The 288,358-nt window shown below is 38.8% G+C and overlaps 2 protein-coding genes across 16 annotated transcripts; one reads left to right on the forward strand and one right to left on the reverse strand.

Annotated features, from left to right (window-relative positions):
• Positions 1–22,374: 22,374 nt before the first annotated feature.
• LOC131491823 (U2 small nuclear ribonucleoprotein auxiliary factor 35 kDa subunit-related protein 2-like) lies at positions 22,375–24,405 on the reverse strand. Its single transcript, XM_058695201.1, has one exon. It carries the CDS (start codon positions 23,920–23,922, stop codon positions 22,480–22,482), a length of 1,443 nt encoding a protein of 480 aa, XP_058551184.1. The 5' UTR covers positions 23,923–24,405; the 3' UTR covers positions 22,375–22,479.
• A 35,223-nt stretch (positions 24,406–59,628) lies between these two features.
• ELAVL2 (ELAV like RNA binding protein 2) lies at positions 59,629–225,260 on the forward strand. Of its 15 annotated transcripts, none has more exons than XM_058695205.1 (8): positions 59,635–59,734; positions 156,094–156,184; positions 159,027–159,270; positions 185,326–185,429; positions 209,970–210,123; positions 213,702–213,927; positions 221,822–221,860; positions 222,475–225,260. In XM_058695205.1, the coding sequence occupies exons 2-8, from the start codon at positions 156,113–156,115 to the stop codon at positions 222,803–222,805; spliced, it is 1,170 nt and encodes a 389-aa protein (XP_058551188.1). In that variant the 5' UTR covers positions 59,635–59,734; positions 156,094–156,112; the 3' UTR covers positions 222,806–225,260. The 15 variants fall into 15 exon arrangements, with proteins under 15 accessions (XP_058551195.1, XP_058551188.1, XP_058551192.1 ...); XM_058695209.1 differs by lacking the exon at positions 59,635–59,734 and adding an exon at positions 84,874–85,372 and having other exon boundaries at positions 159,030–159,270; XM_058695211.1 differs by lacking the exon at positions 59,635–59,734 and adding an exon at positions 84,875–85,372 and having other exon boundaries at positions 159,030–159,270; positions 222,478–225,260.
• Positions 225,261–288,358: the final 63,098 nt, after the last annotated feature.

Here is a 288,358-nt window from a genome sequence, read left to right on the forward strand (position 1 = left end):
TAACATAGATCAAATCAAATTCCCAAGAAAGAAGAAAGAAAATAGAAGACAGGAACCATTTGAAGAGACAATAACAGAATTTTCTAAAACTAATAAAAGATAATGAACCCACAAATACAAGAAACACAATGTATTCCAAATAGGATCAGAAGAAATTCAGACCTTCAAAGTTGTAATGCATCTGTAACACACCAAAAACAAAGAAAAAAGAAAGTGATTGACAAGTGGATAAATCTAATTAAAATACTCTGTATTATATAACAAATATAATAATGATGATGATGCCTAATTTTCCAGGCTAAACAAAGACACAATACGGAAGTGTTCTAGCATGTTATTCAGGAGGTCAAAGGTACCAAAATGTACAGGAAGGGTGTTATATATGAACGTTAGATGTTTGCTTAAATATACATGGCAACAATATCAGGGATAAATATTAAAAGAATAGAAATAAAGACTATAACTTTGAAGCACTAGAAAAATAAATAAAAAAGAACTATAGCAAACTCCAGGAAAAGTAATGAAAAGAGAAAGACAATAAGCATATGCAAAGCTGAATGAATGGAAAGCAAACAGTAAAAAAAATAAGTAAAGATATAAAGGATTTGAATACCTATTTAAGTTTAATAAGTCAACATAGCAATATATCATTTTATCCCAAATGAACAGTGAATATTCATTATTTTCAGATAAAAACAGAACACTTACATATACCAATGTATCAGTCAGGGTACAATCAGGGGACACAACCCATACTAGCACACTAGTCCTCAAAAGAAATATCAACACAATTTAAAAATAAGACCTTCAACCTAATCATGATTTACTAACACTGTAAATTAAAAACAAAATGCTCCACCTACTACTTGTGTAGGAAGGAAAACCTAAGCATGGGTATATTCATTTTCTATTTCTGCTGTAACAAATTATCACAATTCAGTAGCTTAAAACAACACAAATTTATTATCTTACAGTTCTATAGGTCAGAAGTCCAACATGGATCTCGACAGGTTGAAGTCAAGGTGATGGTATGCAACCTTCTTTTCTGGAGGCTCTATGGAACTATGTTTTCTGTTTATTTGGGTTGTTTATAGAATTCACTACTTTGTGGTCCTGGACTAAGGTCTTGTTTTTCTTGCTGGCTACCGAAGGTCTTCCCCAGCTTCTAGAAGCTACCACATTCCCTAGCTCACAGTTTCGTACTTTTGCCTTTAAAGCCAGCAACAGTGGCTCAAGTCCTCATGTTGCATTTCTCTGACCGCCTCTTTTGCCTCACTCTTCCCTTCCCAAGATATTTTGTGATTATATTGGGCCCACCCACATAGGATAATAAGGATAATCTCCCCATCTCAAGGTCCATACCTTAATCACAAGCCAAGTAAAATTTGCCAGGTTGTCAGGTTGACACGGGCATCTTTGGTGGCCATTATTCTTCTTACTACAATCAGATTGGTGCCAAAAAAAAAAATTGACATCTACTGATGGTTAGGATGAAGTAAAATAGCATTATTGTACATGTATATTAATAAAGCCTTTTAAAGCCCAATTGGATGATATCTATCTAATTTAAAATATAAGTTTCGGCCCTGATTCCAATTTGGGATGCTCTCCTGAAGAAGTACTTGCACATGCACATAGAAGTATAGGATATTTTGTAGTACTCTTTGCAAAAGCAAAAATTCTGAAGAATCTACATCTCTACCTATATGGTAATGGTTAAATAAATTATGATACATCCATAAAACATAATACAATGCAACTTTCAGGAGAATGAGACAGAGCTTACCAAATGTACTGACTTGGGGAAAAAGTGGAAATATATTATGAATCAAAAAACATGTCGCTTAATATGTGAGATGAAAAGCAGCTAAAATAAAATCTGTGTCTTTGAAATTTAAAAGTACCCACCTAAATTACTTACATTAAAAAGGAAATCAAAAATGAAAATAGAGACTATTAAGAAATTACTGACAAAATCTATGTGATGAGCAAAGAAGCACTTCGCAAAAAAAAAATCATAGACTTAAATGCATCTATTAGCTGTCAAGAAAGAATTAAAAATAAATAAACTAAGCATTTAATACAAGGAGCCAAATTACAATAACAAAATCAACTTATAATAAGTAGTTGATATTTATAAAGATAATACAATAATTAATGAGTTAAAAATATAGGAAAAAACAGAAAGAATTTAAAAACTAGTTCTTTAGAAACCAAAACTTCAGAAAATCTTTTTTAAAGAAAGATTTAAAAATATCAATAAATAAAATTACAAACAAGAAAAGGAACATTAGGAGATATTTTTTAAAGTAAAATCAGTAACATGGAGATTGTCCCGATAGGTTGGGGTGGAGGGAATTAGATGAAATGGACAGTTACAGAAAATTTCTCAGAAGGGCTTAAGCTACAGAATTTGAGTTTTAAAAGAGATAAGAAACTTAAACGATAATGAAAAAAGATATTGAAAGCATAGTCAACACCTACCCTTCCCCCAAAGTGCACAAGACCCAGTTTTATTGGTCAATTATACCAAATTTAGAAAGAATAGATTCAGAACATAGGAATAAAGATGAAAAGCTTATCCAACTTTGTATCAAAATCATTATTATTTACAAAGACACTATAGCTACCTCTTACTCATGAATACAAATTGTTATGACAAACAAATATTGGCACATCAGGCCTCGGATTCTAAGACATTAGGGTTTATCACAAGAAGGAAAAGTTCTACATTAAAATATCTATTAATATAATTCAAATCATTAACAGATTGCCTTAAAAAATATGACAATCTTGATAAATGCTAAAACATTTTATATAATTTCCCCACCTGGTGGTTCCAGTCTGAGGCACCATCTGTACCCACAGAGTTCAGGATGAATTCCACAATGTCACGCAACATGGGTTAAGGAATACGCTTTTGGGGAGAAAGGGAAACAGGTATTTCAGTGGCTAGCAAGAGAAGAGATGACATACATGGACACCCCTAATCCTTCCAACATGTCACAGGGAGGCCAACCAAGCCAGGGCACTGCTGACTCAGAGGATATGCAGACGGTTCTAGCAGAGGCAACTTAACCCCTACACCTCTACCACATCCGTATCCTCATCTCTTCCTTAAAATTCAAGCATGAGAGTCAAACTTGTGGATGGATAGAACACTCAGCTGCTTAGCACCTGGCTCTCTGGATTTGGAGTCAAAGCAGTTTATAGAAATTACCTGGGAAGGTCAGCCATCTGTCTTACTGAAGATTTTGGGGTGGTAGGATGCTGCAGTCCCTCCGGTAAGGATGGGGTGGCTGCATTTCAGTGAGTTTTCTCCTGCTAAAGTAGAAGAAGCATCCTTCTAGACAACTAGCCTGATGTCTAAGCAAGCCAGCCTAAACAACATCAGCTGTGGACAACGTCAGTGCACAATTCTGCCTGTTGCCTCACAAAAATTTAATTCCTATGTATGTCTTTTCAAATGTTCATAAATGTGGAGTAGAAATAAATCTTGCTTTATTGAGAAGAATCTACCAAGAACCTGAAGCAAGCCTCACATTAAAATAATAAAAGATCAAAGGCTTTCCTTATTTAAAACAGGAATAAGACAAGGAGGGCCTTGCTTTTAACATTTCAGGAGACGTTCTTAATACAGTAGGAACAAAAGAAAGATACATTTTTAAAAGACATCGTTGTCAATATTTGAAGACAAAATTAACTACCTAGAAAACAGATGTTTCTGAAATAGTGATAATTATATTTTTTGCCCTATTGCCTTACAAAAGTCAGCAAGCTTTTTACTTACAATCTGTGCACTTTTTGCATATATCCTATTCTTCAATTTTCCTTCAAAGAGAAAATTAAAAATCAAGAAATAACCATGCATACATACGGATATTTAGGATACGATAAAATTAACATTTCAATTGGAAAATTGACTACTCATGAAATAATGTTAAAATAGTTGGCTATCTACTAAGGGAAGATTTAATTTAGATCACTTACAGTTAGATAAAAGAATAGATGGATGAATGATCTATAAAACTACTGGAAGGAACTATAGGGAAATATTTTTATAGTTTTTGACTGAAGAAGTTCTTCATTGACAAGACAGAAAAACTAAGAGCCATAAAGAAAAAATTAATAGATTTGCCTATCAGATGCCAGAAGCAAAGTAAAAAGGTAAGTGACAAGTTGGAAATATTTACAACATATACAAGAGGAAAAGGAACAACTTCAGAATTTTTTAAATAGCTCACAAAATCAAAAAGAAAAAGAACATTCAATTTTTAAAAAAAAATTGATATGAACTGGCAATGTACAGAAAAAACAACAAAAATGATCAATACGTATAAGTAAATATGTTCATATATTGAATGAAAAAAATTAGAAAGAGTAATGTAATATCTTGTTTCACATATCAGATTGACCCAAATGAAAAATTTGACAATATCCAGTGTTGGTTAAGATACAGGGAAACAAGTGCTATTGAGAAGCATACCAATTTGTACAGCTCTTTAGCAAACAATTTGGCAATATCTGTCAAATGTAAAAGATGCATACTACTCTGCAGAAATACTTGTACAAATGAACAAAAGAATAAAGTATTTATTGTATCGTTGCAATAATAAAATATTAGAAACATCCATCCCAATGGTATAGTTAAATAATATATGAGTTATTAAAAGAATAAGGGAGCCAATACGTACAAGCAGCGTTAAGATAAAGAGAAAAAGGAGGTCAACTATGATAATATTGTTTCATCTTCAGTGGGAAAAAAAAGTCTATATGTGTTGCCGGGGATTTTGAGGAAAGTCCATCAAACCACCCCTTCCCCATTTAGGAAACATTACAAATTGAGAGCTATAGCAGCAAACAGATACAGACAGAGAAAAATTTCCTTTTTATACAGCAACTATCATTGACAAGATATCAGATGGAGTTTCTACTCTAAAAGAGTAGTTAGTAGAATAGGAAACTGATAGTAAACAGATATAAAATAAACAAGGTATTTTCAGATGCTGCTGAGTGCTTTGATAAAAATAAAATATACTATTAGAGAAGTTAAGGGGTGAGACTGGGATGAGAGGAACTACTTTAGAATCTGGTGGTAGGAAAAGGTCTTTTTGCAGAGTTGAAAATGCAAGGTTTTAGCCTTGCAAGATCTAGGAGATCAATCAACAACAGAGCTGGATGGGTTGAAAGAACAAAAACTAAGACAGTACACCTAAAACAAAGTGAATAAAGGGGAGATAATCAAGAGTTGAAAATTTTTTAAAAGTAGGTAGGAAACGCTGCAAAAGGCTTTTAGGCTTAGGTAGGTGTTTGGATCTTATTCTAAGTCCAATGACAGGGTTTTAAACTCAGCCTTGAGATGATCCGATTTAACATTTCAAAAGGACCATTTCCTGCTGGGTGCAAAGTGTAAGGAGGCAAGAAAGAGAGCCAAGCCAAAGGACAAGGGACAGAAAAGCGCCTTTTAGTAGCTTCTATGGTGTGACTTCTACATTGTTGTAAAACTAAACAAGTGAGTAAAGTAAAGGCTACTCACTCAGAGCTTGCTATCACAAGGGAGTCAGCCATCATCACTTTCATTCTGGCAGAGACTCAAAGCCAGATGGAGGGTTGGGAAAGCTTTATTTGGGGGGGGGGGGGCACTCAGGTATGCTTTGATTGGAAGTTGTCAGCATGGGGAGGCTATAGGCAGGCTGACCAGAAGCAGGGTATATCTGTGCGTAATTGGTACATGTTTGGCATTTTCTACTTAGTCCTACATTGAAATCAGAAACAAAAATTAGGGAAGCTCTCAATTGTTAATGAAGTCCTGGCTATTTGGGCCTGATTGTTACAGGAAGTTATTGCTTATCTTCTTGGATTGTCTTTAGAGATAGTATCTGGCTTCCTGCAAGACTAAGTTGCAGTAGGCCGGCTTCCTGGGCTATTTATTGTAGATACGAGGGTTAGGTCCCTGGATAGTTTGCTTTAGGTTGTAGGTCAGAGTTCTGTTTTTACATGTGGTCTCACCATTGTCCGTTTGTATGTTCAGTCTTTCATGTGGTAATGGTTGAAGAGAGGACTGACTGGACTCACAGCGTTATCTGGCCATGGACCTGACAAACCTTGTTAACAGATTGGAAGTAGGAAGGTTAGGGAAAAAGAAGAATGTACAATGACTCCTAGTCTGGAGCCCTAACAATCAGATGTGATAGATAGTTTGTTCCTGGAATCAAACAGTTGAAATGTAGCTTGAGTTGTAAAGCTGAGCACTTGTATTGAGAGCAGGGGCCACCAAGTTTTTACATAAAAGGCCAAACTATCAATTTTCAGCTTTTCAGGCCATATTGTCTCTGTTATAATTCTTCAACTCTACTGTTGCAGCATGAAACAGCTATAGACAAAATATAAGCAAATGAGAATGGCTGTGTTCCAATAAAACTTTATATATAAGCAACAAAATTTGAATTTCATATAATGCTCTTTTGATCATTTTCAGCGATCTAAAATATAAAAACTATTCTCAGTTCATATGCCTTACAAAAATAGACAGTAGATAGGATTTGCCCTGAGGACCTCTGGTTGCCGACCTCTGATGTAGAGTCAAGGATTGTCAGGTGCACGTGCCAAACATTGTGTTAAGGCTTAATACAGATTATTTTATAATTTGCACAACTCTATCAGGTCACAGCTATTATTATACACATTTTAATTATCAGCAACTGAGTCTTAGAGAAGATAAATAACTTTTGCAAGATCACTTGCCTAATAAGTGCCAATATTATGTAACAGTATTTGACTTGGATTCAGCGTTAACACCTCTTTTACTAGACAGGTAAACTCAACTCACTTGGCCTCTCTCAAATCTAGTTGCCACAAGATTAAGAATATTAATAACACATCTCTATCTTGCTATGGTTGTTGTAGAACTCAAATAAATAATCATTGCTTAAATTTTACCCCACCAAGCACTTTTTTCTGACCATTATAAGAAGGAAAGTGGAAACAGCATTAAAGCAGCTATGAAAATAAGCATTATAAGCACAAGAACTCTCCTACTTCCAGGGGCGCCTGGGTGGCGCAGTCGGTTAAGCATCTGACTTCAGCCAGGTCACGAACTCACGGTCCGTGAGTTCGAGCCCCGCGTCAGGCTCTGGGCTAATGGCTCAGAGCCTGGAGCCTGTTTCCGATTCTGTGTCTCCCTCTCTCTCTGCCCCTCCCCCGTTCATGCTCTGTCTCTCTCTGTCCCAAAAATAAATAAAAAACGTTGAAAAATAAATTAAAAAAAAAAAAAAGAACTCTCCTACTTCCAAAAAAAGAACACCTCTATAATACATTTTATTTTTAAGAAGAAATTGGTTGACTTTACCATGAAGAGTTAAAAGAACTTTTGAGTTCCACAGAATTGTGTTAGATGAATTCATAGACATCTAGCAAAACACAGACATCAAGAAAAAAAAAGCCAAGAAATTTTATAGTATTGAACAAAAACTATTGGTTGAGTTGAAAGATATCTCTAGAGGTTAATTACCCCACACCTTGACATCTTGCCAGTTATTAATTTCAGCTACCTTTTTATTATGACTTTCTGAACCCCATCTCTTCAAGTCATGCTACTTTGATATAATTCTTAGACACATCCAGTTTTTCAGGGTTTTAAACATTTTTATTCAACTAGCACTAGCCCTCCAATGTCTCCTATGCAACTTCATATATTTGTATGTGTGAGTGATTTTCTAGATATTCCCAGAAGATCTTTTTCACTCTGTTATTTCCTATTTGCTGACCTGTATTTTATTAAAACTTGGTTTTATTAGTTTGTTATTCTTTCATTCCTTAGAATTCTAAATTACATTTAATTATTATACCAATTAATATTTTTAAAATTTTACATTTAATGATGAAGACATTCATATTTTCTTGAGATAAAGATTATTAAAAATCCTAAAGGTGCTTTATCTTAGTTTAGTTACTTTTTCCTTTCAATCATAACCCAGAGATTCATTACATAACAATTTCTACTTTAATGTACCTGAAAGAATTTGCTATTTCAATGTATAAAATATATAATGTACATATATGAATGTATACTTAGATTTCTGAGAACAGAACTCTATCTATAAATAAGTGCTGTCTAAAAGAGAAGCTAAATAACAGCAAATTTATCACTGTCTTGTTTGAAATTATTGAATGGGTAATGCTGTATTTTGAAACATTCCTTGAGAAACTGCATTTGGTGAAAATAACCAAGAATTACATTCTGTGAAAATATTAACCAAATTAGAACATTACTTAAAAACATAATGCTCAAGGTTAAAAATGCATGAAAGCTGTAACAGTGATAATAACTTTAAGAGAATCCCCTCTAATTATGGAAATAAAGAGCAACAGAAGTGTAAATATAGCTCAGATTAATAATTTTTATTTTCCTCATGTCTATTCCTTGAATATGTAAATCATTCCAAGCCATCTTGCGTGCCTCCATGGACACTTATGCTTATTTTAAAATGACAGCTACAAAATGAACAGATTCCAATAGCTTCACAATGAAAGAAATTTAGCAAATGTATTAATCTTAGCCTTATTACATTGGCTAGAGTTACATTGGAAGAATAATAATTTATTGACTTTAGCAAAGTCTTAAACCTGTTATCAAGATGGGACCAAAAAGGGGCACCTGGGTGGCTCAATCAGTTAGACGTCTGCCTTCGGCTCAGGTCATGATCTCAGAGTTCATGGGTTCAAGCCCTGTGTTGGGCTCTGTGCTAACAGCTCAGAGCCTGGAGCCCGCTTCAGATTCTGGGTCTCCCTCTCTCTCTGCTCTTCCCCCACTTATACTCTGTCTCTCTCTGTCTCTTAAAAATGAATAAATTATGTTTAAGAAACATTAAAAAAAAAAAGATGGGACCAAAAACAAAACAAAACGAAAACAAAAGATGGGACAATAATGGCAAACAATGGCTATTTGCCCCAAATTCAAGTTTTATTATTTTAAACATTTTATCACTTGTTGATAGGCACAAACATGAAAAAAGACATGCATTTCAACAGCATGCTACAGGACATAGGCAGACTAACATTTGTTTCCTGACCAATTTGTGACGCTTCCAAGGCAAAGTGAAAACTTGTAGCTTCATTATACCTGTCTCTAGGTTGACCTCATTCAGTGAGTTGGGACTACCATTGACCAATCTACCTTTAAAAAAATAAAGAGAAAATTAGAGAATTATGATTGTTTCAGCAACAGCTCACATGTGTCAATACTTCATTTTTGTCTTAGGAGCTCAGATTTTTAATTTTCAATTCTTGCATATGTAATTTTATGGCTACTTTTTCTGATCCAATTAAAATTATTGATTCATTCATATATTCATTCAGAAAACATTGGTACTTTTTGCTAGGTTCTAAAAATCTGTAGATGAATTTAACTGTTCCTACCCATAAGAATAGTATAGTGAGAGTTACAAAAGTGTGTGTGTGTGTGTGTGTGTGTGTGTGTGTATGTGTGTGTGTGAGTGTGTGTGTGTTACAATAGCAGTACAGTGTGGCAAATGCCATAGCAATGGTAGGGAACAGAAGATGTTTTTAGCTGCTTTGGCAGAATTGGGAAAGGTCCCTCACAGGGAAGGTCATATTTTATATTGCCCAACAAGTAATATTTTGGAAGTTGCAGGGGAGGAAAGAAGTCCAGACAGGAAAAAAAGCATGATCAGAGGCACAGAAATGTGTAGGCAACAAAAAGAAGTCCAATGGGTTCCATGGTTGGGGATGGCAGAAAATGTGACTGGTAAGAAGGAGACTAAATGACCATTCATGAAGAAAGTTTGAGGGGTGCCTGGGGGGCTCAGTCAGTCAAACTTCTGACTTCATCTCAGGTCATGATCTCACGGTTTGTGGCTTCAAGCCTGGCATGGGGTTCTGTGCTGACAGCTCAGAGCCTGGAGCCTCCTTTGAATTCTGGGTCTCCCTCTCTCTCTGCCCCTCCCCTGCTTGTGCTCTGTCTCTCTCTCTCTCTCTCCTTCAAAAATAAACATTAAAAATTAAAAAAAAAAGAAAGAAAGTTCAATAAGGGATTCAAAATAGGTAGGAAAGTTGAATTCTAAGATTGCTTCCCACTCTGTATTATCAGTCTATATTTATATTGTTCTTGCTTCTGTGGGCTATTTATAAAGTGAATAATCAATGTCTAATTTACTTGTTAGCAATTCATAAGTTCATATAAAGTCTGCAAACACTGTAAGTGTCGTTATACTCACAATAATTGAAAATGTCATACTAGCTGCTGACTAATGATTCCTGTAAACTGTTTCAAGCTATTTTCTTTATAAGATGTTCTTGGAAGGACCACATAACTCGGCTAACATTTGCCTTAACAAAATGTCTCATAGGTAACTGCGTTGCAAAGTTCTATAATGACTATACTGAAGAGATTAAAATGATCAATTTTATTTTTATAGTCAGACAAGTGACTCAAGATTAATATTAATAGCAAATTTCTCTAGAAAAAAAAAGTGTAATCATGGTTACAAGAAGCCCAGACATTTTATATGGACACTTTCAATTTTAAATTATTTTATACATGAAATTAAGTGTCCATGTGAAACCTAAATATTCACATACACATTGCATAATGGTATCACAGAATTCAAAATCTCTAACTTTAAGAATTAGTGTTGGTAACAGTCACCAACCATTTTGTGAAAATGATTTGTTTCTTCTGCTCAGTTCATACAAAAATTAAATTTACGACATTATGTATTTTGTTGGCAAATTGAATAGCTTAGTATTTGATCCCAATATCTTGGAGGAGAACCTCTTTGTAAGTAATAGTGGTCCTGCCAGAGTTTTCCCACTCTAACCATATCCCCAAGATCTGCCAAGTTCTAAGTGTAGTAGAATAAACACAGACACACTTTCATGGAGAGAACGTGCCAGTTTTTAATCATCCCTTTAAGCACCTCCAACATCTGCCAGCTTTTCTCTTTCTGAAAAGTGCTGCCACTTTTAGCATAACCCCCAAGAGGCAGGTGCAATATACAAAAAGCATGGTGTGGTGCTTTCCAATTGAGTCCCTCTTGGCTTTCAATTGAATGATGTCCCAGCCTGGTTTGGCGGAGATCAGATGGGGAACTCCCCTCCTCCAACAATCAGTTTGACAACACCACAGGACTACTAAGTCCTAAGGCTTTCTAGCAGTCCTTGAAATAATATATTTTTTTAATCTGAAGAGGAGGTTCAGAATTCAAAAGGATAAAAATGGCATGAACTAGGTGGACACTAATATATACATGAGCAAAAATAAACAAATTGCAGGAACTATGTAAGATTCATCAACAAATCAGATGTCTACATTTCAAACAGCAATTCTGATTGCAAATTAACTGGGTAAGATGAAGTATTGGAGACAGTTTACAAATCAGATAGATTCAAAGAGTGCTCCTACTGGGGCTTGGCTTAGAATAAATCCTGCCTGAGTACCCTGAAATTCTGAGTTTAAATAATCAATTGCTATTGATTTTTCACTTTTGTTCTGCCAACATTTGGTTATTCCCTGGGTCACATAGCCTTGCCATTTGAGCCAAAGTCAATAAAGAATTTATTCATTCATTAGAATCTGTAGAGGTAGAATGTAATGCTGAAAAATTACATTTCAGATTTTCTACAGTAAATATCCAACATTTTGTGTGGGATTTTAATGTCTATGACAAATCTGTGTTAAAGAATAGCAGCAACATAAACTTATGCCTTGTGAGGGACTAGTTTTGATGACTTAAATTGCTTTACTGCAGGAAAAAAGTAACTTTAAAAGAATCTAACAGTAATGTTTTGGACCTTGTAACAGGACTGAATATTAATTTGCTCAATATATTAATAATCATGAAGTACTGTACTATTTTCTTTATATTTCTTGGAAGTATGAGATGCAAATAGAGTATTATGGCCTGATCTCAATTGGCCAATTTTGTTTCAATAGTAAGTTGTTGGTAAGCACAGGGAAGTCAAGGTTTATGTAGCAATATCAAAGTATAATGGCTCCCAGTTTGTCTAATCTTTATAGCTAGCGCCTGTGAAAACATCTCGATTAACTACAAAAAGTTTATTTGGTTCCTACTTATTACACTAACTCTAAGTATTCTCTTTAATTTGTATGCAAAAAGACCAAGATGCCTTGCAGTGCTCTTCATTAGGTGGGAAGCTCTACCAATCACTCCCAACAATAATATCAAATGGTTGTGGTTTTTGTTTTCAGAGAGAAAGAACACAAGCAGGGGAGGGGCACAGAGAGGGAGAGAAAGAGAATTCCAAGCAGGCTCCACACTGTCAGGGATGTGCGATCATGATCTGAGAGATCATGACCTGAGTGAAAACCAAGAATCAGATATTTAACCGACCAAGCCACCCAGTATGGGTGCTTTTTTTAAGTATATAAAAATGGTAAACATTGCTCAGAATATTTTGATAAATTAATAATGTTCTATTTCATCATATCATTTAACAATTATTTTCTAAGATATTGTAACATTTCCTTTTAGAATCATTTGTCTATTTTTTACCTGTAAACCTCTTCCAGGGTAACAGTTGGTGTACAATCTTAACCACTTCCTTCCATGATTCAGTATGCAAAGCTCTCAAATCTATGACTATGGAAACTTTCTGGATCTTGTTTTTAAAGTTTATTTAATTATTTTTTAGTAATCTCTACACCTAACCTGGGACTTGAACTCATGACCCTGAGATCAAGAGTCACTTGTTCTTCTGACTGAGCCAGCCAGGCAACCCCCACTTCTTACATCTTCTATAGCTTTTCTGATATTGTACAGCCTTCATGTAGTGCTTTTACATTTACAGAAATTTTCTCATCAATTTTCCATTCTTTTTTTTTTATTAATATAATTTATTGTCAACAGTGTGCTCTTGGCATCAGCAGTAGATTCCCATGATTCATTGCTTTCATACAACACCTATCCTCACATGAAGCATTTCCTTATTTTACTACTAAGGAAACAGGTACCAAAAGATTAAGTGAGGGGCGCCTGGGTGGGTGAGTTGGTTAAGCTTCCAACTTTAGCTCAGGTCATGATCTCACAGTTATGAGTTCAAGCCCCGCATTGGGCTCTTGCTGTCAACACAGAACCTGCTTCAGATCCTCTGTCTCCCTCTCTCTCTGCCCCTCCCCTGCTCATACTCTCTCAAAATAAATAAATTAATCTTAAAAAAAAAAAGATTAAGTGAAACCAAGATGTAAAAACACTACTTACAGTATTCAGATTAGAACTCATCATTCACAGTTTCCATTTGTCCTGCTCAAATTAAACTTTAAGGATAATTGTTTCTACAAAGTCATTAGTTTCAAACAATGTTCCACAAATTCAGTGATGTTTTAGCTACACAATCTCAATCTGGGACAATGAAGATAAGTGCCACTATCTTTTAAAAGTTAACTTATAGGGGCACCTGGGTGGCTCAGTCGGTTGAGTGTCAGACTCTTGGTTTTGGCTCGGGTCATGATTTCATGGTCATGCCATCAGGCTCCACCCTGGGTATGGAGCCTGCTTGGGATTCTCTCACTCCCTCTTCCTCTCCCCCTCCCCTGATCCCTCTCTTTCTCTCTCTCTCAAAAAAAAAAAAAAATTGACTTATAAACATTAATTTATAAAATTAACAAAATACTAGATCATTTGAACAAGATCTTCTCTCAAATAAACTAATACATTAATGTAAAATTTACTAGTCCAAAAAGGACTATCTGTCTTACATTTCCATCATAAGTTCTTAAAATAATTTTAAGTATGGGAGGAAGGTTAAGTCTTGAAGAAAATACATAAAACAAATATTTGCCTTAGGTTTCTTCTTATTAGCAACCATTAGAAACCCACAGGGGGATCTTCCAAATCCCTATCCCATCATCCAAAGTACATATTTTAAACAACTCTTTAGATTCTTAAGAATTTTTGTTCTTTTTCATGTCAAATAATTCATTCCTATATTAAGACTGACATTTTGAATCATAAGATATTTTTACCAAACAAAAAATTAAATGATTGAATATCTCAACATTTTCATTTTACAAATATAAAATGTAGATTTCAAAGATAGATTCAACAGTGGTTTTTGTGACTCTAAATGATATTTTCTTTCTGCTTTTTCAAAACAGGAAAAAAAAATTAAGTGAGGGTTTGTATGGCATACAAGTGAACACAATTAAGGAAACCCTCATTGTTGTCTTCTGAATAGACTTGTCACATTACTATTCACAGCTTTGTCTAGTGACAGTGGAATATCAAAAAGATACTGAATAATATAGCAAAAATCTATTGTGCCACTGAGATCTAATCTTTGTCTGAATGTAATTGCCTTATTAAAAGATTTGCAAGCTTACTCTTTCTGTGATTCTAAAATAAGCCAAGAAAAACCATGCTGTAAAACTGCAACTGTAGTCTCTATGATATGACAACAGCGTGTAAGTCAAACTGAAAATTAAAACCCCGTTCCGTGGTTCCCCAGCAATCGCATGGATACTTCTAGTCCTGCAATTATCCCTGGTGGTATGAATGGCATTTGGAAGACTTTCTTCCCATGAACTTAGCTAAGAGTGCCTGAGGAACTGCTTATGTAAATACGAATATCTCATTTAGATTGTAATTTATGTTCCGGGCAGTGTCTGCTTCTTAGTACCTGTTCATTATAGCTAATAGATTCAGGATAAGCTCCTTTGTCTTTTTTCCCCACCCCCTTCGTCGAAACACTTTGCTCTAAGCCTTCCTTGGGGGAGAATAGTTTCACTGTTCAGTGGAAATAGATAAGTAATTGCACATACTGATGCCAATACCCTTACAAATTGTCGGCTTTAGTAAATAGTGTAAGTGGATGAATCTTCTTCATTTTTGTTTTGCCCTTCAGCCTATTCCTTTGTTATATATTGTAATGTTATACTTTTATGATTTTGTGAAAAGCATTGCTTCCCACCTCCCCCCACTCCCTTCACTCAGATACAATAATAAGACATAATACAAGCTCCACAGTAATAACAGCATTAATTCACTTCGATTATGGCCTCAAGTCCTTATTCTTAATAGAGAAATGAACAACAACCAATTTCATTCTTCTATAATATAACTATCTCATTTAGGAAACAGTAGCCACTTTAACACAACCCTTTCAGTAAGAGTAGATTGGGCAGGAAAAGGGGGCAAGAGCTGTTGATAGATGCATGTGCATTTGTGCAATGTGTAAGCCAGAAGAATTTTTTGCTTTTCATCCAGCCTTGATGGGTTTTTGCTATATATTCAATATGTATAAAATATGAACATATGTAAATTAGAGTTTTTCTTCAATATTCTCTTTGCGCTTCATTAGAATGAGAGTCACCTGTTCACATAATTGTGAACTTAAAACCACTTGTTTGCCAAAATGAAAGTATAAAGTTAAGTCTACTCAGAAACTACGATTCCTCGCTATGATCACCGTGAAACATCAATTTAACACTGAAAACTATATTTGAGATCATCTTTAAAACACAAATATTTGACATAACTATATAAAATGGAATTCATTCCATGACAGTATTAACAAAATTCCAAGAATAGAAGCTTATTTATAATAGTAAGCTTCTCCTTACAAAATCAAAATTTTGGTTAGCTGTAATGGAAATTAGGACAACATAACAATTATTAAAAGAACACTTTTTTTTTCAAATTACAGATGCAAGAATTAAGAACACCCAAATATATTTGCACATAATTTTCATGGGCTCACTGACCTATGCCTTCACCTCTCAATTGTAATAATTTAAACATAATTATTGTTTCCTAATAGAAGGCCATTTCTTGAATGTTTTTCATTTCCTTTTTCCTTAAATCCTCACCGGATCTTCTGTTTAGAATTTATATGGGAAGTTAGAAGACAGACACAGAAAATTAACATATATTAACCGTCTTATCATAAGTGAATGTCCAACTATTAGTGTTCTTGAAGAGGAATGAGGTAAATAAATGTTGCCTTACAGTAAGATTAATCCAAGTCTGTCGAGTATACAATATACAATTGTCCAGCTGAAGCAAAATTAATATGTCAAAACATTGGGCTTCTCACTTTATGCAATTCTGGCAAAACCATTTGTTCTTGCTCTTTCCAAAACCTCTTAGGTTTGCAAGAATATAAGCAAAGAGGAATGTCCACCCCACTGTATCCCATCAGCAAATTAATCAAATTAAACACCCATTATCCTAGGGTATCTAAACTTAGATAGACAATTCTGAGTGTAAAAGAGGGAGCTAGGAAATATTATACCCAGACGGCAAATGTAAATAAAAGTGTCTCATGAAAACCAGGAAGTATGGGTATTATATTCTACCCCCTATTCTCCCCATTTCTAGGGCAGAATGGGAGACAGACGGGGTGTTACTGATGTGTCTTTGCCAAAGACTTGACTGTTTGCGAGGACATCCTTTGGTAGCCAAAGGGGTTAACTGTACAGTTGTAACATTTTGGGATCTCAATTTTTCATCCATAGAATGAAGGTGTTGGAATGGATAATTTCTAAGATCACTTTACTGTTCTAATGTTCTAGGATTTCCCACATGAACCTCAAGTTCTGAACTGTTAGGAAGAAGAAAACATAGCAAATGTTTTTCCCCTTGTTTTAAATATGTTACTCATATATAAATATAGGAAAATAACACTTTTTTTTTCTAAAACATGAAGTCCGTGAGGGCCTGTTTTTAGAGATAAGTTTGGATGCTAACACCTTCAAGGGAAAACACTTCTTTTACATAACTCTAAGAATAAAACAAAAATCAAAAAAATAAATTGCAAGTGATGCAAATATTGTCATAAACCCATGACATTTTTTTTTTAATTTTTTTTTTCAACGTTTTTTATTTATTTTTGGGACAGAGAGAGACAGAGCATGAACGGGGGAGGGGCAGAGAGAGAGGGAGACACAGAATCGGAAACAGGCTCCAGGCTCCGGGCCATCAGCCCAGAGCCTGACGCGGGGCTCGAACTCACGGACCGCGAGATCGTGACCTGGCTGAAGTTGGACGCTTTACCGACTGCGCCACCCAGGCGCCCCGACCCATGACATTTTTTAACACTTTGTAAGGCTAATACTGATCAAATAAATATTACATATAATATTTTTAGTCTTTTCAAATTATGCCCATATCACTCTTCTTTTGTGTGTATCTCCTTACAGCCTCCTACAACTTCAGTGGAGATTATATTCTCTCTCTCCTTTCTGAAACAAATTACTTTAGTTTTGAGATATTGAATACTCATTTGCTTCTCACCAGACGTGAATTTTTGTTAAGTTTCATAGATTCCTTACAATCAAGATCAGTTACATTAAAATTTTATTTGAAGACAATGACTTGAAGTAGATGTGCATGCTTCTTAAAATTAGATCATTAAAATACATCCAGTACAATCTCATGAACATCCATTACGAATTTTGCATTTGTTGATATCAGTTGGTGATATGTTTCCTACATGTTTTGCTTTTAGTTTTACCTAACACAATAAAAGTTAGCCTAAATGTCCATAGAATTTGTGCAAAAGATACAAAATGCCTAACATCTCCATACAATATTTAGATTATTTTAGAAACCATTTATGAATCTAGCCATAATTTTTGGCTATAAAGAACTGGAAGATATGTTATATTTGTGGACATAACTTTAATGTAAGTATTTTTGGGAAATAATATTTCCATCACTATAATATGATATTATGATGTCCTAAATCTTTATTTTAAATTGGAAGATAATCCACTGAACATTTTCATTATTGTCACAGTCAATATGACAATAGTTACCCCACTGAAAAACTCTAATTCTCGTCCAATGTATTTAATGTATTTATGCCAAATGTAGATTTTTTTATTAGTATTTCTTTGAAATGTAAACTACTAACTTATAAGTCCAATAACGAGTGTATTCTTCTTTGAAATTCCTGAGACACAATTTTTATACTGCATTTATATTATACCATGGCTCACATTTACTTGTGTTTTATCAGAAACAAGTTTTTTGAATTATATGCTCATATGGTCTATAATGCAGTGACAATACAATCAAAGAAAAACTACTATTTAACTTTAAGCTTACCATCGGCATTAAATATTCTCTGACAAATCTTATAATGCATGTTGGTGCTGTCATAGAAATATCTAATAACTCATCTTGAGAAATCAATTTGGATTAAAAATGAATACCACGTACACATTTCTTAATTAACCTCTTGATACTTTCAACAATATTTTCACCTTTATGGTATTTTAAATGAAAGCTATGTATAGACTTCTACTAAAGTAATTTTTACTACAACTTTTTGTTTTATTTTGTCTTGTATTTCATTATAAAATTAACACATAACTATTAAAATCTGTAAAACAGAGCAAAACAAAATGAATAAAATACATCCATTATCCCAACATCTAAAGACAGTTCTTATTACCCTTTGGTAATTTTCCTTACTGTTTTTATTCCATAGAATTTTTTTGTTTCTAATTTGACTGCATAAAACAGTGTATCCTGAATTGTGCATTTAACATTATATAATATTTCTTACAGTCATATAAACTATTCATGAATTTCAATTTGAATGACATTGTGAGAATTACACGAGATAAGGCATAGATAAAATCTAGTAGAGCTCATGATACATAGTAACTATATGTCAGAGTATGTCAGCTACCATCTCAACACTATATTTATTATTGTATAATATCCAACCATAAGGCTTTACCGTAATATACACGACCACCTAATTATTAAAAGATATTTAAATTCCTTATATTTTTAGCCTTGTAAATAATTCTGGATTTGACATATTTTATACAAATAGCTGTTCCCACATTTTATATTATTTTCTTAGGGCAGATTTCCAGAATGGAATTACTGAATAAAATAGGACACCCATTGTCAATGGCTTTTAATCTACATCACCAAATGTTTTGCAGAGGGTTTTCCCAACTTCTGCTCCCTCTAGCATTGTGTAAGGTTGGCCCTCTCACGGCACCCTTGCTGATATTCAATATTCTCTTTATTTTTTTTCATGATACACATTCATCAAAGTTAATCATGGCCCTTACTATATCTGTCTCTAATACCATATCATATTTTTATAATTTTTGATGAATGACATAATTTAAGAGTAACAGAAAAGGCATAATAATAATACAAAGAATTCTCCAATACCCTTTACCAGATTCCCTAAATGTTAGCATTTAATCACTTTTGGTTCATTCTTTTTTCTTTCTCTCTGTCTATATGGATAGAATTATTTTCTGAAATGTGTAAGTTGTATAAATGACACTTACTTACCTTTAAATAATTATTTTTATGTGAGCACAGTACAATTATAAATATCAGTAAATTAACACTGACACAATAATAATGTCTAATCAACAGATTAGACTTTTACCTAAGCATTTGTGCTATCTTAAGATCGGTTTCTTTTTTGTGGTTTTTTCCTAGACTATAGGTCATCTTAACCTGTTTTTTGCATGGCTAGAAAATTTGTACACTAGACACTGTGGATAACACATTGTGGACACTGAATTTTGTTATCTTCATTTGAGAATATATTTGATTTTATTCTAGCGTAAAAGTTAACTTGGTGGGACTCAAATTCCAAACTGTCTTCCTTATGGTAAGCACCAGCCGAAATCTTTGCTCCCCTATTTAGCTTTTCTGACTTGAAATCCACCAGATGCCTAGAGTTTTCCTCATGAATGCCCAGTTCAGGGATTAACCAAAGATTGGAGGAGAGATTATATATAGATTTAGACATATATATAGATTTAGACTCTACACCGTGGAGTACTTTTTTTATGAGATTAACCCCTTTCAATTTTGAGCTACTTGGAGGACTCCAAACTCCACACTTTGACACCACAAGCCAATACTTCTGTATCTCTTTACTCAAGCTGCGGAACACTGATGGACTAGGAAGGGTCCTCCTGGAAAACTCTATGTAAATGTGGATCTCATTCAGTGCAGTTCTCTTCTTTCAAGGATCAAGTTTCTTTTAATACGTTTTCCTGCTTTTAGTTAAACCTTGTGCCGTTTTATTTTTTTTAACTTAATTCACAGTTTACAATTGTTACCTGCAGGATTATTACAATACCAGATCCTTGGCTATTACCAGAACCAGAATTTAATAATTTTTGTAATTTATATCAGAATACAACAGATTTAAAGCAATATTTCCCAAAGTGTGTTCTGTGGAACACAAGTAGTTCCCTGATGAACAATCAAGAGGTTGTTATGTGGTCAAATACCTAGGAACCCTGCCTAGTATTTCACCAACTATGCCTCTTAGATATTTATAACTGCGTAAGCATATTAAAGGATAGTCCAAGTCCTCAAGAGCGTAAAACTATTAAACTTTAACGCGGGTTTCATTGGCTTAATAAATATTTATTAAGTGACATTTTAATGTGTGGTTTTTTTTCAGGCATATTTCATTATGGAATTCTCTTTTCTTTTTTTTTTTTTTCAAAACTATCCCAAAACATATCCCAAAACTATGTAACACACTTTAAAAATGCTGCCTTAATTGCATGGTCTTCACCTAGAATTTTATTTTTCTCTCCTGGAACTTCATTTCAAAACTTTTCTATTCCAGAAAACTGGTGTGTTACTCCATAAACACATCTCATTTGTTTTTGTTTTTTTTTTCTACCTGCATGATTTTATTTAGGGCAATTATTTTATCAGGGTGTTTCCTCCCTAACTAGTAAATTTATATTTCTCAATTATTTTACCATGAAGGTCCATGCAGTTTTACTGCTTTTATTCAAACCAGAATGTCACTACAGACCTAGAACAGTCCATAAAATTTCTCTCAAAGATGTAGCATATATTGGCATGCAGAATAAAAATGACAACAGATTTACGACCTTTGTTGTTTGGTTATCTATTCCTATGAGCCAAACTACCCCCAAAACTTAGTGTGTAAATAGTAACCATTTTATTTATATCTCACAATTTAGTGGGTCAAAAATTCAGGCAGGATTGGGTTGTCAACTTTTTCTTTTCTACATGGGATCAGCAGAGTTACTCAGGGACATTCAGCGAGCTTCTAGTCTGGTTTAGTAAGTTTTAGATGGCCTCACTCACTTCCCTAGTACCTTGACCAGGATGGCTGAAAGGCTAGGCTCAACAGGAACCTTCTGTATCTCCTGTAACCCCAGGGCCTCTCCAGGTGATGTCTTCCACTGAGAAGTAGGATGTTTTCCACAGCGGTTCAGGGTTCTGAGAGGGGAGAGTGGAAACTATAATTCCTCTTAAAAAAAAAAAAAAAAAGCAAGGCCCAGAAATAGTCAAAGGGTCCCTTCTCTCATATCTTATACCCTTTGTTAATGTAGTCATTGACCATTCCAGATTCAAAGCAAAGAGAACTAGACCCCACACTTGAGGGATTTCTATGAATTGTTCATCTTTATTTAATCCACCATGCTATTCTCATGGTAAAAAGCAGTAGACATTTTGCAGAAAGTGATATGAAAGAAAGAGAATTCTGTTCTATTCAAGAATTATATAGAGACAATAAGCTAGTACAAATTGCTAGCGTTAAAATATATAATTGAGGAAATTATCAGAGACACTGCAAACATCAAAAATATACAAGTATATCAGGAACAACTTCATACCAAAACATTTGAATATTTAGACAAAAATGGAAAATTTCTAGAAACATGTAACTTATAAAACTGATTTAGGCAGAAATAGAATCATCTAGTCAACTACTATTGAAGAAATTTAATCCAAATAAAAAATCTTGCCACATTTGAAAACTCCAAGCCCAAATGATACCACTAATGAAGAATTGCAAACATTCAAGGAGTAAATGTTCCAGTCATATACAAGTTTTCCAAAGAATATATGCATAGAAGTTATATTCCCTAAATCATTTCATGAGCTAGCATAATCTCATATATGATATGTTTATTAGGACTATCAGCCTATAATTGCCTTTTCTTGTGCTGTCCTTCTCAGCATGTCAGCAACTCTAGTTTGTCATTATGTAAATGTGTAAAAAATGTAAAATATAGCTCACATTACACATTCAGTATTAACTTGCATTATCAAAAATTAATTAAACATTAACATGTGTTAATGGATGATGATCAGTCCCTCTCAAGAAAAGAGACATAAATGATTGGATTCCACAGTCTTCTTTTTCTTTTACATTTTCTGGATATAGCAAGGGGAAAAAAAGCTTTTAATGTTCGTTTTCTGTTTTCCTCTCTTTCTCCCTATCACTACTAAAGACAAATTGTCATTCATTGCCCCTTTTAGATTCTCTTCCTTCCTTCTTTCTGATGAGACCCCCTTCTTCTCTGGCTTTTGTAATGCAAAAATACAAGAATGAGAGTGGGAGAGGGAAGAAGGTGAGTCCTTAGCTACAAAGGCTACATTTATTTCTTTAACAAGGAAGTAAGATCCCTCAGAGAAATTACAAGACGTGTAAGGTGTATTTCTTTTTTTTTTTTTAAAGAACAAAATTGGATTTGGGACTCTGAGTACTTCTGTCTCTGCTGCCTGACCTCTTCCTGCCAGGACTCCTGGACCCGAAGGAACTCTGGCTGCGGCTGCCGCGGATCCGGCTGCGGTCCCTTTTTCTTCCTCTACTGCGTGAACTGTGCCTCTCGCGACTCTTTGACGTGTGTTTGTGAGACTTCTTCCCCCGGTGACTGCTTTTCCTTTTCCTCTCAGCTTCCCCGCTTCTCTCGTAGGAATGCGATGGACTAGGGCTTCTCCGCCTCCCGGGCCTCCAGTAGTATTCGTCCTGGTGGCCCGTCCTCTCTCTCCTGTCCGAGCCATTGCCAAAGGAGGAGCCAGTCCGATCTGGAGACAGGAAGATGTCTCTATTAGCTTCCCAAAACTCATTGTTGGGATTTCGGAACACATGAAGAAAGTTGCAGTGTTTTCCTCTTGGACATTGTTGTATTTCAAATAAGCCACAAATTGCCATTTTCCATCGGGTCACGGGGCAGAATTCGCACCGAAGCTGCCGTCCTGCGTACCATCGTCCGTTAAACAGAGAAAGGGCCACTTGGCATTCTTCTTCCGATTGATACTGAACGTACACGTTGCCCCTCAGGTGAGGTTCGAAGTTGCAGCTGACCTTGAACTGGATCACTTTCCCCACGCTCCTGAACTCGGGCAGCACGTCATCATAGAAGTCCAGGAATTGCTGGTAGGTTTCCTCTTCACTGTACTCGAGGCTCGCATCGGGGTCATAGTCATCCCGTCTGCACTGCTCCATTCCAAATGTCGTAAACATGCTTTTAATCAGAAGTGTGGGACTCGACGACGGGAAATTGTGTTTACGCAAACACCTGTCTCCAAATCTGCACGCTCCTGTTTTACCGTAGAATGGACAGTTAGCTCGATCTTTTTCCGTTATCCTTAAGGCCGTGGGTGGTTCTGGGTTCTGCCATGTGGCACCATTTCCCAACTCGCTTTCAGCCTGCTCCAGCGTCTTCTGCTTAGCTTCCTCCCTTTCTCTCTTCTCCTGGAGCTTCTGCTGCTCCTCCTCTCCTCTCTCCTTTCTCTGCTGCTCTTCCCACTCTTCCTTCAACTTTCTCTCCTGTTCTTCCTGCCGTTTTCTAGCTGCCTCTTCCTTTTCCTTCTTGATTCGGAATTCTTCTTGTGCCTTCTGCTCCCGAAGCAGCCACGCCTCGTGTAATTTTTGCCTCTCGGTCTCCGACAGCATCTCCTCTTCTGGGTGTTGTTCTTCAATAAAAGCAGCCTCCTCCTCCTTCTGGGAGAGTCCCGAGTCTCTCCGTCGAGCGAGTTCCTGCCGCCGTTTCTTTCGTTTCTCCTTCTTCAGGGCGGCCCTGTACTTTTTGTGGCTTGGTTTCTCCGGAAACGGTAACTTCTCAGGCGCCGCCATCTTGCCAGGGCCAGTAACGTGTATTTTAGAGAGCATGGTTTGGGAACACAACTTTGAGCCCCTTCTTTGTTCTACAGGTGCAAGTAAAGATTGAAATTACCTCTGAGTGGCCATCGTAGTAGTGACTAACGTGACCGTGTTAGTCTTGGCATGCGTATGACACCCTTCAGAGAATGAGCGATAGAGAGCACTATCAAAGGCATGTTCCATTTTCCGAAAAAAATATGAAAAGAAACAAATTACTCATTTAACCCAGATATCAGCTGGAGATTTCCCGTGCTTTTTACCTGAGCAAGCTTGTCTTGATCTGTTACAAAATATAAAACTCTTACAAAAATTCCAGCAAATTAGTGACGGGCTCAGGTCCTCAGACTCTTCGGCCACCGTGTTTCTTGCCACCGTGTATATTATCTCTATAATGCATAGTTTAATCTGGACGTGAAACTCTACACCCTCACCAGTGTTAAACACACACGCTACTAACAGCGTGGAGGATTAATGACTTTAGTAGATTTTACTGACTTGGAAGAGGAGGAAAGGAAAAGGCTTGTATCTCAGCAATTCAAACAATTTCCTGTGAAATATTAAATCTGAACTAGTTTTAAATGTCATTCTGCCATCTTACTATTGTAAGTCCCAGGTTTTTCCGGATCGTCTTGAACCCCTGTCCTCCATTCTCTTTCCCTGTCTCTCATGTGGAGGACCTTTCCGTCTTCTGACAATGAAAATAATAACAGCTACCATCTATTGAGTATTTCACATATTTCAGACACTGTGCTATGTGTTTTACAGGTATCACTCCATTTATTCCTCAGAAAAATCCTAGGAACTATTAATATTATCAGCCTTTTTACAGACGAGAAACCAAAAGGTCTAGTAATTTTTCCAAGTTCACAAAGCTAATAAGTAGTAGGGCTGGGATTTGAACCAATACAATCTGATTCTAGAACCTCTCCTTTAAACCGCTATAGTATATTACCTCCAACTATAATATATGACCTTGGCAACTGCCACACTCTTGCAACAAAATACAATTTATTGCATATGAGCTTTTTACCCAAAAAGTTCCTCACCATGAGAGGAATTCTGAGGCTAATTGCTAAAATGGAAAAATAATTTCTCTCTTTACACTTACACTTTTCACGCTTGACCCAAAAATTTGGCAGAGAGCAAGGATATTTTTGTTGCCAAACCAATCTGTAGAATCAAAGCATAATGATCTGCTTGGAAAATTAGGAAAAGACAAGAGGAAAAAGCAGAGGTACAGAGAGGATCCAAAATGATACCTGTACCCTAAAATGAGTTGGGTCCTAGGGGAACTGCTCTGGTTGCAAAGACAGAGCCATGGAGAGCTCCTGGGTGGCTCAGTCAATTAAGCATCTGACTCTTGGTTTTGGCTCAGGTCATGATCTCACAATCAGTTGGTTGTGAAATTGACACCGCATCAGGCTTTGTACTGGGAGTGGAGTCGGCTTGGGATTCTCTCACTCTCCCTCTGCTCCTCCCTCACTTGCTCCTGCTTGCACACTTTCTCTCCCTCTCTCAATCAATCAATCAATAAATAAGATAAAGCCATGTAAATAATGTTGTATCCTACATGTATAGCTTCGGTATTAGTCTGTTAAATGGAGTCAGAATCAGAAAATATAGGAAACAAACATTAATTAGGAATTAGATGAGCTGAATGGTAGAAAAGTATGAATTCATCGTTCAGTATAAAGCCTTATCCTAGAGACCAGCTGTGGGGAAGCAACCAGTAATATAAGATTGAAGACAGAAGTTAGTGCTATTGACTACACAAACACATAGTGGGGGCATTACTAAGGAGATCTGAGAACATTAGCCCCTGAACATGAGAGTCACATGGCATGTGGAGGTACTTGTACCTGTCTGGGTTCTTAAAGAAACAGAACCAAGACCATGATAGATTAGATAGATAGATACATAGATATTGATACAGATTATTTACTGATTTTTATATTGTACACACATATACATACATACAAAGAAATTTTAAGGGATTGCCTTACACATTTCTGGGAGCTGGCTAGTCTGAGATTGGAAATCTGTAGGGCAGACCAGCAGGCTGGAAGCTCAGGCAGGATTTCTATATCATAATCTTGAGACAGAATTCCTTCTTGCCTGGGAAATGTCAGGTTCTGGTCTTAAGCCAGCTGACTGGAGGAAGTCCACTCACATTATCAAGGGCAATCTCCCTTACTTAATGTCAACAACTATAGATGTTAAGTACATCTACAAAATACCTTCACTGCAACATTAGACTAATATTTAACCAAACAGCCAGGCACCATAGCCTAGCCAAATCAGCACATAAAATTTAGCCACCACAGTATTCTTTTGACATGTTTGGTTTCTACATCTGGTTACGAGGGGAAAAATTCATGGATCAACAAGGGGATTTGCCTCAGTTCAAGAAAGACCCAGGACTGAGAGGAGAGAGCAAGACTGGTGTAAGAATATTAGACTTTTCTTTGGAAAGCTAGTGAAATGGGAAAGGCAACACAGACTAACTCAGATGATCATGACTTTTAAATATTAGGCTAAATAAGAATTACCTGTTTGTTTGGAAATGTGTTTAAAATTCAGATCCCTATGTTTTTGATTGTGTAAATTTGTGCTAGAATCTAACAATCGTCCCAAGTGATTCTGATGCAAATTGCAGAAAGATAACACTTGAGGAAGAATTGGAGTTAATAACGATGTTCATCCACAGCTAAAAGAGAAAGTGAATTCCTAAACATAATACAATCTCAGTGAGAATAAGCTTCACCCACTGAAATGATAGAGTGACCAGCTAGACCTGAATCCTATCATCCCACAGAATGAAGATAGCTCCACAAAACAAAAGCAAATGATAGCCTAGATATGCCAAGCAAATTTAATTTCAAAATAGCCATTTTTGAATGTACAAATGGAATCAGAACAAGTCACAATTGAAAGCCAGTTCAGAATATGGCCTGTACCCTACTTCCCATCCCTATGCCTTTCATTTGTTTGTGGTAATAAAATTAGAGCATATCACAGAGAAAAAGAACAAAGTAACTGCAATGCTAAGTGAACAGTTTGTTCTCTACCCAGTTTTCCAAACTGCTGTTTATGAAAAAAACAACTGTATTCTTTTTGCCAAATGAGATGCTCACTAGTTTGAATGACTTACATAGGGTATATTAGAATTCAAGCATACCAAAGACAAAGCTTCTGACAGAAGATGAGCTTGAAATAAAATTTTAATTGAATTACTGTTGGTAATAGAGAACGAAAAGTGGAGTCAAACTTTCATCTTGTAAGACAAAGCTCTATTATTATCATGTGTTTGAAACTGTTCTTGTAGCCATGCAAGGAGAATAAAAACCTCTCCCCCTTTGAACTTGATCTAATTCATAACTGCCATCCAAGGACCTCTAACCAGTTTCATATCATTTAGAATTATGGATTTCTAGAATCTTTGATTTACAAGTGGACCTGATATTAGATCCAAATATCCAAATCCCCTACACTACATACTAGCCAACAAGCTTCCAGCATCTCTTTTCTAACAGTGGGAAAGTATTACCTCAGAAGTAATACCCCTGTATACTTAGTAATCTCAGTTTGAAAGTTTCTCCCTCCTGGGTGGCTCAGTTGGTTGAGCCTCCAACTTCCGCTCAGGTCATGATTTCACGGTTCTTGGGGTGGAGCCCCACACTGGGCTGTGTGCTGACAGCTTGGAGCCTGAAGCCTGCTTTAGATTCTGTCTCCTGATCGCTCTTTGCCCCTCCCCCGCGCGTGCTCTGTTTCTCTCTCTCTCTCTCTCTCTCTCTCTCTCTCTCTCTCTCTCTCTCGGAAATAAACATTAAAAAACATTTTTTTTAAGTTTCTCTTCTAAAAAAAAAAAGTTTCTCTCTTTGATGTGTTCTCTTTTCCTCTCCCTACTTTCCCTAAACATGTTTTTCTACTCTCTGTCCTACTCCTTACCTCCCTACAAACAGAAATAGTGACACACACACACACACACACACACACACACACACACACCGTGTCCCCCACACACTCTAATCCCCTGGGACCTTTAAAAACATTGGCCATAAGAAAGCACACAAGCAGGACTAGAAAATATACCTGATTTTCCCCAAAGTAATCCCTTACTTGGTTTAGAGCACTAATACTTTATTTAACACATGGGAAATAAGGGACCTTCAATTTACTAATAACCTCAATCTTTAATCAGAAGTAAGATTAGAGCTATGACTATACAAGGCAAATGTTTTCAGGCATTATGAATTGTTCCATCAAAAATTCTTTACTCTTTATACTCAAGGCTTCTAAGAAGGTAGGAAGGATGAAATATAATTTGATATTAAACTGACGAGGAGGTAGATAAATAATTAGGAATGTGATTTCCGAATAGCCACATTACACAGCTCCTCATTGCAGAGGCAAACATTTCGCAACATAACTTTTAATGATACTTTTCTAAAAAATGAATGCTCAGATTCCAAACATTGTTAGTTCCACGAAAAAATGGGCCTGGCAGTTAATCAAGGGTGCTTAGTGCCTTCTGTGCATCCAGTTAACACCCTAACACATCACAATGGATGGGTAAATTTTAGATAAGATTTAATTAATTATTTAAAAAATTTTGTACCCTGTATTTAAAAGTTATCAACTTGTAAAAATGAGTTCCTAAAATATGCTAATTTCACATATAATATCAAAATTTATTAAATTGTTTACGGCTCTGTTTATAGACATAAAAAGAACATTAATATTTAATTTTTTACAACCTGACACCCCATGAGGTTGGTAAAATAGCATTATTTACTGACATTTCTTTAAAAATTTACTGAAAACTAACATAACTACATCATAGTGCTCACAAGTCTATTTGTACAGACACAATAGCAGAATAAAGTGAGTTTACATTGTATAAAGGAAATCTTGACCTAGCTAATGAGAAGAAAAATGAGTTGGAATTTTGTCTCTACTACTTACCAGCTATGTGACAATGTAAAACTTCTTTAACTTCTCTGAATGTCAATCTCTTCATTTGTAAAACAGGCATAAATTATTATAATTGATATTAAGCTACCTTACAGCATTGTTGTAAAGATTACAAACATTTTACATGAACTAATAAACACAATACTTGGTACGCAGTAAGGGTCAGTAAATCATAGCTATTGTCTTGTTGATGTTGTTTTACTGTTTTAAGTGACCAAAAGTCAAAAGAAAACAAGATTCAAAACAAAAGCAGACAGCTTAAATAGTTTCTACTGTGTTTATGCCAGTCTTTTGATTTTAGAACTTAAAACTATTGAAATAGCATATTAATATACAAATTTTTATATTTAGTGTGAGTTTCTAGAAAAATCTTCATGATAAATATTACAATTATTTAAAAATTTTTTTTTAACATTTATTCATTTTTGAGAGACAGAGAGACAGAGCACAAGTGGGGGAGGGGCAGAGAGAGAGCCAGAGACACAGAAACCAAAGCAGGCTGCAGACTCTGAGCTGTCAGCACAGAGCCCAACATGGGGCTCCAACGCATGAACTGTGAGATCATTGCCTGAGCTGAAGTCTGACGCTCAACCGACTGAGCCACCCAGGCGCCCTGAATTATTTTTAAATAAATATGAGAAAAAGAGGTGGGAATTACTACAATATGATTTAGACAAGAAAATTGGGCCTCAGAGAAGTCATTGCTTGATCAGGATCACACAGCAAATGCATTAGAAAATCAGAATTTGAGGCAAGTTCTAAAACATGTTTTAATGTTTGGAGTGATAAAGTAATAAGGAAAATCCTAGCAAAAAAAATCAATCTATAAAATAGGAGTGGTTCAACCTGAGACATGGACCAAGATTATATCAGCAAAGGTATTCTAAATTATTTAATCATTATCATATATCCCAAGCAAAAAAGATCATTTCTTTCCATTGACATTATGTTCATAAAACAATGAAATCAGATGTAGGAAATGTTAGTTAAGATATCTCTTTGAATGTCTTAAGTACTAATTAATTAAAGCTATCTTAATTATATGTTAAATAATTTTAATCAGTATATATTATCTATTCTTTAAAAAAAATTTTTTTATTGTTTATTTTTGAGAGAAAGAGAGTGCAAGTGGGGGAGGGGCAGGGAGAGAGGGAGACACAGAATCTGAAGTAGGCTCCAGGCTGTCAACGCAGAGCCTGACGCAGGGCTTAACTCAGGAACCACAAGATTATGACCTGAGCCGAAGTCAGATGCTTAACCGACTGAGCCACCCAAGTGTCCCTATATATTATCTATTATTAAATACATTTATATAATATACACAATATCATATATTTTCTATAATATATATATAATCATTATGGTATATATAATATATTGATTACTATCAATAATTTATTTTAAACATTTGTCAGAAACCTGTAGAAGTAACATTTACACTTGGAAAAAGTCACTTGAGTCAGTATTCATTAAAGTATGCTCCACAGCCCATTTTGTTCGTGAGTTGAATTATTAGTTTATGATACCTAATATAAACAGTTCCATTGCTAGCAATTTATCAAAAGGAATTATTTTCTCCCCTTAAATTCCAATCAGTAATTGAGTTTATGAGTGAGAATACTGCCAGAGGTGCCTGGGTGGCTCTGTTGATTGAGCGTCTGACTCTGGCTCAGGTCATGGTCTCGCAGTTCATGAGTTCAAGCCCCACGTCGGGCTCTGTGCTGTCAGTGCAGACCCCACTTCAGGATCCTCCGTTCCCCTCTCCCTGTCCCTCCTCTGCTTGTGCTCTCTCTCTCAAAAATAAACATTTAAAAAGCAAAAAAAAAAAAAACCCCAAAAAACTGCCAAACAGATGAGTTAGATGATCTGGCAAAAAAGAGTTTAATAAATGCTTGTTGGTTATTTGATCTGTCCATCAGAACTAAAGAAAACTACTATCAGCTTTGGTATATTTCAACTTCAGTATTTTTCCATGCATTTTAATTAGACAAGACATCCAATGATAACAAGCAACAGTGATTATTATGTGAGAAAATGTCCATACTTTGTCGAGATGCATGCCAAAGTATGCTGAAACATACAAAGGTGAAATGACAATTTCTGGAATTTACTTTAAAATAATTCAGTACGTGGGGGCACCTGGGTGGCTCAGCCGGTTAAGGGTCTGACTTTGGCCCAGGTCATGATCTCACAGTGTGTGAGTTTGAGCCCTGCATCAGGCTCTGTGCTGATAACTCAGAGCCTAGAGGCTGCTTCAGAGTCTGTGTTTCTCTCTCTCTCTCTCTCTCTCTCTCTCTCTCTCTCTCTCTGTCTCTCCCCAACTCGCACTGTCTCTCTCTCTAAAAAATAAACATTAAAAATCTAAAAATAATTCAGCGCATGTATACATAAGGAGATGTTCACATATGTTCACCAAAAGGCATGTAAAAGAATGCTAATGGCAGCAATATTTTTAAAGCCAAAGACTGGAAACAATCCAAATGTTCAACAGTAAAATGGGTATATAATGGCCTATCCATACAACTGAGTACCATACAACAAGAGCAAACTCCAGCAGGCTGCTACAGCATGGACGAATCTCATAAACATAATATTGAGGACATGAAGACAGACACAAAAGAGTCCATACTACATGATTTTATTTACACAAAATTCCAAAAATAGGCAAAACTAATTAATGATGATAGAGGTCATAATATCAGTTTCCCTTGAAGTTGGGAGTAATGACTAGAAGGGAGCATAAGAAGACTTTTGGGGATCTGCTGTTGTTCTGCTTCTTGATACAGATGCTCATAGGGTTATGTTCTTATGGTTCGTGCACTTTTCCGTAGTTTGTTATTCTTCAAGAAAAGTTTATATAAAATACTCTTACAAAGTAAAAATTATGAAGCAATCATGGTAGTCTTGATAACTGTTGAATTTGGATGATTGGTACACAGAGATTCATTTTACTTTTCTTTCTACTTTTGTGTCTATTTGAAAATTTTCATATTTAAATGTAATCTAAAAAACACTGTATCATTAGGTGGGGACCTGAGAATTTAAAATTTGTGAACCCTTTAGCAATACAGATTCAAGAACTTAAGATATTGGTTTATAAATATACAGTACATTGAATCTTGTGAAAACTAATCAAGATTCTGCCCAAAATGCCCTTCCCCTACACACATAATAGCTTATTATTGAATTAAATTGTCACCTACCCCAGAGAAATTACCTAGCTAATACAAGAATAATCACATTGGACACCAACGTTTATTTTATTAAAGAGCCTGAAGAAATTAAACCAATTGCCAACACTAAGAAAGACGGACATCTTCCCTGGCACCCAAAGAAAATAGTTATGCTTAAGTGATTCTTATTAATGTGTATTATATATATTCTAAAGACTAGTTCTAAAAGATTTGGAGGAAAGATCTGAAAGGGAGGTAAGAAGAAAGGGTGAGTAACTTGAGAGCAGTAAACCTGCAATTTTCAGTAAAGCAACTTCAAATTTAGATGCAGTCAGAGTTGGACAAAATATTATTAGGCTATTGATTTAAGGAGGTAAAGAAAAATTTAGCCTACAAGGAATAGTACAATATTTCATTATGTCAACATGAAATCTCAAGAGTTTGCTGAATAGAATCTACTGGGTATGCATGGCCAACACTTTGTCTTTCAAATTAGGCCATTTTTATACCCACTATATGAAGAATGCTCTTTCTGAGTGTGTTAGTAGTTAAGCTTTGCAAGCCTAAAAAGGTATTCTCATGGTATATGAAGAAATAATTGATTTCTCCCTCTTCTTTGTTTTACTTCTATGACTATGCTTTTTACATTATATATAATCAGAAAACTTGATGCCTGAGGTGAGGCTGGAAATTAACAATATAAGTATTGATTGATTTGCTTTTCGTTTTGTAACCATTTGCTAGATTATTCCTACTTTTTTTTAACCTAACTTGAAAAAAATGTTTTATAGCAACCAGTTATAACAGAAGTCAGTTTCTTTTTAAGCAAACTAGCACTGCTTGTTGCTTTTTTATGTTAAAGCTCAAAAGAATTCACACCTAGTCACAGAGTATATGAATTGTAGTTAATAAACCATTACTCTCTGTGAACATTAGGATTCTGGATTCCTACTATTATATATTCCTTAAATTAAAATTTTAAAAAGTCTCCCTCCATTCAGTACAAGTAAAATAGGCTTAACAGTAAGTAATTGCTGATCATTTTTGCCAGATATTTTTATTAGAATTGCATGGTAACCATTGAAATGGGTTTGTATTTTCTTCAGGAACATTAATTTTCGGATTAAATAAAATACATGGTCTTATTTTAAAGCAGGCTCATTTTATACAATAGACCAATTTTTTTAAATGAGCTACCCTACACTTAATGTCATTAGTAAACAATGCCTTTAGTCACACAGGAATACCAGGCTCATACATTTAAAACACTTCAGCATCTTGTTATGCCAGCTGAACCCCTACACAGTGATATAACCTAACAATAGCTACTTATATAACCAAATGAATATAGAAGACCAGATTTTCTAGCACAGATGCTGCCTCTTATTCACCCTCTCTAGGACAATGTCAAAATAGTGATCATTATCTGTATATGTTGAATCTCTATTTGCTATTTTTCTGAGATGCATGAGAAATTGATTGTTATCCCATTCTTTCATAGAATTCCATGGAACATCTACCAACAGAGATTTTCTAGGAGATTTTCTAGGAGATCTAGAGCTCACTATTGTATGTCATAGCAGCTATCATAGGGTACATCTGCTATGCATGGGGGGGTAACATTCTATAATGTTAACATCATTCTATCATTAATATCATTAATAGCCAACAATTATTAAGCACTTACAAAGCAATGTGCTAAATCCTTCACGTGCTTAATCTCATTAAATACTCACAATAGCCCTCTGCTTAGATGCTATTTCCCTGTTTTTATTTCCCCATATTATCAGTAAAGAAACCAAGGCTCCAAAGAGATAAACAATGTGCTATTATACAGCTAGGAAATGACAAATTCAGGATTCAAACTAAGTCTCTGTGACTCTAAACAGAAAATCACGTCAGACCAATTTATAGCTTTTTAAAATAGTGACTTCTAATATTTTTCTTCCTTTATGCCCATCTTTCTCTAACGCTAAAGCCCCAGCATTTGCTGATAAACTGAGATATTGGCACTAACTACAACACAATTCAAGCATTTATACAAGATATTTGTGATAAATGACCTATTTTCTTTATTTTAAACAACCATCAGATTGTGATGTTTCTTTAAGAGGTGAAATAATAAGTAATTACTATTGAGTATACGCTCAAAAAATTGTAAAATTCAAGTTTTTAGTTGTTATTAACCACAGGATGACAGTTCATATTTTTTCAGTAATGATATAGAAATATCATAGGTTGGGGTGCCTGAGTGGCTCAGTCAGATGAGTGTCCAGCTCCTGATTTCAGCGCAGGTCATGATCTCATGATCTCATGGTTTGTGAGATTGAGCCCCGTGTTGGGGCCTGCTTGGGATTCTCTTCCGTTCCCTCTCTCTCTGCCCCTCCCCAACTCCTGCTGTCTCTCTCATTCTCTCTCTCTCTCTCTCTCTCTCTCTCTCTCTCTCTCAACAAATAAGCATTAAAAAAAAAACTATCATAGGTTTATAAATAAGGAGGGAATTGTATAATATTTGAATCACAGATATTCTACGGGGTAGAAATCTACAGGAATCATCTAGTCTCCTTCTGCCACATCACCCCCAGCTCCAACACATTGTCCATAACATACATACACACATACCCATCAAATGCTTCAGTACCCTTCAACAGCATTACTATAACTGGAGGGTCCACCTCTGCTTAACTGCCCATCAAAGATGAGAAACTCTATTTTATGAGGAAACTGATTGCAATTTTCAGGTGGTTCCAATTGCTGAAGTTCTTCCAAAAATAGTGCTTGCCCCCCAATCTCACTAAGTTAGGTAACTGAATTCAAATTTATCAGTCAGAATAGCAATTGAAACATTTATAAATGTTGCCTGTCATCTCATTCTATTCGTCCTTGTGAATTATATCTCTAACTCCTTGAATGTGGTTTGAATGTAATTTCGGGAGGGAATACAGACAAGTACATTTTTTCAATGGGTTCATTTAAGTGGAAGCTCTTCAAAGTTGTTCAGCTCTATCGCTGTCTCAAGAAAGGTTTCTTGTGATTTATCCACTCTCAGAAGTTTTAACCAGAACATGTATGTTAAGTATTTCACAACTTAGTTTCCTATAAAATACTCAAATTTACATAAAATATATTTGCATATAACCATAGAGTTACACACACAATTATAACACTTTACTACAGAGATTTTTGTTCTAAGAGAATGAGTCATGAGAAGGAAAAATAATTCCTCATAACTTTTAAATTAAATTATACATATATATTTAACATGAATTAGATTAGCTTATATAGATTCATATTATGGCTCAATAAGAACTTAGAAAAGTCACTTTACCTGTGTTATAATCTCAAAACAAATCAACCACCGGCAGTGACATCTGAAAAACTAACCTTCCTTCCTGGAAAGCTATTGTTTTCTCATTTAATAATGTAGTATTATAATAATGAGTGCTTTGTTATTTACTTCTGAGTTTGGTGCAGATGTGAGGATAGTGAGTAACTTTGTTTTTATTTGTTTCTGAAACACCATTTACAAGTATTAAGTTATAAGTGAATGTTAAAGCTCTTGCTTTGAGTCCATTTGATATTCAAAAGAGGGCTGATTTTCATCATTGTTCATTTGAGATACTGGAGCATCTTCACCCCAGGTTACACTTTGAAATAGTTTAATTATTTCAAAACATGGAACCAACAAAATAAGACTGGCAGTTTCCTATCCATTTACAACAGAAAATGGAAGATGAAAATTTCCACCAAATACTTGTCAGACAGCAGAAATCTCATTTTTAAAGCAAAAGTGAGTAATACTTAGTTGAATCAGGAGGTCAATAAATATGTTTGTTGTGGATTATGTAACCTTTATATTTAAATTTAGATTAACACTTCAAATTATTCCTGCTGTTATAAGATAGCAATGCCAAAATTCATCACAAAATTTGAGCAAATTCTTGAAGGAAATGCCAAATGGAACCCAAAGTATTTTATTTTATTTTTTTAAGTTTATTTTTGAGAAAGAGAGACAGAACGTGAGTGGGGGAGGGGCAGAGAGGGAGGCAGGCAGAATCTGAAGCAGGCTCTGAAAAAGCCAGCAAAGAGCCGGATGCAGGACTCAAACTCACCAACCCATGAGATCATGACCTGAGCTGAAGTCAGACGCTTAACTGACTGAGCCACCCAGGAAACCAAAGTATTCTAAATTCCTTATTTTTAGCTTAAGTTTCCATGAAAAGATAATGTGAAATATCCCCCTAAGGGAATGATTCAATTTACATGAATCATATAAACACCTAAATATATTTATGTACATAAAATACATTTATTTTTTAAATTACGTTAATTCTGTTACATCAGAAATATTTTTTTTAAATATGAGAATTTTGAAGAATTAAGAAGAACTAACCCATGTCTCTTAAATATAAAGTTATAGCAAGAAACACCACTCTAAATCTAAAATATTTCTGTGAACAGTATATTTTCAACAAATTAAAAAATTAAAATTCACAGTTCATTTGTATAGTACTTTAGCTTGTGATTACTGTATTTTCTTCTTTGTCATAATATTCTGCATTAGATGGTCAGGGAAGGAGGAGGCTAGGGCGGGCTCCTGGAGGGAAAAAAAATGGAACAAGGACATTGTGATTAAGAGCAGAAAGGCTAAGGAAAAAGAGAGGCCTTGAAAAGTCAAGAATAAAAGGAAAGTAAGAGGCAATAATTATGTTTAGTGATGGAAAAGGAGCTGGAAAACTCTCTATGGAGAAGGAAAAAAGGAGTAAACAGCATATTACAATTGTCCCTGTTTGGTGTGCAAGCAGAGGGGATTACAAATTCTGGAAGTAGTAGTATATTCCCACAATGAAATATCATAATACAATAATAAAAATGTACTAACTACATTTATAAGTAACAACATATATGCATTTTATAATGTTAAAAGAATGCAGGCGAAAGAATACTTACTGTATGATTTTAATCATATGATGGAAAAAACACAAATACAACTAAATTATAGTGCTAGAAGTCAGAGCAGGGGCAATAGTGATTGAGAAAAAGGGTAAAATCTGTACTTCTGAGTGTGGGCAATGTTCCATGTTTTGACCTGGACAATGCTCTCAGGGGTTTTACTTTGTCTGAAGTCATTGAGCTATCCATTTGTATTTTGTGCACTTCTCTGTGTAGGTGTTTCATTCAAAATGAAACAAAACAAAGAAGTATTGAGAAAAAAAAAAAGCAATGAGATGGTGACGAGACACAAAGCCAAACACTAAACTTTAGTAACACAATGTTTAAGACTCAAATGCTGATACTATTCCATCTACTTGGGCCTACTACCCAGAAAAAAAAAAATAATGAAAATAAACTAAACCAGTGAACTGAAACTTTTTTAAAGTTCAGGGTTTTTTTTTTAAATCTTTTTATTGAGTTAAACAAGACAGATTTGGGGGGTGCCTGCCTGGCTCAGTCAGTAGAGCAAGTGACTCTTGATTTGGGGATTGTAAATTCAAGCCCATGTTGGGTATAGGGATTACTTAAAATCTTTTAAAATAAATAGAGAAGACAGATTTAAATAAACTTTAAATATCAACTACACAGCCTTAGGCTTAGTGGGGAAACCAAAAAGCATTCCCATTAACTCAGAATGTAAAAATATTCTCTACAACATTCATTCATTCATTCAACATTTTAGAGCCAACTGATGCTTGCTTGACAAGATCCTAGGCAGCAGGGACACGTCTTTTTTCAGAAAAGCTAAATAGCCTGCCTTCATGGAGGTTACAGTATTCAGGAAAGCCAATAAATAAGCGAGCAAACAAATATTATATAGGGATAACTACCATGGGCAAAAAAACAAAGCAAGGTAAGAGAGACAGGGAGGTAAATTGTAATGATGGGTGAGGCATGGCTATTTTACACAGAGTGATCAGGGACATCTTCTCTCTTAAACTGACATTTTAGACAGAGAAAAGAAGTGAAAGCAAATCATGATGACCTCAGAGGGGAATCATGGTGTGGAGGCATTACTCAATCCAAATGCATACCAAAAAGTAAGAAGTATAAAAATTAAAATGGAGGAAGTGAATTATCATTATTACTAGGGTAGTAAAATCATGTACCTAAAAAACCCAAGGGAATGAGCTAAAAAGCTCTTCTAAATATCAGTAAGATGACCCAGTAAAATCCTAACATTTAATCAATAACCTTCATATATTCAAACAACAACTTATAACATATAAAAACAATTAAAAATTAAAAATTTTAATTAAAAATAAATTAAAAATAGCAACATTAAAAATAGCAACAAAAAGATAAAACACCAGGAATAAAATTAACAAGTAATGTATTAGCTTTATATGAGAAAAATGTTAAAATGCTACTAATGGATGCAAAAGAGGAGGTAAATATATTAGAAAGGTATATACCATGTTCTTAGTAAAACTTAAGTTCATAGGGGCGCCTGGGTGGCGCAGTCGGTTAAGCGTCCGACTTCAGCCAGGTCACGATCTCGCGGTCCGTGAGTTCGAGCCCCGCGTCAGGCTCTGGGCTGACGGCTCGGAGCCTGGAGCCTGTTTCCGATTCTATGTCTCCCTCTCTCTCTGCCCCTCCCCCGCTCATGCTCTGTCTCTCTCTGTCCCAAAAATAAATAAAAAACGTTGAAAAAAAAAACACAAAAAAACAAAAAACTTAAGTTCATAAATAATGATATTTAATTTTTAAGCTTTAATTTTATCCCAGTAAAAAAGATAATATTTTTGGAATTTGACAAGGTACTTCTAAAGTTCATATGAAAAATAATCAAGATAGAACAGCTAGAAAATTCTGAAAAATAAAGGTACTAAAGAGTCCTAGTCATTTCAAGTATTAAGGTATACTAGCTGAAGAGCCTTAGACATTAAGACAGGTATTGAGAAACTATATTAATTTGGGGCGCCTGCGTGGCGCAGTCGGTTAAGCGTCCGACTTCAGCCAGGTCACGATCTCGAGGTCCGTGAGTTGGAGCCCTGCGTCAGGCTCTGGGCTGATGGCTCGGAGCCTGGAGCCTGTTTCCGATTCTGTGTCTCCCTCTCTCTCTGCCCCTCCCCCGTTCATGCTCTGTCTCTCTCTGTCCCAAAAATAAATAAAAAACGTTGAAAAAAAATTTTTTTGAAGAGAAACTATATTAATTAAAAGATTATAGAATGAATGTGTATGTGGGGGTATGTATCATGAAACATTAATAGACCCAAGTACATGTGGAAATATAATAAATGATAAAGGAGGCATTACAAATTAGGAAAAAGATTGGGCTATACAGGAAATAGTGTGGAAATAAATACTTAGAAACCATAACATTGGATCTATACTGCATACCTCATATCGATGTAAATTCATTGGGGCACCTGGATGGCTCAGTTGGTTAAGTATGACTTCGGCTCAGGTCATGATCTCATGGTTCGTGAGTTTGAGCCTTGCAATGGGCTCACTGCTGTCAGTACAGAGCCCTCTTCGGATCCTCTGTCCCCCTCTCTGCCCCTTCCCCACTGGTTCTCTCTATCTCAAAATAAATAAATACGCTTTAAAAAAAAAGCTCTTAGGGTGAAAAAAGCCTTTTTTCAAGAATTAGTTTAAAAAAAGGATACATTAAAAATGTGAATTAACTATATAAACTCAATATTTCTGCATAATGAAAGATATCATAAACCAAGTCTAAGAAATGCAATTCAGGAAAAATATTTGCCACTTATATTACAATCATTTGATTTCTTTAATATATTAATTTAATGATAGGAATCTTTAATTCCTATCATTTAATTTAAAAAAAAAAAGTTTCCCCAAATGGTAAAAAGACAGAGACATTTCACAGAAAAGGAAAAAGAGGAGTTCCTAGGTGGCTCAGTCGGTTAAGCATCGAACTTTGGCTCAGGTCATGATCTCACAGGTTCGTGATTTCGAGCGCTGCACCTGGCTCTGTGCTGACAGCTCGGAGCCTGGAGCCTGCTTCAGATTTGGTGTCTCCCTCTCTCTCTGCCCCTCCCCCACTTGCACTCTGTCTCGCTCTCAAAAATAAATAAACATAAAAAAAAGAAAAGGAAAATCAAACAGACCTTAAATTATAAAATTATTTTACTTGTCCTTGTAGTAAAAGATATGCAAATTAAAATGACAGTAATACACTCCTATGTGCCAGAAAATAAGTATTTTCATAAATTGCTCGTAGGAGTATAAATTGATATGTTATCAAAATTTTTAATGTATAAATCATTTTATGCAGCAGTTCTACTTCTAGACATTTTTGCTACAGATGTGCTTGAATAAATGAAAGATGACACATGTAAAAAAAAAAAAAAAGCACAGAATTATTAGCAGTAGCAAAATGTTGGAAAAAAACTTAAGTGTTCATTGATAATGAACCAGCCAAATAAATATTACAGGAAGTGAATATTAAAGTTTCCCCTAAGACATATATAAAGTTCCAAAGACAGTGTGTTACATGTAGAATTTACAAAGCACATTAAAAAAAAATCACTGTATCAGACTATTAAAAAACACAATCAACATGGCAAAAAAGCTACTTACAGAACGAGAGAAAATATTTGCAATGATCAGAAAAGGGGTCAGCATCCAGAATATATGAAGAACTCCTAAAACTCAACAACAAAAAATCAAATAACCCAATTAAAAAATTGGCAAAAGACTTGAATAGTCATTTCCCTAAAGATGATGTACAAAAGGCCAACAGCCATATGAAAAGATGCTCAACATCAATAATCATCAGAGAAATGCAAATCACAACCACAATGAGATATCTCACACTCATTAGGAAAAACAGAAAATAACAAGTGTGGTGGAGATTTAGAGAAGTGGGAACTCTTATACTCTGTTGTTTGGATTCTAAAATGGTGCAACCAGCATGGAAAATTTTGGGAATTCCTCAAAAAATTAAAAATAGAACTACCATATGATCTAGCATTTTCACTTGTGGGTATATATCCAAAAGACTTGAAAGTAGGGTCTCAGAGAGATATCTGCACCCCCATGTTTACAGCAGCACTGCACACAGTAGCCAAGTGGTAGAAGCGACCCAAAGGTGCAACAGTGAATGAATGGATAAACAAAATGTGCTTTCTACATACAATGGAATACTATGCATCCTTAAAAAGGAAGGAATTTCTGTCCCATGCTACAACACGAACACACCCCAAGGATAAGTGAAATAAACCAATCCCAAAATAATAAATACTGTATGATTCCACTTATATGTGACATCTACAGTAGTCAAGGTTATCAAGGATCAGGGTCAGGAGGCAAAGGAGAGGTGTTGTTGAGTGGGTATAGAATTTCACTTCTGCCAGGTGAAAAAGTTCTGGAGATGTGTTTCACAACAACGTAAATATACACTGCTAAACTGTACACTTAAAAAAAGGTGAGATGATAAATTATATGTTTTTTTATCACAATAAAAATTTTTAAATAACCACTGACATTTAATTTTTGAGTGTTTGATATTACTATAAGTACTTTAGATGAATTGATTCATTGAAACCTTACAGGAAGTCCATGAGGAACATAATGCTATTATCTCCATTTTACAGATGAGGAAATTGAAGCTCAGAGAGTTTAAGTAATTTCCCTTGTAATTGGAGACTACAAGATGTGAACTGGCTTGTTTCGAGACTCTGTTTCTCAAAGTGCTAACCACACTACTACGTCTTCATTACTGACGTGGAGACGGGTTTCAAGACCAGTCGATGTCTCAGCTGGATCAAGCTATAAAAATAATGCAAAATATGGAGAGAGGAAGGATTTTGTGGAGTGATTTTCTTGGAGAGAAGTATTGCACTGATGGGAAAGGGAAAGAAGAAGGGATTTTTTCCCTTTTTTAGCGCAAAGATGGAACAGGGTCAAATACAAAATTTAAGGGAGCTATCTTTTAGATAGGATGAATGATGCTGCAGTGAACATTTTTTGGTGGTCATATGTTTTCATTTCTCTTGGGTATATCAGTCGAAACAGAAAGTAGATTACTGATTGCCTAAGGCTGGAGAGAAATGGGGGATGACTGCTAATGGGTTTTTTTCTGGGGGGCGATAATTAAAATGTTCTAAAATAGTCATAGTTGAAAACTGAGAATATACTAAAACTATTTAATTGTATACTTTAAATATACAAATTCTGTAATTTGTGAATTATATCTCAAGAAAGCTATTTTTAAATTTTTAAAAAAATGTTCATTTATTTTTGACACACACACACACACACACACACACACACACACACACACACACAGAGTGCCAGCGGGGTAGGGGCAGAGAGAGAGGGAGACACAGAATCCAAAGCAGGCTACAGGCTCTGAGCTGTCAGCATAGAGCCTGATGGGGGGCTCGAACCCACAAGCAGTGAGATCATGACCTGAGCCTAAGTTGGACACTTAACTGACTGAGCCACCCAGGAGCCCCTCAATAAAGCTGTTTTTAAAAAAAAGTTAAGGGGATGCCAGAAACATAGTAATCAAGATAAATAATCATTTAACATAGGATTTTGTTAATATAAATTAATGTAAAACAAATCCACATTAAACAAAAAATCAAACTTTTAGATTAAGATAGGCTGTTGTTGTTTGTCTTAAGACTTTGCATTACTATATAACAGAACAGTCATTTCCAAACAGCCCTGGTTCCAGGGCAGTATAGCCATTGTGGCCTTTCCACTGGGCATATTTCCCTGGGTTGACAAAAGATATGCAAGCATACTGAAAACAGTGAGGCTTTATATGTATAGTAGTCATTTGGGTGGGTGCAGGGGTGGGGGAGGGGAGAGCTTTTAACTTTCTTCCACTTGGTTCAAAATATGAGAGGATATTTTGATGAGTGTATATAAATTTCTTTTTTGTCTCAGATGCAATGGTAGCTCAGCAGAATACTAGAAAGGAGCTTTCATTGGGGCCAGTGAGAAAGCTTGAGATGTGTTCCCTGCAGGGCACCCCACAGGAGCTGAGCAGTTCAAAGGGTAAATAAAAGGCTAACTAACCACTTGATGGTGAAGCCAAGAAAGTTCTGCTGTGGTAAGAGTGACCCACAGTCCCAAGATTGTCAGGGGAAAAGATGTGATTCCCTATTGATAGACTAGGGACAGAAGAGAAAGAGCCAGGCTGGGGCCATCTTTAGTTTGGCCAAAGAGAGCTTCTGGAAACTGGCAGGGGTGAGGGAACTTGTCATTGAAGGACTATGAAAAATATGAACTACCAGAGAAATGTAAGTTGAGGCAGGATAGGAAGGAGCCTGCTGAAGGAAAAGGTACCTAGCCTATGTCAAAGGATCTCATAGTTGGTGGGACCCAGCAGAGAACCTCTGAAAAGCCCACCAGAGATGGTCAACTTTAAACATATGCCCAGCCTAGAAGGCATGGATAAATGCAGTTTAAAAGGGATTGATTCAAATTTCTTGCCCTTTCCCATCCTCCCAGATTTGAATAATCTCTGAGACAGTGCACTCTGATTTCTGAATTTAGTCTGTGTTTGTGACAAAGTGACTGTCTTTTCCTAAGAGAGAGCAAAAAGTCCTGGGAATCTGCCCATATTTCCACCTAGAGGCAGGGGGAAGGTTACACTCACTAAATAAATTTCAAAGGAGCAGGTGGGGAAACAAAAACTTGTTATCTCATGAGCCTAAGTTACATAATTATGTATGGGTATAAAATTAAATGTTATGCACAATTAAAAATAATGCAGCAGTTGTATATGTTTTTATATGGAACAACCTTTGAGATATAATGAGTTTTTTAAAAGCATAAAATTGTGTATGCTGTATACATTATTTTTATTAAAAAAACTAAAAACTAAAAAACTAAAACTAAACACAAATGCCATTTCTGGAGATTTACACTAGAAACTGATGACAGTAATTCCCTCTAGGGGAAGGATCCATACAGGTGGGAGACAGGAATAGGTAGGATCCTTACCTTTCACTGTAGGCACATTTGTATCTTTTGCATTTTGTGCTGTCTCGTGCCTATCCAAAAAAAAAAGTTAAATATGTTAATTAAAACAAAAAATGTCTTCAAGCTTACACATAAAGATGACCAAATAAAAGTACTTTACAAAATAAAAATAGTAAAAACCAGGCCCCTCAAAAATCACATGTGCAAGGGAAGGGGCATAACCCAAAGCCATTAACAAAAAGTGGGGCAATAATGAAGTAAGTATAGGATTCTGGAAGTCAGTATGCGTGAGGAGTCTGCCAACATCAACCTCTAACCTGCCCCACCCCCACGCAAGCTATACTGTTGAGGTCTCTGAGGGGGTCTGAGGTCTCACAGGGCCTCCCTGTGTTCTGAAGGGGAAAAGATGAGAGCACAAGGTATTAGAAGAAGGAAGACATATATACTATATTTACAATACAAAGAGTCTAAGTTGATGATGTGGCTTAGGGTAAGAGCAAACTGTGCCACCAGCTAAAGCCCAGAATTAGACAGATTTATCCACCAAGTCAGAGGCATCATTACCCATCAGAGAAGTCACTCCATCTCCTTGGCATTCCTTTGGTTAAGAAAAGACCAGAATACAGTGCAAATGGATCTTGTCCAAGAGGAAAAGTACCATAAGGAGTAGCAACTTCATCTTTTTCTTCTTTTGACTTGGAAGTAGTAATGATTGCCAAGAAGGAGTTGAAACAAGGAAAGTGAACGATGGTATAGGCTCTCTCTCTGGAAGAAGTGAGGTCTACACTCAGAATTAAGAGACCCACCCCGATTCCAAGTATACACTTCAGTGAGAATGAGATATACCACCACTCCACAAATGGAAACAATGAAACCTGGTAGAAGACCTTGAACAATATATGCCAAGTGGCAGCAGAGCCTAGATGTTCATATAATCTTGAGTTCTCCCTCTTTGCCTTCATGATCCGGGGCGGGGGGTGGTGGGGGTGGGGAATCTAGAACACTAAGTTCTCAGCCATCAGACTCTATATAAGAGGAGAAAACAAACTGGTTTTAGTTAAGGTGGCCTTGTTGTCAAAACATTCCTTTAATTATTAAAAAATAAATGCAGGTCTGGACAGATCCCCGTGAACAAGCGCCACGAAAAGTAATAGCCAGGCAACGATGCAAACAAATTAGGAAGGCAGGCAGAATGTATAAAAGACCAATATTGAACTAAGCCTAGAAAAAACATAATGCATGAAAGTTAATTTCTCTACAGGTGCTTTTCTATTTATAACTGAAGAAGAATAAAACAAAAATTCAAAAATGTGTTTAAAAACAGCAGAATTTTGAAGAAAAGAGGGATTGCAAGCCTAAGGAAATAGAAGACTGAAACAGAACCATTAAATAATAATAAAGTTTCAAAAGCAGGAAGACCTGAGATAATCATAGTAAATGCAGATGAAAAAAGAAGAAATTAAGGAATCCGAAAGAAGCTCATAGAAGTTGAAGACTGACAAATTCTGTGTAACAGAGCTGTGTCTCTTAGGTAGAAAACCCAGGGGAGCACAGCAATGTACCCAAAGATACAATTTTTTTTAAATGAAGAAGAAACTTTTCTGAAATGAAGCAAACGTTTAATCTGCAGCCTGAAAAGTAACATATATTACAAGATAATTTGATTGGGAATACTCATCTCTAAGTCTATAGTCATACTACCCATACTCAAGGATAAAGAATTCTTAGGCACCCCAAAAAGCAAAGTAAATAAATCACTATTAAAGGAAAATACCCATGCTGGTCTCATATTTTTTTAAGTTTAAATAATTATTTTGAGAGAGAGCAGGAGCAGGGGAAGGGCAGAAAGAGAGGGGGAGAGAGAGAATCCCAAGCAGGTGCTGCACTGTTAGTACAGAGCCCGATGCAGGGGTCTCCAACCCACGAACCATGAGATCATGACCTGAGCTGAAACCAATAGTTGGATGCTTAACCGACTGAGCCACCCAGATGCCCCATGCTGGTCTCATATTGTTTCACAGTAACATTTGGTAACAGAAACCATTGGAAAATATGTAAGAAATTGTGAAGGAAAGACCTATAATCAAACAGTAATATAAACATCCAAAATATACAAAGTACACATGTCCACAAGGTGTACAACAGCAATAGGTAGAACAGACAGATGTGTTCAAACCTGAAAGAGGTCTGGGGAATACAACACATGTGCACCCTTTGCCAAAACGAAAACAAAACCCCCAAAATAGACAAATATTACTTGATAGTAAATAAAATCCAAGTATTTTTTGGATTATAAGTAGGACTTACAAAAGGATTGGAAAATAAAGAGGAAAGGAGTAAAAGGTCCTGGGTGAATGTTAAAACTATTTATTTATTAAAAAAAATTTTTTTTTAATGTTTATTTATTTCTGAGACAGAGAGAGACAGAGCATGAGTGGGGGAGGGGCAGAGAGAGAGGGAGACACAGAATCCGAAGCAGGCTCCAGGCTCTGAGCCGTCAGCACAGAGCCTGACACGGGGCTTGAACTCACAAACCATGAGATCATGACCTGAGCCGAAATCGGTCACTCAACCGACCAAGCCACCCAGGCGCCCCAATGTTAAAACAATTTAAAGTATGTCTAAATAATTGCAGCACAGAACACAAATGTAAAAACCTTGACAATATATAAATAATATATCGGGGCGCTTGGGTGGCTCAGTTGGTTAAGTGTCGGCTCAGGTCACTCGCGGTTCGTGGGTCCGAGCCCCATGTCAGGCTCTGGGCTGACATCTCAGAGCCTGGAGCTTGCTTTGGATTCTGTGTCTCCCTCTCTCTCTCTGCCCCTCCCCTGCTCACACTCTGTGTCTCTCTCTCAAAAATAAATAAGACATTAAAAAAAATTTTTTTAAATATAAATAACAAGATCAAGAGGTGGGAGAAGGGAAAAGAAAGAAGCTAATATCTTCATCTTTCAGAGCAGGGAAACAATTGATGCCATCTACAGTTGAAATGTACAGGTTTTAAAACTATGATTTCAACATTTTAGTTTTTTTAATAATATCTTTCTAACTTTAGAGGGATCTCCTAAGAATTAACGTATGTTATACTGGATACAACATTTATTTGAAGTTTAGCAATCCATTCCAATTCATTTCAGCTTCATTTGGCTTCATTCTAATTCATTCTACTTACAAAAATAGCAAGTATTATATGTTAAAAAGGGATTTGGGGTGATTTTTTTAAAAACTTCTTTTTACTTTTCTGCATGACTTGAGCTCATTATAATGAACAAGTGTTATATTTATAAAATCAATAAAGTAATTTTTCTTTTAGAAATGAACAGGAAAGATAAAAACAGACATTTAATTTTTTTTTAACAAACTGATGTTGAGCTCAATAAAAACAGGGTTGTAATTTAATTATTTCTCGGACTTAAGATTTTCTGTGCACTTGGCTAGATCTCATCTCCAAATTCCAGATAAGCGTTTCCATTTGAAAACCCTTTGATTCTGTAAACAGAATTTAGCATGCAGAATAAGTCCTCCCGCTTAAATCACTGAATCGGCTACTGAATCAACAGCATAGATGGAACCCAGGGTTGGAGCCAAAGGAAATGATGAAGATTTGAGACTGCAATTATTATCTTATAATAAGGATACAAAAAATTCCTTCTACTTTTACAAGCCGTCTTTTATACCTGCTTATACCTTCTGCTTATACCTGTACCCATTTCAGTTGAATTGATTTCCATTACTTTGGTGGGACTGGGTTTTACAAATGTTTTCCTTTAAATTCTTTTTTTTTTTTTAAGTTTATTTATTTATTTTGAGAGAGAGAGACTGAGAGTGAGTGAGCAGAAAGGGGCAGAAAGAGAGTGAGAGAGAGAGAATCTGAAGCAGGCTCCACACTGTCAGCGCTGAACCCAATGCAGGGCTCACTCTCAGGAACCATGAAATCATGACCTGAGCTGAAATTAAGAGCCTGACACTTGGGGCAGCTGGGTGGCTCAGTCAGTTAAGCGGTCTGACTTCTGCTTGGGTCATGATCTCACACTCCATGAGTTCAAGCCCCGCTTGGGCTCTGTGCTGACAGCTCAGCCTACAGCCTGCTTCAGAGTCCATGTCTCCCTCTCTCTGCCTCTCCCCTGCTCGTGCTTTCTCTCGCGGTCTCAAAAATAAATAAACATTAAAATTTTTTTTTTAAAAAGTCAGATGCTTAACTGATTGAGCCACCCAGGCGCCCCTTATATACATAGGTGTGATGCTTTTAGGTCAAAAACAACTCAACTTACAAATCATATGAGGACTTTAAGGTACAAAGCAGATGAACATAAGGGAAGCAAAAATAATATGAAAACAGGGAGGGGGACAAAACATAAGAGACTCTTAAATATGGAGAACAAACAGAGGGTTACTGGAGGGGTTGTGGAAGGGGGGGATGGGCTAAACGGGTAAGGGTCATTAAGGAATCTACTCCTGAAATCACTGTTGCACTATATGCTAACTTGGATGTACATTAAAAAATAAAAATTAAAAAAACAAAAAACACAGACTATGAATTACAGAACTACATATGCCTTTAAAAAGACACATTTGTATAGGCTCCTGCATAACAATTTCTTTCTCAATCTCCTTAGAATTTTTAGTACATTACATGAATTCCCTAAAGTCAAAGAGCCTGGCATTTTTTTTTTTTTTTTGTATTTTGTCTTCATGAATCCTAGAGAATAGATGTCATTAGATACTTGTTTACTATGAGAAATTTATTTCTTCACTATGTAGATGTGGTAGGCAGAATAATGCTTTCCCACCCAAGACATCTGTGTCCCAACCCTCAGAATTTGTATATATATGGCAAAGGGGAATTAAGGTTTCAGATGGAATTAAGGTTGCTAATCAGATCACCTGGAGATGGGGAGAGCTTCCTGAACTATCCAGGTGGACCCAATGTAATCATTACAGCCTTTTTAAGTGAAAGGAGGAGACAGGAGAGTCAGTGTCAGAGTGATACAATGTGAGAAAGACTCCACCTACCATGGTGGGCTTTGAAGATGGAAAGGGGTCATCAGCCAAGGAAATAAGATTTTTCAGTAAAGCCTCCACAGGAATACAGTCTTCCCAAACCTTGATTTTAGCCCAGTAAGACCCAACTTCAGACTTGTGACCTGCCAAGTTTTGTGTTGTTTTGGGGCACCTGGGTGCCTCAGTTGGTTAAGTGTCCAACTTTGACTCAGTTCATGATCTCATGGTTGATGAGTTCAAGCCCTGCCCCACATCGCATCAGACTCGCTGTCCGTGAAGAGCCCGCTTCAGATCTTCTCTCTTCCCCTCTTTCTGCACCTCTTTGTCTCAAAAATAAACAAACATTAAAAAAAAAAAAAAAGAAAAAGAAAACTCACTGTCCTCTGGATCTACACTACACTGTCTTTCTAGGACCAGGTGAGTAACTCCTGTTTCTCCTTCCTCCTCCTACAATTCATTTTTAAAGACCTGGTTGGTAGGTGATGGGGCTGCCATGGCAGAATCTGTAGTGCATTAAAACAAAAGAAGACTGGGTGTCTGAATGCAGAAATAGGGAAGAGCTTCATTATCCTAGCACAGGCATTCCAAGGAAAGGTTTCCATCTTTTAGGGAGACTATTAGTGGGATAAAGGGGTGGAGCAGACAGGACACAGCAGGTAAATTCTGTAGCAAATAAATGAACAGATACCTAGGCAAGCAGGTGGTTGTTTCAGGGAAGTTGAAACACAGGTGTCCAGCACTAGGACAGGTGACAAATTAGTTGTCTGAGAGGGCATGCCAGCCAGTTAATTGTATAAGGGTCTAATAATACCCATGAACAAAGAAAATGGAGAACAAAGCAGGCCATTTCTTACTAGAAAACGATGGTCAAAGTAGTAAAACCTTTAGACTGAGTCAATGCTAAGCTAAAAACTTCACAAACCTTGAGCCATATATTGCCTTTACCCTGAGATAAGTGGGGTGGAAGTTACACGCTTCCATCAGGGAATGGTGTTATTTGTGAGGTGATATTTGCTATCTCTCAGCTAGGAAGCTATCTGAGCAGGACCCAAATTTGTCAATATATACTGTGTTTGAAACATAATACTTCTGGTCCCCATTCCCACTGAAACCTTTATTCATTAGATTTCATTGTGTGAGAGTAAATTTAACCAGATAAAATAACTGAGGCAGCATAACGCAGTATAGCAGACCTTCTCAACCTTTGTTACTGTGAACCCCCCACTACATGGGGACTGGAGAAGATAACAAATTCACCAATAACAGTAGTTTACTACAGCAAGTTTTCCCATTTGGGGAGAGCAAGAAAGGACTTGTCTGACCTTAAAGGAGTCTGCTGAAAAAGCCCCTGAGGGCAATTCTGTTAGTTACCACCTCCTCCCCACCCAGCATCACCAGGCAGAATCCTTCTCTCTGTTGAAAATCACTGGTGTAGTTCAAAGCTGACCACACTGTGAACCACGCCAGGATTTACGTCCTGGCTCCACGACTAATTTGACTCAGCCTTTCTCAAACAATGCACAGCCCACCTACAGCAGAATCACCTATTATGCTCATTTAAAACGGGTTCCTCTGCCGGTTAGAAACAACTCTGTGGTGGCCTAGGGTCTCCATTTTTGCAATCAGGGGTGAGTATTTGGCATCATAAAGATTGAGAGGTTTATACTATGAATCACTTTAGCCAAGTCATTGCACTTCTTGAGTTTCTTTACCTTGCAAAGTAAGAGGTTTGGGCTGGAAGGTATTTGTAATCCTTCCAGTTCCTACAGTGTGCCAGAGTGGAAAGATAGGGTCTTTGGTGCTAAAAAGACATGAGTCCCAAAGTCAACTTCACCACTTACTGTGTGGCATTGAGTGAATTATTCAATCTGTATTATTCTCAATTTCTTCATTTGTAAAATGGGATTAATAACAACACCCAATTGCCAGGGTTATTGTAGGAATTAGCAATGGTATATACAGCAATGGTATATAGAAATTACTTGGCAATCTTTAAAATGATCTTTATAAAGCAAATATCACCTCACAAATAACATGATGATGTCATTAAAATACTATCGGGGTTAAAGTTCGTAAGGAAGAACTGGGAAAGTATTCTACACAATGGGTAGGATGTATCATTTCACATAGCGCTACATAACAAAGCCCCTAAAAACTCAGTGGCTTAAAACAGTAAGCATTTCCTATTGCTTATGGGCCTACAGGTCGGCTGGTCAGTTCTTCTACTCTTGACCGCATTATACTCAGGCATCAGAGGCAAGTGCTGTAGAAGACTCTCCTGATCTTGGTCGGGCTCTCTCATGTTAATAAGTTGTTAATGACTGCAGGCTGGTGTGGATGGCCTCACCTAGGACACCTGGGCTCACCTCCATGTGATCTCTCATGTTTTATAGGCTACTTTGTACTTGTTTCTATGGCAGTGCCAGGATAACAAGAGAGAAAAGTGCAAGGATTCTTGAGGCCAAGGTACAAAATCAGAACATTGCCATGTTCTGTAGAGCAAAAACACTTCTCAAAGCTTGTTAAAACAAACTAAGTCCACTTGAGTTTCTGATTCAGTAAGTCTACAAAGGCCCAATAATTTGCATTTCTAACAACTTCCCAGATGATGAAGATGCTGTCTGCAGATCACTCTTTGAGAACCACTGGTATAAAGTGGAGTCTTCTCTATGTTAAAAAAAAAATACAACGTACCTAATTTTACTTTTAATTTTTTAAATATTTATTTATTTTTGAGAGACAGAGCGTGAGCAGGGGAGTGGCAGAGAGAGGAGACACAGAATTCGAGGCAGAATCCAGGCTCTGAGCTGTCAACATACAGCCTGATGGGGAACTCAAACCCACAAACCTTGAGATTATGACCTGAGCCAAAGTCGGACACTTAACCAACTGAACTACCCAGACACCCCTAATTTTATTTTTAAGTAAACTATTTCCTCCATAGCATAACTTGTATTATTCATATTTCTCTTCTCATAAAATATGAAAGTTTTAAAATCTACTTTTAGAGGACTTTGATTTTTTTCCCTTTTCCCTGAAAACCATAATTTCCTTTTTGAGATTGTACCTTAACACATAGTAAGCTATAGTCAAAAACTCTTGAAAGATTTTATTTCATCTCTCCCCTTGTATCTCTCTACCCTTTCTACATTCTATCCTCCTCCATGCCAAATGCAGTGAGGTCTGTGAGGGGAAAGTCTTGCTGAGTCAAGTAAGAAAACTGTATATTTTGTTAAAATTAACTATAAGCAAATAATTGAATAACTGAAAAGTACATTCATATTCCACCTTCTCATTGAATAGTTGAAGGATGGGCACCAAGGAGTTAACTAACTTGCAGCCAGACACCAGTTTTTGTTTAATCACCTTACTTGATATGTCATAAACACACATGATCTAAATCAATAGTCATCTGCCTTCTAGTGTCATCTTAGTTCTCTGAGTAATGAAATACCTCTGGAGATCTTGTAAACTCCAAGTTAATTGTGCCTTCCTGGTTCTTAGAAAATGCATCCAGTGTTCTATTCTTTATTAACAAGTGGGAAAGAATTACCACATTCTTATCTATTTGGAAGACATGCATTAGCTATATATATATTTTTTTAGAGAGAGAGCGAGAGTGAGCGGAGAGGGGCAAAGGGGGAGAGAGGGAGGGAGAAAGGGAGGGAGGGAGAGAGAGAAAAAGGGAGGGAGGGAGAGACAGGGAGGGAGAGAGAATCTTAAGCAGGCTCCATGCTTAGCACAGAGCCCAATGCAAGGCTCAAGGCCAGGACCCTGGGGTCACAACCTGAGCCAAAATCAAGAGTGGGACACTCAACCTGCTGAGTCATCCAGGCACCCCAGACATGAGCCATTTATACTGAGGAAAATGAGACTTAGGTAGTTTAAGAGATTTATCTAGAATCATACATGGGAACAAGGACTGGTTTGTTTCTACTGCACCACATTTTTCCACTGCATCAAACAAAATAAGTATTCAGATTACTCCATGTTAACTATCCACGATTAACTCATAATTAACTAATAAATTCATTTTTCATTTTATCTGTATTTCAAAGTGTCCAGGAAAACACTTTTATTCCATTAGTTGGCATTCCCATTCCTTACATTTTCCCCCTCTTAATAGATGTAGTTCTAAGTTGAGGAAGAAGAAAGGGAGATCAGAGAAGAGTAAACTTAATAAAATGTATATTTTCCAGAATGCCTTCCAAACTGTTAAAAGTAGAATTGCAGTTCTTGGTAGCATCTCCTGTAAACAGCCTAATATTCTTTACATCTTAAGTATTTCACAAACTCATTATTTGCCTAACATGGTATTATCCTAAGTGATGCTTGTTAATCACTTGCTATATTGCAAACATTACATGCAAAGCCCATATTTATTATCCTACTTAATATTCACAACACCTCAGATAGGTACTATTTTTATCTTCATTTTACAGATGAAAAAATAGGCCTCAATGATTAAATAATCACTCAAATCACACAACTAGTAAGTAGTCAGGTTGGAGCTCAAACGAAATTCTATTGGATTTGTAATCTTACTATGTTATTGGTGACACTCTTTTGTCTGCAACTTGTGCTTTAAAAAATCAACTAGAGTAAGGTGACAGTACTACAAAAAATGGCTTTGAAACCATTGAACACTGAGCCTGTTTCAGAATAAGGAATTTATGACAGAATGGAAGGGGAAAGGTGAAAAGGAAACATCTGGTTTGTTCCAAGAAATTACCACTGAGCATAGCTAGGAGATTGACAAGTTTAGCTAACACATGTGACCAAGCGTGTGGATCTCCAAAGCAGTCCCCTTGGGAAGACATATGTTTATTTAAACAATGCCATTATTGCTACAACACATTTTTAGGCCCATTTTAGGTCAGATTATCTTGTGTATGTACCTGTTTTTTAACAACAAAAATATGTATTCTCCAGTTTGTAAGTGAATGCTTACTTACTTTACTAGATTTGACTGTGAACAACTTTTGGATATTTTCCAAAATCAAATCCAATCGTTAGAGAAAAAAATATGTCAACATTACCGGTATTCCCTAAAACTGTGATTCAGATTCTGAACATAAATCCTGAAAGGGGCGTTTAAATTGTTTTGGCTATGGCAGCAAACTGGAGTCATCAATTACATGTTTATAGTATTCCAAGGTGAATATTCTAAATATTTAAATATTGATACGTTCCCAGGTGACTATGCCTAAGTGTTTGTTTGAAAACAACAGCACAGAAAAACAATATAAAAGAGGAAAGATATTTGGACTAAACTTTTTTTTTTAATGAAATTTATTGTCAAATTGGTTTCCATACAACACCCAGTGCTCATCCCAAAAGGTGCCCTCCTCAATACCCATCTCCCACCCCCCATCGACCCTCAGTTTGTTCTCAGTTTTTAAGAGTCTCTTATGCTTTGGCTCTCTCCCTCTCTAACCTTTTTTTTTTTTCTTCCCCTCCCCCATGGACTTTGGACTAAACTTTAAGTTCAACCTATTATAGGACAATTATGCAGTTTCTTCAAAAATTGTTGTTGTGACACCCTTCCTCAAATGATTCTTACAAACCCACTCCTCGTTCAATAATTTGAGCAGATTATCCCATCTAGTACCAGTGTCCTGATTATAGGTGGAGTCTCAGAAATCTTTTACCTAGAATTCAACCTGTCATCCAGGGTCATAATAATCAAGGCAGAATTTAGAACCAGGAAACCACAACAGTAGCCAATATATCAGTTAAGAAAGCTTCAAGATACAGACTATTCAGCTATCTATTGCTTAAATAAAGCTTTTTTTCCATATAAAACAGTAAGTCCAAAAATAAGTAGTCCAGCCCCAGCATGTCATCAGGAACCTGGGTTTTCCCCTGTTTCTTCGCCATCTTTCAGGGATTGGTCTTCAACTTACTGCTTCATAATTGCAAGATAGGTGCTCTACCTCCAGACAGTTCACAATATCCAGGTGAGAAACACAGGGTAGGGAGAGTGTGCCAAAGGTGGTGGCAGCTGTATCTATTCCTCTTTCATTAAGAAAGCACAAGTGTTTCCAGATGACTCTTCAGCAAATATGTATTTACATTAAAAATGCCAGAACTGTCTCAAACAGCCACTAATGGTTCCAAGGAAAATTGGGAAATCAAATATTTGAATTTCCAGTCTCTGTATCAAAGACAAGGAGGGAGGCAGTTGAGAATTTGTATTGAATGAGCCCATTTATATTATGTTTCAATAGGGCTTTTACCAGGCAGTGTGTTTTCACACTTTGTATCATTAAATCATCACAAAAGTAGGAGTTGGTCCTTGGCCTTTGAATTTTGCTAAAGAGAGAAGGGTGGCTTAAGGTGGTTAAGAGAATTGTCCAGGTCATCCAGCTTATAAGCATTGGAACCAATTTCTTTATGACTCCAGAAATCCTGCTAACATGGGCAAAGAAATCCTAAAAGCACAAGAATAATGCTTTCCGAGACACTGAACCTCCTCTTAGAAGGTTACATGCAGGATAATCTTTAGAATCCATACTGGATTCTTTCACGGTGATCTTGTTCTTACCTGTCACAAAACTTGTTGGGAAGTTCCTAAAAAGAGAAAGTCAAGGTCGCTTGGGATTAAGCACTATATTTTCTTAGTTACTGAAGCCTTAGCATGACTCTCAACATTCACCTACTGGTGGGAGATTTACAGATGGTGAATTGCTTATTTAATACCTAGCTTATATATTTTCCAGACTTGGTTTGCTTTTATTGATTATAATGTATTCCTTGATGTATGCCAAAGAAACTGTTTTGTCCTCTATTTTCTCCTGCCACAAAGAGCAAGGTTTGAAATAAATCAAGCCTATAATCGTGTTAATAAAAATAGAACATGGAACATACTACCTTCAGGTATTAAACACTCTTTTCAGAGTGTACTAATACTGTCATATAGGTTATTGTGGAATGTGCTAGAAAATTTTGGTAGGATAAGCATTTTGCAGATGGTAGATTTTTTTAAATTGCTTTTTAATTTTTTTAAATGTTTATTTTTGAGAGAGAGGAGAGAGAGAGAGAGAGAGAGAGAGAGAGAGAGAGAGAGTGCAAGGGGGAGAAGGGCAGAGAGAGAGGGAGACACAGAACCCAAAGCAGGCTCCAGGCTCTGAGCTGGTCAGCACAGAGCCCAACGCAGGCCTCGAACTCACAAAGGGTGAGATCATGCCCTGACCTGAAGCTGAAGTCAGACACTTAACTGACTGAGCCACCCAGTTGCCCCAGGATGATTAAAAAAACAAAAAACAAAAAATAGAAAACATATCTATAGTTTTTCTTTGGGCTAGATATATCCTTCCCTCCTAGAAAAATTTCAGTTTACATTTAGGTGTATGACTCTTGCCAGTTTGGTACAACTGTGTTCCACACCAGGCTCAAGTTCTCATTAATGCTGAGTTGATGTGTCTTAATAATCTCCAACTGTGCTAACTTCTCCCAGGTGCAATCTTACATTTCACAAGGTTAATACATTTAATGTATACACTTACTGGAACTGTTTTTATCACATCTTAAGATTTTCATTTAGTCAAAGACCTAATTTCCAAATTTATTTTTCATTTCTTTTGTCTACTTTTTAAAGTGTCAAGGAAAACACCTTTATTCCATTAGTTAGCATTGCCATTCTTTCCATTTTTCCTCTGGTAATGATGAAGTTCTTGGTTGGAGGAACAGAAAGGGAGATGAGAGAAAAGTGAATTTAATAAAGTGTCTATTTTCCAGAATGCTTTCAAAACTGTTGAAAAGTTCATGAGGGTAGAGGGGAACTTACCCAGCCAGCTAATGAGCTATTCTTTAAAAAAAAAAAAAAAAAAAAAAAGTCATAGTAGTTCTTAACCAGGATATTATGTTCATAGAAAAGCACTTAGTATCATGCCCATCAGGTCTTGAGGAATGGAGAGCTTTAATAACAACACGAACTTTTAATATTATACTTACAATTAATAACTTACTACAAAAGCCATTTGATGTCTCTACTCACAACTATTTTTAACTGTTTACATTACACAAATTAGTAAAACAATGTAAGTGCAACTGTTTAAGTTTTCATGCTCTTAAGAGGTATTTATGTAGAAATAATTATTTTGTTAATTATACAGAATTCTTATTATTCATTAAGGTATATCTCTAGGGATTTCTTCTAGGAATGCTTTATTAAGTCACTGTTACTGTCAGTCAATATATTAATAAGTCAATTTATTTAGATTTCTCACTAATTCTAACAGGTCTTCCTTCCTCCCCAACCTTCTCCCTTTATGTAATTATAGAAAATATGTGAACCTAAGTCTGGTACTACCTTCAAATCATAGAATTGTAAAAAGTTGTTGAAAGTCATTCATTGAAAAGAGAGGAAAGCCAACACCACACTCTTCTTTTCCTATGCTGAAAGTCTTCTGACAAGATCTTTCCTTCCCATCTACTAAGAGTGGTTTCTTATTAGAAACAATTAAGAATGACTGGTTCTCTTACCTTCCCCACATATCAGAAGCTTTTTGAGGACTGTCATAATCTTCTTCAGTGAACCCTCACATCCTAGAACAGGCTGCACAACCTATATACACAAATTTTAAGTGATTAATAAATAGCTAACATAAAAAAGGAGAGATGTTTTATTAGTCATAAATGTTCTATTTTCTCTCTTATTGCTTTCTTTTAGCTGCTATAACGCATCAAAAATGAAAATACAGAAGTGGATTACATAGTGTCAGAGACGTGGTGCTCCATGCACTCTAATAAACGCAAATAAATATCCACACGGTTCTGGAGAAATCACTCAGGCTGTTTGGAACAGGTGCTTTGTACAGCATCATGATAAGTTGGAAACAAAGTTAAGTGTAAAATAATGTATTTGTCCATGTAGGGAAATTAAAGCCCTGTAAGACTTTACTATACTTGCAATGTCAGTGCCCCATGAACTGGATTCTTATGACCATTAACAAAATTGAAAAGGAAAAAAAAAAAGGGGGTGTCTGTGGATATTTTCAACAGGCAAGGAGGAGGCAGAGAAGCAAAGACCCAAGTAAGACCCCACAAAGGGGGGCGAAAGGAGAGGCGTTTTTAGTGCTTTCTGCCTTCCAGGGACAGCGGGGGCGAGACAGAGAAAGGAATGAAGCGGGAAGGGTAATCAGGACCGTTGGCAGTCGAGAGGAAGAAGTAGGGGGTCGAGTCCTGGAGTTTATGACTTCGCTGCGCACCTGCTAGGGGGTGGGGTGCCGCTCCCCGGCACAGGAGGGGCCCCGAACGGGGGGAAGCGGAACGGGGGCTTTGGCCCTATGGATACCCACCTGCCGGGGGCAGAACCCCTCGCTCGACGGCCTCCGACCCCGGAACTCCGGCACCCTGGCAGCCCCTCCCCGGCCGCCTGGGGTTTCGGTATGGGTGCTGGGTTCCTCCCTGCCTGGCTGCGGTGGGGGGGGGGGGGGGAGGGTGTTAGAGTGCAGGGCCCCTCCAGCAGTCACCTCCCGAGCCCGGGCCCCTCCGATTGGTTTTATTCCCCTCTCTCCGCCCTGCAGTTCGCCCCCTAGACGGTCCCTGGCCCAGAGAGCAACGCGGTCGGCGGGGAAGCGCTGTCCCGCGCTGCGCGGAGCCGCGCGGAGTTGGTGGTGCGAAATTGACGCACAGTTGCAAACTATCCACCAGTTAATATCCTGCTCGCTTCCGCACCCACGCAGCCTGCTCTTCTCGCCCCTCTTCCGCCTGTATTTTTGATTTTAGGATCTTCTGGTTCTTTAAGTGTTTGGATAAAATTGGTCTCTATGATCTACTGAGATTTAACAAACAAAAAAATGACCCGATGGTCCGATGGTTTTCATACTTTTTTTGAACGCTAACTGCAGATATTGTCATAGGGAGGAGGGGAGAGAGAAAAGTGTGTGTGTGTGTGTGTGTGTGTGTGTGTGTGTGTGTGTGTGTGTGTGTGAGAGAGAGAGAGAGAGAGAGAGAGAGAGAGAGAGAACCGACCTAGGATAGGGGGAGGACAGGGGGCTTCCTTCTCTTGGAGGACAGACAGAATGATACATACTGTCATTAACAGTTTTGACCCACCCAGACCCCACCCTTCGGTTGCATCCATCACACAGTCATTACAAAGGGGCAGCGCTGTCACACTGCTTGCCCTGCTCCTGGGGCTCTCGGGCTGGCTTAATGAGGTGCACCCAGCCGGGACTATTGTGCAGCGCGAATCAGGAAGGAACGCGACGGCAAGGATCCTAGCAGCTGCTCGCAGCAGCCCCGCAGCAGCAGCCAAGCCCAGACCTCAAGTGGATGGATGCCTCTGGAAGTGTTTTCCTGAACGAACCCATCAGGCAGTGGAAGACTGTGACAGGGCTAGTGAACTTAGATGGGGCATTCCTGTCCTGCAGTTGAGCTGGCTGGAGGCAAGTGCAGTCACTCGGGTAATCGCTGGGGTGCTGGGAGCCGGGGGTGATGGTGGTGGTGGTTTTAAGCCAGTCCTCAGTCCAAAGACGGCTTGGATCAATTTGCCCTCCAACCACTCAACTCTCCCTTTTACCTTTTGTTTTGTTAGCTTGGCTTTTTCCACCCCCATCCTCTCCCTCGTGTGGTGTGAACCGCGCGTCTTGCTCTGAGATTTGTGCATTTAAATGTAATTCTGATTGGCGAATGTTCTTTCCTTTTTGTTGTGATTACTAGAGATACTTTAGTCCTGCCTTCCCAGTTCTGCGCCCTGCACAAGCAGTTTTGAAAAATTAAGTGCAAAAAGCATGACAAAGCAATATGAGGTTGCCGTGGTAAGTGAACTTTTAAACCAAAAATTACCATTTCTTCTTGTATGCTCGGTCTGTGGGTGGTTTGAAGGGGAATCCTCACACACAAAGGGCTGGGGGCTGGGAAGAGGGGGTGGTGAAACAAAAAACAGTAGTTCTAATTTTTTTTTTTTTTTCTAACTATGGTCAATAGACATGTTCTGCATTTATCTGGTTGATACTCTTGGGATGGTTTTGGGCTTGATGCATTTAAAGTGGGTGAGAGTTGGCAGTCTGCAGGGTTGAGGTGCTGGGGAGGAAGGAAAAGGGACCTGGGTTATTGTCTGGTTTTTAAAAGAACCCTGCAGCTCTGACTTCCTGAACTCAGCCTAGTAGAGTAGCGGGGTCATTCCTGATCCATATTCTTAAAAGGGAGAAAAGGAGCAATGGGGGGGTCACCCTGAGTCACTACAACTGTCTTCGTGCCCTCGCCTGCACTGTTAGACCTCCTGCTGTCATCCTCATACCTTCTCAGGTAGCAACTTGAGAAGCCATCATTCTTAGATAATTCTAAACACTAACGGATGATAAAATAATGCATTTGGTAACGTCTTAAAAAGAGGTTTGAGCTGGAGAAAGGAATTGCTTACCACTCCACCTCTCACTTTTCCTGTCTCTTCTCCTTGCCCTCTCTCCTTTTACACTAAAGAGTACAGATTTGTTGAAGGGTCCTTCCCCAATCTCCTCTCCTAAAACCTTTTTCCTGTTTTTAAAATAGGAGGTGTATTCTAGAGAAGGATTTCTGAGTTTTGCCCCCTTATCTCGTTCACTTTCTGAGACTAGCTATCCAACTTAATATTTGTGGTATACTTAACCAGTTTGAGTTTGGTAAAGGGCTCAACCTTTCTCCTGGAAAATTCTAAATTGTTTGACCAGCTCTGACTTAAACAAACAAACAAACAAACAAACACTAACAGTGCTCAGTAGTCTTAACTTTTTCTGTTTGTGAATCTGGTTGCCTTTTAATTTGTCAAGGGCTGTTGTCATGGAGATGACTAGGATGCCCTATTTTGGAATGGACCCACACATTCTCTGATGAGGCAGGCCTTCTTTAAGCTTTCTCATTTGAAGGATGGGATGGCAACAAAAATGCCCCGTGAGAGTAATTGTATTCATGTTTTGTTGAAATCATTCTTAATTATCATTTGTATGTTTGCAGATATAATTGCAAATGCTTACATTTTTCAAGATCTATTCTAAAATATTTTTAAGTTATTATAAACTTCCTCTGATCATAGAAAAACAGGAAATAACTTTTTAAACTGATTCCATATTGCAACAAAATTATTGAATTTTATTGGGCATATAGTTTAATAACTTTTTTTAACAACTGACTTATTTTTTGTCTCTTCTGCATGAAGTTGATGTAATTTGCCAGTAACTATCGAAGGAAAGTGACAACTTACGCAGCTGGATCACCACTGTTGCTTTTAGTCTTGCTATTTGCAATCTCCATGTTTAAAACGGTTTTCTGTTAGAGATTTTAAACACCAAATGGCTAACTAAACTACTAATCTGTTGATACAAGCAGAATCAATTTGGTGAAACTTTGAAAAAAAATCATAGAGGAGTTTAAATTAGAATCTAGTATTTTATATGTTTGTAGTAGCAAGAGTTTCAGTTGGGAAGTTTGCTTTTCTTTTGCACTGATATTCTTGGATTACAGATAATCAACAATATGTTTAACTCCATAATTTGTTTTGGACCATGCTACTCAATTATCATACCTATTTACTTTTGTGATTAATCTTGATCTATACTAGTACTGCTTGTTTTTTCTAATAAACATCTTAAACTGTATTTATGTGAAGAATATAAACAAAGTAAGCATTTACTACTACTGTACAAATATTTGCAAGTAAATTTATGGCCTGTATATATGCAAAATTTGGTTACTTTAACACTTTGGGAAAAAAACTTTTAGTCAGAATTATTTTACAACAGTCATAATCTCATATAAGCCCTCAACTTTACTATCACTTTCTATCTCCACACTGAAAATAATGTTTCACTTGAAGATATTCATAGAAATTATTATTTAAAATAAGCTGGGTAATTGAAAGTTGTCTAAATGATAATACTAGTGCCTATAGTTTAATATCTTATAAACACACTTAGATTATTTAATGCCATCTTTCCTGGCACTTTCCCTCATTAATACCACAATTCTGTGGCAATTTTAGATTTGCTAAATATTCTCAATATGAAGAATTCTCTATATCAGAATGTAATATCATTTCTTTCCTCAGCGTTCTAATTATATGGCATTTGCACATTAGAAATGCAGTGGCCGTGTTCTGATATTTTCCCTAAATCTCAGTCCATTAGAGTAAATTTTACAAAAAACAGAAGGCTTATAAAATTCATAAGAACCAAATTCTAAGTGTTTTCAACTAAGCAGTAGTCTCATAGAAATATTCATTGCTTCCCATAACATCGACTCACTTTATGTAAATAGGTATCATAAATAAAGGACCAACATAGATGACATAGACGTAGGGAGTGTAGGTGGGTGGTAGCCAGGGTCACCTAGCATTCTGTTGTGCATTTTGCGTACCATGTCTAGGACATGAAATGTGCTTGCAAAGCAAACAAGCAAAAGAAGAATAGCTGAAGTGATGTTATGATTTTAAAAATTCAAAAATAACCTTCATTTGTTACTTCTAATTAGTATTAAACTTCATGTGTATCTTTTATCAAGCACACAATCTAAAACAGTGAAGAAGTTCCCTTAAATAGTTAACATTTGTTGTCTACTTGCCATGATCCAGGCATGAATCCACTCATCTACGTGAGTGCTTTACATACATTATCTCAGTTAATCTTCAAAACACTGTAGGTGTTAGGTTTTATTATGCCTAGCAACTAAGGAGAGGAAGGTCAGACAGTTTAATGAGCATTTGAATCAAAATCTATCTAAACTTGGGTCCAAAATCAAACAAAATGAAAATCAAATCATAGAAAATGTGAGATCATTTTCTAAATTTAAAGAGACACTTTACAGAAAACCCACATAATCTCCACGAATTCAGAGGATAGGAATGATTACCTGTTAATCTTGGCACTTTCTTTGATAAAACAGTTTTGAAGAAATAAATCTTACTGAAACATTCCTAATTATTTTCTCAAGCTGGGTTTGGTTATATTAAGCTAATTTGGCTGGTTGTTTCTCTCTTGGAACAATAATTATGAAGAATTTATTGCATTCTCCATCCCACCCCAAAAACAAACAGAAGGAGAGGAAGATTAAATCAATTATAGTGACAAAAGTATTTTCAAATAAGTACCAACAAAGCCTACTTACTAAAAAGAAGACCTAACTGCAAACCCAGTTTTCCTTAAACGGGGACTTAAAATAAGCAGAGTGACTTTTTTTTTTTTTCATTTTACCAACTTAAGTGCTCTTTTTCATTTTAAAGACTTAAAAATTTTGATTATAATAGCATTTGCCTGAGTAATGAAATGTTATGTGATTTGATAGGTGGCAAATCATTTGAAGTCTTTTTTTTTTGACATAATATGTGTTTTTTAAGTTAGTTTCCCTTGATATACCTATAATCAATTAACTTCTGTAATTTTGTGAATTTTTAAACTGCCTTCATTTAATTAACTAAAGAGACATAAAGATAGAAAGTGAGATAGAAAAGAGAATTTTCAAATGAGATCCTATCATATGATTCCTTTTTAAATATGAAAGATGATAGACTCTCAAATATTAGAAAATAAACTGTTTCCCTTGAAAACACTTGAATTGTGCTTTTTTAATTTATAAATTTTTTGAACCTGAAAGATTGGGACATAGATATTGTATCTGCTCCAGTTTGCTTATTTATGACCTTGAATCTGTACAAATGGAGATGTTAAGATTTTATGGAGATAATCCATTCAAGTCCCCTTAAGTACCAGTGAAGAAATGTTTAAGGACATCATTTACATTCAGCAGAAAACTACTTTCTGCTGTAGAAAACTACTATTTTTCACTTTCACCTGAGAAGAAATGAAAGCACTCAGAATAACTCTGTCTGCATGTGATGCAGTAAATGGGCTCCTAAGTTGTTTGTGTAAACCTTTTTTTGTTTGTTTTTAATTAGCTTCTTTAAAATGCACAGACCTCACATGTTAAAAGAGCATTTGAATCTATACTCTTGTCAAGTGAAGAACTTTTAAAACTTGATTAATCTGTTTTGCGTCACTTTTTTTTTTTTTAATTTTTTTAATGTTTATTTATTTTTGAGACAGAGAGAGACAGAGCATGAGCAGGGGAGGGATAGAGAGAGAGAGGGAGACACAGAATCCAAAGCAGGCTCCAGGCTCTGAGCTGTCAGCACAGAGCCTGATGTGGGGCTTGACTCACAGACCATGAGATCATGACCTGAGCTGAAGTCAGACACTTAACTAAGCCATCCAGGCACCCCTTGGGTCACTTTTTATAAAATGAAATCATCTGGACCTATCATGTTTATTTTTTATTATTATTATTTTTTTAATGTTTATTTATTTTTGAGAGAGAGAGAGAGAGAGAGAGAGAGAGAGACAGAGACAGAGACAGAGCTTGAGAGGGGAAGGGCCAGAGAGAGAGGGAGACACAGAATCCAAAGCAGGCTCCAGGCTCTGAGCTGTCAGCACAGAGCCTGACGCGGGGCTCAAACTCATGAACCACAAGATCATGACCTGAGCCGAAGTCGGGTGCTTAACCGACTGAGCCACCCAGGCGCCCCTATTTTTATTTTTTTAAAGATTTTTATCTTTAAGTAATCTCCACACCCAACATGGCTCAAACTCACAACCCTAAGATGAAGAGTCACACACCCTACTGACTGAGCCAGCCAGGTGCTCCATAGTTCTAAACTATGTGTCTAAACCCACTTTCTATGAGAATTCCAGTAGCTTTTTTAAAAGTCTGATAATTTTCAACCTTTATGAACCATGTTAGAATCAGGAAAACTGTGGGGCTTGAGTATTTCAATCCCACGATATTCTAGTCGTTGGTCACATCTAACTCAGCTTGACTTCACTTTGACCTTGGAGAACAAACCTTGACAAACCCTTGGATTTTCACCCCCAAGAAACTAATTCTGGTTACTTGCCTCATTTTAAATAAAATTCATTCTCAGTTTTTATTATAGTTCATAAAATAGTTGTATAGCTCTCTATTTTAATCTTGATTTGAAAGTTTACATTACATTATTATATACTAAAATAATAGAACTATAAGAAGACAATTTTCTTTTTTCTCAAATTCATCAAAGTGCACGGGTCTATATATACAGATAATAAATAAGTGTAAATATACGTATACAAAAAGTTATGGTTTTGTTAGTATGAAGTGTAAGAGAAAACTTATTAAAGTAGCTTTTCAGTTTTAAACTTAAGGAGTAATTAACGCCCCAAAACTGAACTGTATCAAATGTTGAGAACATTAACTATATTTATTATTAACCAAAAATCTAAGAGTATTTTAGGTCTGTGGAGTCTCCACTGTTGCTTCCCTATAACTTCATAAATGGTATTTCCACTTGAAAAATTAGGAAGTATGGACTATGTTTAAATTAGGAAAAGAATTGGGGCGCCTGGGTGGCGCAGTCGGTTAAGCGTCCGACTTCAGCCAGGTCACGATCTCGCGGTCCGTGAGTTCGAGCCCCGCGTCAGGCTCTGGGCTGATGGCTCGGAGCCTGGAGCCTGTTTCCGATTCTGTGTCTCCCTCTCTCTCTGCCCCTCCCCCGTTCATGCTCTGTCTCTCTCTGTCCAAAAATAAATAAAAAACGTTGAAAAAAAAAAAATTAGGAAAAGAATCGAGGGACCTTAAGATAGTTCCTGCATAGGTTCTGGAATCCTTCAAGCTTTGCACCTCAATAATCCCTTTAGGTTCTTTTAAATCTGAAATTATTACATTTTGTGTTCAAATGAAAGTTGCACGTTAGAGATTTTCAAAGCCTTTCAGAGCATGAAGGGTTTACAGGATAGGGAAAAATAATACAAGCTAGATACCACCACACCTGACAGACATTGATAGAGGTTGAGAAGACAGTGTTAATGGTTTTTTTTTTTTTTTTTTGAAATAGAAATATAAAGTTAATGCAACCTGAGGTCATTACTGTTAAGAACTGAGAACTCAGCTTTTTGGGTGTTTCCAATCAAAATCATTAACCATGGGGGGCGCCTGGGTGGCGCAATCGGTTAAGCGTCCGACTTCAGCCAGGTCACGATCTCGCGGTCCGTGAGTTCGAGCCCCGCGTCAGGCTCTGGGCTGATGGCTCGGAGCCTGGAGCCTGTTTCCGATTCTGTGTCTCCCTCTCTCCCTGCCCCTCCCCCGTTCATGCTCTGTTTCTCTCTGTCCCAAAAATAAATAAAAAACATTGAAAAAAAAATTTAAAAAAAAAAAACAAAAAACAAAAAACAAAATCATTAACCATGGGACACATTTTAAATATTTAATAGATCTAAAAAATACTACCATCGTTTGTTAAGGATTATGAGAGTGAAGATCGCAATAGAAATCTAGACTTTTGAATTTCGAATTTCTCCGTGCTTAATTTATCAAATTAAATTTGATATTGTGGTAGAGGTGGTGTTTAATACGGTTAGTTATCATAGATAACATAACATTTTAGTGTGTCTTAGAAGACAAATTAGCGGTATATGTTACTTCACAAACACTACAGTATGCTTACTAGGTTTTAGGCACAGTGTTTTAGAGCCAGAGAACACCCCACTGGGAAAGATGGCTTTGCTATCAAGCATTGCAGTCAGTGTAGGAGACAGACATGTCAACAAATGGTTATAAATGGAGTGAGATCATTGCTATCCGAGGTATGTACAAAGTGCTTTTAGGAGCACAGAGGGAGCTATCACCAATTTGCCTGCCGTTGGCTTTCGTGAGGGTATTCAGGAAGTGCTTCTCAGTGGAGGTGAAGTTTTGCACACCGAGTTTTTTTTTTTTTTTTCACTAAAAAATGTAAGAGTGGATCTTCAAATAATATAAAGGTGCAGTATATATTATTCTAGTTTCTACATTTGGATGTGTACTTGAGGGAGAGCAAGTTTTCTGTGTAGGATGCTGAATTTTTTAAGATTCATTAGTGTAATTTCTCAGATACACTGCCTTTGACAAATGTGCATAGCCAGGCAAGCCTTTAATATATTGATTATGTTAGTGTTTTGTTGCTAGTAGCATAATGGATAAAGCACAGGCTCCATTTTTATTCTTCCATGTTCTACCAAATGAAAAAAAAAGAAAAGAAGTATATTGCAAACCGTGAAAGGCACATAAAAGCAAAAGTAATTAAATACCATAAATGGTGAGGGAGATTGCCTGTAATCTGCCTGTGATCTGGGCTAGAATTAGAAAGGGAGGTGTAAGAAAGAGGTTATTTGAGAGGCAATGATATGAAAATGTTTTATCATAGAAAAGAGTTCTGCTTTATAACAATAGGGTATCAACTTAAGCGATTTCACTTTTCTTTGTGTGGCTTTCACATTTACAACAGAGGAGGGAAGTACTATTAATCTGAAATTTTCTTTACTTATGATTAAGTTTCATCATTGATCAGACTAAAACCACCCTATTTTTCTTAAACTCCCAACTGCATGAAAAATCTGCACTTCAGATTAGGACTTCACGTGAACAGCGTTATGCATTTTGCTTTCTGATATCTTGACAATGCAGTTTATCCCATTCTCCCTGGGATTCTCTCCTGGCAACAATTTTTTATTTCCTTGTGTTCATTTTTAGGAAAATCCTCTCAATATTGTTATATGTATTATTTTATAGGAAGGAAGCATGTAAAATACTCTTGAACTCATTTTACTTGTGAGTTTGAATAGCATTCAGATTAGAATGATTTCCCCAGAATTTTATAGGCTTGCCCAATCCAGCTGTATATTTTATATGCTAATGTAAATTCTATTTTTGTTCCCCTTGGGGGTTTAAGTGATTATAATTGTTGCTCTTCAAAAGCCAAACAGATGATGATTGCTGCTTCAGGAGTATACCAAAAGAAACTGGCTTTCATTAAACCTGCTCATCCACTTCATAATTATCTCCATTTTATCTAGCTAAGAAGCAGGAAAAAATGGCAAATACAGTTCATTGAAGCCAGTTCAGTTATTTAAACATCACTTTATTGAACTAGCAGGAGGTGTAAAGTAGGGGGAATGTTTTCATTCTAACACTGATATGTAGCCAGTGGCCCAACTCAAGAGTTAGTTGAGCATCAAATGCCAGAGGCCACAGAGAATGAGAGGGGAGATATTTTGAGCCATTCTGAAAGGAGTCCTCTAGTGGATACAATAAATAGTACTGCAATGGCAGCTATGCTGAAATACTCTTTTTGCTTGTTCTTCCTGAAAGTTAAAAATGAACTTAGCTATTTAGCTTTCCACTAAGACTCAAATGCATCCTAAATGAAAGAGACATTTCCGACACAACGTGTAAAAAAAAAAAAAAGTGGGGGAAGGAATATCGATAGGTTCCAAATATCAAATCCTTCAAAGAATCCTTATGGTCATATAAATAAGCCTTGTGATCTGACCATGGGTCAGAAAGTAGATTCTTATAAAGGTTGATTTTCCTCAACAGAGAAATCTTTCCCATTCAGGTAACACAGGGGCTCTGAGTTATCTGTGCCTTGGTCCTTGGGGGTGTATGGAGAGGTGGCTTTGGAATTGGGTTGTAGTGGAACATGTTCCTGACCACATACATTGCTGGCTGTCATGATGGCAGTGAGGGTCCTTGAACTGTCACCTGGAAGAATAGGAAAGTACCCCGAATCAACAGCTGTTGAAGCTTCCAGCTGTGAGAAAGCAATTCTCTGCTGGTTAAATGAAAAATTCTGAAAGCGTTCTCTCCTCTAAAATTTCAAAGAGCCATGTTTTAGAGACCAACTGTCTAAGGCTAGACTTGGATAAAACATTATATTCATAAACAAAGAAAATGGGAGGATTTATTTATTTATTTATACAGATTTTCATTTTCATGTTCCATAATAGTTCAGCAAGTTTCAGGCAATTTCTAAACTCTAGTCCTTTCTAAACTCCAGGGTCAGAATAAAAATGTTCCCAGACAAGGAGTTTTTTTCCCTATCTATGCAATTTTCATTCTTAGATCCAGTGAGATTGTATATCAATGGCATGCTCTCTAAAAACTCTCTAAATAAAAAAAAAAATCTTTTAGGGTGACAGTATTAGAATTTTCTTGGATTCCTGTGTAGAGTTATACCAGCATATAAATAACTCTGATTTCCTACCAACAAGGCCTATAAAAGCCACAAGTCTGAGAATATACCAGCTGCACTTAGAGCTGCTCTAGGCAAAAAATGGTGAAAACCTGTGTGATTGTTTTTCTCATGTCTCCTTCACCTTCTCTTGATACCTCTAGGACATAGCCACCTTCTCTTCCCCTAGGGCTGTGCCAACCCTTTCCTCATGTTGTTACAGCCCAAGGTCTAGTAGGACAATACCTCTTTCCCTTCCAACGTGACAGGTTGTTAATCAAATGAATTAATCTTCACCAATGGGAAGATATTAAGGAGACTCCTTTTTTTTTCAGTTAGTATTTAAAAGTTACTCCCAAGGAAAATGTCTGCATTTTTGTCAAACAATTATGGTGAATAAACAATTATGGTGAATTATGCTTTTCTTAACCATGTTGGTGCTCCTTGATCTCTATCACTGAGGAGCCTGCTTATTTTGAAATAGGGCAGTTAGAAATGAAGTAACTCAATAGGAAAATGTAACTGAAAAAATTATCTTATCTCCCTATATTTATTAAATAGACATAAAAGCTACAAGCTATAGGAGCACCTGGGTGGCTCAATTGGTTGAGCATCAGACTTTTGATTTAGGCTCAGGTTATGATGCCAGGGTCATGGGATCCAGTTACACAGCAGGCTCCATGGCAAACATGGAGCCTGCTTAAGATTCTCTCTCTCTCTCTCTCTCTCTCTCTCTCTCTCTCTCTTTCTCTCTCTCTCCACCCCTCTCCCCTGCTTGCACTCACACTCTCTCTCGCTTTAAAATAAAAAATAAAAACTTATATAGTAAACACTAAAATATATCCATGCCAATGCAATTTCCCAGGGCCATCTTACATGTCTCTTCTTCAGTGTGACAGGAAATTGTGAAAAATCATGTTTACTCTGTGACCTCACAGTCATATGAATGTAAGTCAAATCTTTTACTTTTTAATTTTTTTAATGTTTATTTTTGAGAGAGGAGTGTGCAGGGGAGGGGCAGAACGATGGAGACACAATCCAAGGTAGGCTCCAGGCTCTGAGCTGTCAGAACAGAGCCCAAGGCGGGGCTCAAACTCATCTGCCCTGAGATCATGACCTGAGCTGAAGTAGAATGCTTAACCTACCTGAGCCACCCAGGTGCCCTGAATGTAAATCAAATGTTTTAAAAGTCTCCCGGTTACATCCCTTTCAGCATAACACAAAGTACAAATTTGGCAATTATTCTAATTAATCTGCTCAACAGAGCGCCATACCAAAATAGTTCAAGCCAGACTTTAACTCCAAGTTAACTGAGCAACTGAAGAAGTTGTATTATTTTTTATTTAAATCAGTGGTTTGTCATAAACATCCATGGAGGGTTGTATAAACACATATGCTTAGACTTCACTTCAAAATTACTGAGCAACATCTCCTGGGATGTAGACCAGTCATCTGTACTTTAAAAGAAAAAAACCGGGGCGCCTGGGTGGCTCAGTCGGTTGAGCGTCTGACTTCAGCTCAGGTCATGATCTCGCGGTCTGTGAGTTGGAGCCCGGCGTCGGGCTCTGTGCTGACCGCTCAGAGCCTGGAGCCTGTTTCAGATTCTGTGTCTCCCTCTCTCTCTGCCCCTCCCCCGCTCATGCGCGCGCGCTCTCTCTCTCGCGCTCTCTCTCTCTCTCTCTCTCTCTCTCTCTCTCTCTCTGTCAAAAATAAATAAGACATTAAAAAAAAAAAATTAAAAGAAAAAAACCTCCCAGGGAGGTCGAGGCATGGATCCATAGCTATGTGTGAGAACCACCAGGCTTTCCTCTTACCAATTCTAACATTCACTGAAGATTCACTCTGTGCCAGGCATTCTCCTAAGCCCTTGGCAAATAATTTTTCACTTAGGGCTCGCAATAACCATAAAGGGTGGCTATTATTCTTATAGTACTCATTTTACCAATGAGAAATCTGAGGCTTTGAGAGGTCAACGAACGTGCTTCACATTATATACCAAGGTTTTGGGAGGGGCGCCTGGATGGCTCTGTCAGTTAAGTGCCCAAATTCAGCTCAGGTCATGATCTCGTGGCTCATGGGTTCCATCCCCGCATCGGGCTCTGTGCTGACAGCTCACAGCCTGGAGCCTGCTTTGGATTCTGTGTCTCCCTCTCTCTCTCTCTGCCCCTCCCTAGCTCACATTCTGTCTCTCTCTCTCTCTCAAAAATAAATAAACATAAAAATAAATAAGTAAATAAATAAAAAGATAGGAGAGAGGCAGAACCAGAATCCAGGTCAGCTTGAATACTATGAACCACTACAGTCCTGAAAAGACCTTTTAAATATACAGATTAAAAATGTATGGCTGTATTTTACAGCTATAATTTCCTACCTAGAAGCTTCTATTTTGCTGCTTTGATTATCCTAAGATTATCCAGAGTGTACATGGATTATTACATTGTATGGCCTTAAAAGAGAGCTACTATATATGTGTGGAAGGAGATATGGTCAAAGGTAAATGATATTTTATAGGTAAAATGTCTTGCTGTCTTTGTAGAAAATTTCAGATGACTTTCTACCTTAAGCCTTAATTCAGAAACTCAGGAGATGCTGTAAACTACTTTTTAATTTCATGGCTAAACAATATTCAGAAATGACACAATGTTAGAAGAGCATGCTTTTCCTTCCCGGTTAATTTCTTATTAAAAATATTAAAAACTATATAAAATCATTGCTGAGAAATGCAGTTTCCAGTGTGGAATATGCAATTTTAGGATTTGTTCTTTCTGATTTGGGGCTGACACCATTATTTAGAATAGTGATGACTCATGTCTAGGACTGAAATCTGTTTTTCATGGGTTTATACATTTTCCCCTTGAACTGCACCAAAAATGGTTTTTTAATTGGCTTTAACTCATGCCCAATAAATTGGACGAAAATTGATTGCCGCAGTCATGTTTGGTTTAAAATTATTCAAGACTGCGCCATGAGTCAAATGAGTGCATGATCGAGGGCAGTGGCGCTTTATGCCCTCTGTTTATGACAAGTAATGTTTTCTCAAAATGGTCATAATTCATATCTAAAAGTTAATATATTGTTCACAACTTAGAGAGCTTGGAAGACAGTAGCAGAGACACTTTAAAGAATTCACATTAAAAAATAAATTTATCTTAATTTGGTATTATGTCTTAGTATCTTCTTTTCCAGTTCTACCAAGACTATGAGTTTGGTCATTATATTTCTTTAAAATTAAATAATACTGTTTGTTGATTCTTGGTCATAATATTAGAATGTTTTTCAACAGCAAAATTAAAGAAATGAGAATGTTCAGACTGTACCACCCTATAGAGTTGAGACTGTGAGCCAGTTTCCCATTCTCTGCAGAGTGATTTTAAAGACAAATCTTAAACAATATGAAAATTGAATTAACTCAGGTGACTGTTTAGGGCATTGAAACAGCAATTCACTAAATGGTACCTGTCAGGAAGCCAGTTTTTGTTCAATCTCATTATAATTATTTACTGTGTTATGGTTTTCATTTATTTATATGCCATAGAAATACAAGCAAATCACTTTAAGGGCTTTGCTAGTTGGGAATAAAGGTGTGTTTTATGAGATTCTCTAGCAACTGCAGGAAAGGGTATAATAGGGAAAAAGAAATGATTAATTAAATGGAAGGAACATCCCTTGGCCATAATATAAATAGGCATTAAGTAAAGGGAATAGTTGGTATTACTGAGTATAGTTAATATTAGGCAATTCTAAGTGGGCAGGATAGTTATTATCTTATATTGTATTCTTCTAAGAAACTGGTAGAACAATTTTTAAAATTTTTCTCATCTTGCTCTATTATATATGTATTTTTCATACATATTAAATCTCAAGATTTGTTTCTGTGTGTGAATATTATTTTGTTTATAAACTCCAGGGCTGTTAATCTGTTCTCTCTGTGAATCTGACTTGTCTTTTAAGAGGTTACTGGTCTTCATCACCAGTTTCCACCTGCTGACTACAGGGCCAAAGCTTGAGCTCTACCCATTTTCCTGCTTTATAAAAAAGAATGCATGCTCAGAATTTTTGCAAACCAAATAATTCAGAAAACATTAAGAAAACTAAAGGTTCAATTCTTACTACCTCAAAATAACCCCTGTCTAATGTTCTAGTGACTATTCTTTATGTGATATTGAATACTCTCAACAATATTTCATGAAAATCTTTACATATCACTAAATTACAAATATATACTATCCTTTTCAATGGCTTCTGTTTACTATGATTATGGAATAGACTTCTGAAAACTAAAATTTACAAAACTAAATAATTAAAATTATTTTAATTTTAATTTGCCCTAGGACTTCCTAGGACATCATATATTATGTTTCTTAAAATCCTATTATATTTTACCTGAATCATTTCAAAGAAGCAAATCATCCAAATATCACTTTTATCTCTCTTCCATTTGTCAGCAATAGATGGCATGTCAAGACTTGAGTATGAGTATTTCATTTTAGGAAAACAGAGTTTGTCTGTTGATGTTCATTGTAGTCTCCATTTTCCCTGTACTCTTGTTATTTTTGCAAGTGTTATATCATCTTTAATTTCTGCTATATTTCTTTAGGATTACTGGATTTTACATCTGGAAAGTACTGTAGAGGTCATCTAATACATAGTGGTTAAGGACTTAGGCCATAGAAATGAACTACTTGGGGTATCCCTGGTAGGCTCAGTCAGTTGATTTCTGCTTAGGTCATGACTGAAATCAAGCCTTTGTGTTGGGCTCTGTGCTGACAGCGGAGACTGCTCGGGATTCTTTCCCTCTCTCTCAGCCCTCCCTGCAAAAAATAAATAAATAAACTGAAAAGAAAGAGAAATGAACTAGTTGGGGTTACATCACACCTCTGTTGGTTTCTAGTTGTGCCATATTGGGCACTCAGTTTCCTCAGTTTCCTCCTCTTTAAAATGACAGGATTATTGTGAGGATTAAATGATTTAATGTATATAAAGCATTGGAATGCTGCCTGGCATGTAGTACATACTCAATACTTGTTACTCATTATCATTATAACAAGCCAGAGTGATTTGCTGAAAGGGAATCAGCTAGTTAGTGGGGGAAATAACACTCAGACCCATGCTCCTTTCTCCCAGCCTAGGATTCTTAGCTCAATGTATCCCTCCTAGCAGTGTTTTTAAAGCCTCCTCTGGGATACAGAAGTGTCTTAGAGGCGTTCACAGATCATCAGAGTGTAGGCTCTGGTTCCCGGTTTCTCATGCTCACTGGCAGTCTTGGGTTTTTGGGTTTTTTTTTTTTTTTTTCCTCAAAAGTATTATTTGTTTAGAACCCTGTCACCTTCCCAGGGCATGCTATAAATATTTTGGCCATCAAAACGTTTTCATTATCGTCAGTGAACCCCTCTTCTATACTTATCAGTCTTCCCCCATCTCTGTTTATCCCCTGACCTTGCTGTCTCATTCCAAGGGGTCTTAGAGTTTTAGACAAAAAACTTCTTAACCCTCCATGTGTCTTGATTCTGATTTCTGTACCTTTGCGTCTCTTTCCACTTATCATGTCCAAAATTTACACCTATCAATAGATATAACCTGTATCCAGTAGTTTTATGGCAGTCCTTTCCTCTGCTGGCTTTCAAAGCCCTCCGTGATGTGACCTAACCAACCCAGTGTCTTTGCTCTCCAGCCCACTTCCTTCACCACAGTTGGCCTGGTCTCCTTGACCAAAGCCTTATTTTTTTCCTCTGAACCTCATTGCATTTTTTTCTGAACACACACATGCACACAGCCCAATAAGGTTGATGTATATAAAGATTTTTTAAAATGAAGGACTAAAGCACCACAATATATGTTTGTATTTTCCTCTCTTATAAAACTTTGTAAAGAAGCTCGAATCTTCATTTGTCCTTTTGATGTGGCTAATATGGAAACATACCTTTCTTTTAGCATTCGTTTGATATCCAGGAAATATCTGTATTCTAGAAAATATCGGTGCTGTATGAGTTAAATGATGAGCACTGACATAAAAGAAAGGCCTTTCTCTTTATTGTCTGCACAAGAAATCTAGAAATGCCAGCAAAAGAAAAAAAGAAATTTCACAGTAAATCATGTCAAAATAATTCAAGGAAATGTCTATTTGTTACTCAAACAGCTTAAACAGTCTGTAACACCATTCATCTATGTTAGATCTTCCAACTCATGTTTATAAAAACTGACATTTCAAACAATCATATTCTCTAATTTCTCATACCAGAATGACAGTGACCAAAGGAATGGAACATTATTTTTATTATAACAGTATTCTCAGTATTCCCTTAAAATGCACATACATATGCTCAATCAGAGAAGCAGATTTCCCCTTTAGCCACATCAACATGAAGGATTAAAAGGGGTTGGTGAGGTGGCATTAAAGAGCAGCTCTGGCTGTTCTGTGTATGCACGTGTGTTTCTTCCTGGTGCTAACTGCATTTCCACCTATAAGTCTGGCAGTCACATGACTGGACTTGACTTTGTGTGGTTCAGCCTTACCAAATTTATGAGATCCATTTAGGATACAGATAGATGCTCATTGAAGTTTAAAATAAAAGTCATGTCTGCTTTTTTTTCATTATAATCTATGAAGTTAGACATCAAAAAGTTTAAGATTTATTCTTTTATCAGGCTGCAAAGTTTTGGTTCCTTCCATTGTACTTATTCAGTGAAAATCCACATCTGTAGCTGAATCTGTATCAATCCACAGAGACGTTAGCCCAGGAAGGAACTGCAAAACTATAAACCATAGCATATTTACAATGTTAAGTGGACATTATTTCTCCATTTTGTTTCATTCAAAACAAACAAAAACTATTACAGAAAGCATATTCTCTTGTGCCCTTTATATATTCTACCTCTGTATTCCTTTGGATATTTATTTTGATAGATTTATCAAACACAGACAAACTAAGAAATGGAAAACTGAGCAGAAAGTACTGTTAGTGTATGTAAATTGAATAAATATCATAGCCTATAAAAATGTGGAGAGAGGGAATGAGCCTGGGGGAAGGCCAGTGATAAGGAGATTGAAACTGATTTCTTCCAAGGCCATAAATGACTAGTAACTTTTAAATTCTTGCCTTAGCGTTAACACAGAATGGTAAATAAAGATGGGTAATATATGCATATATGTAATTCAATAATAAAAGTGTCTCTTGGCATAAAATCAAAATATTTTAATTTGATTAGACTGTGATGGCATGTATTTGATTCAACTTGATTTCAGCAAGTAATTAGCTGAATTATAACTTATACTTAATAGCAAACACTAACATTTTGAGCCTAAATAAACAATGGTCATAATAAATGCCAAAGTGAGTAACACATTGTAGAAAGACTGACATTCAGGAAAGCCGCTCTTTATTCCTATTAATCTTAGAAATGTAACTCATATTCCTAATGCCTCTGTTATGCCCATGAAAATGAAAAATAATTTATGTCCTTCCTTACCTTCTGGGTTACAATGATAAATATGTAAAAATGCATTGAGCTTTTTGTGATAAAAGGTACTATAAAAATCTAAGGTGTTTTTATTATTATATCAATCAAGTGGGATCTCAGACTAAGTTCCTTTTTGAAGACCCACAACTTTTTATGGGCGCATGAAATTGTATTGGGAAATATATTGAAGCCACATGAGAGGGCAGACAGAAGATTTTATGTTTTTTGAGGCCTTTTAAACTTGGTTACAATTAGAAAGGTGAGAAGATATTTATTATAGGGTATATCGGTTGGGATATTAATAACAGCAAAGGAAAATATTTAATAGACAGTATGTAAAAGGAGGGACTCTAATTTTTGCTTCATCAAATAAATGTGCTAAGTCACCAGTATTGTTACCATTATAGTTACCTTGTATCAACCGTTTCCTCTATTCCAGGAAGTTTGAATATTTTACACTCAACAATTACATTTGACCTTACAGTAATCCTACATTAAGCATTATTAGCACCATAGTACAGATCAGGAAATCAACTCTTAGAAGACAGTAAGCTAATTGTCTAAGGACTAACAGTGATGGAGTCAGGTTCAAATTGATATGTACCTGAAGTACAAACCCAAACTCTTAACAATTTGCAAAGCTGTAGCTCATGGTAGAGTAACATTACAATTTCTATTTAAAGGACTAATTTTTGACAGGCTCTACCATTAAAAACTTGTAAAGAGATATTGTACAAATATAGGCTTATAAAAGATGCTTGAATCAAACCAAAATGGTTCTTTTGTCAAAGATCAGGAATAAATACTTAGAAACAGGAACTGGTTATATTGACCTTCACCTGAAGATAAATATTATATGTGTAAGGATGCTATTAGTTGTCTGAGTTTTTTCTTTGGTAATAGATTTATAATCAGTTTTGGACGAAAATATTACAAATTTTACACATTTCTAAAGTTTCCAATATTTTTACCTTCATACATCATAAAAAGAATGTTTTCCTTGAAAATTTATTATCCCATTTCCCACGGAGAAGAATTAATGGGGAATCCCTTTAAAAATAAAATTGGCATTTAAAACATTTTAAAATTATTTTTCATCATTCATAATGCCATATATATTTATTTGTGACAAAAATTAGGAGAGATTTTTATAATTCATGCTAAAAGACTTTTCTGTTCAGTAATGTAATTTTCTTTTTAAAATTATCTTTTAGTTGTGAAACATTATAATGTACATTTATAAAATATCATTTTATCACATTTCAAACTTAGTGAGAGTACACCCTTTAACCCTTCTGTAAATTCTCATCTTTAAAAAGTCCTGGCTGTTTTGGCAAATAATAGCTTAAGCTGTCCATTATATGCATATTTTCAATTTAATTAAGATAAAAATTTTTAAACATAGCTTAAGAGACTCGTTAAGGCTGGCAGTTCAAACTTACTTGAGTATTTGTAACAAGCAGAAAAATACCTTGTTGTATGATTGTTTGAAGATAATAGTGCCTGAAAGGCTGGAATTTGAAAGAATATTTCTTAAAATGCTTATATAGCAGCCATTATTTAAACCAATGTCACATTATGGAAAATGGTGATACAGAAGGGAAAATTTAGCTTACATAAACATAAATTTCTCTCTCAGGAAATACATACAGCACTCATTCATCCATATACTTGAATTTAGCAACAACAACACCTGCTTTCTGGGTTAGAAGATATGATGGATTTTTTGCATAAAGAATTGAACAAAAATGTGTTTGAGATTCCTTTATTTATATTTATTTGCTCAACTCCCTATGAGTAATCAGATAAATGCAAAGTTTAAAACAATAGTCTAATACATCTAAATAGTTTAATAAGTACTGAAATGTATACTCACACCTTAATTTTTTCTAACTACTTTTCCTGACAAATTCATTTTTAATTCTTCCACATCCCACTGTGATTTAAGCAGCCTTAATAATATCAATTAAGTGCATCCTAACATTGATTAAAGTTTTGGGGTTAAACAAAGTAAAAAATGATTGATTTTCTAAAGCTGCATTAACTTGTGTTATCAGCAGAAGGTATCTTTTCAGAAATGTTGCTAAAACTTAAGATATAAACGCTGTTGTGGAAAATGAAATGCATCCTGTTATACACTCTCATAAATGCACACCAGTGAATTTATAATCTCCTCAGTGACAAAAAGAACAAGGTACAGTGCACAGTCATTAGTGAATCTAGGCAGCAAGGTCACTGGCTATATTCCGGTCATTATACATTTTAAACTTTTGTGAAACACTGATTCAAATAATGCATAGAATTTCACGCCTCCTATCCATAAAAGCAAACATAAGAGTGTAGGTGTAAAGTGTGCTGTAGGAACCACGTGGTGTCAAAATACACATGTGGAATTTTTTTAGTTTTCTGAATTTACCTCCTAGTAATAATCTGGGTAAAGGGGAAGTGGGTGAAATACAGCTCTTATTCCTGTATGTAGCTAAGATGATTCTCTTATGTGGTCGATAATTTCTTAGGCTGTTCTAAAAATCACCCTGGAATCTCTCTGGTGGCCCTATCACATCAATAAAAAGGTCAAGTTAACCTCAGTTTATGGTAACTCCTCTGTATCCGGTTGATCTGTTTTTCTTACAATAAAAGGAAAACTTTAGATTCCATTTAGAATTAGTTTCTAATACTGTCATCAGAGAGCTCCCATTGCCCCGTGTTCTGATAAAGACAGAATTCTATTTCCTATCAGACTGCTTTAAAATTGTTCCTTACTCTTTCACCAAACTTCCCACAACTTTATACTTTTCAAATTGTTTATGCATGGAATCTACGACTAAGAATCATGATCAAGATGCTGTGTCCCTTTGCTAAATCTCATTTTCCCCTCCCCAAATAATTTTAAAAACCGGTGGGCTTTTTCTCTCCTGGCTCGCCACCCCAGCACCCACCCACCCCCCAATTAAAAAATAAAACAATATCCCATTCCAGGCGCCCCCTCTCTGCCTGCCGCAAGCATTTTAATGACAGTTTACTTTAGCGGTCTATCAGCAGACTGCTGCCTTTGCCACCTGAATTTCAATTTCTTAATTTACAGCTCAGATAAAACAGAATGGAGCAGGATCCGGGCTGCTCTCTACATTGGGTTGGCCTTATCAAGCGTGAAGTTTGGCGCATTGCAAACCTATTCAAGTGATTATCTGTTGAGGACCTCTCGAGCCATCTCCATCTCTGCAGCGGGCTGATAAGACAGCTGTTTCTCTATCCGCCGTGTCTCCCCGGGCCTCAGTCTTCTTCTGATACAAACTCCGCCTTTGTCACCGTGCCCCGTTGCGGTCACTTGCTCTATGGGGCAAGGGTTTGATCTGAACACACGTGGGGGGAAAGTGCGAGTGTGTGAGTGAGCTGGGGACGGAGGAAAAGGGAGGGGGAGGGTAGGGTGGTGAGGGTAAAGAAAAGAAAAAGGGTTAGAAACCAGAGGGAGGTGGGGGCAGGGCAGCGTACGGAGAACAGTTGATAGCTCTGATTGACTGGTCTCTCAGCCCGGCTTTATTATTTCAAATTAAACGTGCATCGCACACAAGTGGAAACATAAATCTTCAATATAAGAAAGAGCCTCCGAGCCTCCGAAGCAGAGAAACCGTTTCTTCCCAGGTCCCAGTAAAGGGGCCGACCGAAAGACTGATTGCCACCAGCTGAGACAGATGGTTTCCTTTAACTTTGGAAACTGGTATTTTTAATTACTTGTATTAATTTTGCATGAGATGTATCGGCTCCAGGAGAAAGCTTAGAGAAAGCTGTTAGCATCCCTGAAAGAAACGGACACAAAGCTCTGATTTGCCTTTTCTCACCTCCAGTTTTTCTTACCTAACCCTCTCCTGGTCATCTAGACCTCCCTTTGCATGCTCAGCAAAGACCTGAGTTTATCCTGCTAAAAGTTGCTACTGAGCAAAAGAGGGGAAGAAAAGAAATCTGAGGACATTTGTGGGAAGCTTTACATAAATGATCGTCGATCCGAAGCTGCAAATATATTTTTCGAGACACTCTGGGGCACGTGCAACACATCTTAGTCTCTATCTGCAGTCAAATCACCTAAAGGACAATGAACTTCATACAAATTTTGCCCAGGAAAAAAAAAAAAAAAAGCGTGTGTGTAGCGGTGGGGAGAACAATCTAAGCTGGTCTCAAAAGATTTACCGCGACACTAGATTACATTTTAGAAAAAAATTTAAACATTTAACTAAACAGTTCACATATCTTTTAAGTGTGAGCAGTAACCTAAGGTTTTAAGGGAATTCTCGCCGAGTGTGCTGTCTTTACAGTTTTTCCCTCGAACAGTAGTTTAAAGACAAAATGTAAAGAGAAAGTGAAGGATGTTTGTGATCCTGCTCACTGCCGCCTCTGGCACTGTCCCTGATGGAAAGTGTTTGCAATATAAAGGGTCCTTTGCAAAATAGTCTCGGAGGTCACTTATCTTCCGATAAAAGGCTTTGCCCCTTTGCCAGTACGTGGAAGGAGCCAGTGAAGAACTGGGGGTGGGGGGGAGCGAGGGGGAGCGGGTAGGCGGTTTTGTTGCGATTCCCGCTGGGAATTCCGAGGATTAAAAACTCTGGAGTAGATTTAGCAGACTTTTCGATGACTACCTGGATTTGCATTTATTTTGCATGAACACTGATGAAATGCAGGCTCACTAGGGCAAGGGAGTGTATGAGAAGAGAAACACAGTGAAGGGTGCGACCCGAGTTCGGGGCTCTAACCTTACATGCGGTTTGTCACCAAGGCCGAGTCCTAGCAAAAGCCAGCCTAATTCAACATGAATGTGTTTCTATGAAGTAGGACAGCGTCTTCCTTAAAGTCTGTCCCAAGAATTGCAGTTTCCGTTTGTTACATGGGAGGGACAGAAAACACTAGGGGACTTTGCAAACCTTTATTCTGGATGGGCTCGTCTCTGTCCATGGTGCTAATTCCTGCCTCATTCTCTTGCCCGGTTGCCACGCTCTTAAACTCAAGTTGGTGTCAATTTTCTTGACAACTTTTTTCCTGTTTTCTAAACTGTAGAAGGAAAGTCGACATGCTTCTTTAAGAAGAGTAAATAAAAGAGTAATCAACAAGCTATATAATTTCTATATTTGTCACGCAGGCATTAAACTGTCACATTTCCGGTGGTATGAACCACAGACCCCACCCCCACCTGAAACTGCCCAACAAACTAACACAGAATATTTTTATTCATCTGAGAGGGCATAATATTTGGAACTACCCCCATAAGCCAAACATTGTAAACTCATCTAAATAGCTTTACTGTTTATTTACTTTTTTTAAAAAAATGTCACAATAGTAGTTTACATCGTCCTTCATCATGAAATGCTAAAATCACATCCCTCACATAGTATAAGAGAGTTATTTATTCTAAAAGACATTGCCCACAATAGCTGATTAGTATTCCTATGAATGAATGTTCCTATACACACTTAAGCAAAATAATCTATTGAATCCATTACTTTTTCAGCTTTGAGAACTATTCTTTTTGCAACTTTCTCCACATCCAACTTTTCCTCCAAACTTTCAGTGAGTGAACCCCTACATCCATCCATTTTCTACTGCAGTTTAAAATAATGCCAAGGACTTTGAAGATATATCAGAGCTAACATGACAATCATAACCCAGATATCTTTTAAATGCTTTTCTAATGCAAGTTCATAGGCTGTGGATAATACTTTACCTAACTATGGATGAAAAGGGGTTGACTACAATTGCTTAATGTGGAGTGTGATGTTTACACACACATAGTCTTTATTAGTTGCAAGATAGAATATGTTAGTATTTCAGGCTATGACAACATGAATTTCAAAGTGAAATCTACATCCAGATATCCCTTATTTTAAATAGGCTGTATTCAGTTTTTATTTTTAAAAGTTGGAAAAATACATATAACTTATGGTATATGTATCCATGTAAAAGTTTTTAAATTTAAAAACATCTGTTTTATTGAGGAAGTAAACTAGTATTTTAGGATATTTTCAATATCTTAAGTAATTTAACTCCATTTTACCTGCGTAGAAACACAACATGTTGAAGATGACCACATCTTGAAAATCATTTGCTCCTCTGCCCAAACTAAAGAAAGCCTATATACTGAATCCACAGAATTTAGCATTTGCATTTGAATGGATAAGTTTACTATTTTCCAATAGTGTTTTCTCTAACTACAGAACACACATGCTAGATTTTCATCACACCACACCATACCCAGGATTCCATATCAACCCTCCCCCCACTTTGGGAAAATATACCACTGTAATCTGCAAAAAACCTTCCTTGTGGAAATAAACACACATCAAAAAATGAAACAAAGTATTAGCTTCCACCCAGTTAGAAGATACTTATGTAGTTGTAAGTTATTGGTAAAGATTTTCTACAAAGTGCCAAGGATATTACATGAATACGTGCAACTAATTCAATATTAAGAGCACGTTAACCAGGAGCAAAGACAAGTCACTTCATAGATAAGTCTGATTAAACAGTGTTTTACTTAAATTGTATTTATTACTTTAAGAGTTATTTCTCTATACTGACCTGGGGGTAAGGGGAGGGCTTGAGGGAAGATGATAACAAACACAACTTTCCAACCGTTTATTCATACAGTGATTATTCTATTTTAGGTGAGGTGGAGTCTTTCTGTCTTTTTCTTTGATTTGTCTTCCCCTCAGCCCCTTTACTCCATTTCCTCAAATTGCTTTTCTTTCTTCTTTCCTTCTTTCTAGACCTGTTCCACCCAGGTCTAGAGAATAGTTTTAAGTTGAAATTAGGACCCCAGTCTTGGTGTTATATAAAAAGTGGGGCTGGGGATTAGGACATGATAATTATAACTTATAAGATAACAATGCCTATTATAAGATAACATATAGATTCAGGCCTCCTTTTCCACCCCCCTGTTATTGTCACACAAAGTAATAGAATTTGAACATATTATACAGACTATATGGGAGATAAACAGGTCTTCTGTTCTTTGCCATTAATCATTTATCAACACTCAAGGACACTCTCAAGGAACTCTGAATTACTTCACCCCTCACTTTGTAGTCATTTTGCTTTGTGATTATCTGTCCCTTACCCTCCAGCCCACCCTGCCCTCCTGCAATCTCTAACTCTTACCTGTGCCTTCTCTTTCCGAATTTTCAAAGATAGGCACTAGCAATAAACAGGTAAAGGAATTCCTTTTAGAAAGGCATGAGCATCTAGAGAAGATATGTTACATTGCGTAAGAAACATTAAGTACTATCTAGGAAGTTGCACTGTCAAGATTAAAAGAAGAAATTCAGGCTGGAAAAGAACCTAGGTCAAGTTAATATTGTCTCTACTTATATATCAAGTCGATCCTGAGGACCACACTTTCACTTGGAGGAAGAAATAAACACCACGAACAAAACCTCAGCCTCCTGAACGTCATTAAAATATGGTGTTTAACAAAGTAGTCTTCATCTATAAAGCAGAAGCACTGACAGCACTTGGTCTTCTGGCTAAACTTTCTAAATCCTCAGAGGAAAAAAACCCAGATAAAGGTTCGACTAATCTTTACTGTCAGCAATACATGTGTGGTCCAAGAACTGTACTGCCAGCAAATACAGAGGAGTGGCTTGTTCTAATTTTCATACAGATGCTGTTTTTGAATCACCATGTACCTTAAAGTGAAGGACCTTAGCTCTACTTAGTACCTCTTTTCCTGACAGGATGTTTATCCTACACTTTTCTAACATGAAATAAAAGCGAATTCAAACCGTCCACCTTTATTTGAAAGCATTTCTGAACTCATTCTTATCCTAAAAGGATGCTTAAAAAAAAAAAATCAACAAGAGAGCTGCAATATGCATATATTAAAATAGAGAAAGACATAAAATTGCCTAATATCTAATACAGAATACTAGAACACACATCGAGAAAGGCATGCGGGCAAGTAATGGATGTACATTCATTCCTTTCACTCAGATCAAAGAGAGGGAGCTCTCAATGACTCATACATACCGGACAGAGTTTAATGTTATAAAGAAACGTGCCATAGATGCGGCAGTGGTGGCAAGGAAAATGAGTCTTTCGGAAGCAGAAAGATTTAAGAGGAAAGAAGATCATGCCATATCGCAAACTCTGATACTACAGTTCCAACCCTCCCACGTTGCTCTTTCCATCTCTTTTTGCTTCTTGCATTTCCCTTCGCCGCCAGTGTTAAGTGTGTACCTCCCCGCACAACTTACCTTGAAACGGGACTCCATTGAGCTCTTGAGAGTGACACAAGCTTCTAGCCAATCATATCAAGCAAGCTCGCCCGGGCGGCCTCAATGGGAGCATCTAGGCCAATCAGAGTCCTGGGGAGATGAGCAAGTTACGTTGTGGCGCCACTCGGCGTATACTTCCGCGCGTGCTGCCCGGGATAGGAGCCTGGCAGAGCAGCTGCACACACGGCAGTGCGGAGGCAGAGAAGGGGTTGGTGATACGGTGCTATAAATCTGTGGTCCAGTCCACCTCCCTTTTAAGACGTCCTCCCCCCTTATTTCTGTTCTCAGTTAGAGATGCAGCAGCTTACTCCTGTAGCGACCTACTAAAAAGCAACAAGGAGAAAGACATCGTCTTTTTGAAAAAACGTTCTTTCGTCTCTTTTCTTTGTTCCTTCGTTTGTTTTTCTTGCCCCTTTTTGTTTAGTTGAACGGCAATAGGAGGATAGTCTCTCCGTCTTTTTAAACTCTCTTTTTTAAGTTTTCCCTCCCCTTTCATCTTTTTTTTCCGCCATTTCTTTTAGCGTTGGACTTTGGGGTCGAAAGCATTTCTTTTTATTTGCTTCTTTTAAGCCGAGCACAGTTTAGGTTTCGTGCTGTCTTAAGAGAACTATCCAGCAGCTTCTTGCTCATCCTTATTGGGAGAACTGCACCGTTACTTTAAAAACACACATACACAAAAACCTTAAGGGAGAAAGGTAAGTTTCGGTTTGGTTTCTTTAATCATTAGTTGCAGCGATGCGCTGGCAAACCCAGAAAACCTGTAAGTGAGCGGAATACAGAATATGAAGTTAATTGCACATGTTTGTCTCATTTCAAAGCTACTGTTCTGCTTTTTAATTCTAGAGAGCTAGACTAAAAGACGGTGGACGCATGCTTGACGTACTGAATTTTCGTAAATGTCAGCGGCAGTAACTTAAGTGGTAAATGTGGGTAGAGTAGAGCAGGGGTACAATAGGAGTCTAGATGTTGAGTGAGCTTCGGGATTGAGGTTGGAAGTTCATTTCGTGGGAAGAGAGGGATAACTTCGGTTTTGGGGGATGCATGCCTCTACTTTCGCACAGCAACCAAAGGACTGGAGAGGCGTTAATACTATTGAGGGGAATCAGAAGCCTGGACTTGCAGATTAGACCAGCGAAAACCCCACACTTAATTGCATTAACCAGATAACATGTGCTGGGGAGATGGGATTGCCAGATGGAATTTAGATGCTGCACCAGGCTGCTAGTTGTAGTTGACTGAAAAAAGTACATGCCGCCTGAGGGCTAGGGCTGGGCTGGGGCTGGGGTGGGTAGAAGCTGTCAAAACTCATCATTGCTAGGTGTGCGGGCTCTAATTCTTGGGCGCCAATTACCGTGATTATTTTTTAAAAGAAGGTAGCCAATTTAGGGCCGAATTCTTAAGCCTGTACCGGATACGAGATTCCCTTTGTTCAGAAAAGCGTAAATAAGATCCTTGGAGCTGTGTCTGTGGAGTGGCGGCTGCCTGGGAGTCTTGTTGTGCACGGCGCTGGGAAGTGGATTCCAAGCCCTGTCCTTGGTCCTACGCGGCTGACTTCGCCTTCGGGGCGAGGGGGGAACCCCTTCTCAGCCCCGAGAATTCACAGTTACCCCAGAAGCCAACTCAGCTACGTTGACCTCACCCCCTTCCTTACCGCCCCCCCCCCCCCCGCCCTTCTCGAATAGCTATTGTTAATCTGACGCCGGGAGAAAGATGGTTGGGGTGAGACGCTGGGCAGACACATGCTTCATTTTAACTTTTGTGATTTCTCAGGGTTTGGGAGAAACCAGCTGGCTTTCTACTGCGGAAAAAGAGAAATCAGGGTAGATGTGGGAAAGGGGGAGGGTGTTAGCTGGGCGGGGAGGACGAGGAGGGAGGTGGTGGCGGTGAACGAGGTGCTGCCTTTGCCTAAGAGAAGTTTAAATTATTGGCACGAGGGGGTGTGGGTGAGTGTGCGTGAGAACGCCCGTGTGGTGCTTGAGATGGAGAGAATGGGGGACAGGTACAAAAACGGCCAGGGTACTCTCCACCCCACCCACCCTCCCCGGTCTAAAAGCCAACTTGGGGCTAGCCTCCGGACTCTGCCATCTCCGGGGCGGTGGGATCTGGGGATAGCAAGGTGGCAGTGCCCAGCACGGGAGCTCCGCGGCGAATAGGACCTCGCGTGGCCATTGTTGCTTAATTTATGCCCAGCACGTTGCTACGTACCCACCTATTTCACGTCTGTAAAGAATTAATATGAGAGCTATACAACTGTGGCAAATTGGAGGTTGGATACGTTCCCCGTTTGCCATTTTCAAATACGGGTTAGCGAAACTGATGTCGAGTCTGGGTATTTTCTCTTGTAATTGCCAGCTGCAGATCTGGCTTTATTGTGGCCAGAGTGAGAGAAATAGTCAAGCATTTAGTATTTACTCTTAACACTGCTGGGCTGAGATGAATCTCTTACTTTCTTCCCGAAATGCACGGGTTCTTTCCCCCCCCCACTCATGTGCCACTCCTGTTGGTTAAGCTTCTAAACGTTTAGCCCTTTCCCACATCCCAATTTATATATATACCCATCCTCTGGATATTGGGAATAGGAGGGAGATGGAGGTGGTTTATTTCTTAGGCCTAAACTGCAACCTATAAAATGCAGGCGTAAAGTCGAGGGTGGGGGGAGAGTACAGAAAAGACAATAGTAACCGAATAAATTATTTTCCTAATTGGAAATAAGTTCCTAAAGGTCAAGAAAAAAGTGTGCATGTTTTAGAGATGGTAGAGTAGAAAATCTATTTGAGCCTGTAAGACTTCCTTTGCAAAATGGCTTCTTAAATGGGACATCTGAAAGGTTTGTCACGAATCTGAACAGATAAGTCTGCAAAAAAAAAAAAAAAATGTTGAGTGTTTAAAAGTCGCTTTTTGGAGGATTAAAAAAGTAACTATTGCTCAGTTATTATTGTCATTCCCTGAGTATGTCTTACACCAAGCACTCCTGGGTTCTCCTTCCATGTTTTGACCAAGTGCTTGGGCACCCCATTTTAACCTCTTCTGGAGTTCTCCACGAAAAACGCAACGTTTTGCAGGTCGAAATGGACTGGAAGACTTGGGGAACTCTGTAGAGAGATCTCCCATAACTTCAAGAAGTCAGCTTCAGGAAGTAGGGCGTAGGGCATTCTAAGAGTTTTAGGCTTGGATTGGCAAATTTGGTAGGCCCAGTTTTGCCTAACGTTTGGAAACAGGCATTTTTAGCAATCCCGCCTGCTAGGGATGGGAATATTGTAATTAACTGTTTAGAGGGAGGTCAAAGAGGCGCAGGCGCTTTGAGCGGTTTTCCCAGTAACCCCGTACAAAGTCAATTAAGGTCATTTAATTGCTAATCGGATTTAGGGTGACAACAGAAATGCTGATATAGAATCAATTAGCTATTTCTGGTGTCCCCAGTCTGGGTTCCCCAAACTGAGGGATGGATTGTCTCTATTTCCATGTGGTTAAACCCCTTACTTTACTATGCCTGATTTGACTTCGCCCAACAGGGCAATTTTGCCGCCTCCACCCCCGCCATAGGTTAGAGGAGTCCTTCCTCCATTCTCCATCCCCCCCCCCCCCCCCGCCCCGCCCGTCGCGTGGGGGCGGGGAGCGCTGGGCGCCCTTAGCGGACCTTGCTGCATCAAACCCGCATCATGCCCTTGAAGCTGTAACCTCGGTCACGTTCTTGCGGCGACTCAGTCGCCCACTGCTCAGTTCCTTTCTCTTACCTCTTGCGATTTCAGGTAGGTATGACAGGTGATATTTTAAATGTAGTTTTTATGGGGTAAGGGTTAAAACAGAAGCCTTTGCAATGAAAACCACAACACGACAGGTGCTCTCGTAATTAAGCGGCTGAGCAGGTGTAAAAACGTGCTCCCACCGCGTGGCTCGGGGTCGATTTTGACTCCCAGTCGCGGGGCTGCGTCTGAGGACAGGCACAGGTTTTTCTGGGGAAAGGCGATTGAGCAGGGCGTGGGGGCGGGCCAAGACTAGGTAGCTATGTGACGCCCCCTCGGTGAAGAGTTGGCCATTTCGGGGCTAACGTAGGGGGGGCGTTCGAAAGATGCGGCGAGCGACAGGCTCTTGTATAGTCGAGTGCAGGATTTCCTACTTTGCGTTTGAAGCAGAGTATAGCACCCCGCACAGGTACTCGGGCTTATCTGAACGTCAGATTCCATCTAGAGAGGCATAGAGGGGCAGCCAGGGCTAAGCCTTTAGTTTTCTGCCAAGGGACAGGACCCTTCGGTTATGAAGTAGAGGAAAAGCCTTTTAACTGTACTTGCTATATATGTGTATGTATGTATGTGTATGTATTTGATACACATACATATACATCAAAGTAACCCCTGCGCGAGTCGTTCTGGCTCCCCGTTAGCGCCTGGAACCTCGGGGTTTGCAAACTTGCACCTGGAATCTACCGCCTCTGGGCGCGCGACGCTTTCCGCGCTGCCAGGGGAACCTGGTCCCGGAGGTTGCTCGGAATCGGAAGACGGGAGGGACCCAGCCGAGCAGCCGCAGCCGGGCGTCTTCTCGCAGGCACAGACCGGCAGGCTGCCGGGCAGGGCACGCGCCGGCGGCGGCGGCCGCGGCGCCGCGAACTCGCCGCCGGCCCCGCCTCCTGGCGCTCTTCCAAGCAAGCCCCTCCTCCCCGCCCCGCTACAAACGGCGGGACCGCGGCGCCTGGGCGTCACTGAGGCAGCTGCCGGCCGGGTGAGGAGGCCGGTCGCCGGCGCGACGAGGGCAGGGCGGGGGTTTCGCCGGGTTCCAGTCCGCCTTCTTGCCTTCGCTAGGACTGGGGACGCCGCCGCCGCCGCCACCGCCTCACCGCGGAGCCCGCCCGGAGCGACTCCTCCGCGGCTGTGCTGACGGCTGGCGGCGCAAGCCGTAGTAGCTGCAGCTCCGAGTCGTAGCAGGCAAGTGCGGGGGGCGTGGGAGTGGGGGCGGGGAGGACGGGCACGCCGCGCCTGGCCCGGGGTCTGTTCTGGACGCCCAGGCTAAGGGTTGTGTGCGGGCGCCGCGACGCCGAGCGGAGTCCGGCCTGCGCTTAGTGGGAAGCCCTAGTCCGGCCTCGGGCGGGAACGCCGGTGGGGGCGGCGGAGGTTGTGCACGCGAAGTTCCTAGAGCTCGGCCCCTTGCGGCGGGAGTAGAGGGAATTGGGCGCCTCGGGAGGTGGCACCGCCCCTCCTGTGGGCACTAGCTGGTTGGGGGCGGCGGGAGCCGAGCGGGGCCAGTCGGTCCAGGCAGCGTGTTCAGGGCCTGGACGTGCCCCGGTACGGCCGCGTGTAGCGCGAGGGGAACTGCGCCGAGACGCAGGTGAGTGCTTTGGAGGGAAAGCGGGGGAGGGGGCTTTTCTAGAAAAAGGGCAAGATTCCTGTGGCGAACTGACAACCCCGCCTTTCGGGAGACTGTGTGCGGTGGGTTCCTCTGCCGGATGGTGTCTGGTGGCGTGCCCACTTGGTACGGCACCTCTTCGCGTGTGGCCCTTGGAGCTCCCGGGGCGTCTGGAGACTTGCAGCGGCCACGCAATGTGCGGAGGTGGCATGGGACTGGGGGTGGCCGGGGCAGAGCAAAGAGGATCCCGCGGGCCGCTCGTTCTTTTGCGCGGTATTAGGTGAGGCCGGGCGCAGCCGCGCGAGGTCGCAGCTCGCGGTGGCATCCTGGGTTTGCGCGCGAGCGGTGCTCTGGGCGGGAATCGCTGGGCGAGGTGGACCCGGGGCTTTGGTTCGCTCCGGTAGGTTGCGGCAGTCGCGCCTTCAGCTCTGCCAGGAGGGCTGGCCAGCTGCGGCCCCCGTGCACGGATGTGTGTGCGTGCACTGGTGCGATTGGTGGTCTCGCTCAGACCAACATCGGTTCACCAGCAGGTGCCTCTCCAGTGGTCTTGACAATGACCAGCAAGCAGTCTTTCCACAGCGTTGTCTTAAAAGCCTACTTGTTATCCTGGAGAGCTGGAGCGCAAAACCTCGTCTCTAGATGTGAGCTATGAGCATGGAGTTGTAGTTGTCCAGATGGTCATTTAAAATAGTGTGCATTTAAAATGATCATCTTTATGATAAAAATTTCATCTCTTATCCTCTTTCTACATTTTCCGAGAATGTGAGAAAGAATTTGTTACTCGGTATCTATTCTTTTATTCCCTCCCCAGGGAATGATGCTTAGCAATGCCAAATGAATAGATCTCCGTCAAGGACAAAGAGTTTTTTAAAACTTAATTTTTTGGTGGACCTACCCATAATAATCCTGTCTTCATAAAAATGTACCTCAGTCCCAAACTTGAGACAAATAAGTCCATTTAAAACCACTCGAATACCAGTTGTGTGATTTCCCCATCCCCTTAGAAAATCAGTTTTTATGAAATACTGGTTAGTTGCCCTTGAAGACAATCTTCTCGAGAATCGTTTCCCGAGAGTCCTTTGAATTTTTCATTTGTGCTAAGCTCACTCGCTCTTGCGGAAGCTGACCCAGAGTCTCCATTTTGGTAAGCGGGTAGAAAAGCTTTTCTGGATCTACTTTCTCATCTGGACCTTTTGGTCTAGAAACGATGACTGTTCTGCTGGATGGACAGGAACATTACTGCATTTGTTTTTGGGTTATTCTTTATAAGAGGTTTGTAGGAATGTTGATTTAATACTGCTGGAGAGGGTGTACGTACTTAGAGAAAGTTCCCTTGAAAATGGGGGAGAAAAGGGGAAGAGGGGGCAAGAAAAAAAACTGTCGAGAAGATAATGGCTAGGGTGGGGCAGGAAAAACTAAATTGTTACATTACATCCAATTTTATATGATTCCTCTGCCTTTTTTTTTTTTTTTTTTTTTCCTTTTTGAGAGAATTTTTGTGTTTGTGTGATCAAAACTGGCCCCTTAATTCCTTTTTGGGTAACTTTGTGCTGCCACCTTTCGGGGAATGAGGTTTTTTTATTTATCCCTCAAAGACAGCCTGAGGCATTTAAGCCCCCCTCCCCTTCCCCCCCCCCCCCCCCCCTTCTTTAGGTGTTTGCTTCATTGTGTAGTGTTTACTCTTAGGAATCAGGTCAGCTCTTTTAAGCTGTACACACTGTTCCTGTGGTTGAAGAGAATTTTTAGGGTATGCTCCTGGAATAGAACAGGTAAGCCAAACTGGTGAGTGTAGGCTGGGCTTGTCATTTTACTACTGAACCTTATTTTTAGACTAAAAATTTTTTTCTAGACTAAAAATGCATGAGTTGTTAAGAGTTCCTTTTTGTTTGTTTTTTGGGGGTGGGGTGGGGGGAGGGTTGGTTGGTTCTGGTTATTTCTTTTTTACCAGAGAAGCAAAGTCCTTCTCTGCCGGGGTTTTGCACTATTAGTTATGACCTATCTCCCAGTGAGATATGGAACAACAGTGCTGTAGGTGGCATTTCTACTGCCCCGTTCCTTAATCCAGCCTTTTCAATCTTTGTATGCAGACAGATGTTTCTTGCCGAATCCTTGTTACCACTTCCTGCTATTCTAGCCTTCCATGCTTTGCTTGTTAACATGATTATAATTTTTAAAAATACTGCCTCCCCCCTCCCCCCAACCTCTTTCTTTCATTCTAGAAGCAAGTCCCAAGTTTTCTTAAGGACACAACAAAGCTACGAAGGATACCCTGACTTCTAAACTGGGGTCAGCTTTTCTTTGATGGGAAAAAAAATAGATTTTTTTAAACCTGGGATCTTTTCCGGCATTAGCATGGCAGAGCACCACCCTTCATGTTCTTTTTTGCCCAGAGAACTGGATATTCCAAAATAGCATGTTATTAAGACTGACTTTACCGGTAACCTTTTTGGTAGATTGGTCTGCTTGGTAAGGTCAATTCTTTTGCTCTCCTTTGAACTCTTACTAAAGTTACCATATCACATTCTTTTTGCCACCTTTGTCACCAATGTTTATTTGGAATAAGGGAGCCTAGAGATCCATGATCTTTAGCCTGGTCAGGTTATTTTTTTGATGGTATTGGGGGGCTGTATATAGGTGAGGTGGTATGCGGCTGTGGGGTGTGGGTGGTATGTCACCCTATGGAAAACCAGCCCGTAGCCTTCTTACCTCATCTCTTTCTTATTCTTTGCATATTCCGCTGGACAGGCCATGAATCATGGTAAACTACCGCATTTGAGGTTTGGTTTTGTTTTTAAGCACGAGTACTTGTTTGGAAGTAGAACTGCTTTGTGGACATATAACCCATACAGTATTAACCGCTCTCCCTTGAAATTCTTAAATTTTTAACAAGGGGACCCTGTACCTTGATTTCGCATGGGGATCCACAGATTATGCAGCTTATTCTGGCCTAAGTCTGTCTTGTTTGTTAATATTTTTAGTTGCCAATATTGCTGCTTTATGCTAATATATTACAGAACTGTTTGAAATTTGATGGCTTTATACACTGGTGATGCCACACCCAACTCTTGAATTAACAATGTAGAGGACACTTAGACACACAGAATGTTCACTTGCTTTGGCCAGTTTCATTATACAGATGTGGAAGTCTTCACTGGTTCTGGTTACTTACAGAACCTACATGTTGTGTACTTTAATGCCAAACTCATTGTTCTATGTTTCTGATTTGGGCAGGACATTTAAGGTCTATTTATTTGATTCTAGGTACTAATTGGTTTGCAATGTTGATTTTTCTTTCTTGATTTTGAGCAATATAAATTTGTTAAGCAGAAACAGGTGCTTTAGTTTAAAAGGCAATACTATGTTTTAAGGCTTTTGTGTATTAAAAGATACATGCTTTGTGGTTTAAGTAGCATTGGTAACTTTCAGAATCTGAACTAAAAATAGGAATTTAGGATAGTAAAATCCTATGGATGTTTTATGGAATATTTAGGACATTTTTCACTAACAAACATTTAGATTTCAGCATGCATGATGTATATCATAATTTTAATTTTAGCAAGATCCCGGGAAAATATTTTTTAAGAGAATATGACTTTCTGTATCTCTAGCCTTGTATTTTGTATAAAACAAAAGATGACTCTTCTCTGAGTAACACTGTACTGGGTGCATTTCTATAGATATTTCCCCTTTTAATACTAGTGCTACCTGTCCAGGGATTGGGCTATATTAGATATCTATTTTTGGTAAAGGTATTATTTTCTCAGAGTTATAGGCTAGGTTTTGAATGCATCAATTTTACTGATACTCTTAATTGTATGTTTCCCTTTTGAGTGTTGCTGAATAGTTTTGGGTGATGGCATACAGGTTTTGCTTGTAATAAATCTTCGTATAGAAGAGGATGGGTGCTCTTGCAAGGAGTAGGATAGGTAAAATAACCAAGGTCATAGGAATAGGTGGCATGAGATTAAAACTAAACCAACTTGGAGTTTGCCTTATTAATTGCAAGTAACTTTTTTTCTTTCTTTAAACTTACATGTAGTATTTGTGTGTATTTCCGTATCTGACTTCTGTTGTGTCAATTTGAAAATGTATATATAGCAAATAAGTTTTGACAGGCAAGGCCCCCTTACCCACTTTTAGAAATTATTTGGGAAAAATAATTGACATTTTTTCTCAATAGATTTGTTTATTGTGAGACAGTAAAATGATAGGGTTTTTCTGATGATGTTTTTTTTTTTTTTGTTTTTAAACATGTTGAAGGTTTTGCTCTAGATCAGATAAGTTTTGAACTCTTAGGTTGAGGTATCTGTATTTTTTTCCTTTGCCTAATCTAATAGTGATAGATTCGTATCAGCCTTTTCCCCTTGACTTAAAGGAGTCTGTCTCATAAAAAGGAATTTGTATTCTACATGACTAGCTTTTCTTTTCCTGTAGAATTTTTGTTGTTGCAGGCTGTTAGTTACTGGAGATTATTTCAGCAACCGTAAAGACTGTGTTAACAGAATATCACAAAAATCCATATTTTCATAAATATCAAGCAGATCAACATTTCAGGATGAGTTTTTATTTCATTTTGCTTTTAGCCGTGGTCAAACTCAGTTCAAGCTTTATTAGACATTTTCTTGACTAGTTTTATTATCTTACAAGAAGAGGCATAGTAGTTGCTTTAGAATTCTCAGCTTTCCTGTATCTTTGTTACGGAGTCCCTATAAAATGGAAATTTCTAGCTAATAATCAAATTCTGATCTCTTTGAGCATCTGAAGGAAGCTGTGGGCTCTCTCTCCCTAGAGAAATGTACATACACTGAAATTTCTGTATAGTTTTTACTATCTTGCCCTCAGGATTAAAGAGCGATAAAATGAGGTTATATTTGGGAAATAGGACTTTGAAAATTGGAGTTGTTATATACTAGTGAGGGCAGGGCGAAGCCTTTCGGATCAGTTCTTCCCTGCAGTAGCCTTACCAATATGGCTTTTAGCTTTCATCGAAGGCATATTCTAAGCTTCCTTGTCTTCTCATAGTTTGTTTTAAAATCCATTCTGATTTTGTAAACAAATATTACACATGTAAGGTCTTCTGGTGAGCACAATGCTGCCAGTTTAGCTACTGCGTTGTCTTGCCTCAGTAGGTTTTGTCACTTAAGTTGAAATTCTTAATTTAGCCGAGCCAGGTACAATATGCTAAGCTGGAAGTCTGAAGTTTCCCTTGTCTGGTTTTGCTCAATTACTATGTCCTTGTTTTTTTTTTTTTTTAACTTCCTTGACTATAAAACCTCACCCTCCACATGTCAAGGACGAGGTAAAGACGAGCTTATGAAAATACGAGATTTTTGGGAGTGGATTGACCATGTTTACTGAGTTGGAAAGGTAGTGATAGGTGGTTCCCATTGATTAGTTTTATATATTTGGATTTAAGTGTGTTATTAAGAACAACAACTTTTAGTAATCTTCATAACATGCCATCATATAATGTATATTTCTGCCATGGAGAAAGAGAAAATTCCCAAATTGCAGGGAGTTTTTGGGAGAATGGTGTCTTTGAACATTTTAGTATGGAAATAGGTATAAATATATCTATGATGATGGGATTTGGAAGGGAAGTTTAAGATGCATTTTTTTCTTGAAAATATAAATAATGTTAAAAAATTACATGTGAAATTATGAGAATTAAGCCAGCTAACATTCCAGGAATATAAATGTCTTAATTTAAATATTACATCTTTTTTTCAATGAGAAATCAAATTTTTAAATTTAAGCATTTAAATTAAAATAGTCCCTATTTTCCTGATTTGAATTTTGTTTAATCTCTTATCAAGAATCTATTCCTATACATCAGAAAATGGAGTTCACATAGAAATACATTTTTTTCCTGCTTGTTTCACTACCCTCTTACCACCCTAAGTGAAGTCATTGATGGATGCCCTGTCAAGTAAGTTATTGGAAATTGCTCACTTGTTCAGTTTTTAAAGCATGTTTAACACATTTTTATTCTTTAGGCATCATTTGTGTGTATCAGAAGTACAAGAGGTATTTCTCGAAGCAAATAAATCACCGTGTATTTGAAAATAAATTCAGTGAATTGGGTAAGGTGGGTAAAATATTCCTGGAACTGATTGTACTTGATCTTGAGTTTACTCTGAGCTACTTTCCAAAGTCAGTTTTTTAAAATCTTACTGATCCTGCTTCCCTACTGGAGGCCCCTCTGGTGATGTGAGGATCACCCGCCTTTATTGCGGAACTAGCTAGACCGTTTTAAGTATACAGAGTTTATTATAGAGCGAGCAAGTTTTCATAACCTATTCCCAGTTAAGGCCTGTTGCTGTATGAGTTTACTCAACACCACTTTCTTTCCCGGAGGTGCTACTTACTGGTGGCTGGTTTATTTTGTTTAAACCTCTGGGGTCCTTTCTGGCCTATAGCTGTGAATGACTCATGGACTTTTCTCAAATACTAGGTCATCCGTGCTTTTGACTTTTATCCCTTTGCTCCCATTGTCTCTTCAAGGAACTTGATCTACCCACAGCCTTCCTCTCTTCTCTTTGACACCTCTGTGCTAGCCCTCTGTCTCTTAGTCACCTGTCTATGCTTCTGAGCCCTGGGGTAGTTCTGCCTCTTGCCTGACAATTCTGGGACAGGTACAGCCTACTCATTTGTCCCTGTATTTATTTTTTTTCATTTGGCTTGAACAGTTGTATTGACTCTTAAGCATTTTGTTACATTTTACTCCCTGAAGAATATCTTCTGTGATCAAGTGAATTGCTGACATTAGAGGACAAAAAGAAGAAATGAGTATCCATGGACAAATAGTTTCTGCCATAGGTTCCGGATCAGACCAGGGTTGTATTTGGTCTGTAGCTGTTTTATTTTGCCTAAACCATATTTTTGTTTTATTTATTTTTTTAAGTTTATTCATTTATTATTTTTGAGACAGAGTGAGCGAGCACACAAGTGGGGGAGGGCCAGAGAGCGAGAAGGAGACACAGAATCCGACGCAGGCTCCCGGCTCTGAGCTGTCAGCACAGAGTCCCACGTGGGGCTGGAACTCATGAACCGAGAGATCATGACCTGAGCCAAAGCCGAACGCCTAACTGGCTGAGGCACCTAGGTGCCCCTAAACCTGTTTTTTTCAAAAAAGTAGTGAACTGTTGTAGGTGCTAGGAAATACCATATAAAGATCTAGAGCCACATTTCATGTCTCTTGAAAAGTTGGAAGGGTGGAGCAACACGGAGCCAATATTTGTCAACTGCATCTTTTATGTGGAGCCTAATTTGTTTCACTTTGGGCATAAATTACTGCCTGGCCTTTGTGGATATTAGAGTCGTGATTTTGTGACGGTTCCTAAAGCCATGGGAATTAAAAAGTTCACTCAAATATAAAGACAAAAGTGGGAGTTCTTAAGTTTTCATATGCTTTTGATTGTCCTTGCAAATATTTGAATTATATTAGATCACTCTGTATAAATGTAGTTCTCTCCTTTACCTCATTTAAAGAAGTCTCCTTTAATCTCTGGTCTAAAGAGAGTTTCTCTTTTCTTTATAAGATGTCCTTCCAGCAGTTTTATCTTACCTTTTCTCCCTCTCCCTGGGATTTTAGACCTGCCCCTACTGGGAGTAGGAATTTCTTCCTGCTGGTCACCTGCTTGTATTTATCACATGCTTTGGGGTCAGCAGAAGTTGCTTGGTGCTGTGAAAACTAATAGGATGTTATGAGCTGTTTAAAAGAGGCCTGTGGCCCACCTGCTAACAGCTTTGCTGATGGTGTCAGCTTAGAAAAGACATTTTCCCTTCAGAATGCTGTAAAAAAGAGCTGATATGAGAGGTTACCAGGTGTGAGGTTTATGTGTGTTGTCTCTCCTCTTCTCTCCCTTATTTTTTTCAGACTTCAGCCTTTTCTGCTCTTCTCTAGAAACAGCAGGACAGCTTTAGCGAAGCTTTGTCCCACGTGTGCAGTATAGCAGGCTGATGGACCAGCAGAAGTAGAAAGAGGCTCCACATATGTTGGACCAATGCTGTAATTTTTTTTTTTTTTTTTTTTTTTTTGCAATAAGGATGGTGGATATCATTAATCTAGTCCTGAGCATAATAGCACAATTTGAATAGCAGAGAGCATCTTTGGTGTGTGTTAGTGTCTAGTGAGATGAATATAGATGAATGATAAATAGGTAGAAAATGTCAGTGTAGAGCCTTCCTTTTGGTGACTTTAAGCACTTACATTTCTAGTTAACTGTTTGTTCAGCCTGGCAAACAGATCCAAAGATCTATTTGATCAACCAGCATTAATGTAGCATCTAAGGATAGAACAATGCCTGTAAAGCCCTGTTCTCCTGGCAGCCACTTGAGGTAGACCAGTCATAACGAGGAATTAGAATTATGTCCCTGTATTGAACATCTTAGCGTAATTCTTCTGAATAAGAGGCATGTAATGCTGGCAGTTTTAAAAATTGGTGCAGTCTGCAGCTCCTCCAAGTTTCATTTTTTTAATACTTGGGGTGTGAGTAAAAGTATATGCTTCTTTAAAAAAAAACTAATTTTGAATTAACTGTATATAGTTTTATTGAAAAAAAATTATAGAAGTATTATTTAAAAAAATTTTTAAGATTGTGATTTTTTTTTTAATTAATTGATTTATTTTGAGAAAGAGACAGCATGAGTGGGGGAGGGGCAGAGAGAGACTCCCAAGCAGGCTCTGTGCTGTCAGTGCAGAGCCCGACGTGGGGCTCAAACCCACAAAGCTGTGAGATCATGACCTGAGCTGAAACCAAGAGCTGGACACTTAACCAATTGAGCCACCCAGGCGCCCCATTGAAAAAAAATTTTTTTTAAGTTTGTTCATTTGTCTTAGCACTCAAGCCCGGGAGAGGCAGAGAGAGAGAGAGAGAGAGAGAGAAAATCTCAAGCAGGCTCCACTTGTCAGCACAGAGCTTGATATGGGACTTGAACTCACACACCATGAGACCATGACCTGAGCTGAAATAGTCAGAGGCTTAACTGGCTGAGCCACCCAGGCACCCCTCATAAGTATATTATTTTTAAGAGGCGTTTGAAAAGAACTCCTGGTACCAAGAGTACCAATCCTGTTTCATGATTATATGATTTTTTAAGATGAATTTGTTGCTTATTTTGGTGTGTCCTGGGTCATCTGTTTGAGGAGCTTTTACAGTGTCTTGATTGTTGGTTTGGAGTGGGGAATTGAGAACTGGGAAAAAGAGTGTTTTATTTCCCTCAAGGTTGAAAACCATTGTTATGGAGATTACTTCTGTATGATAAAGGCTTTGGTATAGGTGGGCTGGCTGGTGGTTAACTTGGCATCTAGATCCTTAACAAATTCATCTAAAGTTTTCTTAGTTTTGTTAAAGGATTAAAAAAAAATTAATGTAATTTTATGTTTCTTCATTTTTAGAGAGAACAAGCAGGGGAGGGGGAGAGAAGAAGAGGCAAAGAGAGAATCCCAAGCAGGCTCCATGCTTTGAGCATAGAGCCTGATGTGGGGCTTGAACTCAAATCATGAGATCATAACCTGAGCTGAAATCAAAAATCAGACACTTAACTGATCCAGGCACCCCAGGATTTAAAACATTTTTCAAGTTTTTTGTATTGGGACCGTGCTTAGAAGCCAGGAATGTTATATAATACTTACTATTTCATGAGATGGTATTTGTAAATGGTAGATACTGAGAGTGCTTTAGAGAAGGTTTTTAAATTTTTTTTTTTTTTTTCAACGTTTTTTATTTATTTTTGGGACAGAGAGAGACAGAGCATGAACAGGGGAGGGGCAGAGAGAGAGGGAGACACAGAATTGGAAACAGGCTCCAGGCTCCGAGCCATCAGCCCAGAGCCCGATGCGGGGCTCGAACTCACGGACCGCGAGATCGTGACCTGGCTGAAGTCGGACGCTTAACCGACTACGCCACCCAGGCGCCCCGAGAAGGTTTTTAAAACATCCTGTCTTCCCATGTGGTTTGTCTGCTTAAGGAGATGAGACAGAAAATGATAATTTAGAAGATGTTGTGGTCCCCACCCTGCCCTGCCCCTCAGTTTGGTAGTGTTTGAGGGATTGAGAAAAGGGACAGAACTCTGTAGTCTGGATATTAAGGATATTGCCAGGTTGCTGCATATTGCTTTGGGGACCAGAGGGTGTAGCTTTTCTTGGTCAGTTTTGGGTATATATTTATTTACTTAGTTTTGTGTCCCTCCCTTCTCTTCACTTCCTCCCATGTCATTTTTATTCCTTTTGATTCTCTTTTGTGGTATGAATATTTCCTAGTTTGCCAGGAGCCCAGTCACTGGTGAAGCATATTTATGCAATGCAGAACCTGCCAAGTTTTAAGTTGTGGCTGGACAGAGATGCTGCTGTGACTGTCTTAATTCTGCTCTTGTCCCAGAACGATCCCAGGCACGGTGTGTGTATGTGTCTGTGTACTGCATGAAGCCCCAGCCTTTCTTTTCCCCCCATAGTCTCTCCACAGCATGATGTACCAGCATCAAAAATAACATTTTTCAAAACACCTGAGAAAAAGTAAAGATTATAATGTTTATTCAGCTCCTTCCTCTTAGTATAGTTCCAGTAGCAGAAAGCAGGTAACAGGTCAGAAGCTGGAATGCTTTTAACAGCAGTGATGTGTACCTTTTCCTTGAGTCTTCCTCATGCCTAAGACCATATCTGGCAGGGTTATGGGTTCTCCAGAATGCTGATTGTAGCTTTCTCTTGCCAGTTTTTGTGGCTCAGGTCTGCCTGTTGCTTTTCTGCATTAAGGGATTTTTTTTTTTACGTTACCTTTTTTTTTTTTTTTTCTTCAGAGAGGTGATCAAACAGACTATTATATGCTATTTCATTTCCTTGGTTTTCTGGAGAGCTTCAGGCCTTCAGTTGGAGCCAACTGTTAAAGACAAATTCTTGTTGTTCTTGGACTTTTAAAAAGTTTGGCTAATTTATGGGCATTATTTTGTGGACAGTAAGAGGCAAAGTTTGATTTGATGGTGAGCAACATAGTTGGTGATCTCATGAAGAAGAATGAAGAGATACATTTCGTCTCCCTTTTGTACAACTTCTAAAGTAACTTCTAAATTATTGTTTCTTAAGAATGCAATCAGAGTAAGAAATCTTGTATTGGGTAATTTGACAGTGTATTGGAGGGGACAGCAAGGAGCTGCCTGGTTTTAGTTGTTGGCCTATTAGGACAGGAGAAGCAGTAATTGAAGGTGGTGCACCACCTGGAACCATGGAACCAGGAGATGAGAGCATTTCTTCTAGTGGCAGTGATGGTGCCCAATGTATCTGTTCTTCCAGAAACTTACCACAGCTTCCTAGGGATAATCAGTTTATAGATGAGGAATGAAGCTCAGAGGTTAGGTGGTTTGCCTAAGGATTCAACCTCCTGAGTGGGGAAGTAGGACGTGGGTCTGTGACTCTTTGTTCAGTACCTTTTCCATGAACTCCAAAATGATGTTTTTTCTACCTTGCATAGTTCTGCTGGTTGTAGTTTAAGACTGCTAAGGCCAGAGTTTGAGATCCAAGAGGCAGCTGAGAGACTATCTCAAATCCAGGCTATAATGTTTGGCTCCTCAGTGGTAGAGCTGTTGTTACTGTTGTTTTAAAAGCCTCACTCTGGTCCCTGTAACATTCCCAGCAAAATGCCCACTTGTTTCCCCCGGCGCATGATTCTGACCTTGCACTATTTTAGGCCCATGGCTAGGTGACTTTTGGAAGGATTCCATCGCAGGCTGTCACAGGCTGGTGTCTTCCGGATGCCAGCTGGCAGTCTTGACTTGCAGGATTACTTTTTGGAAGCATATGAAGTATGGATTGGTTATTTTCTATAAGCAAGGGAATGAAGACACTGTCTCCAACTTATTTTTGGATGCTGCTAAAATCAGGAAAAAAGATGGAAATACTATATGTTCTATTCCCAGTGAAAGTGACATTCATGTAACCCTGGCTCATTGTAGTGTAGAATCTAAAAGTTATTCCTTATTAAGCTTGTTAAGTTTCTGAAACTAATATTTTCCAAGTCTGGTGGGCTTTTAGAAATACCACTATTTTCTGAGAAAAATAGTTGGAGGTCAGGTGTTCAGTAGGATGTATGATGTCCAAACTTGAATCAACCAAAATATACACCCAGTAAAGATTGTACTTGATTCACCTTGTTTCTCCAACTTAACTGTCAGAAAAATTGGTTGGAGAATGGATGGGGAAAAATATAGGTTCAGAGTAATCCTTTTGGTCTTCTCTGGAAAAGGGACTTTATCATCATTATTGTTATCGTTTTTCTCTTGGCATCTAGTGTGCTACTTATTTGTAGTAAAGACTTCTGGAACATTTGTTTGATTCACTTGAATTCAAAGTTGGGAATAGAGATAATTAAAAAAAAATTTTTTTAACATTTTATTTATTTTTGAGAGACAGAGACAGAGCATGAGCAGGGGAAGGGCAGAGAGAGAGGGGGACACAGAATCCTAAGCAGGCTCCAGGTTCCAAGCTGCCAGCACAGAGCCCGAGGCGGGGCTCGAACTCAGAAACTGAGAGTTCGTGACCGAGCTGAAGTCGGATGCTCAACCAACTGAGCCACCCAGGCGCCCCTAGAATAGAGATAATTTATAGGAAAAGTAAGATAATACAGTACTTGAAACTTACTGTCAGTTGAGAAAATTTTATCTGAATCTCTAGGTAAATCACAATGACAGGTGATCTTATTAAAATTGTAACTACTACGAGAAAATATTAGTAAAAATTACCGCTTTAACCAGTGCTGTATTTCATCATCTTACATGTAAAAATTTTTTACAGTGATTTTGAGTCTCCTAAATCTGTCTGCATAATGCAGTGATTTTTATTTCTCTCGAAGCTGAGAAGTTAGTAGTGGTGGATCTTTCAGTCTGTGAGGTCTTAAAGTTGAGAAGCTGAAGTAGCTGCATGTTAGCATGTTCTTTGGTTTCTTATCCCTGTGTATAGTTTACTCCTTGTTGGTCATAAACATCTGTGTTCTGTGAAGCTGGTGTAAGCCTAAAAAAATAAAACAATCAAATTGTCTCTACCTTACAAGCAGGTGTCTCTAGTGTAAAATTGGCCCAGTAGGCCAATACACACAGCAAAGAGTAGAAGCCTATAGGTGCAGTCTTGCCAAGGATGCTCCTTATTGTTTAGCCACGATTTAGGACATCACAAGGAGAAACAAATTTACGATATGTGTTCAGAATTCAGAGCTGAATAGCTTTTTATGTCATTTCAACTTATAGGACAGTACAATTTTAACCTATGACTTTAATGAATATGTACCACTTCTCTTTAATTTCTGTGTTTTTCCCTCTCTTTAAAGTTAGCCTAGATTACCAAAGCTTCGGAGTTAAATGTTTCTATAGTTCCTCAGTTCTTTAAGAAGTTCAGAAACCTAAAGAGATCCAGGGACCTGTTGTCAAGCTGTGGGTGTCCTATTTTATTTGTTTCCCTACAGAGTTGTATGGAGATTTAGCCATAGGAATTTTTTCATTATTCGTCCTTTCTCTTTTTCATTCCTCATGATTATTTCCTGTTTGTTATTGTCTAACAAAATGAAGCAGATTTGGTGATGGTTTATTAAATAGCTCATGAATATTTGAAAATGTTCACTGTATTTTTCTTTGGCAAAATCTAGTTTTTATTAGTGGCTTCTTTGAAACTTGAAGCTTTTCTCTAGACCTACACTTTCATAGATTTTACACTTTCATGATTTATGTTGCCTAACCTCCTGATCTTAATGGTATTTTGCTGTTTTTGATTGCTCGCTTGTTCACTTGTTTGATTATTCATCAACCTTTTCTGCTCTGCAGTAGTTTAAAAAACAATTATTTTTCTACCTCATGTGTGAAGTTTCTTGGTTTCCTATGCAAAAGTTCATTTAGTAAACATTTGTATTCATATTGTACATTATACACTGTCTTACATATGGAGATTTAGTAGTAAACGTGATACAATTCTTGCTGATGTGAAACTTAGAGTTTATTCAGGGAGACACCTGTTAAAGTTCTAAAAGTTATTGTTTGTAATTGTGATTTGTGCTCTGAAGGAAAAGTGTTTGGGGCTCCTAACTTAAAGTGGAGTTGTCAGGAAAGTTCCTTTGTTAATTTTATCTTTCTTCCTGTCTACCTTTTCCCTGTGGTTACTCACACGAAGGCAGGCTTTTTAGTTTTTAATTTTATAGGCATTAGCATATTAGAAAAGGGTTTTAAGTTGAACCCTGTTTTGCTTGTTAATTCATAGTGAACTTTGGAACCTGGATCTGCCTTGCTTGTATTCTGCTGTAGAGCTGGCTTTTTTTTTTTTTTTTTTTAAACAGCTGAGAAACAAATTTTAATGTTCTCTTTAGGACAACAATAATTAGCCAGCTTTCACACTAAAAACTATACAACGAATGCCAACTCCAGCAGTGAGATTTGTGTTGTCTATATCCTTTATTCTCTTGATTCATGGCTTTGAAAATGTTCTGATTTTTGAAGTTTAGTTTATCAGTATTTTTTTGATAGTGTTTTTCCAGGTTATTGATGGAGCTGGTAAAAACTAAAGAGGAATGTCTGTTAAGCTTTTTGCTTGCCTTAAAAGACTATACTAACTCACTCAAAATTGTAGTTGTCATTGATTTGTTTGGTTAGTTTATGAATAAACTTTTATAGACTCTTTTTCTACCAGATCTTGACAACCCTCCCTATTTCTTCACAATGCTGTTTTCCTCTCTATTCATTCATATTTAAACTAAAATTTGGAATTGTCTTTAAAGCATTTGTTGGGATGGGGGAGGCTTGGGTAGTTTTCTTTGTGGAAATCTTGAAGACATTTATTGAAAAAACCTGAATGGTTTTTGGGCAGTCCCTTCATCCTAAAGGGCTGTGTATGTTTGTAAGAGATTGGTAAAGACTGGGAGATTTCTCTAAGCAATCAGAAAAAGACAAGAAACCAAGAGTCAAAACGAAGAGGAAGCAAATTCTCCATGTGGCTCAGTTTCCTTATCCACACACAGAACAGTACAGTGAATTTATGGCATGCTATCTCAAAACAGTATCTTACCTGCGTATTATATTTATTAGAATATATTTTTAACTCATTAGTTTCCTCAGAGAGGTGGACTCTGATGGCTAAAACAGTTGTTTTCTCTTTTTAATATTGTGTGGTTTTTTTTTTTTTTTTTTTTTTGGAAGGCAATCAAAACTTTGAATCCTTTTTAGTTAGTATCGCCCAGAATTGTGTAATATGGATCTATAGCATTTTTTTTTTCTTGTTGGATCTTCTTTTGTCACTCCTTTTTAGATTTCAGTCCCTTTTTCCTTAGGTGCAGAATGAAGCCTTTGAAAATATATACAATATGGGTGGCTCAGTCGGTTAAGCATCTGACTTCCGCTCAGGTCATGATCTCGTGGTCTGTGAGTTTGAGCACCACACTGGGCTCTGTGCTGTCATGACAACTCAGAGCCTGGAGCTTGCTTTGGATTCTGTGTCTCCCTCTCTTTCTGCCCCTCCCTGCTCATGCTGTGTGTCTTTCTGAATAAATAAACATTAGAAAATTAGAAAAAATATACATGTATATGCAACAGCCTCAACTCTTGATTGAGGAAGCTTGGAGAGAAGTAAAACCAGTTTTAGTTCAAGGGAGGAGAATTCTAATGGTACTTCTTGTGTTCTATGGACAGCAGAGTTGAGAGTTAAGGGGCTGGTGAGGGAAGGGGGTTGGGTGGCCTTGGGTGTCTGTTCTGTTCTTAATTGCTCTTTAAATTAGTTTGCACTTTTGGGACACTTAAGTGTTGTTTTCAACTGAATTGGTTCTTTGATATCCGTGATCCTGTCTCACAACTGTATTCCTTGAATGTAGTAGGTCCTATTATATCAAAATCAAGATTACAGTTACATGTGCTGAAAGTAAACACTGTATACACAGTTGTGTGTGTGTGTGAGGGGGTATACTCTGTCTTGGTACCCTGGTTACTATGAAGATGCCGTGTTTAACGTACAAAGTTTACCAATTGGAGTTAATAAAAATTTTTAATGTTTAAACTGAACATCTTGATATTTTTAAATGGGTATTAATTACTATACAAGAGTAATGTCTAAGTGCTGGATAATAGATAATTTAATATTTTAGGATGATGTGCTGTGTCTCTTCATCCATCCCCATAATTAAGATTTCACTGTATCTATTTGTAGTCTCTGAGCTGGTGAGTTTAACAATTTACTTGGACCACACAGGGAAAGATCTGGTGTGATGCTTCTGTAACCACTCTGACTAGACGGAGACTGTGCCTTCTACATGTATTTATGACCCATTTTATACAGTTTCAAAGCATGCTATATTAAAAAGACCTCACCGCTTCAGGACTGGGCTGAAGAGGCTGTGTCTGCTGGGATTAAGGAGGCAGGCTCTAGAGATGACCGCTGGGCCAGTCATTTAATAGCAGTGTGAAACCTCTTCCTGATGTTGGAAGAATGGCTGCTTTCTGCTCAACACTGAGTCTTTTCGGAAGCAGAGAAGTTGGGGGGTAAGGCGGATGCTGTAATCATGGAAGGTTAACCTTAGGAAGGGTTACTAGACTGGATACTCCTGTGGGGTATCCTGCCACCCCCCTCCCGCCCCCCATGCACACACGCACACACAATCCAGGGTACAAGAGCAGCTCCATCTGGTATGCCCTGACATAGAACTGTTTGTTCTAGAGCAACTCATTTTAAAGCTGCAGTGTGTTAAATGGGCAGCCCTTCGTTGAAGGCCTCGGGTATGTTGGCAGTTTATCAGCAGCAGGGTTGTGATCCTGTCACTCCTTGCTAATGAAGCCTTTTATTTAGCTTAGCAAATCATATCTCCTGTTAACATACACTTTTTCAGATGGTAAACTTGAAAGGGATGTCTGTGACTTTTTATTAATTAGTCACCATCAGGTTGCTTTGGTCTTTGCTCGTGATAGCTGTTTAGCTATGTATTTTTTCTACTGAGATGCAGCCTGTCCTAAACTAGGAAACCCCCAAATGATTAAAATCATCCTTTTTTTGTTTATTTTTGAAATGGTTTTTTATCTTTCCTCTTAGGTAGCCATTTCCTCCAGTCTCAATCTCCCATTTTTAAATTCCTAGCAGGGGTTTTATCAGAGCATTTATTCTCCCAGTGCAGCAGTTTGACTTTCCCAGCACTTGTTTGTTTATTTCTGGGCAGCACAAGAGAATAAGTATTTTGTCTTCGTATTTAATGTGTGTTTCTTACATTCAGCAAATTCAAGGGCATCAAAGAAAGTTAGAGCTTGAGGGGCCCTTGCCCACAATATTGACCAATGCCCTGATCTTATACAAGCAGAACCAATGCTAAAGATGTGTTGCTTTTAATGTCTTATGAATAGTGAGTGGTTGGAGGCTCTAGACCCATTGCTGGTGCCTGGCTTCTCTTTCCTTCTCCCAGTCCCCTGTCCTTTACACCGTTGCATTATTTCGGTTTCATTTTAAAAATGCAGGCGATGCCTTGGAGGAATCACAAATTGCTGAGTTTTTAGAGGGCTTTTTGGCAGCAATTAGCATAATTAAAAATGCAAACAGACTGTGAACCAGCATTTTCTATCTTTAAATTTATATTTTTGCCCTCTTGTATAAGTTATTTGTTGCCAGCATTGTTTGAAGTAGCAAAACCCTGGTATGTTTCAGTAGGGAACTGGTTAAATTAAATTGGTTAATTAATTGGTTAAATAATGTATCTCTATTATAGTCCTCTGTAAAGAAAGAATTCTCCATGTGCTGATATTTAAGTGTAAAAAGCAAGGTGCAAAGAACATCACAGAAAGATCTATCTCTGTGTGTACTGAAGTATTTGCTTTCCTATGTGCTGGTATACATTTGTCTTCACTTTGACAGTGTTCAGATTGCTAATGAAACTGTTAACCTCTGGAGCATGGGTTGGAAGGAAGAATTAAAGACTTCTAGCTTTCATTTTATATGGTTTAGCAGTTATGATCTTTTTGCATCACCCATATATTTTTTAATTCACAAAAGTATTAATATGTAATTACGAATTCAAAAGATAATCCTCCTTATAGTTTTCAGAGCATTTTAATAAATTTTTAATATTGTCTACCATCTAAACTGTTCAGTGCCTGTGTTGTGCCAGGACTCTGGGAGTTTAGAAGATCTGCATATGGATGTTGTCCCCCAGTTGTTGAAGTCTGGCTGACAGCCCACAGGCAGGAAACGTGAGGAGTGGAGTATGGGAGTGTGGGTTTGGTGAGGGCTGCTGCCGTAGTTGGGAAGGTAGGTAGATGTGAGTGGCGCTTTGAAGGAGGTTTTATAGAGAAGAAGAAGAAGACTTTTTTTTCTAGGAGGAAAAGAGAGGGATTGCACATGATACACGGATAGCGTGTTGAGGAAATAAATTTGACTATTGGAGGATAATTGGGTTTCTAGAGGGCCTTGAAATCAGGCCAAAATGTTTTCATTTCTGTGACGGGCACGATAAAGCCTTCATATTAAAGGGGTAGTAGAAGCCTTGAGAGAAATCAGACTGGGGGCAATTTTGTAGGATTGGCCTGGGGGGAGGAAAGCTAAAGTAAAGGTCAGGGGCTAACAGGACTGAAGCAGCCCTGGGAAGGAAGGAGTGGGGCTTCAGGAGGAAGACAACATGATTTTCTGCCTATGATGGAATCCACCAAATGAAAAACCACTTCTTGGCATCCTCGGTACTCTTTTTAGGAGATAATAGTAACATTCACAAGCATTTTCTAAAGCAACTTAAGTAGGCAACACTTAACATAATGTATGTTTCTTTATAAAGTGTCTTTTCTGGGAATCAGAATATAAAGGTATATTCATGATTCCCATATTGTGGGTTTATAAAAATTCACTATCAAAGGGAGTTGATGTGATTAAAAAACTAGTGGGCATAAGAAGTAGTTTACATCCTTCCAAGGCTGGAGGAATATCCCTTTGAAGGTAGGGAAGAGCAATAGGAAGCTTTTCTGAGGTTCATCCATAGGGGCCAAAGGAATTCACCATAAATTCCTTTTAAAAAAAAAAAAAAAACACCAAAAAACGTTATTTATCAGTGAGTTAGACCAGTGTTTCTCAAACTTTTTGGTCTTAGGACCCCTTTATTAAATTTTTTTTAAAAGTTTGAGAGCAAGAGAGAGAGTGAGTGCGAGTGGGGAGGGACAGAGAGAGGGTCGCACACAGAATTGAAGTAGGCTCCAGGCTCTGAGCTGTCAGCACAAAGCCCGATGCGGGGCTCAAACTCACCCCCAAAGATCATGACCTGAAGTCAGATGCTTAACAGAGTGAGCCACCCAGGCGCCCCATGGACCCCTTTATATATACTAAAGTAGTTGAGAACTCAAAAGCTCTCTTGTTTATGTAGGTTATATTTGTCAATATTTATTAGAAATTAAGTTGCAAATGTTTAAAAATATAGTTTAGTTAAAAATTAATAAACCTATAAAATAACAAAAATAATGTTTTAAAAATGAAATATTCATATATTTTTCTAGAAGAAAAATAGTGATAAGAATGGCATGGTTTCACATTTCTCACCTCTTTAATGTGTTACTTAATAGGAGTCCATTGTATCCTCATATTGCACCAGACTGAACGCAGATGTAGATTTCACACATCATATAACCTTTGGAAAGCTTTATTGTACATTTATGAGAGAATGAGAAAAAGGTATTGTTTTCTCTTCTTGGATCTTTGAAAAGGTCTTAGGGACCCTTAGGGTTCCTAGGCCATAATTTGAGAACCACTGGGTGGGATTAATGGCCTGCCTGGGAGAAATAGGACAAAGCTTATTTGAGTCCTAAAAGACCATTTAAATTCTGTATTATAGAGAGGAGTAGACAGTCCTCTTTCCAGGGGAAGTGTACATTTAAGAATAAAGGCATGGAATTAGAATAATTGAAGGTGAGATTTTGCTGGGAATGAAGATCTCAGTGCTGTTAAGTTTTAAAAACCTGGTCCACATCTTGGTTCTTTTTCTTACCTAAAAATGGAGGCCATAGACTAGCTCTCAGAAGTCCCTTGTAGCACTAACATTTTATGATTTATTCATGTGTTGGGTTTTTTTTTTTTTTTTTTTTTTTATAGTGCTCTCAACACTTTCTATAAATACACACATGCCTACACATCTACATACACACATTTGGAGCACTTTGGAAGGTCACATGAGCTAAAAATGCACCTTGGAGTAGTTCACCCAAGGCATCTTCTTTTTCCTACATTGGAATCATTGTCCCAGTTTGTTTCTTAAATAGAAATTGACTAAATGGTACTGTGGGTGTATATAGAATCTTAACCTCTTTTGTCAGCTGTTGAACACACCTGGGCTACTTTTTTTTTTCTTTTTTAAACCATCCACTGCATTTGTTTACCACCCCCACTCCCCATTGAGTCCTAGGATTAGGTGGGTAAGGAGGAGGAAGGTGAGGTGTCCTCCAGACTACCACCACCAGGCAGGGCTCTCCTTGTCCGTTCCAGGTTGTTGGGAGAAGAAAATGCTGCAGTTGGGGTTGCTGGTGATGAGGAGGTGCCCATTCATTTTTTGTGTATGATTCCACATTTGCTTAATATTCTGATAGCACTAATGTCTTCTAAGTTTCAAATTTGCTTATTTAGACCTTTTCTGCGTTTTAATTTGGCTAACAGACTCCTTAACATCAGGTTGTCTGATATTGAGACCTTCATGTGCTGTTGTTACCTGATCACCAGATCTCCGTACTAGTGGCATCTAGCATTCTTAATCATGTTGATCTCTGTTTAAAACGTCGCTTGCCAAGATATTTCTGGTGGGTGCTGGTGGTGAGAATTATTGGTATTTTGGAGTTTCAGGTTGTAAGAAATTTTTCTGAACACTCTGAAGTCCTTGAGAACAGAGAAGACACTTTTATATTCTAGTAATTTCTTGTGCACAGAATTGATATTTATTGAATGAAAGTAAAACTTTTATTTCCTTTCAAAACAAAATTTAAGGGGTGCCTGGGTGGCTCGGTTGGTTAAGCGTCCGACTTCGGCTCAGGTCATGATCTCACAGTCTGTGAGTTCGAGCCCCGCGTCGGGCTCTGTGCTGACCGCTCAGAGCCTGGAGCCTGTTTCAGATTCTTCTGTGTCTCCCTCTCTCTCTGCCCCTCCCCTGTTCATGCTCTGTCTCTGTCTCAAAAATAAATAAATGTTAAAAAACAAAAAAACAAAATTCAAGATTAAGAACATTAATCACTTTTTATTTTGGAAATCACTTGTGACTATAAAAAATGAAATCTTCAACCTGAGAAAATTTCTACCTAGTTTAAAAGAAATAAAGGCAGCAGTTAAAAAAACATATATCTATGTATATTTAATTTGAGACTGTTTCCAGTAGTGTTGCTTTTATTCTTTCTTTTGGGCTTTTATATTTCATACTTTGAGGTGTCTCTGGGTAAGGGTATCTCTAAAGGGAAAGGGCTGTTTTGAGATATAAAGTCTGCAGGGTGACTGTGTCTGTGTTATGCAGCTCCAAATTGAGGTGCAAAGTACAAATGGAAGGAAAGGAATACAAATCACAATATTTAGGCTTGAAACTGGGTCAGGCTGTATGCAAGGTTTATTGGTACGTAATCTGTTTTTTTCCTAATCTTTTTTTTTTTTTTTTTTAATGTTTATTTATTTTGAGAGTGTGTGATCTGGTGAGGGGCAGAGAGCAGGAGACAGGATCTGAAGCAGGCTCTGTGCTGACAACAGAGAGCCCAGTGTGGGGCTTGAACTCTCAAATTGTGAAATCGTGACCTGAGTGGAAGTTGGATGCTTAACCAACTGAGCCGTCCAGGTGCCCCTGTAATGTATTTTTGATCTGGAAAGCCCAAATGAGGTGCTTTTGTTTTGGAAGAGCAGGAAGAGGATGTCATTGCCAATTTTCCTGTGGCTCCTGTTTAATAAATGAGGATGAGATCCTCTGAGGAGATTTTAAAAAGCATATACATTGCTCTTGAAGGCACCCAAATTGAGAGAAGATAGATCTCAATTAGTATTTGAATAAGAATTGTCATTGTATGCTTCCTCAAACTAATTTTAAAATTTAGTTTTAAACTTTTACTGTAACAAGTTGAGTTTCATAATTTTGTAGGCTCATTTACTAAGAGGGATTCTATACTGATCCTGCACTCAGAGAAAGCAGTATGCAGTCCAAAGTAGCTTTCGATTCCTACACTGCTTAGACTACTAGTTTGCCTTAGTCAAGATTACATCCTTTGAATGGCTCTTAAAATTTTTTTTCTCTTTTCTTTTCTTTTCTTTTTTCTTTTCTCTTCTCTTCTCTTCTCTTCTCTTCTCTTCTCTTCTCTTCTCTTCTCTTCTCTTTTCTTTTCTTTTCTTTTCTTTTCTTTTCTTTTCTTTTCTTTTCTTTTCTTTTCTTTTCTTTAGAAAGCCTATGTGGCTGTGGTCCACTTCACATCCCTTGGATGAGAGTTCTCCAGGGGAGAACTTACAAGAGAGGTTGCAGATTTACCTGTGTGGCTGAAGCATGCTGCCCTTTGCATATTCCAGTTTAGCAGAGTCACTCTCTTGGCTGTACCATCTTGGGTTGTGAAGTGGCCCCTAGGAGCTGACAACCTGGGGACACCTGCCAGTATTAGGTAAATTGAAAGGAAGGAATAAGAACTCTCTTCTGTTTAGAACTTGATTGTCACAGCCAAGGTTAGGAATACACCAAACAACAGGGGTCCTTATTCAAGTCACTTAGCGTCTCCACGTCTTAATGTTTCTGACCTACTGAATGAGAGTGGATACCTTTGACAAAAGGTTGACTGGGATGCCGTAGTAAACTCTCAAAAACAGTAGCTATTTTCTCTTTCTTGAATTAGAATTTTTTGTAAGACTGAAAATACTCATGTTAATGAGGTTATTTTGGGAGAAATTATTGGACTTTAAGTTTTGTTTCTGCAGTATTTAGAATCCTTTGCATCTTGCATACAGATCGGATCTATCCTCTGATCTATAGAGCCCTTGAACAACTAAATTTAAAGGCAAGGGCTTGGTTTAGATTTGTGGGGAAACCTCTCACAGCTTTTGGAAAAGGAAAAAGAATGAAACACCAAAGAGCTTAGATTTCTCTTTTCAGTGATAAATAGGGCCCTTTCAGGGTTTTCTAATTCTTAATAGATTTCTTGCCCAACTGTGTCTGTTGTTTGGTGTATTAGGTCTGTAAAGAAGCTTAGTGTAGCCAGAAGGGACTTGGGTGTGGTAAGGCAATTATAGGCTCTCAATAGATGATGCATTAATTAGTGATCTGCATCCCTTTCAAACTAGGGTGTTGGCTGCTGGGAGTAGCAGGGGTTACTATTAAGCATCAGTGACTAAGAATTAATCTTATTTAGCTGGAAGTGTGGATAGATATTGTAATTAGATAGGCCAGACACAGCTATTATACTTGAAAATGTAGGCCCTCAAAAATATTTGTTTTCCCCACCCCCACATGGTAGAGTGGAGGTAGAGTACAAAATCTTGTTTTGTATTGGGTGAGACCTGGGTCCTAGTGCCAATTTGACCCTGAGTGTGTAAGGAGAACATGTCACTTCTCAGGGTCTGTAGTTTTTTATGTCCAAATTGTGGGATGAGAAACAAGCATAGGGTTGCTTTCCTTCTTTAAAGATCTGATTTGCTGATGTTAGAACCAGGCAAAGGGTTGGACGCTGTTACTGATGACTATATTTTCTTGTCTAGAAGCAATAAGTTAGAGTTAGGGACAACTTTTGGTTTTGGGCTTTTTGTGAACAGTTGTTTGGAGATGGAGGTGAACAAATAAAAAAAAAAATGCTGTGAGATTGTGGTAGGGTCTCTACTTTCAGATTATGCCTGTCACCGTTGGATAAGAAGCACTTCAGAAGGCCTTTATGATAAGGGTTTTAATAGTTCTTCTGCCTTTCACTTTACATGGCCACCACCTGGGAGAAAGTTTAGTGCACCTTTCAAGGAAGAAAATGATCAAGTTTTGGATTTAAGAACCTAATTGTTAAGTCTTGATTAAATGATGCCTATTAGGTTGTAATTATATCTATCCATAAAAAAGGGATGATAGCAGATTTCATTGTGGGGTTTCCTAAAGCAGTCTTTTAAGGTAATGAATTTTAATTACATATGTGTGCCTGGGAACCATTTTAAGCCATTGAAAAGGGAAAAAATGGACAAGGCATGTTGAAAAAGAAAAGTGTTCATTTAGGTATGTAGCTTTTAGCTTGTGCGTTTGAAAGGATCAGAACAGAAAAAATCAGACTCCCCCTCTCATCTCCCTCCCCATACTCCCATATCTCTACAAAAGCTCCTGAATCAGCATTCCTTCATTTTACATGAAATGTTACAATAACATTAGATGTCAAAAGGATATGGCATAGAAGTGGTTGTATCAGCATCATCGAGAAGCTTTTTGTTTTGCTTTGTTGTTGTTTTTTTGTTTGTTTTGTTTTTTGTTTTGTTTTGTTTTGTTTTTTTTTGGTGCCACGTACTGTTCTAAGCAAGCTACTTTCTCTCAAGTTCTCAGAACTCTGAGGTGTAGTTAAGTCAAATTTCCCCCATTTTACAGATAAGAAACTGCAGCACCAGGGAGGTTTAAGTTACTGGCCCAAAGATACAGGAAATGGCAGAGCTCGAATTAGAAGGCATGCAGAGAGTGCCTAGTTTTAACTATACTGGAATTCTCTCTGCCCAGGTATTAGACCTCAATTGTGGATCAGTTGGAATATTGTTTTGCTTTTGTAACCTTTTTAGCATTGATTTTTATGACCATCTCCATGGATACAAATAGACCTGTAGGGTTTCGACACATTTGTGTTAGAACCTTGTATGGAAGAGACCACAGGTAAAGGACAGCTTTGGCTCTGTCACTCTTGCCTGAAACCTTCAGCTCCCTATGGCTTATAGAACAGATTTCAAACTCTTTTGGGTACTCAGAGTTCTCTGTTCTTTCCCAAATGTAATGTCCACTTTTGAACTAGTCAGATATATTCTTGAACATGGTCAGTGAATTCTTAGCCCATACTTTTTGTTCACTCACACATACCATTACTCAGGCGACCCTGAATCTTATACATGATATCCTTTTTTTATGTCCTCTCATCTTTCATTCTGTTATTAACTCCTCCTCCCTGGCAGCACCCTAATTTTCAGTTTTCAGTTCCCAGTGCCTGGCATTCAGGGCTCATTTAAGTGTGTATTACATGAGATTTACCTTATAGCATGAAGATGACCTAGGCATTTCTTAGTTTTTGTTTATATTTACACTGCTCCAGCAATTTAGTGGGGACTTCGGGATCATGTGTTTATTTTGGGCTGCTTATATTTTAAGATTGAATGTAATGATTTTTAGAAAATTGTTCTCTTTTGAAGTGCTTTTGTTGGCTACATATTTGGAAAATGCTTTTTTTTTTTTTTTTTTTTTTTTTTAAACAGTATGAAGGTTCACTGTTGGGTTTAAATAAAAGTGGGATTCATTCTGGATTTTGGTTCATTGTTTTTTGTTTTTTTTTTTTTCCTCAAATCTTAAACTGTTGAAGTCCCATTGTTAGCAGCCCAGGACTCAGCTGGACAGATAGTATTGTACAAATCAGGACATTGAAGCATAAAGGTTAGGTTAATTCAACCTTAGTCCATTTAGCTAAATTGGCTGCCATGTCCTTCTTGTGAGTTGGACTCCACGTCAACCAGCTTTGCTTTCCATCTTCCCATTCCTCATCTTCTATGGTTTGCTCTCTGTCCAATGCAACCTTATTATTGGCCATAAGGAGAATGGGGTTTGAGTGGATAAGCAAACCTAAATTAATTCCCCTTGTTGTATTCCATGATGATAATGAACCAGTAGGGCGAACTATGCAAAAGACATAGGAAAGTGCAGTTGTTCTCATAATACCTTTCTAGTATTTGGTATATTTTTCTTTATTTTAAAGATAGTGAAGTATAGAAGTATGATTATATATCTTCTTGTTCAGGGAGCCAAATCTGTACATAGATTTGATGATGATAGTGTCATGGCTCCCTATAAGGATGGTACACTCTGAATAACTTGCTTAGAGAAAAATCATTGCCTTACTGAGGTAAATAACAGATCTTTGGACCATAACAACTATATAGCAGAATTATAATTTGGCAACTTTGTCGTTTACTGTTAGAGTGTGAAACTGTTTTTGCCTTTTGGCAGTATTTTGCTTTCATCAAGATGATCCCAGCTTTCATTAAGTTTTCATCTAATTGAAAAGATTGATTTTTGAGTAGGTGAGAGTCCTTTCATGTAATGTCTCAAAGGACAGCGTATGGGTCAAATCACTCTTCAAATGGATGGTAATTGTGAGGAAGAGGCTTTTAAAATGTAGATAGCAAGTTACACAGAGCTTATTGGGACTGAGAGCTTTTATATGTAATAAGCTTCCACATTTATAAATCACTGGAACTGTAATAACCCAGTGAAATGCGGAGACCAAGGCTGGAACCAGAGTTGTGCTTTCACTTTGATCACCCTTCCAACACTAGAGTCTTGTTCTGGGCACGCCTTCTGTGGTGGGACCTAGATAGTTCATCTTTCTTTCTTATGTTGCTGAAGTATTTTACACTTTATAATTTTGTTTCTTGTAAAATTAAGACCGTGGAAAACCCAAGGACGAAGATGAGTATACTTCCTTTCTATGATATTCCACAATCTGGTGGGAAAAAATATTGAGATCCAGTAAGTCATGTAAACATCCATGTAAGCCTTTTCCTCAATCTGTAAAAAGGTGGTAGTGCCACAGAACAGGTTGTGAAGAGGAGTCAGTATTAAAAACTATGGCTTAGCTCTTGGAAATACTTTCCTGGAAATGCTAAATAACAATAAATCAGCCTTCGGAGAGGAGACACATTGCCATCAAACAACTCTTGCTTTTGTGTCAGCTTTGTAACAAAGGAATGTTCTTAAATACATGGAAACGTGATTTAAATTTGAGTGTAGTTGATCCACGGTGTTTCTTTAGTTATAGGTGGACAGCATAGTGATTCAGCATCCCTGTACCTTATGCTGTGCTCACCACAAGTGTGGCTACCATCTGTCACCTTACAGTGCCAGTACAGTATCATTGACTATATTCCCTATGCTGTGCCTCTTATTCCCATGACTTACTCATTCTATGATGGGGAGCCTGTATCTCCCACTCCCCTTCACCCCTTTTGCCCAACCCCTCCCTTTCCCCTTTGGCAACCATCGGTTTGTTCTCTGTAATAGGTCTGATTGTGCTTTTTGTTTTTTCATTTATCTTGTTTTTTAGATTCCACATGTGAGTGAAATCATATAGTATTTGTCTTTCACGGTCTGATTTATTTCACTTAGCATAATACCCTCTGGGTCCATCCATGTTTTCACAAATGGCAAGTTCTCATTTTTTTTTTTTTTTTTATGACTGTGTAATATGCCAACTTGAGATTTTAAAGTCTATTTTAATATAGGCAATTTAAAATTTCTGTGTAAGATGTTCTGTATTTTATGTGTTCCATTCTTTCTGGGGTCATTTTATATGCTATTAATGCCTTTGGGCATATTATTGTCCAGTACTTAAATTCTGTCTTCTCAGTGTCTTAAATAGTCACTGGTGGGATCTTGGACTCTTTGAGAATCTTTATATGAAATATAAACAAATTACCCTCTTTAATCATGAGACTCTTGAGACTCTTATCTGTGAAGGTAGGGGCTTCATTTATTTTTTAAGCTTCTTGGCTATGAAAATATTACTTAGAAATGTTTTAATGTCTAAAAAGCAATAATGTCATTTTATTCCTGTAGTTTATTTTGATAGTTGTTCATTTTTAGGGTGTGTTGTATACAGGTCTTGTCTTTTTCTTTTCTCTTTTTTCTTTTTTCTTCTTGTTTTTGAGAGAGAGCAACAGAGCATGAGCAGGGGAGGAACAGAGAGAGAGAGAGAGAGAGAGAGAGAGAGAGAGAAAGAAAGAGAGAGAGGGAGGGAGAGAAAGAAAGAGAGAGAGGGAGGGAGAGAGACACAGAGACACAGAATCCAAAGCAAGCTCCAGGCTCTGAGCTGTCAGCACAGAATCTGACATGGTGGCTCGAACTCATGAACCTTGAGATAATGACCTGAGTCAAAGTCTGACACCCAACTGACTGAGCCACCCAGGCGCCCCTAGAAGTAGGGATTGATTGTACAAATCTTGTGTAATTTTAGCAATTAGTCTGGTTTGACTACTGTAAGTATTTGATCTGAAAAGGGTTGGTATTTTGGAATTCTCAAATTCTAGGAATTTTTAAAACTGAAAAAGTATCTTACTAAGCATTGAATTTGAGAAAGGGGGCTATCTATCCAGTATGGGTTAGAATATATCTTTTCATCTCTTAAAAAAATTGTTGTCCTCAGAAGCTTTTAAGAACTCTGGTAGGACAGCTTGCCTTTTCTCCTGCAAGAGGCCTGCTGTACATGTGTTTAACTGTCAATCTGTTTTAGAAAGTGGGTGGTTCTTTTCCCCTTTTGATGGGAAGCTGATGGCCCAGCCCTCTTGGGCACTTGGTGTTCTGAGAAACAAGAAAACGTGAAACAGTCACTGAAGTACTTGAATGTTATACTACCAGTTTCCTTCTGTATGCTGGTCTTGATTATAGATCTGCTTGGTGTTATTTCCCTGTAAGTTGGAATGATAAAGATAAGCCCATCAAGTGGTTTGCATGCCCTTGGTGTGTCCGTCAGTGACACTGGAGTATCTCTGAGTACCACTGTACTTTCATTGGGGTTGGAGCAATAGCACTAAGGCTGTTTTTAAGTCTTTCCCCGAGTTAGGTCTTCACATAAAATCGACCACATACAGGTGAGGTCATTATTGGTGGGGTCTTAAAGGCATCTGGGTGATGTAGTGCATGCTAAGTTGCCAGGGAAGAACTCTTGGAGGACTGGTTTTAAAGAAAAAGGAGGGATTTGAAGGTGAGTGAAGTTTTGATAGGTGATGAGTGAGTGTGTGAATTGGAACTATGGGAGAGAAGATGCCAAGTAGATAAAATTGCAATTATGAAGCTATGGAGGTGGAAGTCTAGTGAGTGGGACAGAGACTGTTTGGGGAGCATATGAAATTAACATCCAAGCATTATATTTGTGGAAACCTTTGTATATTACTGTTTATTTATTTTTTTGTCACCCACACGATGAAAATCAGTAAGGGTGTAGTGTAGGTCGTAAAGTCAGTTATGTCCCCCCCAAAAAAGGGGGGGGTGTTGAAAAGGCTTGTGACATTCTTTGGAGGATTGCTAGGGGAGGGGATCACTGAAAATTTGGAAAATCTGAAAGTCTTCATTAGTTACAAGTCTTAATTGTTGGGATATAGGTCATGGCTTTAGAAATAAAGTAGGTTTGAGGGGAGAAGTGGTTGACCTCTGAGCAGTCAGGCCTTTTGGTACCTTATTGTCTCTCTAGACCTTATACAATGTTTAGGGTAAGATCTAGGGGGAGGTGAGGGTCTCTGAAAACTTTTTGCATTTCATTTATGTATGATCTCCCCCATTTCCTATTTATGCAGAGTTGAGATTTTCCTGTGTTGTGGAAGTTAAACATCATTGACCCTAAGAGTACATAGTCTGTTTCCATGTGCCTGTTTTCTAGAGCCAGTTGAAACCTCATGGATTTTCTCCTCCCTTCTCTCAAGCCAGAAATAGTCTGGACATGTTACGGAATTTGTGACTTTCTATTTCCTATTTCTGTTTTAGTAGATGGTACCATCTTTCAGCTGTCAGGTAAGAACCTAGCATGATGCCTTGGTGGGGCCAAAAGCTTATTTGAATAAAATAAATCATACAGCAGAGCAGCATTTGGAGGTTCAAGTTTTGCACGGCCCCTTGTGATTATATAGCGTTCTTCAGTAACTTCTCTCTTCGAGCCATCATTTAGAAAGAAGAAATAGAGCAGAGAGGACATTCTAAGTTGTTGCAACAGTGAGAATAAAAACAAGGAAATGGGAAAATGCAAGAGAGATTCATGGGATGGTTATAGTTCATTTTGATCTTGTGTTGTAGAGTTTTTGCCTGAGAAGTTGGAAGGACACATGGTAAGTTGTTAAAAAAATGGAAAAGGTCCTTGAATGTAGGTCTGCATTATGCATTTGGTGGTGTTTGAGCCAGTGATTGAACGAGATCCTCCTGGGAAGTTGAAGCTAGCCAGATTGGAACGAAGTAGAAGTGATAGAGCTGTGGGTCAGGGCCGGGAGACAGGAGGTAATGTATATGGTGCTAAACGCTTGTCATTGTGTCATGGGAATTGGAAGATGAAAAGGTGGGTGTTGGTGATAGTGAAGGAAAAATTAATGGTTGTAGGTTCAAAAGAAAGGATGTGTATATAGTTCAGTGGATGTATCACCCGAGGTTTGGATCCCAGAGGTTTCCGAAGGCTGGATGGCAGTGTCAAGAAGGAGATGATAATTGAGGGAATTGGTTTAGAGGCTGTATGAGTCTCCTTGGGTTATCATAGCAATACTGCAGACTAGGTTGCTTACACTAAAGAAGTGTGTTTTCTCACAGTTGGGGGGGGGGGGCGGGGTCGGCTACAAGTCCACAATCAAAGTGCTGGCAAGGTTGGCTTCTGGTAAGGCCTCTTTCCAGCTTGTAGCTGCCTTGTCACCATCTGAGGACATTTAGGTGTGTATGCTCCTGGTGAACCTTCCTCCTCATATTGGGTACCAGTCCTATTAGATTAGGGACCTACTTGTTTGACCCCATTAAACTTAATTACCTCCTTAAAGGACCTGTCACCAAATAAAGTCACATTGAGGGATAGGACTTGAACCTAACCTATGGATTTTCGGTGACCTATCCAGCCCACAGCAGGGGCAAAGGTATTTAATTCTTCCAGGGATAAAGAGAAATTAGTCTTTCCCTGCACTTCTGATATATATATTTTTGCTTTCTTCAGTGCAGAAGAGAAATGCTGTCTGGTTTTTACAACTGGTCAAAGGCTCCTTGTTCTACCCCAGTGATTGGGCATTTCCAATGTGATTTTTTTTTTCCCCCCTGTGACTCTGTACCACAGCTTCTGACCAACTCTTGCCTTTTCAGGTTGGGTTTTCACAATTGATATACAGTTGATTTCTTCTCTTCAATTTTATAGTTTGACCTTTTGTTACAAACTGCTTTTAAAGGTACTGTGCTTATGCTTTAAAAACCACTTATACAGAACATATATTTAGAAGACACGGTGCTTTTGCCAGGATGTCAAGAGGGTCTTGGCAGTGTTTTCCCTGAATGTCTGCTGTAGTGTCTGTGCAGCTCTGAGACCCTGTGGTCCCACTTTACTTGGAGAACAACAAGAGGTCAAGTGTTCATCATGGAACCTGTGTTGTGTTGGAAATGCTAAGAAATGTGAGGTTTGTGGTATTTTTTGTTTCTTTTGCTTTGTGTACTTACCCAGAGCACATGTCTACAGGTCACAACTGTTTATTTATTTTATTTTATTTAAAATAGAGCGTGTGTGCGCATGGGAGTGGGGGAAAGGGGCAGAGGGAGACAGAATCTTAAGCAGGCTCCATGTTCAGCACGGGGCCCGATGCAGGGCTCTTAATCTCCCAACCCCAAGATCATGACTTGAGCTCAAATCAAGAGTTAGACACTCAGGAGACCGAGCCACCCAGGTATCCCTGCAAGTCACAACTTCTTAATGAGTCTCTGATTCTCAAACTTAAAGACAAAATTAGGAGTGGAACCCTAATACAGAAAATGTAAAATCAAAGCTCTGGGATAAAGGGCTGTAGCCCTTAGCTACAGTGGCTAGCCAAGCCAGTTTATAGTTACTGGCCCCAATCTAGCTAAACTGTTGCTTTGCTGTCTCTTCTGGGTAATCATCAGATGTTCAGACCTTTTGATTTTCCTCTTTGAGGGAACACGGCGAGATTTTTAGCTTTCTTTAGGCTGAGATAGGTATTTGAGACAGAGTTGTGAGGATGGGATAGAGTCTGAAATGTATATAATCTTTCCTTCAGTCAGGTTTTTTAGAGTTGCCCTCATTTTGTTGGAGAGTGAACTCCCAGTATAGCCGATATGCCTCTAATTTATCCTAGGTAGAAAGTCCATTCCAAAGCCAAAATGGTATTTTTGCTTTACCTGTGCAAGTACAGAATGGGAAAGGGGAAGTGTGCATCTCTGAGAATGTGGATTCCAGTGGTTTGGTGAAAATATCCACTGTCCTTTCATCCAAGCAAGAGTAGTTCAGTATATTTTTGTGCCTTCTCCTGTCCTTTTTACACAGAAGTTTGTCAATTTCAGGAGTCCCTCTCTGATCTCTTCCTGGCATTCATTATAATGGTTAGATCTATTTTGTTTCCAGTACAAAGCAAGAGGACAGATGTAGGACCCTTCACTTCTTTTAGAGAGGTTCTCCAGCCAAAGAATGATTTAGGAGAAATTTCTCATTTGCTGAAAAGGCTTTTTTCCCTCCTCACCAGCAATTGCTGTTTTATGTGTGTCTTAATGGGCTATCCAAGCATTATAACAGTTTTTCCTTTGAAAGTTGGTTTTAGGAATTAGAAATTAATGTTATTGCCTTACTCTAGGAATATTCCTTCCCCACCACTCCCCCTTAGCTTTGAGGGCCCTACCTCTGTATAGTCAAGAGAGGGTTAAAAGAACACTGTGTTCTTTCAGAAACAACTTGGAGTATCTTTTTCTCTTTTGTAAGGTATACTTAATAAAAGGCTTGAAAGATGTGAGAAGTTGACTCTCTTTACAGCTGTGCTTTTTTCATATGTTGACTCCCTATTTCCCTTCTTTTTAAGAATGTTTATTTTCTTGGAGAAGGAGAGACTCAGGTTTCCATCATAATGACTGGAGTGATAGCTTATACAATGTAGCAAATTATTCAGGAAGCAGTTTCTTGCCATTCAGAGAGTGAGTTTAAAGATTACTTAGTTAAAGGATTACCTACTAAGCGTGTGGGAAATCATCTTCAGGCTGGGTTCCTAGGTGGTTCAGTCGGTTAAACATCTGCCTTTGGCTCAGGTCATGATCTCACATTCTTGGGTTCGAGACCCACATTGGGCTCTGTGCTCAGAGCCTGGAGCCTGCTTTGGATTCTGTGTTTTCCTCTCTCTGCCTCTTTCCTGCTCACACTCTTTCTCTCAAAAATAAACATGAAAAAAATTTATTTTTTATTTTTTAATTTTTTTGAGAGACAGAGCACGAGCAGGGGAGAGGCTGAGAGAGCGAGGGAGACAGAATCTGAAGCAGGCTTCAGGCTGTGTGCTGACAGGCTGATAGCAGCGAGCCTGATGTCGGCCTTGAACCCACGAACTGCAAGACCATGACCTGAGCTGAAGTCAGTTGCTTAACTGACTGAGCCACCCAGGCGCCCCCCCTCCCCGAATTTATCTTAAACAAAAAGAAAAATGGGGTTCCTGGGTGGCTCAGTCAGTTAAGTGTCTGATACTGGCTCAGGTCATGATCTCATGGCTTGTGTGTTCCAGCCCCGTGCTGGGCTCTGTGCTGACAGCTCAGAGCCTGGAGCCTGCTTCAGATTCTGTGTCTCCCTCTCTCTCTGCCCCTCCCCCACTCATCCTGTCTCTCTTTCTCTCTCTCTGTCTCTCTCTGTCTCTGTCTCTCTCTCTCTCTCTTTCTCTCTCAAAAATAAACATTAAAAAAAATTTAAAAGAAATCATCTTATGGCAAAATAAAGTATGGGAAAATGAAAGTTAAATAGGAACTCGTACAGACTGCAAAGCTTTATCACTTGGCAGATGTCAGATTTTAAGTTGTGTGGGTTATTTTGACTAATAATTGAAAGTTTAATCCTATTACTAGAGTTGTTTCCTACATAATATTTGGCCCCAAGAAATCAGTTGACAGTATCATTTAATATAATTTTGTATATGAATTTATATATAAAATATAAATTGAATATGTCCCCTAATATAAATTTTTACCAACCATTTGTGAAATGACAATCACTTCTGGGATGGGAGGGTACATTCCATCTTCCCATTTAGGAAGAATATCCGTTTTTTTCATGGCTGCATCTAGTCTCTGGGTACTAGACTGGACAGATTTGGAGAGTAATTGAAAATAGAAACTGAGTAGGCAGGTCAAGGTTCCACTCTACATTTGCGGTGTCTTTAAAACTGTCAAGACCATCTACAGCTGTAATGATGGAAAAATTGGGGCTCTATTTTCCTTATATTGCGTTCTATTAAAATATAGAAGCTCTGATTTTGTTTTATTTGGATTCTCTCTCATTCCTTCCAGTGAGTGAGCAAGATGATGTGATTATTTTCTCCATTAAAATTTTTTTTTTTATTTTAGATCATGCACAAGCTGGGGGAGAGAGGGGAAGTGGGAGAGAGAATCTTAAGCAGGCTCCATGCTCTGTGCAGAGTCCAACGCAGGGCTCAATCCCACAACCTTGGTTGGGATCATGACCTGAGCCAAAATCAAGAGTGCCACACTTAAACAACTGAGCCACGCAGACGCCCCTATTTTCCCCATTCTCTAAATGAGGAAATCAAGTCTTAGAAGGGGGGGGGTGCTGGCAAGGGGGGCACCGCAGGGTTTATGTTTGTAACCACTACACTACATCTGATGGCTCAGCAAGCCCTGCTCTTTATCTGTCCTTTTCTTTAATTTGAATCTCTGCCCATTGACTGTTATTTCTTCCTTATCTTCTTAAAATGCATATCCCTTTTGTCAGGTAACTTATAAAAATCATTTTCTGCCCCTCCCCCTTCTTATCTTTATAGTACAATCTTTATAGTACAAATTTCCTGGCCTATACTTTGTGCTCTCAGCAAAAAGATTCCACTCGACTTTTCTTTGCCTTTTTAGTCACTGCTCTGGTGAGATTTTTCCCTGGCTATCTTCTTGCCTGGCTCTGCCTCTGAATTTCATTGTCATTTCCCCCTAGAAGCTGGATGCCTTCTCCATCTTTGATGATTTGACTCCTGCTTGTTCTGCATGACCCAGCTGATATTCCACTTGTATTATGAAGGTCTTTGCCTTGCAAGGCTCTCAATCTTGGCTGCACATTAGCATCAAATGGGGTGCTTTAAAAGAATACCAGTGTCTGGGCCCTTATAAGAGATTCTTACTTAATGGGTCTGTGGTGAAGCCAGGCATTGGTTATTTTAACTGCTTTATTGATGTGGTGCAAAGAGCATGTGCTTTACAGTCTGATAGACCTGGATTTGCAAGTTTTGTAGTTCTGGGCAAGTTAATCTTTTTTAAGCTCATTTCTTCATCTGCAAAATAGGGCTAAAATGACCCATTTACTTGTTGGTAGGATCACATGAGGATACTGCCTCTTAAGCAGTTTAGCACACTGCCTGGCACACCCTAAATTAAACTAATAGCTATTATCTTTTTCATCCATCCAACAGTGCTTTTTTCCTTTTCCAAATGCCCATATTCTTTCTCATATTTGCCATTTATATATTGTCTTTTTCCTGTGTTTGAACTTTTCTTTCTCATTAAAATTTGTTTATAGGTTAATGATGTAACATTTTAAAATATATTAGACACGAAAAACTTCCAAGGAAAAATAGATAGCATCATTCCCACCCCCCCACCCCCCCATCCCCCCCCATCCCCCCCATCCCCCCCCATCCCCCTGCCCAGCTTCAATGGGAGGAATTTAAAAAGGCATGGATGGATATTGAGAGACAGGAATATTGGGGGACATCTTAAAATTCTTACTACCACACAGACTTTATAATTTAATTTTTATTATTGATGAGAAACTTCCTCATTTTGTAGTCTTTTAAAAAATCACATTTAATGCCTTAAAGCTTATCCCAAAGTTTGCAATTTGATACTGTCTGAATTAAGATCCAGTGTCTAATTTGTTAGTGTTGTTTATGTGTTCCTGGTATGCTTTTTTCTCCATCTTTTTTATTTTTTATTTATTTTTTAAAAATGTTTATGTTTGAGAGAGAGCCAGAGAGAACAAACAGGAGAGGGGCAGAGAGAAAGTGAGACACAGAATCCGAAGCAGGCTCCAGGCTCTGAGCTGTCAGCACAGTGGCCGACCAGGACTCAAACTCATGAACTGTGAGATCATGACCTGAGCCGAAGTCAGACGCTCAACCCACTGAGCCACCCAGGTGCCCCTTTCCTGTCTTTTAAAAAAATTTACAAACTTTTTGGGATATTTAGACATATATTTTATAAAGTACTTTTGTAACAGATTTTTAAAATAAATTTTTATAAATTCAACATAAATTTTTATAAATTTGACATATATTTATAAGTGTCTCTAGTATGTAGCATATTGCTGGGTTTTATTTGTAAGTTAAGCAGATTCTTTTCTCCTTATAGATGAGTTCACTCCATTTGAATTTCTTTACATAACAGATTTAGGTTTTAGTTTTGTCCTATATTTAATGTAATGCTTTTTTGATGTTGTTGCTACTTTTAAATCTTTTATTATTTTTTTCCCCTAACTTTCTTTGTGTGTGTGTGTGTGTGTGTGTGTGTGTGTGTGTGTGTGTGATGTGTGTTTTTGTGTTTCTTTACTATGAAAAGCTTATATTTCTGTTGTGATTATGATTAAGATGACTGTAATTTCTATCTTTATTCCTTGAAACTTTGGACCAAATCTGTTGATTTCCAACTGTGAGAGAAGATGAAATTTATTTTTTTTCCTCATGTCCCTCATTTTACATATTATTAAAGAATTTTTATTATTGAAGTATAGTTGACATACAATGTTACATTAGTTTCAGGTGTACAACATCGTGAGTGGAAAAATTTGAGTAGAAAAGTAAACTGGGTCTGTGGGTGTCATTTTAAAATTTCAGTGGCTTAGATTTCTTAATCTTTCTTTTCTTTCATCCTTTTTTTTTCTTGGCACTGAAGACTATATGCTGAGGCCACTGCAGGTTTCCTGCTAATAGCCTTTTTTTGAACACTTCTGTCTTGGTTTTTTGACTTAGTAGGCTGCTAGCCCTATCCTTACCTAAAGTTTAATCCCCCCTCCCCCAAGCGTCTTTCTAGCTTCAAGGTGACTTTTTGAGTGATATATTCTATCTCCAGTGATAAAGGGCAGATCAACATCAGTTGAAAGGGATAACTGTCTTTCTATTTTTAAAAGATGGGTTTATATTGAACTTTTCTGTCCGTCAAAACTCCTGTTGTTATTGTTCTGATATGTCAGTAATCACCTTGAGGTTGTTATCATTTTAGTAGCTCAGGTCCATGTATATTTCTAAATCATTCATGTCTTACAAATTTTGGTATGAAATAAGCATTCTTCTGAATTCCTTGTCTGAAATAGTTTGAACTATATAGTGTGTCTCAGTATAAATTAGATCTTTATTGCTTACATGATTTTGGTAAAATTAGGTATCAGGGTTTTAATTTTCTTAAAGTTCACCTTGACATTCCTGGTATATAATAGAATTGTGTTTTTAAACTACTTTTCCTTTTCTATGTTACTTTTTTTTTTTCTTTGTAATGCACATGATGTGGGCTTTCACGGCAATTTTTCTGGAAGGTGACTTTTTTCTTCAGTAACAGAGATAAATGCTCTGGTACAGACACAAATGTTTCTGATGTCCTTGGAAAGACTTAAAAATCTCCCAAGTTCAGCTAGCTTGAGACAGTGTCCAAAATAGAGTGTAGCATCAGTGAAGATGAGCCAGTCTGCTTTTTCCAGTAGATCAATCAGCATTCTGGGAGAATTCCCCTTCAGGGTGACTTCATCTGGTGACCTTCAGGACACAAAGGTCTGGAATTATTACTTAGGTCACTGTTTGTTCTTTGGAACTATAAATTAAGTGAAAAAATTGAGCTAAGTCCTCAAGTCAGAGCTAGTGTCTGGTCAACTCTACCCAGTTCCATAAACTGATTCTCTGTTTTTCCCACTGTGTGCCCTTTCAGGCTAAGTCTGATGGTAGGCTTTAGAAGTAAGTACCTGTTTACAGGTTGACCTTGAGCAGCTGCTAATTGGCAGAGTAAGTTTGGGTTTCTGTGCTGCAGACAATTAGTAAAGTAGTGTATGTAGTAGGAGTTTTGGGTTAACCAGATGCGAGACAGCGAGGGTTGAGTTATAGTGGCTCCAACCTAAAGGGCATTTTCCTTGTTACATTTCTTTCCACATTGTCTGTAAAAAATTATAATGTAGGATTTGGAAAATACGTGATTAAAAATTAATATTTTCTTTTTGACTACATTTAATATCTTGGGGCAGCTATAATAACTTACAACATTGTGAGTCCTTTTTTTGTCCAGCAGGACACAACATTGAATTCATCAAAATTCTCAGTGTATAATATAGTTTGGTCTTTGCATAGGCTCTATTTTGCTGTTGAATAATACTGATTTGTGTGAATCTGTGACTATTTGTCTTCATGTCTTCCTTGATAAGTACTGGAGTTATTTTTTTTTTTTTGCTCTGAGGAATCTTACTGCTGTGAACTCCTTCTTAAGTTCCCCTACCCCCATTCCCCTCCCTCTCTCTGTAACAGTTCCTTTAAAAAAAAATTTTTTTTTAAGTTTATTTTGAGAAAGACAGCATGAGTAGGGGAAGGGCAGAGAGGGAGAGAGAGAATCCAAGCAAGCTCTGGGCTGCCAGTGCAGAGCCTGATACGGGGCTCCAGCGCATGAAATCGCGAGATCATGACCTGAGCTGAAACCAAGAGTCGGATGCTTAGCCAACTGAGCAACCCAGGCACCCCAGCACTTATACCTTAATGTTTGTATTTCTCAGGCAAGTACAATAAAATATAAAAGTGTGTGTGGGGAGGGGGGAGGGGCGTGCGGGGAGAGTTGATAGGTTTGCCAACTCTGTTTTACCAAGGAAAGTCATTTAAGAAAATCTGACAGAATCTCCATTATCAAATATCATTTCCTGGATGCTCAGACACTCAGAAGTTAGATGCACATAATTTTAGAAGAGAAATTGAATATATTTCACTTTAGAAAAAACTCACTACATTTTTTTATACTGCCTGAACCAGAGAAGATTATTCTACAAAGTCTAGTGAACTGGTTGGCACTTAGGCCCGAGTTTGCTTAGTTTTCCTACAGATGTTTTGTTCCTTATACATTTATAATCTGTTGAGTTCCAGTTTTCCAAATGAATTTTCTGATTAAAAAGCTAATGGGCAGTGGGGAGTAATGAGAATTGATAGGTTGGCACCCCACTGCTGCCCCTACCTAGTTAATTGACCCTGAGCCAATCTCTGGCCTTTCATTTCCTTTATTTGAAAAAAGGCATGGTTGAGCTGGATGGGTTTCAGGATCTCTCTAGGTTCTTAAGGTTCCATAATGGTAAAATTCTACTGACTGGCCTTCCACATTCTCCATATGACTACTACCCTAGGATGAGACTCCTCGGGGGACTGGTTGTATCTTACTCACCATCCAAGCCCTGGCACGTTGCATGGCAACATCCCCTCCCTTGAAAGACGACGTATTACATATACTAAATGTGTTCCTTATCTTTAGGTCTCAATTTCAATGTCACTCTCTAGAGAGGACTTTTCTGATCATCTTGCCTATTTTATACACGTAGATTCTTATTTCTTTTCATGTCATGCATTGCACTTTTAAATAATAGTTTTGTTCTTTTGCTTATGTAATGTAATTCTCCCATTAAGTTCCCCTCCCTGAGTGCGTATTTTGTGGGCTACTCATGGCGGGCATTTATTTATTAAGTGTTTGAATCCATGCATGGCTTATCCCCTGTTTGAACATAGGATAATGGATGGCCTCTAGTGCATATGTCCTTTCTCTGTTCCCTGAACCTTTGTGATTTTTTTTTTTTTTCCCTGTCATCCGGATATAATCCCTCTTTCTAACACTTAGCAGATTGTGTCCTGTGCTGTGGTTCTGCATGCGTTCTGTTCTTTGCTAGACACTAAATGGGAACTCCTTATCTGAGTCATCTTGAGTATCCAGCACAGTGCCCTGAATGTTATAGGATTTGCATATTAGAATGAATGTGAATGTCTTTGTCCTTCAAATGTGTTGATATTTGAGACACATCTATTTTTTTCTCTGTCCTTTTAGTTGTTGTGACTTAAGCCTCTTTTGAAAGCTCCATCTCAAAGGATCCCTGATGCCTTTTTTTCAGTAATGAATCTCCTTGTTTTCAGGTTCATGCATGGCCCCTTTGTAGTGTCCAGAATTGTACAGCATGCCATGCTGTCTGAAGTTATGTGTGTTTCTGCTGTTTAACTTAATTGGTTTTGCTTGTAGTCACTCCATGTAAGTAGCTCTGCATTGTAAACTGAGACCTTACTGTCTTCCGTCCTTGGTGCTTTGAGCATTTATGTTCACTTTGGCTAATTTTTTTTGAACAGTAAAGGTTAACAGTTGAGGTATGGATAATTCTACCCAAATGGATCATCTAGGAGGAGGATGATTCCATGCTCCAGAGAGTACCTTTCACAAGCAGAGGAACAAAATTCCAGATACTCCCTGCCCTTTTGAGGTATGAGTTTGTTGGATGCATACAAAATGAAATGGGCTCTCTCTCTCGCTCGCGCGCTCTCTCTCTCTCTCTCTCTCTCTCTGGCCAAATATTTAGCATCTTGGCATATTTCAGGACCCAGCTGAGCTCTCAAATGGAAGAGGGGCTGAGGGGCTGAGATGAGAAGCTAGGAGGAAAATAAAAGGCTGATAAGATATGTACAAGACTATCAAAGACATTTGGCCTCCTTCCTGCCTTTCTTCCTTGTCCTTCTCCTAGTCCCCTGCATGCCACCTTCACCTTTGAAGTTTTGGGTTTCTATCTTCAGCTATGCCTTTCCCTTGTACCCAAGTCTTTTTGGTAGGCTTGTGACTAGTTTATCAGTAAATTCATGTAGGATTACTTCATGAGCAGACTATGCCAGGAGGTATTGGCTCTGTAAAGTGGTTTCTTAGTCTGGTACATACTAATCATCTTCAGGCTTAATTTTAGTTCATGCATCTAGCTCTTTCAAAGAGCTGGTCCATTTGTTGATCATGTTAGGACCTTGTTTAAATCCTGTGCCAGGCTGCAGGCAGATACCTACTGTGTACTTTGTGAATTCTCACAGGGTATCTATAGTGTTCTTAAATCGTGGTTTTAAGAATCACAGTTTATTATAGTGGTTCTTCAGTTGGCACCTGAACATCACTGTCAGCTATTTAGCAATAAAGTGGTTTGTTTTAAGTCTGAAAGTGTTTTGAATCAGTATCTGCTTAAACATTTTATGTTATAAAAACTACTCAAATAGTCTATACCATCTGCTGTGGTGGTTTAAATATTTGGTACTTGGAACTTAGTATATGAGAGCTTGTTATAGGTAAGTTTAAAGTAGAAAATGACTTTTTTTTTTTTTTTTTTTTTTTTTTGTGACTGAGGAAAGCACAGCCAGCCTGGTCCATATGCAGGAGTGTATGTTTATCTTTGTTAATTTGAATTTTCCAAGGTCCCATGATTGTGGGACTTGACCTTAGCATAAAGTAGAAATGTACTGTTAGGAGGGAGAAAGTGGGAGCCAAAAACTGTTCTCGAGACGGTTAGTGTCTTATTTTCATAAGCCATTCTTTTACCTAGTTAACTTATTTCATGTAATAGTCCTGCACAATAAGCAGAGTGGGAAAAATCTATACTTCATAGATAAAGGAAGTTACTGAGGTTAAAATATGTTGAAGATCAACAGAACTACTAAGAAATACAATTAGGACTGGCTGCCAGCTTCTTTACTTCATGTAGGCTTTTACTTTAAAAATAAAAAAATTAACGTTTATTCATTTTTGAGAGACAGCATGAGCGGGGAAGGAGCAGAGAGAGAGGGAGACACAGAATCCGAAGCAGGTTCCAGGCTCCAAGCTGTCAGCACAGAGCTCGATGTGGGGCTTGAACTCACGAACTGCAAGATCATGACCTGAACCGAAGTCGGATGTCCGCTCAACTGACTGAGCCACCCAGGCGCCCTTAGGCTTTTACTTTTATTTTCCTGTTTCCATATCCTCCTTAGTTGTCTTATTTGACTGGCACCTGGGACGGGGATGGTTTCCTCTGAGATCATTTCCCAGCCCTAACTTTGGTTGATGTGAAAGCATAAAATCCACATGTCCCCCACATGCGATGTAGTACTAAGATTTGTCTTTTCTTGACCTTGCTGTACCTGGCCGTCTCTTAACTCTTCTGAAGAATTGAACTGAAGCCTTCTTTTTAATACAAATGGATGCATTTCGTGCTCATATTTTGTATATGGGAGATAGTAGCTATACTTGAAAGCTACTGTATATTATACATGATGATTTTGATTTGAATGTAGACTGATCCACTGCACTTATTTTTGTAACCAGAGCCCTTAATTAAGAATATAGTAAGAATCTTGGTGTGGGCCACCATAATGAATGATATGAGCTAAGATGTATACCATACCTCTTATCTGATATTCATATATTTTAGAATTAACTCTTACAAGGTCGTTGTAAATTGACCAAAAAAATACCGTGAGAAAGTGATTCATACAAAGACCCATAATACTCAGTGGTTATAAATTGTTGTAAAATAGGTATTTAGTATGTGGAAAGCCATTTTCCTAAGTTTATTTAGGCTGAAAACCTAGCATGAGGGTTAGTAACAATCAGGTGTCAAAGGGAGAACTAAATACTTGTCAGTGTTTAAAATTAAAATGAGAATTTCAGATTCCCTTTAGTAAGGTCTCTATTGTTGGACCACTTTGTTTTGGAAACTCCTACACTAGATTAATAAACATGTAAAAGGATTATTTTAATGCAGTACTGCTGTTTAATGTCACATACTGGTCTGTTCCCAGTTCATGTTTGGTAATACAGCCCTGGAATAAGAAAGAATTGACCTAAATTATATGTGAGGTTTTGCAGAATAGGCAGTATGCTGTGCACATTTAGGAACTACTACCTCTTTCTCTCTTAATAGAGTTTAGATTGGAAGTTCATGAAGATCCCCCCCCCCCCCAAGGAAGATTACCATGGATTCTTGGGGGGGGGGGGGAGGCAGGGAATCAATAGCATTAAAGTAATACTCTGCAACCTTGAAGATTTGCAACTGATAGAGAATAATTTAATATGCCATATAAAACCCTCAATTTTGGAGTTCCTCTGGCTTTTTATTTTTAGCTGTGGTTTTCAGTTAACAAGAGGAGGTGAAAAGTATAGTTTTCTCCTGATCTTTGCCTCAATTACTGAAACTTACAATGCTGGAAGATTTCTTAGTTGAGATTCTTGGGTGACCATTATTCTGTCATTGGGGGATGGTGTCCCTTGCTCTTTGTTTAGACCTCTTTCTAGAGAGTTGGAAAGAATGGTGAGTTAATTACCCCAGGATTTTAACCAAATTGTAATTGTTCTGATATTGCCAAATGGACCTAGGGACAGTTTTGCAGTACTTTGAAAACTTAGATCAGAAACAAAATAGCTGCTTCAGGCCCACCCTCTAGTGGTTCTTTCCATCAACCACCTCCCAATTTGCATTTTCACCCTGTAGTAAATTGGCCAGTCTTCAGGAAGGGTTTTGCTTTCTTCGCTTGTTTTCGAAGACTTCCTGCAGGCCCAGGGATCTCCTTTGTCCCAGGACCTGCCCACTCTTTTGGTTTTGAGGCAGGTTTTCATAAGTCTATTTGGGTAAGCTGAGGGCAGCAGGAAGAGTTTTAAGTAAGACTCTTTTCTTTCTACTTTTGTCCCTGCTTACTCTGTTCTGCCTTGGAAATGTAATTTGTGGTATGTTATTGACAGTTTTTAGGCAGTTTGACCTTCACATTTGTTTATATTGATTCAAGGGCTTCTGGTATAATGAAAGTGATTTTTATCTTTTCGTGGGTTTGCCTCCCCCTACCCCCGAATATAAAACACTCAATGTGTGCCTTTTCCCTTCTTTCTGGTATTAAAATATTTATTTAGGTCTGAATTAACTTTCTCCTCACCTCCCAGAAGGAAAAGGATATACTTTCCTTCCTTCCTTCCTTCCTTCCTTCCTTCCTTCCTTCCTTCCTTCCTTCCTTCCTTTTCTTCTTCTTTTTCTTTTTTTTCTTTTCTTTCTCTTTTCTTTTTTTCTTTTGGACACGATGGCTTTCTAGTTAGTCCCAGTTTAGAGTAGTGTGACATGCCAAAATGGATCTCATCTTAGAGTGCTTTGAAAGTTATGTGGTGGTCATATTGGGATGTGTAGTAACACCGAAATGATGCTTTTTTGCTTTATTCTTTGATATGCTTATTCCTTTGACAATTTCATAGACAATTAGGTCTGAAATGGAAAATCCTGAGTTTAGATAAAATGACTTGCCAAAAGTAGTTAATAGTAATTCACCCCCTCTGTGCCATATCTTCAGTGAAGGTGGCAAGCATTTTGTATTAGGGATCTTGTTTCTATTTTCCCACTTACGTGCCAATACTCTGGTCTTCTCTACCACCATGGTAGAAAAGCTGTACACCCTTTGGCATGTTTGACTTTCAAGCTATGATGTTGTTTTACTTGAGATCCAGCCCTTTCAGAAACCAGGCAAAGGAGTAAAGCTGGTGTTGGGAGAACTGCAGAGAACATACTTCATTTAAAGGGCAGCTTGTTGGGGCGCCTGGGTGGCTCATTCGGTTAAGCATCTGACTTCGGCTCAGGGCATGATCTTGCGGTTTGTGGGTTCGAGCCCCACATTGGGCTCTGTGCTGACAGCTCAGAGCCTGGAGCCTGCTTCAGATTCTGTGTCTCCTCCTCTCTCTGCCCCTCATGCTCATGCTCTGTTTCTCTGTTTCTGAATAATAACTAAATGTTAAAAAAATTGTTTTTAAAGGGCAGCTTGTTGGCTAATAGGTCTGTGGGAATGGGACCTCTGTTGCCAATCTTTCTCCTTTTAAGAGAAGGTAGGAATTTTGTGTGTGTGTGTATGCATATATGTATATACACATAAATATATACATGTGTACACAGTATATATATGTACATGTATATACGTTTATTTACACACACATACACACACATTTGGCAAATTGGTGGTTTTAAATGTTGGGCATGCTAATTAAAAATACATTGGATAAACCAAATTACACTTGTTTGCAGACTAAATCTGCCCTCTGGCTTCCAGTTTTGACTCTGGCCTGGAGATCTTGAGCATTCACTGACTTTCAGCTTGTCCCCTCTATCTCTTGGCTTTCCTCCAAGAGGCAGTACATCATCTTTTGTGGTTGCACATGACTATTTTTTTTTTTTGTTACGTTTCCTTATTCTTCCTTTCAAGTGGGATTTTGTAACCCCTTTTCCACTGTAGCATGTATTATTTAAACAAAGTCCATTGTGGTCTTTGAGCTTTATTTTTGGTTTTATTAACTGTGGGCATCAGATTTAAATGCATAATAGTTGAATCAGGAAGACTTGTGACACCCTCTGTCCTTACACCCTACCACTCTTCCTTGGTCCAGCTTTACTTCCTGCTGGTCAGAGGCATTGTTGGGTTCTGTTCACCATGTCATTAGGTATATGATGAGCTTTATACATGAAGGATGTCAAAAATGGTAAGCTGGCTGCTGTTGTTTCTGTGGACAATGTTGAGTAGGTCTTGATTAATGTGTAGGCAGGCAGCCTTGAAGATAAAATAAGAGAATTCATTTGCTTGCATTTTGGTCAGTTCTTAATATAGGAAGCCAACTGTCTTTAGTACTAGCAAGTCAAGATATGGGTCATTTTCAGTTTAGGCCAATAAGTTACTTTGGCCACATACTACCGTATCTTGGCCAGTGATGCATAGCAGTTGTTCTTTCTTGATCTGATGGCAGTGAAATTTGTTCTCATGAGTGTTCTTATGCAGTGGAAGTTTTCTCCAGTTTTAATTTACTACTTCTGCTTCTACCTTGATTCTCTTACTGCTTCTTGCTTTCCATGTTCTTGAAATAGAAAATGAAAAACAGTATTCTGGTTCCTCAACTCTGTTCCAAGGCCTGTAGTCCCCAGGCGTTTGTTGTGAATCCTGGGCTTTAGCCCAACCTAAGATGGCTTTAAAAAGCATGCTTGGGTGGGGTATGGGTGTATAGTAAAATCATATTTCTAAACCATTGTACTTCAACCAGAGATTGGCAATCAAAATCAAGTTAATGAAGTCTTTTAAAATGTGTCTAAGAAAGAGTGTGCTTTTGTAGATCTCTGCCTTTTTTTTTCCTTCAGAAAAAGAGTAAAAAAATTAGGGTTCATGACCTCAAAAATAGCCTGAGGATTCCTTCACCGTCTCCCCCCCGACCAAGTTCATCTGAGATTAAAGTAGTAAATGACGGTAAAACGTTTCTTTCCTTTTAGGCTGATCTGAAAAGAGGTTGTAGAACTAACTGCACTGGACTAGCATATTGCCTGTTACATAGCGGGTACTTTCTGAAAGTCTTGTGAACAGTAAAGCACTGCATATTTACTGCCAAGCAATTTACATGTAAAGGCTCCTGGGCTGAGGAGGTTAAAGAAATTTGTTGTTTACATGGGAAAACGTTACGGCAAGAGATGAATGTGATGAAGCTCTTAGCAGTCCTAAGTCAGAAAAACTTTGTTAATTTCAAATTTTCATATTGAGGCAGAAGTCCAGTTTAATGTTTAAACCGGAAAACTGCGCAATCTCTTATTATTCTCTAGCATTTTAAACGCTGGTAAGCAAAATGGTTCATTTTTCTCAAATACGTGTCTCAGTTCAGATGTTTAGGTTACAGGTGCTAGTTTCCATGGCAATGACTTTGCTTTCTATCTTTTTCTTAGATAGCACAGTATTTAGTATAGGTCATCCAAAGAGATTATTATTGCTGGCTGTGGATCCTTAAAGACTGGCTTGCAAACCTTTGACTCCTCTGGGTGCAGGTGTGTTTTGGAGAAGCTCCATGAGGGGTGGAATATGAGGAGGCTTTGTGCACCTTGTTCTAGTGCATATGTACACTGTGCTTGTCATGTCCTGTAAATCCAGGGATGTTGCTTTTCTGGCCCTGGGTGGTCGCTTTTTGTCTGCTTCTCTTAATGTTATTCTATACACCAGACCTTGGCTACCCTGGGAGGAGGAGTATTAACTTCTGGTATGGTCTTGGTTTTTCACAATGGTGGTGAGGTTTGCTTATTTTGAACTGTGATGTGGTGACAATATCTGTCTTTCCCTCTCTCACTTCCTCCCTGAGGCTTAGATTGTTTTAACAAAAGCTTGTACCTAGGAATTAAAAAAAAAATGCAGATTCAACTCGAAGCTTTAGCTTATACGCAAGAGTTAGGTGTATCTGGAAAGGGATGTGTGTGTTGGTGGTGGGCCATGACAGCCTGCTCCAAGTCGACCTTCCCCTTTATTAACAGCCTGAGGTGACTTTGGCTTCTCAAGATATATAGAGTTATCTTGGAAGGTTTCCTGCTTGGCAGGCAATGTAAAGCCACGTGAATTAGTGGGATTTTTTTTTTTTTTTTTCCTCTCACCATCTTTAATGGCACTTGGTAGCACTGATGCTCTCTTTAGAGATCTCTGTTTACATTTATTGCTGAGCAGGTAAAGGTGAGTATATGGGCTGATAGGCACACACACAGGAGTATTTGACCCAACTCCGTGGTTTATAGAAGCTTCCTGGAGATGTTTTGCCTCCTTTTCGCGTGCTGAGGATGTTTCTATTACTAGGAGAGGAAAGGCAGTGAAGTGCGGCTGTGGGAAGCAGCCTGGGCATGGGAGAGACTGCTGGGAGTTTCCTAGAGCCTCACGTGTGTGACATGGAGTGGTGGGTGTGCTGGGCAGAGCTAGGTGGGAACCAGGTCAGGGTCAGGTTGGGCGTGCCACTGCAGAGCTGAGATGTTGCTTTGTAGGCAGCAGGGAGTCACTGAAGGCCTGGAAAAAATAAATGGTCATGGGATGCTGACCGTTTTAGGTAGACCACTGTAGCTGTGGAATGGAGGTTGGACTGGAGGAGGGGTAGGCCTGGAAGCAGAGACATCGGTTAGGAGTGTTCAGCTGGAGTCTCAGCACTGCTTTCAAATCCCAGTTTCTCTTCTCAGTAGCTGTATGTTCTCCTGAAGTTTTTAAATCCTCATTTGTATGTTAAAGATAATGTGTAGAGCTCATAGTGCACAAGAGGATTAAATGGGATTTTGTTTGTAATATAGTTAGCTTGAGGCCTTGTCTGGAATAAGGAATAAATGCTCTCTTTTCCTTGCCTACTTTTTCCTACCTTCTGTCGGTAGTAGGATTCACTAAACTACTATAGGAGGCAGTCAGATAATCTGAACCTCTTTCCTGTAGCAAAAGATATAACTAAATCCTGTGAAGAGTTTAGGAGGATGCCTTACTTAATTTTATTATTAGTTTTTAAACTAAACATTGTCTTAAAATTGAAGTTAGGGCCAACTTAGAAAAAGAATGTCCAAATTCAGGTCATTTCGAAAATCATGTTGGGAGAAAGAAGGTAGGAGACTAAACAGTTGTGTGTGTGGATGTGTATGGATCATTTCTTTGATCTGTGGGTTGTAGAAACTGGCACCATGTGACACATCTGAGTGTGTGCATTATCAATCTAGATTCTGGAGTACATTCATGGCTGAGGCTTCGGCATGCCCATTCTCTCTTGTGTTGTAAATAATAAATCTGAATAAAAGTGGAAGATGCTTGTGTCATCCTTAGAGTTCTTAGCCAAAGGAACAGTGAGGTAGCAGTTTCTAATTTTAAATATTAAAATTCCAAGAGACCGAGCAGCTGAGCATGAGAAGACTGAATTGGGGAGGATGAAAGGCTTTTGCACTCCTGTGTGTGTGTGTACTTTTTAAAGTAAGGTAAATTAAAATAGACCAAGCTCTAATTCTGATGTGCAACACTTAGGCTATTGGCGCTCGTATATGTAAATGTAGTCTTTAGAGGTCTGGGGTTAAAAATTGCAGCATGTCAAGTAAAAATTCTTCTCCTCCTTAGTCACCATTTGTGACTGTGCTAAATGTAGTTTAACACAGCATCTGCTTCCGAGGCCTTGCATAGGCGCGGACAGTCATGATTGGGCAAAGTCTGCATATTGCACTTTTCTGTCCACAGTGTTCTCTTTTCATGTGAAGAAGCTCCCAACAAAACTGTGTACCCTTTTGTTGCCTTTTTAGACATGGTTTAGCCTAACCTTTAACGGAAAAGACAGATAGGCAATTCTCTATTGTAACAATTTCATAGAGGTATTTTCCTTTGTCTAACAATAACGATAATTGGTATTCACTTGGCACCTTGGAGTTTGTGTGACTAAATAATATGTATATAATTAAAGCTTTTAAAGAAAACAGACCCATTTACCCCATCTCCTTACTAGAGTTTAAATAATTTAAAGGCTAGATGTCTTTGTGGTTTGAGTCTTAAGAATTTTTCTATGTTAAAATGTACCCCCTTTCAATACTTCAACCTATCGGAGATCTATACTGCTTCTCATTAACTCTTGGAAATATATATGTACATACATAAATAGGTTCTATATGCACGTATGTGCTCACACACTTGCCTCATTGTTCATTTATACAACCAGGGGACTTGCACCAGTGTACTTTTAGAAATCCTTAAGCATTTATTTAAAATGTGCTTTACTTGGAGCGCTTAGGTGGCTCAGTTGGTTAAGCATCTGACTTTGGTTCAGGTCATGATCTTGTGTCCGTGAGTTGGAGCCTCCTGTCAGGCTCTGTGCTGAGAGCTCAGAGCCTGGAGCCTGCTTTGGATTCTGTGTCTCACTCTCTTTTCTGCCCCTCATTCTCTTTTCTTTCCCCCCCTGCTCATGCTGTCTCTACGTCTCTTTCTCTCTTTAAAATAAACATTAAAAAAAAAAATTTTTTTTTAATGTGCATTACTTTAGTGACCTTAAAATAACTTGCAAAAGGGAAATCTGACCAAAGCTGAAGTGACAGCCACTGATAGGTAAGGCAAACACTTTGACTCCTTTCCCTGTTGGAGAGGTATCTGAGATCTGGGATTGGGCGTATGTGCCTGTTTTGGATATAATACACAGACTGGGTCTGAGGTTAAGAAAGGCCTTAACTGATCTGTAGTGTATAGTATTAATTTTGTGTTCTCTTCTCAAGTATTAGCTCTTACACACATTCTTGGGCAGGAGATTAACCAGAAATTTCTTTGTGATCCTTTCCCTCAGCACCCCCACCTCTTAGTTGGAATCACTAGGAGTAAAAATAACACTTTAACTGAATGTCAGTTCTTACCCTAGCAGCCTCCCACCCCGAAAATCTCCTCTTGAAATGTAATAAATAACTAGGAGTTTAATTACTGTAAGAAGCCACAGATGTACCTAAGTGCTGTTTTTTTTTTTGTTGTTGTTGTTTTTTGTTTTTTTCCTTTTCCAGCTGGGATGTAGCTTTTAAAGAGAGCTGTCTTTCAGGGAGGAGGGGGAAGAGGTGGACCAAAGGAAATAAAGTATCTTTCTTAGTGTGAATCTTGTTTTTTAAGATGCTTCAACTTTCCATACTAAATAATTCATAGTCATGTTTCTAAATCAAAAGTATATATCTCTTGGGAATGTCAGTACTTTAAACATCAGTTTAAAAGAAAAATATTTTATAGGCGAGTACCAGTGAGATGATCTCCATTTCAGAGAGGAAGGAAGCTGGCCCTTTGTATTGATCAAGGTTTATGCTCCCACCGTCCTTTGTCCTACAGGGGGCAGGTTGAGAACCCTTGTTCTACTCTGCACAGTGCAGTAATGAATTACAAGATTTCTATGTCCGAGGATAGCTGCTCTTTATTTTCAGTTTTTCTGAAGTCCAACAGAAACATTTGTAGCCTCCCAACATTATTAGGGAAATGTACCTTGTTTTGTTGACATTTTAGATGCCTTTATTTTGGTATAAGCCAGTAGGGATTAAATACTAACTAAAGTTTCTGGCTTTCTGTCATAAGTCTTGTTAAATGGCAGTGAAGACTAAAATGTTAACCTTAGTGGCCAGATGGAGTATTGTGGCCCTTTATAACACTTGTGAGTTAAAAATATTTGTGACCATAAACCTTCCTTGTCTTCGTTCCACTTAAGACTAGGCATAGTTTCTCTTTTGGAGTTTGAATATGACTGTGTTTTAGTGTCTGTATCCTACAGAAGAGCTGTGTTTTTTAACCTACCTAATGAAAACCCTCAACTACTGGGATTAATTTGAGGATTTCCAATCAGCCTTTCACAATTTGTTACTACCCTGAGGGGTTCCCTTTAGCCAGTGACTTTAGTGGAAGAATGTGAAGTTAATCCAATTTCTATGTTGATTACTATGTTAACTGTCTTAATTTAGCAATTCAAATTTATCTGCCTATACCAAACAAGAACCCTGCTACAAAACTGTGGGAGTAGTTGATTTTATTCTTATTATGCTCATATCTCTTTTTAGGTTCTATAGCCAAATAATGGCATGGAAATTAATTAGGCCCACTGAGGTTAGGATGAAAGAATGAGGTTGGAATGATTCATCACTGGAAGGTAGTGTTTTCCAGCCTGTAACCAGGATTGAGTTAACCCCTGGCTTAACTTGCACTGTTCTGGAGGTGAATAAATGGCTCTTTTGAAGAATATGTATTGTAAAGCCTATTTCCATTGCACAAAGTGTAACTTACTCTCATTACTGTCATCTGTTTTGTTTTTAAACTTTTGGGAGGAATGTTGAGATATTAGTTTGAATTCTGACAGCTTTAAGAGGGGATCTCAAGGGTTATGAATCAATTCCTGATGTACTGTGTTCAGTAGTTGTGTCTTTTAAGTTTCTCTGATTTAAAAAATTTTTACATTTGCTGTTTGCAAAAAAACCAAAACTGAGTAAACTTTAAAGACCTTATTGGCTTTATTCAGTGATTCCTGAATTGGGCAGTATCCCATCTAGGAGACAGAAAGGAGCTCTGAAGAACTGGATAAAATGGGAGACTTTTATAGGCAGAAGGGGACAGGAATAGGGAAAGAGTGGATTTCCTCATATTTCTCTGGGGGACAGAAGGGGTAGATTAGGTGGATTACCTCACTAGTGCTGACCAGGAAATTGCAGATTTACAAGTTTAAGGTTACATTCCTGGGAGAGGTTGAAGTTGTAATTAGGTTCGGTATTAAGTCTTGGTTTCCTGATACGGGACTTAGCACAAGTGACACTATTTTGGACCTGTTTTTTTCTCTCTTTTAACAATGCCCCCCTCCTCCCCCCCCCCCCCCGCCCCTTTTGATCACACTCTCATGTGATGAAAGGAAAAGTGTAATACAAATTCAAGGCGGGGTGACTGGATGCCTCAGTCAGTTGAGCATCCTAACTCAGATTTAGACTAAGGTCATGATCCTAGGGTTGTGGGATTGAGCCCTGAGTTGGGCTTGAAGCTGAGCATGAAGCCTCTTTGAGATTCCCTCTCTCTCTCCATCTCTGCTCCTTTCCCCTGCTGGTGCATACGCTCTCTCTCAAAAAAAAAAAAAAAAAAAGAAAATTAAATGATTACCACCACTCTCAGCTACTACTCTGAAGTTCTTGAACTTTTTGTTGAACATCTGTGTGGTATTCATGGCCATGATGATTTTTGCTTTTAATGGCTATAATGTTACAAACCATTACTTCAGGTTCACAACTTTTTTTTTTTTTTTTTTTTTTTTTTAAATTTTTTTTTTTCAACGCTTTTTTATTTATTTTTGGGACAGAGAGAGACAGAGCATGAACGGGGGAGGGGCAGAGAGAGAGGGAGACACAGAATCGGAAACAGGCTCCAGGCTCCGAGCCATCAGCCCAGAGCCTGACGCGGGGCTCGAACTCACGGACCGCGAGATCGTGACCTGGCTGAAGTCGGACGCTTAACCGACTGCGCCACCCAGGCGCCCAAGGTTCACAACTTTTAAGTTGGTCATTCTCTTGTTTACTTTTTTTAATGGTCCTTTCTTAGGGAGATCATTCTCTTGGTGCTTAGCAGCTGTGGACAGGCATTTATAGCTTTTCAGAGAATATAGCATGCTAGGGAGACTACTATGATTATTATAAGCAGAAAAATTCCCATGTTTGGAGTGTACTTTGAAGCAATGGTCTCTAAGACCCAAAGCAATCAAAATCAAGTAAGTCAAAGAAGGGATCGAAGGGTTCATTTTTCTAAGTCATGGGGCTCATATAATCTTATGTCACGGAGTTTCAACTTCCCAAGAAGTGTTAATCCAAGATTAGTAGGTGGTTTTAGCTATAGCACAGATATCTCCTTGCTGAGCTCAAAGATAATTAAGGGCTGTCTTAATTATCAAGAACAACTTTGGCCAGAAAGTCTAAGGATTTTTGCTGGGCACCTGTTGTTTTAGCAGCAGATTCTGCAATACTTTAAAGAGTTAAGGAGGAGGTACTGACCATAGCCTCATTTACATTTATGTCTAGCCAGTGGAGCATTGATCTGCCAAAGGAAGCTAATTCTGAATCATGAATGCCTCTTGGTAATTCCCATTTGAGTCTGTGGCCTAGGACAGGAAAAGTAACAACCATGGAGGCCTGTAGAGTCTGGACCACACAGGTGGTTTTATTCTGGTTAGCCTTGCCTTTATGGCCCTTTCTTCATGCAGAGCTGGACCCAAGGTTCTGGGAAATGGCCTTGGGGAGGGGGGGTCCTTAGAACAGATTGGAGTTTTTCTTGATAAATCCAGCAGTCTGAAAGTTTAACCCCCTTAGCAGTGGCCTGGTAGATAGAGATGATGGTGTTCTCTTTCCAGCCCAATGCCAGGGTAAAGAAAAGAGAAGACGAAAGGGTTTCATGTTTAGTTAAAGTATGAAGTCTTGATTCATTGTCTTGGGAGGAAGCAGTCTACATTGATGTCAGCTACTTTTCTTCCTTGGCAATTTGATTTGAAGGTCTCCAGTGTTTGTACAGGACCACAGATGTCAGGTAAAGCCACCTTTAGCTGTGAAATAGGCGCCTGAGGTTTCAGTCCCTGAAGTTTGGCTGCTATCTGGCTAGTAAGGAGGACCTGGTATACTTTCTTTCTAAGGGGATTTTAGGGATGGTCTTTGTTCTTAGTGATTCCAAATCAGAAAGAGTGGAGGGGCGACTTGAAACGTTGGTTTGGAGAGTCATAGCCAAATATTTGAGGAAACTAGAATTTAGGATCTAGTCCGTTCTACATGTTTATAGTCTCAAAGACAATGATGGGATTAGAATTTAATATCAACAGAGGTGTAAACAATTTTTCTCTCTATAGTTACCCCTATCCCCTCTGCCCCGGCAGAGATTATTACAGTAAAACTCATTATTTGTATTTAACTTGGCCTGACATAAGTGCAGCAAGGAGAGTGGTTGACCATATGAACTCTTTTTAAGACTCCTTTGCTGGAACTTTTAAGCAATCTTCTATTAGATTCTGAAAAACCTGAGACCAAGAAGCCATTCTAAGGACTCTTCATCTCATCACATTTTACCTGTAATACCATTCCACCCATTGCTTTGGTAATTTGGTTAGTGTTTCCATTTGTGTTCAGGTGCAAGGAGGAACAGATTCTTACTGAAATCATGTAAATCTCTATACTGCCATGAAAAGGATACTCCAGAGTTTCTGAATTTTGGAGAGATTAGGTAGGGAGAAAAAAATAAATGTTTTCTCTTTGTTTACAAAGGTATGCTTTACCAAATTGCTGTAAGTCATAGATTAAGAAAATAAAGTTTTCCTTAAATCTACAAAATCAAAATAATAAGGAACCAACAATATTTTGAGACAAAAATCATAAAAATTAGAGTCACCTTTCATTAATACTTGTTCTGCTTGAATCCAGTTTTCCCATTAGTTCTGGTGATTTTTACCCAGTTAAGTTTTATGATCTTAAAGTTAACAGAAACTTGTACTTGTCAAAGTGCTTTCCATGAATCTCCTTGAAGATGAAGCACTTTACAGGAATTCTTTTGCAGAAGCATCAGAGTAAAACAGTACCTCTGCAAATGACAAAAGTCTTAAAAATGATTTCATGTTTTATAGATCTGAGTATTCCATCATGATGGAATTGACAAGGAAATTTGGTTATTTTTGTGATATACAACATTTAAGATAATACCTGGAATTATTTAATTGTTTTATTTTAGAGAGCACGAGTGGGGGCGGGGGGAGAAAGAGAATATCTTAAGCAGGCTCCATGCTTAGCGCAGAGCCCGATGGAGTCTTGTTCCCACAACCCTAGGGTCACGACCTGAGCTTAAATCAAAAGTCAGATGCTCAACTGACTGAGCTACCCAGGTGCCCCAATAATAACTGGAATTATGACTGATAACATTATACTAAGATATATCAGATTTCTTGGAGTTTCGTATGATTTTGGGAGTCCTAACATCCTGTCTATACAAATACAACATAAAAAGGCTTTGTATTCTTGACAATGCTTCCCATATAATTTTATCATGTAAGTCTAATTAGTTTAACATCTCTCTTTTTATAAGGACAGAAGCCATATCTTTTGAGATGTTCAGGGATCCTCTGAAAAATCCCAAGTTAGTTTGAGGTCAAAAAGACTTCATTTAGAATTTGATTTTGTGAAGTTTATCAAAAATATCAAAAAGGTTTTAAAACATTTGGTCACGTAGGATCATAGGTCACTTTGAAACAATACTTAACCATTTAACCATAGTGGTGATTAAAGACTTTGAGTGCAAATACAGAAAGTTAAATGATTGTAAAAAAACCTTAGCTCTCGTTTAATAAGGAGGACTGACTTTTCAGAAATAATCAAGGACCTGATAAAAACGGCATTGAAACAGAAAATTACTGTGACAAGACATGAAATTTTTGTTTTTCAGGCAGTCTGCTTAAAAGGTAAAGAAAAACGTTATCAAAATTTCTTATCAGGAGCAGACCAGTAGTCCAAGAAAACTGTGTTTTTAGCAGTTGAAGGAAAATAAGTTTTAGTTTTGTATAAGTACACTACTTGTTTTAAAGGTTAATTTTATAACCTTTATAATAAATTCATTTAATTTTAATCAACTGATCCAAACAAGATAGGATTCACTTTTTCTCTTCCTGACTTTCTATTTAATTTGTCCTTTATTTTCCCTTATTCCATTTTTAAGTAACCAGTTTTACTTTGGGACAAATTTGTCTCATTTTCCCTTCACAGAAACCCATTTTCAAACCTCATGCCTTTTCTAACCCAAACAAACAAAACCCGTATCCTGTTTTCCTTGAATACATAGTTGTTTTCCTTATTATTTCTGGTAGATTTACTTACATGTTAGAATTCTTAATGTTTAAAAGCCTTAATTTCTAGTAAAAATAAAGAAGTACACAACTGTGAATTGTCTTTTAGCATTAGAATTCTGTGGGTTGGCAAACTTATAAATACTTTTTATAATTTTTGGAAACATGTTTCTCATAGTAAATTTCTCAGCATGGCACAAAACGTGTTTACTAATAGACCCAAAATATCTTGAGTTCCTCTGTAAAGGAAGCCAAAAGTGGATAAGCCTATTTTTAGTAATTAATGTTCTTGTGTTTTATCATATTTGCAAATGATTTAGATATTAACCACTCATCACTTAATTTAGTTTAGCAAAACTGTAAGATTTCAGGTTACCAAGAAGATTTGGGGAGACTATTAAAAAATTTACCTAAGAACGTTTATCTTGCTTACATCTATTTAATTTACTTGTTGTCAATAATTATGTTTAGGTTACTTATGAAAATTTCATCATACCAAGTTATTTCTCTTGCTGATAGGTTTTAAAACCGAGAAAACAATGAACTTATTTGACAAATAAATCCAGGTAGAATAAAAGTTGTATGTCTCTGTTATATTCAGTGTTGATAACTCTAAAGATGTGTTTATTTTAAAGAAACTTACAATTAGCTTTAATACTGAATATTTTCCTAGATCCATGAACCTGAAAAATAATTGAGTCAGTTTCTTGTTATATTTATGAGAATTTTAAGAATGCTTTAATTCATATAAGCACTTAGTTTTCTTTGTCAGTTAAATAGAGTTCTTTTACAAATTAATTTTTGGCACTATCATCTGGAGGTAGAAAATACCACGTGTATAATGTGTAGACACATATATAGACAGATGCAAACAGAGACCATATAGCTTTTTTTTTTTTTTTAATTTTTTTAATGTTTATTTATTTTTGAGAGAGAGAGCGCACGCACGCGAGTGTGAGCATGAGCAGGGGAGGGGCAAAGAGAGATGGAGACACAGAATCTGAAGCAGGCTCCAGGCTCTGAGCTGTCAGCACAGAGTCCCATGCGGGGCTTGAACTCACGAGCTGTGAGATCATGACCTAAGTGAAAGTTGGATGCTTAACTGACTGGGCCACCCATATAGCTTCTATTTTAAAATTACTGCTGTGAATCAGATGTAATAGTCCAAAATTCATTAGTTATGAAAGAAGTTGGATCTAAGTTGTTCTGGTAGGTAAGATAAATTGAGATTACTTGCTCAGATTGCTAAAACGTTTTACTAATATTTGCTGGGAAAACCTGTGAAAGAATTTCTCATTTTGTCCAAGTTTTAATTGACTTTTTCCTCTTTTGTGGTTGTTGTTTGATAAAAATAACCTTCCTGAAGTTTGTCCATTAACTTGGCAGAGTTTTGTTTGTTTTATTTTAGGGTCTTGTAACCTTTTTAGAGGTAGAAAGACAGTTGAGACAGGATTACTGGAATGAGTACTTGCATTAGGAAGGATAGAGGGGAGCAGTAGGAGTTGGCATTCATCTTGAGGTCTTGTGTTTTAGATAGATACCTATTGTGTCTTTAATTTGTCATTAGCATTTTACATTGAATCTTTCAATGAAGCTATTTTGGAATCTTGAAACCTTTGGAGGCTTCTGCATAGGAGTTAAAATAGGTATCTCATTCTGTTTGCTTAATCTGGGAGCCCTTACTTTTAAGTGCACCTCTTAAGTGATTTTACTAATTGGAACATTTTTCATAATGACCACTGGAGTTTCCCTGCTGGGACTGACAGCAGTTTGGTAGGACCCTTTGCCACAGTGGAGTGCAAACCACATTTCTGCCCAGCCATATCTGCCTCAGATGGAGTATGTGCAGCCCATATTTCTGCTCTGTGGTATTTAGGGGCCCCTAACTTGATGGTTATCGGGCTAAGTTCTCTGGATAACACACAATGAGGTTCCCTAATTCTAGGTTATTTTTAGTAAGATTTTCTCATTTTTGTAGGTCTTTACAGCTTCTGGGACAATAGTTCTTAGAACTTAAAATAGGTATGCTAGAATGTGTCTTGATTCACTTTTTAGAATGTAAAGATCTCTTTATGATTTAGTTTTTTAAATTTGATTTAAATTTTGTTTTTATCTAAGCCTTTAGATCTCTTAGAGCCAAACTAATAGCTGAAAGGGATGTGCTGCTGGGTTGGGAATTTTGTGATGTCTTACAGTGTACCTCATTACATGGAAATTTTCTTGAGGTTAGCAGGTGACCTACCGTTAATCCAAACATTTATGTAAACAGCTTAACATAAGATAGGAGTCTTCAAGTTAGGTGGTGAGGGCTCTTAATGGCTTTCAAGTGCTTCACCTGTATACACCAATTTTTGTGGTCTCCCCCCCCCCCCCCACAACCCCCGAGATTCCTATTAGCAGTAGCCTTTATCTATACAAACAGGACAAAGGTTCACCTTAACACACTGGCAGTAGCCAAGGGATGTTCTTGCCCATTGGCCAAGAGACAGCTGCAGTATACCAGCAGCAGTTCCCAACCTGGAACTGGGGAACGGACTAAACCAGCAGACGTTAAAAATGAGAATGTGTACTGGACTGGGTTCCCAAAAGGGGAAATTGTGGACTGAACCAGCGGAAGGGGCTTGGGTTCCTGGTGGAACCATCTGCTGGTACAAGCCGACCTGCCCCCAACTGAAAAGCCAGTTAGTTTGGGAGCTTGCTGCAGGGAGTGATGTTCAGAACTAAGAGGAACTTACCCATGGCCTTTAGGAATGGTGAGAAAGACCTAGAACTCAGGGGTTTGCCGGTGCTACTCCTGTGTTCCTCGTAGTCCCTGCGTGTCATCAGAAGTTCGCTTACACATCTTGTACTGCCACCAAATCAAAACAAACAAAAAATTCAGCTGAATAAACTTCAAAGATCTTACTGGCTTTATTCAGCTATTTCTGAATTGGGCAGCATCCCATCTAGCAGGCACAAAGGAGCTCCAAAGAGCTGAACAAAGTGGGAGTCTTTTGTAAGCAGAAAGTGACAGGGACAAGGAAAAGCGTGGGTTACCTCATCCTTCTTTGGGGGTTAAAAGGGGTCTGTTTGGTGGATTACCTCACTAGTGCCGAACGGACGATTCCACATTTACTGGTTTAAGGTTACATTTCTGGGAGAGGTTGAAACTGCATCAGATTAGGAACTAAGTTTTGGTTTGGTTTGGTTTGCTATGTGGGGCATAGCACAAGTGACTCCCATTTTTTAGTTCCTTAGTTTAACACACTAAATTAATCACTGAACTCTTCTGCAGTGAATCCATATATAGAATGAATAACTCTTGATTTAATATTCGTAAACTCAGTTTTTATGTGTTGGATGTCCTTAAGGAGACTCCCCCTCACCCCACCCCTGCCCTTTCTATAGAAAGCCCTTCTGTTGCTTAGTCATCTTGTATTCTTAGTGCCCACATCTTAATAAATGCATTGGTGGTTGGTGAGCCTGTGAGCATCTAGAATCAAACCAGTTCCTTGATCATGGATTTAAACAGTTTAATAATGTAATTAAAGTAACACATTAGTAACAGTTTCCTTCTGGGTATATCCTCATATACCATGTACCTACCATATATCCTCTAGTATCACCTTGGCTGGAGTCACTGCCATTCTGGGTGGGTTCTTTTTGTTTTTTTTTTTAATGTTTTATTTATTTTGAGAGAGGGCTGTGCTGCCATCACAGAGCCGGATGCAGAGCTGTAGTCCACAAACCATGATCTGAGCTAAAATCAAGAGTCGGATGCTTAACCGACTGATCCACCCAGGCACCCTGAGTCATTGTCATTCTATACCAGGGTTAACGGGAGTTGTTTCTCGATAGGTCTTCCTGCTTCCAAAGTGGCTGAGTCCTCCTAGACAATCATATGTGATTTGTTTTTATAAGAGCCACATGCTGTTGTTCTCAAAATCTTCTTATAGTGGTCTCTGATGGAGTTCAGGACACACTCCCTGAAAATAGGGAACCTTGGCATATTGAGTATCTGAAGTTGCAGGAGTTTGGGAACACAGAAGCAGAAAGGTCACCCTGCCCACCACTGCCCCTTCCTCCCTGAAAGAGGTCATAAAACTCTTCTGTGAAAGGTATCCTCATAGTACTGGGAAGGAAGAAATTCTTAGCACCAAGCACCAGAGACTGGGAATTGGGGGCTGAGAAATAGTACAGACAAACCTTGTTCAACTAACCCTTGTCTTCCTAGTTACTTCATCACTTAATACCCCTAGCCCCAAACCCTTTGCCTTGTCAGGTCTTCACAAAAGTACTCTTTGTCTAAAAGGTATAAAAGCTTCCTGCTCTAGTCACTTCTTTCAGTCTTTATTTTCTTGCAAAGGCTCCCACGTACATGTAAAAAGTTCAATAAAATTTGTATGTTTTTCTCCTGTTACTCTGTCTTTGCTAGTCTAATTTTCAAACCCAGTCAGGGGCCCTAAGAGGGTCAAAGAAACCTTTCTTTTTCCCTATACCTCCAAAGGCTTCTATGGTCTGGCCCTACTGCCTCATTGATTCCTATCCCTCTTACTACATTTAGCTTCAGCCTAGCTGGTCTCTGCCTGGAGTGCTTCTCTGGACATCCCCACGGGGATTTATTTGTTTACTATTACATTTCTAACAAATACTCATGAATTTGCTTCTTAAAACAATGCAAATTTGTTCTATTCTGGTTCTGAAGGTCAGAGTTCCCCCAAAGTGGGTCTCACTGGGCTATGAGTAAGGTGTTGGCAGTGCTACATTTCTTTTGGAGTCTCCAGGGGAGAATCTCTTTCCTTGCCTTTTCCAGCTTTTGGAGGCTGCCCGTACTCTTATGTTGGTGGCTCTCTCCCATCTTCAAAGCCATTTGAGTCTTTTTCATGCTGCATTACTCTGACACTGACCCTCCAGCCTTCCTCTTCCATTTATAACAACTCTTCTGCTTACACTGGCCCTACGTGGGTAATCTAGGATAATCTCCCCAACTCAGAGTCATTTGATTAGCAGTCTTAATTCTGTCTGCAATTTAAATCCCCCTTGTCATGTAAACATAACCTTCACTGATTTTAGGGATTAGGATGTGGACAGCCAAAGTGGGCCATTATTCTGCCCAGCACAGTGGCTAATTCATATCTCTTCCAGATCTTGGTCAGAGTTCACCTACTCAAGGATGCCTACTGTTTAATGCTGGAAACTACCCCTCTCTTCATTCTCAATCCCTACTTGGCTCTACCTTTTTTTTTTTTTTTATTCCATTCCTCACTTCCTTATAGCTGTTCTATTGTCTTTTATATGTTCATTTTCAGTCTGCTGCACACACCTCCTATTGCAAATGTACACTCCAGGATTCATCTTCATTACTGTATCTCAAGTACCTAGGACAGTCGTTAGGTCATGGGACTTGTGTACAAATGTTTGAATGAATGAATGAATGAATGAATGAACAAATGAACAGTGTGTGAATCTTAAGCAAATCTTTTTCACCAGAGCTTTACTTTTCTGTTGCCCAGCATGGATACCTGAAATGGACGTAGAATGAAGGGAAGGACTTGGGACTCCTACATTCATTAGCTTTCCTTTCTAACCTCAAAGGTTTTAGTCCTGCCAGCTCTAGAACCACAAAACCTCAGAAAGAGTGGCGTCGGAAACACTCTCTTGTCTGTAGGAGCCATAAAGGGCCAAGAGACAGAGAAATGTTGGTGTTCATTGCCAAAGAACATTCTCCCTGTGACTCCTGCAGCTGTTCAGTGTATTGTCTCTGGCAGCTCTTGGACCCTTGTTAGCCCAAAAGCCAAAAATCTGAGCCTGACAAGGCTGAGGAATCCGTAGAGCCTATGAGGCAGCTAACAGGTATGGGGGTGGGGTGGGGAATTGACAGATTTTAGGATTGAGGAAATCACATGAAGTTTGAAACCACAAACCTGTATTATTTTAGGAACCACAAAGGAAAGTAAAGAGGTTTAAAGAAAACAAACTAATGGCTCATTCCTGTAGTTGACACATCAGCCCCATGATCTTAATGCTTGGTTGAGTTCTTCCCTTGGCTTAAATATATCCTGAAATGCTGGAATATATCCTGAAAATGCCATTTTAGTGGTAAAGATGAAAATTATTATGTGGGCATATATCTGCTAGGTAGATGGCCCCATCAGTCGCTTACCCACGCTTATCTGTAAGTTCTCATTACTCCACTATTTTGAGTGCTTTAGCTCCCTGCCTGGAGTTCCCCAAAAGAAAATGCTTTGGGGCCAAGGTTTCTGTTTTTATTTTGGTAGTTTCTTTTCTTAAACTTTAGAGACCAGTGCCTTCTGCTTACCTTGTAACTTGGTCTTCAGAGAGGTTTGTGGTCAGAGGAAAGGCTTTGCACTACCCTGATTTCTCCCCTGGTGCTATGCTACTGGAGATACTGAGAACCTGCTAGTTTGCAAATAAGTGTCCAGACCAATGTCACTTTATCCAAGCTGGATCTTTCAAGGTGTGAGAGAAATGCTTGCCCTTGACCTTGGCCATGATTCTTTTTAGAGATGTTGCCTTTTATATTTGCTTAAACTTTTCTAGTCTGTATCAAATTAAAACCATTTGAGATCCATAACTTAGTTTTGATGCTTTTTAAAGCACCTTTGTGTTAGAAGGTCTGTTTATTTTTCCTCACATCTACCTCTGCTTCTGCCATTTTCCTCAAGTTAGACCCAGATTCCAGACGCCACATCTCTGTAATCCTGTTGGCCAGAGGCTTGGATCACATTTATTCCATGTTTTTGTCTTGGCTTCCAGCTTTTTTGTAGTTGGCAGTTTGGCACGATAGACTCTTGAAATAAAAGTACACAACTGATCAAGGTAGTTTCTCTTTTTATGCCGTTTAATAAGAATTTGGATTGTAGTGGGTAAGGGTGGCTGATGGAGTGCGCCAAAAATTGAAAATATGCTTTCATAATTATCTCTGGTTTGAAATACTTGAGGTGAGAGAGAGAAAAAAAGCTAAGTTTGCATGCCTTTAAGGGAGGTCATTGCCCTTTCATGCTCAGCTTTAAAAAAAAAAAAACTGTTCTTATCTTTAGGTATATTTTCAAATGCTTACAACCAGTGATATGGATGTGTGGTGGGTATGGCTGGGGGCCTTCTAGACAGATTGAGTTGCATGAGCAAAGCCAGAGAATGTATGGCTTTGCATGTACTGCGACTGTTTGAGGCACAAGGAGTGGTTCAGATACTTAGGTGCTTGAATACATTGGCTGGTAAAAGCAGTTGTAGAAGGTCCCAGATGCTTATACTGTTTATACCACAAGTAGTTTGTACTTACTTTGATAGACAGCAGGGAGCTATTGAGGGTTTAGGAAAATCCATTAGGAAGTAGTAGTGTTAGTGTGGATTAGCCTCATGAGGGACCTTTGGGAAGGTTGTAATTCAGTGGTTCAGATGAAACATGAGGGCCCAGAGGTGGACAGAAATCCATGACAGTGGAGGAGTCTAGGCAGTTGGACAGGCCTCACCAGGGGATGTGCAGTGGTCTTTCAGTGGTCCTGCTATGACTTTAACCTGAGGTCTGGTCCCCAAATCAGTTGGGATCTAGGTCTTAGAAACCCTTTTTTTCCTTTGCAGACATTGTACTTAATGAAGAATTCTCAAAATATATTTAGGATGTTTTTGATTAAGTCTGTCTTGTTTGGTGGCTGTCTGCAAGAGGTTGAAAATAGGAAAGAAACTGATGAACCTTAGTTTTCAGAACTTTGTATTAGGAAGTTTGGAAAATAGGGAGTTTTTCTTTTCTCTCACGTGACCAGAAAACTGTTGTTCCCAGATAGGAGAAATGGAGCGATAATATTGGTTTCCTAAAATCCATTAGTGTAAGAAACTTTAGAAATGAAAGTATACACAAGGCAATTTAAGTAAAAATGGGGAAAAATCAATTAAAAAAAAGTCTTTATGGAGTTTTGGAAATAACAGTGAATGCAAAGACAGAGGTTGTCCTTCTTTGCCCCCTCCCACCCCCCCACCCCACCCCCCAGTAAAATCATGCTTCCACCAAACTAACACCTCCTCTATCTCTTGGAGCCCAGGGAAAAGTTTAGAATATTCTAGATTGATCTTTGCTAAGGTGCCTTTTCATAAATTATTACATGGAGAATAACAGGAGAAAAAGCAGTCTTAACTGGCACAATTGATGTCTAAATTAAGATGTGAACATATATTGAAACAGTATTTTTTAAGCTTTAAAATGAATGGTTTTGTGATACTGGAATGTGGCCCCCCCCCCCCCCCCCCCTTTTCCAAAGGGTTTCAGAGCCAATAGAATCTATAAATAGTGCAGGCCGGTTGTCTGTGGTAGATTGAGTAGAGCAGAATCGCCTGTCCTTAAGTGAAGGGGAAGTAGCTTTACATTTTTAGTAACTGAATTGTTGGCCAGCATAAAGGTAAGGGCCATGTGAGCAACTTATTTATAACTTCCCATAAAGGTATGTGTCTGCCTCAAGCAGAGAAACTGTCTGGGGTGCTTGAAATGTAAAAGTGCAGTAGAATCATTTTCCATACACAGCCTTCCTAGCTAGTTGGTGCAATAAAGTGATTGTTCACATCCCTGGGGCTTTCAGAAAGAGGGGTGTCAATAGCTTAGCTTATTAGCGTCGCCTCCTATGGAATAGAAGGGACTGAGGCCATTAAATGTGAATCTATGGTTTTATGTAGTGAAGAGTGTTGAGATATTAATTCCCAAGGGTATTCAGGACATAAATTTAAGCCTGGTTGAACCTTTTGGGTGTGGTCCTACTTCTACCATGTGGGCTAACTACAATTAGGTTCTTGTCAAAATATTTCACGGGTATAAAAAGCACTTTATTTTTTCACAGATTAGTTCAACTATAAGTAGGTCTTTTTTCTTTTAAATAAAAAACATAGAATCCAACTGAATTCCCTGGTAACAGTGGGAGAAGGGAAGAAGTGTAAAACATTTTCATGGCATCCTGTAAAGTGCATGTTAAACTGTTTTCGTAGATGCCAGAAAATGGAATCCATTGTTACATGTTAATGAATGTCATCACTCGCATCAAGAGTAAATCACTTTACAGCCAGGTTTAACTCTATGGATGAAATTTTTATAATCATAGATACCCAAGTAAAATATGTTTTTGGCCCTCCTTTGTTACTCATTGTATATTTTCAGAGACTTAAGTTTTTCTGAATATTCTGTTGACCATTTAAAGGATCTGCATATATGGCTAAAATGTAAACTTTGGCTTTTGTGCCAATATTGTGGTTCTGTTTAGTATTTGGGCAAGTTGTAATAAGTGGTAAATGGCTCATTAACTATATTGGAGGCCTCATAGCAGCACTAATTTCAAATCGTGCTGCGTTTACAATTTACATATTAAAAAATATTCACTTGATTTCGTTCAGGGACAGAGCTGACATCCTGTATAAGCATTACTCCAAACAATCCTATTTATTGGTCCAATTATTTCAATTGAAAGATGCTGGTTTACTGCCTTTTAGTATATGTGAACAATTCTCAGTGAAACTGTTAGAGATCAGTTGGACTATAGTGGCAGAATAACCTCACAGGGTTTCAATTCACTTTTAATTTTGAGTCCCAGGATTAAGGATCATTTATAGTATAATGTAACAGTGTGGGCAAATATAGCTTCCTTTAATGCCTCTCTGATATTTTGGGGAAAAAGCACTTTTAGTCAAAGCATTCACTTACGAATTGCATGACAGCCTTTTCTCACTATAAATTTCATTCACATTTCCTTCCTTCTCCCACATCCTTAAAAGACAGGACAGCATGCAGTGTTTTGCTTCATTTTATCTAAAATTTTTTTTTGAGATGTGGTTTAAGGTAGTTCTTGAGGATAGATGTCAAGGTAACTAGTTAATGCTGTTTGAAAATCAGGCTCTTAATTAAAAATGCTTAATTTGTGCAAGAAAACTACATGTTAAAATGAATTTGGAAAGATTAGATTGGAATTGCCTCAAATTCAATTAAGCCACACTGCATGGACGTGCTGGGAATATCAATACAATCACTGTAAATTTTGTACAAACTGATTTGTTGCATTATCTTGCTCATCTAACATACGGTACTTTTTGTGTCCATATTGCAGACGGCAACTCCAAACTAACATGGCAGTCAGACTGTGTGATGTGGCTTCTCTGCTTAGAAGTGGTTCGTGGGCAGCAGAGCCTTGGACTGGGGTCTGTGGGATTTTTCTTAAATTCTGTAGGCTACTTTTTTTAGCATGTTGCAGGAGTGCTGAGGCCATACCAAACACTTGAACTTTTCATTTGGCATACTAATTATTCTTACATTTAACCTATTGCGGTATGGCCATCATTAGGATTTAAAGCACATTGCAATTTTAACCACAGTGGTATATGTAGCATCAGAACCATGCTTTTGTATGTAACTTTTTATAATCAAAATTAGGATTTAGTGCAGACTCAAAGAAAAGAGTGACAAGCTTTTTTTAAAAAAAACAAAACAAAAAAGTTTTGGTATGGTCTGAATACTAAGTTACCGTAATTCTTTACATTCTGTTTACTATGTATTTTTTTGGTTACTAAATTTTGAAGTTATTTACAATTCCTGATGCTCAAAAAAAATTGTTGAAATTGTAAATCTGGCTGAAAATTATTTGCCCAGTAACTGTTGAAAGAGTTTGCATTCTGTGAACAGTTGTGTTGAGCCTATCAATGGAATATGCATTATTTGTAAAATATAGCACATTAGTATCATTTTATTCTGAGCAGATGGTCCTATAGCTGAGAGATGCTGTAATTTTCAGCACACACAGCCTACTGCAGCTGTTCACTTGAATGTTGGCTTAGGAGCTCATTCTTGCCACCTGAACATGGAAATAAATGTGCAATTAAGTGAGGAGTGTTTGTTGTCCTTGCTAAATCCTGCTAATTTCAGTCAATGAACACTTTATATTTCAAATGCCATCCCAATGAGTTAAGTCCAAATCTCATATTTGGGGTTCACATAGTTTCTACACATACCCTAACTTTTGAATAATGATTTGTTTTAATTGGCTTTGGCCACTCTAATCTTGAGACTCTTTTGTCTTCATAAATGCTGGGCAAAGGTAAATTCCACAAGAGTTGTGCTGTGGAAAGTGACCCACAGCTAATATTCTGCAGACTGGAACAGTTATGCTTTGTTAAGAAATTTGGAAACTCCTTTCTCAGTTTCAGATAAATTTGTTAATTATAATAAAATGCATATCTTTTTTTTCAGATTTTTTTTTTCTTACAGATTTCCAAAGATTTATTTTCCCTTACTCCTTTAAGTATTCCCTGAGAACACTTAACCAAGAGAGGTAGCATGCAACTTGTAGAAAAACCCATTTCTTTGAAAAGGAAATGAAGTCATAGAGAGTTAGTTTGTTTGATATTTCATAGGTGGCCTGGATTTTGTCTCCGATTTTTTATCATGATAGCACTGATTCTTGTCCAGTCTGACCAGTCTTAATCTGGTCAGTTGACCAATCTCAATCTGTCCTATGCTGCCTTCTTTTATAAACATCTCTTGGCAGTAGAGATTTCTTCCTGTATGCTTATCCACTGTTGCGCCCTTTTATTTTTCTTAGACAATATGCTTTTTAAGAAAAAAAAAACAAAAAAAAACAAAAAAACTTTTTTCTCTTGTAACACTCTTTCCCTCTACTTTGCTTTTTAAAAAATTTTGCCTTAAATTCTTTGCCTTTTATATGTAAAGAAGTTCCCTAAAACTAGCATTCCATCAATTCAGAATTGTCAGTTTTGAGAAGTTGTTCTTTGTGGAGATGAGAGATGCATTGGATGAAATATAAAGGATAATTCTTTTAGTGATGCTTTGATTTTTGGATTTCCCCCAATCTTGGCTGTCCAAAGTAGATAGCTATTGGAAGATGGTTTTAGAAAATTTGGGGCCGTGGTTTGTGACTCTTTTGCTTAAAGAGCATAGCATTGATTTTTAGGAAACTAGATCCAGATTTTCTTACTAATGAGTAGATTTTTAGAGTAGCCTGAACAGTTTGAGGCCATTTCCCCCAAATCTGCTACTTATCCGGTATTTGGAGTTTATAGATACTTTCTTACCTGCATTTCAACAGGCTTATGTGCTCAAATGAAAATTCCTTGGGCTGGTCTGTTTGCAAAAGTTGAAATCTTTATATTGTTGTTTTGGTGGACTGGATAGGTTTTTGGTTTTTTTCCCTTTTAAAGTCACAGTCGAGGCAGAATGCCATACTGCATTGTTTGGGGATTTTATTTTGATGCTGTAGATCAGTTGCCTTGTTGGTGATCTTTAGCTGCCAAGGTTGACAAGAATGGCTTGTTAGATTCTACAAGGTACACTAAGTATGCCGAGCTTCTTTTCCAAGTTATCCTACAAATCCTTTTCATGCCCTAACACTTAACATCAGATATTTTTCTTAGTTCTTACCAACAGAAGAGGTATAAGATATTGTCAATCAAAAACATTTTCAATATGTAACCAAAACAGTACATGTTGACAAATTTATATTTTTTTAAAATACTCTTACTCCTTGATTTTAAGTTAATGGATGTCTGTCAGTTTTAGAATATTGAAACTCTTAGGCTAACTTGAAAATCTCTTCAAAGTTAGGAAGACCATTTTTTGGTTTGTTTTTCTGATAGCATGTTAAACACTTCTGTCTTGTAGTATGTATTATATAGTCAGGGTTTAATTCCATGCCCTTTGGTACTAAATTTTCTCGAGTATGTGGACATTGCAGGTGAGTAAGGGTATATGAGTAGACCCAGAATGTGGTTCTAGAGAATGTTTAACATTTAAATTGTGCTTTTATGTGCATGTATGGAATATGTATGTGAAAGTATAATTGTGAACTTAAATTGACTAGCTTAATATATGAAGTAGAAATTAGTGTAGGCGTTGCACTTTTTGTTGAAGCTTTGTTGTAATTTCAGCAGAACGACTTGCATTTAGTGACACATATTTACATTCTTGGTTGGAATCTCTAATAGTTTATGAAATATGAATTCTGACATTTCTTATTTTCTCTGTTTTTAGCAGGTAATTGCTGCCATGGAAACACAACTGTCTAATGGGCCAACTTGCAATAACACAGCCAATGGTCCAACCACCATAAACAACAACTGCTCCTCACCGGTTGACTCTGGGAACACAGAGGACAGCAAGACCAACTTAATAGTCAACTACCTTCCTCAGAACATGACACAGGAAGAACTAAAGAGTCTCTTTGGGAGCATTGGTGAGATAGAGTCCTGTAAACTTGTAAGAGACAAAATAACAGGTATGCAGTTTTGTATAGGTTACTCACCTTTAAAGGATTATGTTTCAAGGTGTGAGAAAATAATGGGTTTTCTTCTAGTAGGTCATTCAGTGATGCAGTTCTACACGTCTAGATACTCTGTTACTGACTACATCAGCAGCATGAAACTTTGGTTTTAGAGTTTTCCTTTTAAAGCATAAAATATTTTTTATGGGCAGTATATGTTATAACTAGACTTTCATATACCCTGAACTGTATAATAACATCTTTGAAAACTGTTTTAAGAATGTGTGTATGGGACAGAAAGTGTCATGTTGACCTTTAGTTTTAGTTCCTGAGCTTATATGATTAAGCATTTTAACAATGAGTTCTAAGAAGAATACTCTGTTTGGAAGAAGGAAGAAACCTCTTAAAATGTCTTTTCCCTTAAGTCTGTATAGTCCTGCTTATAATATATATGACAGAGTAAATGGTAGTGTTCACATTGTCAATGTATAAATATTTGTACTGATATAATTCGAGTGCAGTAGGATCTAATGTTTTGTTCCTTGATAAGTAAAGGAAAAGGTGGTGTAAGAGTGTTTCTCTTATCCTAAAGATAAAAACGAAAGGATGGGTAATTTGGCCTTTGATACTACATTTTGAATATTAGGTAGTGGAAAATATCCTTAGAATTTTGTAAGATTCAACTAATTTCTTAGAAGAAGCCAAAACCTAAATGAGGAACATGTTCTTGGGATACAAGAGTTAATGCTTCCGGCAGGAGTTGTTTTCAAACATGGAAAATGTGTGAAGTGTACAAAGGCTAACTTTCTCATGCTCATGTTAAAATTGGGTGATGGTGTATATGAAATTGCTTTACATGGCTTGTAACTCCTACTATAAAACTAAATATTTGAAATGGGTAAAGAATACCTATAGGCAGTGTGAAGAGTTGGACCGGGAGTCTGAACTTTAGTCAGTTACATGACTAAAGTCATGCTCTTGGCCTTTATTACTACCTTTTTTAGCAAAACAGTATCTTTATATGTGAGTTTTGCAACCTCTTTGACATAAATGACTATGTGTTAAATGGCATAAAGGCCATGACATCAAGGATGTGATTTCTGGTTTGATTGCTTAGTAGCCATCCCTACCGTTAAAAAACAAAACAACAACAAAAAACCCATGAACTAGGTATATAAAAGTTGCATTTTTTGTTATGATACTGAGAGTATATGAAAGTATGAAACAAATCCTACGTCGTTTGTATTAGGCATCTACTACAGAAAACATCTCAAAGATTTTTATCTCTCATCTCTGGTCAGTCTTGAATTGTGTTATTCTTTCTGAAGTCCTTTACGAGAACTGTTTTATGGTGCAGGTGGATAAATTGGAATTGTGTGTTTTTATACCCTTTGCCTTCCTGTCTTTAGTGTGATAAATAGTGGTGGTAGAGCCGTAGTGCGTGGTGATCTGAAGTACATGGGTAGATACTGGCAAAGTGCATTAGTATTTGCTGTCCATTTCCTTGACCCCTCACCAACACCCTCCTGTCTTTTCAGTAAGATGGGGCCAATTAAGTTTTCCACCATGGAAAATTTCTGTTTAAAACCTCTGGTAAGCAAATGGAGTACCCAGGAAAATCCATAGTGAGCATGAGGGTCAAAAGATGTTTTCTAAACTTCATTTCATGAGACACAGCCGTACTTGTTCTTTAAAACGAATGTTCCATTGACAGACAAGTTTGAGAAATGCTTCCCTTGATAGTTTCCTATTTAAGAGCCAAACTGCAGATCATCAGCATATTACAAACCACATATTAAGATCCTGCAGTAAAGAAACTAGTTTTCTGGCCTTATTTGACCACAGAACTTGTTTTAGGGGATGTCTCCTTAATACTAGATTTACATTGAGCATATAAAAGCTTTCATTTAATTATCAGACAGTCTGAAACTTCTCTGTAACCTGTTGGTAACAGTAAAATATGTGCAGGTTTCAAATATGAACATCTATGGTAATGAGCTGTATAATGGATTAAAAAGTTGAGTAGGCAAGTAAGAGCACAAAGGAACTCTTCTAGTGGCCGTGTTTTGACTTAGCCCACGGACATCTTCTTAGTATGGGTTAAAACAGTGTTTGGAAGGGTCTGACTCATTTAGCTGCAAGCATAGATTACCTCAGATACGTTGTTTTTAATTCTGAGTGTCTTAGTAAATATTTGTATAGAACAAAATAGTCCAGTAAATGGTAGGTTTCTAAAACTGGATTTTGAATGGTTGTACTTTACAAAGTGGGCCTATATTTCTAAGAAGCTACTATTAATACATCTAGAAAGATTGAAAGAATGTGTGAGGATTTGGACTCTGCCCTGTGGTGTTTAGCATTAGCCAATTTTTGTAGTTTCTCAGTACACATTTTTAGGGTTAAATTTGAGTTCCTGGGTCTAATTATCCAATTTATCCTACCTCCCCGGGAGCTGCCAGGCCAGCTCTTTGTATTCTGTTTTTGTAAGAGGCGGGCATTAATTGTTTGGGTTGTAAGAAAACTATGAGATAACTCTTTGGGAAAAACATCTAAGTTGCTCTTTGTCATTTTTCTTAAATCTTCCCTTATTTAAATAATGCCAAATTTAGGAAACTGTATCTCAGGTTAAAAAAAAAAAAAAAAGTCTAGTAGGAAAGTGTGTGCCTCTTTCCTAAGTCCTAAAAAAGAGTGTATAATTTTTAGATTGTTTTGGTGTTGGCAAATCAATGTCACTATTTTGATAGGATGAGGATTAGAGCAATACATTGAGAAACCTCTTCAGTAGTAAATATAGTAATCTTCTTTTTGGCCTACATTCTATTTATTATGTTGTTTTTCAGACCCTTTCTTTGGTTTTGTGCCCAGCTTTATGCTTCATCCCGTTTCCTGTCTCTAGGCATTCGTCATGAGAAGCCACTGCTGCTTGTACAGTTTAGCTGATGTCGGTCCATCTCTTTTGAGTTTATGCGCTTCAGAGTCCTTGACACCTGCTGATGCTGCATTCTAGAGGAGTGAAATAGATTTTAGGATGCAAGGAATCAGTAATAGAATGTTAGAATCAGAAAAGTCCTTGAGGTGACCTTAGGCAGCTCCCTCACATAACAGGTGAGCTGAAGCCCAGGTTTGTTTAAATGACTAATTAGTCCAAAACCACATGGCTATTAAGCAGTAGAGTAGGGACCAGAATTCTGGTTTTCTGTTTTTTCCTGGGATATTTCCTCCTCGCCTTTTGTTGGAGGCCAGAACTCATGAAAAATGAACTTCAGGACTAACTGATGAATTTATAGTGAGACCCCTAACTTGTATAAATTCACCAAGGGGCATCTTCTGGTGTATGTGTCATCTTCAGAAGGGGAAGGAGAGATTTTTGAGAGTAAAGGACTGAGGGATACATAAAATGAAGAACGTCCATGCTTCTCTAGAAACTTCGTAATCTGTAGTTTTGTATTTGGATATTATAGCCCAGTGATTCCTAAATCTGGCTGCACATCCTCCTGTGAGGGAGTGTTTAAAAATAGAGATTCTGGAGACCTTGGGAATCTGTTGTCAGAAATCTCCCCGGGTGATTTTGACGGGCAAGCAAGCACTTTTGGGAATCACCCTTTTAAAGTAGTCAGTAGAGTACCTGCATTGGAATCCGTTGGGATGACTACTAGAAACGCAGCTTCCTGGACCATGCCCAGACCTACTGAATCAGAATCTTTGAGGTGTGGGGCCTAGAATGTTCCATTTACCTGGGAGTTACCCACTTCTTTTCCTGAACATTTTTCAGGGAGATAGAACCAGAATTAACCAGGTTTATCTGAACTCTGGCTGGAGATGGGAGAGTTGTTACAACCACAGTGCCTAATTCTGTGGTAAACTAAGTTTCAGGCGCTGCCCCCTCCCCAGCATTGGTTTCTGATGCGTTAACTCCTAGTATTCAGTACTAGAGATGTCAAAGTCACTAGGCTGTGTCTTTACTGAACACCTGACCTGTCCCTGAAAGGGTGTGTGTACATGTGTAATTATTTTTCAGAATTCCAAGAGAGCTTGTTCTGTCATTGTTACTTTTCCTTTCTTCTAATAGAAGAGCAAGGGAAGTTAGTTGAAGACCTCAGGTCATGAGTGGTACTCCTTTTTGTCTTGGTGTGATGGCTTCACTCTTATTCTAGGAATTGTTTGAGGTGGGTCCTGTGGCAACCCCATCAGCTGTGAACTAGAATCTTTCATTCAAAAAGGAAAAACAAAGAGCTGAAGGGGGGCACCTGGGTGGCACAGTCAGTTAAGCATCCCACTTTGGCTCAGATCATGATCTCACGGTTCTTGGAGCCTGCTTCAGATTCTATGTCTCCTTCTCTCGCTGTCCCTCTCCCACTCCTCCCCCCCCCCCTCACATGCGTACGTGCTCTCTCTCTCCCTCAAATAAATAAAAAAATAGACATTAAAAAAAAAAGGCCCAAAGAAACATAAACAAACTATAGGTGACCCAAGAGGGACTTTGCCACTATTGATTACCTCTCAATAGGCAGTGCCATCTATGGAAACACAGACTCCTCCCACCTTGTTTAGCCTTAGGGCCTGTGTGGTAAAATCTTTTTTTTAACACGAAGGTTCTTAGCCAGATTTGAGTTATGTCTGTTGCTTCCTGAGAACGTTGAAGTTAGTTTTGATTGTGGTTTTTGTTATCAAAATAATGTGCTTTTCAAATTTCATTGTAATGCCATTGTATTCTTCCCTTCTCTTTTTATTTGTTTGTTGTTTATCAAATAACTGACAGTTTTTATTTTATTTATTTTATTTAAAAATTTTTTTCTTTTAATGTTTATTTATTTTTGAGACAGCGAGAGACAGAGCATGAATGGGGGAGGGGCAGAGAGAGAGGGAGACACAGAATCCGAAGCAGGCTCCAGGCTCTGAGCTGTCAGCACAGAGCCCGACACGGGGCTCGAACTCATGGACCATGAGATCATGACCTGAGCTGAAGTCGGACGCTTAACCGACTGAGCCACCTAGGTGCCCCTTATTTTATTTTTTTAATTTATTTATTTTGAGAGAGTACGAGCAGGGGAGAGGCAGAGAAATCCAGGGGAGAATCCCCTGGAAGCGGGGCTCAAACTCAAGAACTGTGAGATCGTGACATGAGCTGAAATCGAGTCCAATGCTTAACCGACTGAGCTACCTAGGAGCCCCTCCCCTCCTTTTTTTTTTTTTTTCCCCATAAACAAATACAATCTTAGCTTCTCAGAATTGAAACAGATAAATGGTATTTTATTTTTCTAATGCATGCCTTCAAATTTAATAGCACTTACTACTGTGATGAAGTCAATCAGAATGAGTGAGCCTCAGGCTGTTTTGCTGAACATTAATTTGAAAAGGTGGTTGTGTGTGTCAGTTACAATCCTAAGGTTAGTTGTTCAGTGTCAGTAGTATCAAGAGATTAAGAATTCTGATTCTTTCAGACAGATAGTTGAAGAGGGCAGAGTGGGTGGCTGGCTGGTGGTAGCTTAATAAACACCTCACTTTGCAGACTCTGGGTACTGTTTAATTAGAGATTTAGCAGAAAGGCTGTTGTGTGCTCAGGTCTTCACAAAACAAGAGAACTTGGCTCTACAAGGTAGATGCTTTGGTGGTCCCTAAAGTATTAACTATGGAATGCAATACGTTTGAATATAGCTATTCTTAGATTTTAGTGACTAAATTTGTATAAAGTGATTTTGTTGTTGTTTTTGGTGGTGCTGAAGAAACTTTATGTATATTTATCAATATATATTTAAACCTAATTTTTTAATTGCACCTTTGTCTTTTCCAATGGTCATGGCTAATCAGTCATTTAAAAATTTGATGTTATTACCATAGAAGCTTTTTTAAAGTTTTGGGAGAAAGACTTTAAAATTCTTCTATGTTCATTTTTTTCCACTCAAACCTTGAACTGGAGGTGTTTTATAGAACATATTTCTGTGTCAGCATTGATTAATGTAGATGATGAATTTCAGGATGATGAAATTAAAAATTTATCAAATTTAGGAAATTAAATATGGTTCTTTACCATTATCAGGGAAGAGAAACTTTTTCTTAGTTCTCTTAGTTACATTCACAGGCCCCCAGGAATTGAACCTAACAAAGGATAGATTATACAGTGTTTTATGTCAGTTATATCTCAATGAAACAGGGAGGGGAGAGATTTAACAGAAGAGGCACACAATTTTTATTAGCATTATACGTGCACTGGAATTCACAAAAAAAGAAAAATAAGTGGTTAGACTCAAGGCTTATATACCATTTTAACAAAGGAAAGGGGGTTTGGGTTCTGAGGCATGATAAATTGTGAGGAAGTGACCAGGAATTTACAAGGGGGAAACTAACAGAAGATATTGAGCTATTTTATATTTTAGCAAGGTTTGTTTGTTCATTTTGGTGCCAACTCTCCGTCTCTGGTGGTGAAAGTTTCTCTGCTCTTTCTGGCACAGAGGAGGGGGACCTCTGCCCAAGGGAAGTTTGTGATTTGCTTTTTAGGCAGAAAAGAATAGGGTAGAGAACTCTTTTCTGTGTCTGTTGGTTCTTAATTGTCTTCTGTTTGGAATACTCCTTAGGCAAAACTAGTGTATTTGGGGTGATATAGTCTAGGACCCTCTTATCATACAGTAAATTAACTCTTGGTTAACAAACCTAAACAGAAAAGGCTCTTGGGATGTCCCATGGTAGTGCAACCTGAAATGGCTAGTTGCTGGGAAGAAAAGATAACTGTTGTGAGGATATAGAAGAGTTTGAAACAAAATCATTGCTGATTAACTTCTCAGTCATTGAGATTTCAGTTTCTCTGATTTTCTTGATGTTGATATTTATGTCACTTTGTTTTATTCCATTAGAAGAAAATGAAGAAAAGTATTGCAACTCCCTAGAGCTGATTACACATTTTTCAAAAGCTTTTTAAGAATATTTACTGGGAGAATGAGGTTGAATCTGTTGTGCAAATGAGGCTTAGGAGTTTTGATTCCATGCCTTCTTGACCCATATCCTCATTGGGGCTTCTAGAATCATGATATTTGTCTAGTCAGTAGATTAAGAGCACGTGTTTAGTGCCTTTGACTTGATTCCTTTATTAATTTGATACAAAACACAAACATTGTTAATGCATTCAAATTAATAGAAAATGTGGTTGAAGTTCTTCTGTAAAGAGTTCTCCCCTTGGGGGCGCCTGGGTGGCTCAGTCGGTTAAGCCTCTTACTTCGGCTCAGGTCATGATCTCACAGTTCCTGAGTTTGAGCCCCGTGTTGGGCTCTGTGCTGACAACTCAGAGCCTGGAGCCTGCTTCGGATTCTGTGTCTCCCTCTCTCTCTTTCCCTCCCCTGCTCATGCTCTGTCTCTCTCTGTCTCAAAAATAAAGAAAACATTAAAAAAAAAATTTTTTTTTTAAATAAAAAGAGTTCTCCCCTTCAAATTCAGCGAAGTGTGCATGCTTGTGTGCTATTTGCTATTGCAAATCTTTTCACACTTTTTGTTTGTTTTTGTTTACTTCTGCATTGGGATTGGTAGCATAGAGTAGAAATCACTTTCAATTTATTATTTAGTGGCTGTCCTAATGATGGACAGATAATATAGATGAGAAAGAAAATGGTGAACCCAATGGGAGAAGAGCTGTTTTTAAATTCTGATACAGGATTTCTTTTTCCTTTTGTAATCCATACAATGTTAAAATCCTGTCTATCCTCCGGTGTGAAATTGACTCCCTTTATGATATACTACAAAATAAACCTGTTTTTCTTTTGATGGTTCTTACTTCACTATCATCTTATCTATTGCACTACCTTTGTAATAGCCTTTTTTTAACTTTCTAAATTATGAATAGAGCAAAGCATTTTTATTTTGCACCTGTTGGAACATTTCTTTTTAAATGTTTCCTGAACAGAATAGTTGGTCATTGAAACTAAAACTGTGCTTTACAATTCGCCAACTTCTTCTGAGCTTGTTCTAAGTTAATTGACTCAGTGGAGTGCATTGCTACTACTGAATTTTGAGAGCTGTGGAAACCCTCAGCGCTTGCCTTTTCAACTAAAAAGGTCAGCTTTAAAAAATATTTCCTGGCATTTTACTTGTGAGTGTCGTTTGATTTGATGCAGTGGCTTTAGTTAGCATGTTTTACTCCTTAAAACGTGGTTTCGCTTTTTAAAGTTTTACAGTGTCAATATTTTGACACCCTTGAATGTCCTTTTATTGGTGATGGTTTCTGTCATCAACTGTATTCTGAGGAGCTTTAAAGCTGTAAAGCAGCATTGGCAGCTCTTCCAAGTATTGTGAAGAAACAGATCTCAGTTAAAACGATCTTTTTGTGATCCAACTACTCAACCTTATGTTGTATATCATATTTAGTTCATTGAGGGGCAATCATTCTACATTGTTCCAAATAAGAGCAAAGATTCTTATGCTGTATACCTCCTTCACAAGGGGGGTGGGGCACGTGGGGATGCAAGATGGAAGTATTCAATTTGAACTGTGTTCATTGCCTTCCTTTGTATCTTTCCTTGTGAAATGGACTTGAATGCAGTGGTAATAGGATTTACCAAACCCCTATGTACACTAGGGTTGTTATATGCTTAGCTTGGGATCAAGTTCTCAGGATTAACATTGAAACAAAATGCCTGCTACTCCCCAGCTAGGGAGTTGGCCTAATGAGGCTATTTTAGAAGTGTTAGTTTAGAAAGACCACTTACTAGTCTAGCCACTTACTAGTCTAGCTACATAATGTAGCCTTATGTGAGCCATTTGCCTCAAGTTGAGTTTCTTATAGAGTGGGTAGCATACGGGCATACTCTTTCTCTTGTCTCCTTCTTACCAGTTAATACACATTCACTTATATGACAGTTGCAGACTCTTTTTCCTTAGGTAAAACAATTTTTGAAAAAAATCTTCAGAGAGATCTATTGCCTTAGAAGTCTTATGATTTCTCAGACATCACATGGGAAGAAGAATCCAAAGCTAATGTCTTGTTCTTCACTTTCTAGGTGATTTGAACAAGATAATTGATTTTCTAGGGGTGGGACAAAGTGGGAAAAGGAAGTTCAAGGCAAGACTTGGGAGCCCAGAAAGATGATTCATGATACTACATCAGTCTCCATGAACTAGAGTGATGGAGTGTGGAGTTATTGCTCTGTGTGGTATTGTGTGCATGTTATTCAGAATGAATGAGCTTAACTTAAAATATGAAGGTACTCTCGCTGAGCTTCCCCAGTGGTCTATTACTGGCGTGGAAGGTCAGCAAGTTGTTAAATTGAGTCATGAGGTACTGGTTAGATAAAAAGTAACTAAGCCTTATTTTCACTTTTATGGACATCTTCTTCCCTAAAATTAGTACCCCTTTACTATCAGTTGTAAACACTATTACCAAATACTCTGATTTCATAAAATAAGACGTTCAGGTAGGGAAATGCAGAGACCTGTATGTTTGAATGTTAAGAAGCCCAGTATTCCTATAGTGTTAGCAGATCAGAGGACTTTAAGACAAAAAATTGCTATCTCTTTGTTTTCTCTTTGTTGGAATATTCATTGAAAACATTTAAAGCCTTGCCTTTATTCAGTCGCCACAGACTTTACAGATTTCAGTTTGTGTAAGGGGGGTGGCGATTTCCACGAGGGCACAGTTAACTTAGCAGATGCAATTTTACATCGTGTTTTCCTTTTTTTGTTAAATCCGTATGCATATTGTGAATTAGAGTTTATTTTTAGCTCTTAATGAGTTCTTTTCTCATCATTGTACTTTTTGTTGGAACTCTGTTTTCTACATAATGCTTTGGTTTTGAAGGGGGAGTGTATATGGCTCACAAGTCCTGTAATCCACCCCCAACCTCCTGTCCAGCTCAACAGAAATTTGCATTTTTGCATTTGAGGTGATAGATCTCTTTATTTTATTATTATTATTTTTTTTACTTTGTAGACTAGTTGCGGTGGTGTCCTTGACTCTCCACAACCTGTTTGACCTTTGGGCTTTATCCTGAGAAAGTCAAATTCTCCTTTTAAAGTAAGGTTTGAAGGAGGCACAGCAGCATGTAAACCGGCAAACCTGAGTCATTTCATTGTATTCAAGGTCACTGGAGCCTGAGGGAACAATTTTATTTCCCCACATTTTGATGCTTTAAATCCAGTCTTAAGGAGCCACCAGGTCAATAACACAGTGGCCTCCAAGGCACTGTTTTCTGAATCCTTTTTCCTAACCCTGGTACTGGTCCCTGAGAGCTTTTTTCATACATCTGAAAGGAATTAATAGTTTGCTTTTCATCTACTTTAAAATGTATTGAGTAGGCTGGTTATAGTGTGTTAAATCAGTTCTCCCAGGGAGTCTGTGGGACATATCATCAGTATCAGTGGTTTGGGGGCAGTCTTCAGTGTTTGAAAAGATCAAATAACTGTTTTTATCTTTTTCTTTTTTATATTACTTTTATTTTTTCACTAGTCACTGATGCAGAATTGTTAACTGTAATTGTTTGAAAGAATATCCAGTGGTTTTATGTTCTCACCCTGCAACCTGTTAAGATATTTATGTAAGCTTAAAGGATTACAATGGGATATCTGTTCAAGTAGCTTTAAGTGGAAACATGGCATGGAGTTCGGGAGGGGGATGGCGTGGCCAGGGTATCACTAGGTTTTAGGAAATGATATGGAAAGCCTTTGAATTACACCTTCATTAGCCTGTAGGTTCTACATTCAGAGAAAACAGTTGCTTTGGGGACGGTAATAGTCTCATGTAGCTCCTGGTCACTTTGTGTTTCCTTTGGAATTTTGCTTTACCTGTTTTAACATAGATGAAAATGACAGAATGGAAGCAAAGGGACAGGTTAGCTCTGTGAGGAATAATGGAATCCAAGGTCTTGGGGCAAGAGGCAAGACTGGGAAGTCATTATGTCTGACTGTAATGTAACATTTTAAATTGGAGGGCAATCATTTGATAAGATTTGATAGCTAATGTAGTTATCACTGTGATTAACCTTTAGTTTTTGTTTCTGGATATTCAATCAAAAGCCTTGAGAATTGATGGAAAGGAAAAGAAATTCTGGGTTATTTTCCATGTTTTAAGAGTGCAAGGGCTAAAAATGAAGATGTGCAAGTAGCATGGAATAGCATAATTGAAATTTTTAATCGTATGTTTAATCTTTCATATTCTGGAGGCTTACGAAAAAGAATGTGTCCCTCTCTCTTTCTTCAGAAGAATGCTGTTTAGAGTCAAACTTTATCTGAATCTCAGCTGATCTCAGAGGTATCTGTAGTTTTTACACCTTTATAACTTACATCTGTGTGTAGAAGATAGAGTTTTTTAAACACTGTATAAGTTCTACTTCCTTTTAGTCTCAGATGTAATTCTTTTAGAGAAGAGCAGAGATCAAGAACCCAGATACAGTATAGAAGGTTTTCGGTTAAAGAGATTCGTATCAGTGTGTGTGTGTGTGTGTGTGTGTGTGTGTGTGTTTAATGTTTATTTAGTTTTGAAAGGGAGACAGAATGTGAGCGGGGGAGGGGCAGAGAGAGGGAGACACTGAATCTGAAACGTGCTTCAGGCTCTGAGCTGTCAGCACAGAGCCTGACCCAGGACTTGAACTTGTGAACTGCAAGATCATGACCTGAGCTGAAGTCAGACACTTAAGTGACTGAACCACACATGTGTCCCTGTGTTTTCTTGCTAGGAAATATTCTGGCTTGAGGATGGTAACATTGGTAATCTAGATATAAGTGGAGTACCTTAATAATGTCGGTGCTCATGAGGACAACTAGTATAAGCCCTTAATTTATGGATTTGTTTGGGAATAGGGTTTGACTACTGAGTAAGTGATCTGGCACAATGCATAAGATTTTTCAAGTTTTCCTGAAATAAAGGAGATTAGTTTATGATATATAACTATTTAATCGCCTCCTTTTTTTTATAAATAGCAAAGAAGAAATTGTCAGCAACCACCTAAGAAAACTCCTTAACACTAAAGGCTATTGAATATTGGAATGAGCTGAAAGACTAGTGTTTAGTGAAATCTTCATTTGAGTGGTGTACTTATAATTGAATACCTGGTGTTTTGTATAGCACTTTACAGTGTAGGAGGCTCTTTAACATGACTGACTGGAATGTTCTGGTATGAATATATTTGTGTAACTTAACTTGACAAGGGCAAGGTGGATGGTAGAATCACAGGGGGTGAACATTAGAGTCCCTTTAGCCCAGCTTTATTCACGGATGAGGTATCATTTAACACACCTACATCTTAGGGTTTAGTTAGCAGGGAGGCCTTACGCTCCTAGCCCCGTTTTTCTTTAGGGGACACTTTCTGGCAAAAAGATGAATTTTTCTGAATGAGAAAACTTTTGCCACTTGTCTTTGCCCTTCTCTTGAAATGTGTTTACAGAGTTGCTGTGTGATGTGACCCAAATAGCCTATAAGTTCTGTCTGTAGAAGTTGCTTCCCACATCAGATGGTGCTTAATATTTAATCTGGTGCCATAAAAACACAGCATTTTCCCCAAGAATGAGCCTCCGATATGTGAACAAACTTCAGATATGTATTCAAGTAACTTCTGTAATAGCAGATGAAAGAAAGCATCATTTTAAAAGTCCTTAAAATGAATTAGTTTAGGTGCTTTTTATTTCTTTAATTTTTTTTTAGTAATCTCTGCACTCAACGTGGGACTTGAACTCATGACCCTGAGATCAAGAGTCACGTGCCCTTCGACCGGGCCAGCCAAGTACCCTAAAATTCTTTTCCCCACCATCCTGCTTACAGGTTCATGGGTACTTGAGACAATAAAACGACAGTGAGCTAAGAAGATTATTTTCATGTTTAGATTTTTCCTGTTTCGTGGGGAAATTGTATCCAGAGTTAGCAGCAATGGTCAGATATATTAAATTGTGGAGTATATGACTTGGATATTTCATTTTCAATGCACTTTCTAGTCAGTGGTGAGAAAGAAGCCTCTGTGCTTCTCCAGGTCAGTATTGTGGTGCATTTATTGTGATGCTGATGTGGACAGTACCACATCACTTTTGTGTGCTAATGAGGCATTGTCTAAACAAAATCTTTTAAGCATTTGCCGTGTAAAGTGTTCATGTGACTTTTAAATTTGGAGGATTACAATAGTTCCTCTTTTCAACTTTTAAACTAGGTTATTTTGTCAGAGATGCTATGTGTGATATGAATGTGGCAATCATGGGAGCCAGACCATTTGTATTTCTTTTTAGAAGCCATCTGTTAATTGGCAGGCAAATTGCCCTACGGTCTCAGAGTGGTTTGCTGTTTCGTAGCTGTCCCTTAGCAAAAACAAAATGGATATTTTTGTCTGGTACCTCATTGACTTAATTTGTAGCCATTGTTCCCATCTGATCTGTAGCCTTTAAACTTTGACATTGTACTGCTGGCTTCCTCTACAGATTATGTTGTATTGGGATTCTTTTCTCCTTCCTGCTTCAGAGAGGGCTTTCTTGAGGTCCTTGAAGCTGTGTCTGCAGTATTTAAATAAGTTTTCTTTATAGTCAGCATTTATATCTGAACCTGACCAAACACAATTGGTCTGTTTGGGGGTTCCTAAGTATAAAAATTAGTGCTTTTATGTGACTATTTTAAATTGAGAGGGAGAGGGAAAAACAAAAACATGTTCCTCATATCCTCTCGAAAACCTGCCTTTATTAAATATAAACTAAACAAAATGTGCTGTACAAAGAGAAAGAAAATCACATGTTATTTATACCTAAATCTTTGGGTCAGTTGGGGACAATGGATGTCCTTTGGAATTTTACTTCCTTTGTCTTTGCTAAAAATATCTCTAATTTAATTATGGTCCTTGTTTTTGAAATAAAATGAAGTAAAGTGGAGAGTTGCCCCTGAGTGAAAGCCTTGTTACATATATTGTGGATACTTGATCAATGATATAGATAAGGTGAAATGATCCGTGTTTTTACTTTATTTGAAACTCCCCCCCCCCCCCCCCGCCCCATGCTGTGATGCTATCCAGGGTCCCCTTCTAAATGATCTAGCCTTATCCCCTTTCTCTTTTTTTCTGTTTTACCGTTTATACGTGTAGGACTTAGGTATGTGCGTGTATGCATTCAGAAGTCATGTATAACCTTGTGATAGCTGCACAAAATTTCAAAATAAGGTTTAACACTTTTGTGTTCATTTATGATAATTAGTAACACTTTCTGTCCACTCATAAGAGCAGCTAAACTGGGGGGAGTGGAATTCAGGTATATATATTTTACAGCTGTGTAAAAGAGGTCTTAGAAAATTATTAAGAGTTGCCTGGGTAGTCATGTTTGGTTTTGCTCTCTGGTGTGTGGGGTCTTCACTATCTATTAGGTGCATAGTGAACGAATATATTGGAGAGGCTGTTGGGTTGGTACTCTGTGTTAAGTGCTGAGTATTAAGGTTCAGGAGGTTCCTGGTCTCTTGTTACTCTTATGAAGGTGAGAAGTTATGCCATAGAAGTACTGAGCTGTTGGGTAGGAGGAGTTGCCTTTGATTCCATTTCTGGCCCTTATTATGGAATACCCACTGAAAGAAGAGAGTAATTTGTCCAAAAGTTCAATTTTCAGGATAGGAGACTTGGAATGGGTTAATCATGCTCCTCCTCCTCCTCTTCCTCCTTCATAATATTTATTTATTTTTGAGAGAGAGTGCACAAAAGCAGGGGAGACGCAGAGAGAAAGGGGGGCAGAGGATCTGAAATGAAGAAGACTCTGCGCTGATGGCAGCAGGGCCTGATGTGGGGCTCAAACTCATGAACTGTGAGATATGACCTGAGCTGAAGTTGGCCACTTAACCGACTGAGCCACCCAGGCACCTCAAGGGTTGATCATGCTTTACCCTCTACGGTAGGAGTAGAGGTGCAGAGGCTCAGAAAATGGTAGCATGAGCAAAAGGTTTGTGGAATAGGAAAATAAGGAATAGATGAGAGGTTAGCTGATTCAGACTGGGGCAGTTTTAGGGCCTTTTGAAAGAGGTTGTGGGTTTTTATCCTGTAACTTTTTTTTTTTTTTTTTTTAATTTTTTTTTAAAATTTTTTTATTTTTTGGGACAGAGAGAGACAGAGCATGAACGGGGGAGGGGCAGAGAGAGAGGGAGACACAGAATCGGAAACAGGCTCCAGGCTCCGAGCCATCAGCCCAGAGCCTGATGCGGGGCTCGAACTCACGGACCGCGAGATCGTGACCTGGCTGAAGTCGGACGCTTAACCGACTGCGCCACCCAGGCGCCCCATAACTTTTGTTTTTTTAGAGATCTCTGGGGATTTGACTGAAAGGGATTTGGGTCATGTCCCTTTTCTGGACTGTCAAAAACTTCTTCCTCGGTGGTCTTGATCCTAGATCTGTATGTCCTGATTGTTCCAGGCTCCCAGAGTTAACCTCCCTACATTTCTCAGTTTCTCTCTCCTCTTTCTTCATTGTCCCTCCTTGCTTGGTGGGTGCTGCAGTATGACCACTACTGACGTTCGTGTGGGGCAGGCCTGCTCTCAGTCGGCTTCCTTACCTCTACATACCCCACGTGCTGTTCAGTCATTGTGCCGTTGGATCAACCATCTCCTCTGTTCTCTACACATTAGCTCTTCTCCATATGCCTATTTCCTTAATTTCTCTGTCAAGAAACTCCTAGCTTCTTCTGTGTTTCAGTCAACTAAATATATCTTTTGCAAGTTTGTGCTTGTTGAGCCTGAAACTCCGTGATTAACCATTAGGTGTTCATGTTCACTAGGTGCCTGCATCTCCCTTATTTACTGTCTTGCTTTAAATTTTTGAGCAAAGATCTTAAGAGGGCAGAGAGCATGTGGCATTGATCCCACCTGCTTTTCTTTAGCTAGGAAACCACACTGTGCGTATAAAAGCATTTTAATGCAATCTGCTGACGAGAGAAGTGTCTTGTGTGGGAGACAATTTTGGCAGTAGCAAACATGTTTGGCTTTAGCCATAAGAATTGCTTTCTGAGTTTCTGGAAAAAGAGTATGCAAATCAAGTCCTGTTTTAAATGAATCTTTTTATAATGTGGATATCTCTAATCTGTTTTGTAATGATGGATTTGTTTTGAGGATTTAAATGGTTTGTGCACCTGCAGGATGCCATTCCTTTTTTTTTCTTTTTCTTTTTTTCTAAGGGTTTCTTTTTTCTTTTTAATCTTGATGGATTAAGAAAGAATGGTGAAATTCTAGTCAATCAATTACATGACAAAGAACAAGAAAAAAAAAATTGCAGGTGTATTTGGAGATTATGAATATCCTAGTTGAAAACTTGTGAACTTTGGATGCAAAGCACTCTGCCTCAGTATTATTCCCAAACTTGGCCAAAGGCAGTTAAGTGTATGCTGGAAAGACCGACTTTAGAAAGGTCAATACTGGCTTTGAACAACCAGCTAGCTGTGTGCCTTTGAGCAAGTTAATATGCATCTCTGGGCCTCCAAATTTATAATCATAAAATTGGTACGGATGTATCTGTACAGAGCTTTATTGTGAGAATTAAATATGAATATGTATAAGGCTAATAAGTTGATGGCAGTTTATAATTAGGCAGTGGTACTATTTGCTTCTAGAAAGCTTAGATAAAAGCAAGTATGGAGAAGTAGGAGCAGACTTTCCCATAGACTTAACTGAGCTTTTCGAATGGGAAGGGTTGGGTTGGTGAACCTTTAACTGTGGATGAGAGGTTTTATTTTATTTATTATTTATATTTATTTATTTATTTTACAAATTATTATGTGTTCAAGAAGAAAATATTTCTCTAATAAGATTTCTTTTTTAATCAGGAGGACGTGGTGGAATATGTAGACTGATGTTTCCCCTTGTTCCGGACAAAACAGGAGCTCACCATAGTGATTTGCAAGATTCTTTGACACAGTTCCAAAAAGGGCACTGAGTTAATTATAGTGCTTTAGGACCTTTAAATTTTTTCCTTGCAATATCAGAATAAAAAATAATGTCTTACACAGACAAACAGATTAAGAAGCTGTACTGCTTTTTGATGGACTGCTTACCAGTGTGTGTGTATGTGTGTATGCACGTGTGTAGATTGACACCAGCTGGTAGTGCAAGCAATAGCAGATGCCCTTTTTACTACTGCTGTTGTTAACTGGTTTCTCTCTTTGCCCCAGCAATATTTTGTGATGTATAGTTCTTTTGCCCTCATCTCAGATGATATTTGCTCGGATAATGCCATTGGCTTTTAAGAAAGCACAAGATAAAGCAAATAACACAGGCCTCTGTGTGTGTACAAAATTAATTACAAGAAATGTGTACAGAGTTAATTATAATTAACCAAGTAATGAGAATATACCAGCAGACCTAGATCTTAAACTGAAAATAGTTTTTGCCTTAGCTCAGAGGGTTGTTTTTTTTTTTTTTTTCCATTTTTGTTCTCATCATGGGGCCAGGGGCCGCTCCAGTATTTAAGGTAGGACTGCTGATTTTTCTTTGACAGCAACTAATTGCTGTCAGTAAGTGATGAGAACTGGCTTTTGTTTTAATTGTGGTGTTGAGATACTACAATATCTCACTCTGTCTCTGGTTGGGGAACATCCAGTGTAAAATCTTATCCTAAGTTGTATATGCTAGAGCAATTAGTTTCTTTTCCCCACTTTGGATAAAGATCACATTTCCTTAATTTTCCTGGTCTTGGACGAAAGACATCTTAGTACCCATGTGCAGTACTCAAGAATTTAATATGCTGTTGCTGTTCTCGATAGCCTAAGACTGAATCGTGTGGGAGTTCTTAACGTTGTCTGAAATTGTGATGTATTAAGAATCCACGGTTTCACCAACTTAAGCAAGGTCACGCTGCATTGCCAGCAGATTCATAATTACTGGGATTGGAACCATAGGAAAATAGAGCTCTACCAGTTGCATAATCAGAGGACAGATATGGCCATTAAAAGTAACTTGAAAGGAAGATGCCTTGGTGCTAGGGATGTTAACAGCTCCCTCTAGAATTAGGCTGCTCAGGTAATATTTACCAAATGATCACTATTTACAACTTGGATTTCAGCAGAAAAGTTACAATTTAAACTCTTCTGTATTATCTCAACATATCTGTGAAGTCCAGAAAACCATTTTAAAATATTGGGGCATTTTAGTCTTAGGCCAGCTTTATTAGCATTTGGGTGGAAGATAAGTCTCGGAATGAGCCATCTGTTTTCTGTATTATGTGAGCTTTCTAGGTTGAATTCTCCTTCCTTGTGCTAATCCCTGGTAATGTCCTTTGGGAAGCTGGTAAAAATGCTCTGAGCTTTCAGGGAGGCTGGCGTGTGTTCTGTAGTAACAGGATCTCACTAGTCCTCTGCCTCACAATTTGATCTTCCTCATTAGAGGGCAGTGAGGAGGACCTGTTTAATTTGACCTGAGTTAGTTGAGTGTTTAAATGAAAGGTCTTGCTGCATCTGGCATGCTGTATCTGAGGAGACTCAGGCCAAGTCAGGAATTAAAATTTGGAGCGAAAACGTGACTAGAAAGGGTTGCATCCCTCCGTTCTCCTAAGATCCTCTCAAACCTTTACCCTGATGTGTGTGGTGTCCACGTGGTTTTGTTACATATCAGATCTGAGATATTAAGAAAGCTCCTTTGTAAAGTCTGGTGCTGCTTGCTTTGGTGCCAGAGTCGCAGTGCACAGCCTGTCTGAACAGACACACATAACCAATGCCCAAGAACAGAAAGTCCATCTGAAGAAACACAACACATTGGCAACTTGATTGTGTGTTTGGGGGAGGGAGGGGTAGGTGGGTCTTTTAAAAAAAAAAAAAAAAAAAAAAATCCTTCCCCGCCCTCCCTGCCCCCGCACCTCCTCCCTCTCCCGGAATTAACTTGTTTTCCTAATTCAAATTATTTGCCTTTTTTTTTTTTTTTTTTTTAAATTAAAGGGTGAAGTTTTATATAGGGGCTGTGTTTGGAGAATGAATCTTTTCAATTTGCCTTTTTTTTTTTTTTTTTTTTAAACTATTGCATTATTTAACCTTAGATTGTAAATAGTCTTGCTTGTCAGAGAGGACCATAGTGACCTGTTTCTGCTAACTGTGAGGTTTAGAAAAGATTCATGCTGCTTTTGTCCTTTTTTATTTCATAAAACATTGCTACTGCTCTAAATGAAATAATAGATACACATCAATCAGTGTAGTCACCTTTTATTGTTGATTCAACTACCAGGTTTTTACAGAATTCACTCTGCATTTTATTTGACTTGTACATGAATAGTCTCGGCAGACTTAATTATATTAGTGAAAAAGCACTTTCAACAAAATTATATGCTGACATCCCATAATTCATACTTACAGATTTGTGAAACAGATTTATGTAAATCTATCAAATTACTGTAGGTGACATTATTTTTTAAAATTGAGATTTCATTTAAAAGGTATTTGTAGAAATTTTTCATGAGAAATCTTACTTGAACTATTTAAAAAAATATCTCGCATCGCTCCCTTGTAAGGACAGAACAGTGTAACATTTGAGCACCTTTGTTCTGTAATCCATCTGGAACAATGTAGGGACATGGGCAGCAGGGCATCTCTCCTCTAAACCTAAGTTCATGAAAGGCACACAGCTGTTTCTTTGTTCATTAGCTCGTTCATTTGTTCAGTGAACATGTAATTAATAATCTGTGCTAGGTTTTTCTGTGTCAGGAACTATGTGTGGCTTGCCCTTGCTCAAAAGTTCAGTGGGGGTTCGGGTGGGGAGGAATCCAAATTGACTCACTACCCATGTGTGCTAAGATAAGGGTATATAATATAAGGGCTGTGGAAGGACTGAGGAGGATTGAACAGTGTGTATTGGGAGTGGGGCAAGTTGTGTCAGGGAAAGGGTCTTAGAGAAAGTCTCAAAGGATATGTGGGAGTTGGCCAGTTAGAGATGTGCGCAAGGAACTGAATGTCCATTTTAGGGTATGTGTGAAGTAGGAGAAGTTCGCAAGAAGCCGATGATGACCTTGGAAACCAGAGCATAATTGGATTTGTCTTTGAGGAAGATCCATCTGGGGGCGCGTGGGTGGTTCAGTTGGTTAAGTGTCCAACTCCTGACTTTGGCTCAGGCCATGATCTCATGGTTCATGGGTTCGAGCCCTGCGTCAGGCTCTGCATTAACAGTGCAGAGCCTGCTTGGGATTCTCTCTCTCTCCCTTTCTCTGTCCCTCCTCTGCTTGCTTGCTCTCTCTCAAAATAAGTAAACTTAAAAAAAAAAAAAAAAAAAAAAAAAGATTATCTGGACAGCATCATGGTGGAGGACAACTGGTTTGGGAATTGACAGGAATGTAGGGAAAGGGTGGTTGCTTATAGTATTGTAGCAGTAATCTGGGTTAGAATAGTACACAAGGACCTGTGTTAATCAGAGGAGGGGGAAGGAGGGGCAGATTTAGCTGGTAGAACTGGCAGGATGCGATACCCCTATGGTAGAACTTACACTCAAACTGGTCTATTTACACAGCTTTCCTGTTAGACTATGAATTACTTCCTTTGGGTCTTGGATCAGATGTTACCTTCAGGGTGAGGCCCACTCTGAGACCATTCTATTTACATAGCGTCCCTGACCCTCTTCCCCACACTCTCCTCTCTCCTTTTTTTCTCCTTAGCCCTTATTTTCTTCTAATACACTGTAGAGATTGTTCTTTTGTCTCCTAGCAGGATGTAGGTTTTATAAAGAGGAACTTTTTGTCCCTGGGGACTAGCAAAAAGTAGACTTTCTATAATTGTTGAACAAATGAATTCTAAATGTTGGTGAGAAATGTGTAGGATGACTTATTTTAATGCAGAATTTTACTTTCCACAGTTCCATGTTGAGAAGGGTCTCACTTAATACTGGTTGGATAAAATTAATGTACCAGGTTTTATAATCAAGAATTATGGAGGTCTATTACCTTTACCTTTAAACCTGAGGGGGTAATTTGATATTCTGCACATTGGTAGTAATTTGAAATAGAAAAGACTAAGTAAAGTGACCTTTGAATTAAATGGGTCCAGAAGATTGTGTATTTTTAATTAAAATATGCAATTAAATTTTTAATTAAAGTATGTTATTAAAAGCAATGTAGGTGGCAAGGGAATGGCTGCTGCTTTGAATTACGCACAGTTTGGGATAAATTGGAGTTTACTGTGTTTCCCACCAGCATTTTGTTACTAAAAGGACTCTTCCTGTTTTCCTCTTCCTGTTCTGATCCCCGTGTGGCTCTTGATGGGCCTCGGTCCCATTCAGAGGCCTTTGGAGTGCTTCAGCTCTGTGCTATAGACCACTTGACTGTGGTTCTAAGGAGCCTGTTTATAACTGTTCTCCTTATGCCGGGAGCAGTTTACAAGTGATTTTTCTGTCTCTTGTGAAGAAGGGATCTTCTGTGGCATGTATGTTAGGTTAAAAAGGAGGATGCAAAACAAAAGGCATTTGCACACACAGTGTATAGAATGCATGGACTGAAGTGTGGTATTGACCCAGAGTTTTCAGTACATGCATGGAGGTCTTAGGCCATATAACTGTTCACATGACTTTCTCTGTAATGAAATTCTAGAATCCTTCTCTTCCCTGTTAGGACTAAGGCTTGGATTAATGGTTCCAAAATCCCTAATAGCCTTGGGACCACAGGTAGCTTGTATAGATAGCTGGGGACAAGTGCTTTGACGTTATTCTTTATATCCAGTTACCAGAAGTTTTTTAGCCTTGAAAGACAGGATTTATTTGTCTTGAAGGATTTTTTGGGAGAGCCTTAGCTTTGTCATTGTGTTCAGTTCTAATCACGCTGGGTTGCTTTTATACTTGGAATTTAAATGTAGAGCTTTATAATTTTTATTTTTAAAGAAAATGATTCTTGGTTTTGGGTTTATCAATATGCACATTCTAAATTCAGAATGATTTGAAAACCAGATTTGGATGATCTGGATAAATGATGCTTGGTTTCCATGCCTTCCCTGGTGGTTTATGACTGTTAGTTACTAGCTGATGAATACAAGAGTTGAAAAAGTGGATCCAGGCTAAATAATTTTTCTTGATTTTGACTCAGTGTTGCTTTTACTTTATAGAAATCTACACTCACTTAGGATAACCTGAAGTAAAGTAGTCACTATATAAATAAGAGGCAATTTACTTTGTCATAGGAATGAATAATAGCATTGAAATTCATATATACAGAAACAGATATTTGCACATAAAGTATAGGAATTTAAGACAGTGAGCAACTGTCTCAGAACAGTTTTTGTGGTAGAGCCCTGTTAGAAAATGCCTGGTAACATTACCCTTCATGCATATTGAAGGTGGTCTGGGTTCATATATTAACCAGCTGTGAATTGAGCTGAGAAGAGCATAGCATTTGAGAGTCCTGGAATCAAGTCCTGACCCTTACTTCCTACCTGCTTTTTTGATTTGAGGAAGCTGATTGACCTTGCCTAGCTTCAGATATCCTCCTGTCTCCTTCACAGGAGAGGAAAATGAGTATCTCATATGATAAATGTGAGGCTAAGATTAAATAGTAAAATACCACATAGCTGAAAGATGAGACTGGAGGGAGTCTTGCCTATGTTGGTATCATCTTTGAAAGCTTTAAATTATTATAAGCATTCAATAAATATTTGCTGACTTGACTAACATATTTTAAAATGAAAATCTCTGAAGTTCCTAACTCTCTTGTACTTCACTGCCAACATGCTAATTCAGCTACTATAGTGGATTTAGAAATGCAGCCTTTTTGCAGCAAATCTCTCCTTTCATATTATCTTCCTTAGAATAAAAGTAAAATTTTGCTTACTTCAAACATATTCTAATTGATGGTTGGTGCTCTTCCTGATAATGCCACTGAGCAAATTAGAAACTTTGTTTGTGGAGGAGAGGTCATTTAGGGATAAATATTTTCTGAGTGTGGTCAATTCACAGGTACTAGAAACTTGGCTGACTCATTACAGCTAGCCATGATTGCTGTGTGGGGTCAGGTCAAAGACCCATTTAGTGGATGGACCATCTGATGTGATGTTGATGATAATAGCTTTGGTTAAATACGTAACACCACTGTGTTTCTCACTCATTCATTTAGCAAACGTTGGGAGTGCCTACCTTGTGCTTAGGAGTAACCAGCCTGGGAGACAGCTAAGCAGGGACTGGCAGGGCAGGCTTACCTTCCCCGGTGACCCACCACCAGCAGGTACTGCTGTGCCTGAGAGTGACCCCATAGGCCAAGAAACAGTTTCTCTGAAGTGTTGGATAAAATGAAGGTTTTAGAGGGAAGACATCTGAAACACTTCTACCTGAAAACAGATCTGTAAAAACAGTCCTCCCGCAAAGTTTCTTCCATGCCCCGACCCCTCAGCACGTGGCTGCTCTCGGGGCTTCCCAGATGCCAGATTTGTAGCCCCCGATTATCTCTCACATTAAAACTGTGATTCTCAAACTTGGCTGCTTGTTAGAATCGCCAGGGTTTTTTAAGCCTGTTACCAATGCTTCATAATAGACTAATAAAGTAAAAATCTTTGGTAATAGGATTTAGGCATCTGTTTGCTTCCCCGCCCTGCTGCAAAGCTTTGTAGATGATTTCAGTGTGCAACCAGGGTTGAAAAAGCACTTTGATTAGAGGCTATTTAAATGCAGGTGTGAGGATAGTGTCAGGAGATAGGAGAAATAGACTCTTAACGTTGGTATAATTGATTATTTGACCTGTTTAGTTATAGAATAGCAATGTGACAAAACTGCACAATGTTTGGCTTGTCTTTCTTTTCCCCATTATATTTGTAGCATCTTCTTGATTTAATTTTGAAAGAATAGGTGGAAACTCCTTAACATGTAGTAGATACATGTTATTTTTCCTTACTTTATCTTTTGACTAAAATGATCTACTTCCCACAGTGGCGAACGTTTTCATCACTGCCCCTTGTTGGATAGAAATTACTCTCCTCATTTTAGAATTTAGGAAGTAATGGCTCAGAGAAGTTAAGTAGCCTTCTTCAAAGTCACATAGCTAATAAACAGCAGAGGCAAGCTTAGAACTCCTGTGTGTCTGTTTCCAAAGCCCATGTTCTTTCCATCTTAACTGCTTCCTTTTTTTTTTTTTTTTTTTAAATATTTTTTTAACGTTTATTTATTTTTGAGACAGAGAGAGACAGAGCATGAACGGGGGAGGGGCAGAGAGAGAGGGAGACACAGAATCGGAAGCAGGCTCCAGGCTCCGGGCCATCAGCCCAGAGCTCGACGCGGGGCTCGAACTCACGGACCGCGAGATCGTGACCTGAGCTGAAGTCGGACGCTTAACTGACTGCGCCACCCAGGCGCCCCTTAACTGCTTCCTTGAGCAGCTTTCATGTTCATCCCATTTGACAATAGAGCTGCAGCACATTTTCTAAGAGGGCACTATGCATGCTATAGGCACATGGTAAATGTCAAATTAGTAAAAGGCTGAGTGCTTAAAATACAGTGGCTTCACATGGAACTTGTTAAAAATAGACCTGTGAGTAAAACAAAACTTCTGTGATTATTGTGAGAAAAAAAATAATTAGTTTTAGCTCATCCCCCACCTTTTTCTTTTTTTTTAAGTTTTTTATTTATTATTTATTTTTGAGAATGACCAAGAGAGTGTGAGCAGGGGAGGGGCAGAGAGAGTGAGAATCTCAAGCAAGTTCTGCGCTGTGTAGAGCCCAATGCAGGGCTCACTTAAACTCAGGAAACTGAGATCATGACCTGAGCTGAAATCAAGAGTTGGACACTTAACTGACTGAGCCCCCCAGGAACCCCCTTCACCCTCTTTTTTTAAAAACAGGAAAAAAATGCAATTTGATTAGAGGGATACTTCAGCAATGATTACCCAGATTTTTTTTTTTATTGAGGTAAACGGACATATTAGTTGTGGGTATTGTACAACACCCAAAATCTGATAGTGGTCCCAAAATATAATTACAAGTTTTCATAGTTCTTAGGTACTGTATTTAGTGTTCTCTCTCTTTTTTATATAGTTCTAGGGAACCACATTTGGATAACCGGAGTGGCTGTCCTAAATACCTGTATTCATAACCACATGTGCCTAAAGTGCCCCATCAAGGATGAAGATCCCTTAGTTTGCTGTGAAATTCATACAGAAGCGATACTTAATAAAAAGTATTTGGAGCTTTACCAAACATCTTCCTGGAAACCCTCAATTCGTTTGGTTTAACTTTTAATCGACTAAACCTTTCTTATGTCCACTGTTGTTACCTACTCTACTGTAGCATTTTTTTTGGAAACTGTGAAACTTTCCCGTAGTTGAAAAATTGAGACCTTTCAGATTGGCTTTACTTACCTGTGCATTCCATTGATTCCAGCCTCTTGAATACCTTCCTTTTTTTTTTTTTTTCCCCCTGAGTTAGGACATTATTGAGCCAGGAGTTAGAGAGCTCAGATGATAGGGAAAAACAAGATTTTTAAGCAGCTCTTACTTGAGTAACTGTGTTTTATTATTTTTGTTTATACTTTCTTCCCTTCCTACATGTTTTCATTGTTCTTACTGGCTTGGATGTTCTCAGTGTAAATCTTCAGATTTCCCTGTATTCCTTATCTAGGTCATCAGATCTTTTTTAGAAAATTAGATTCAGTTTATTTGAAGAGGCCTTCCTATAAAATAAATGTCCATGTGCACACACGATTCTTCACCTTTTAAATGGAAATAATTGTATTTGGTAAAGGCTGTAAATTTGCCAGGTACAAAGTACAGAACACTGACAGATTCTTGGTTGATGCGTGACGCCTTCCCATTTTTTGGGTAAAGAAAACGAAACTGAATAAGTCATGCCCGTGAAGCCCACTCAGCAGCTCAGCAGAGACTTGCACCCACAGTTTCTGAAGCTGAACGTTGCATTTGCTGCTGGGTGCTCTGGCTCAGGCAGGACACGTTTGATGGAATGCTTTGGAGGTGTGTGTGCGTGCGCGTGTGCACTTTAAATGCACAGCTTGCTGAGTTCTAACTGATGTTTAAACTTGGAAATGTAGTAGACAGGGGATGAAAAAAAACACGTGTATATTTCTAGAAGAATTAACGTAGACTTCTTTTTACTATTGAGAAAATGTGCTGGTGTTAATGACAAGACCATATGCCAAAATGAGAGTGGATCGCTGGCATCAATGGTGTAGAACTAATGTATGCCTTTTTCTCCTTCCCTTTCATTAGGGCAGAGCTTGGGATATGGCTTTGTGAACTACATTGACCCTAAGGATGCAGAGAAAGCTATCAACACCCTGAATGGATTGAGACTTCAAACCAAAACAATAAAAGTATGTTTCAGTTTTCTTCATACCTACCTGCAGAACAGAGATTAAAAACAATTGAAATCTTCATGTAGTTCTTTCCTTTATTCATTTTGTGCCCACATAGACATTTCTCTGGGAGGCATAGCAGAATTTTTTGTTTGTTGCATGACGGGGGAACCTGTTCACGAGGACTTCATGTAATCACTCCTTATTAACAAGGCGGCAGCAGCAACTTTCTTAGCTAAGTACTTTGTGAAACCTGCTGAATTAAGTCTCCTTCCTTTATAGTGAATTACTTGCCATATAACTTGGGGAAACCTTAGACCAGCTCTTTGAGCTCAGGGGTTGGCAGAGTTGTTCTCTGAAGGGCCAGGTAGTAACTATGTTAGGCTTTGTGGGTCATATAGTCTTTGTCACAACTTCTCAACTCTGCCCTTGTGTGAGAGCAGCCATAGCCAATAACAATGTGAACGAACAGATGTGACTGTGATCTTATAAAATTTTATTTGTGGAAGCTGAAACTTGAATTTCATGTACTGTTGTTCATGTGTCACAAAATAGTCTTTTTCTTTTGTCCCAGTCATTGAAACATATAAAAATCATTCTTAGCTCATGGTCATAAAAAACAGCTGGCAGGCTGGGTGTAGTCCTTGGGCTGTAGTTTGACTCTGCTCTGACTTTGAGGAGACTGACTAGATGAGCTTACTTGCCACACAGGTTATTTTTCCTGTTACATTTTTCTTTTCAAGACAAATGGTAAATAATTTGTGGATATTTTCCCACTTTTGTGAATTTTCGAAATGCTAATGTAGATTGTATCTAGATAAGAATTTAATCCAGTTTGCAGTATAGATTTCTTTTCCTTTACAGAATAAAAGGGATGTTGCTTCTGGCAAACGCTTAGTGCACGTGCCATCAATTTCCCCTCTCCTGCCCAGTGCAGACATTGCCAATCAATCATGGCAGTCTTTCTCCACTCAGTCTAGATGTGGCTCCCAAATATTTTTCAAAATAGTGTTCCAGACAACCTCTGTCAATTGACTCAAGTTGGAACCTATTTCCCACCCTTGATTTAAGAAGTCAGCTCAGACGATAGCCTGAGTGGTGAGGGTAAGTTAGTCAAGGCTGACTGTGGCATCCATCTTGCTTACAGACTTGTCTAGATTCTGCTCATTTTTTCAGAAATCTGGAAATGCAGTGTCATCTTTGTGCTTAAAAGTTGCTTCTCTCAGAATTGTTAACTAAAGTAGTTCATTAGCTCTGGGTAGTTTTGACATCTCATTCTTTATTGGCCTGTAGGAAGAATGCCTCCCAGCTCTGTCTTATCTAAAGGGAACTGTATGGGGTAGCTCCCAAATATACTTGGATGTAAGATGTCCAAGAATTCTACATGTTTCTCTTTAAAAAAATTTTTTTTTATTATTTTATTTTTGAGAGACTGTGAGCATGGGGGAAAAGCAAGTGGGGTGTGGAGAATCCCAAGCAGACTCCTCCCTGTCAGTGCAGAGCCCAGCTTGAATCCATGAACCGTGAGTTTATGACCTAAGCTGAAATCAAGAGGTGGCTGTTTAACTGACTGAGCCACCCAGGTGCCCCACATTATTACTATTAGGTAATAATCAAATGCTGTTAAAAAAAAATCTGATATCCAGTTATTTTCAGATTGTTTTGTGTGTTCTCTGTTCTGTGGATTTTTGAAGGCCTCCCCATTTTAAATTGATTTCCAGAATTGCTGCTAATTTATCTTAGTGTTGAGGTCCTGAGTTGTGGTTACGAAGAAATTGGAAGGGATGGTTGGGGTGGCTCGTTCCTGAACATACCCTTTTCTCCATTCCAGAAATAACCATCCTTATTTTAGTGAGTCAGTTCTTTAGCTGTAAGTTCTTCTGCAGTAATGTCCACAGGAAGGCAGAGATGCAAGGGAAGAGTTGTCTGAGAATGAGTTTCCGTGGCTTGCAAGGAGACCATTGATGATGGCTGCTTCCTCACTGCCCATTGCCCAGCTTTCTCTTCAGGGCCCAGCTGCCCAGGCAGAATATGCAGAAGAAAGGACAGTAATGCCTTGTGGCTTTTAAACTGTGACATCTGCTACTTCTCTTCTGATTTTCTGAAATGGGGGTGGGAGCGGTGGGGAAGCAGCAGGCTCCTTTTTCCCCCACCCCCATTCGGTTCCTGTAAAAATATCAGATAACAGCTGGTATCCTCAGTTTGGCCCAGATTTCTCTGAGAGGCAAAGCAGACCATTTTCCAGAACTACAGGGCACCATTTTTGTCTGTTCTTTGTGTGTTTTTTGTCTTATTTTCAATTAGACATGTTTTGTGTTCTTACACAAGATCTTGAGCCAGTTTTTTTTTTTTTTCTTCTCACATGTTTGCTGTTTTAAGTACCTTTTAGAAGCTGCATGTATATACCTTTCCATTCCCTGAGATACCATTCCATAAATTGGCCTTTTTACCCTTCTTCCAGTCTATCCTGGTGGTGGTTATTGGACTAAACTTAAAAAAAAACAAAAACAAAACAAAACAAAAAAAACAGCACTTTCTTCATGTTACTTCTCAAACTTTTCTTGTATCTCCCTAATCTTTTACCTTATCATTTGATTTGACTTTGGAGTTGACCATTGTTGTTACTGCTTTCCACAGTAGTCAGACTGGCTCTTCTCCGGCACGTGATCATCGTCTCAGGCTCAGCACGTATGCTCCTGTAGGCCTTGCTTCCTGGCATACCCTTTCCCACTTACCTTAATTGAATAGCAGCCTCCCTGTCTATTGGAGCCCATCTGAAGTTCCTCGTTCCGCCTCTGCCTACCTGGGCATGCCTCCAATAAAAAGAGTTGAGACCTTTAGTGCTCATAGAGTTTAGCTAAGACAGGGCTTTTGAAGAGAAAACTCTTATATTTAATGTGGCAAAACTCCCTTCAGACGGCTGCAGTAGACTAATAAATACGTCATATGCAAGTGTACAAATGTTTGTGTGCTCCTCAAGTTAAGTCTTCCAAGATACCTAGTATTTAGTATGCATTTGGTAGAATTCCTAGTAATTGGAATATTGAAACTGAAATCAAGTGCCGTGGAAGGTGGTTCATTTAGTAGTTTCTCCTGGGGCTCCCTAATAGCATTAGCCGAGTAAGGTTTTGTACAATAGACGGATGGTGTGTTGAATACATGACAAATATTCAGTATTTTTGCAGTGAGTGAAGCACCTCAGGCACTGTGAAATCCTAAAGCAGTTGTTCCGGAACTTGTTTGCATCAGAATCACAAGGAAAAGTGGTTAGAAATACATATTCTGGGGCCCACCTCAAATTTCTGGATCAGTGTCCAGAGGTGAGATGCAGGGATCTGCTTTTTAATATGTTTTCCAGGTAATTTGTGACAGCAAGTCTAAGGCCTAACACTTAGGAGCCACCAAAATGTACCTTTTCTGAATAGGTGGGTTCTCTAAATATTGGTATTTTTGCATGCTAAGTTCAGTTTCTTTTCATCTTTTATCTTGAAAATCGTCTTGTGGATAATTCTCCTGAGCACGCTGAATGATAGCTGAACATTCAGAGTAAAAAGTGGTTCATACCATCTTCACTTCTTAAAAAGTGTGGCTTAGAAATTAGGAAAACTTAATATCTTCACCTTATGTTAGAAAGATTTTTATTGGGGCGCCTGGGTGGCTCGGTCGGTTGAGCGTCCGACTTCGGCTCAGGTGATGATCTCACGGTCCGTGGGTTTGAGCCCCACGTCGGGCTCTGTGCTGACAGCCCACAGCCTGGAGCCTGCTTCCGATTCTGTGTCTCCCTCTCTCTCTGCCCCTCCCCTGCTCATGCTCTGTCTCTCTGTCTCAAAAATAAATAAACGTTAATGAAAAATTAAAAAAAAAAAAAAAGATTTTTATTAAAAATAGCAGCATTCATAGGTTAAAGTTTCAAAGTGGTTATTCTCTTCTCCTAAGGGTCACTTTTTTCCTTGGTTGGTTCGAGGTTTTGGCAGCTTACCTTACTGGTGATGTCATACCATCTCTGAGCTGCACAGAGGCAGTTATAAAGCCTGTCCATGTTGTCCCTGATATTGGGATGGTTAATGAAGTGTGAAGATGACCAGATGTTTTTAACTTCTGATCTTAGGGAAAGTAATGAAAAGGTAGTGTACGCACAATTGAGCCCTGGGGGATGGGAATCTCCTCATGACAGTGTCAAAAATTGTATGCTGGGGGGAGGATCTCATCAAGAGCCCTCTGGTCCTGGTCCCCATGGGCACCTTTTGTTCTGTGGATCATTTGGGTTCTCAGTGGTTGTGACTAGTGTGTTCAGTCTTCATATTCTCTACTCATTTTGGTTTTAGGGAGTCTCTAGTATTGATAAGATCTAAGTTGGCATATGAAACATTTATGGGTTCAAGCCAGTCCTCATGCCCTCTCCCCCTACCCAGAGAAAATGTATTTTTTGCCCAGGTTAATGGTATCAGACTTAAATTCATATTAGCAGAGTAAAATCCATCATTTCCAAAAGATCTTGCATGCTTTCCACCCCCAGCAAGTACTGTGAATAGGTGATGGAGGTCCTGCCCCTCAGTGTCACTCCTAGCTTTTCCCCTCCTACAAGGGGTGTAGGAAGCTTTGTTAGTCCCTAGGTTTCTCTGAAAGTGGGAGCTGTTAACCTCAAGGAATAGAAGTCTTTTGTTATTATTGATAGATACTCCTACAAATCCATGCCTTCTCTGCCCCACTGGGGTGGGGGTGGGGGATCTCTGTTTGAAATACTACTAGCGTGAAAAAAACTGCCTAAATTTGTTTTTGATTCATCGTTCAGACATAGGCCAGCCTAAATTTCACCTTTGCTTAAAAGTTATTAATTGACCTCATTAATGTGAAATTTCTCATATTAAGATAACCAAACCACTATTTAAGTGCATATGGAAAAACTTATAAACCACACTTCTGAAAGTTTACTCTCTCAGGACATTGATAACATGATTTAACTGGCTGTGTGATCTTGGACAGTAATCATTCAGGTTTCCATTTTATCTGTAAAACTAATTCATCTTGAGAATGTTTATTATCTGCCCCCCCCCTTTTTTTTTTAACTTTCCATAGTCTACCAAATTGCATATTACAAAAAGGTGTAGCTACTTAATAGATTTTTAGTCAACTCATGGTTACCATGGAATGATTTAGTTAGTGGTGAAATGCAGCACCCCATCCTGAAGAGACAACATGTTAATACTTTCTCTTTGTGGTTGTTGAAAATTTTTGCAGCCACAGTAAAATTTGTGTGGGGAAACAATTCTCCACATCACCTAGCCCTCTTTTTGGTCCAGAATTATTGGGGAGGGGATTGATTCTTATCATTATAACCCATTCCTTCATGCAGTTAGGAAGGAATGCCCGTTCCTTCTGCCCGTTAGGAAATGTGTAAATCAGCTCCACGCTTTAGAGAAGGAAAGGGCATGGATGTGGAAACAGAAGTGACGTTAGGCTTGCCACCTGGTAGGTGCTCCGCTAAAAGATCTACAGCATCATTCTGGGGTATTTGAGACCAGTGGGTTTCAAATGGCAGTAATGCTGAGAGTTCATGCTTTTGTAGGGAAGTTTGAAAGCAGCTGTTAGGGGAACCACTTAGAATTAGGGAGAGCAGTGAGCAGGGGGAGGAATGCATAAAGGAGCAGAGAGCATTTGGGGATTATTAAAGGCAGGTGTGCCATGCCAGGGTTTTATAGTGTAGGTGAGGGAGAACCACCAAAGTGTTTTGAGCAGAGCAGCAATGGATTGGACTTAAGTATTTGTTATGAAGGGAAGGTCTCTCTAGTACAGACTCCACATCTCTGAGCATCTCAGGCTATGCTAGTATTCTTTCAGCTTACATAGTTGATTTTGTTTTCTGTGTAGGTACAAAGTGTAGATGTTTGTAGGAGAAGGGTGGGCTTTACAAACTTGTAAAAGCATCTACTATAAGGTATCCCTTCTTTCTTTTTTTTATGTTTATTTTTTTGAGAGGAGAGAGAGAGAGACAGACAGAGAGACAGAGAAAACAAGCAGGGGAGGGGCAAAGAGGGGGGGGAGGGAGACACAGAATCCGAAGCATGCTCCAGGCTCTGAGCTGTCAGCACAGGGCCTGATGGGGGGCTCGAACTCACAGGCTGCAAGATCATGATCCGAGCCGAAGTCGGACGTTTAACCAACCGAGCCACCACGCACCCCAAAGTATCCCTGATTTCAACGCTGCTGCATATAGATCATCATTTATCTTTTTACCTTGACTAGATTTGGAAAATTTGCTAGTAATAGTCTGAAGGACAGGCTTCAGATTAACTGACAACTTTGGAGATGTTAACTTAAATTATTATTTGGCTGGTCAGACTTTAGTTTGTGGAGGGACAAAAAAAGTGGAAAAAGTACATCGCAGGAGTGGAAGCAAAAATGGAAGCTGAGTAAATGATTTCTTTGCCTTTTTTAAAATAAAGACTGAATGTATTATAACTTCATTTTTAACCCATGGTCTGGAAATTTCTAGAGCCGTGTGCCAAGTTTTAATAGTATATTGCTACATCTGATCATCAGAAACTCTTCAATACATTTAAATAAAATTCTTATATTGAGCTGAGTATACACAGCCCTTATTTGAAATGACTAAGATTTTTTAATAAGGTATTATTTGTATAATGCCTGTCATGTGTTTGCAGAATATTCCATTGTGAGCTGTGAATTTATTTATTTACACACAAAAAAACCACTATAGGTTGTTACTTATCTTGGGTAGCCTCAAGAGTGTGGGTAGGTGGCCTAGGATAGTCCAAAACTTCATTGTCCCAACTCAGGCCTATTTGTGTCACTCCTGCTCCTTCAAGGCTCCTTCCAAAGTGGGAATGAGACAGTTGGAAATTCCCAGAGGGCAGTAACTTGGCATTATCTGAACTGCTCTTCCGTAGACATTTTTGGACAATTGCTGGCACAAAGGCTGAGCCTGCACAGAGTGATGGGTGAGGAGGAGGGTTCCTGGTAGCACTGTCTCAGCTTGCTTCCTGCCCTTACTTGCTTGTGAACCACAGATGGGATGGTGGGGAGCGTCTGGGCAGTTGACTGAACCCCACTTTCTTAGGAGGGAGTTTATAGATCCTTTTATTCAAGCTTCTACCTTTTCTGCCTGTTTCATAAATGTGCATCAGCAAAGGCATTTCTGCAAAGCACTGTTAACACTTGTCTGCTTATCTTTTCTACTGCTTTTAAAGGGTAGGGTAGGGCTTTTGTCGCTTTTTATTTGTGACTTGGGAGTAGTACTAGGTAGGTTGGTGGCTTCTGCCTGTTCTACCAAGCTAGCTTGAGAGGTTAAGACAGATACGGTAACTTCTTTTTTTTTATTTTGTTTTTTTTTAATGTTTATTTATTTTTGAGAGAGAGACAGAGTGTGAGTGGGGGAGGAGCAGAGAGAGAGGGAGACACAGAATCTGAAGCAGGCTCCAGGCTCTGAGCTGTCAGCACAGACTGATACGCTAACTTCTGAAAAAGGGTCCCTCAATTCCTTGCTCTATCTACTTTTTATAGCAGTTGCATAGGACTTTTATCCTGTTACTTGACTGGACTTAGGCAAAAGCAATATTCCTGTAGGCAAATACTCCCTCTGACCAATGAGATGCAGCTCAGGTTAAGGGACTTGTTCAAACACCTTGTAGGTAACAGTACCACAAGGGACACGTTGGCTGATGCGTGTGGCTTTTCTTGTTTTCTTTTCACCTCATATTTTTGACATTTAGGTGTTTCATTTAGAACCAGGTTATAGATACCACTACAAATGGAATATTGTCTTGGGAACCTTAATTTGGGTCCTTTACTGTCTTGAGACTTCCTGGCTCAGATCTCTGTTAGATGTGAGAAATTGGAGCTGTTCCTAGTGGCCAGAAAACTGCTGTCTGTCAGGATGAATGCTGGAGATAGCCAGACACCCACTTTGAGAATAAAACTAGTGTCTGGAGGTCCTGTCTAGAAGATGGGCAGGATCACATAGGTTTAAGTATTTTGATGGTAACTGGAGAGTAAAAGAATTACTATTACAGTAACGCTCTGGATCTCTGTTCTGTAGGAGATGACCCATACAGGAATCTTTTTCTGGTAAGTTCTTGTGAGTCTTAGATGCTAGTTTAAAAGCTACAGAAAGTACATTTGTCATTCTTTAAGTTTGTGTGGACTCTTTACAAAAGCATGTGTGGTCCATTTTCTTTTACTCCCATCTCTGACTGATTTTCCTGTCATTGCCTTTAGCATCAGTTCTAAGCCCTGAGTACGACATCAGACTTGTGGGGGTTTTACTTTGGAAGTTTCTTGACGTACTACTTGTGATTAAGCAAGAGAGAGAGGGCTCTATTTTGAAAACTGTAGAAGCAGTCTGCTAGTTGTGTGCCCCCCCCACCCCGAATGAGAACAACTCCTTGAATGCTGCATCAAGGTTTAAGAGCCACAAGTCCTGGATTTATGTCCTGCTCTATTAAAGTGGTATTTTAGAAATCTAGTTGGGGAGGAATGAAAAAGCTGCTTTTACTCCAAAGTAAGTAGTCCCACTGTTTTAGTTTGTTAGTTTGATTTTGTTGGATATTTAAAACTACTGTAGTTACCTTGTGTTATAGAGAAGCGGATGGTGGAAAAAAAAAATCAATAAATCATGCTAATGTGCTCTGTTTTCTGGTCATTAGTATAAGGTTACCTCCTCCCACAGGAATTGGGAAGTGTAATCCTTCCTGCGTAGGTTCTAAGGTTGCTAATGAGTCTTGAAGTGACCCTCACTGACCCTCAGGCAAGCAGCAGGAAAGGCAGCACCTGCATGGTCCTGGAAACTGATCATTCAGAAAAAGCTTTCATTTTTACAATTTTGTTAAATGACTGTTTAGAAATTTGACTGTTCCCACTTCCTTCACACAAACAACCCTGTTCATATTCTTAGAAAGATTCTGGAGTCCTTGAGAGTGGCTCTTACTTCATAGAATTAAATCTTTTCCACAGACCATTCAGGCTGATGAGCTCCCTAATCCAGCTGAGCCCCATCCAGCCAGGCTGATATTTGGAAATACCTTTGGATGAATTTTTATGGGCTTTGTTTTACCTTTACATTTTTGTATTTATTGGTTATTTCTATTCATATATACCTTATTTTCAAGCTACTCATTCTTACTCATTTGGAAACCAGCATTGGTGGGTGACCAGGAAGAGAGCTTGACATCTGTAATTTTTATGAGCTTTCTAGGAATCCAAGTATGTCCCCAGAGTTTGAGGATTACCTATTTAAAGTCTGTCTACATAAGGGACTGCCAAAGCATTAAAATGTTCATCAGAATCACTAAGGTGGGGTGGTTGATAAAATGCATAGTTCTGGACCGCAAAACTTACTGAATCTGATATCTGCAGGGAGAGACTAAAAAATGTATTTTAACCAGCTACCACAGGTGATTCTTAATAGATGGTGGTCTGACCTGAGAACCATTGTTTGGTGGACCTTAATGATTTGTACTTGGATAGGTCTGTGGTGCTTGTTTCAAAATGAACCTACATGTTAATGAAATTTTCATTTGTAGGTTCTGTCATAAAGTATCTGGAATGCTTGTGGTTAACAGATGTACTTTTAATGAATATAATGCTGGACTTAACCTGAATAATATTCATTCTCTCTCTCTCTCTCTCTCTCTCTCTCTCTCTCTCTCTCACACACACACACACACACACACACACACACACTCACACACACATTCACACGCACTCACAGTAGTCATTTTCAGGGCATTTCAGTGCCATTAAATACTTTTAGTATTACAAGTACATAAATGTCATTTAATATTTGATTCTGAGCATAGGGAATTTGCAGTATCGTTCTTCTGGGGCCCATTCATTTAAAATGGGTATTTCATATTAGTATAGAGATTGGGAGTTCAATTATATGGTTCAGGATGGTTGTGAATCCTTAGAATATGGAAGTTGCTTTTAGAATGCAATAAAAATTTGTCTCCTATTTATAGACTCCCAACCACACCCCTCTTCCACCCCTCCACAGTATCTGGATGTTTGAACTTTTCTAGTCCGGGTTTTAATAAATGGGAATTTGTGTTACTATCACAAGAACTTGCCCACATAGCATGTTATAAATATTTAAAGAAAAAAAAACTATTTACCGTATGCCACCTTAATTTGGAAGCCTTTTGACCTATAAACTGAATTTTGTTCCGAAGCTATGTGAAAGCGGTGCATACTGTCACCAAAAGGCTTAGAATGTCTCTGTTCTCAGATTTGCAAAAATGGGTTAATAAGTAATTGTCACCAACTTACAGCATTTTCCGTAGTGTTCTCCTTCATTAACCAGTGTCTTGGGGGAATTGTGAAATATGCGTTGTCTGCAGACCGCTCTGGTGCACAAAGTCAAATGAACTGTGAAGGTGAAGGCTAAGAACACCCCTCTCACCTTTGTACTTTGTTCTTTGAGTATTAAAGAACATTGATCTACCAAGTGGCAAAGGGGGTACTATTTGGCGGTTTAATTACAGCCAGTGAATGTTATTGATGCTATCAATCAGCAAGACCCAGGGAAAGGGCACTGTGCCAGACTATTCGGTGCTCCCGACAGTGTAATTAAATACCGCAGGACTGGATTCTCAAGGTAAAGTGAGGTGCTTCTGCACATCTGAAGCAGGAGAATGCTTTGTCCTGCAACAGAGGTAAAGGCGGGTATCCCCTCTTACTGCTCCTGTTTAAATTTCCGGAGGAGTCTATGAATGGCAGTGATATGGTCTGTTCATTGTGTACAGTTAAGGTTGTTGGTGTGTTCCTTAAAAACCCTCTTTCTTGTAAGGCCTTCACAACTAGCATACAAAAGTCTTTAGGAATATAGTAATTACTTTTTGTTAAAGCTGTTTGGAGGATATACAGCTCAGGTGTCTAATAGATATTTGGAGAATGAGGGATTGTCTTTGAATGAGACTGTTAGTCCTGCAAATCAGTTCATTTAAAAAGCTTTCCCTGTGATTATTCTCTAATGTCTAATCATGTTGAGAGAAAAATATCTTGGTAGGTTTGAAGTTATAAAACATTCAGTAATATTTCAAGGGTTATTCCTTTTGAATTATCTATTGAATAAATTTTTTATAGTTGTATAATTTATGTCAGGTCCACAAAAAATATATAGGTAAGACTTTCTTTGGCCTTGGGGAGGGTTTATAATAACATTCCTATTATCTCTTTTTCTTTTTCTTATATGTCATACATGTGTCTCTCACACAATTTCTTTCTAGTCTATTTGAGAGAGAAATGCCATAGGCAATCCAAAATGTTTGGTATTGCCTTTTTTTTTTTTAATGGTGTATAGTTTATACTCATTAAGGCTCAGCAAAGACAGGCTCTCCTTGAAGGAAAATGAGGTGGTTTCCTAACTTTTTGTGCATATGCGTGTGTACATATATACATGCACACGCACACACTAGATTCCTGACAATCGGATTAAATCAGGCCTGAAAACATTAAATATTGACTGTTGTGTTTTAGTTGTAAGAGATATGGGTACAGACTATTTTTACATTTACAACAGGTGTTTGAAGGAAGACTGTTAGAAATTTTCCCTTGGATGTTTGAGGAATAATTTTTTAAGTACATTAAAGGTTTAGTAAGAGTGATTATTTCATCTTCAATAGTCTTGTCCCATTAGGGCCTTTTACATTATATGAAATCCTAGCAAGTCCAGTGGTTAGTTTCCAAGTTTGTATGGAGGGGCATATGCTTTAAAGGTTATTGGGGTGTCTGGGTGGCTCAGTCAGTTAGGCATGGGCTTAGGTCATGCTGTCATGGTTTACAAGATTGAGCCCCGTGTTGGGCTCTGCACTGACAGCATGGAGCCTGCTTGGGATTTTCTCTCTCCCTCTCTGTCTGCCCCTCCCCTGCTTGTGCTCTTTCTCTCTCAAAATAAATAAACATGAAAAACAATTACTAAATATAAGTTATTAATTTCTATCATAACGTGTTTTTTCCTCTCCCCCCCAAGGTCAAAGCTGTGAAATTTAATATTAAAAAATGTTTAATTGCAAATTGTTTTTTAAGGACGATACAATCATGGTTATACAGTCTTGGATAGGGAATATCTGTAAGTACTTAATTCCGTAAGCATTTTGAATGTCTAGCACATATAGGTCCACTTTGCTGAATGTTGGAGCCGTGCTAAAACATGACAAGATATAGTCTTGTCCCTGATGCCATTGTATAGTAGAAAGAGACAGCACTGACTTTATATGACCATTTTTTTGATGTATGATAAGTGAATGCAGAGTACAGTGGAAATGGATATGTCACTGGCTGTCGAGAGGCCCCTGCAGTGGTTTCAGAAGTGATAGAGTTTTACAAGATAGGGTTTATCACGTAGAGAAAGAAGACACGTATTACACGTGAAGGAATGTCTCATCCAAAGGCACAGAGGCCTTTATGTGACATGTACTTTTTGGAAGAAACTTGTATCTGGAAACTATAAAGTGTATTTATTCAATCAAGTATTAACCTTCTATGAAAATGATTGGTAGGCAAATTTGATTAAACCTAGCCCCATAGTTTACATTTATTCTTTTTTAGGGAAGACCTAATTCATAAAAGGAACTATGGGGATGAATTTTGGGCATTTGTTCACATTCATATATCTGCCCTGTTCTGCAAAGATTCATGGTAACCTATGAGACTCATTTAAGATGTTTAAAAATGGTACCAAGATGAAATTTCTCTGTGGAGTATTTAGTGTACACACAGAAATAGGATCATTATATTTTCATTACTGTATATATAAGTAGGTCAAAGAAGACTTGGATATCTGAACCAACATTGTGGCGAAGCAGTTTTTCTTCTAGTTACAGAACAAAAGGAAACTTATTGTAGATGGTATTTAAAATAGCCTTTTAAATTGCCACGCTGACTTTGACTATTCTGTTCACCTAGCTTATGGGAAAATTATCTCCACATTGTATATGTATTTGACCTACACACATACATTTTTGTAGACTGTCACTCCCTTGGTTCTAAAAGCCTCACTGTGACATTTAAGGGCTCCAGAATCTGCCCCAGCTTCCTACTACAGCATTGTCTTTGTTCTACAGAGATTTTATTCTGGCTCAGCTGGGCTCCTCCTCCTTGAATATGCATGCCAAATTCTTATCTTCTGCCTTGGTTCATTCTCTGCCTGTACTGCCTTATACCACTGTCATTACTTACCAACTTTTATTTGGCCATAAAAGTGTTTATTTTTTGGGGCGCCTGGGTGGCTAAGTATGGTAAGTGTCCGACTTTGGCTCAGGTCATGATCTCACAGTTCATGAGTTCAAGCTCCATGTCGGGCTCTGTGCTGCCAGCTCAGAGCCTGGTGCCTGCTTCCAATTCTGTGTCTCCCTGTCTCTCCCCCTCCCACGCTTGTGCTCTGTCTCTCAAAACTAAACATTAAAAACATTTTTTTAAAGCATTTATTTTTCTCTGTACATTACCATTTCTTCTCTTTGGTGGTCTGCTCTCAGAGGGCAGGCATCTTTGTCTTTAGAGCACTTCACAAAATATATAAGCTTTTATTTAAAGTTTCTGAATGAGGGGGCTCCTGGATGGCTCAGTTGGTTAGGCATTCGACTTCGGCTCAGGTCATGTTCTCACAGTTTATGGTTCGAGCCCTGTGTCAGGCTCTGTGCTGACAGCTCAGAACCTAGAGCCTGCTTCAGATTCTGTCTCCCTCTCTCTGGCCCTCCCCTGCTCATGCTGTCTCACTCTCTCTCAAAAATAAATAAAGATTAAAAAAAATTTAAATTTCTGAATGAGGAAGTTTTTATGTAGTGCTTATAAGAGATAATGGGGATGTGCTCTGTATGCTCAGAGATAGGAAATAGTGGGATGTGTGTGTGTTTTTGTTTTCCATTTCAAACCTTAGATGAAGTATGCAAAAACTCTAGGGTATGTAACCCACCAAAATTGGCTTGTTGAGAACCTTCTTTTTCTACACATTACCAACCAGTGTTAATTAGCTTTTATTGTTAAACAGCTCCATTTTACTTCTACCAGGTACTGTGGTGACCTTCTTTAGGTTTAACTTTTTCTAACTCAGCATTTTAATCTGCTGCCAGTGCTTTAGATCTACTAGTTGGTCAAATACTACATGAATTACATTTTAAGTTTATATTTACACGTAAAATTGTTAACAGGGAACTTGATAGTGTAGCTTTGTTAGAGATTGCATCTGATCAAATTTCAGAAACTTGAAAGAACCCTTAAGAAGCTACTACTGAAGAATGGTTTTCTAAGAACTGAATGAGTACATCTATTTTTCTGTAAGCTAGTTTAACTTCTGTTTCCAGTGAAGCACAAAAAGCCAGATTGTTTGGACAAGCATCACACCTTCTAATCAGCTTGCCTGAAAAATACTTCAGAAATAGCCTCTGCAGGAGGCCATGGAGTATTTTCAGTCTGTAAGAATCGGAGCACCCACTTGTGGGTGGGGGTGTAAGATAGGAATACATATAAGAATTAGTTTCAACCCTCTAGGAAACGTATAGCCTAATAATATAAAAGCTTTGTAAGTGAATTGCAGTGCTGTTACCCTGGGAGGTGGCTTTGAGGTAGTCTGCTGCTCTGGCAGTGTTGAACAGGCCCTACACCCATCCGAATATTGAGTACTGAGTACTGATATTTTCCTTATTCTTTATGTCTAACATCCTCCTAGTATATTTCGTGAGTGTCCAAAGTGAAAAACTTTCACAGTACTCTGCTAGCATAGCCTTCTTGGTATTTTTTCCTGGTGTGAAATCACATTGAGTCATTAGGCACTGGTTGAATGGTGTTTTGTAACCCATCCCACATTCAGGTGCATACATGCGCCCCTCATCTGAAATAGGCACTATTCCCCAAAGCCCATTTATGATTTCTGCCACTGTCTCCCCAAAACGGAGATGATTCTGTTTCTCATTTTGCATCTCATTTTAGGCTCTAATAGATATTTATGAGAGAGAATAAGGAAGTGGGAGTATTTAATATGCAGTACTTTGGGGAAAGAATATTAAAATCAAGTTGGTCTTTTCTATCAGCTCATTTAAAGCTGCTGGATATTGACCTTCTATACAACAAACAGCCTTTTCCTTAGGCTTCAACGAGGGCTTGGGCTCTCCCATACACTTATCTGCTATTGTCTTACAAAATACATGGAAGATTGTATTGTAATATTGTAATAATTAGTGAGGATTAATTTTGATAATAACTGCGATGGATTTGGAAAAAGACTTACTTAATCTTTGAACTGTTTTTCTGTTAAAGTACATACATCTTGTATCAAATGCCTCCTCTGTGTCCTCTTATCTGATCTCAGAGATAATAGTGATAATTTGAGTTTTTTCTTACATAAATTAGGGATGCTAGTGATAACACCCAATTTATAACCCTGATATTATAACCCTGATCAATTGAATATTAAGGTATGTAACATACCAAGAACAGTGTCTGGCACATGGTAAGTGCTTAGTAAGTGTTTGGAGCGATCATTATCTATGTTATTATGATTTTCTATGTATGAAATCATTAAGGTATGATTGAAACATTATTATGGTTCTCCAGCTTTGTGCTAATAGTTTTATTTTTCCGTTTAATCCTTGTAAGGTCCCTGTGAGGTGAGGACTTTCATTTACATCAGATTGTAAACGAACAAATAGAGGCTTCAGAGAATGTAAGGAAATTATTCCCTAGTTATATAACTGGTAAGGCACCAGAGCCAAGACCTGAACTTGGCTCTGTGCACGTCCAAGCCCTGTGTTTTCACTGCTTCATAACTTTGGAGGGCTCCGGTACGAGTATCAGTTTCTGGCCACTAGTTCATAGTATGCCCTGTTGCGGCCAGAACTTCACCAGTGATAATACATTCTTTTTTTGCCTTTTAAGTTTTTTTTGACATAGTAATACACTGATTCCTGTTTGCCTTAATTCTAGCCTATTTATATTACTTAATTCTTCTTTTTGTTTTAAGCAAGCCCCATGCTCAGTGTGGGGCTTGAACCTCGTGACCCTGAGATCAAGGGTCCCATGCTCTACCAACTGAGCCAGCCAGGTACCCCTTACTTAATACTTCTAAAGATATGTGGCCAGATAAATACAGGCTCATTTCTCATTTTTTAATGTTGAAAATAAGGGAGTCCGCTTTTCCTAGCCACTCTTGAGAACTTCCCAGTGCAGAGAGGTTAGGAATGAACTCTGGTGGTTATAGCTGAAACTCCCATCTCTTTTATTTTCTTTTTTTTTCCAAGCCACTTTAGGGTAATCACTTACTAAAATTTTAACGGTCTAAGTGAAGGTATGGAATGGAATATGGAACGGTTTGATTGGCAGATTCTTGCTTAGACCTTGGGATGACTGATTGACCACCACTGCACTTGCAGATCCAGTTTAATCCTCAACCCCCTCTGGATGCCACATTTACCACTTACTCTGTTTGTTTTCTTTCTTTTTTTTTTTTTTTTTTGTTAGATTCTTTACATGCACAGATCCTTAGGAATTTGAAAGACGTTGTTGGCTTAAGTTGCATTTCAGGAATGCTTTACCATGGGTTCCCTATTTACCTTTACCAGCATGAGAGTCCTTGTTGAACCAGTGGGGTTCTGTAGCCAGGCAGAAGCGACAATAGATGGGCAGATGTGATCTGCTAAAAACTTTGATGGTTTAGTAAATACTTTGATACTTTAATAAAACTGTACTTCAATAAAATATAAAGATGTCTGTCAGGACAGTCTGTTTGGACCCTCATTTAATTGATAAATGTTGGATGAGACAGATGTGGGTAGTATTTAATAGACTATGCTCAGTGTAGTTTTCAGATGCTGAGTTTAAGATGTATGTAAAAGGAAATCTAATTTTTCAAGTGTCCAGTTTATGATTAGTTGCTTAGTAGGATACTTAGAACTAGTGTGCTTTTTTTCTATTGTTTTTAATAATGTCGCATGTGATCACTTAAACTCTTAGGACATTATTTATTCTTTGGTCCAATTTTAAGTTGGGTATAAGAGTCAACTGCTTTGAATTTTATTTAGTGTTGCATTAAAACTTGGAAATGATGTAAAGCTGGGTAGTCTCTCTACTATAATACACCCAGTTGCTATTTTCCCTTTCTGTTAAATGATACATAGTGTTTTTTAAATGCATGTTTAATACCTAAAATATTCTATTCTAGGTAAGTTTTAACTTACTTGGTATAAAGCAATAGTTTCAAGATTCTTAGTGGGTTTTTTTTCCCTCTTCAACTGTCCTCCCCTCTCCCCACCTCCCTCCCCTTAGCTTTTTGTCAGACATCTCCTAAATACTTCTCAGGCATTATACTAGTAGAAGAAATATATAGTAAGTGTCCTATGGACTAGACCCATTTTGATGTATTTCGGATTTTCTTACGTGTATAGAATAAACCATTTTGCTGAGCTAAAGTTCTTACCTTCTTGCATATATCTTTTTCCTTGTATTTGTCTCATCATCCTCCCAATAATTGTCATTTTGCTAGAAACCTGTATGATTTCAGATTGTGTCTCAGGCAGTGGTGTATTGGAAAATCTCTTGATGAAGGGTCAAGGCCTGTGAATCCTACACTCTTTTGCTCTGCATCTTTGGACAAATCACTTCATTTTTGTGTGCCTCAGTCTCCCTCCTTCCTAAATAAAAAGAAATTGGGCCAAATGATCTGTTTCCTTTTTGTTCCAATATTAAGACCTTTCCCCCAGCAACATATTATTCTGTCAAAGATTTTATTGCCTCTGGAGATTTGAATCCCCAGTTTGTGAAATGACACTTCATTCTTGACATGTTTAATGGCATCTACAGTCTAGTCTATGAACAGAGTGCCATCATGTATGATTTTTGCTTTATTTACGAAGTAGATTATGGCCCTTAACTTTTTACATAAGATTTCCAAAGTGAAGTTTCTCCACTTTGTGAGTATAAATCCTCTTCATTACGGTAATGTGTGGCAGGTACCAGGGTGTGCAAAATAGGATAAAGACAAGGTTTCTTATTTCAAAGACGTAAGGCAGTTGTAAGAGGATAAGAGATGAGTTTATCTTGGTTTCTTCAGTGTGGATGAGAAACCAGGCATGTGGGTACTGGTAAAGGTACTAACTCAGACAATTGAAGGTGGATGAGAGTGGATGTTAGGCACTCGTGATGCCATCGTAGAGTCTGAAGTGACTCACATTTAGTTGAGTGGGAGGTGCAGGTTATACTCACACTGGGAAGTAAGAGAGAGGAAGGTTTGGAAAACTACTGAAGGTTGTGTGTGTTTATATAGAAAGGGAGTCAGTGCCTTGAGCGTAAAGGACTAAGAAATTTGAAATTAATCTTAAAGCATTAAGGAGTCCCTGAGGGATTTGAAGCTGAGAGTAACACAATCAAATGTGTTTCCTGGTGTTGCTTGAATTAAAACAATCTTTATGAGACTTAAAGCAGAGGTTCATTTGTATTTTCCACCAATGGAGTTTTCTAAATTCCATGTTTTGGAATACCTATTAAAGGTAACTCCTCTAATCTATAATACCCCTTTTTAAAGCCTTCCTGCTAGGGGTGATTGTTGCTTTGAACTCTAACACCTTTTCTACAGCTAATCTTTAATTTCTTATGGACTTATTTCTGTAAGCTTTGTTCTCTCAGGTTTACTCATTTGCCACCCTTTGTGAAACATGCTGGCCCTTAAAAAACTTAGACTGTGATATGTATATGCCTTGATGTGTTTTTGAGACTTGTTCCTGGTGGGGTTTTGCATTTAGAAGCAGATAAAAGTATAGTTCCTCCTTTTGGATGCATTTTGAGGTCTCTGGCCTGAATTGTGATTGGAAATCACATTCTTCTGTGTACTTCTCAGCTCTTTGGAGGCTCTGGTGTAACCACCTGTCTGTAAAGCCTTAATGCTGTCACAGGACCTTTGCTACTGCCTACCAGAGCCAGAGCTTTTATTTAGTGATAGTGTCACTTTTCAGACAGCCCTATCAAGATTCAGCTTTTTGATATGAACAGCAATTAATTCTCATTTTAAATAGGCACAACCATGATCTTATCTATTCCTCCCAGCTGAAGAGAATGAATAGAGCTTTTCAAAAAAGTCTGAAGTGGCAAGCATCTAATTTTCAGGTTTAATGTTGATAGTCCTGGGTCAGTAATTGACAAATGATAGAAGTTGTTCAATGCTGATCTTGCCAGTGGGAGATTTTTCAAATGTCCTTAGTTTAATAAAGAAGGAATTGCTTTGTTCATTTATAGACCTTATCTCTTTAATCTGTTGGTATTAATGTCCACTGTCACTGATCTTTTGTTGATGAGTCCAAGAGAAATGAGAGCAGTTGTGTTTTTTGGGCAAAGGCATTTTGATGGACTTACTATTGAACGTGATGTAGTGGGATTTTAAACTCTACTATGTACATGTAATGAAGTGCTAATTCTTATCCATAGATATCTTCATTCCTTTTAATTCTGTGTGTTTTGATTAACTTGTGTTTTGATAGCCTATTCTTAGTATATGTGTTACTTGTCCTTGAATGTTTAATGTATAATTAGTTTTAGTTGCTGATGAATAAATGAGTTTTTAATTACAAGGAATATATTGTGTTTCAAACTATTCCATTTTCAAGACCTAATTACTTTGATAAATCTATTTTTATCTCTATTTTGTCCGGTGTGATCTCATTTACGAAGAACAATTTGAGAAGCCATTGGCTAGAGCATTTATTTGCCTGGTACTTCTAACTGCTTTCCCTCAAGTAATCTCAGTATTGCTTGTCTTTGTTTATTATATCACTTGTAGGGTTGTGAGAAATTCCAGAATAAACCTGAGTTTTAAATTGCTATCTTTGGAGTAGATTGGTGTTCAGTGTTGTACTCTCTGTATCATCTTTAAATATTTAAATTGCAGACTCTCTGGCTGCCTCTTAAATTAGATCCTTCACTTAGTAGTTTTGACATTTCATAACCTTGCTCCTCAGGCATTAAATATTCACCTGTTTAAATGGCAGTGAAAATTTAAAATCCAAAACCATTCTGTTAATCCAGTGAATGTAGATTGGAGAAGAGCTTGCAGTTGGTGACAGAAGAATCTATTTTGACTCCAGTGGATCATATGCTGCAGGGCTATTGTATTGAAGTATTTCTAATACATAATTTGCCATAAAACAAAGCCATTTCTTGGGTCTTCTCCAAGGGGTATTAACCTTGAAGGACCATAAAAATAGACTTAATACTTTGAGGCTTATGATAGACCAAGAGTTCCTGTAGGTGAGCATTATTCAAGGCACCAGTACAGCCTCCACATCCAGAAAAATCAGAATGGAGAAGGTTGCTGATAATTACCAGGTACAAAATTTATCCTACTGGGGGAGTCTTCTTCCTACTTTGATCTAAGTACATTCTGTTTATAATCCTTTGAGATAGAAGAAGAAATATTTTGCTTTTCTTGGAAGGGAGGATGTTACTGACAGTGACATCCTTGATAGAGCAGGAGAAGGACCTGCAAATCCTAAGAAACAGGTGTAGGGGCAAGACATGACACATTGGTCTGGGTGAAGGATGGTTGCCTTTCATTACATTTTTATTTCTTGGAAGTTCATGAGGGGTAGAGGGGGGGGGGATACATTGCTCATTTAATCACATTCTCAGCAAGTAAAAAACAAACGTAAAAATCCTAAGTATCATGTGAAGTTTCTCCAGTGAGTCTCAATCTGTGGCCACTCATTCTTTCTTGCTAGAAGTTACTTTTTAGAGAACATATTAATGGAAGATAAAATAACTTTGATATAACTTTAATATCTGGTGGCATCCTGTTTTCTGCTGCCTTAGCTCAGTTTCACTGTGTGTGTTAGTGTGAGAAACAACCCAGATTGATTTAATTCCTCCAAACTTTAAGAACAAAAGTTACTGTAGTAAATTGTAGAAAGAAAATTGGACGAGGATACAAGGATCCCGTGTTCAGAGTTTGGATCCAGTGGTATGTTACTTACCTTGTCTATACTATTTGCCCAGCTATAAAATACTAATGTGTGCCCTACCTACCACAGACAAAACACTCTATTTTGCACGTGGTAAAGTCTCCTAAGTCCCTAAGTGTAAGTTAAATGGAAATATTTGTTACTACCATGAGTTTATATGTGGTAGTTCATCTCTGTCCTGGGACTGGAACCAGTTTTTTGAGAAAGTTACTAAAAAAAAATACTCTTTTGAGGAGATTTACTGTTGCTTCTAGGAGCCCTTTTAATGTGGCTGTGTTCTAAAAATGTACCTTGGATTCGTTTTAATCAGGTATGGTAGGATATGCTGACATGGAAATTATTGTTAGAAGGAAGCAGTTTATAGTTACAGATCTTTAGAAACAGGGGCCTGGTTGGTTCAGTTAAGCATCTGACTGGCTCAGGTCATGATCTTGGGGTTTGTGAGATCAAGCCCTGCCTCAGGCACTGGTCTGACAGCACAGAGCCTGCTTGGGATTCTTTGTCTACCTCTCTCTCTTCCCCTCACCTGCTTGCGCTCGCTTGCGTGTTCTCCCTCCCTCCCCCCCCCCTTTCCTTTCAAACTTAAAACAAAAGGAAACAGCCCTGTTTTCCATGACATGTAGGGCCACATGGGGAAGCACCAAGGATGATCAGGAGGCAGAGAGATGAAGGCAGAGTATGGTCCAGAGCCTTTATTGAAATTCCCAGTGGGAAGGAAAGGGTGAGGCGGGATAGGTATGCTGAGTTTAGCATTGGATAGCTTGAATAATTTTGGAGGGCTCTAGATTGGGGGTGGGGAGTTTCTAGTTGTCAGACACCCAGCCCTGGGGTGATTTAGGGTGGGGAATATAGGCTTGGTGTGTGAGAATTTGATACATGAGAAAAGGTGTGGGATTGGTTTGTTTATATATCAAAGGCAGGCTCACAGGAGAGTCATTTACTGTCTCCAAGAAGTAGTTATCTCTGGGAGGGGCAGTCTTCAGGATCCAGGCCCCAGATGCTAGAGCATCAAGAATACAGAAAATAAAATCTAGTCAATACAGGCTAGAAATTAAAGCAGCAGTGTGAACTTGAGACTGGACATTGAAGAAAAACAAAAGCAGATAACATAACTGACCCAAGTATGTTTTCAAAGCTTTTACATAAGCACTAAATATAAACCCGTTTTCCTAAATATATTTTAGGATAACTTTTAAAACACTCCACCCACACTCCTCTGAAATGCACAGAGCAGTAAATGTCACTGCCTGAGTAAATTATTCTGGAACACAGTAATGGACTCAGGTTACTCTGTTTTAATGGTCTGTGTCTTTCTCAGATGCATGTAGAGGTAAATAATGTTTATAGTCACCTAGGTTTTTAGGTTCTGTGTGAAGAATTCTGTGTACATTAGAAATTATTAAGATTCCTAATCATACAATGGAGGTACGGTCACGTGGTAATAGACTTAAATTTGCACGAGTTCACAGAGCCTTAATGAATTGAATGTAGTTTCGAGCCCAGGCACACTGGTTGGAAAGCCATCACCTAAAACTACCATTATACTGCCTCATGCCTTGCTTGAGCTCCTGGAGTGGCTGTCTGCCTCCATGGCCTCCTTCATCAGTTCCTGGGAGAGAGAATGTACATGTGCTTATTACTCTGTTGCCCGTGGGAAGTGGCTCTTCCTAAAGAGAATGCTTTAGTCACATGATCCCAAGCAGACTACAGCTGCCTTGCTGAGAGTTCTCAGTCTCCGAAAGCAAGAGTTTAAGTGGTGGGATTTGTAGCTGTTAATTGAGAATTGGGCTTTAGAAAAGAAGTGGGATATTCATTGTTTTCATATTACTGAGGGTATCTGTAATTCATTTGCTTTTTTTTTTTTTTTTCTTTTTTTTTTCTCCTTTAGTTTATAGCAATCCCAAGACTAGGTTCCACTTGAATTATTTTGTTGATCACTTGGAATTTTCCTTCATATTTTTCACTTACATTTAAGTTCCTCAATCTTCATTCTTAAGTGGTGAGGCATAGAGAAAAAGTGCACGTGCATAATTATCTCTCGGCGCTCCACCACTCTTCCAAATTCCTTGTGTCTGTAGTATAGGACAGTGTTCATGCAACTTCAAATATAGCCTGTGGACCAAGAGGTGTGTTTTCACTTGTTAATGAGCAAACTTGTTGAATAAAAGATAAGAGTATTAAATGTTAACACTAGTGGGGCAGGGATGAAAGATAGCAAGACCTTTTTATAAAGTAATATAAATCTGGCTTACTTTTTTTGTGAAAAGCCGAAAAGGAAATGGTGATAACACTGTGGGCATAATTTAAACCATGGAGAATATATTTGAAAATACCAAGAGCTTGTTGAAATTGAAGACCTTTTTTTTTGTTGTTTAATTTTGTTTTTGAAATGAGCAGTGGACTAGTTTAAAGGTGGATACTTACAGATGAAAGTAGCAAGCAGAAGTTACCATGTTACAGTACCTGAGCAAATCAATATGAGTTAGACCCATTGGCCATTTTTATGAATGGTCTGGAAGATGGAGGCTATATTGTGACCTTGTAGTTAGGTAGTCCAGAAAAGCTTAGAATTAAACCAGAGGGAATGTGGTCAGGAATAGCATATGAGATCCAGAGCTGTCTGAAAATTGGCAGAGATAGGTGTAGGCAAAGAGCTGTCGATTATGTTTTGGGCAAGCTCTTGATGACTGCATGAACTGTCCGTTAAATCTTGTGGTCTAGGAAGCTTGCTCTGGGCCCACAGGATCACTGGTTATTAGATTGGTTTTACTCAGCAAATGTTCTAGCATCTATCATATGCCAAGATGCTGAGGATAACAGTGATAAGAGTGAGAGGTAGTTCCTTAGTGCATGGGGCTTACATGAAGAATGTTGATTATCAACAAATACAGGCAGACTTATTTTGTCTTCTATCCTTGTAGAATTTTGAACATTATATCTTAGAAGCTTTTTGAAAGGATACATAAAATGGTAGTTAAAGCCAATAAAAGGGACTTAAGACCTTTTAGAAAATAAATGTTACAGAGGCTTGTGGACAAGAAGACAATAGACAAGGAATGGCTAGAGATATAGCTTGTTCACATACTTAAATGTTCGGAAGTTTAGGGATGATAAAATGCTATTTTGAAATGAATCAAAAAGGCATACTTAGTGATAATATGGTAAATTTTTAGAAACTTTGTACCATTGCCTGCAGAGATGGGAGAGGCTCAAAAACAGGTCACAAAAATGTGTTGGATGAATTTAGAGTTCTTAAACTGAATTACTCGATTGAGCCTACATCTGTAGCTTAGGGGGTTGGCCCCAGTGAGGACATCCTGTTACCCTAAGTAGTACTGTGCTGTGTGCACCACTGGTTTGTTTTGAAACCCTGCAAACCTAGGGATAAATATGATCTCTTTTCTCCTCCTGGGGGAATGGCATTTTCTATTTCTTGATCATTTCTCCAGAAAGGAGTAAAATGGTTAACGCAGGACTTATTTTTAACATCCGTGTTTGTTATGTGCTCCATACGGAAAAGCTGCTGACTAACTTTAGGCAGTCGTTGAGTTTCTGAAGGGAGGTAACTGAGTGTGTGTAGATGCTTAATTTCATTTTCCTTTCCCAGGTTTCCTATGCTCGCCCAAGTTCAGCTTCTATCAGAGATGCGAATTTGTATGTCAGTGGACTTCCGAAAACAATGACCCAGAAGGAGTTGGAGCAGCTTTTTTCACAATATGGACGCATCATTACTTCTCGTATTCTTGTTGACCAGGTCACTGGTAAGTCGGCAGCTGCTCTACACAATCTTTGACACTTTCTGAGTGGCAGATTGTGAAATATTTTGCCTTTCCGTACAGCAGTCTTGCTTCTAGAACATATCAAAGGTATATGTGGACCAGAAAATGCAATTTTCTGCTGGAATTGTTCATAAATATGCATGCATAAAAATAGATTGTGGAGTGAAGTGAGCGAGCTTGAGTCATTTCCACCCTGAAGGGGCAGGTTCGAAGCCTGTTTCATGGCATGTAATAAATTTGTAGATGATAATAATCCTCATTTCTAAGCTGCTGCGTGAAAAAAGCCCCCATTCTCCATCAAGTACTCCTCCTAATAAGCTGTCTTGTTTTTTTGTAAAAAGCATAGTTTAATACAGCAGAATGCACCTAGTTCTCTAGGGGAGGATGACACCATGTCCGCACTAGCTGTTCAGGCCGGTTTCCAGGCCCATGCTGGATTGTATGGGCGTGCGTAAAAGGTTGACTTTTTGAATGTTAAAATATTTTATGCCTGGTGTATCTTTTGACCAACTGAAATGAGAAGACTGATAGGTGTATTAAAACTTTTGTTGGTAAGGGAGCTCTTTTGCCAAAGCCTTTAAGAAAAGCAATACTTGGGGCGCCTGGGTGGTGCAGTCGGTTAAGCGTCCGACTTCAGCCAGGTCACGATCTCACGGTCTGTGAGTTCGAGCCCCGCGTCAGGCTCTGGGCTGATGGCTCAGAGCCTGGAGCCTGTTTCCGATTCTGTTTCTCCCTCTCTCTCTGTCCCTCCCCCGTTCATGCTCTGTCTCTCTCTGTCCCAAAAAATAAAATAAACGTTGAAAAAAAAAAAATTTTTTAAAAAAAAAAAGAAAAGCAATACTGATTTGATTACAGATTTTAAAAATAAATGGTAATTTTCTATTATGAAAATAATGCTTATTTTCTAAAAACATATTGAAAATAGAGCAACATGATAAGGAGGGGGGAAAATTAACCTTAAGGCCATATACTCAAGCAGTCACATTAAGGCTTGGGGGAAAATGTAGACAGATTTTCCTCTTTAATATTCTTGATGTTTCTTTCTTTTCTTTCCTCTCTTTTACTTTTCTGGTTTTCCTTCTCCTTTTCTCTGTCATAATACCACCGGAAGACATTCATTATGTATTACAATGTCTGTTGTCTTTTTAAAGTAAGCAGTGGACATCCTCATAATGCTTTGTGTTTCTGTGGTGTCTGTTATTTCTCCTCTTTCATTTCTCATTTTGTTTATTGGAGCCTCTCTTTTGTTTTAATGAGTCTGGCTAGAGGTTAATCAGTTTTGTTGATATTTTCAAAGAACGAGCTCCTGGTTTCATTGATCTGTTCTGTTGTTGTTTTAGTTTCTATATCATTTCTGTTCTAATCCTTAAAAAAAAAAAAAAAGCACTAGATTAACTACAGAATAAAATCAGGCCAACTTTTTATTTCTTCAAGTGAAGCTCAGTTGAATTGATGTGAGTTTGAGTAGAAGCAGCCCGTGTTATGCTCTTCTGTACTGTTAATTGGGCTCATCCATAGGAGGCACCACACTTAGAGTTTTGGGTAGAGAGAGATCTACCTTCATACACATATGCTTGGGAGAATGGCCAATAGGTTGTGCTTTGTGAAGAAAATTTAGGGAAGGAAGGTAAAAATAAGGTCTTTTCATGATGACTGTGTTTTATAATCTTTCTTACATGTTCTTTCATTCTGTGCTGTATCACACAGACTGCTAACCAGGAAAAGAGAAATCGAGGTTTAGCAATCCAGATAAATTGGCTTAAAGCAATAGAAATGCCCTTTTATTTGTTCATATCATTTATGCTTTTTAAATTATTCTTAATGAGGACTTGGTGAATTGAGAGTAGATTTCACTTCTGCTACAGAATGCCCATCTCCTTAAGTGCAAATCCATCCTGAGTACATTGGCTCCCAAGGAGACTTACTTCATCCCTTCTGGGGTTAGTCATTGGTTCTTAAGTGTGGTCCCACCCCTGCAGCATCAGCATCCTCCTGGAACTACACTAGAAATGCAGATTTCTGGGTTCCATCCAGCACCTAATGAATAAAACTCTGAGGATGGGCATTGTATCAAGCCCTTTGGGTTATTCTGGTGCATGCTCAAGTTTGAGGACCTCAGCCTGAGATGACTCAGTCTGTGTAGAGGCTATTGCATTGCTCATCTTATGCTTTCCTCGTGGAATAGTTAAGTTCTTGGGGGTTATTAATTCTTCACGCTAGTGAAGAATATATTTGCTGTCATTTCACCATTGTATCTTCATACTTATGGCTTTCAAGGTGAAATTATTCACTTTATCTGAAATGAAAAATAAAACCCTGCAATTTTGTTATTCAGCCATCAGGTGGTAATGTGCAACTGATGTAACTTAAATCAGAAAGGAAAAGTAGTATGGGCTGACATAAGTGTATATGGAAGAAATGCCTGTCCACTTAGAATATAATTCTAAGCCATTGAATTTACACAGTATTAATTACAAAGCAAGCAGAACTTCATTCCTTTTTAAGGTTCCTGTAAATCGTGATGGTCTAGTACATTTTCTCAACCTTTCTCGATAACCTCTCATTCTAGACTCGTCTAGCTACCTTTCCCAAGCTGGTACGTCTAGTACCAATTTGCTTGCCCAAAAAGTATTTCCCTGCTACTGTTTTATCTCCGGATGGCCGGCTATGGGTTGACCTCAGCTAGCCCATTTAAGCTAATTAAATGGAATGGGTTGGGTTTTTGTCTGCCATTTTTCAGAAGCTGGACAGGTATTTGGCCATCGCTCTGCTTTCCTATTCTTGTCTGTCAGAGTGGGAAGAACATGAGACAGAGAATGGCATTTCCATTGGAGTAATACCGCGAAAGCCAGAAAGCTTTGAGACTTTATTTCTATTTTATTTATTTAAAAATGTAGGTCCTCTTTTATCCCTTTTTCAGCTTATAAAGTTAATTAAAAGCTGTGGGGGAAGTTTCCAGGAACGAGAAAACCCTCTTTGGACACTTTCTTAAAGGGCCAGTGTCCTATGTAATATTAGTAAGCAAAATTTTATTATTAAAAAGTTGGATGTAATATCTTTCTACCTCTGCAATATATTTTTAGCATAGCTTTGTAGCATTTTTAGCAAATGCCTGGTTCTGTTCTTCTTACAAGAAAGGAAGCTACTGTGCCCTTCATTTCTGAGCTGCTTATCCAACAGCACAAGAGAACTGGAACTCAAGCATGTTGTTGTTGACATTATTAAAGAACGTCAGCATATGGGGGGGGAGCGGAGAGAAGACAGCAGGTAGGGAGAACATGGGCATACTGGTGTGCTGTTTTTCTTGGCTTATTGGTAGGCAGGTGATAATGGGTATTCAGATTGTGTAGATGACTTCATTAAAAAAAATACAAAATTGTGATTCTAGACTGAATTGCTACAAAGGTAAGGTAAAACTCTCCTCCTCCTGTTATTTTGTGGCAGATGTTATATGTAGGTGAAAACTTGTTTTTAAGGAGAAATTAATTTATCCTTTCTTCTCTTCTTCCCTTCTCCTTCTGCTCCCTCTTTCCCAAATCCTTACCCAAATTTACCAATAGGCATATCAAGGGGTGTAGGTTTTATTCGATTTGACAAGCGAATTGAGGCAGAAGAAGCTATCAAAGGCCTAAATGGCCAGAAACCGCCTGGTGCCACAGAGCCAATCACTGTAAAGTTTGCTAATAATCCAAGCCAAAAAACCAATCAGGCCATCCTTTCCCAGCTGTACCAGTCTCCAAACAGAAGGTATCCAGGACCACTAGCTCAGCAGGCACAGCGTTTTAGGTAAGTCTGGTCTGGTTCTTATGCCCAGCTACTAAACTCAGAACTCTCAGGTTCACTGTGCAGTACTTTTATTGATAGGATCTCTTGCTTTGCTGTTCTCTTGTTGTTGTTTTCTTTCTTTTTCTTACGGGCACTGAGAAAACCTATTTGAGGTGCAGTGTCTTATGCTAATATTAAAGGTGGTAACAAAAAGGGACGATAAGCTGTACTAGTGATTCTCAACTGGGGAGTAATTTTGCCCCTCAGGGGACATTTGGCGGTGTCTGGCGACATTTGTGTGGACATGACTTGGGTGCAGTGTGGTACTGGCATCTAATGGGTAGAGGTCAGGGATGCTGCTGAATATCCATCCTTCAGTACACAGTATAGCCTCCAACAGCAACAAATCATATAGCCCCAGACATCCATAGTGCAAGACTATAAACTCCGACCGGCAGAATGCTGGGTTGTTTCTGTTTCCAGTACTTCTGATTTCTTCTTTTTAGTTTTTTTCTTGATAAGATTTTATTCCTGTATTTCAGCCTTTAGGTCAAGCTCTTTCAGTTACTTTGCTTTATAATATGTACACCACTAAGGATATATAACCTATGTGAAAACATTGTTTCTACAAATGGATTCCCCTCACCTTTTAAAATTTTATTTCTTGTATTGTAGGGCTTGGCAAGCCTCCTCTGTAAAGGACCACATAGTAAATACTCTAGTCTTTATGGGTCATGGTTTCTGTTGCATACATTTTTTTTTTTTTTTTTTAAACAACTCTTTAAAAATGTAAAAGCCATTTTTCACTCCTGGGCTATACAGAAACAGATGGCAGTCTGGATTTGGCCTGTGGGTGGTAGTTTTCAGACCCCTGTATAGTCCATAGAATGACTCTGCATCTTCAGCCCAAAGAAGGCATTCTATCTTGTAGACAAGCATAAATATTTCAGTTTTTCAAGTTTTATTTTAAACTTGGGATAACAATCAAATCAAGAGTCATTTTAAAAACATCTCTAATCTGCATGTGAGAACAGTGACTTTAAGACTTTAAACACAGCACAAAGAACTTCTGGTTTCATAAGCAAAGTCACCCAGTTTTTTTTTTCTTCCCCAGAACATTTTTTTAATATCCTTTTGGCCATATGGTATACTGCAGCCATAATTCCATCTAACCCCATGCTAATTTTTTTTCTTTTTAATCCCAAGTGCATATCAGTTTTCTTTCTTTCCTTGCAGGGGTAGAATAGTTAATTACTAAAAATAGGATCACAAATGTAGCTTAATGAAGAGTTAGGTTTTTGAACTTAAATCACATGCGTTTTTTTTCTTTGGGGTATTGAGAGTGCTGAAAAGAGTGGAGATAAAATCGGTCAGATATCTGCTTTTAAAAAAATACTTGTGTCACCTGAGGTGTGAGAAGGAAATTTGCCATAAACAGTATGGCCACTTCCTACTTAGGGTAGCTTTTGCCCTGGGAGTAGAGGTGGTACTATCAAAAGGCTCCATTTGGAACTGGATGCCTGGGTACCCAGTCGATTGAGCCTTTTTTCATTCTCTGTTTTAACTTGGCAAGGTTAAAAAAAAAAAAAAAAAGGCATTGTCAGAAAGCACACCTGGTACCTTTGACTTTGGTGGATGATAGTGGCCATGGCTTCAGGGAGAGGTGCGCAAAGCAGCTGGATGCTTGCCCTTGTGGAGAAAGAAATCTCATAAAACCATTTTTTTTTTTAGCTCTGCCTGTGGGTTTCCTCTGTGGCATCTTAAAGTGAATAATACTTTCTGGAAATTTTGCACAGACACATTTGAGGGATTTTCGAGGTGTTTCCTGGACAGCCCATCCAGTTGACTTCAGAGCTCTTTGGGGCCTAGAAAAGAGTTTGGAGCTTACAGAGAGGAAGGTTCTTTGAGACTTACAGGTTGATTTCAACCCTGTGAAAATAAAATAAAATGTTTGATGTTAATAGAAAGCTGTTTTCACTTTAAATTGTTGGTTATTTCTGGTGTTTTCCAATTTAAGCTCTCAACTTGTTTTATGGCAGTTATTAACTAAAACTCTGTTCTGAGAGTCAAGATTGAATTCTGAGGAAGATTGGGCAAGAGGCCTGAGATGACAGGATCTTCAGGAGAATGCCTGATTACTGAAATGGCCAGGCATGCAGGGGACTCCCAAGACTAGGCTGATGACTACTGTATCTGCTCACAGCCCCACCCAGCCCACTCCCTGCATGTTCTCTGCTTCTTACTTGTGGTTCTGTAAAGCTTTCCAGGATGTTATGATGGTCAAATTTATTATCTTGCTAAATATATTTCTGCCCATCCTTTGCTTTTATCTTTTTATTCCATATGTTACCAATTTGAAATTCTTCCTTTCCCTGACTCCTAGAAAAAGAAATTCTGAAAAAAGGGGAATGAGAATTGTCTGTTATAAGGAAAACTCGGTTTTAGAAATTGAGGGTGATTTTTATTGTCCAAGATTTTTATTGACTCTTGTCTCTACTGCCCTATCATCTTTTCCTCCTATAATCTCTGTCTAGATAATAAGTTATGAACTAGTCTTTGAGCTCAGTGAAAGCATTTGGTCTAGACTGAGTGTTAGAAGAAATCGGGAGTCCTATCCCTAGGGTTCAGGTTTAACCTGATGTGTGTTTGGTTGCTTTTCTTGAGTATTTTAAGAACTTGGTTGTCATTACCTTGACTCCCCCCCCTCCCCCATTGAATTAACGTTGAATCTTCTCTTCATAAAGACCGTGTAATTAAGGACTTGCTTGTTTTGCTAGTATTTTGTTCTTCTCTCGTTCAACTCTAGATCATTACAGAAATATTTTCTTCCTAACGTCTGTGTCCTAATGCTCTTAGCCTTCAGTTTATCACCTTCCAGCAGACACTTAGAAAATTTCTGTTTTTTATGTTGTCATAGTACCTTGGGAGTTGAGAGAGATTGGAGAATAAAAGTTATAAGTATAACAATAGTCAAGGATATTTTTAATATTCATGAAATGCACCATATCTTGTAAGGTCAGGAAAATTAAAACCCATGCAATAAAGGTTAAGTTTATTTTTATTAAAAAAATTTTTTTTAAACGTTTATTTTTGAGAGACAGAGAATGAGTGGGGAGGGGCAGAGAGAGAGGGAGGCACAGAATCCGAAGTGGGCTCCAGGCTCTGAGCTGTCAGCACAGAACCCGGTGTGGGACTCAAACCCACAAACCATGAGATCATGACCTGAGCTGAAGTTGAATGTTTAACGGACTGAGCCACCCAGGTGCCCCAGGGTTAAGTTTAAAAGTGGGCTTGTGAAGTTTATGACCCAGTTAACCCATATGAATAGAGAATTATTTTAACGTGAGCAAGTGCTTATTTAATTGACTACAGTCTTCAAAATAAAACCATCCTTATTTATTTGGATACATAGTATAATTCAAGCCCCTTAAGTATGTTTTTGGGACACCATGTCCGAAATAAGCTTTCAGCCAAATATTTCATCTCTCTTCTTGTGGAGCAGCTTTAATTTTATTGAATGTGATCTAGTCTAATGGCCTGTGTGCCTGCTTCTATAAGCCTTTATGCATTTGTAAAGTAGCCATTTAAATCAGCACTCGTGTTGCATTTAAGGCAAGTGCTGATGGCACTACCATGATTTCCTTTTGGAATAAACTGGCATCAGTCCTCCTGAGTAATTTTTTTTTCTTGTAGAGGATAGATGATGCCATCTAATTGGACAAGGGGATAAGTTGATGATCTTGTGGTTTAACTTCAGAGCAGATCTGGGCGAGTGCTTTGGAGAGGTTTTGAGAACCGGTTTGTAGACTTCATATTGTCACTTTCTTAACCACTAGTAATCTCTCTATATTTTTATTTCTGACTTTAATTAAAGTCACATTTCCCCTTTTACTTGTATAGGCCTTCCTGTAGTCTTGTTGGCCAGTTTTCTTGGAAGCTAAGCAGATGTCTTCTTTCTGTTCTCTACTTATAAACCTCTAGTTTTGAAATCAGAATGCTCTATCTAATATAGGGTTCTGTTCAAAATATGGCCTCGTATGAGTTGTATTTGTACTGATAGAAAAATGTTTGTACCTGTATCCCCAGTATATGTTTTTATAAATTATATGAACATGGGCTTCTGCTATTACATTCATTAACTCATAAACACTAGTCAAACACATGAAATAAAGATGAAACAATATATTAAATGTCTTATTATCATGCTGACTTACTATACATTTCATTTACCCAGTATTTTAATAATAAATAGGTCTTTAAAGCAAGATTCATAAAATTATCTTGGTAATTTTGAACTTCATGTCTGATTTCATGAAAGTGAGACATGTTAGATTATCTTGTGTGTAACCTCATAATGTACTTTGTACTAAGAGTAGGAGAAATCATCTGCTCTCCCTGTTTTTGTTTACTTGTGCTTCCCTTACTGGGGTCATCCTCACTCTGATGATGAGGATTTGTATAGAAATCTTTCTGAAGCTACATCTTCTTCAAGGGTTATTTTAATTAAAGCTAGGTTTCCCTATCTAATCCTCCAAATCCACTTAATGTGTTATTTGTAAAGTGGATTATGTCCAAGCTAAAGAACAAGGGAAGATTGTCACTCTCCCTTTTGAGGACTACTCAGTCTTCCCTCAGGAAAGTATGGGGACTGAGCAAGAGTACTGGGTGCAGTGCCTCAGTTAAATTTGAGTAAAGGATATTGTTTTTAAGTTTATTTATGTAAGTAATCTTTACAAGACCCTGAGATCAAGAGTCCCGTGTTCCTCCAACTGAGCCAGCCAGGTGCCCCAAGAATACTTTTAAAGTTAAAAGCATATTTTTAATGGGCATTTTAATATTTTCTTGTCACACTGTAGTTAATCGTTATTCGCACCCATCTGGGTCATTCTGGAGGCTACTAACTTGTTAGGTCTCCATTAAAAATAGGCTTCTGTTTTTAAATGAGCACCTATTAAAAGATGTCTGCCCTTGGGCTCTGGACATACCAGCAAAGATGTATAATTCTGGAGAGTAAAACAGTGGTCATGTGTCTGACCGGTAAACTAGGCAATTACAAGAGAAGATGCCTAGTTTATAGTCTCCCAACTGCTACAAACAAGATTTGGGGTGCACAGTGCCCACGTGAAGTGCCCACTGATTTCTCCCAACTCCCATGAGAAATAGTGGGTGTGTGGCACTAACTATTGCATGCAGACTGGAGTTTTCAGCACTGCCTAGGTCCTGTTTCTTAGATCCCGTGTTCCTCTTTGCTCTCCTTGTTAATGGAGGATGTGGGAGAGGATGGAGGAGGGAGATGGTGGGAGGGGGCTGGCGGGGGTTGACCAAGAACTTGGCTTAAGTTCCAAAGGACTGAATTTTTCCTGAAAGTGTAAGTAAAGAAATAAGTGGTCAGGATCACAGTGTGTCCTAGGATTTCACAGGTGAGGCAAATATGAGGCCCACTGAGAGAGCCCTCCGAGATCCTAGTGTAAAGGCCTAGAACTCCTGCGTGGGGAATCCTTGGATTCTCTAAAACCTGTAATTCACTTCTGGGGCAGTTTTGGTTTCTACCCTGTCTTGAAAATACTGAAAATTTGCCTAGAAGATTGCATTTCTGGACTTCAGGTTGTGGGTTGGTATACTGAACTGATAGTGGCAGAGCGTAACAGTCCCTACCTGGGCTGGCAGGGACGACATAACACTACTTTGAATCAATCAGGTGTCTCTGCATCTGGCCTCTTCAGCACTTTGGAAGGAGACTTCAATATGCTCTTCTTTTCTATAGATATCCTCTGCCAAGTGCATTCTTCATTGATCATTCTAGCAATTGCATGAAATTATTTGTATCATATTACTTGAGGGTTGGTGATACTAATTTGTATGCATCTTTATTTCTGGTGTTGGTGGCCTTTCCTTTTTGGAGTATAAAGGCATGACTATCACCTCTGCAGAAAGCAAAGCCTTCCCACCTATGTACTCTTTCCACACATGTGCTTTTTCCTTGCATATACAAATAGGCTCCCCAAGCAGCCCTCCTGATAGTTTTCATTCTGGATTAAGTAGTTAAGGATAGTATTGGTAACCTTATTGCTTTGTCACCAGATAGTTGTAAACCTGCAGCGATCCAGGCCTGTGTTTATGAACAGTGGCACAGTGGGGAATGAACATGTCCCTGCTCCTGAGAGGGTATTGGGACAGGATCTGCATACACAGATGAGGGTCTTTTGTCATTGTGATTTGTTCTCGTCCCTTACACTTTACACTACATCAGCTCAGTTATTTCTTTCTGTTTTCACAAAACACACAAAATGCCCTGGGGTGATTGGGAACAGGAATGTATAAAGGTTCTTTTTCCAATTCTAAAAGACCAGAAAGAGATGTTTTCTTGGCTTTTATAAAACAAAAGGGAATTGCTTTCTCATGTGTGCCCTAGACTCATTTGAGGCCACAGGTTAGACAATAATGTTGAGACATTTTTCAGACTTAACCTTTCATAGGTGTTATAAGAAGGAAAAAAAAAATTGTTCCCCCTGCCTCACGATCTTACTTTGGACACTATTGAACATTGCAGCAGTTGAAGGTGGTTCTGTCTACAACGAGTTAAGTTATGCCTACATCCTCTGAACACATAGAATTAATTGGTATGCATTCTGGAAATTGAAACATGAGAGTGGTCCGTTTGAAACTGACAAGAAAAATCAAGTATTATAAAATCAACTTAAGTTTTGAAATAGGAAAGGGATGGGGAGTTTTAAAGAGTACCTACCCACCCCCAACTATTGAGTTTTAAAAATATTAAGGGAAGCTCAAGTTGGTTGGTTTGTTTCTACCTGGCTTCTTACACCTTGAGTGGGGCTACAGTTCCTGTGGCAGAATCAAAATAAGCCTCAGTCTCAGGGTCTGAGCTCTTTGCTCTCTTGCCTGCTGGAGCAATGAGTCTGTTGCCTTTCTCTGGTCTTTAGTTGAGCACGTTGAGAAATGACAGACTTAGCTGATACTGTCTGTAAGGTTCTTTCTGCCTGTAATACACCACTTTGTAAGAAATGAGAGTCCTTCAGAATTGGGAGATTGAAGGGAACTCATAGAATATTGGTGCCACCATTTACTAGCCCTGTGGTCTTGGGCAAGTCACTTAATCTGTGTGCCTTGGTATATTCAGGGACCAACAGAGCTATGAAAATTAATGCTAAAGAAATTCAGCTGAGTAAATGTGAAGATGAAATTGGCTTTATTGAACAATTCATGAATCAAGTAGCATTTTACCTAGCAGACAGAAAAGAGCTCCAAGGAGATGTACAAAATGGAAGGCTTTTATATACAGAATGGGTGGCTTTTATAGGCAGAAGGGAACAGGAAAAGAGAGGTTTTTAACAAAGAGTGGATTGTTTCAGGCCAGGTACCTTCCTTTGGGGGAAGGGTCTTTCCAGAAGATTACCTCACTAGATTTGACCACGTAATTCCAGATTGACTGATGAAAGTTCATATTCTTGAACCTACTAGTAGATACCAAGTCTTAGTTTGCTGACATGGGGCTCAGCACAGGCGATTCCATTTGGGGCCTGTTTCTTTTTTTTAACAGCAGTGTAAAATACATGCAGGTGCATGTGAAGCACTTAGAATTTACCTGGCGGTAGGTGAGAGCCCAAAGATTAACTGTTCCAGAGCCTCCACATTTCCTTTCTGGTTTGCTCAGATGACCACCAACATTTCCTCTATGTGGCACTAAACACTGTAGCGATAAACTATCCATTGGGAAAAGTAGTGTCTTAATGCCAATGGGAACCCATTCTCTCCAGTTTTGAGACCCAAAATTTTGAGACTTCACATAGAATTAATATGCAGCTATCCCCTTGGAAGATGGCAATAACAAACCCAGCTCTTTTGAACGTCCAGGGGAAAATGAGAAACTGAAGTTTGCTAAATGTGTGTTTTGCAGGTTGGACAATCTGCTCAATATGGCTTATGGAGTAAAGAGGTAATGACAGAGGTTCATGATACTCATAATCCCTTCCCATAATTGATTAGTTTCTTTGATTTTGGGAGTGTCCCCCTTCATAAGTTTGTGTTCAGTTTTCTTTTGCATGTACAACCTAATGAAAAGCTGCTTTTTGAAGCACGGTTGACTGAAGGAATTATTTTTATACTGCTGGATAGATACTCCCGGTCTTTAAAAACCCCATTATTTGTTGTGTATTGCATCGCGACGTTATAGCATGTTTATGTATGTTGGTACCTTCCCCTCCTCAATCCTGCTCAATTCATGAAGCCACTTCTAAATATATTCTAAATATATTTCTTTGCTATTGTGGGTCATATTATCCAGTATAGCATATAATGGCCATTTCATAACTTAATGCTTTGTCAAAAGAGCATGTCACTGCAAGCCTTGATTGAAACATCAAGTGGTTGTATGTATCTTTTGATGGGGGGAGGTTTACTCAAACTCTTGGGATGGGAGAGGGAAAAGAAATAACGTCCATTGCTGTAACCAACCTCTGTTTCTATTTGTGTGTGTGTGTGTGTGTGTGTATGTGTGCGTGTGTGTGTGCGCGCGCGCGTGTGTGTATGTGTGTTTCCTGTTTTGTTTAGTAGGTTTTCTCCAATGACCATTGATGGAATGACCAGTTTGGCTGGAATTAATATACCTGGGCACCCAGGAACAGGGTGGTGTATTTTTGTGTACAACCTGGCTCCTGACGCAGATGAGAGTATCCTGTGGCAAATGTTTGGGCCTTTTGGAGCGGTCACCAACGTGAAGGTCATCCGTGACTTTAACACCAATAAATGCAAAGGTTTTGGATTTGTGACTATGACCAACTATGATGAGGCCGCCATGGCGATAGCTAGCCTCAATGGATACCGTCTGGGAGACAGAGTACTGCAGGTCTCCTTTAAGACAAACAAAACGCACAAAGCCTAATGAGCTCTTGTCCTCAGTCCATTTATATATGAAAACTATACAACAAAGGCAAGTTAAGAGAAACTTTATACATTAGTAAATGTCTTTGTAAGTCAGTGTTGAGATGGGGATAAAACGACTACTTAGCATCCTAAGAAATATGTGAGATTTTTTATTGCTAGTATTTGAATTAAAACTTCTTAAATATCTTTTATGTTTGAATATGGACAAGAGGTACAGGGTTTTTACCTGTCACATTGCATTCTATTGCCTTCTTTGAAGAAGGTGGACCTTTTAAAGTGTTTCAGCTAAGGGAAGACATTTCTTTTCTTTTTACATAACTGCCTTGAACCTGTGAGTAAATATTGAGGCTTTGTGTTGTAATTCTTCAGTTGGTTGTGTCTTTTTTTCCCCCTTTTATTTCTTTTCCTAATTAGCTTTGTGTTTGGTTTACATTTAAAGCATTACTGTTATGTCTAAGAAAAGTATTTTGAAGTTTACATTTTTATTTATGAAGTTAAAAACAGTATTTATTTTGTAATTATGATTTGGGTTGGGGAAGGGGGGGGCTACATTATAAACGCTTATTGTAAGAATACTGGAGAACTTTTCGTAAAGCAGTACCTTGCCAAAGAGATAAGAGCCTCTTTGATGTGGGTTTAAAAAAAGCATCTATTTTTATAAAAAAGAAAATTTGGAGAAACTTTTTACTGGTCCTGGAACAAATATTTTGACTTGAATACTTTGAGAAATCTCTTCATATGACACCTAGTGAGCTTTTAAAATTTACCAGGAAATTTGCAGTGGTTGGAAAATTTAGAAAGATTTATGATGTAGAAAAACTACTTTTGAGATCTTTGTATGAAAGGAGTAGAATCAATGGGGGAAACACTGCTGGTTTCGTTTTTGTAATCACCAGTGGAGCGTCTGATCATCCTGGTTATTATGTGATAGGTGGCTCACATTGATTTGTGATTTTGAAACAAATAAAAAAAATTTACAAAAGAATATATAAGAGCAGGCAAGAAATTTAAATTACCAAGAGATGGGGGAAAAAAAAATCTGTTCTTCCTAAAGAAATCCCTTCAGATAGAGCTCATGGTGTTTAGTGATGTACTTGCAGTATTGTTTGAAGAATTGTTTTGTCTTAAGGAAAAAAGATGTTGCACATGATTTGTACTGCAGCAAATCGGCAAAAGTGATCTGAGTTGGATATATTTGAAGGTATTTTGAAAGTTACGTTCAAGGCTAACACCTGAGCTTTGTGTAATGTAAATAAGACCTTGTGTTTATGAACCTTTCAGCTAATTTGATTTTTTTTTTCCCTTACATGCCAAGTGATGTTCAGGTTTTGAATGTTTTTGTATCAGTTTTTTCCTTTGTAAATGGCATTAACATTGTTACTTGAGGTCTTGCTTAATCACTTTCGTTGTCCTGAGGACTTGAATTTACAGTGCATCAGATTTGTTGCTAATTTTGTCTGTAGATAGTCTAGCTTCAGCTGTTTATGGTGATGCTACATTTTCGTTTATAAATATGTTTGTGGTAAAAAAAAATGAGTATAACCATAGGTTTTGAACAAATTTCCTTACATTTTTCATACAAAAATCATAAATATCTGTATGCTACTGAAATTTAACTTTGTATGATGCTTAAACCACTATTTGGGGAAATAATAAAATAAGTCTTTACCATGTATGAAAGAAATTTTAAAAAATACAAAATATTTTCTGATTAGCATCTAGCTTATAATAAATTTTCAAAAAAGCTGAAGGCAAAAATGCCTTCATCAGGATGCACTGAGAACTATATAGTTACGTCCTGCTTTTTGTATAAACTGAGATGCTCACATGCTTCCCCTTAGAACAGGCAATGTGCTATGCATAACATAGTTGTACATTATCTTTGCGGTTGCGTTGAATTTTATTTTTTATTATTTAAAAATTGTAGTTATAAAATTTTTCAGTATAGTACAGTACATATACTGTGAGGCGCGTGCTAAAGTGAATAAGCGAGTTTTCATGCTGACCCACTCAATGCTATTCAGAAATCAATTGGCTTAGCACTTTCTCATATCCTTAGGTGCATTTAGATTGTCAGAGTTAACCTTCTGCGTTTAAAAAAAAAAAAAACTAAAAAACAAAATACATGTATATACTTAAAAAAAAAAAAATAAGGTTTCCCTCACGGGAAAACAGCAGCTACGTGCTTCTTTCCTATACTACTGTAGCAAACCAAGGCATTGATGAGAGGGCATGCAAATTGTGCTTCACTTTACAGTGTTTATCAGAGCACTTAATAAAATGTAAGGCTGGTATTTATTTGAAGTTGTACAGTATGACTTAATTCACATCTGTTGGAATAGAAAATATATTCTGTTGAGTATTTAAGAGGCTGTACATGTTTTCTTTTGTGTTTGGATTCTTTGTACTTTTTCATGTTCAGTACATCAATAAACAAAGTTGAAGGGAAAGAACAGTGTGGTGAGTAGGTCTTTATACACATTTTGGGGGCTCCTGTGCTCAGGCTGATAAACTTACTCTCTAGAGTTAAGAGATTCTCTCAGAGCTTTAGTTGAAAGCAGTGTTATATCCAAAGTAAGAATTCTAAAAGCATGTTAGTTGAAGTAGAATGTGCAAAAAAATTTTTTTGAATGACACTTCTGATAGTCAGCTTTCAAATATTACTTAATGAGTAATTTTTATAGGAATACATGCTACTATCAGTGGTAACATTTGGGTAATTGGATTGGAAGCTGACATCATTTTGTTGCTCTGATTTAATAATCACCACCTTTTTTTTTTTTTTTTTTGTAACAAATGGGAATTGTCCTCACATATTTACGTGAGCTAAAGAAAAGCCAAAGAGAAGGAAGATAACTTATTCTGCTTCTACCAGCAAGGTTTAATTCACCCATGGGATTAATTTCTGGTGTGTCAGATTTATTCTTGTTGCCCTAGTGCCAGATTGTCAAGAGACTCTTCTCAGAAATCAGAAGCTCAGTTTTCATTAGGTTAAGGCTGATGTGTGTAGCATGTGTCCAAATCTTGAACTGTACCAACCCTGTGTTGTTCATACATGTTCAGTTCTTGTAACACATCCTTACCAGATCTGTGGAAGAAAACAAATTCTTCTTACTGATCTTTTATGTGAACAGTCTACTTCTATAGAGCTTAAGAAAATTTGATATAATGAAGTACTTCTCCCCCCCCCCCCCCCCCCCCCGCCTTACAAAGTATACTAAATAGTATCCTAAATGGCTCTTTTAGATTTGATTGTATCTGTCAGGGTTGGTTTTTTGTTGTTGTTTTTTTTTTTTTTTTTGTAAAAAGCCATTCTAAGAGTAATTGTCCTGAATTCACAATGTGGTAGTCAAGAGATTAGCTGAGTGACAAGACAATTCCTTTTCTTCCAACATGCAATTAATCTCAAATCTCCATACCCCCTTCTTTATTATATGAATTTAATACTCTAATTTTGTGATGTCAGAACATCCTCCTGTCACCCCTCTCTTCCTGTATGCTTATCTGTATTTTGACTGGTTTGCATGTCAGCAGTTCTTTTATATTTGAGCAGATAGTGGAAAAATTCTCAGGAAAGGAGGTTGATGAGACTACTGGTATACTGGAGGAGAAATGTTTTTTCCTTAGTATCCTTTCCACCTTATGCTTGCAAATTGTCTAGAGTATTACAATTCATTGTTAGGGTTGCCAACATAAATTTTTAATCTTAACATCATTTTACATTTTATTTTATTTTTTAATGTTTATTTTTGAGAGAGAGAGAGAGAGAGAGGGAGACACAGAAGCAGAAGCAGGCTCCAGGCCCTGAGTTGTCAGCACAGAGCCCAATGCGGGACTCAAACCCACGAGCCGTGAGATCATGACCTAAGTCAAGGACAGACGCTCAACAGACTGAACCACCCAACACCCCCATTTTTCATTAATTTAATCTGATTTTAGGAAAAGTGTTAGCAGTGTAACTTTTCTGGTTTGTTTGTTTGTTTGTTTTTTTAATAAACCTACTGTAAGAGTCCTACCCTTACTTTCTAAGAGGATTAAAAATGTAGGGGAAGCTTGTAACATCCTGCTCAGAAAGGTTACCTTGAAATAAGAAAATGCATTTATCTTAAATATGTTGAAATTTTAATATACTTCCAGAACAATATACATACACCTTTTATTGGGAGAAGATATATTTAGGAGGCATTGGTTTTGATCCTTTGTATCTGTTGCTATATTGAAACCTCAAACAGTAGAAGAAAACAGAATTGCTAAAATCATAATAATTATTGTTTGAAGAGCATTTGTAGCCTCAGTCATTGCTGCAAATGGTTCATTTTTCTCTACTATTCTTTGTATTCTTTCTCTGGAAATTCCCAGAAGTGGGCTCAGTTCCCTTGAGTTGGAAGGATTAAAAAACATCTACACCTTTAATGCAGGCAAGCCAGTTGATGTAGGGTTACTGAAATTCACCTCTCCAGAATTCTGGCTTATAGAAAAAAACAAGTTTTTTTGGTTGTTGAACACAGGTTTATTGGTTATCTGTGTACTGTGTGTTGTACCCCAGTCTATAAAAATGAGCAGGATGTGGCTGTTAACTTCTTGGAAACTGTCATCTGGAAGGGAGGACAGACAAGCCACAAGGCCATGACGGCAATGTCATAAGTGCTGTGAGAGCCCAGAACAGGTCTCAAGCTAGCTTGCTGTAGTTTTTATAAGCCCAGTTACAACTTGCAAAATTGAACCAGCTTTTCCCTTCTTCTAGATTCTGCTTTTCCTTCCTCAGATTTGATTATTAGCTCATTTGTGTGATTTTTAATCTGACTTTAGTATTATTGAGTGAATCTTGAAGTGCTCTCATATGCATTAAGTTGTCCATACCTTTCTGAAGCAAAATAAAAGTTATTTTATACAATAAGACACTGTTTATCTGAAGAGTTGGGTTGATGAAAGAATTTGGCTGGTTGTTCTTGACCTCTCTAAACATATAATATATGGGGTGACAACGTGCAAAGCATTAATATGGTAAAATACCCTGAGTATTAAAAGTATGCTGACTGGTGTTACTCTCCTTTGAATTAAGACATATCACAATCTTGGGGCCTCAGATTCAATATTAACATTACTTTTAGTTTACCTAAAGATGTAGGTTAAGATGTAGTAGTTTATACTAACCCCCAGAAATACTTACATGGGTGTTAACATTTTCAAATACCTTCTAGCAACCAAGCATGTACAGTGTCTCAGAGGGCCAGACATAAATGTTTGGATGACGTCTGCTTCTCTGTTCTCACACAGTCTGTCTTGTGCTCCAGAAGATTTGTCCACGTCTACAAGTAGCTATACAGTACAAAGAAGAGCAAGAGTGCTCTGTGTGTGTGTGTGTGTGTGTGTGTGTGTGTTGGGTGGGTAGTTGGGTGGGAATGGGAAGCCACACTGTAGTAGCAATTCAGCTGGGGGATTAAGTGGGATTTGAAAGAGATTGGGGGAGGAAAGTCAAGAAGAGAACGCTGACCAAAGACATGTGGGTAAGCTTCTATCTATGGGTAGTATTTTCTGGGTAATTAAATCATTCAGTATAGGCCTATGAGTTGATTAAATATTTTTTGTGTCCAGGACTAGTTAAATCTCAGATGAGTCAGAAATCTGAGTCTATAATGAAATACAAACTATCTCAACAAAACTTTGTTCATATTCCTTTGCCCATTTCTATTATAACACTGAAAATACTTGTTATGACAGACAATATGTGATTTTTGGAGTTCCTAGGAAGGATAGTGCCTTCTTTTTAAGGGAGACCTTCATTTATTCCGAGCATTTTGTTCAGTGTATGCAAAACAACCCCCACCCCTCCACAAAATTTCCCCAGTAATCTCCCCAGAATACTGGACCCAGTCTATTTCTCACAGTGTATAGCTTTCAAATCCCATGATTTTAGGTGGTAAAGTGATCCTTCTTTGGTTTTTATACTATTTCTAGGACTATAGTACCCATTTTACTCTTAATGTTGGATTGTAGTTTGTTTTCCTTAACCCGTATCACTCCAGAATCCCCTTCATAGAAGATAAGGGGAACATTATAAAATCCAAGTATTCCTCAGGTCTTTCCAAGATGAAGTTTTAGTTTGATAGCTTTTTACCTTTCTGTTTTTTTTGAAAGCTCAGTTAATAGCCACACCTTCCCTTTCAATGAAGAGCCACAGGAAGGAAACGCAGATCATTTAAATGTCCCTTGAATGGGGGAGGGTTTGTTTCTTTATTCTAAAGGACCCTCTGACCTACGGATCACGGACAGACATGCCATCTCTAACTTTGATTTTCATTGTGCACTCCTTCCGAGAATCCTTCCTGGACAATTTCAGAAGCAGCCAGCCCCACTGTGGACTTCCTTGCAGTTGTGAAGAAACTGGCAGCCACCTTCTGAGTGATCCAGCCTTTGGAATGAAGTGCAGTTGTCAAGGTGGCTTTCTTCTGTGGATTGCACTGCACTTGGGGCAAAGGGGAAGTGACAGAGGTGAGATGGGGGAAGGGAAGGTTATGACCCATAAATACAAGTGGTCAGACATCCAAAACACGGAGAGCTTTTGTTTGTTGGATGCTGAAGGAAAAGCAGCCCATTGGGCAGTCCTGTTGAGCACCTCATTGAAAGTAAACTGCCACGTGTTTACAGGCATGTTCCAGATCTTCTCTCTCAAAAAAATAGGTTTTAGGAAGTTGCAGGTTTTAATAATGGCAAGAAATAATGCTGACTTTCACACCCAAAAATTTCCGAGTTACTATCAGAAAGGATAAGCAGTTGTTGCCATAAATGTCAGGCCACACGTTGCAGTCGCTACTGTATTGCTTGTTCTTTAGCAGAATTTCATCTTCTGAGAATGGTTGCTGCTGTGTGTTCTCCATATGTACCCAGGTATATGTTGAAAGTGTTCTGGTTTTCAGAAGTTACTCTTAGAGAGGTACCTGTTTTACACCCATATGTTGTGTGAGTGAAGTCCCTTTCAAAGCTTCTTCAAGTAAACTGCTACTCATGTTTTCTAGGATGAAGTAGCCTGAGTATCAGGTGTTAGAGGCACATGTGCTGTCTTTCTTAATGAAGGGCTGTGAGAACTTTTTATACGTTGATCTGAAACTTAATCCTAATAAGGAGGACTTCTATTTGGTGTAACGGTAGTTTGCTTAAAAAGTTACACTTCACAAACATTTTTGTTTTATGGGTTGTAGTCCTGAGGAGATCCACATCTTGACACACCTGTAACCCCTTTGTGACATGGCAGCACACAGGTTGGGATGCTCCGTTTTAATTTTTTTTTTTTTTTAAACTTGTCTTCTGGTAATTCTTTCATTAAATATACATTGAGCACCTGCTCTGTACCAGTAGCTGTTCTGTGCTTCTGGGCGGAACGTTTAATTTATGTCTAGTTTTTCCCCAGATTTTGAGCCAGAAGACACTTCGGGGGTCTTGTTCAGCAGATGTGTGAGTCCGTCCCAGAGATGTTAAGGTTCTCAAAGGTTCTTTTGCTAACGGGAGACCTGGCACTTGAACCCAGTCCTCTTCTAACTCTTGGATGTTTGCCCTTCGCTATCACTGAGTTACTAAAACACACTAAATTAACTTTTATAAATTGTGTCCTTTTTCAGAATCAGTTTTTTAAGTCCTGCAGGATATATATGGCATCTAGAAGTTGAACATAGGTAAATATGTGTATTTTATTATGAGGCATTCAGTATTATTTTAATCCCTATGGAATATTTCAAGTCCACAGTAATATAGCCTTGTAGAAAATTTACAAAGTATAAAAAGCACAAATCAGAATTAACTGAGTCTTCTGAAAAAGATATTTGAGCACTTTTTTCTCTGACACTTTTATTTTAACGTTTGTTTATTTTTGAGAGAGAGAGAGAGAAAGAGCAGGAAAGGGGCAGAGAGTGAAGGAAAGAATCCCAAGCAGGTTCCTCTCTGTCAGTGCAGAACCCCACGCGGGGGTTGATCTCATGAACCATGAGATCATGACCTGAGCCAAAATCGAGAAGCAGATTTAACTGTCTGAGCCACCCAGGCGCCCCTCTTTGACACTTCTAAAGTCATGATTATATATCTAATGTTTCTTGTAAACATTTTAAACATTCAAATAGCATTTTTTTTTATAAGGATGTTTTTCCTTTTTTTGGTTTTGCTTCACGTGTATATGGAGAAAGTGTTTTTTTTAACAGACATAAACCAATGCATTCTGATTTTGGTTTAAGACAAGGCACATGAAGGCCATTGCCTGGTTTTTATTGTATCGATTGTTGCTGACATTTTTCCAGGGAGGTATATAAAATTCAGGGTTTCTACATGGTTTCTCATTACAACTCCATTCCTCCAGGCTAAAGACAAATTGAGGTCCAGACACTGGGGTGATGTCTCTAAGCCTCAGATTGTAGAGATGCCTCAATGCCTGCTTGCCACTGTGTAAGGTGGACATTTGGTTGTAAGCCTCAACTAAGCAGGGTCTGGATGGGGAGTGAGAACTATGTAGTTACCTCTCCTTATGGATGGAGGACGTGTAGCTGTCTCAGAGCAGTGATAAGTCAACTGCTTTTACCATTTCTTTCCTTAGCAAAAGGAAATGCTTCCTTCTGGAATCCGGATGAGGAGAGGATGATGAGGAACCTAATTGTGGGTGAGTAATTTTTTTCTTCCTTCTTCCATGCATCTCTGATTGCAGTGATCTGTCTTGCAAGGGTCTGAGTAAACACTAGCTTCTTACTGCATGTGCTCAGAGAAGTAGCTGATGGCAGAAGGGCACTTTTAAAAGGATTGAGGAGGCTGAAAGATGCTTGTTAGAGTGCACCTGGATCCTGCCATGACATCACAGGCAGACCATAAACGGCTCTCCAGAAAGCACAGCAGCCTTTTTTCACCCCTTTCTTAACAATGAGACGTAGATTGGGCTTGTTCTCTATTCAAGCATCCTTATGAGTAAATGTCTATTTTTATGGTAGAGCTGCACTTTAAAAATAGCTCCAATCAGTACGACTCTTTTCCCCCATATGTTAAAAAGTTATACATGAGTTAAAATATCTCAGATTGCTTAAATTCTTCCAGACACCAGGCACTTTCCTTTTTCCTTTTTTGGGGGGGGAGGGGGCAGGAGTGCGGGGGAGGATTAAATACAAAATAAGGACTTTCTGTCTGGGCCTCCTCAACCCTGTTTGTTCTGTGAGACTTTTTTTTTTTTTTTTTTTTTTTTAACTGGTAGCAGGGCTTTTAAACCAAGATTTGAGATTTCTGACTGTTAAAAAATTCATTAATATTTGGCGGGTACAGTCTTCTTCCTGGAGCGATTGTTTATTTTTGTTGCTGAGAGCAATTAGCTAGAACAGTCACAGTTGCAGCTGTTAGATACTATAAGCTCCAGCGGAGATCACAAAAGGCCTTATGCACATTTAGAGTCTGTATTTGGATTGTTTTTAATGGGTGATTCTTCTGGAGTCTACTGTGTTAGCAAATTCGATTGGGTGATCCTGAGCCAAATCGAATGTACAATGGGATCGTCAGCGTGCTGTGCTGATCAGAGTCACTTAAACACCTTGCTATGTGGAAGCCAGGAGGGCTGTGTCAGCTGTATGCAGAAACAAGCTATACCGCTCCTTTCTTTCTGAATCCTCTGCATGCAAACCTGAAGACGGTTTATTCTCCAGCATCATGCTGTTTTCTCCATAATTTGTCCTTTGCTTTTACTCCTTATTTGTTGCTCTTGACTTTTTGGGGCTTTTGTGGGATAATCTACATGGGCAGGTATGAGAGGGAGATTCACAGAGCAGTCTGGTGCCTCTGATTTATATCTTGAGGAAAGAGTGGCTTCTGAGAGAACCTTGGCTCCAGTTTGATACCTGACACTTTCCAACACAGCGGCTCAAATGAAGGGATTGGGGGTTTCACTGTTTGTAGAGTGTCTGCACTTTTGCCTTTGATTATAGTTTTGATAGAAGAGTGTATATGTGTGTACGTATTTAATAATCCTATTGCTTTAGAATTCACCATATGCTTTTACATATGTTTTCACATTTGAATCCTATAATAGCTTGTGAGGCTGGGGATTCTGTATTGTCCCCATTTTACAGAAGAGTAGGTAGTCTCAGAGTTAGTGGGTAGCTAGCCACCTGCTTACTTTACTGTAGCCATTTACCTTGGTGTAAATAAGAAAATATATATTTTCTGTATTTTACTGCTAGTGTACTGAGCTACAGCAGGTTGATGGGCTCTGCTTTATTTTAAAGGCTGTTAGAGATTGCTTTAGTGCCCAAGACTAGTTTACAGTGGCTTCTCAGAAAGGTAGAGGAGAAACCAGGATATGTTTTTTTTTTCATCTTTATTTGGAGAAATAATTTGGGAATACCGGATGGTTTTGGTAATTGTATTGTAAGTGGGAATCTAAAACATGCAGTGAAAGTTTGTTTCCTTCTGGCTAGCATAAATTAATTAGGAATCATTACATTTTGTTGAGATTTAGACACTTACATGAAGATATTTTTAGAGCAGCCTTTCAAGTGGCTATTGATTGACCAGATGGCAATCTGTTTGATCAGCCAGTTTCGATCTGTTACTAGGTCAAGTGGAGTATTTTTTCTTTAATCACACCCTCCCTCCAATAGAATTTGTCATATAATTGTAGAGGTATGAACACTGATGAATTAAAAATTAATCTAGTATTATTTTTGAATAAGCTCTATGCCCAACATGGGGCTTGAACTTATGGCCCTGATACCCAGAGTCGCATGCTCCACTGACTGAGTCAGCCAGGTGCCCCTAATCTATTAATTTTAATTTTTCCGTGAAATTTTTATCTCTTTGGGTGACTTTATTTTTCAGTTTTATTATAGTCTCCTACTAAACTATCATGATTTGAATTGAACACACGAAAATGTCAGCAAAATACAAGACATTGTCCTCTCTTCCCTTCTGAATAAGATTAATTGTAATATGAATTATTGATGGGGCAAACTTGTTTACACAAACTTCTTGAGACCATTTCTTATGTTGTTAAACCTTTTGGAAACCTAACCAGTGTATAACAGCACGACAACCATTAGAATGAAGTATATTTATTGGACAAAGATTTTATTAATACTCATATTTGATTATGAATACATTGGAAGGCAGTGTGGTAGCATTATCTTGAATAACTAAAGACTAAACAAAGATGCTGGTAAGTGAGAAAAAATGGATGTGGAAACATGGATCGACAGCTTGGCCAGAATGCCCAGACGGAGGAGTGAGGACAACGCTCTCCTTTCTGTCACAAATGAATGGAAGCCCTGGGTTGGGGGGGTGGGGGTGAGGTTGTGCTGGTGAATCAGTGAAAACCCCCATAGGAAGACTTCCTGATGGAATTTAGCACAGTGATCCTAAGATTTTGAAGACCAGACAGCTGGCATATTATTAGTCTCAAAGTAAAGCATCAGATCTTAACTGAAACATGTTTCAAACAAACTGTGACACTTACAAAATGTTTTGTCTTCCACAGTGGTTCTCAAGCTCCGGTGTGCCGGACACTCACTTTTGGGCTTACTAGTTTAGGGGCATTAATACCTGAGTCTCACCGCTAGATTCTGGTTCTTTGGCTCCAGGGCAAGACCCATATGGGCTTCATAGTGCAGGGAGGTTTTTCAGCCAAGATAGAAACATCTTGGTATAATGGTTAATGAGCCGTAGAAGATATAGGAATGCAAGTTATTCCTACTCTGGCTCTTTCCTCTTCCTTTTCTGCTGTATTCTTTTCAGGTTCCGAGAAGCCTGTGGTTGTCTGTTCCTACCTCATTTTTCACCTAGAAAACTTATATTTGATTGCGTATTTGGGCCAAGCACCAGGTAAACACTTTGTATGCAGTATCTCAATCTTAACATCACAAGAGAAGTTCTCTAATAATCCCTGTTTATCAGAGGAATAAAAGGAGATTTAAAGAAGAAACTCGGGGTTCCTGGGTGACTCAGTTGGTTAAGCGTCTGACTCTTGATTTCAGCTCAGGTCACCATCTCATGGTTTATGAGGTTACCCGCACCCCCCCCCCCCCCCCCATTCAGGCTCTGCACTGACAGTGTGGAACCTGTTTAGGCTTTTCTCTCTCTCTCTCTCTCTCTCTCTCCCTCCCTCCCTCCCTCCCTCCCTCCCTCTCCCCGCCTCCCCCACTTGTTCTCTCTCTCTCTCTCTCTCTCTCTCAAAATAAATAAACATTAAAAAATACAGAGAAGTTGGGGCGCCTAGGTGGCTCAGTCGGTTAAGTGTCCAGCTTCAGCTCAGGTCATGATCTCACAGTTCGTGAGTTCGAGCCCTATGTCAGGCTCTGTGCTGACAGCTCAGAGCCTGGAGCCTGCTTTGGATTCTGTCTCCCTCTCTTTACCCCTCCCCTGCTCACTCACTCTCTCAAAAAAATAAGTAAGCCTTAAAAAATTAAGGTGTGTGTGTGTGTGTGTGTGTGTGTGTGTGTGTGTGTAAAAACAAGTAAAGTCAGTTGTCCAAGGACTACAGTTAGTAAGTTGAGTGAGGGCTACAGCTCGCTGTAGTCTTAACACTGTTTATTGTGATGGTTAATAGTGGGCAGCCATGTTGGAAATCACTTGATTTTACCCTAACATGAGGTAGTTTGGGTTTGCTGCTGCAGATACATCTCCTCTTGGAAAACAGTCCACCTGGGGTAGGGGGTGTATATGTATGAAGGCCATAATATATAGATAGGTTTGTTCGTGTTTTCACTCACTTTCTAGACTGGGAAATTACTTAGGGTGGGATGTTTCTGTGATTTGGCTTAGTGTTTTTTTTCTTCTCTGTCCACCATAGCACCTTGTACGCTATGAGCAATTCAGCATACTTGGAGGATAGATAAAGGGGAAGAATGAAGTTTGAGGAGCTGTTCCCTACTCAGAATTAGAGTCGGTGTGAGACCTAGTTTATTCCTTAGTGTATTTTCTCTATCAGGAAATTAATGCTTATAATATCTGTGTTTTTTAAACATTTCAGGTTTGCTTGCTTGTTTTGAGGGCGAGTCAGGGTTGGAAACAATACCCACATTGTAAAATGATGACTCCAGGGAAAGCATGGGAAAGGAATTACAGTGCTCCGGCAGAAAGTGCAGGTCTGTACTCCCAGGGACTTGCTCTACACGTTTTGTTTCTCTTCTCCTTGGATAAAAAGGCCATCTAAATGTGAATGTTAGGGATATGAGAAGTTAATGTCATTTCTCCTGAACAGTGTATAAGATGGTCCTATGTCTGTATAGTGTGTGTATTAGTAAGAATAAGGCAGAAATGTGAAGAGAAGTTGAAATGTCTTTGGCTGTATTTCTCAGGGGTCCCAGGTGGCGTGGTATACATTCATAAACACAAGATTTCACAGCTCTTCCCCTTTTTATGGAAATATTATGGTGTTAATGGTAAGAAGAGTAACCTGGCCTCTTTGAATTTAAGTAATAGAATATTCCCTGCTTAGAGTTTATAGCTTGACTAATGTCATTTCTTGACTAAATCCAAGTCCTGAGAGAGTCATACAAGAATATGAGGACGTTAAGTATGGTGTCTTAGTTTAGGCTGCTCTAACACAATACCATAGACGAGGAGGCTTATAAACAACAAGTGTATTTCTCATCATTGTGGAGGCTGGAAATCTGAGAGCAGGGTGCCTGCATGGTTAGGTTCTGGTGAGGGTTTTCCTTCATATCACAGATTGCCAGCTTCTTCTTGTGATCTCACATAGTGAAGGGAGAGCAAGCCAGTTCTCTGGCCTCTTTGTATGAGGACAATAATCCTATTCCTGTCTGCTCTCATGATCTGATTATCTCCCGAAGACTCCACCTCCAATTATCATCATACTGGAGATTAGATTCCAACATGTGTATTGAGTTCTGGATTGTATGTGGACAGATCTCTTTCTGTCTCCTGTTGGACTCTCAGCATATAAAACTGTCTTGTCATAGTGGCTTTCTTCTCTTCAGTGTCAGCCATGACCCAGTCATGAGTCTGGGCATTTCATATGAGTTGTTGCTAATTTCCATGATAATTCTGAAAGGTTCATTATATTATACCCCCTTTATAGATAGGAAAATCCAAGGCTTGAGGAGACAAACCCTGGATAGAAGAAAAAAAAAAAGTTTTAGCTTCTTTCATTATTGCTAAATAAAATGGATGGGTAAATGATAAATACTGTATTTTTTAATTTTTAAGTGTATTTATTTTGAGAGAGAGAGAAGGGAGGGACAGAGAAAGGGAGAGAGAGAGTTCAGGGAGAGAGCGAGCAAGCAGGGTGAGACAGAGGGAGAGAGAGAATTCAGAGAGAGAGAGAGCGAGTGAGCGGGGGGGGGGGGGGGGGGTGGCGTGGAGAGAATTCCAAGCAGGCTCCATGCTGTTTGGGATTCAACCATGAGATCAGGACCTGAGCCAGAATCAAGAGTCAGATGCTTAGCTGACTGAGCCACTCAAGTGCCCCAAATTATGAATTTGGTAACTAAAGTATGGTCTGGGGAATCCGTTTTGGGACTGGAACTCCAGTTATTCCCTTTGTTGTGAGACATGCACCTCTAACAAATCCGGAAGCTCGCAAGCTTTAATGGAACCTAGTTTGGATTAAAGTCTTTATTTTTCTGCCTTCAGAGACCAGAGAACATTTGTTCTTTTTGTGGTTAACATACACTGTTGTCCTCCTGCTTTCTGTGTGTAGAAAGTTATGTCAGAGCAGTTGTGGGTATTTCTGTTTTTCATGTTTCTTAATTGGTCATGCATGCTTTGTACCTGTAAGGAGTGCATAAGCCTGTGGATTAGTTGGTATAAATGCCTTCCTTTGGCAGGTGAGGAACTTGGGTAAAAGAGAAGTGATTGGCTTGACTAATGATGAGCACTTGCTATGTGATTAGAATTGCAGACCTCCAGGTACCAGGCCATAATTTAGAAACTGAACAGTATCAGGTGAATTGACACTTGGAAATACATTTTGTGTTAGCACTCACTATCTAAATTGAAGTGCATAAAAATGGAAGGTATGGGTTCTTCTAGAATGCACAGTATCTCAGGCTGCGTCTGATTACTTACCATTACCACTCTTCCCCCTTCAACATCATGTAATTTTGGTTCCCAGATTAGACTGCTAATAAATTATTACAGTACACAGAGTAAGGTATTGGACTCTGTTCTCTAATGTCACACTATTCTAAATATGGTCCATGGATCAGTGGGGAACTTGACATCACTTGGGAACTTGTTAGAAATGCAGACATACTGTGTCTCTGCCCTCCAACCTACTGAACCATAATCTGCATTTTTTGCAGCATTACCAGGTTGCACATTAAAGTTAGAGAAGGAAGTACTCTGAGACAGTGTTTCTCAAATATGAACATTCCTAAGATGGACCTGGAGAGCTTGTTAAAACACAAGATTGCTGGACCCAGAGATTGGTTCAGTAGGTCTGGGATGTAAGCATTGGGAGTTGTCCTGTCTCTGCATACCTTGCAACAGTGGTTGGCTGGCTCCTGGTGCTGCCAAGCATTTGGATGGCTGAACTCCATGGAGTTAAGAACCTGTGTAGCCATTTCTCTGGGTACTTTTACCAAAGACTGAAGGTAGAGTCCACAACAGCTCTACACCGACTTAATGTAAGGTTACCCTGTGAAGGACTGAGGTTGATGGAAAAGTGTTCCGTGGTCACTGTGAGAAGGGAGTGTGTGTGTGTGTGTGTGTGTGTGTATATTCATATATAAAGATAAACAGAACAGGGAAATAATGTTTGTACAGTTTTAAGGGGAAGCCACTGAATGAGTTGGCCAGAAGCATTGTCCTCTTTATCTGTCTAGAAGGGAAAATTACATATCTCAGCTTTTCTAAGGTTCCACTTCCTTCTAAAAATTCTGATAATTTCTCATTGCTCCTCTTGCCGAGGACGACAAACACTGATCAGAACTCAGCAGCCTACATGGCCAGCCAGTCTTTCCTTTTTGAATCGATTTAAGGCTGATCTTGTGCATGGAGGGTTGGCTGCTTCCTACTTTGCCTCAAGGTGTTTTCCTGCATTTATCCATTGCGAGCCTTGGTACCTTTAAGGCTTATAAATGACTCAGTTGATCAGCGTGGTCAGGAAGTAGTGAGCCCCACCCTTGTAAGACTGCTGAATTTGCAGGGACATCGATGTTGGATGGGTTTTAATAGGTATGTTTATATTCATCTCAAAAGGAAAACTCCTGGAATTTATATTCTTGTTCGTATCATGAAATTTTTAAAAAGCATTGGCAATGGAAAATTCACACACACCCCCAAAGTAAATTTTTCTAAAGAATTCTTTTTTTTTTTTTTTTCAACATTTTTTATTTTTTATTTTTGGGACAGAGAGAGACAGAGCATGAACGGGGGAGGGGCAGAGAGAGAGGGAGACACAGAATTGGAAACAGGCTCCAGGCTCCGAGCCATCAGCCCAGAGCCTGACGCGGGGCTCGAACTCACGGAGCGTGAGATCGTGACCTGGCTGAAGTCGGACGCTTAACCGACTGCGCCACCCAGGCGCCCCAACTAAAGAATTCTTTTTATGCAACATTTAAACCATTGTTGATCTTCCTTGGTTGGCATTGAGTTGTTGGTATGTCCTAATGAAAGAAAAAAGTTGCTTCACTACTTGTGGGTGTGATACTCGCAAACTTTGCTTTTTTAAATTTGTAGGTGAAGTTTGGGTATGTGGGGGTTTTGCTCATTTGCCCTTAGCTTTCCACTTACTTCTGTAATAATACAAGATGACTCATTGTAGATCTATAAAGTAGCTGCTAAGAGTAGTATTTCCTATATGACAGGGATCAGGATTTTAAAATTCATGCTCGCTGTCATTTCTTTTGTTTCAATTCTTTGTGCTTTTGGAACAAAGAATTGAAAGTTGGAAGGTTATTTTCTGGGAAATAGGAAAAAAACGGGGTTTAGTGTTCATTTTGGGCATGGCATAAATATGCACTTACTATATTACAGGAAATTGTGGTATCACAAAGCCATCAGGTAATTTGAGAAATTTTAGCTGGAAGGGGCCATGGGATTAGAAGACAACCAGTGTTTCATCAAGTATCCACCATTAGCCGAGTGCTGTGTGAGGCCCCTCACAATTCCATAAAATGAGTTGTTGTGCATTCCAGTCTTATAGCTGAGAAGATACAACCTTGAATAAATTCCCAAGATTTATATGCAGAGCTGAGGTTTAAATTTGGATTTGAACATGGAGTCTGGAGCCTACCTCAACATGTGCCTTATTTTTTTAAAAGCTAAGGTAAAACATATATGAGTCCATGCAGCTATTAAAAATGAAAATGCTCTATGCCTACCTCAAGGTTTTAAAGGTATAAAAGTATTCATAATCTTGGGAAATAGATAAGGCAGGTGCTAATGTTGCTCATTTATAGGTGGGATTGGGGTGGATACGTAAGAATCTGAACCTCAGCCAGGCAGAAGGGCTTGTTGAACTTAACAAGATTGGTAAATGGCAGGCAGATCTGGTCAAATATTCGTGTGGACTCCAGACCTGATAGGCTTTCTTGGAAAAGTTGTCAGCACAGTGTAGTATGTTACAATCCTAAATGTGTTAATAGTTGGGGATCTACTCTAATAATATTTAATATCCATGGCTTCAGAACTTAGTTTTCTTAGGAAAAAGTTTTGAAATGCCCTGCCCCTTTAAAAGTTAACTATTCTTTCCAGTGGATTGATTATGCTTACTATAGAGGTTTGTTCATCTTTTAACTTATGTTGCTAGTTAATGTTCACCTCATTAATTTTTGTTTGCATAAAAAGGTCTTACCATAAGACCATTTTTAGCGTCTTTGCTTGAGAGACATTTGGAGTTTGAAGGCAGTGACCAGTGTGAGCACTTGTGGCTTTGGTAGTGAATATTGCACTGGTGGGTTTTTTCCTCCTGCAGGGTTACTTTGCTTTTGTTATGACCTATCAGATCTCCATGTCTGGCTTTATCTAGTCATGTGCTCTTCCTGTCTGGTCAACACAGGCTTGGGAAGTGACTTGTCGACCCTGCCCTGAGAGCCTGCTCGAGAGGATTGGCAGACTCTCCTGGTCCTGCTGTGAATCCCTCAGGCTTGTGAGGGACGACAGATGGTTGAGCTAAACTCGGAGCCACCCCTCTACATAATGATGAAAAATGACCAGCCTCCTGGTAAGTGGAAATCAGAACCCATGCACCTTTAATCCTGACAAACAGGACATTGAAACAAACACAAAGTGGAGAAGAGAGAGAAAAACCTTTCACAGGTTACCAGTCTGTTTTTGTTGATACTCTCTGCACTTACTAGTAGGAGATCTTCACATACGTACTTTTTCATCTATATATTCACTACACAGAGACTAATGAGACCAAGAAATAATCCTGTGTGCCTTTTTGGGTATAACTAAACTCCGTAAATGCCAAAGATGTGAGTCAGGATCCAAGTAGGGTTGCAGAGTTGCTCTCTGGGACCTGCTATGTTCCCAGCTCCTTCCACGGTTGTCTGCCTCTCTGGTAACTCGTGCAAAATCATGGCTGTGTGTGGCCCTTGTGGCCCAGGCTTTTGTACCTGGCCTCTGCTAATTGGACCATTGGTACCTGACTCAAGAACAGCTAATGTCTAGTCTTGCCAGTGAGTGACTTGGGCCTGTTGCAGAGTGGAAGCCAGTTGGTAGAGAGCAGAGAGGCGGACAGCAGCTGAGTCCCAGTAATTGCCGCTGCAAGAGTGAAGATTCTTGAACATGTCTAGTGACTTCAGCTCCACTTACTGTCTCCCTGAAGCATGTGGTTGAACTCTTGTAAGATGTCTGTCTTCGTCATTACCACTCATACCTTATGAGGATACTTGCTGATGTGAACTGACCTCTGTGACACCATGGCCATGGGCACTAGAGCACAGCACAGCACGCAGTCAGAAAGCTTGGCTTCCATGCCAGCTCTACCCATTTCTAGCTGATGAATTCGTGGGTGAGGTTATCACTGCCTGAAGCATCAGTTTTCTTCCCCTATAAATTGAGATAACAGTACCTGCCTCAGAGTGTTAGAAGAATTAATATATAACAGATGGAGCCCTTAGCAAAGTACCTAGTACCCTAGTACATGGTATGTGCTCAAGAGATGTTGGATGTCGTTGTTACTGTTGTTGTTGTTGTCGTCGTCATTATCACCCAAAGACTGATGAATATTCTTTGCTGAAAGACTATGAAGTGCCAGGGCTATTATTGTTCACTTCTTGTCCACTGGTATGGTTCCTTTCCTTTCTCTTTTCTTCCCTTCCCTAAGCCCCTTAGAACTCTATTGGCCTGATTTTTGTCCACAAACCTGAGGCTGTTTTTGACTGCTCCTGTGAGAGAGAAACATCTAGCATGCAAAGGAAATCCCAAATCCCATGAGTATCAGAGGGATGATTATACCTGGATAAAACCATATTTACATGATGCCTTCCATAAATACATGTACAGTTTACATGTCTCTCTGCCAACTCATTATAAAAAAGGGAAGGATTTTAATGACATTCTTACATATTTTCCCAAATAACTGTTGGTGTTCACTGAAATACGTAAACATGCTACAATATTTTGACCATATCTCTTATCCTTTGATGACCAAGGCTCTCTAGGTTCTCTCCTGCTGGCACCTGGACCAGGAGAAGAAGGTAAGCAAAGATGGTCTTTTATCTCTGGACTGTTCACCTTTGGCTCAGTGCCCCACTGCTTATGTGCCGGAAAGAGAGGTAAAAAGTAATTATTAAAGAGAGCGTCCCCACTGTCAGCACTGTGACCTCCTTCTCTGGCAGCCAGCTTTCTAAACAAGCATCTAAATATTTCAGCAGATGGTGCCAGGGTTTGTTAAAGCAGCCTACAGTATTCCCAGGTCATTCCCACATTTCTGGATTCTTTGTAATTAGCTCGCAACACGGGTGAAAGTGAGCTCAGATGTAACCTAAACCTGTGGAGCTTGGAAAAAGAGAAGCATGTGGTGAGAGTAGCCGGGTAATCTTGTTTGGCTTTCAGGGAGTTGCCCCAGAGGTGAGCTCTAGAAGAGTAACAGCAGCTAGAAGTCATTGTATCTTTGTTCAGTGGTCCATCCTGGCTGCCCATTTGCTTCCAGATACAATTCAGGTATTGATTTTCATTTATAAAGTCCTTTGTCATTTTTGTCCCCAGACTAGTTTTCTTGAAAATCGACTCTCGCTCCTTGGTTTATTATTAGTTCGTTGTCTCTGTTCCTACATTTTTGTACAAGCGTTTGGGATATCACATAAAAGGTGTTACAATTTTTTACACAGATAAATAGGTTCTTAAAATCTTGTAAGACTAAATTTATTTTTTTTTTTTTTTTTTTTTTTTTTTTTTTAACGTTTTTTATTTATTTTTTGGGACAGAGAGAGACAGAGCATGAACGGGGGAGGGGCAGAGAGAGAGGGAGACACAGAATCGGAAACAGGCTCCAGGCTCCGAGCCATCGGCCCAGAGCCTGATGCGGGGCTCGAACTCACGGACCGCGAGATCGTGACCTGGCTGAAGTCGGACGCTTAACCGACTGCGCCACCCAGGCGCCCCTTGTAAGACTAAATTTAAAGTAAGTGTTTTACCATATCAGGGTCAGTGATCTTATTTTCCTAATGTTACAGCTGTTTTCTTTGTAGAAGGAACTCTTTTCTTCACAACCCACTCTGCCTGAATAATGCTGGGCATGTAACTATTTTTTTTTTTTTTTTTTTTTTAAATTTTTTTTTCAACGTTTTTTATTTATTTTTGGGACAGAGAGAGACAGAGCATGAACGGGGGAAGGGCAGAGAGAGAGGGAGACACAGAATCGGAAACAGGCTCCAGGCTCCGAGCCATCAGCCCAGAGCCTGACGCGGGGCTCGAACTCACAGACCGGACCGCGAGATCGTGACCTGGCTGAAGTCGGACGCTTAACCGACTGCGCCACCCAGGCGCCCCAGCTATTTCTTTATTGATTTATATGGCATAGCAACATCTACGGAGACTTCCAGTCATTTGAGGTAGTATCTTCTATCCCCTTCATGTTGTGACTGGGTGAGGCAGTGTTGGATGGCCTATCAGGCTCACAAGCAACTCCACAGATGTTTTAGGCCCAAGAGCACTTTAAAAGTAGGAGCTGTTATTATATTCCTAATGATACGAATCACAGATATAGAATTTAATGACATCTCTTCTTCCAAGAATTTTCCTTTTATGACTTAGAAGAAAGTCAAGAAAGATACCTTTCCCTTCTGATTTTTTTCCCCCTAGTCCACCTTTGTTTCTGTTTCTGACAGCAACTATCCTCTTAGCAGAAACTTTGCTCAGTAAAGATTGTTAAGTACATATTAAAAACCTAAGTACATATTAAGGACTTACTGCTACCCAGGCACTATTAAATGACTTACATTCATTTTTATTCAGTTATGATAACTCCTCATGTAACTAGGATATTATTTGTTTCATAGGTGAGGACCCTGAGATTACCTAGGTAGTGAATGGTAGAAGTTCAAGTCCATCAGACTTTAAAAGCCTTTCAACAGAGACTGAATGGAAAGAACTCCACAGTTACTTTCCATCATGCCCCCTTGCCTAACTTTTCTTTTTTGACCATTCCTAATTTTGTTTCCTCCTTATTTATGGATGCAATAGACCCAATAAACGCTCTATGCTGTGAAGCAGAATTAGGAATGAAATGGGGAAAAACATCACATCTGAGTTAACTACCTTTTCAGATGTACGGTTTTTACCCAGGAAGAAATGCTCTTTAGGAAAACACAGTCAGAATATCAAAGATGAGTTAGAGTGGTTAATGAGAATGAGAAGCGCTATGGTATCTAGGGTCAGAAAATACATATGACTCCTTCTCCTTTCTGCATGTGGCAGCAATATCTGGGTGTTACTTTCCTTACCAGAGGGGTTATTTACTATCAGAGGAGTGAATGAATTCTTTGAAATGAGGCCCCTGAGTGGTTAGCTGTTCTTCATCCTTATGATCATCTTCTGTCCTTGTAAGTATTCGCGATTTCTCCTCACAAGGGCAGACTTGGAAAGCCTTACTGACATTTAGAGGGAAAATACCTGATATTCCAGCCTTGGTACTTAGGATTCCCCTCCTGAATGTTAAGCAAATTCAAATAGCAAAGGTGCTCCTAAGGAATCCTTTTTGGCCAGATGGATCAGGGATAAATTTCCAAAATTAGTGCTGCACAGAGAATTCTCTCTCATGGACGAATTATTCTCCCCTCTCTGAGGACCATCTGTCTCATGGGCAGAAGAAAAATAGGCATCTGTTCAGATCTGTAGGGTTGCCATTTGGACCCATTCCTATAGTGTTTCCAAGTGGAGGGTTGGGTTGTCTTTGGGCCAACCCAAAGCCTTAAGTGCTAGGGTCTTTTAAGTAAAGAATTATAGAATTAAGACAAAATAATTTTGATCCAGAACCTGGTTTTGTTGAGCAAGGATTGGTGAATAATCCATCTTCTAGACCAGGGATCTACAAACTTTTTATGTAAAGAGCAAGATAATATTTTAGGCTTTGCAGTCCCTATGATCTCTGCCATAGCTACTTAACTCTTTTATTGTAGCACAAAAGCAGTGGTAGATAACACATAAATGAGTGGTCATGGCTGTGTCTCAATAAAACTTTATTTACAAAAACTTTATTGGTCAGCAAGATTTGCCCAGCAGGCCATAGTTTTTGTCAACCCCTGTTCTAGACCCCAGGAATTCAATATATATAGGAGATTTTTCCATCACAGGATTTGGGTTCATGCAGTGTAGTTGTCAAGGCTGATGTTGTGAAGTTTATACCCTTAGATTTGTAGATTTGGTAATGGCAATTTTGCCCTCCACTTCTGTGTTATTCACTATTTATTGGAGGTCCTGATTATTTGGAAGTAATTTCATCATCAACACAAGATGACTTCAAGAAGATCTCTTGCTGATGTTGGCCTCCGAGAAGAGCACCAGATGCCTTTGAACATCAGTCTGAACACATCCATTTGAATATGCTGCTTCTAAAGTGAATGTGACTAGTTCAATCCTGGGACACCATTGGGTATGCTGAATAAGGTCAATCATACTGAATAGACTTCCTTTACTTCTAGACTTTGCCTCCATATGGGTTGGAGTTCTTCATCATAAAACTAATAACTTCCTTCCAAAGATGCTGTGGGTGGTTCGGCTTATCACAATCACAGTGATGGATGTGGGCCCAGTAACTCTCCCATTTTGGCTCTGAAAGGATACATTGAGGGGGAAAAGCTGCAGATGTGAGCCACCAAAATAAACACACATGTGTCAGAACTGATGCTTCCTGTTTCTTGGGCTTAAATTCTTTACATCTAGACTGATGGCTAACTGTGTAGGCAAGTGAATTGGAAATTGTTTACAAGCTAGAATGTGAATACCAGTCAAATATTTCTGCATTATTTTGTGTCATTTCCTCTCTGTTTTCCATGGGAAGGGGTTGTAATTGTGCCCATCTGAAAATTCTGCTTTTACTGCCCAATTTAAAGAGATACTGTCTTGTTAGACACAAGCAGCATTTGCCTTTTTAGTTTTCATCAGGAATGTGTAGTAAGGGACAGGTACTGACCTCTTTGCTACTGAAAGGCAGTATTCATATTTCTGTATTGGTCGTAAGACTTAATTTTTTTTGGATGAGTCAAACAGCTGGGCACCTACTTGGGTCCCACTTAAACATCTTCTTGTTGGAGGTAAATGGAAGCCTCAGATACCTATAGTGCAATTATGTACCCAAGGGCTCAGTTTTACTAGGTGAATTCACTGTCAACAGAGAAGAATGAATGAGAAATAAAGAATGTAAGGAATAGTAGTGAGAGGGAAAAGTACTGATATTTTTTTCCCATCTTATTCCTAATCCAGAGAACTGTAAGCTTCCAGATACCATTAATTGATGTTAATGGAGTTTATATTGTCTTGTGGAAAATGGTACATGGAGTCCTCGCTTGCTTGTTAGAGTCTCATTTGTGTATTATGTTAACTCACCTTCTCCTACTGACATTTTTGTGATGTTTTCAAAGGGACCAGTAGCTAGGGTTGCTTTCTATAAGCAGAGGAAGTAAGAGGAAGAGAGTGGAGAAAATTATATGGAAATAGTTTTTTTCCCCTTAGTATTTTCTTTAGAATTGGAGGAACCAGGGGCACCTGGGTGGCTCAGTCAGTTAAGCTTCTGACTTCAGCTCAGGTCATGATCTCACAGCCCGTGAGTTTGAGCCCCGAGTCAGGCTCTGTGCTGACAGCTCAGAGCCTGGAGTCTGCTTTGGATTCTCTGTCTCCCTCTCTCTCTGCCCCTCCCCTGCTCATGGTCTGTCTCTGTCTCTGTCTCTGTCTCAAAAAAAAAACAAAAAACAAACATTTAAAAAAAAAAGAATTGGAGGAACCAGTGTGAAAAATTAATCATATATAAATGAGTAAATTCAGTAGTATTGGCTTATTATGGAAAAGTTCACTTTTTCATGTGTGAGATTTTAGGAGTTTAATGAGATCTTCTACAACTTTTTACGATAATGAGCAAGAAAGACAAAAAGGCAATTGCAATACAGAATGGTGAGGGTGAGTGTATCAGGGTGCTGTAGAGTAGCAACAGATAAGCTCCTAACTTAGACTTGAAGAGACAGATCTATCTTTCTGGCAGAAGTAACATATAAGCTGAAACTCTGAAAGCAGTGAGAGACATGCCATGTACAGAGTCTGGACTGTCTAGAGATCAGGAAAAAACCCACATGAGTTACGAAACTTTCCAATAGTTTATTTTAATGACAGAATAGGGACAAGGGAGAGAGTAATGAGAGGCAAGCTCTTGATAGGTTTTCTATACTATGTTTAGAAGATTAGGTTTTTTTCTAGGGCCAGTGGGATACCTTAAAAAAAAGTTTTAAATGGGAGTGATAACGATTAAATTTGATCGTTACAAAAAATACGGACGAGGGGCTGGGAGGAGGATATGAAGAGAGGAGATCAGCTATACCATTGCTGTAAAGCTAATGAGAGATGATATCCAATTCTAAAACCTATCCAGTTAGGAATTAGTGGCCATAGAATCTTTTTAAAAATTAGATTCAAAATCAGAGCAAAGGAATGGTAGGGGTTTTGACTGATGATGAGATTTCTAACTTGGTTGTGTCTTACACTCGTTGTTAATTTGTTGAGATGGGGAATAGAGAGGGCAAAACAGGGTTAGGGGAGGAGGTGAGTTAATGGTGTATTATTAAAGCCATTTTGGGAGGAGACCTAACTTGAACTTAACAAGTGTTAAGTACGTGGAGAGGTGGAGTAGGAGACAGGCTTGAGACTGAGTCAGGAATGACCACGAATGCTCTGTGGGAGGTCAGGTCTGCAGGTGAGGAATAGTGGTAGAACCTGAGCTGTATTTCAAGGAGATCCCGAGTACTGGAAAACGAGTAGGAGACCAGGTGGCCTTTGCATGAGGCCAAGTGTAAGGGGGAGAAAAGGCCTGTGGATGGAAGGGTAAAAGTTGATGGAGTTTGGCAGTGATCTGGAAGAGGTCAGTACAATTCCAAAGCATATCTTGTTAGCACTCTTGGCCCAATCCCATCTGTATGGTTTTACCTTTATACTTCCTTCTTCGTACTTACATGTCCACTAACCTGGAGAGTTTGCAATTTGACCAACATGTGAGTTTAATTTTTTGTGTGTTATCCTGCTATTTATTCATCTGAAATGCCCTGTCTCACCTATTAAACGCTGTTGAGCCTGGAAGGAAGAACAGGATTTCAGTAAGAAAAGGGAACTTTTTCCTCTTCCCAAGCTTCACTCCAAAAGCTACCTTTTGCATCCTCGCTTCTTGGCCTGAAATCTGTTGTAGCCTATCCTGGTTACTGGTTTTCATGCTGGTTTTCTAAGCTTTAAGCTCATTGACATATGTCTTGATTTGGTCATGTCTGTTTTCTTTTCACCGCACCTAGTAGTTTCTCAGTAAAGATCTGCACGTGCTTATTAGAGTCAAACAAGCTGGGATTGAACCTATATCACTTATTCACTGTGTTATCCGGAGCAATCTATTTCAAAATCCCTCTGAGCCTCAACTTCCTCCCTTGTAAATTAAGCATAATAAAACCTACTTACAGATTTATTGTGAGGGGTAAGTTAGATCATGAATATCCAGTACTTAGTGTGGAGTTTGATGCATGACAAGCTGCCACTATTGAGTTCTAGTGCTGATATCATTGTGAATCTTAGTTTATAAGGAGGCGCTTCACAAAATGATTTCTTCTCAGTAAGAGAGGACACTTAAACTGATGGATGTCCCAAGGTTTAGGAATGAGAGGATATTCAAATGGCGGAGTCTCCTAATTTTCCTGTACTTCTAGAAGAGCTAGCAGATACCTGAAACTTATCAACAAGAGCTTTGTGGAGAAGAGATCTACAACCATGATAAACCCATCCATGTTTTACTTGGGATTAAAGTCAGATAAAAATCCCCCCTCTCACCACCTTTTTAATATACTAAATTATAGAATGAATCCTATTCCCAGATCTGGGAAAAATCATCTGGTTCCATATCACAAAGACAAAGAGCCTCAATTCTTCCCTTCCACCTTGGAAAGTCGGGGTCACTCAGGAACTTCTTAGAGGTGCCCTAGGTAAGTAATCTACCAAAAACCTTAGCAAATCTGATGATGAGTGAGTTCATCTGAATTTGTTTCATTTAAAAAACAGTTAACAGTGATTATTTCTATTTAAACATAGCTATACTGATTCTTAAAGAGGTTCTTAAAGAATCAGCTGTACTGATTCTTTAAAAGAGGTTGATTGCATGGATTTTTCTATAGGCTTTTTCTTTATGTTTCACTCCTGTGCTGCACTAGAAAAGGTGGACTTTGCCCCGTATGAGTAACTAATAAACTTTCCATTATAGAATCCAAGTTACAAAATCCCCTTTTCTTCTACCTGTTGGATAAGGCAAGTTCACGGAAGTAATGAGTCTACAGTCTGTATTTTGCTCTTATTCCCCATGGATGTTTTTGTGTGATGTAATATCTGTAGCTACTGCCCACATTCCCCAAGTTTAGCATCTAACACCGTTATGTTGAAGTGAAATCTGTTTGTGGGTTTAATCCACACAGGCAGCTTCCCATTATAATAAAGCTTTCGCAGTTGAGCACTACTGATCTCCTGTGTTCTTGAAAATGATTGGTGATTAAAATCACCCTTTTTGCAAGCAGCTACCCACTGCTGCTCTCCGCAGAGAATAATAAACGACCATACACAGAAATATTAAGATACCACTTAGACTATTAGAATTTTAACCACTTCATGTGGCTGAGGCACAGGGGCCTTTTCAGCCCCGAAGATAGTTATCTCAAAATTGGTAACAGGCCTGACTTAACTCGGTGCTCCCCTGGGGCCCAAGCTGCCTCCTGCAGTGCTGTGTGAAACTTAACTATAATTTGTTGTGACTGATCCCTAATGCTAGTGTTAACAGTGGCTACTTGCCATGAGTAGGAAAGTGAGAGTAAGTGTTGTTTATCCAGACAAGAAGTGATACCAAAATGAGAGTGGAGGTGTGATTCTAATTTGCACCTCCATTTCATTTGCCCGGAGGAACTACATTTCTTTGTCATTATTTCTGAATATATATAGTGACAGGGGAAGGCTTACCAAATGCACTGCTAACAGATGTGGCAGTCACACTTCTGTGCAGCCCCTCATTTGGTTCATTCATGCTTTCTTCGGATCACCATGTGCTTCGGAGGAAAGACCATCCCAGAATTGCCCAAGATACCAGCCAAGTAGGGAATAGGAGTAATAATGCCAGTGAGCATTTTGAAACCTATTCATTGCCCTGTATCTTCTCTATTAGTGTAATATGCTATATTTTACACAGCACTATGCGAAATATCCTTATGATGGAAAAATAGGAAATAGTGAAGAGTATGTGTGATGGGAAAGGTAGTAAAAGTATTTGACGCTTTCAATTGTCCTATTCCAAAGACTTCAAAAGCTTATTCCATGGAATGCTACCCTGCAAAATGTTGCACTTTATGAAAAAGTGGTAAAAGGTTTAAGATTCAGAATACATGCTGGAATGTTAAAGGCTCAGAGAAATTCTGCAGAAAAGTATTCCATTTAACTTTTACTTAACTCTGTACTTCCTATGCTTATTTTCTCAGAAAACTTATTCCCCCCACTTAATGAGTCACGCTTTTGAAGATGCCAACTTGTTCTGATTGTTAGGATAGACATTTCTTGTGAAACATGAAGCCATGAAATGGCTTCTGTGGCTCTGCATCCTTGGACAGACCAGTAGTATGTTCTGGTGCCTAAGCTAGGTGCAGAGGTTTTTCAGTAAGAATGTTCAGGGCATTGACATCATTATCGTATTACTGTATTATGTATTTACTTATTTATTTATTTTACTGTTGCAATCGACTTTAAACAGCTCTAGCCTAAAGAAAACCAAAGTGTGAGTTCAGGAATATAGTTAGAATCAAGCAGAGACCACTGTATTTCTCTCTCATGCAGTTGAGGAGGAACAGGGGACAAGTCCTGCTAGAAACCTAATCTTACCAGCCGTGGGAGGCTTCACTCATCAAATACTGAGAAATGCTTTTACCCGGTAGTTGTACTTATTATTAGAAAGCCATGTTGGAGGTTTTCAGGCAAATTGAGACGTTTCTTCATTTCTAGCACTTTACCCTATATTGTGGAACCAAAGCTTAGAAAAAGCACAATCGATTAATGCCCTGCTTCCCTTTGTGACTTTTAGCAGTATCTCACAAACACGTACCTGGAATCAAATAAAGAAGTATTGTATGAAAAGAACTGCACTACAAACTGAGCCGCATTGCCTTGTAAGAATGCAGGGCTGGAAAATGTATTTCCAGTGAATCAAAAGCAGCTCTGGCTTCAGCGGCCAGCACTTAATCACTTTAGAGTATGACCCACATAATTGTGTTTTTTTTGTTTGTTTGTTTGTTTTTTTTTTGTTTTTTTTACTGTCATATGGCAGACCTATCACCCCAACATTGTATCAGGGAGCTCAAGAATAAACAGCCTACCTAGTCAGGTCTGGAGCTAGGAAACAGTAATGCCTGCAGTTTTGTTCTGGTTGCTCTTTTGAAGTTTGCACCTCAAGGTGCTGCTTTGTGAAGACAATTAATTTCAAAGGAGAGTGCTCAGGTGTAAGTCACTGTTAAGTCAAGGATCTCTTTCAGGAGCTTGGGGAGACATGGGCACGGATTATCCTGTTTGCATGTATGAACAGAAAGTTGGCCAGGTATAAAAAGAACTGCCTTGTTTTTCCCAAACTTAGCCCCTTGCAACATGAAATCCACACTGGAACAGGGACAGGATTAAGCCTCTCAGTAAAGCAGGTACGAGGGATATTCTTACTTGGACAGAAAATTGCTGTACAGGAAATGAACACATTTCACACTCTGCGCCCATGTTCTGCATTAAAGAACTCGGTGAACAGAATGCTATGCCAGGCACATGCGGGCCTGAAGATCTTTGAGGGTCTGATGTTCCCTGTGATAGAGCAGTTCTAGGAAAGGAAGATTCCCCAGCACCGGGTCCCCAGATTGCTGGCAGGCTTCAGATAACCATGTCTGGTCTCATTGGGGAACCCTCCGGCGTAGGGAGACAGACTCACATAACTAGCACTGACAGGTTATTTTATCTTCAATTAAGTTGTAGCATGCCCTGAGATCAGATTGTACTACCTAAATTAAAGATGTTCTTTCTGTTACACTTTGTGAAGTGGGAGAGAGCCTCCGAGGATGAGGGCAGGACACAGGAGCTCATCAGCTTCACCACTAACCACCCACAGACAACTCAGTGAATAACCACCCTACTTTCACTGTGCTTTCTGCACTGTATAGAAGGATAAGCTCTCCTCACAGGGGAGTGTGAGGAATAGAGAGCAAGCAGGGACTGGGTGAAACCTGCCAAAAGGGGCTATAAGTAATAGGAGGAAAGCTGTTTACTCATAAAAGATGACATTGAGCCAATAGGCTCTCAAATTCTACTTTTCTAAATTGTTTTTTAATGTTTATTTATTTTTGAGAGAGACAGAGACAGAATGCGAGTGGGTTAGGGGCAGAGAGAGAGGGAGATACGGAAGCAGAAGTAGGCTCCAGGCTCTGAGCTGTCAACACCGAGCCCGACGCGGGGCTCGAACTCACGAGCTGTGAGATCATGACCTGAGCCGAAGTCAGACACTTAACTGACTGAGCCACCCAGGCGCCCCTCAAATTCTACTTTTCTAAGCAAAGACTCTTGTTAAAGCTTGTTCCCATTAGTTTTCTCCCCTGCCACCGATCTACCAGTGTTACTCTGGGTCTTGCCGATGTAGGAAAAGTCACCTGGTGAATGGGGAAATCTAGATTAGTTGATTCATTCAGCAAACCTTTAAGTACCTACTGTTTACTGGGAACTGGACATACCCAGAACCTTACATTGTGCATACAGTCTCACTGTGGGAGAGACAGTCCCTAGCATGGATTATGTGTGTTGGTGACTTAATTGTTAACCTGAATCTGTGAATACCCAGTTAACTAGTAAGACCATAGTACCTTTTGAGTCCTAGTCTCCATTTCAGTGATAGGCCCAAAGAGCAAGAACAGCGTAAAGATGGCAGAGGACTTCACTGTGGTATAGGTGAACAAGCATCACCTTATGGGAGGAAACTTTATCATCACCAAGAGCCTTTTGCTCATACAGAGATTATTTTCTGATAAAGAAGACAGAAGACCCAAACAAGAGAGTAGGAGTTTGTAAATTCTGGGCTGTTCATTCTGCCAACATTTATTAAAAATATATGCTATGTCGGGGCGCCAGGGTGGCTCAGTCGGTTAAGTGTCTGACTTCGGCTTAGGTCATGATCTCACAGGTCATGATCTCACAGCTCGCGAGTTCGAGCCCTGTGTCAGGCTCTGCTGATAGCTCAGAGCCTGGAGCCTGCTTTGGATTCTGTGTCTCCCTCTCTCTACTCTCCACCGCTCATGCTATCTCTCTCAAAAGTAAAAAACATTAAAAAAAAAAAAAATATATATATATATATATATATATAATATATAATATATATGCTATGTCAGGCTGTGCCCTAGGGCCTGAGGATACAGTGAAGGGCCCACACACAGTGCTACCCTAATGAATAGAGTATGTATGCAAATAATCAAAATCATAATTGATGATAAATATTTTGAACAAAAACCGAGACTGAAATAGAAAAGCATTGCCAAAGGGTGAGAGGAAGCTGATTTTCAAAGAATATTGGGAGAGTAGGGGATATTTAAGCTGAGACTTGAATCCGAAGGTAGTTCTCAAGAGTGTGATTAAGAACATTCCAGAGAAAGGAAACCTAAAGACCCGAATGCAGAAAGAACATCTTTTGTTTGAGGAAGTGAGAGGAGTACAAACAATTCATGGTTGCATTAGGTTTCTCCAGAGAAACAGAGCCAGGGTGTGTGTATGTGTGTGTATCCGTATCTGTTTTTATAAAGAATTGACTCATGCAATTATGGAAGATACGCAGGATGAGCCGGCAAGCCACAGAGCCAGTGGTATAGTTCCAGTCTGAAGGCTGGCAGACTTGAAACCCAGGAAGAGCTGATGTTTCAGTTCAAGTCCAAAGGCAGGAGAAAACTGATGTCCCAGTTCAAAGGCAGTCAGGCAGGAGGAGTTTCTTCTTTCTTACCCGAAGGTCATTTTTTTGTTTGTTTTTTAATTTAGGCCTTCAACTTGTTTGGATTTGGCCCACCCACGTCAAGGAGAGTGTGATGGTTTATTTTGTTTGTCAATTTGTCTGGCCATGGAGATGCTCAGATATCTGGGTGTGTCTGTGAGGGTGTTTTCAGAAGAGATTTGAATTGGTGCACTGAGTAAAGCAGATTGCCCCCACATTGTGTGTGGGAATCATTCAACCTGCTGAGGGCCCAAATAGAACAAAAAGGTAGATGAAGATTAAATTCTCTGTCTCTTTCCCTCTCCCACTCTCTCTGCCTTATTGCTGAACTGGGACATCAGTCTTCTCCTGCCCTTAAATTGGGACTTAGATCCTGGGACTCTCCAGCCTTCATAATCTTACTCGCCAGTCTCCTGTTGCCTCTTTTTCTCTGGAGAACCCTGGCTGACACAGAGGGCAATCTGCTTCACATAGTCTGCTGGTTCTGGTGTTAAGTTCACCGAAAATGTATGCAGAATAATGTTTTGCCAAGTGTCCGGGCACCCCATGGCCCAGTCAGGGTGACACATCACACAGGGTCGAAGTCATGGAGAAGAGCACAAATGAGGCTGGAGAGGAGGCAAGGCCTCACAGGTCCTGGTGAGGAGTTTGAAGTTAATTTTGAAAGGACTTGGGGATTGTTGAGGGAGCTTCAAAGGAGTGACCTGATCCCACCTCCTCTCAAAGCCCATCATCACTTCATGCTGTCGTAGGCTCCTTTGGCGGTATGAGACATTTGAGCAGAATAACGGGGAGCCAGGAGGCGGGAGCAGACTGAGGAGGTAGAGACCAGTGGATCCACTGGAGACATATTTTGAAGGATTGGGTTTGGAAAAGGGAAGTATGACTAAGGCAATGAAGCAAGGATCTGCAAATTGCATCCTCTGGTGGGATGCTGAATGTGACACTTGTCTCATTCTCTTAGGGATCCACAAACTACAACCCACCCATTTTTATATGGCCTGCAAGTTAAAAATGGTCTTTACATTTTTATATGGTTGAAAAAAATCAAAGATTTTGTGACCTATGAAAATGATAGGAAATTCAAATTTCAGCACTTACCAGTAGTTTTGTGGGACATTTGCATGGTGTCTGTTGCTGCTTTTGCACTCGAACAGCAGAGTAGTTGCAACAGAGACTGTGGCCTGCAAAACCTGAAACTACTTATTACCTGGGCTTTTACAGAAAGGTTGCCGATCCCTGTGTTAGTTTATTTGGCAGTCTCTGGAAAAGCATGTTGGTGTTCATACATCCATTTCCTCCAACCTTTAGATCCCTCCAACCCTAGGGGCATTGTCAGAGGTGTGATTTTTTTTTTTTTTTTTTTTTTCCTGTCTTTTCTGTCTGTAGACTGAACAAAGTCAGCATTAGCAGGGCATTTTTGTTTGCCAGCATTAGGGACTTGACCTATTCCAGCTGCTAAGTAAGGCAGCTTCTGAAATTGAAGAGATTGTAGAGATCATGAGCAAGGATCATGAACACAGGGTTCTTCTCTGCTGGGCATTAACACATCTCCTCTGTCCTGGAAGGGACCAGATGGGGTATGTCACAGGCAAAATATACTAGAGGGCTTTGGTTGCCCCAGGAGTAGAGGGACAGACTGTCAGGTAAGGGAGGAAAGGATAGCAGCTCATACCTAATCTGTTTCTTTTCTAATTTTGACATTCTCCAGAGATTGTGTGCTGGCTTGATTGAGCTGTTCTGGCCCCTGAGAGGTGACGTTCTGTTAGGCATGGAGCTCCTGGCTGCCATAGAGGGTTACAGGTCATTCTCTTGATCACCCTTGGTGTGGTCTAGTTTTTCTAGAAACATCGGTAGGGATCCTCCAGGGCTTGCTGACAAGATAGGAGTAAAACCCACCCAGCCTGCTTTTTTAGATGCAGGCGGCAGTGTTTCTGTGTCCTTTGGGGGCACTACACCTGAATGTTAAATATCCCCTACCAGGTATGAAGTTGAAACATTTAAAATTTTTTCATTTGGAGAAGAAATATCTAAACGTCTGTGGGACACAATTTCCTAAAACTGACTTTGTTTGAAAGCCAGTGTATTAAAATGTATTTATATAAAACAGGACCTCATTTTCCAACATCACAAAAGCGTAGCATGGCTTTTTGGTTCTGGGGTCTTGGCCTAACTCCTTATTTTTGCTAAGGCTCAAGGAGGTTGAGAGAATTGTGCAAGGTTGTGCCTTGATTAGCAAGGAAGCTGAACCCAAGGCCACAAGGCTGCTCTCCAAGCCTGACAGCCTGCTCCACACTTCCCCTTTGCTCTCTCTGCACGGTCATCTGTGAGGGACTTTTCCCAGCTCTGCTGATTCACTTTTCGTGACATGAGAGTGAGAGCCCTGCTGTCAGAGAAAGGACTGCACCGCTTTTGATGGCTGACATAGTATAAGGAGGACTCAGGCTTAACATTTGAAGCCAGAGATGGGAGGCTTCCCCAGACAGCTCTCGACATTGGTGCCTGCAGACAAAGATGCTCTCTCTTGGGCTCTGAAATTTCTAGTGCAGTGCCGCGACCTCTGTAAAGAGCATTTACTGTTGCTTGCCCATCTTTGTTTACCTCCTGTGTCTGTCTTCTTGACTTGATGTTCCATTTTGCCTTTGTTTGTACCTCGTGGAGAAATTTGAAAGGAACACTAAACCAGGGGCATTCTTAAAATATGAAAAAAAATTTCTGCTATTCCAGCATTATTTTTTCATACTATGCTAATCATTTTTTAATACATTGTACAGATGGTAGGTTGTATTTTTGCAGAGGGCTTTTCTTCAAGCCAAGTTCATAGGCATGATCTTGAATTTGTAATGCTGCATTCCTAAATGTATTTTTTGGCTGTCAAAATAGTGCTGTCTTTAAAAAATACAATGTAGATACTTGCGAAGACTGATGCTTTCTTTCTTTCTTTCTTTCTTTATAAATAAATATATTCCCCTTATTACAAAAGTAACACGCTTACAGAAAATTGGAAAAAGAGAAAGGTAAAAAGAGGAACAGTAAATTAAGTCTCACCATCAAAAACAACTACCTCCTCTCCTCCTTGCCCCCCTTTTTGGTCATACAATGAGTAGTGTGATACAGATTCATTCAGTTCCATCTTAACTATGTGTGTCAGATACACAGGAAACAAAATAGCTGGCTTGGAGAACAGATTAATAAAGCCTTAATTGTAATGGAGTTCTTATGGTGAACTGAAAGACCATGGGTTTTGAGAACATGAAGAACTGGATTTTAACTCAAAAATTAGAGTTAAGTTGTACATTCCTGGAAAGTTACTTGCCTGTGTTTTAACTGTAAATCAAGCAATGGCTATTTTAGGAGGTGTTACATGAAAAGCCTCAGCTATTGCTGGCTGGGGATTGATCCACCTGCTCTATTGAGATGACAGAGGGGAGTGATGGCTTCCCCGCCCCGGCCCCACCCCCAAGAAACCAGCACACGCAAACCTGGCTCTGTGGCAAACTTTTATTGTGGAGGGCCACGTGCTACATATTTTAGGCTTTGCAGACCAAGGGCAAAATCCAGTATATAACGCAAGTACTTCTATAACCATTTCTAACGTCATGATTTAAGAATGTAAAAAGAGAGGTGCCTGGGTGGCTCAGTCAGTTAAGCATCAGACTCTTGATTTCAGCTCAGGTCATGATCTCATGGTTCATGGGTTCGAGCCCCATGTCTGGCTCTGTGCTGACTGTGGACCCTGCTTGAGATTCTCTGTTTCTCCCTCTCGCTCTGTTCCTCCCCCACTTGTGCTCTGTCCTTCTCTCAAAATAAATAAACTTAAAAATAAATAAATAAAAAATCAAATGAATAAATAAGTAGACTGTGAAAAAAAAAATTTTAGGTCATATGAAAACAGGCAGTGGGCCTGTTCCAAGGCATCTTCACATATTACTTGTAATATGTGATTTACTATGTAAGCATGTGAGATAGTCACACTTTTAATAAGTGGTGGAGCCCAGATTCATACCAAGGCACCACCTACCTCTGAAGGCAGGTCATTATAATTAATGTAAATGACAGTACCACATTCCTCTGTGTACCCTCAGCTCTGTCCCTTCCTCTGTTGCCCTATTCCCATCCTCCCCCACAGCTCTAGAGTCGCTTTCTCTGACTGCCTTCCTCTCCCAAAACCCTGCCTTCGTTCTTGAGCCCTCCAGGCTCTCTCCTCCTTTTTGTCTCTGATCTTTCTTTATGGAGTGCCCTGCCCCTGGGCCCTTCTGGTTCCTTATCCTTCAGATCTCAGTTCAAATTTCACCTCATTTAGAGAATCCTTAAAATATTTTTTCTTGTGCCCTGGGCGTTCTATCACATCATCCCTTACTTTTTGGATTCTTTGCCTCCTTCTACTTCCCAGGATTCATCGCCCTCTGTAATTGTGTTGTCTCTGTTTCTGTGTCTGGCTGCTTTTGGGCATTGGAATGTAAGCTCTTCCTCGAGGGCAGGCTCAGGACTTTGTCATTTTCATTGTTACATTCTCAGAGTGAGGACAGTGTCTGGAACATAATAAGTGCTTAGTAAATATTTAACCAATGTCTTGTCTCACTAACTGTCCTTGTTTTTCAGAAATTGGCTTAAGTTTTCAGTGTGGGCCGTCTCGATCTTAGTTTCAGGTAGTTCTCTTAGGGTGTCCTATATTTTCCTTTGTGGCTAGAAGAGCCACCTGTTATTTAGTAAGCCCAACACCTGAGGAAGAGTCAGTGCCTTTCATGTGGAAGGAAGTATGAGGTATGAGCTTCAGGAATCCATAGCAGCCAGGATTCCTGTGTGAGACAGAATCCTATTCCCAGGGAGCAGCTTGCCTGGCAAAGTCAGTACCTGGGATACCTGGGATCATGTGCAGGTTCTGATTTAAATAATATGGGCTGAGACCACAGTTCTGAATTTCTGTCCTGCTTTTAGTGCTGGTTAGAGCTGCTGGTCAATAGACCATGTGTGTAGTAACAAAAGGCCCAGGGTTTGTCAGAGAACCTTGGTACTCTTGGACATTTTGGACCAAATTATTCTTTGTTGTGAGGGACCATCCTGCACACTGTAGGATGTCTGGCACCACCCCAAGCTTTTACCCACTAGATGCCACTAGTATTTTCCGGTTGTGACAACCAGAAATGTCTTTAGACATTGTCAAGTGTTTTGGGGATAGGGGTGGGGGACAAAATCATCTCTTACTGAGAACCATTGGCCTTAAGCTAGTTGCTTAAGCTAGTTTAGTTGAAGATTTATGAACCTGTACTTGAATCCTACAACTTACATACATACATGTATGTAATTATTTGTGTGGCATTATATCTAGTATCTGTGTACTCCACCAAGCTTTGTGTGTATTCTGTGTATCTTAAATACACAGCTTTTAGTCCAGTCTGTGGGAGGTAGTTGATAGATGCCAAATAAGAGAATGAAATTCTGTAAGGGAGGTGCATTAATGCTTTAAATCCTCCCTTTTGAGCTCTATAGTGGTGTGTGTGTGTGTGTGCGCGCGCGTGTGTGTGTGCGCGCGCGCGCGTGTGTACGCGCGCATACATATGCATCTACCCTAAAAAGTGCACTTCAGTGTACAGCTTGATGAATTTTCACATATGGAATGTGTTACAGGCCTTCAGATCAGGAGCCAATCATGACCAGCATCCCAGGAGCTTCCCCTTATACTCCTTTCTACTCAGTAATATTTAAGAACATTTTTTTTCAATAATGAATATGAATCCACATTCACTGTTGAAAATTTAAAAAGTACAGAAAAGCAAAAGAAGAAAAACATACTCTCTTTAAATACATAAATTTTAGGGGCACCTGGGTGGCTCAGTCAGTTAAGCATCTGACTCTTGGCTTCTGCTCAGGCCATGATCTCATGGCTTTGTGGGTTCAAGCCCTGAATCAGGCTCAGTGCTGGCAGCATGGAGGCTGTGTGGAATTCTCTCCCCCCACCCTGCCCCTACCCCACTCATGCTGCGTCTCTCACAAAACAAATAAACTTAAAAAAAAAAATACATAAGTTTTGACTTCTTGATGTATATATCCTGCCAGTCTTCTCATTGTCTATCTATACATGTTAATGTATTTTTAAACTATAATGGGATCATGAAGTTTATATTGTACTGTGTCTAGCTTTCCTCAGTACCGCATGGTAAACATATTTCCATGAGTAACTGCACATGTAATTAACTATTGTAATGGCAATGTGGAGTTTCATTGAATGGATATACCACAGTTTATGTAACCATCCCTTTTCTTGGTCACTTTTTAGAAAATGGACACTTAAGTGATTTCCACTTTCCACTTGTGTGAACTCTTTTAACACTCAATTGTTTTCTTAAGGTTATTTTTTCTTCTTTACAATTGTAGAGTTAAATAAAATGATCCCTAATAAAACCTTTAATCCACTTAGCTTTGGTTGCTAGAAGCATTTTTTCAGTAAAAAGAACATGTGCATAAATATACATATACATAGAAATTGAAATTAATGTGTGCTTTTGCTAAAATAGTCAAAATGAACAGAAAAAATACAGTGAAGAGTAGCTATTTCTCTCCCATCTATCTCCTCTGAGCAAGTGCCATTATCAGTTTTTTGGGGGTAAGAAAATATTGACATTTGTGGTCTGATAGGGCCTTTTATTCTTATTTTTATTAAAAAAATTTTGAATGTTATTTATTGTTGAGAGAGAGTGAGAGAGACACAGAATCCAAAGTAGGCTCCAGGTTCAAGCTGTCAGCACAGAGCCCGATGCAGGGCTGGAACTCAGGGACTGCAAGATCGTGACCTGAGCTGGAGTCAGACCCTTAACCAACTGAGTCACCCTGGTGCCCCAATAGGGCCTTTTAAAGTAAACGTAGTGGAACCATTCTTTAACACTTGAAATTTCCCAAAGACAAAGAGACTGTTTGGATGACTATATCTATACTCCAGATCAGGGGTCAGCAGACTTTTTCTTTGTAAGGAGTCAAGTAGTAATACTTAAGACTTTACAAGTACTCTGTTACAAGTACTCAGCTTTGTGCAGTTCTAAAACAGCCCATAGGCAGTACATAAAGGAGTGTGGCTCTGTTCAGTACAGTTTTATTTACAAAAGTGGCTGGATGTGGACTGCATACCTTACTTTGCCAGCATTTATTCTACTATTAATTAAATTGTGTTGTATGTATTAAAATGTGAATATGCCCAATGAGGCAGGTCAGAGGATGGTATGTAATACGAACTTACGGCTGTTCCTCACAAAAGATCTGGTGGGGACATACATGTTGTGGCTCAGAATAGTCTCCTTTTGGCCCAATGTGGATACCCCTTCTGTGTTTTGCTGATTTTCTCGCCCTGTCCTTGGTCTTCCCCACAGTATGTTCTGGAATCTGTTCCCATCATTGCATGGTTTTCTCAGGCCCTGCTGATGAAATGGATAAAAACTTCCTTCAGGTACAATATCTTTTCAGTTGGTTTAAGTCCAGCTTCCTCTACAAAATACATGTAGTGACTGATTGTCAAGGAACTGCTGTGTGTGTGCTGTAGTGTGGTAGCTCTGTTTTCTGCTCTGATTTCCTGCCCATGCTTTCAGCCTCCCTGCCCTGGTGGGCGGAGTCACATTCCACACTGTTGGGTGGTAGGATTCCATGCCTAATAGAGGTTCCAACCAAGAACTCCTTTATTGGCTACGCCATACACTGAAACATGTGAATTATTACTATGAAGAGCCTTCTCTTTATCTCCCAAGGCTGAGGGTTTTACTTCTGTCTTCTTAAGAGAGCCATGTCTAATGTTATGTGACTACCCTTCTAGAGCACTTTTGGTGCTGATTTGCTCTGTTCATGATGAAGGATTCAGAGATCAAAGTGGTTTTCTTCATTAAAGTTGTGAAAGTTTTCCCTGTTCAGGGTTCTGTTCCTGGGATAGGCTAATGGATGTGGCATTGGGAAGAAAAAAAAAAAAAAAAAAAAAAGACAGAACCTTCATTGGCTTAAAAATGGCAAAATTTTCTTTCCACCCATGCATAAGATTCGTGATGGGTTAGCTGAGGTCTCTGCCCTACTTGGTCTACACTCTGGGATCCATGCAATCTGAACAGTCTGAACTTCTCTTGGGTACTCTGTTCTCTCTTAGATTTATGCAGTGAGTTGCCTATGAACTTTGTGATGGCAGGTCTTATTTTCTCTTCTTTAATCACTGCCTGACTGCAAGTCTTACTATGAAGCTGCAATAATCAAGACAGGGTGGTATTAGTGAAAGAATAGACAAATAGATCAGTGGATCAGAATAGAAAGCCTAGAAGTAGATCAACAACAACTATAGTCAAGTGATCTTTGACTATAGGAGCAAAGGCAGTGCAGTAGAGAAGGGATAGTCTTTTCAACAAATGGTGTTGGAACAGCTGGATATCCACATGCAAAAAATGAATCTAGACACAGACCTTGCATCCTTCACAAAATTTAAATCAAAATGGATCATAGACCTAAATTATAAAAATTCCCAGATAACCTAGGAGAAACTTTTAAGTGACCTTGGGTTTGGGGATGACATTTTAGATACAGCACCAAAAGCATGAGCCATGAAAGAAAAATTTAGTAAATTGGACTCCATTAAATTTTAAAACTTTTACTCTGCAAAGGCGCTATTAGAGAATAAAGAGACAAGCCACAGACTGGTGAAAATGTTTGGAAAACCACATATCTTGATAAAGTACTTGTGTCCAACGTATACCAAAAAAAAAAAAAAAAAACAGAAAACCCTCTTAAAACTCAAAAAAAGGAAACAATCCAATTAAAAAATGGGTAAGAGATCGGAACAGACACCAAAGATCTACAGATGGAAAATAAGCATGTGAAGAGATGTGCCACATCATATATCATTAGTGAATTACACGTTAAAACCACAGGATATATACCACTATGCACTTACAAGGATGGCTAAAATTCTAAACAATAACACAAAGTGGCAAGAATGTGGAAGAACAGAAACTTATTCACTGTTGTAGGAAACACAAAATTGTATAGCCACTTTGGAAGATAATTTGGCACTTTTTTATAAAGCTAAATGTAGTCATACTACACAATTCAGCAGTCACACTTCTAGTTATTTACCCAAATGAGTTAAAAACACAAAAACCTGCACGCAAATGTTTGTAACCACTTTATTCATAATGGCCAAAACGTGGGAGCCACCAAGATGCCCTTTACCAGGTGAATGGCTAAACAAACTCTGCTACATTCATACAATCACAGTTTTTTATTGAGTAATAAGAGCAGGTGAGTTATCAAGCCATGAAAAGACTTGGAAGAACTTTGCATATTAGTGATTGAAAGAAGCCAGTCTGAAAAGGCTAAAAACTTTATGATTTCATATGTGACATTCTGGAAAAGACAAAATTACGGAGACAATAAAAAGATCAGTGGTTGCCAGACGTTCAGGGAGAGAGAGGAAAGAGAGGATGAATTGGTGGAGCCCAGGGGATTTTTAGGGCAGTGAACTTTATGATATTGTAATGGTGGATTCATATTGTGTGTTTGTCAAATCTGTAGAACCATGCAATGCAACGAGCCAACCCTAATGTAACCTGTAGACCTTAGTTAATGTATGCATAGTGGTTTGTCAGTTCTAACAGATATACCACCTTAATTTAAGATGTCAATAATAGGAGAAACTATATGTAGGACACAGGAGAAAGGGTATAGGGGGACTCTCTGCAAATGCAGAACCTTTGATTTGCAATACAGTAATTCTGGTAGCTTATAAACTTGATTCCTGTTTCTGATCCCTTTCCTTCTTAACCACATCATTTCCTAAAGGGTAAAACCTATCTTCTACTTAATATGTGGGTGTTTTCCCCCACATAACAGTTTAAAGTCAGTCCGTGCCTACCATAAAAACTACAGTAACTTTCCATTGCCTTAGCAAAGATACTAGCACTATTTAGTCAGTGGTACTAACTAACTAACGTTGAAGGGTGTTGCAGAGAATGCCAGGCCTGTGGCTATCATTCCCTTGCCTCATCTTTCCCCATTCCATTCTCCACAAGCCCTGCAATCTCTGTCCCCTTATAGCTTTTGCACGTGTTTTTCTCTATGATTGGAAACGCTTCTGCCATGTCCATGCTTCAAGAATCAACTTGGGGGTGCCTGGGTGGCTCAGTTGGTTAGGCATCTGACTTCGGCTCAGGTCATGATGTCATGGTTCGTGGGTTCGAGCCCTGCGTCACGCTCTGTGCTGACTCTTAGGGCCTGGATCCTGGTTCACATTCTGTGTTTCCCTCTCTTTCTGCCCCTCCCCTGTTCATTCTGTCTCTCAAAAATAAATAAACGTTAAAAAAAAAATTTTTTTTTAAAATAATCAACTTGGGAATCATGGCCCCAAGTCCCCTAATGCCACTGTCCAGTTTCCACAAAAACTTCCAGAACTCTACATGTATTTTATTCATAGGACTTAGGACTATGCACCATTGGAATTTTGTCTACTTGTGTTATTTCCTTGACTGGTGAATTTTCTGGGTTGAGTCATTAGTGTTCCCTTATTTTTTGGCATGTGTGGAGCAGCCAGTGTATTCTTGTTTCAACTGAATCAACACATATTAACAAATCAAGCAAAACCACAGTATTAAGCCAATGCTAGCTGCTTTGAGAAGTAAATGACAGTAGTTATTCCTTCAGGCTCCTTCCATTTTGCTGGCCTTCTTTAACACATGGCTCCAAAGGCTGATGCAGAAGAAAAAGGAGTGTGGAGGGTCATCTTGGGGGTTCACGGGCCAGACCTGGAAGCAGTGCACATCACTGTTCTGTATTTGGTTGGCCAGCTCTCAGTCCTATGTTCAACCCTAACCACCCAAATCTAGTTCATGTATGGAACTAGTGTTTCCATGAGGAAGATGGAAATGGTGTTTGAATAGCTGGCAAGTCTCTGCCGTAGTGTTCATTTAGAACTGATCTGCCTTCAGCTATGAATTCTCATGGCTTTTCACTGAGATGGCCACTTTTAGGGTAGGGTGTGGTATGGAGGGAGCAGAGGGAAGGGCGATGAAGTCTCTTCTGAAGAAAAGTGAGTTGTTTAGATGGTTATCTCTGTGTTCTAGTTTTCATATCATTTGTTCCATATCAGGATACACGAAGGTAGCAGCCTTCTGTCATTTTGCAAAACCAATTTTGTAGGAAACCCCATAAAAAAGTACCATGCCTCATCATACTGCTTGTACATAGTACCACTACTTTAATCACCGTGATCACCGTGTGACAGTAACACTCTCTTGTTCAATCAAATGTTGTGTAAATTACATTATTTTTTGGAGGATTAAGGAGTCCCTGTAAGTATGGTATGTATCTCAGTGCTTCTAATGTTTGAAGGAAATGGCTTTCTGGAACTCAACATAGTAAAAGAATTAGAATTCAATCAGTGTGATAAATCATTGAACTTGCTGTTGAAGGGCCTAAATTTAAATTAAACCTTTAAAAGCAATAACCTCTTTTCAATTTTGGTACTACTAGGAGATAATGGAGCTCTTAAGTGGAATGAATTTGATTTACAAGTACAGCAATCTTTCTTCAATTGCTGATGTTTTCCACAGTATATGTTTTATTCTTTCAAAGTTTAATCAATAACTAAGGTAAGTGAAATGTCTCTTTCTCCCCTGTTTCCTATTTAAAACGCTTGCTGGTTTCTAGATTTATAGGGCTTTTGGTTGGACGTGGAGATTCTAGGTGTGTATGTAGTGGTGTCAGGTGCATGTTTAATAATACCCTGGCTAGAGAGATGATTTTAAGCGCACATACTAAAGATCTCAGGAAATGACGTATTTAATAATAAATCCACATTACCCCAGGTAGTATTTACAAGCCTGGGCTCTGTCTCCTAGAGTTAACTCACTTTAACTCAAAGGTGCTGCTTCCAGAGCCTGCAAACTGGACATCCTTGAATCGGGACCAAGGGACAACCACCCATGGTGGGAATTGCCCTCAGGAACTAGTCAGCCAGAATGTGAATCTCCTGCAGCCTGGAATAAATCGAGACCACTTGCCCACTTTAGACTGGAGCATTCCACTCATTTCCCGTGGATGCTGTTAACAAGGTACCACACATTTGGTGGCTTAAAACAACTGAACTTTATTCTCTCACAGTTGTGGAGTCCAGAAGTCTGAAACCTGATCAGGCTTCAGAGATTAGGATGTGGATATCTTGAGGGGTGGGACTGCTTTATTCAGACTACCACAGGCATGTGAGCTATTTTGGAAGTGACTGCTCTGGAAATGATTTACTGACTATAATGCTGCATTTTGCTGTTCAATCTGAGTTCTGGTTGGGTAAAATATCTTTCTGGTGGTGTGCTCTGTATGTCTTATAAAAATGAAGATTCTCCTTTCTTGCTGAAGGGCAGCTCATGTACCTTGACAGAAGAAAAAGAAACAAGTTTAGCATGTTTTTAGTCATTTTTCATGTTGCAGTTTTAATTTCTGATATTGGCTTTCTATATTCTCCTATTGGTTACGAAGATGAAGATGTTGTTATTGTAAATATTGACATTTATAAAAGCTCCCCTAAGAAGCAAATAGATTTGACTACCTTTGAAAATGACATTGAAATTTATTTTCTAATTAGAAAGTATACCTCATTTTAGGAAATCTAGAAAACTCAGAACACCTCGATGAAAAAAGACTCCCATAATTTTAACAACCTAGAAATGAGTAGTACTGATAATTTTGACTTCTTTTATCATACTGCATTAATTTTCTCCCTGGAGTGTTTAGCAGTCATTCTTCCACACTGGTTTGAAAGGCCACCATTATTTTGTAGGGAAATCAGTTTTCTGGAATGCTGGAAAATGGAAGCCTTGATGTTCAGGTTAAACCACTTTCTTCCTTCAGTTCAAGAGAGGGTTTTACACTGGGTTTGAGTCTGATACAGAGAGCCTGATATTTACAAGCAATTCCTTAAATGAAAGGTTATCAGTTGTTAGTGGAAGTTCTTCCTGGATGCATCTTTAGGCCACTTTCAAGCATGTTTTAGTAGAACCTTAATCCTGAGAGATGCTCTGGGGGGCGGGGGGGACAGAAGTCATTCATGAACAAGTAAGTTTTGGGAAACCATGTATATTTTGCACACCTGTGTGCACACATGAGCGCTTTAAGTCACCATATATATTAACAGACTTTCTAGGATAAAGGAACCTGTTTAACCACAGTTTCCCTACAGCTGATTGACTTATTCTTTTTTCCTAATGCCTGTTACAAAGATCTACATGGAGTATAATTTGTGAAACAGAGTAATAATGTAGATAAGGGAAATCCAAATGTTTTTGGTGTTAAAGGACTTTGGTCAAAATTGTGTGTGTGTGTGTGTGTGTGTTTGTGTGTCTCTCCATATAAATATTATTGTCCTCTTTGCCAAAATCAGTGTTTTAAAAAAGTGGCTTATTTGATTCTAGTATTAGAAAACCTTTCTTTTTTTTAACTGAAGATGTCTTACATTATAATACATTAGATGGCTTTTCTGTACCCTTTGGGGAATTAGGAATTAAAATCTAGGAATAGTGTCAAGCAGAGTGAAAGTTCAAGGGAAGAGTGAAAGAAATTTGTGTTTTAAAAAAATGTAGTGTGAAAGCTTCCCAACCTCTCGCACCAAGTGTCATTTTGGCCTGAAGCTGAATTAGTTCTCATCTGATTAAATCCGAACCAGATTCTGCTATTTCCTAACTGCTGTGAAGTGCAGATTTTAAAAATGTGTCAAAAAAGCAAGAATTTAATCCTAGTAGGAAACAACTCTCTTAAAAGAGAATAATTAGCATTTCATTTATATCCTCATTTTACAACTTTTCAACATACAAAAGTATTCATCATGTTTATGTAACATGTAATTATTAAATGCCAGGTCAGAATACCAGCATTAATTTTGAAATTCAGATTTCTAAACTGATATCCATGGAGACTTGAGAAATCTTAGGGGTGGATGGAAGACCACACTAACTAACTTTTAGCATCCATGTCTGTCAAAGGCAAATGGTGATCTCGGCACCATAACTAAACTTTTGGCTTTTATACCTATGGGATCAAGATGAGGCTCAAATAACATAAAGTGGCTGATCTAGAAATTGCTTATTTGAATTTAGGAAACAACCACAGAACTTTCAAATATTTCTGGAGTGAAAACCTAATTTCCCTGGCCAATTAAAAAGGTCTGTCAGAAAGAGGAGAGGTCACTGTAATTGAAACTCTTTGCGGGGCGCCTGGGTGGCGCAGTCGGTTGGGCGTCCGACTTCAGCCAGGTCACGATCTCGCTGTCCGTGAGTTCGAGCCCCGCGTCGGGCTCTGGGCTGACAGCTCAGAGCCTGGAGCCTGTTTCAGATTCTGTGTCTCCCTCTCTCTCTGACCCTCCCCCGTTCATGCTCTGTCTCTCTCTGTCCCAAAAATAAATAAAAAACGTTGAAAAAAAAAAAAATTTAAAAAAAGAAACTCTTTGCAGCCAATTACTTCTCTTAGCTTATGTAGCTTCACCACAGTCCTGTAGAGCAATGACTCTTACAGGAACACCAAGACTTGAGCTTCTCCTGGTGTGATGGTTAGTTTTAGGTGTCATCTTGGCTAGGATTGGTCATACGCCTGTTATGTGGTCAAACATCAGTCTAGATGTTGCTTGGAGGTATTTTTAAAAAGCAATTAACATTTTAATGGGTAAACTTTGAGTAGAACAGTATCCTCCATAATCTGGCTGGATCTCATCCACTCAGTTGAAGGCCTTAAGACAAAAGATTGAGGTCCCCAAAAGAGAAAGGGATTCCCTTCAAGATTGCCTTTAGATTCAAGACTTCATATTAACTTCTGCTGGGATTTCCAGCCTGCTGGCCTGCCATGCTGATTAGATTTTAGACTTGCCATAATCCTATGAGCCATTTCCTTAAAATAAAGATTTGGGATGTTTGTATGTATATATACACATACCTTATCGGTTCTCTTTGGAGAATTCTGACTAATACACTTAGGCACTTGTTAGAAGTGTAAATTCTCAGGCCCCACCTCCAACCTGTCAATCAGAAACAATAGGGTTAGCTGAGCAATCTGCTTTAATGAGCCATCTAGCCCATGCCAATGATTCCCAAGCTTAAGAGCCACTGCAAGTAACTGGAAGAAGCCTCCTTTTGCAGCTGAAAAAATTGAGGTTCAAAAAGGTTAAATGATGTGCTGAAAGTCACATCTTGGTGTAGCCAAGATTTATTTTTGATATTTTCAAAAGGATGAAGTAATAATCATGGGTAGCTTAGCAGTCTTTGAATATGCTTTTGTAGTATGCTATTGGGATGTCTGTTTTCTTAGAGAAAAATACATGCAGGGCACCTACCGTGTGTATGTAGTGTAAGAGAGCAGTGATTCCAAGTCTTTGTACACCTAGGTATTACTTTTGCTATTTCATGTGGTGAGACTTTGTTGATTAAAGAAGGAGTGTTTTAAAGTAATAGTTATCTTGTCATTACGGCTGTGCAGAGTTGCTGATAGTCATGAAAGTGCCAGTACTGCTATACTGAGGTCATTTAGCCCAAGCAAAAGCCAGAGATATGTAATATTTTAATTAGCTTGTAAACCTAAATGTAGAATTTCTGTTAAGCATTTTCGCTGTTGGAAAGAGTCAAGGATTTTCATTACTATATTATAGTTTTCAGAAGTGTTTGGAGACCTCTTGCTTTGGATATCTTTGTAACCAAGGACATTTTCAGATACGGTTGCTGAGTGCTATGCAGCAACTGTGATGTATTAGCAGGGTATAAAAGATAAACCGCTATAAAACATACATCCCCAAATCTTAGTAGTGGATCACCTTTTCAGTCACCAGAGTCAAAGTACTGGTTTGGGTGATGACTCTCCTCCAAGCACTAGCTAAGAGTTGCAGAGTCTGTCCTCTTGGGGCTCTACTATTGTTGACGTGTGCCTTCTAAGGTGGCAGGGTAAGGGGGAGAGTTGGAGGTTTCTGATAGAAAGGCTGGGAAGTGGTGTTTGTCATTTCCATTCTGTTGGCTGGAACTCAGTCACATGGCCACTCTGAGTGGCAGAGGAAGCTGGAGAATGTGGTCTGTGTGTCCAGAATCAGAGGAAATGAGGTTGGTGATCAGCTGGCAATCTCTTCCACCTGGGACTTAAATGCTCTGATGTGGTCAGGTTTGTGCTTCTGCCCATGATGGATTTATGTTCTCTGCTGATAACCAGAGCATGGTAGGGGTCAGAGAGGTCTACAGATGTAGTTACTAATGCTCCAGACTCTTTCCAAGTCTTTACTAGCCTGAGAGAACAGATAGAGTCACAGAAAGAATAACTCACGTTGTACTGGCTGGCCCTTGCTTACAGCTTTGATGGGGATCTTGCACCACCTCTGGGTTTCTATCTAGTTATATCTTTTTTTTAAATGTTTATTTATTTTTGAGAGAGAGAGAGAGCATGAGTGTGAGCAGGGGAGGGGCAGAGAGAGAGGGAGACAGAGGATCTGAAGCAGGCTGCACACTGTCAGCACAGAGCCCCACGTGGGGCTCAAACTCCTGAACTGTGAGATCATGACCGAGCTAAAGTCCAATACTTAAGCAACTGAGCCACCCAGGCGCCCCCCATCTAGTTATGTCCGTCTGTTAGCAAGACTTACGTGCTATCTACCATCTTTTCCTCTACCATTTTATGTGCACCCCTACCCCTTATTCCACTGTTCAGATTCACTGCCTGTTAGTCACCAGAGGGTGCCCTGTTGCTGTTACTGTGCCAGGAATGCCCCATAAACAGCTTTCATAAACCACCATCTCCCAAGAGGCTGGAAGGTGTTATATGCAGAGCAGAAGTAAGAATAGCTGTTGTCTTAGTTATGTATTGCTGTGAAACAGACTATTTCATGAAACTGTATTTTCCCCCCATAAGTGTTTGGGTTGATTAGGCTCAACTGGGCAGTTACTGTGTTCCACGTACTTTTGGCTGGGGCCACTCAGATGGCTGCATTCAGCCAGGACCTTGGCTACAGCTGGAAAGTCCATGGTGGTCACCAGTCCCCCAGTGCCTGTCCCCATGGCTCTCACCCTTCTGTGGTCTCTGTTGTACTTCTTATAGTTTAGTGCCTGGGCTACAAGGTGGAGGAAGCTTTCAGATCTTTCATGGTTTTGGAGGCCTCAGAACATCATTTCCACTGCATTTTATTGCTGGTAAAGCCACAAAACCAGCCCAGTTCTAAGAGAGAGGAAATAGGGTGGTGTGTTCCCGGGATATGAAGAATTGTTGGTGGCCATATTTGGAGATTATCACCATGCTTGTCAGTCTGCCTTCTTTGTCACCTGTACCTTAAGGGCATGCTACCTATATTTTGTATATCAGAGTCACCCATGAAATTATTCCACCAACAATTTACCATTTCTCCAGAGGGCTCAAGTTATTGACATCATTGCTGTAACCTTGGTCAGGTAGGTCCTGATTTGGGGAATATGTGAGGTGTGCACAGGAAGTAACAAGATTGCTATTTGGCCAATGCTTAGGGTTTGTGTTAGGAGGGTAGTAAGTTTGAGAAATTGTGCAGTGGCCTGATTCAAGCTAAAGGATCAGGAAGCCTTGAACCAGTGGTGGTAATTGCAAAGCAATGTTTAAGGAAGATGAATTTCACAACACTGTATAGAGAACTTTGAAGGATAGTGTCATTGTCCACAACCGCCATATGTAGACATGAAATGAACAAGGCCTGGACTGTAGGCAGAATCATGGGGCCTAAAAGAAATGGTCCTGAAAGGCAGAGGATAATCAATATGACTCAGACTATGGAGAGGAAGACAGGATAAAGAGAAGGCTGGGTGTAGTAAATTCTGCCACAAATCAGTTTAAAAATACTGTTGGGGCACCTGGCTGGCTCAGTCAGTTGGGTGTCCAACTTCGGCTCAGGTCATGATCTTGCAGTTGATAAGTTCAAGCCCCGCATCGGTCTCTGTGCTGACAGCTCAGAGAGCCTGGAGCCTGCTTTGGATTCCGTGTCTCCCTCTCTCTCTGCCCCTCCCCTGCTCATGCTTTGTCTTTCTGTCTCAAAAGTAAATAAAAACATTAAGAGAAAATAAAAATAAAAATAAAAATAATACTGTTAAGAGGGGGGTTTGTGCTAAACATGAAACTCTAGAACTAATCAAAGACAGATAGTAGGCTGTTACACTTAAATCTTAGTCTTGGTGGGGAGGTGGTAGTAAAAGTCCGTGTATCAGTCAGCTTAAAATTTATTATGCTGCAGTAACAAACAGCTCCAAGAATCTCAGTGGCTTATGACAACACAAGATTCATTTCTCATTCATAATAGGACTATTGCAAGTCAGCTCAAATCTGTTTTACATCATTTGTGATCTAGCAGAAAAAGCAACCTATCTGGAACATTCCTCTGTCAGGGGAGGAGGAAAATAAAAATTGGTAGAAACCAATAATAGCTATTAAAGTTTTTGCTTGGAGTTATACATGCCCTTCCATGTTTTATTTTATCTTTTATTAGTCTAAGCAAAACACATCGTGAAGCTTGATGTCTTTGGGGGCAAGAATTATATTCCTCTCAGAAAAAGAGACACTAGGCAAGAGCCCCTAGGAAGAGCAGCAGATATTTTAGAAAACATAATACAATCAGCCATAGTTACATGTTTCCCTGTTTTTAATGACACAAATAATGAAAAGTCACTAGAAAATGCTGAAAAGCACACAGCAGATGTTTCCAGTCACCCCAAGTTTCTCTCACTAGAAATAACTACTCCTGTTAGTATTTTGGTATAAATATATTCAGATATATTTTCCTGGGAAATTTTTATAGTGGAATCAAATGCTATATGCTATCCTGTCACTTATGTACTGACTTAAAGGTACACAATAAACACACACCCATGTCAGCCAATACATATGTGCATCCTAACCCATAATGGCTCTCTGGTATTCCTCTGTATGAATATATCATAATTTATTTAATTGTTGGACATTTTGATTTTCCAGTTTCACTGTGTTCAATAAAGTGCTGTCATTAAGCCTCTTACATGTATGCATTCACACATTTATCAGACTATTTCGCTTGGATAAATTCCTAGCAGTGAAATAATTAAAAGGAATATCTTTTTAGTCCTTTCTGATACATCATTGACAAATTGCATAGCTCAGTTTTTAAGGCCCACTATTCCTTTTCCCCCTCCTAAAATGGAGTAGTGTTACCATAGCAATAGAAAAAAAAATCAGTACTCTCATGGAAGTGCCTAATTTGTCTTTGTCTTCATTTTAACTCAGAAAGTTACATTTTGTGCCAAGGTTGACATATAAAATACTTGTCCAGAATCTCTTGTGGGTTAGGAGGTCAGTGCCCTTGGAGAGATGACCTCAGCCATGCCTGGTTAGCCTGCTTCACAAATTGGCTCCCCTGTTTGCTGGGAGAGGCTTTGTCAGTCATGGTTGGTCATGTAAGTTGCTCTGCCTAGGGAGACTCAATGACTCATAAATGTCCCTCCCATCCGCCTGTAATTTAGAAGACAATTGGTCATAAACAAGGCAGTTTATGTAAAGATCATTAATTAATCAAAGAGGCCAGCTCATTATAGTGGATTCATTTAGGGATCTGATTCAGTTCTCAAGACTATTCAAAGGTGTGTGGTATAAGCTGCCTGTCATCTGGATTTTCTTGGAGAGAGAGGAAGAAAGTTAAAGTCTGATGGGGTATCTTAGCCCTTTAGCCTACTTGCTAGGGAGGGTCTATCATTTTGGAAACCAAGTTTGAAATCTGTATTCTCAAATTGGTGATTGAATTAAGAGATGGTCAGAAATGGTTCAGGCATAACTCTGGAGGTGCCTACGTGAGGCGGGTGAGGTGCTCCCGTGGTGAAGGGTGGAACACTTGGTGGGCTGTGGGGCACATGGAGAAGAACAGCGGAAGGCAGTCCTTTTATCATTCAGCTGCCACAATCAGGCTGGGGAACCCTGAAGCTAGACATGAGGGACCCTGCAGTGGTGCTCACTAAAATACTAGGTTGTTTATTCTGTTTGGCAGAAAATAAATTCACATTCACATTGTAAAATGCAGAGTTTCATGTGGTCACTGGAGTAAAAGCTATTAGCATTCTCACCTTGTTTTATTTTGTTTTTGTCTTAAGGAAAGGGTAGCAAGCAGTTGAGGAGCTTAGGAGAAGGACAGCATAGGGTTTAAGTTCCAGCTGTGCTGCTCTCTAGCCATGTGACCCAGGCTTGTCCCTGTTACCTACCCTGGGCCTGAGCGTTCTCATTTATAAAATGCGGCAGAGTAGCAAGATCTACTTTATAGGCTATTCATAAGATTAAAATACATAAAACACATAGTATGATCCCTACCTAGCACACGGAAAGAGGTCAATAAGTGGTGACTATTCTTTTAAAGTGATATATAGTACAACAACAATTATTTTCACAAAGCAGTAGTAAACTTTAAGAGGCTTGAATCACTATAAGAGGTTTGAATCAAGTGTTTGACTATACTTAGCATGGTGAGCATTGAATAGTATATAGAATTGTTGAATCAATTTGTTGTGCACCTGAAAAAAAAAAAAAAGGTTTGACTCATATAATCAAGGTCAGTTCTATAGCCCTTATTATCATGTACATGGAGATGGCTTTAACCTTATATGGTTCTAGTCTTACTGTTTTGTGTGCTCTGTAATAGGAAACTCCAGTATTTCTGTGGTTCATTATAATAAAATATATTTCTTTTTTTAAATGTTTACTTATTTTTGAGAGAGAGAGTGTGTGAGCAGGGGAGGGGCGGGGGTAGGGGGAAGAGGATCCCAAGTGGGCTCTACACTGACAGCAGTAAGCCCGATGCAGGGCTTGAACTCATGAACTGTGAGATCCTGTCCTGAGCTGAAGTAGGATGCTCAACTGACTGAGCCACCAGGCCCCCCCTCAAATGCATTTCTTAATGTAGCCATTAAATGGGATGTTGTTGGACAGAGGGTAAATACCCTACACATGATGACAGAGAATCCAGGCTTCTTCCATTCCATGGCTCCTCCATCCTTTAAGACCTCACTTTTCTTTTTTTTTTTTAATTTTTTTTTTCAACGTTTTTTATTTTATTTTTGGGACAGAGAGAGACAGAGCATGAACAGGGGAGGGGCAGAGAGAGAGGGAGACACAGAATCGGAAACAGGCTCCGAGCCATCAGCCCAGAGCCTGACGCGGGGCTCGAACTCACGGGCCGCGAGATCGTGACCTGGCTGAAGTCGGACGCTTAACCGACTGCGCCACCCAGGCGCCCCAAGACCTCACTTTTCATTGCTGTTGGCACAGAAGGGAGAGACATAAAGGAGCACTGTGAGGGAGTTGTCCATGAGCCTGTCCTGGAGCTGGTGCCTATCATTGCTCACACTCCATGGTCTAGAACTAACTCACCCGATCAAACCCTTACTGCCAAGTGGTAGGGATGAGAAATGGATCTGCTGGTTGGGCAGCCACCTCCCAGCAGCACTACAGCCAATCCCAGAACGTATGCTCTGGTTCCAAAGTATGGTAAGGGGAAGGTTTAGATGTTTTGCCTGTCCCTATTACTTTATAGGAAAAAGTGATGGTATTTTATTGGCAGAAGAGGTAAGTAGGAGGAGTGAAAGAACAATTTGAGGATTTGAACTAGGGAGTCTTAACTGGGCTGATGATCATACCATTGTAGGAATAGGGCTTTGGGGCAGGTCAGTATGGTCCTTTTGTGGGAAAAGGACCAAAGAAGAGTGTTTTGGGCATGAAGAGCTTGAGGTAACTGTGGGATATACCATGGAAATCTTCCTTGGGTGCATGAGAAAACAGACCTAGCATTTTATGTGGCCAACTTTCCTAAATGAGGACACATGTTATCTTCCTTTAAGTGTGCCTGTATTCATCTTCTGACATCCGTGTAAGGATATGATTCTCAGGATTTACCTTCTTCATGATAAGAAATACCCAGCCCAAATGGAGGGGGAAAAACTAAACTTTTTGTGGATACTTTTTGTTTAGAATATGAATTTTCAAGAATATCATGCCTAGGATTCCTTGGGACTGGATATACCATCACGTGATTTATTATTTGTTCCACTGCTGTCCAAGGGCAGCAAACCACCCTTCAAGAGATTTCTTTTTTTTTTTAATTTTTTTAATTTTTAATTTTTTAATTTTTTATTTATTTTTGAGAGAGAGAGACAGAGTGTGATCAGGGGAGGGGCAGAGAGAGAGGGAGACATAGAATCCGAAGCAGGCTCCAGGCTCTGAACTGTTGCACAGAGCCCAATGCGGGGCTCGAACCCGCGAACCACGGGATCATGACCTGCGCTGAAGTCAGACACTCAACCAACTGAGCTACCCAGGTGCCCCAAGAGATTTCTTGAAGAACGCAGATCTAGAAAAACTCTAGGCAAGCCATTGAGCAGTCCATGTTTGTTATAACATCATAGATCTGGTGTCTGCAAACTTGTTATGGTATTTGATTTAAGTTACCCTCAGTGTGGAATTGGGTGACTGACCACTTAAACAGAGAGTTTGTCAGCCTCACATTGTGGGGCAGGGGTAGTTTTCTTACAGTCCTTAGATTCTGTAAAGAAGTGTTTATTATCTACAGCAGTCAAAATTACGTTTTTTTCCATAATTTCTCGGGAAGGTACCTCACTTAACAATTCAACCCAGATGAGCATTTTCTGCTGTTTAATCTGCATTTTCTTGGTACTGTATATATTTTCAACAGGACTTTCTTGTGAAGCATCTGTGTGTTTCGTGTCTTCAAGGATCTTACACTTTGTTGTAAGGTGGTGGGTCTAGGCCGTCTACATCTTGGCAAAATCATTTGAAACATCTGATCATACCCTACCTTAGTCTTCTTGGACTGCTATAACAAAATCTCACTGACTAGGTGGCTTAAACATAGAAATTTCTCACAGTTCCGGAGGCTAGAAATCCAAGATCAAATTGCCGATGGATTTGGTTCCTAGTGAGGACCTGCTTCGTGGCTTGTAGACAGGAACCTTCTCAATATGAGCTCTCATGCCCTTTCCTTGGTGCATGTGCATGGAGAAAGAGAGCTCTGTCTCCCTGTTGTAAGAATACTAATCCCATCAAGAGCACCTTACCCTGATGACCTCATCATCTTTTCCCCCCAAAGGCCCCATCTCGAAGTATCTTCACATTGAGCATTAAGGGTGCAATAAATGAATTCTGAAGGCTCACAAACATTCAGCTCATGACATCTGCCTTTATCAATTCAGTAGGTTTTATGCTACACAGAAAGTTAGTGGAGCTGAGGGCCTTTTCCAGATTTAAGATGGAGGAAAGTAAAAGGTATAGATTTATCTTTTTTCCTGTTATAATAACATAGCCTTTTATTCATTTAGCCCTTAAACATTTATGATACATTTAGTTACCAGGCACTGAGCTAGGTTCTAGGGATGTAGAGATTTTTATTAGACGTAGCCAGGATGTACAGATCTGTGATTTAAAAAAAAAAATCAAATTTTATACACCTATGCCTGACAGTGCTATGATAGGAGTGAGTGTAGGACACAGTGGGGGCCCAGCAGAAGGATTTGTTCATTCTTCCTGATGATATGGGGAGGGAATCCAATCCAAGGAGCTGTGGGTGGGTTGGTAAGCAGCGGTGGACTGGTGTTCAGAAGTTAGTCATAGAGGACACAGGCATTCAAATGAGGGATTAGCGTGAGCATATTTATGTAGCTTTGAAATGAACTTGGGTGTGTGGAAAAGCAAACCTTTCAGCTTATTGAAGCCTAGGCTTTAGGTGAGTGCTTAGCTGGAAATGAAGCTGGATATGTAAGCAGGTACCATATCTAGAAGTATCCTGTCTTTCATGCTAAGAAGCTTGGACCTTATCTTTTGGGCATTGGGGAACCTTCAAAGGATATTCATCTTTGAAATGATATTGACTTCTGCATTTTAGTAAGATCACTTTGGCAGAATATGAAGAACAAACAGGAATTCATGTTATGTTTTATTTCTGAACCTTGGAAGTTGGGACTTTTATTTCCATGGGTTTTAACTATTGTCAAACATCTTTTGAGGATCACTGTGACACAGGTCTAGAAGTTCATTTATAAGAAAGTGTCAAGAGAGACATGAATTCCTTTGCTCAGCAGCTCTGCTTTAAACTTTGACCTAGAGAAGATTGAGATCACCAGCCATTCCATCCTGGGACACTTATGTCCACCTGGAGAAGGTCATGGCCAAAACTGTGCTGAAAGCTGCCCTCAGATTCTCCTGCTTTGACCTCATACTGTCAAGCAATGTACCTTAGATGAGGAAACATAGTTCTGCCTCAAGAAAGATACTGTGGTGTTTTTTTGCTTTTTTTTTTTAAGAGAAGTTTGATTTTCCTGAGTCCTTTTTCTCATCTGTAAAATGGAGTTAATAACTACTTGGCCTACAGAACATCATCAGTTCTGATATAATTATTTTGAAACTATTAATTTATTCTAATAACAGTGTATTAAAGAACAATTTGTTCACAAAATGGATTTTGTATTTAGTTATCACAGAAAATTATACCCACCTAAACCAGGCAATGTAGGGATACACAGATCACACATCCACAGCTCAGAAATCTACCAACTACTTCAGTTCTCTAGGCCATGAGCCACACCCACCCTCATCTGGTGTCACAACTGTCTCTCTGATTTCAGGTGGCCCTCCTTCCATGTCACAGTAACTTACAAGCTACAGCCCATCTGATGCTCATTTCCACATGAAACTTTGGTCTTTTTCAAGGTCAAGTTTCAGAAAAGTCCATATATATATTATCATATTGATGTATTTCTTAATCATTTACTACATATAAAATTGTGTACTGTTTTTATTAGGTTCCTCTATGGCACTGACAAAAGCTTGTGAGTGTTGCACCCTAGCCTGAATTTTCCCATGAAAAACCCTGTGGTTTTTATGGTGTGATTTTGTGTAGCACGGTGATTTTTGAGAGTGCCTATGTGGAGTTATAGCAGAACTGACTGTTGTGTAAAGATGCATGTGATCCAATTCTCAGTACAATATTTACACAATGTCAGGGCACCTGTGGCTCAGTTAAGCGTCCGACTTCGGCTCAGGTCATGATCTCACCGTTCCTGAGTTCAAGCCCCATGTCTGGCTCTGTGCTGACAGCTCAGAGCCTGGGAGCCTGTTTCAGATTCTGTGTCTCCGTCTCTGTCTCTACCCCTCCCCTGCTGATGCTCTGTCTCTCAGAAAAATAAATTACTAAAAAAATTTTTAAAAATAATATTTACACACTGTAGTCATGAACATGGACTGATTTTCTTCCAATCATGAAGCCATTTGCTGGAGGCCAGATCAGGTGGGAGGAGTCTCTTCACTTGGCATTATTATGAGTCACGCTTCATCATCAGCTGGGGTGCAGGATCGTCAGTGATGAGCCCCTGCATCCTTCTTTGTCTACTCCATTGGCCAGTGCACCCTGATGGGGTGTGTGCCAGTTAGTCCTTAAGCTTGGTGCCAAACGGCACGCCCACCCTGTTTAAAATAATTTTTTTGTTTATATCTTTATTTTGAGGGGCAGGGGGAGAGAATCCCAAGCAGGCTCCGCATTTCAGCACAGAGCCCCATGCAGGGCTTGAACTCACGAAATATGAGGTCATCACCTGAACCAAAATCAAGAGACCAATGCCGACTGAGTCACCCAGGTGCCCCCAAACCCACCCTTCTATACTGGACTTACAGTGTTTAGACTGGCAGTCCTTGAGGCTGGCTCCTGGTTAGATTCTGCCCACAGGGACACTAAAGGAAGACTGGAAGACTGAAGAGGAGAGAAGGGTTTGCTTCTTCCTGTGTGTTTGCTGTTCCTGTTCACACCCTGGCAGTAATCCTTAGTTTCAGTCTCTAGTTTGTTGGTTCTGGCACACCCAGTACCAGGCAGGCAGCACCCACTCCTCAGAAGCCTGCCCCCAGCTCTGCCGAGTCCCTTCTCCAGATCCTAATGACCTCATCTCTTCCCTGTCTTCCCTAGGGGTGGTGTCAGTTTCATTTGGTTTCTGTTTCTGCATTACCTCGGTCTTTCCTGTTCACTTTTTCAGTTCCACGACACCTATTTAATTCCCTGGTAAGATTTTTGGTGTGGTTTTTGTTTTCCTCCCAGGATCCCGACCAACACAGGATGGAAGATTTGGTAATTGCAGTGTCAGTAGGAGAAACGATTTAAGAACAAAAGATAGGACAGCTGGCTGCCAACTGGGATTTGATGGGCTTGACCGAGAAGCAGTAGCCTGGAGATCCTCTGACGCAGATGCGGCACTGGTGCCACTGACGTGTGGAGCTTGGACTCCGGGACCGCTGCTCTGCCATTTACTAGTTGTTTCTTAAACAGTTTACTTAATCCCTTTAAATCTGAATTTTTTCATCTGAAAAAAATAAAAAATAAAAAATAATAGGATCAAGTAGGTTGTGGTCAGGACCAAATGAGACGATGCTTAAGAAGTGCTTAGGGCTAGGGGCGCCTGGGTAGCTCAGTTGGGTAAGCATCTAACTTTGGCTCAGGTCTTCATCTCGTGGTTTGTGGGTTTGAGCCCCGGGTCAGGCTCTGCACTGACAGTGTGGAGTCTGCTTGGGATTCTTTCTCTCCCTCTCTCTCTACCCCTCCCCTGCTTGTGCACTCTCTCTCAAAATAAATAAACTTAAAAAAACAAGTGCGTAGGGCCAATGTCTCGGACATGAACAAGCTCTCAATTAAGTGTTTTCCATTCCTGTGCCACCACTCCTTGCGTAGTCACCCTGGGGAGTGCCTTTTGACGTCTGTGGCTGCAGCAACTCAAGTCCCTTTGTTTTGAAAGGCATCCAAATAGGCATTTCATAACCCATATTTTCCACATTGAAGCATAAGTGACCACCCCTTCTCTTTCTATCTGCAGGTAACTTACTGACTATGAAAAAGAGTGACTCACCTTTTTGAAGTTCATTTTAAGGAGAAAGCGTCCTTTGATGACTTGAATTTAGAATGGTTAGTCGCTTTGTAGAGGAATTGCAGCTCAGTTAGTAAAGAAGCTGATGACTGTGTCCCAGCGCTCTGTCACGCAGATCAGATATTGGAATGTCTGATGGCCTTGAAGGCATTGCAGCAATGCTGAAGATGCTATGATATCATTATAATAAAAAGAAGGTGATTCCACTACCCCACACTGAAAGAGAAAATCCCTCTATAGAGCGAATGTTGGTCCCCCATTTGAATGATGGGTATGAATTTGTTCTATAACATTTGGATGCATACATGTTACATTTCCTCATTGTCCAAAACTCAAATCAGTCTAAACTTCTACTTGCCAAGGTGTGTAGATATCCAGCACCAATTATTATTGGAGTGGGGGTCTTCCTAAGGTATTGCATGAGTTCTAGAGGCCTTACACAGCCTCTGTGAAAGTGTCCTTATCTATGTTGCTTGCCACCAACTCATTATTTAAGTCAACAAGATCCATTTTGAAGGCAAGTTAGTTAGTCAGAGCCATTGTTTGTCAAGGTGCTGAACTCCCGGATTTGGTTCACCCTTTCTAGGTATCATGTGGTCTCATTTGAAAGATGTAGTTGGGCATACTGTTGGCCTTCTCATTCAAATAAAGGCTAATCCTCCTCTCTTCCCTTGATACCTGCTGTCCCTTTCATCCCCTAAGTAAGACCCCAGAACTCAGATCACAGAGACATAGCTAGCTGTATTCTTACAATGGGAGAAAATATTGGAGCCTGCTTCGCATTCTGTGTCTCCCTTTCTTCTTTCTTCTCCCCGGCTCACGCTGTCTCAGTCTCTCTCTCAAAAATAAATAAACGTTTAAAAAATTTTTTAAAGAAATGATGAAGCTGAGGTTCCAGGAGTATAAGTGATAACACCCAAGAACATCCCACTGGTAAATGCAGAGGTCACAGTAAAGGGCTGTTTTTAACATATCAGATTTTAGTACAAATTTATGGGAAAACTGAAGAAAGTAGATGATTTGATGATTGACTCAAAATAAGAAAAGGTGTTTGGCTGGGCATTTGAAGGAGAACGTTATACATGGGAATTGTATTTATATTTCAGAGTATTCAGCTTAAGTGTTTTGTATTTTGCCTTTCAAGAGTAAGATAAGGTGCACGTTAATACAGATGAACTTGTGTCTGTAGCTGAATGACTAGTCTGACAAGAAGGGTGGTCTCCTGAAGAAAACCTGCTTTTGTTACATTATTGTCTCAATGCCATGCTTTTGATTTCTGGGCCAGACCGTGTTTGTATGGGCGCAAATATCTTGGTGTGTTGGCATTTGTAAGTTTTTGGCCTGGAGCTGTTAAATACGAGAATGACTGGTTATGAGGATGTGAGTGCCCACATTGTGGTTTAGTGACCTTTTCTTTCTTTCCTCTTGATAAACAAACTGCAGTTAATTCTTTCAGAGCACCTGGCAGAGAAAAATAGGAGCTCATAAGTAGGAAATGAATGTAGATATTTAAATGGGAGAAGTCATCTTATTAAAAAAAATTCCATCATTGTATGCTTTAAATAACGAGCTGTTATAATGCATTTAGATTCATTCAGACAATACATATTGATTAAAAGCTTACTATATGCCAGGCACTGTTCTAAGGGCTTGGGTCCTATTACTGAACAAATTAAAGAGACCTACATTTGTGGATCTTACCGTCTTTTGGGGAAATATGCCATAAATATTATGTATAATGTATGTATGTATACACATACACATAGTGGAAGTGAGATAAGTGTCGTGGATAAAAAAGGAGAATATGGTGAGGGACATCAGGAGTCAGGGTGAGGAGTGTTGAGTTATTAAATATATGGTCAAAAGGATTAGATTTACTCGAACTTACTATAATGGATATTGCTAAAAGTTTGAATACAACTCAACACAGGGTTTGCATGCTGGGTTTAATGCTAGGCCCATTTATTTGACCTATAATTTTTGTATTGTGAAAACTGATGATGGCAGTGCAAAGTCATTGTTATAAGTCAGAGATAGGCCAATCTTGTTTTCCTTTGTCTGTAACAATCCATAGAAATTAGCTGGCATGGTTTCTCCACAGATATATTAGATCTAGAAATAAACATTAGTTTTTGTAATATATTGTGATTTATGCAGCTTGCGATTTAATACATTTAATTTATTTGGAATAAATTACTAACATGTTGGCTGTAATGCTGTATAGCACATCTAGAAATTAATTGTTCTCCATAAATTAATGGTTATTTCTTTATTTTTATTATTTCTCAAGTAGATTTCCTAGGGGCAGTTTTTCAAGAGACTAGCACATACTTTCTTTTTAATGGGGAGTGGGAAAAATCTATTAAATTCCTATTTGGGCAAATGTAGGTAAGCAGCTATGGGATTAAGTTTGCAAATTTAATAAATCAACTTCTCTACTTTTCCCTCACCTGCATTGCTGAAGGGACCCATTTTCAACAACCTTTGAAAGATCTCATGGTCAGTGTTCAACTAGTGTTAGAATTGATTCATCAAATAAATGTTGGGAACAGTTCATCCATTTCACGCAAGTTACTGTTTTTCATTGGAAAATTTTATGCAACTTTTTGGCAGTCATCAACTCATACAAATCCTATTAAAGTCCCATTATAGCAATACCATTTTGAAAGGCTCTGTTTCACACCACTGTTCATTTTGTCTTTTTTTTTTTTTTTTTTCATGGAAATAGAAAGTTTTTGTGTTGACCCCGAACTACTTTGGAATATAGACATGTGTGTTCACACCCACTCCATGCCATTGCACGGAGGGAGTTGAAAAGGGAAAAGTAACTGATTTCAGCTAAGGATCTGTGTGGAGGCAGGCACTGTGCTAGCTAGCTACCATGATGATCATAATCACGGCTCACCATGACCGCTGCGTAGTACGTTGTGTCATTGTCATGTGTTATCCGCTTTGAATCCTTTAAGGTGGGTGGCTAATATTATCCCCATTTTACAGGTAAGGAAACAGAGGCACAGAGAGTCTAAGTCTGCCCCCAAATAGGAGTTTTAGATAGTTTGGCTGGGTTTCAAATTGTTTTTGCTTTTTTTTTCCTGCAGGGTGAAGGGACATGTGAATACAGGCGTGAAAATGTTTCTTGCTCCTTCCTGTGTCCAGGAAGTGCACTCTCTGACCTTAGAGAAGACTTTTTGAAGTAGCCTTATTATCCTGTCATGACTCATTTATTCTTCTCTCCTTGCTCTCATGCGGCACTTGGCAGAGTCTGACATTACAATATACATTTATTTGTTAACAATTTGTGTGTGTACTAACACACACACACACACACACACACACACACACACACACACACACACCGAATGAATCCCTAGCAGGCTTCATGTCTAGCACAGAGGCTGACTTGGGGCTTGATCTCACAACTGTGGGATCATGACCTGAGCCAAAATCCAAGAGGGGAATGCCTTACTGAACTGACTGAGCTACCCAAGGACCCCAAGAATTTTTTTTAATGGTGGCAGAAAATGTGTTTAATTTGCTGATGATCATCAGCCTCTAGAATAACACCTGGCCTGTGGAAGGTATTAAATAAATATTTACCAGATGGACATATGAATCCACTCGACTCTTTTTACTTCAAGTTGCTTAAGTCTGTGCTCTGTGTTGCTGGAGATTTTAAGAATGAAATGCTACCACCCTTGCCTGTCCAGGGCACAGCATTTGATTTCTTGTCCATTGACTGCCCACTTCACAGAAAAAGACCCAGTGACCATGAAGCCCTTATCAGGTTTAAAATAGTGTGTGTGTGTACACACACATATATATACACAGCTCTGAACTCCATTTGACCACCATGAAACTCAGCTGGGATGTCCTAGTGTTGTGAAATTGTTATTTATAATCCCTGAAATGCTGAGGAAAGCCAAGTTAAGTCCTCATTTTGCCTGTAAAACTATCAGAAGACTCCGATCATTCAGTTCTAATATCAATGAAAGTTAAGGCATCTTAAGAATCAGAGAAAACCAAACTGGCAAATTTATTTCAGTAAATAAGACAATATAGAGGTCCAATGCAAATATTTGATAGTGCCACATTCCCCATAAAACCTTTAAAAGAAAACCACAATATCAAAACTGGGTCTCTCCTTATATCTCTTGCTAGGAAATCTTGAACCTAATAAATAGTAAGTTTTCTTTGAGAAAAGAAGAGAAAAAAGGCATATATATCCAAGGCCGGCTCATATGCTTCTGGGTTAGAGTAGCATAGTTCAGGGACCTAAACTCTAGCGGGGTCACTACATTGTTTTACTTTCTGCTGCTGAGATGACCTCCAAACTCTTGCCTTAAAACTTTGATCAGATGATACAAACCTCTGATCTCTCAGCTGAATCTGGCACCAGGTTTGACCTGGATGTGTTTTACATTTGTTGCCAACATTTCAAAATTGGGAAAATTCACGTTAAACTTCTATTTCCACTTGTCTCCAAATACCAGAAGATTTGGCCACTGGACCCACACTCTGTCCTGACAAGACATTGGGCTGAAGTTGAATGGTGAGTTCCCCTTAGATACGGCCTGGACTCCAGTTTGTCCCAGTCCTCCCCGCTCTCTAATATGCCCACACTTGCTTCCCTCCCTCAGTGTTTTCTCTAGCTACTACAGAGTTTAGGCAGCAATTCAAGATGGGCTTAGAAAACCTAAACTCTTGGTTGTTCCCTCATGCCTTTGCTCTTTCCTGTGTGATAGATCTATGTTTTCTGTGCAAATGCCCAAGTTTCACTAGGGTGACCAGATTGGCCACAGCTCTTGGGAAAGGTTCAGAGAGCTGATTTGGGGACCAGCTTGTTTGTTCCCAATAAGATGGGAATATTTGGTTCACTGTCTATGAGATCAAAGAAGATAGACTATAGCCTTCTCCTCCTTTCTGAGCTTTTTCCCATCAGGAGGGGGCTCAGTGGAGACTCTCAGTAGACCTTCATCATGCTGTGCTAATAACTAGAGCCAGCACCAGTTATCAGGTCTCTGAGGCGGGCTGAGCACATGGACAGTCCTCTCTCTGCCCTCCCACTCTTTCTGATTTTCAACACTCTTCTCCTTTTCAGCCCATTTTGGTTGGCTTTTATGTGACCCAATAGATAGAAATCTTAATATCAGTGCCATTAAATCAGTGCCTACAAAAAAATCTGGAAATGCTAAACCCTAGCAGGAAGTATGTTCTAATTAGTACTGATAAAAGTACAGTGAGCTGAGAAAACAAAAGTGACTTCAGCAAGTAGGAAAGACAAAGCACAGCTACTCCTGCTCACTTGGAAAATGCAAGGCATCCGAAGAATTAATCTCCTTTGTTAAGTGTATTTGCAACTATTTCTATAAGACAGTTCCCCTTGCTTTTTAATTTAGTTCACTGGTTGAAAGAGACGTGAATGTTCCTTGCAAAGATGGGGCTTTAGGATTCTGGGACTCTTTAGTGTTTGTGTGGTTGTGTGTGTGCACACTGCACGAGAGAGGGGGGATTTTAATTGCCGTCTTCTAGCTGCGTTTTTTTGAGATGCCATAGAGTTTGTAACGTATGTCCACTGTGCTGTCAGAGGAATCGTGGGTCTGTGTTAGGAAAATTCACACCAACTTCCCATGAACTTCAGGGAGATGATTTGATTGGCTCTGCTCAGATCAGATCTGAGCCTTAGATGGATATAATAGACGGAAAACTTTCACGTACTAGACATGTGTTTTGTTGTTATGTGTGAAAAAACTTAACTTTTAAATGCTGTTCTCCATTTTATCCAACTAACTCCTGCTTACTCTTTAAGACTCTTTATTCAAGAAGCCTTTAGAGAGAGCTTCCACCTCTAAAGCTGGGTGTGCCTTGTCTTTGCTCCCAGAACATCATCTGTAATCCGCTAATGTACTCTTACATCAATGCCTTGTCTGTGCCACATTCCAGGCAGTGTCTCCTTGAAAGAATGTCTGTTTCATTCACCTTTTTTGCCCTCAGTGCTTAGCACATAACAGGAGCCCAGTGTATGATGATGGAATAAAGGAATGAGTGGATAATTGGGTGAATGGATAGATGAATACATGTACTTTTTAGGGATTGCTGAGTTAGTATCATTTTGGTGTTTTATAGGTGATTAGACTACAATACATCTTCCAATATATCTTCGCTTGTCATTTTGCTTTCATTTCATGGGTTTGCATACCCTGATTGTAGGTTCTGTCTGGTGTGTGTGTGTGTGTGTGTGTGTGTGTGTGTGTGTGTGTGTGGTGTATTTCGCTTCAACATAAACATGCAACATTTTGTTTCAATTGTTAACTGGAGGGGCCTATGAAAAATATGCAGTATTGAGAGAAGGCACCTGGCTCTAAAGGAAGAGAGGGTAAAATGGAAACATTTACTAAAATACTGACAGGCTTGGCTACCACAGTACTGAGGAACTTTGGTAGAAATTTTTACCTACTTTTCCTGCAAGGAGAAAGATGCATGAAGATTTGCCAGCTTCTTCACTGATTAGGAATGTTTGCATAGGAGGTGACAAAAGCACTACAGACTTGGAGTCCCTGGGTTTCCTCGACCTCATGGACATCTTTTCTACTGCATTTTTTGAAAATTCTAATTTGAATGCCTTTGGAGGAAGCATGAATCCTGCGGAGCCAGACATTTCCGGTCGCTGTCCAAATCCTGAAGCTGCTTGCTCCTTCCGCTCGCTGTCTCTCTGTGTTAGGTTTACTATCACTAGCGCTGCCAAACAGAGTTTAAGGATTGCCCGGGGTTGCAGAGTTCAAGCCTCCTGCCTTTCACTTAGCTACAACCCCTTCATTTTGTCAGCACCTTGGTGATTCCATCTCTACCAAACAACAATAAATATATTCTTTAGAAACATAATTTAAAATGAGAGCTGTTGAATGAAAAAAGTCTCAAAAAGCAAAGACATTTTCTGTCAGGCAAACATTTATCGAACTGAAACTTTAAAGAAAACATGTTGCTTTAGTTGACGGCCTCATGCATCAGA

The sequence above is a fragment of the Neofelis nebulosa genome, chromosome 12, assembly GCF_028018385.1.
Source record: "Neofelis nebulosa isolate mNeoNeb1 chromosome 12, mNeoNeb1.pri, whole genome shotgun sequence".
NCBI lineage: Eukaryota > Metazoa > Chordata > Mammalia > Carnivora > Felidae > Neofelis > Neofelis nebulosa.

Coding starts and splice junctions, on each gene's coding strand:
- ELAVL2 (XM_058695205.1), top strand. CDS start 156,113: ATGGCAGTCAGACTGTGTGATGTGGCTTCTCTGCTTAGAAGTGGTTCG. Junction 185,430..209,969: donor TTCAAACCAAAACAATAAAA/GTATGTTTCAGT, acceptor TTCCTTTCCCAG/GTTTCCTATGCTCGCCCAAG. Junction 213,928..221,821: donor CAGCAGGCACAGCGTTTTAG/GTAAGTCTGGTC, acceptor TGTGTTTTGCAG/GTTGGACAATCTGCTCAATA.
- LOC131491823 (XM_058695201.1), bottom strand. CDS start 23,922: ATGCTCTCTAAAATACACGTTACTGGCCCTGGCAAGATGGCGGCGCCT.